The following is a 288,358-nucleotide window of genomic DNA, read 5'->3' on the forward strand; positions in this document are numbered from 1 at the left end:
CTATCATACAGGTACCATTAAAAGCTGTATTTGGAATATGTGTGCCAATATCAGTTTTCCTTTTGTAATACTGAATGATGGTAGAAGAATCATCAACCAGTCACCAAAGTTGAAATCTTTTAGATAAATGGGAAAACAAAATTCAAGGTAAATAACAAGACTGAAAGACTAAGTTACAGTTTTTCAAATGGATTTATTTTAAAGACAAAGTTATAAAATCAGGATGAATAGGATAATGGAGAAAAGGAGAAATAGTGATGGGTCTGTTTTACAGTAAAATTTATGCAGAGTGACATTCTGCAGAAAATAAGCATCATTAAAAAAAATGATAATCATTAACAGCCATGAAGTTAACTGATGAAAGTAGATGATACACTTTGAAAGATTTTGAATCCAGAAAATTCTAAATAGTAAATGAACCTTCTCTAGGTCTTGATTTTTTTTTTTCTTCAGATTATTTCCAACAAAGTTGGGCTATAAACTAATGAAACATCTGTCAACAGGAAAGAATTAGAATTTTAGACCGACTGTCCTTTATGCTTGTGAGAAAATTCAATAGTTTTGGGTTTTTTCTAAATGGAAGGGAAAACAGTATTGATTTAGGATTACTTTAGAACAGTTAAGTATCTTTAAAAAGGATTTAAAAAATTATTTTGATACTTAGGATTTTTGTTTTCATATTTTCCAAATACCATATTAAAATTTTAATGAGATCTCCTATGAAAAGAATCTCTTTAAAGCAAAATTCTGCTTTGCCATTGATTTCCATTTTAAAGGTTGAAGGCTTCCATCTGAAACTCCTCAAATAGAGTCAGATTTTTGGCAATGGAAGTATTAAAATTCCGACCAGCTGTTTGGATGATGAAGTTTACCTGCATATTAGGATTTGTCAGGAGTTTTTGGCCTCACCAACTGTTTTCTATTGCAGAGTACTTTACTCACCCACCTGTTATGCAGCTTTCCCTCTGCGTGGAGGTACCTCCAGCCAGGATACCCTACTTTATTACCCAATTCTCCTTTTCATTTTACTAGAGTATTCATAATATCTATATGTATGTACTCCAGACTACATATGTAAAAGTCTGAGACCTCAAAAAGTATATGAAATGGAATTTTTATAAGTTACAGTTCGCATACATTGGCCTATAAAGAAGAGTAAATATTTTGGTGAATAATTCCCTGCTGCAGTATTTGTACACTTCAGACTACCTCTTAGGAAAAGCTTAACTTAGTACTACAAAATTACCTTTATTTATTTTTTTTTTAGAAAGAAATGGGGCCTCTCGCTGTTGCCCAGGATGTTCAGTGGTGCGATCATAACTCACTGCATCCTTGAACTCATGGGTTAAACCAATCCTCCTGCCTTAATCTGCTGAGTAGGTAGGACTACAGACATGCACCAACAAACCTGGCTAATTCTTTTTCATTTATATAGATAGAGTCCTTCTGTGTTGCCCAGGCCAGACTCCAACTCCTAGACTCAAGTAATCCTCCCACCTTAGGCTGCTGCATTGCTGGGATTATAGGCATGGGCCACACTGCACCTGACACTCAAATTACTTCTAGTTCTCAACTTAGATGATTAATATCACACTTTTCTCATACATTTTATGATAGCATTGAATTTTTATAATTAAAAGTTTACTAATGCAAACAGGATTTACAGTCTTTAATACAATCTTAATTTTGGAATTCATAAAGGATAACTAAGACCTCATTTTTTAACACTGTAAGGGAGATGCACTGTGCATTCTATGTCCAGAGTTAGTAATTCTAGTACCAAAAAGTAATTTAATATGAAACTCCTTCAAAATTCAGAGCTTACACTTGAATTCAAGATGCATATTTTTGATTGTTTAAAAGTTACTTAAACCTGAGCCTTCGGACCTTTAAAATCGCAGCATGTTTTTTAACCTAGTATGTCTCCCGTTTTGAACTCTAGCAAACCTTCAGCAAGCCAAGGTGGTAGCTCTTTTCAACACTATCAAACTAGGTCACCAGTCATTACTACCTTATAGTAAAATGTCTGATTCTATGCCCATGTATCCCCCATATTGTGATGCAATCAAAGCATAGTTTTTTTCCACTTTCTGGAATATTTTTTTACTGATGAAGTCACTTTGCATTTAAGAGTAGAAAGCAGACTGCCTTTTTTTTTTTTTTTGTCTTGAGAGGAAAGAGAACATAAAATATTTAGTGTTGCAAGCACAAACATTTGGACTCAATAAATGACAAATTATAAAGCATTTTTTTTGTCTTTCTAATCCCAGGAGAAAATCCAAATGTACCTCCAAATAAGCCTCAGTTTCCATATTTAAACTTTTTTTCTCATAGGAAAACTACAGGAATTTTAAAATATCACTTTGTTACATTTGCTTTTCTTCCATATGGCACTAAATTGCTATATGATACAGGGTTTATTTTATATTTCTCATATTAAAGATGAAAATGATGAAAATTGAATAGTAAAAATTACATGTATAAACCTGTGAACACGTAATTTCAAGCAGTGAAACATTTAATTAGTTTTGGCAGGTCCAAATATTTTGTGTTTCACAAAAGGAGTTAGGTTAATTCTTCCAAATATAACTCTTTTATACTATTTTAATAATCTTAAGGAAAACCATTAAGGATGAGAAAGCATGGGGAGAAGTATGCATTAATGAAAGCTACATACTAAAGCAGAACTTCAGCAACAGCTCATAACTAATAAATGCTTTGTATTTTGTTTTTAAGCAGTTATGCAAATCAATTTGATGACTTCTTGTACTGTAGTTTACTCTCTGTAAGGTATTTTTCTGGAATTGACCCAAATCGCCATATCACATCTCCTGTCCTTTTTGCAGTTCCAGTATTTCAAATAAAGTAGGGACACGTCTAATTTGTGGCTACTTAAGTATCTTTGCCACAGTAGTATCTCCCTTTGCAGGGCACTACTGCCTCTCAAACCAGTTACATCTGAAAACCAGCAATTGCTTGTCCTTTTAAAAAAATAGTTTTTAAGTGATCTAGGCAGTGAGCATTTATGAGAATCATTACTTCTTATAGGCAGTTGCTTATGTTCCCAGACTTCATTAGAATAGCAGTTGCTTATGTTCCCCAGACAATATTATCAGAATCTAGAAAAGCAGTCGTGGAAATTTACAAGTGACTTGTGAACTTTGAAAATTATTGATGTTTTTGGAAACTAGGCTGATCTTTAATTATTTATGTTTATTTTAAAATAGCACGCTATTTGGGCATTATTAAACCAGTCTTTTCCTTGAGATATTAAGTTAATTAAATGAGGTGTTAAATGGAAGTAATGACGTTAGTTGAAAACTGCAAGTGTTTTTCTGAATTGTGTGCCCATTTGCCTCAACTTTTTCTAGTAATAGTTGCCTCAGGCAATGATTCTTCAACTGTAATATTTGATACTGTATCAGGTATCTTGTGGGTGCAAAATATAGGGATTGCCAAAACTTTTGAAGCATACGTACCTTTTCTTTGTACTTTCCATCCTCTTTTTCCCCAAAATAGAAGGTTCTTTCCCATTGCTTTGTTTATATTAGGCATTCAAAGAATTGCGAATTCGTCTTGATGTGAAATTTACTACCTCATAGTAAATGTTAGAGATTGTCTTTCATACAGATACCTGCTTTTCCTGCCTAATTATCTCAAGAGAACTTTGTGTCATTTCTTTGATGCCACAAATAGAATACTCATGTCACAATAACCTTATTAATGGTGTTAGAAAAAGAAGTATTATGTACCTGTATGTTAATTTATATTCATCTGATAGTTATTCCTGTGATGAGATTTGATGGAAAGAGTTATTTGGAAGTGATTTCCTTTTTCCAGGGTGTGGTGCAGGGGGTGTAAAGGAGAGAGAAGTGCTGCAGTAGTCAGCAGTTAAAGACACAACACTAGAAGAGGGGAAGAATTTTAATTCAAAATTTTATTTAATCAAAAGTCAAAATGTGAATACTTGATTTGTGGAGTTATTGAATTGGTGAAACATACAATCAAAAGTGAATTCTTAGAACTATATGTTTTAATCCAATTCCACTGAGCTGTATCTTGATGTCATATTTTTGCCATATCTATAGTTCATATCTTAATTGATATAACTTGAAAGTATCATAGACATCTCACACTAAGGATCACCAGGTGCTTAGTTTCAGAGCCAGGTTATCTGCTATGAAAAGTAGTTCCCAGAATTTAAATGAAATTGGGAAACATATTGCCCAGAAGAGTTCCTCCAAAATGCCCTTTATATGGACCTCAGGAGAATCTCAAGTAATACTGGGCTAGATACTGACCTAAGGCCTTGTACACTTTAAATACCTCAGTGTGCCTTTCTGAATATTACCCAATTATTCCGGAAAGTGAGCATAAATATAACTGCCATTCTTTGTTAATATTTTATGCCTGTGTCATTTTCAACTAGTTGTGTAGTGACTAATTTTAGTTGTTTAGGTCCCAAATACTATATTTAAATAATATTCCATGTTTTTAACATGAAGAAATGCTGCAATCCAACATATACTCATCTCTCAAGTATGAGAAAAGCTGGAGTAGCAGTTACATGATTACTATAGGAATTGGAGAATATATATACTTTTTACTAATTAGTTTGCATTATACACAAAATATTTTTAAGAAAACAACCTATTTTCTAGACTTAGAGTCACTTAGTGAAGTCTATTCACTTTTCTGCTGTGCATTGTGCAGTTTACATTGTGCAACTGGAATGATCAAGATACTAGTAAATCCTTTGGTGATCACATAAGTGTAATCTTCCTTCACTTTATACAAGAGAACTAAAGCTACAGTTTAAAAGTTTATTTGAAATTTTGTTTTGCTCGGTGGCAATGATCAAATGGGACCATCCCTCTCCCTGTTAACTACTCTAATTGAGGCCTGAGTGGAAAAAGCTTAAATATAAAGGGTTTGGCCACTTTTAGGAGACGGAGACTCTTGAAAGAAGGTTACCAGGAAAATTGGGGCTTAAAAAGACTTAGAAATAATAGCTGTCAGATTCAAATTTGGGAAGCTATTAATTTTGACTTAAAGCATAATACACTAGAGTCCCCAATGCAAATGTGCTTAATCCATCACTTTGTACATACTTATTTACATTTCTCGTTCCTTTTTAAGTCTAAGAAGTGAATATAGTTAAATGTTAAGTGTGAACCTACTTTTCTAATTCCCCCACCCCTCAACCAGGTCTCCAAGGTATAACATGGAAAGAGAGACATTTTCAGGGAGGAATTATTTTTCTTACTGCATTTTTGAGGACACTGAGACCATTCTTCTTCTACTCATCTTGATTTTAAATTGTTCTGTTGGGTACCCCAGAATAGTTCCAAGGTTAGTACCTCTTGAGCTCATTTCAGCTTCTGCCATGCATTTTTCCATATTTACTGAGTTTAAATGAATCTTCTCAGGGAGAAAAAAAAAACTAAATATAAAAAACTGGGAGTACTTTCATTTTAATACACGAGGGCATAAAATAGAATGTTAGGAAACAATTTGTTTTTTTTTTCCCCTAAAATGTATGTGATTATGGGCTAGTTTACAACTTTCCTTCTCTCACTGAAATAAAAATATATAGTTAAGGAATAGGGATAAATACATGACAGCACATGTGACATCTGACAATTTGGGCATATTCCTTGTAACTTTCTAATCTTGAGAATCACAGTTTGCTGTTTTAGAGGTATCTGAGAGGTTCCAGATTAAAAGCGATGACATGTTCTTAAACCTTGAGCGTGCTGGATGCCCTAAAGTAGGAGAGGAATTTATAACAGAAGCTTACAATGAAGAACCAGACATTCCGAGCCATCTGAGATCTTGCAATGAGAAGGCGCCAGGCAATAAGGAAGAGGGCAGTATTAAAGAGGTAGTGAATATTTCGGAGCCTAGGGAACAGACAGACATAACCAAAGTTAAAATTACCAGATACCCAACCATATTATCGGAAGATAAATGTGTGTTTTCCTGGCTAAGACTGGCCAGTATCTATGAAGTGCTCAGAGTATGTGGCATAACTTGGCTTTTTGATTTTTGCATCTCATTTCTACAGCATTCTTGCTAACAGTCAGATTTCTACCATATTTCCCTAACTACTTTCTCTTGCAGCTCTCTCTATTTGAAGCTATTTACAAGCATGACTAGCATAATCTTGTAAGTATACTTTGATCATGTTAGCACATCATAAATCTTCACTGGTTCTTGTTCATTAGAGGGTAAATTCTAAAGTTCCGAGCTTGCTATTCAAGGTTCTTCCTTCCTGTTTTGTAAGCTACTTTTCCATCCTTACCATCTCTGCACTACAGATCCCCTGCTTCTACCAAGATTGTACCAGAGTGCTAGAATTCTTTGTCCCTCAGGATCATGACCAAAAGAAATTTAAGAAAGTTGAAAAAATTGAAGAGTGACTTTTTTCTAGGTTAAATACCATAATTAGGTCCCTGCCTGTTGGGTATTTATATCCCATTATGACAGAGTGTGGTAGAAGAAACAAACTTGGGTTCAAATCTGGCTCCCAGACTTACTGTGCATTACCATGGACAAGTTATTTGCTGTGTTTAAACCTAAATATCTGTTTGATAAAAATGGGATAACAAAAGTAATACCCGTCTCATAGAGGTGTGGTAAAGTCTAAATGACACTTTGTTACAGGGCAGAGTATAGAGTACAGGACCTGTCATGTAGTAAATGCTCAAGAAATGTTCATTCTCCTTCTCTGCACAAATGTTATGCCTGGTATAAAATTGGATGCACAGTAGGTGCTCAATAAATATTAGCTGTCTGATTATACTTACCTTTTTAAGTGTTGCTTTGCTTCTGGGATCCCAGCCATATCCTCTTTTAACAAGTATTTTTTGATTCCCAAAACATAATTTTCAATGTATTCCAACCAGTTCAACTGGCGCACATCAAAGTTGAATACCTGAGAGGTAAGAGACATTATAGATTGCCAGAACCACAGGGTCAGTCACTTTGTCCACTTGAGGTTTCTTTTACATAGATGAGTGATATTCAACCTGGGAGACATAGGTTGAACCTCTCCAAAGGAGAGATTATTTGAGCCATTATTTCAAAGGTACTGTAATATGGATTACTATTTACATAGGAATGTTTAAACATGGATCAAGCACAAACACTTTATTTCTTCTGAGGGAGATTTAAAGGAAATAGTATTACATAGCTTGAAAGCTTATGGTTGGCTTGGTCTATATCCCAACTAATCAAGGAGTAATTTTTTTTAAAAAGTGATGGAATAATATGTTAGTGACCAAAACATCAATGATGCAGCTTTCCCTTTCCTCTTAGATTTGGGTGTTATCCCCTCATCCTGCCATCCTTTCCTACAGCATTACTACTTCATTATGCAGATTAAACTTTGGGAAGTAGTAAACTAACTTCAGAAGTAAGTTAGCAGAATTGATATTTAAAAAAAGAGTGACTGGTAGTGGAAGAAAAAAGGAGTGATTTTTGTGAATTTCACAATATGCAAAGTTTTTAGGACTTATCCTTTGTTACTGTCAAGAAGTTAAAGAAATAAGTGGTGCTGATGCTAAGGAATTAAACTGAAGGCCTGTCTTGAGAAATAAAAGTCTGAACTGTTGTAGAGAAATACTATAGGAAGGAAGGTTGATGATGCAGCACTGATGGAGGGAAGTCTGAGATGAGGCAGAGTGCACAGGCGTAGGGATTAGCTTTAGAAGGGAAGGAAAGAACTGTAGCTGGGAGAGGCAGAACAATTTTGACTGGACAAGAATAATGGATGACAGAGTTTATGAACAAATAAAATCATTATTTTTCATTGAATTCATATGCTGTGGCAGATAAGGGAAGAACATAGTCACCCAGAGGTACTGAGGGTTTGTAGAAATGATTACATGATTACCAAGGAGTGACGAAATGATTGAAGTACAGTAGATAAAACATGTTGGCAGATCAGCAGTAAAGATTTAACCAAAGTCCAAGAACCTATGGTTCTTACTTACATTAAATTTGTTTCCTACGGTGGTGTGGAGAGCATTGACTGATTTTCTTAGAAAAACAAAGCAAAACAAAATCCATGTCTATAACCAAAATGTCCTTTATTCATCCATCAGCTTTCCAAATCAAATAATTCTAAATTCCAAGTGAGAAGCATTTTCCTGTTGCTTACGTCAGTGCTATACTTACTCTCTGGTCTTCAGGACTCAGCTCAGACATCAGCATTTCTGTATTGTATGTGCTCCATTCCCAACTCCGGTTGACGAAATACTCCATCATGGAAACAGCTCTTAAAAGCCGATTCATGAGCTTTGTCATCCTGAGATAACCATCAGATAGGAGTAAATACCAGTGCAGCACAGATGGCTGCTTCCCTGTCACTCTACAGGGATGTATGAGAAATTATTTTTAAGGAAATGCAAAAGTTATCCCTGTCTCTTTCTCCCATTCTTCATTAAAATTTGTATTCTTTTTTCCCCCTTCCACATTAACTCTCTGTTGATTCAACAGAAAAGGAAAAGGGCTGGACTTTTAAAGGAGCTTGTTTGATTAGGCATTTAATACTACCATACTCCTCTTTCTCTTTTCTAACACCTATTTCTCAAGAATAGCAAACCTATTTTAAAAGTGAGCCAGCTATCAGCTTGAACAACATACTGTTCATTTTTTGAATTCTGATGTAGACAATTAGAAAACTGATTTCTCATCTTTTTTTTTTTTTTTTTTTTGAGACAGGGTCTTACTCTGTCACCCAGGCTGGAGCACAGTGGGGCCCAGCTAAGTTTTTGTAAACAACATTTTGCCACGTTGCCCAGGTTGGTCTTGAACTTCTGGGCTCAAGGGAGCCACTTGCCTTGGCCTCCCAAAGTGCTGGGATTATAGGCGTGAGCCATTGTACTTGGCCTTATTTCTCATCTTTATTGTACATTCTTGTATTTGTAAAAATTGATAGAATCTGAGGTCTTAGTATATAACTTTTGGGCAGAAGTGTAGACTATAATATTGTTTGGCGAACCAAAAGCAGTTGTCAGTCATAGTGGAGATTTAAAAAGATAAAATAACTTCTTGTTGATAACCTATTCTGTATTAGGCACAGCCCCATACTTTTACAAAGTATTCCCTCTGCTAATTTCAATATCATCTTGTTAGGTAAGTCTGCAGTTTTAGAAATGAGTAACATGAGCTTAAGATAAAGTGTCAAAGTCAAATTCCAACCCAATTTTAACTGACCTCAGAAAACCTGTGCTGTGTAATCTCACTACCCCTGTGAACCTTACGCAAGATGAACCACACTGTCCAATCTCACGGTCAGGACTTGGACCAGATCATCTTTGTGCACCTCCCAACTTTATAACAATTTACAAAAACTTTCATATACAATTTTACTTGATCCTAACAATGTGGCTGTGAGAGAGTCGGGATTTATATTATGCATCCCCATTTTACAGAGAGATCATGCTCAAGGTCCCATAGCTAATGGCCCAGCTAGGTCTTTTAGCTACAAGTCACCTTTGGCCTGTAAACCACTAGATTTTTAGTTAACCCAGTCTTGATAATAGTGATTACTGTAGTTGACTCAGTAATTACCTCTGATGCTGTTGTGGGGTTTGGGCTTACTTCTGGTAAAAGATAATGCCCATGAACCTAATGAGTCACTAGATATTTCTCTCACTGTATTACAGGAGATTTCTTAGGCATGAGGTAGACATCATTGTGGCTTAATACAAGCACCTTAATAGGGTTCCACTATAAAAATATGAATGAGTGTAAGAAATACTGGTTTGTACCCCTCATACACTGTTATGATAGTGCCGATCGAAGTCTTCCTTTAGGGAGGATCACCTGGCAGTAGTCACAAAATCCACATACCCTTTAATCCAGCAACCTCACTCCTCAGCATCCTTTCCTGACACAGAGGTACATTCTACAGAGGCAGGCACCATGATATTCATTGCCGTGTTGTTTACAGTAGAAAAAAAAGACAACAGTGGGCAGAATGGCTTAGATTTTCATGGAAAATTAGTGGAAAAGGTTGTAAAATATACGTGACTGATTTATATACACATACCCCTCTACTGCAAAGCAAACTATATATGTCCATATATGCAATATGTCTATATATGGACATAAAAGCATAGAAGAGTATATACAAGCACTCCTGGAGAAGGAAAGGGTCTAAAAGGGTTTTCGCTTTTTCTGCCTTAAGGATTATTGCTAAAATACATACCACGCAACAAACCAACAAATATTACTGTTTGACCTCTCACAAAATACATTTGGATTTTTATTGTATCTCTTCCTTCTGTGTTTGTCTTTTTTTTTCTAACTGAACTTTGTTCTTTTCCAGGCCTTCTTCTAATCCTGACATATTTTAAAGCCTTTAGCATTTCTACCTACAATATTTGTTTTGTTTTTCTTTTTCCATCTTTATTTAATAAGCCTCATACAAATATTTTCCCTATAATCACAATGTTTCCTTTTCACCTTGCTCAAGAACTGAGTTACGAGCTCCAAATGAGGCCTCTAAAAATTTAGATAAGTTCTACATTGGCTAAGTTTTAGTCATTTGCACTACTAATAAAGATGATAATTAAATATGATGAAGAAGACTTCCTCCCTTATCAAGGGGCTAGCACAGAGGTTCATACTTCTGATTCTTGATCACGAAAATTGCTTTAGGCAATTGTAATAATGATTCCTCTGACATAATATTATTCCAGTTAGACAGATAAAGGGATATGTCCTATGCCACACAGCTAGGTGGTGACAGCTGCCTTCGCATCAGCACACTGTATTCCCTCTAATTTCTTCACTCATCTCTAGGTGGCAGTAAATCTGGTTCCAAACACTGACTTTGAGACAGCTTTCCCACATCCTTCCTGTCACTTCCTTTGAGACTACTTCAGATTCTTACCTTAGCTTCTATTTCCCCATTTGTAAAATTGGGATGATGAGAATATCTTTCCTGGGTAGCCGTGACAATGAAAATGGGATCATCATGCATCATCCTTAGCCCCATGAGCGCCACGGTAAGCTGCCAGTCAGTAAGGTTGGCCATCATTATTGTATATTTAAGATTATCTACCTATTCAGAAAACCCTAGTGACAGTCTCAGTTGCTTTTCTTTTAGCATGAATGATTACTTGCCGAATTCATCAAGCAAGCTCTTTAACATTTACCTTCCTGTATTGTGCTGGAGCATTTTTAATGTCTTTTGTGGCTTTTCACTATGATTGCTTGGTTTGTTCAAAACTTACACAGATCAAGTATCCTTCATCTGAAATGCTTGGGCCAGAAGTGTTTTCAGTTTTGTCTTCAGATTTTGTAATATTTGCATGTATGTAATGAGATATCTTGGGATGGGACCCATGTCTAAGGGAAAACTCATTTCTGTTTCATACACACTTAGCCATATACACATAGCCTGAAGGTAATCTTATACTTTAAATGATTTTATGCATGAAACAGTTTTGAATGTGTTTTGACTGTGACCCATCACATGAGGTTAAGGCGTGTGGAATTTTCCACTTGTGGCATGTCAGCCACAAACGTTTTGGATTTTCAGATTAGGTGTGTTCAATCCATATATATGGGTAAGATTCATTTGTCTCCCTTAATCCTCTGCTGAAGGAAGCATTAAAGATTTGGGGGCCTTAATCTCCCATACAGTGACACTCTCAGAGCCATTGACTCAGCTTCTCACCTGGGCTTCCTTCCAGTGAGCCGCAGATAGAAGTCATAGATGATGGCAGGGGCCCGGTGGCTGACCGCATTCCTGTACTGGGTTGTGAAGTTGTTGGTGGTAAAATTAGCATATGGCCTCCTGAAAGCTCTCTCAAGTGGGATTTTTTCAAAGGTTGCCAAGACTTGGAATCCTGGGGAAAAAAGAGAGTAAGTGCTAGAGGAGAAGAGGAGAATATAAGCCCATCATAGTGGAAGGCATTTGAAATGGGTCAAAATAATAAAGAAGGATTTGCTGTGTAGAGTCAAGAATCAATGTGGGCAAGTGGTTCCCTGCAAACTGAAACAAGGTGAATGGGATCCTTTATTTGAAACATCTACTCTAAAACAAATTATTGGGGAAAGACTTGGAGTCAATATAAGGAGGTACTGTTCAAAAAAATGTAATCTTCATTTAATTCTAAGATTATCTAGTCTATTCTGAAAGCCCCAAGACAGAGGCTAGAGATCTTATTTCCTTGGTGGGACCATTACTTTCAGAACCATTTAGAAAGTTTTGTAACGTTTATTTGAATCTTTATTAAAGGTTTAAGTCAAAGATTCTAAAGGTAAGATTTCCTTGCGTTAATAATACTTTAATACTTCTCTGGGAATATGTTAGACTCAATTGTCCACTCTGGTATCCAGGGTTTTATTCGTAATAGTATTTTTATATTATTACTTTGATTAGGCTTAAATAATAACTTTTTATGTACATTTGTGATTTCAGTAGTTCTTTCCAAAAGATATTCACTTGGATTCAATTTTATTTAACGTATATAGGTTTTTTTCAAAGCATATGCCAAAAAATCTATCTGAAAATATAGATCGTACACAGAGAAGAGTCTCAAGAATCATGATCATCTGGTCTACAGGCACTTATAAAAACATATGTGGCATTATTAAAACATTTGGTTATGTGCATTACCAAAAGCTATGCACAGGTTGATAGCCTAAGAGATTCTGATATCAACACTGACATTATGATCTATATATCCATATACCTGTTCAGCATTTCCCTCTGGATGTGTAATGGACGTTCACATTTAACGGCTCTAAAATTGGCCTCCTGATATTCCCACTACCAACCACCCCCGTCCCAGTACATACACAAACTTGCTTCTTCATCAATCTTCTACCTCTAACCAAATAGTAATTCAATTTTTATAGTAGTTCAGGCAAAAACTTTAGGGCCATTCTTGGTTCTTCTCTTTCTTTAACAACCCACACACAATTGAACAAAATCTATCAGCTCACTGTTTGAAAAATACCCAGAATCATAATTTCCACGTGCTGTCTCTCTGATCCAAACCCCTAATGTAGCCTGGAGTGTCTCAGTAGTGTCCTAAGTGGTCTCTGCCTCTACCTTTGTACCCCTACAGTCTGACCTCCATGTAGCAGCCAGAGTGATTCCTGTAAAATGTAACTCAGAGTATATTACAGGTACTTCTCCATTCAGAGCCCTTCGATGGAATCTCATCTCATTTAGAGGCAACGCCATGGTCTAAAATGTCTTACCCTGTCTAGATCCTCACCCTCTGTGCCCACCACTCTGATTTTGTCTCCTCCCATTCTCCCTCTCAGTGCTTCTGCTGTAGCCACACTGGCCTCCTTGCTGTCCTTGAATATGATTAAAGAGCTGTAGCACTGATTGTTTCTTCACCTTGGAATACTTCCTCCACATGTCCCTCTGATCTGCCCCCTCACTTCTTTCAGTTCTCAGCTAAGATGACACCTTATCAGAGAGACTTTCCTTGGCTGTCATATATAAAATAGTAGGCTTCCCACATCACTATTTATTTATTTAGTCTGTTTCATTTTTCTGCAATCACTCAACCATATCTGATATATATTTTTCCAAGATTTATATACCATAACAAAATTAGTCTGTTTTGTTTCCACCTATATAGTACCTTGAAAAGTGGTTGGCAGGTAATCAGCACCCAAGAAATATTTTTTTGACTAAAATAGCAACATACAATTACTTTCCATTTCCTAAATCTATACCGATCCTTCCATTAGTCATTACAAATATATTTATTAAGCATTTAACATTTGCCAGGCACTGTGGTAGGTGCCAAGGTAATATATATATATATTACCTATCTATTAAGGATATATTCCCTATCTATTAAGGAATTGGCAATCTGGTAGGAGATGTGGACAATTCACAATTACATATTTTGCCTAAGTATTCTGCTAGAGATCAGTACAGTATGCTCTCTAGAGGAAGATAAAAGAAGCATATAGCTCTGTCTGGGTGCCAGTAAGGAGATGAGTGAGGCTGGATTAGGAAAGGCTTTCTGAGTAAGCTGTCCAAGTGGTAATAGCAAGCATTTACTGAAATGTCCACCGTTCTAATCACTGTGCTTAGCACTTTATTTTATTAAATCCTCCCAAGAGCTCCCTGGAATAGAATAATTATTATTTTCGTTGACAAAAAAAAAAAAATTGATCTACAGGGAGAAACTGAGTGATGTTTTCAAGTTGATATAACTAGTAAGTAGTGGAGTCCACTAAATGGTAGGACCCATACCAGCATATAATATTTATGTGGGCATGGATTTCTGTTTAGTGATATATCCTCAGACCAAGAATAATGCCTATTTAATGAATACAGGAGTGAATGAATGACGTATGATTTGAATCCAAGTCTATAAGATCTTAACGCCCAAGACTTTTAACCATTAAGCTACTGTCTTTCCAATCTGAAGACAAGTAGAAACTAATGCACATGAAGAAAATTCAATTTGGCAATTGAAAACTGTACTTCTACATCCTCGTAGGTCAAAGAAGGATTTAAATGAAAAATGCTTAATGCTCAGAGAGGAGTGATAACATAAACATTATACAACAAAATGTGTGGGATACAGCCGAAGTGGCATTTCAGGGAAAAATAAAGCCACAAATTCATGTATTAGAAAAGCTGAATATTTGTGAGCTATGTTTCTAAGTTAAAGAAAAGGAAAAAAATAATCAAAGAAAACAGGAGGAAGGGGAAAATAGAGATAAGGCAATACATCAATGCAACAGAAAAACAATGCAACATAATAAAGAATCAATAAAGCCAGAAGAAATTGGTTCTTTGAAAAAAAGAAATAATAAATGCTTTGGAGAAGAGACACAAATATGAATTAAAAGAGAAACACAATTACAGATACAGTTTAGGACAAAAATATTAATATAAAAATTTTATGTGAATACATTTTAAAACAGACAGATTCTTAGAAAAAGAGATAAATAAAATTTACTAAAATGATTCCAGCAGAAACTGAAAGCCTGCAAAATTCTTTAACTATTGAAGAAATTGAAGCAATAAAAAAATCCTCTCACAAAATTACAAATTCAGATAATTTATAGGTAATTTTACCATGTTTCCAAGGAATAGATTGCTCCAATATTACACAAATACTTCCAGAGAATTGAAAAAAACAAGGGAAACATATTATTAGCAAACTGAATTAAACAAAATATAAAAAAAGATAACATGGTATGACCAGCTTATGTTTATCCTAAACATGGCAGGATAGTTTAAAATTTGAAGCCTTCTGCTTAAAATTAGCAGCAAGACAACAATATGTACTATTGCCGTTTTTATTCACCATTGTATTAGAAGTTCAACAAGAGATATAAAGACTTAAGGTTTAAAAAGATAGGAATAATATTCTTATTTTTGCAGATTAAGTAACTGTCTACATAGAAAACCAAGAGGAAATTTTGTACAGTTTCTAGCAATAAGGAGTTTAGCAAGATGGCTAAAGGGTCAATATATGAAAATCGACTGCATTTGACACTGTTCACAAAAAATTATAAAACATATTTTTACATAAAACATTTAAATTAGTAAAACAAATGTGCAAATTACCTAGGCCCTACGTATAAGTCTGCTAAAAGATGCTTAAGACCTGTATGCAGGAGATTAAAAACTCTTCTTAAGGAACACTAACGGAGACAATTCTATGGAGAGATAGCCCATGTTCACCCACCCAGCTCTCTGCCACTCCTTGTAATGTCACCTGAGGCTATGTATATTCAACATCCTATCACGTGGCTACTGCTACTAATAGGAAGCCTTTTGATCCCTCCTAAGAACCCTGATAGGAAACACAAATGAGTTTAATTTGTATGCAACACCAATTAATTAGTAATAGCTTCCAGGTGCTGTATTAGATGGGAATCTAGAACAGAGCCTTGACACAGGGAGAAACAATGTAGTATCAGCCAACAATGTTTGCTATATGTGTAAGAGGAGTAGAGAAAAATACCTGCATGCCAAGTGTTTTTCATTCTTGGAAAAGCATTTTTCAACTCAAAGCCTATTATAAGTGAGCCACAGCATCTAGCTGCCCTGCAATAGAACACTCAGTGAGGTACCAGGGCTTACCATTGGAATGTGTAAGGAATAGTGTTACCTATGAACAGGGAAAGAATGGGTGCATTAGTAGGTACCAAGAAATCCTACAGAATAGCCAAACTCCCTACTTTTACCTTCTACCATAATCAGATGTTGAAGTTGTACTCAAATCTATTTCCATGGTTTTTATACATTGAACAGATCCAATCCTTTACATTCAGACAAATCAATCATATGTACAGTACAGGGTTTCTCAAAGCGGGTTTCACCAAGCATCAAGAATAATCTAGATGCTTATTAAAAATATGGTTTCCTTAGCAATGCCCAAGACCTTGGTCCCAGGGTTCAAGGAATCTGGATGTTATTTTTATTTCTCCCATAGTGATTCCTATTCACTTTTACAAATCACTAGTAGAATGGTTACTGCACACCCAAGAGAGACAACCTGCATAAATTAATGATCAGTATGATGGACTTAATAACAAAGGAATAATATCACCTGACTTTTCTAAATCTCATTGATCATTGATCATACTGCATTCTCAGAGACATTATCAAGAAGGGAAGGGGTGTGTGTAGGAGCTGCTGCTCCAGCAGGGAGGATTATTTCAGTATTTTATCACTGACATTCGTTATAATTGCCAACTTTTGCTTTGTTTCATCATTGTTTTTAAAATCTCTGTGGACCCCTTACTGCTTACGATCATGTACATGTTCCCACTGACTCCTTTCCTTGGTAACCACAGTACATTCTAGTTAACCACCACACATTTGCTATTTATCATTATTTTGTCTTTTACTTACTTTTTGTCTTTCTCACCATGTAGGCTCTAAGCTCCATGACACACTGTCAATTTTTTCTCTGTGTCAGACGCTAGTAATTATGCAGTTACATGGCTGTAGGTACTTACCCATTTTGCCCCAGTTGCAGGGATTGAGGTTACCAGATGTGCAGTGGTAGACTAATGTTGACTTAGGTCTGGAAAATGAAATAAAAATTAGATAAATACAACAAAATAGAAAATGAATGAAATAAAAATAAGGAAAAATAATATTTAGACAGAGTGGTTTCAATAATTCATCTGATGCAAGGCTTCCATCTTTTGTTCTTTCTCTGTGTTAATAAGCCAAATGGAAGAAGACTAGGAAAAGCATGTACATGTGTGTCTGTGACAGAGATAAGAGTGGCATACTATAGAGCACATATGTGTGAGTTCACATAAAAAAAATTAATTCTGTTTAACATTTACTAACAGAGCCAAATATATGAACAACCTATGTTTTTAATCTTTATACCAGGAAGCTTCCCCACACGTAGTGTTTCAACTTTTGGCATTTACCAGAGTTCAGTTAAAACAAATATTCTCTCATTTCATCAACTTCTATCTCCTTTGCGCTAAAAAAGAAAGCTGAATTTTTGACTACTGACTAGAAAGAAAAGCCTTTTGGTTATCAAGAATTTTATGGTTAAGTGATTTAAAGGTTTTATTACTTTTGAGTAGCCAAGTACTAAACTATATTTATAAAACAACTCAATGCATATCTGATGGCATATGAGGAACTCTACAAAATATTGAAACAAACACCGCCTCACATTTGGGATCTTGTACAGTGAAATGCCTATATTTGGAAAATGTACCTAATGTATTCACCCTCCCACTCAGGAAATCGTTGAAAGCCCACTTCAGCATCCATACCTGTGAACTGCAGTATACCATCCTACAGCTAGCGTGAGATTGACAACTGTATCAACGGGAATTAAGTCTGCCACAGCCATCGGAGTAGCTTTTATGGCCCGAAGAAACCCTTTCCCAGCCTGCATAGGAAAAAGAACACAAAATATTAAACCAGGTCTTAAGTAATAGCTGGGGCTAACGTATGTATCATCAAACCGATTATACTAGCGCAGTAAGTGAAAACAGCTAATCTTGATCCACTGCTTACCAAGTTCTTATGCTCAGTCTGACTTCCTGAGCCTATCCTACCTCCTCAGCCAATTGCAACTCAAGCATATCCATGAATTACTAGTGTTCCTCAGGTTCCTTTGGGGAATAAATTTCCTCAAGTTTGTGAGAGGCTAAACTCAGTTAATTCCAAACACCAATAATAAACTTTCATATCTAAAAATCTAATTCATGACATGTCAAGAATTAAGACTATACAAATTTCCCATTAATTTTCTCATTACTATTTGTTTACTATTTTCTTGATTTTGTTTTCTCCTAGGGTTTATTAACTTACAAGCAATAGTAGGCACTAAAATTTAAGAAACATTTATTTGAAAAATAATTAATTGGTGAAATTCCACCACTAATAAAACAAAAACTTTTTGGGGCTTGGAAAAATTGCCTTATTATTTACTTTTTATTCAGTATTTTAGTTCACCTCACAGATCACTGATATTATATAGATGCAAGAATTGGGAATTATTCGTGTTAATAGTTTGCTGAGTTTATGAAATTGATTCTTTGTGCTTTGCATGATTTGCAATGCTTAACACTTTCTTATATTACTCAATTCTGTTTTCTTATAACTAGCACCCTTGTTTCAGGCATAAGAAACCAATTTAGAACACTTTAGAAAATGTAAATAAATATTCAGCTTTGCATATAATGAAACCCACTTTGGGATCATGTTGAAATAATGATGTCATAAGTCACCAAATGTTCACCCCAACTGAACTTTTTTAGAAGAAAGAGTTGAAGACGGGTGGGAAACAGAAAGAAAGGGGCTGCTAGAAAAATCAGAAATGGAAGGAAGGTCTTCATCACTGTCATACTTCACTGTCTCATATTTGTATTGTAATTCATGTTGAACCTAGTTCTGAGAGGAACAGAGACAGATTCTGAAGTGCGGTCTGAATCCCTAAGATTTAAACTCATTTAGATCCTTGATTTCCTATTCATGGTACAAAAGAGAGAAGTTGGCTGAGTCCCTAAATGCTTCAGTGAGAGCCATAAAGCCCCACAGCTCCGCTGGGTCAATCTGGACTCCAGGGATATGCTCATTGAGGGCTGCTTACCTAGAGGAGCCACTTTTCTCCTTGTAAGAGACTATTCAAAAGTGTTGCCTATATTCACGGAGTTTTTGTATTTGAAAAATTTGCTCCAATTGGTAGTTTTCTTTCTTGCATTCATTAAGAATTATTGATGTATATCTTTTTTCTATACCTACACATAAACTCTTATATGTGTTTTATAATCAAGAATTTAATAATCTTCGAAGCAACTATTTTTATTGCATCCTCAATTCACTGTACTAATTCACGTCATTACAAACGGCAAAAAGGAGGAAATAGCCCCATCTTGTGGTAACTAAAGAAAAATCCTTGATGCTCCAAGACTTTTCAAAAATAAAACTCCTAAATAGTAATTGATAACACATTATCTCTGTTTTTTGATAAAAATTCTCAAAGGATAAAAATAATTTCATCCTACCTCTGTATTACAATCAGAATAATTTAAATAATATGCCTCAATTGTTAGTAAAATAACATTTATATTTTTGGATTAATGAAGCTAAGCCAGCACTAAGAATTCTGTTCCTATTCCTCTACCACATTTCAGGGAGTTACCTCTTCATCGTTATACATACCGCAATAATGAGTCCACTAGGTCCATTTACATTATCTACCCAACCCTAAAAGAAAGAAGATTTCTATCAGTTACACATTTCAGAAAATTGTTTTATCTTTGGAACAGCTGCAGGCTAATGTTAATAAATTTCAAACAGGAACACTGAGACCCCAGCCAAAACAACTAATATGATGTTATTAAGTTCTCAAAGATCAATGGCAAAGCATTTTCTATTTTCTGCACTTCATTTGACTGTGCAAAAATTAAAATTTTGCCAGGATTGTTTTTCCTAGCAGGAGTCATGAATGGTTTTGCAGTGTTTTATGACCTCTTATGAACTAAATTGAACCTGTCCTTATATGATGATCTGTTAGCAATTCACCAATTATACTTCTCCACCTCAGTCATGATTTTAGTCTCCATAGGAGAACACTGACAACATGATTTGTGCTAATGGCCCATTTCTTCACATTTTTTTTTAGCAGCTATAGAGTCCACGCGATATATATAATGTGTGTGTGTGTGTGTGTGTGTGCACATACACATGTGTGTCTGTGTATGTATTGACTTGCTTAAATATGTTACAAAGAAGATTATGTTTAAGAGCAGTTAGAGGGAAATGTGTTTTTGAGTTTGTTTCCTAAGTCCCAAGCCATTCAGTTGACCTCATTATGTCTCTTTACCTTACAGTATAAAAGTCAAATGTGTGTGTATAACAGGAGAGGAAAGAGAAGAGAGGAGAAGATGAAGGGATTAATATTTGGTGAGTGTTTTAGTAGGAACTAGCCTTTTACTAGAGACTAAGCACTCCTCATACATTGTCTTGTTAAATAAATGCTCCAAAGTAGTGTCTGTCCTGTTTTATGGAAGGAACAACTCAAAAATGTTGCATTGCCAGTACATAATGGAGCTAGAAGTTATCCGCCCCAAAGCTTCACAGACTTGCTTTGAAGAAGATGGTATAATTCAAAGTAGTTTCAGAAGGACATAGCAGTATGCTGAGGTTAAAAAAAAAAATTGGTTTTCCTAAACTGAGATCCTTCTGTGAGCTTCACAACTTTTGTTTGCCCTGGCAGTTGCAATGCTACCAATTTGGTCATCAAGAACATGCTGGTATTCTTAAACTATAGTGGGAAAGCCAAGATATGAAACCATCACCCGTGAGAATTCTGAGACTAGAATAATTAGAAGCTAATTTAAGATCTCTATCCAACTCTAGGACAATCAGGGTAACTGCCAGAGGAGCCACATGCTGTATAAATCCTGAACCCAAAGTGGAATGTTGTCCTAGTAAAATGGGTTCATATTTGATTGGCTGCACTTAGCTACAAATCCTACGGAGAATAAGAAGACATCAGAAAGTAATTGGACTAAAAGAACCTTAGTTTGGAAGCAAAACACAGCATCCAGGTGAGTGGGCTTACTGGGAAAGGCTCCTGCCAAGTTGCTCCCACAATGGAGGGCCTTATGATGGCGATGTTCATGTTCCCACTCTCTTGCTGCACCACCATTTCTCCCAAGGCCTTGGTGTAGGTGTAAGTATTGGGCCGATCGCCAATCAGCTTGGGTGTGATCTCGTCAATAATAGCATCGTCTAACCACCTAAAAAGTAGTCAGAGTAAAAAGAATTCTAGTAACATATGTTAGACAATAAACCAAAGGGAAAATGTGAGACACAGACAAACAAAACTTCCACCTTCAGCCTTGGTTCTGGAATTCGGAACAGTCACATGATACCAAGTTTGAGTGTGTACCTGTTCAAAGCATGCACAAGCTCTTTGCTCTCCACTGCTAAGTCCAGTCTTATCAGTCCAATCCTATGCCCTCCCATCCCAACAGAAAAGTAGGTAAGTAGGTAGACTGATAGAATCAATACCAATACTACTTTATTACTACTAATAGTTTAGGGCTATTAGTACTATTTTGGCACTACTACTAATTTATCAGTATTGATTATGACTTTATCTGTAGTAGTATAAATTAGAGGTTATTACATTTAACCTCTTTACTTCCTCTCCAACACACTTGTAAGTACATTCATTGGACATATTTTGAGTCCCAGTCATTCTCCCAGTAGTACGCTGTATGCTGTGTTCAGGAAGTTAGAGGCTCTCCTCCAGAGTGTTTCCATAGCAGCCCTACTCACTGTTGTCCGATAAAAACCCAATGCACTGATCCTGAAGCCTTTATCTTTAAACTTTTAAAATTTCATTCAGTGCAGATGAAATTAAAGCAACTACTTTTGGCAGACTTACAATCTGTTTTAGCAAATCTGTGTAATGTATTTTGAAGGTCTGTTTAGAGTCTAGGCTAATAACTTGATAATTATCTCCAGAGATTTCCAACAAATTCCTAAGTCTGTCAAGTGGGGTGATTATAATACTCCGAAATAGCTTCAAAATCATGATTATTGAATACTCCTACTTACAAGATAACATGTATCATGAATAACCAAGTTACCATAGCATCAGCCTAATCTTTCTTAAAAATATGTCATAACCATTTGATAACCCTAAACTCTATCGACACCTCTCGAAGAGAGCACCAAAATTATTGTCAATTAAATATGTAACATATCTTCTAGCTGACAGATCTATGTGGCTAAATTATTGAGATAGCATAGGTTTTTAAAAATTAAGCTACTGGAATATGCTAGTATGATTTTTCTAATCAATCTGGTACGTTTATTTCTATTTTATGGAACATGACATAACTATACTATTTTGATTGCAGAACATCTTCACAGGTACCACTTTGCTGTCATAACACATTTTTGAGCAACTAAGATGTACATGATGTTAAGACTTACTCAGAATCATAACTTTCAATTTTAATGCCTCATTTGATCCTGAGGTAGAACGTGGGCATTGACTATAATGTTTCCATTTTTTCTTGCTTTGCTTCTGTTAGTGCTGAGAGCCTTTTCATTTAAATTGAATAAAGATTAAGGGGTTCTAGAATTAAAAACAACTTCAATTGCATAGAAATATCTACGATATTTTAACTATATCGTCACCTGGGGGCTGGGAAACAGTGTAGGATGATGCAGACAGCTGTCCATCTTAACAATAACCCTACCACTACCTCATTTCATTTGTGGGTCAACAGTAGATTGACTGACCTAGGACCATTCTCTCTTACCTGCAAAAATATACAGTTTATGAAAACCAGGTCTTGAGGGAATAGAGCTTAATTTCAATAAGGCTGTAAAGAAAAGAATCCTAGAAAACATCAGAGCCCAACAATGTGCTGGGGTTGTATGTCACATGGCTAGTACCAGTTGCTGTCATTAATTTTGGGGTACATGGAAATGATAATATTTGGGAGCATGGGGGACTCATAAAGCTTGGTGAGTTTGCTTGTCTTAGAAAATTGTGGCTTTATAGATTTCTAACAACATGTATGCAAGAAATTTTAATATTCTATAGATGGCTTGCCTCTGCTACTCTCAGCTACACTTGTATTCTACTGTTTTATCTTCTTGTTCCAATTGTACTTGTGAAAATGGCAATAATTATATTCATTCTAAATTCTCAGGCTATCATGAGAGTAAACAGGAATATTCACAACTTCATTTAAGCTCTTTGATAAAACAAAATGAGCCAATAAACCTAAGGCATTCTTATTTTTTAATAAAACAACCAGTGAGCATACATTTTCGGAGGTAATAATTGATCTTAAAATGTCATTTCTGGCCAAGTGCAGTGGCTCAAACCTGTAATCCCAGCCCTTTGGGAGGCTGAGGAAGGAGGATCATTTGGGTCCAAAAATTTGAGACTAGCCTGGGCAACATAATAAGACCCTACTTCTACAAAGAAAGTTTTAAAAAAGTAGCAGGGCACAGTGGCATGCACCTGCAGTCCCAGCTACTCAGGAGGCTGAGGGAGGATTGCTTGAGCCTCGGAGTTGGAGGCTGCAATGAGCCATAATTGTGCCACCATACTCCAGCCTGGGTCATAGAGAACCTGTCTCAAAATGAATGAATGAATGAATGAATGAATGAACAAAACAAAAATAAAATAGCATTTTTAATACAGCCAAACAGACCATCTGCTAGATCATCCAGCCACTTCCTAGATTCAGAGGAGAACATGGACATCCACTGGTTGGGCGAAGCCTTTCTTAGGACTTAAACTCAGTTCAGGGTTGCTGCTGCTGTTTGTTCTCAATTTGTTTTTAAAACAGTAAATAAGTTAACATAGATATAAAAAGACACTATATAAACCAAAATACATGTCTGAAATTAATCTAAATGTCTTTCAGTATACTCAAGAGCATGTTTTGAACCCCTGGGTCTCAAATTCTAAACTTGAATTGCCTCAGAGGAAGCATAAAGTCATTGAAAATTTCAGAAAGCAGTATATATAGGTCTATGTATATACACATACACACACACAATTTCTTCTAAAGATTGCTATCAATTTTGGTTTCAAACTTATTGAATCAACATGATTATATCATTAGTAGTTTCATTATTTATATATTTGCTGAATGAAATACCAAGAGGCATACATATGTTCCCTCCTCTGATATCCTCAATTTTCTTATGCAACAATTTGGCAAGCCTAGTGTTGCCAGATATCAGGAAATCTGTTAGAGAGTAAGTAGTGGACACAATGTCTTATGATAACATTTGCTCTCTTTCTCCAGTATAGATTATGTCATTCTCTTGATTGTTGTAGTTATCGAGTTGTATTTGCTTATATGTCTGTCTCCCCACTGGACAGTGAGTCCAGGAGAGGAGGGATTATGATTTTTATCTCTGTATCTAATCACCTTTCTGCCCCCAGGAGCCAGGTGCCTTATTCAGTAAATGGATGCTCTTTCACCTGATAATCTTGATTGGCCCATTTGTGTACTATATTAGGTTTTGGGAAGCAGAGACGGACAATGACGAGAGAGGATGAACTCAAAAAAAGAAGAGGTTGTAGGGAGAATGTGGGAAAGGAAGGAAGGGGATATCTTTGAAGAGCAGGAAGCAAAATAGGAAGTCAAGTGTCTAGTGGCAGTGGTGTGAAGTGTTGACCAACCTTGGTTTGGTGAAGGTGGCTTCAAGGTCAATTTTTTCACTGGGTAGCAGGGTATTTCTGAGCCTAATGCTTATAGAGAATTGGCCTCTGTATTTCCCTCAAGACTTTGACAGAGCACCTAGCCAAGCTCAAACATGAGCCAGATGCTGACTGCCCAGCCAATGGCCTGCCAATGAGAAAACTATTCAGTTTGGTTAAGAAATAATTTAACCTTATTCTGGTTTGTATTTCAAGCCTGCTGATATCAAAGTACACAGAATTTTCATTTTTATTCAGCTACTTAGATGTCATTTTGGACTGTGCCGTCCTGAAATTAAAAGCACAAGTGCTAGAATCAGCTTTCACCAGTCCCTTAGAAGAGATCAGCTTTTTTAGTGTTAAGAATGTGTTCTATGTCACGAAGGCAAGACTACTTTCCAATGTCTGACCTCCTTTCATATCTCGCAGAGGGCTGTGATGAGGGCAACTGTGGCTGGCTGTCGGGGGCCTCCATTCCCCTTCTCTCACCCACGCCACCTTTCCTTTTCCACATGGCAGATTAGCTATGTCTTCTGGTGACCATGTAGCTTCAGAGGTGTGTTTTTTAGCAGGTACAGATCTACTAGGAACTTTCGATTAAAGCTGCTAGGAACTGAAAGACAACAGGTGAGGAGAGCAGGAGAAAGAGGGAGCATGGGGTACTAGCAGATAAATGATCCTCATTTCAAATGAGGATTGCTCAGTGAAAAAGCTCCTTAAGGCACTATTTCCTAAACTTGCCTGCTCATCAATATGAATTACACAGGGCCCCTGGGAAAAATCCAGATTCCTGGGTGCCATTGTAGAATCACTAAATACATCTGCAGAGGTAAGAGTCTGATAATCTGTATTTTCAACATGCCCTGGAAATTCCAACAGTCAGGCAAATCAGGGAATCACTAATTTAAAAGAAGTCCACTCCATAAACTCAAGTTATTGAGATTTGAATACATCGGGATTAGCTCTCAAACATGCATTGCTTCTTGGACTAAAATTACAAGAGAATTGAGTTTTAAAAGAATTAAATCCCTGGTATAAGAAATATAAAACATGACAAGTATACATGTTCTAATCTGGAGTTAATTCGATCAGTGCAACCCCATATGCAAAGCAGAAGCCATTTCCTATTGGTTTTTTCTTCCCCAAAACATGGAGGTGTTTTTTATATGGTCTCATTCTAGTTTTCCACACCACTCCTCTCTGGAAATCATTCTTGCTGGCTCTGTCTACTCTCCATGCTAGTCCACTGCCTCCCACGACCCCTGGCCATATTAATATTACTGAAGCCCACTTTCATCAGTGTCTTTCCATGATGAAAACAAATGAGTACCCACAAAAATTACACAGAAAAACACATGCACACATGGCCCTCTTTCAGTGGCTCTCCACTGCCTAGAGATTAAAATACAATTCCTCTGCACAGTATGCAAAATCTCCACAGAGTATGGCCCAGCCTTCTGCTCCAGCTTGATCTCTAACTGCTTCCCTACATGTAACACATGTGCTGCCAAGATGGACTTTTGGCTGTATCCCAAACACACCTGGGTTTCGCAGCTCCAGCAGCCCTGCCAGGCATGTGTGCACATCTAGCCTATCCACACTCCACCCACTCTTCCAAGTCTTTTCATATAGCTCCCTCTACTCCATTAGAGTTAATATGACCTGTTTTCCCACCACCACACATGTATAATTCTGCCCTGTTCTATTTGTCTTGGATGGGAGCTCTTTGGGAACACAGTCAATATCTTAAGAAAGCACCTTCTAATCTCGACCACTGCCAAGTATGTGAGTAGACTGGAAAGATCATGGGCTTCAGAATTAAGTGGCCATGGATTAACATTGTGTTTGAGAGACTTTCAAGGAGTTACTTAGCCTTTCTGAGCTTTCTGCTCCGTGATTAGTATAGCAGTGATAATACTATCAACCCTACAATATTATGTTATGGAATTAAATGTCTGCAAAAGTGTCTTGCTCACAGTAATTGCTCAATAGTGATTCATGTCCTCCCTTCCCATCTTAATTCAGATTTATTTAGTTATGTTCAATAGAGCAATAAATATTTGTGAGTCCATTTATTCTAGTTCCTAGTTCTAGTTATTTCAGGTTTTTATACAGGTGCAAAAGCCCTTTTCTTCTACACTGGTTTCACTATGAGGAGTTACCTTGACCTAAAAAATAGAAAAGCACAGCCATAAAGCCCTGCCTGTCTTGGTCAGTTATGTGCATTTTTAAAAATAAACATTCTACATAGCTGTTATTCCAGAAAACTGTAATTTCACTGACAATCCCTGATCCATTTATGCACATAAATTTCCAATGGTAAATACTCCAACTAGGCAGGAGCGGGTAATATGAAAGTAGAGAGGAGTCAGATTGGAAACTGGTGGCTGGGATGAGGGCAGAAGACAACTACAGGTATAAGAGCCAGGAAAATTAGTTGCTTAACACTGATTAACGGCCATGCTTGTCACACCCATTAAAAGCATTAATTCCCAATTTAAGTTATTTAAAAAATATATTTATGCTAATATGCTAAAGTTTTCATACTAACAAAATCAAATTTCATCTTTTTGGAATATTTCAGTGCCAAAGTAATGCTAAAAGTTTTTAGATAGGGACTAAAGAAAGGGAGCTCAGGCCTGACAGTCTCAGGATACAGGATGGATAGAAAATGGGGTGAGCTGAACAAAGAGAGACTTTAGGCCTGCGCAGGTTGGGACCAGGATGTAAGCATGGGGTTCAAGGTCACAATCCCATTCCCTTTATTGACAACACTGAGCAGTACCACTGCTGCTCAAGCAATCAGAAAAGGTCCTGGCCTAAAATGCAAATCCTTTATTTCCCTGAACTAGAATTTTCATTCAACTGATTTTCTAGAAAAATAAAGTTTCATTTTACATTGTCATGGTGATCTTCTTGAGGACACACAATGCCCAGAGTACAGCTTCAAGATCATCTTGTCTAACTCATGGCTCCTTTAAAAAGAAAAAGAACTGCTGAAATACTAAGAGCAATGGCAGCTGCTAGGACCCTTATAGTTACTGTTAAGGACAACAACAACAACAACAAAACTGTCCCCAAGGCATTCCTCTGCTGCACTGAAAGCAAGAAAAACTCCCAAGGGAAATAGAAACCTAAAAACTTTGGAAAATAATTCCATTTTAACACAGGCCAATTACTAAATAGAGAATTAATCAAAGAAAAAAGTATTTTCCTAAAACAAAGAAACTACACCTGGATTTAGGTGAATTCATATTTATTCAGAATGATTTTTAATGCTATTTGTTATTCTAAAACTTCCAAACATTCCAGCTGGCATAGGAGTTGTTGAAATAGTCATAGACGATGGTTGCTGGGCTTTTTAAAAAGTGCTATTCAAAACTTAACACATAGGTTTCATTCAAAGTTTAAGAAGAAAATAATGAACAATCAGAAACAAGGCTGAGATGTGGGGATATAGATAGATATTTTATACAGAAGACTTCTGCATCTCAAAGTGTCAGTTTGCTATGGAATTCTGTCATCTATTCTTGCTTCAGTCAAAACAAAGAAAAACTGTCAGAACAGTATGAACAACAATCATCTAGTGTCACCAAAAACTTTTCATTCATTCATTTATTCATTCATTCATTCAGGAAGCACTGAGTCCATAGCTGGAGATGCAAAGAGGAGCAAGAAATATTCTCTTCCATTGAGAAGCTCATTGTTTAATGGAGAATGTAAATAACCAGACATTCAGAATGACCTGCGTTACCAGCGATAATAAAGCTGAGCACAGGGTAATATGGCGGCACTCGGGAAGGGTGCCTAAGCCCGAGAGCTTCACCGGGAAGACTTGATGTGAGTTAGAATTAACCAGGCGAAGCAGAAGGGGAAATAAACTCTAGAAACAGAGAGCTTTGAAAAAGGCAGGCAGGGTATAAGGAGGGGAGGCCTTACTTCCTTGGGACTGCAGCATGAAAGTAAGGGGAGGGCTGAGAGAGATGAGGCTGGACAGGTGATCCTGGATGTCCTAATTAATTTTGAATTAACAAATAATAAGTATAACTTTTTCTCTGTTTTTAAAAAAACTGAGTTCCTTAATTGCATCCAAAATTTATCTGTTGAGATAAAATAATTTCATTCCTAGTTCTAATTAGTTGCTTAAATAATTGTTATCCTTGGAGAGCAGTAAATGACAGATGGACATTAAAAATTTTGTACAAATGTCCATTGCAGTTTGTTCATAAATTATGTAGCAATTACCTGCCTTGTCTGATTGACATACACTGGAGGGAGGATGGAAAGTGCTGAGAGGTGAGTTTATTCTTCTTTGAAACCCAGGGATATTTAGTGTCTGGACATAGTTTGGGAGGAAGTGCTATGGAGTACCTAGAGAAGCCCTTCACTACAGGTGAACTCTTACTTATTTTCTCTTTTTTTTTGAGATGGAGTTTTGCTCATTTCCTGGGCTAGAGTGCAATGGCGCAATCTCAGCTCATTGCAACCTCCGCCTCCTGGGTTCAAGTGATTCTCCTGGCTCAGCCTCCTTACTAGCTGGGATTACAGGCATGTACCACCACACCCAGCTAATTTTTTGTATTTAGTAGAGATGGGGTTTCACCATGTTGGTCAGGCTGGTCTCGAACTCCTAACCTCAGGTGATCCACCCGCCTTGGCCTCCCAAAGTGCTGGGATTATAGGCATGAGCCACCAAACCTGGCCTCTTACTTCTTTTCTCTGATGAACTCTCAGACTCTTTTGCTGCCTCAAATTGCGCTATGACCTGTGAGAGTCCCAGAAAATAGTCAGGAATCATAAGGGGTCTGCCCCTCTCCTGGACATATCAAATATGGAAGCATCACATTTACCAAGAGACAACACCATAAGAGGGTAACTGACAGAAATCAATTCCATCCTGAAAATATTCTGAAGCTTTTATTGTCTCAACTTTGGGCCTCAGAGTACTCTCACTCTTTTTCCCACTATCCTGATAAACTCTGCACTCTAAAATGTTTCTCTGTACCAATTTGGCAAACCTCCACTTATTAGCAACTTTAAGTAACCTACAGATCCTTTAGATGACTTTCATTCTTCTTTGTCCTGGATATTTTTACATGACAGACCAAAATATCTATTCTCAGAGCTAGAAAGATAAAAATGTTTGCCCTGAAGGGAATGAAATCTTGATTTAGCTAAAACGTTTTAAAGAGTATATATTAAATATAAATACAGTATTATATAAAATTATAATGTGACAAACTCACTGTTAAATAGTCCATTTTTGTTGTAATACTTTTTACGCAGAGTTGTAAAAAAAAAAAAAACCAAAAAATGAGGTAAACCTCATAAAATGGAGCAGAAGAATAAAGAAGCAGGAAACAAACTTATTCTGAGTCCCGAGCTGTGTCCTAAGATGAAGGTGATTTCTGCTGGTTGGCAAGAAAAGAAAACTCCTAGACATGATTTCTCTTGCATTATAGGACAGAAAAGAAAGTGTGTCTCAGCCAAATAAGTCAAGAGACTGTCACCTTCTGCCAGATCTTGGATCAATTCTTACTCTTCATTAGTTCTTTTTTACTAATCATTTGATTACCTAATGTCAAACACTCCCTAGCACTTCAATAAGTGTTTTATATAACTTTATTCAACCTCACAACTACAAACTAGTTCCATTTTACAAATGAAGGAGCTGCAGCACAGAACGGGCAAGGAACTTGCTCAAAGTCATACAGGTAGTTAGCTGTGGAGCTATGCCAAACTCAGGTCAGTCTGAATCAAAACTTTTTCTTCTGAACTTTTATACTATACCTCATACTGGCTTTATCTAGTGACAATTCTAAGTTCATTAAAAAGTGAGAAGCCACTCCTACGTATAGCATTCCCAAGTACCTTATGCAATCCTACACAATTTAGCAAAATGTTTAAGAATTGATTATCCCCTTTCTCTTTCAGCAGTACATTCTCCACCAGGGGATGAAGGAACTAGCAGGGACAAGGGAGCTAAGGCTAGCACCATTTCAAAACATTTTGCTTCAAAAGTATTTCACTTCATCATTTCATTAATAGATAGCTACAAAGAATCAAACAACATTCTACCCACCCCTTGATCCCTTTATTAGACCAACTTACTCGAGGGAATCAATGATTTTTTTTGGCTCCACAGGGCACGGATAGATAACTTCATCGATGTGTTTCAGGTTACAATTTGAAAAGGCAGTAGAGATATGTATAAAGGCTTCCAGTCTGGGCATCTGACTAGCCATAAGCAAGAGCTGCTGAGTGGCAGTGACATTAAGTTGCACAGCATGTCTAGAGAAGGTTAAGCAGAAGGAAATACAATGAGGTAAGTCAGCATCACATCTTGCTATAACTGCATCTACTCCAATAATTGGCATATCTATCAGATTTTGGTGGCTGCACCAAAACAGCAGGAAGAAAAGGGTGGATTATGGCTACACAGCTATGTGATACTCAGAATGTCTTATGCACTGATGATGTGTTTTGTGTTCATAAATCCCATTCACTGATGTACTGTACATATATCTAGAGGTCACTTGGTTCTAATCAACTGGTCATGACTAATCTAGAGGTCATTTGGTTCTAATAAAAAAAATCACAATCCTCTGTATTTATAAAGGTTCTTCTATAAGCAGCCATTAAAAGAACACAAACATGTAAATTAATCATCTAACTGAAAACATTAGAAAATATAAATAAACTAGAGGGGAGCAACAGTGGGTTATTTAATGAGCAATATAAGTTGCTACTGTAAAGGTCCAGGCCAGACATGAAAATTGATGTCAAAATCTAAAATTGCAGCTAGTAGAATACAAAGCTATATAAACAGTATGTGATAACAATGAAACAGTCCATTCCAGGAATACATGGTTTATCCAATATCAGGAAACTTACTAATTTAATTTAACTCAAAAAGAGAAAAACTCATAATAACCTATATGTATTTCAAAAGTTTAAAATGATGTTTAATTTCCATTTCCAATTTAATTGAATAAATTCACTAGAATAGGAATAAAATAATTAAACAATATATATTAAAATTTGCTAGGCAATGTCATTCTTAATGGTGAAAAGCTAGGAGCACTGCTTGTGAATAGGACTACGAATAATGCCTACAGTCTATTACTTAGCATTGTTCTGAAGTCCTAGCCTTGTAATTAATTAGAAAGAAAAATAAAAGTAAAGAACAGATATAGATATTAAAAAGACAGTCACAAAAGTTACTGTTGGATTATATAATTGAATACCTGGAAAACAGAAGCAGCTTTTAAAAAATCTGAAATGTACTATAATTCAGTAAGGTGTCCATTGATAAAAATTATGTAAAAAATCACTAGCTTGCCTGTTTATAAACAAAAAATAGAGAATACAATGGAAGAAATGTTCAAAGTCAAACATTTAAAATATATCAAATTCATCATAAATGAATATATAATAACAAAAAACAAATAACAGAAAATTGAGTAAATGGAAAAACATATATTGTTCTTGAATAGGAAGAATCAATATTTTAAATATGCTAAATGTTTCTAAAGTATTCTACATATACAAGGTAATTCTAATCAAACTCCCAAGATTTTTAAAAACCTGGCAAAATTATCTTAAATTTAATCAAGAAGCATATGCAATGAGAACAGTCAGAAAAATTCTATAAAAATTAAAGTGCGGCTGGGTGTGATGGCTCACACCTATAATCCCAGTACTTTGGGGGGCCGAGGCAGACAGATAACCTGAGGTCAGGAGTTTGAGACCAGCCTGGCCATGATTATGAAAACCTGTCTCTAACAAAAATACAAAAATTAGCCCGGCATGGTGGTGCATGCCTGTAGTCCCAGCTACTCGGGAGGCTGAGGCAGGAGAATTACTTGTACCCAGGAAGTGGAGGTTGCAGTGAGCCAAGATTGTGCCACTGGACTCCAGCCTGGGTGACAGAGCAAGACTCTGTCTCGAAAAAAAAAAAAAAAAAATAGAGTGCTTTAAGTATACTTGCCCTAATATAATAAAAATTTCAGTAATCAAAATGATACAGTGCTGGAAGTGAAAGCCTGATTTAATGTAACAAAATAGTTTAATAACTGAAATTTAAGAGCTTTATGTCAGATAAAGGGTAAAAATAAATTTTTTAATATTGTTTAAAAACTAATTGTATGGTAGAAAAAATAAACGAAACTCCTTTACTTTCACATCTGCATCACTGTTCTTCTCATAGAATTTTCCTGTATTCCTCTTTTTAGGTAAATATATTTTAAATGTATCAAAGATCTAAATGTAAAAAGGAAACCATAATAATAGTAGAAGAAATTACAAATAATTGCATAAATAATAAGAGTTGAAAGACATTTGATAATTTTTTTTAACTTCCAGTAATGGGTATAAGCATGATAAATTGTTAAAATATTTTGAGCCTTATAAAAGATGGAGAGTTATGGCTAGGCACTGTGGCTCATGCCTGTAATCCCAGCACTTTGGGAGGATGAGGTGGGTGGATCACCTGAGTTCAGGAGTTCGAAAAAAATGTTTCAATAGAAAAATAGATAAAAACCATGAATATACATTTCACAAAGAACAAAATGCCAATAAGCATTTAAATATCATCAACCTTTGTAATCATCAAAGAAATAAAAATTAGAACATGTGCTACAATTTCCATCATCCTATTGGCAACATTAAAAAGATTTAAAAATTATAATATTATTTTGTGACTGCAAAAATGAGTATTCATTTGTACAGAGACAGTATAAGTAGACACCACATTTTTGGAGAGCAATTTAGCATTATGTGTGAAAATGCAAACTGTTCATAATCTGGGCACAGCTGGTATGTATCTGATAATCGTACTTCTAGGAATTTATTTCAAGAAGAGTACACAAAGAGGTGAAGAATATACATGCACACAGATATTCACTGCAGTGTTGCTAATAATAGTGAAAAATTAAAACAATCCAAATGTCCACCTCCATAGAACCGGTTGAGTATATTATATATATGTTCAATGGAATGTCTTGTAATCATTACAAATTATAAGAGAATATTTATTGACAATGATAATAATTCTTGAATAGGAATAATCCTATTTGCAGGTTGCAAAGCTTCATTCTCAATAGGATGCCATTTTCTTCCAGTAAAATTGAACATATATCTATATAATCGCAGATGCATAAAGAAAAATTGGAGTGAATGTTCTCCACAAGAGTAAATGATTGTCTTTAGGTGGTGGAATTTTGGAAGAGTTTTGCTTCTTTGTATTTTTTTTCCTTGAGGGTATATTTCTTTTTTAGACAGAAACTATAAAGAAACTTACATGCACACATATGTATACAAGCCATGAGAGGGAAATGGGAATGTACCTGAGAGCGGCATCAAAGCGTACAGTGGCTGCACAGTGAAAGATAATGTTCGTACAGGAGAGAAGCTCCTGCATGTCCTCTTTGCTGATACCAAAGTCATTCTGATTGAGATCTGCATAAATAGCTCTGATCTTCTCATGCACATTTGGACAAATTTCTTTGACTTTTTCAAATAGCTGAAACATAAATATAGATCAATATACAAAGAAGAGCATCATCATTATCACATTGTTCTTGATTACAACACCCTGTTTAATTATACTCGAAAACTGGTTTTAGTCGTAATAATATTACTTAAAGAATCTGGCTGGGTGTGGTGGCTCATGCCTGTAATCTTAGCATTTTGGGAAGTCAAAGCAGCAAGATTGCTTGAGCCCAGAAGTTCAACACCAGCCTGGGCAACATGGTGAAACCCTGTCTCTACTAAAATTACAAAAAAGCAGCCAGGCATCGTGGTGTGTACCTATAGTTCCAGCTGCTTGGGAGGCTGAGGTAGGAGGATCCCTTGAGCCCAGGAGGTCGAGGCTGCAGTGAACCTTGATTGAAACACTGCATTCCAGCCTGGGCCACAAAGGAAGACCCTGTCTCAAAAAAAAAAAAAATTCTACTCAAAAGCCATCTGCTTTATTTTATACAATTCAGCCAGTTTAGTGTAATTCCTGCTATATTTCAATTTAGAAACATTTGAAAAATCAGTTCTAATAATAAGTAAGGTATGCATTTTGAACTTTTCCTGCAGGGTAAAAAAGTGAGAATAAGTCATCCACATCTTGCTTTATCCTCTTTTTCCCTTTAAGCCAGCTTTATATTTACACATGGTCATCGTTTCCATTTTTGACTGAGAATAATTGTTTTCAGTAAAAAATGACCAACCTCTACACAGCCTTCACAAATTACAAGCAAAATTACCAACAATTTGGTTAACTGAACCAGATTAACAAAATATCATAGCAGCACAAACATAATTAGAAAATAACAAATAGCAAATGAAGCAAATTGTAATAGGTAAAACATACAAAAATTTTATGTAATCTTATTTTAATATAAATGGCAATTACTATCTAGTAAGTACATGTGCTCATATATTTTTTAATGGGATATTAATTGATTTTTAAAAATATTCTAATTTATTCATAAAGGGAAAAAGGAACAACGCTGGCCATTTTAGCTTTTGTTGTACTTCAGATAGAATAGATTCAGTACTTTCCCCTCCACACAGAAATTCTTAGACTAAATCGGCATTTCCCATATTCACAAGAAATATGATTTTAATAAAATGATCTTGGTTCCAACCTATTTTGACTAACTGGAATTTTACTTAGCATTGGTGTGGTATATTAACAGTGAGAAAACAAAAGTAAAGCTAAATGTTTAGAAAAGTTAACAGCAGAGAAAATTAATCATAATTTAGTATGTAAATTACGTGATTTAATCATAATATAGTAACAGAGACAGTTCTCTTCTCTTCCTTAACCTCTAAACACGGTTTTTACCTATTTCTTGATCGTTAGTCACAGGATTAAGAGAGATCTAACCATTAGAGGTGTACCCCAGGTTTTTTTCAATGGGTAATAAAAAGTTGATCTTAGGTAGTCAGAGAAAACATTTCTCCATTTGTATCAGGGAAGAGCATGTTCAGAAGCCATTCTGAGGATTTAATGAAGTTGATTAGGAAAGGGGTGAAATCCACATATTGATCTGGCAAGTTAACATACTTCGCTTCTGTCTACCATTTTTCTGCACTGTAGGAGCAGCCTTTTCAGTGGCATGTTACTGCAATTATGAAAATAATTTGGAAGTTAGGTCAGTCCTCAATGCTTTTGACATCTGGGATTGATAAGGCTGATAAAGTGTCCTAGGCACATTTTCAACAAATAGGTCATTCTGACACTTCCAGAAAGATCTTTAACAGTTTTTCTAATATCAATCAATCATAAACATGCTAAATGTTTGCTTCTAGAGTCAGATTCCCCCCCGTGATAGTTAATGTTGATTGTACAACAAACATATGTTGAATATTTTTGGATAAGCTTATCTAAAATTTGTATAATTTTCTCTTGTTTTTAGTAATTCAATTTGGAGAAGGCTCTTTTCTTGAGTCTAATGATACATTTTATTCACTAGAAATTTACTTAGGTTTCTGTAGACTCTTTCGTTTTGGCCTGTGATGACGTCTGACTACCGGAGAGCAAGAAATAGATGATTTCTGCATCTACCCTTCTCACAATGGGGTTCCTTACATATGATGTAAGCTGTAATATATAGATTTTCTTTTGCCTTTGGTTTTTATGACTTTAAAAGACAGAAGATACTGCTATTCCACATTATACTTTCAGACAACCTCTGCAATGCTGAACAGCACCAAGATCCCATATTTGCATTACTTTTCAGGAGATCATTACAATTTTAGGAAATAATGTTCCAATCCGTGTCCTATCTGCTGAATTGTATTTTCAATCGAGAATGCATATCTGAATGAACACAGTGCAATTTTTTTTTAAAGTCTGAGCTTTCTGATTTACATAGATGATAATGTTCCATTGAAATAAATCAATGAATTGGCTGCATCAATTCAAACCACAGTGCTAAATGAGGATTCCATTTTACTATGCTAGTCTTGCTTAATAATCTGGCTTACCCTGTCAGGAATCTCACCACACTGCTATAGCTTCTAAAATAATACTCTCTAATAGTGTCACATCCTGAATACAGTGACAGAGATGGCAGCCAACTGCCATCCAGCAGGTCAGTGGTTTTGGTCAGCACTTTTCATAATGCTATCCACAAAGTGAACTGCATTGGAATCACTAGTAGCATAATTAAAATGTATATTCCTGGGTCCTATCCCATACCCACTAAATAAGAAATTACTGGGGAATGCCCAGGAATCTGTATTTCACACCAAGTCCCCGAATTGATTTTAAGGCATGCAAATGATGAGAATTTCTCCAGTTAGAGTGCTAACATGTACAATTGCAGATGAATAACTGCATATGACTCATTTCCCTTTATAACTGCCCACAGCAATCTTCACATCAGTAGCTTTCAAACTCTATGCATGAAAAATAACAGAACCTGGTTAACAATTATTTGTTTATTCCAGCCTCAGAGATCCTGGCTCAGTAGCTTTGTGTGTAACACAGGAAATTGTATTTCTTAACCACTGCCGCAGATGGATCTGATGGTCCAGGTACCACAATTGGGAAACACTGACTCTTAAAAATTCAGGTCTGTTCTTAAATTCAGGGCTTATATTACCCCCTCTAGCTTGGAAACTCCTCGATTCTTTTTTTTTTCTTTTGTAGGGTAACTTATTTTATTATTTTTAAAATTTTTGTGGATACATAGTAGATACATATATTTATGAGGTACATGAGATGATTTGATACAGGTATGCAATGTGAAATAAACACATCATGGAGAATCGGGTATCCAACCCTTCAAGTATTTATCCTTTGAGTTACAATCAACTAGTTAGCCACATGACCTCATTGTGAAAGTATCCACAGGAAGCTGGGCCTCTACTTCCTGGGGCTAGTTGAAGGTAATCAAATCTTTTTTAATCATGGGAATCTTTGATCTTTATTCATTTTACTAAGTCTTTCTCTTTAAAAATGACTATATTATTTAGTCCCAATAACCCAACAAGATTTGCTTAATTTTTTTAATTTTAATTTTTATTTATTTATTTAGTTATTTTTATTGCATTTTAGGTTTTGGGGTACACGTGCAGAACATGCAAGATAGTTGCATAGGTACACACGTGGCAGTGTGATTTGCTGTCTTCCTCCCCTTCACCCACATCTGGCATTTCTCACCATACTATCCCTCCCCAGCTCCCCTCCCACTGTCCCTCCCCTATTCCCCCAGTGTGTAGTGCTCCCCTCCCTGTGTCCATGTGTTCTCATTGTTCATCACCCGCCTATGAGTGAGAATATGTGGTATTTCATTTTCTGTTCTTGTGTCAGTTTGCTGAGAATGATGTTCTCCAGATTTATCCATGTCCCTACAAAGGACACGAACTCATCGTTTTTGATGGCTGCATAATATTCCATGGTATATACGTGCCACATTTTTCCAATCCAGTCTATCATCGATGGGCACTTGGGTTGGTTCCAGGTCTTTGCTATTGTAAACAGTGCTGCAATGAACAGTTGTGTGCATGTGTCCTTATAGTAGAACAATTTATAGTCCTTTGGATATATACCCAGTAATGGGATTGCTGGGTCAAATGGAATTTCTATTTCTAGGTTTTTGAGGAATTGCCACACTGTCTTCCACAATGGTTGAACTAATTTACACTCCCACCAGCAGCAGTGTAAAAGTGTTCCTATTTCTCCACATCCTCTCCAGCATCTGTTGTCTCCATATTTTTTAATGATCACCATTCTAACTGGCGTGAGATGGTATCTCAATGTAGTTTTGATTTGCATTTCTCTGATGACCAGTGATGATGAGCATTTTTTTATATGTTTGTTGGCCTCATGTATGTCTTCTTTTGTAAAGTGTCTGTTCATATCCTTTGCCCATTATTGAATGGGCTTGTTTGTTTTTCTCCTGTAAATCTGATTGAGTTCTTTGTAAATTCTGGATATCAGCCCTTTGTCAGATAGGTAAACTGCAAAGATTTTTCCCCATTCTGTTGGTTGCCGATTCACTCTAGTGACTGTTTCTTTTGCCATGCAGAAACTGTGGAGTTTGATTAGGTCCCATTTGTCTATTTTGGCTTTTGCTGCCAATGCTTTTGGTGTTTTGGTCATGAAGTCCTTGCCTACTCCTATGTCCTGAATGGTTTTGCCTAAATTTTCTTCTAGGGTTTTTATGGTGCCAGGTCTTATGTTTAAGTCTTTAATCCATCTGGAGTTAATTTTAGTGTAAGGTGTCAGGAAGGGGTCCAGTTTCTGCTTTCTGCACATGGCTAGCCAGTTTTCCCAACACCATTTATTAAACATGGAATCCTTTCCCCATTGCTTGTTTTTGTCAGGTTTATCAAAGATTGTATGGTTGTAGATATGTTGTGTTGCCTCCGATGCCTCTGTTCTGTTCCATTGGTCTATATCTCTGTTTTGGTACGAGTACCATGCTGTTTTGATTACTATAGCCTTGTAGTATAGTTTGAAGTCTGGTAGTGTGATGCCTCCTGCTGTGTTCTTTTGCTTAGGATTGACTTAGCTATGCAAGCTCTCTTTTGGTTCCATATGAAGTTCAAGGTGGTTTTCTCCAGTTCCATGAAGAAAGTCAATGGTAGCTTGATGGGGATAGCGTTGAGTCTGTAAATTTCTTTGGGCAGTATGGCCATTTTTACGATATTGATTCTTCCTAACCATTAACATGGAATCTTTCTCCATATGTTTGTGACCTCTCTTATTTTGTTGAGCAGTGGTTTGTAGTTCTCCTTGAAGAGGTCCCTTACGTTCCTTGTTAGTTTTATTCCTAGGTATTTTATTCTTTTTGTAGCAATTGTGAATGGCAGTTCGTTCTTGATTTGGCTCTCTTTAAGTCTTTTATTGGTGTACAGGAATGCTTGTGATTTTTGCACATTGATTTTATAACCTGAGACTTTGCTGAAGTTGCTGATCAGTTTCAGGAGTCTTTGGGCTGACATGATGGGGTCTTCTAGACATACTCTCATATCGTCTGCAAATAGAGACAATTTGGCTTCCTCCTTTCCTATTTGAACACCCTTTATTTCTTTTTCTTGCCTGATTGCTCTGGCTAGAACTTCCAGTACTATATTGAACAGGAGTGGTGAGAGAGGGCATCCTTGTCTAGTGCCGCATTTCAAAGGGAATTCTTCCAGTTTTTGCCCATTCAGTATGATATCAGCTGTTGGTTTGTCATAAATAGCTTTTATTACTTTGAGATATGTTCCACCGTGTTTATTGAGGGTTTTCAGCATAAAGGGCTGTTGAATTTTGGCAAAGGCCTTCTCTGCGTCAATTGAGATAATCATGTGGTTTTTGTTTTTGGTTCTGTTTATGTGGTGAATTACGTTTATAGACTTGCGTATGTTGAACCAGCCTTGCATCCCCGGGATGAATCCTACTTGATCATGACAGATAAGCTTTTTGATGTGCTGTTGCAATTGGCTTGCCAGTATTTTATTGAAGATTTTTGCATCTGTGTTCATCATGGATATTGGCCTGAAGTTTTCTTTTCTTGTTGTGTCTCTGCCAGGTTTTGGTTTCAGGATGATGTTGGTCTCATAAAACGATTTGGGAAGGATTCCCTCTTTTTTGGATTATTTGGAATAGTTTCAAAAGGAATGGTAACAGTTCCTCTTTGTGTGTCTGGTAGAATTCAGCTGTGAACCCATCTGGACCTGGGCTTTTTTTGTGTGGTAGGCTCTTAATTGCTGCCTCAACTTCAGACCTTTTTATTGGTCTATTCATAGTTTTGGCTTCCTCCTCGTTTAGGCTTGGGAGGACACAAGTGTCCAGGAATTTATCCATTTCTTCCAGGTTTACTAGTTTATGTGCATAGAGTTGTTTGTAATATTCTCTGATGATGGTTTGAATTTCTGTGCAATCTGTGGTGATTTCCCCTTTATCGTTTTTTATTGCATCTATTTGGTTATTCTCTCTTTTCTTTTTTATTAATCTGGCTAGTGGTCTGTCTATTTTGTTGATCTTTTCAAAAAACCAGCTCTTGGATTTATTGATTTTTTGAAGGGTTTTTCATGTCTCGATCTCCTTCAGTTCAGCTCTGATCTTAGTTATTTCTTGTCTTCTGCTAGGTTTTGACTTTTTTTGATTTTGCTCCTCCAGATCTATCAATTTTGACGTTAGGGTGTCAATTTTGGATCTCTCCACTCTTCTCATGTGGGCACTTATTGCTATATATTTTCCCCTAGAGACTCCTTTAAATGTGTCCCAGAGATTCTGGTATGTTGTATCTTCATCCTCGTTGGTTTTGAAAACTTCTTTATCTCTACTTTCATTTCATTGTTTATCCAGTCAACATTCAAGAGCCAGTTTTACAGTTTCCATGAAGCTGTGTGGTTCTGAGTTTGTTTCTGAATTCTGAGTTCTAACTTGATTGCAATATGGTCTGAGAGACTGTTTGTTATGATTTCCGTTGTTTTGCATTTGCTGAGGAGTGCTTCACTTCCAATTACGTGGTCAATTTTAGAGTAGGTCTGATGTAGTGCTGAGAAGAATGTATATTCTGTGGATTTGGGGTGGAGAGTTCTGTAGATGTCTATTAGGTTTGCTTGTTCCAGGTCTGAGTTCAAGTCCTGGATATCCTTGTTAATTTTCTGCTGGATGGTCTGTCTAATATTGACAGTGGAGTTTTAAAGTCACCCACTATTATTGTGTGGGAGTCGAAGTCTCTTTGTAAGTCGTTAAGAACTTGCCTTATATATCTAGGTGCTCCTGTATTGGTTCCATATATATTTAGGATCGTTAGCTCTTCTTGTTGTATCGATCCTTTTACCATTATGTAATGTCCTTCTTTGTCTCTTTTGATCTTTGTTGCTTTAAAGTCTATTTTATCAGAAACGAGAATTGCAACTCCTGCTTTTTTTTGCTCTCCATTTGCTTGGTAAATATTCCTTCATCCCTTTATTTTGAGCCTTTGTGTATCCTTGAATGTGAGATGGGTTTCCTGGATACAGCACACTGATGGGTTTTGATTTTTTATCCAATTTGCCAGTCTGTGTCTTTTGACTGGTGAATTTAGCCCATTTACATTTAGGGTTAATATTGTTATGTGTGAATTTGATACTGCCATTTTGATGCTAGCTGACTGTTTTGCCCGTTAGTTGATGGAGATTCTTGATTTTGTTGATGCTCTTTAGCATTTGGTATGTTTTTGGAATGGCTGGTATTTGTTGTTCCTTTCTATGTGTAGTGCCTCTTTCAGGAGCTCTTGTAAAGCAGGCCTCGTGGTGACAAAAATCTCTGAGTACTTGCTTGTTCACAAAGGATTTTATTTTTCTTTCACTTATGAAGCTCAGTTTGGCTGGATATGAAATTCTGGGTTGGAAGTTCTTTTCTTTAAGGATGTTCAGTATTGGCCCCACTCTCTTCTGGATTGTAGGGTTTCTGCCGAGAGATCTGCCATGAGTCTGATGGGCTTCCCTTTGTGGGTGACCCGACCTTTCTCTCTTGCTGCCCTTAGCATTTTCTCCTTCATTTCAACCCTGGTGAATCTGACGATTATGTGCCTTGGGGTTGCTCTTCCTGCAGAATATCTTTTGGTGTTCTCTGTATTTCCTGGACTTAAATATTGGCCTGTCTTGCTAGGTTGGGGAAGTTTTCCTGGATAATATCCTGAAGAGTATTTTCCAGCTTGGATTCATTCTCTTCGTCTGATAGGTACACCTATCAAACGTAGATTAGGTCTCTTCACATAGTCCCACATTTCTTGGAGACTTTGTTCATTCCTTTTTGTCCTTTTTTCTCTAATCTTGCCTTCCTGTTTTATTTCATTGAGTTGATCTTCGACTTCTGATATTCTTTCTTCTGCTTGGTAAATTCGGCTGTTGAAACTTGTGCATGCTTCGCAAAGTTCTCGTGTTGTGTTTTTCAGCTCCTTCAATTCACTCATATTTGTCTCTAAGTTGTCCATTCTTGTTATCATTTCCTCAAATCTTTTTTCTAATCTTTTTTTAAGGTTCTTAGTTTCTTTGCATTGATTTAGAACATGTTCTTTTAGCTCACAGAAGTTTCTCATTACCCACCTTCTGAAGTCTGATTCTGTCATTTCATCACACTCATTCTCCATCCAGCTTTGTTCCCTTGCTGGTGAGGAGTTGTTGTCCCTTGTAGGAGGAGAGGTATTCTGGTTTTGGGTGTTTTTCTCATTTTTACGCTCGTTTCTTCCCATCTTTGTGGATTTATCCACCTGTCGTCTGAGTAGTTGTTGATTTTCTGATTGGGTCTCTGAGTGGACGTCCAGATTGTGGATGATGAAGTTATTTCTGTTTCTCAGTTTTCCTTCTAACAGTCTGGCCCCTCTGCTGTAGGACTACTGAGGTCCACTCCAGGCCCTGCTTGCCTGGAGTACACCTGTAGCAGCTGCGGAAATGTGAGGGTTGCTACCCATTTCTTCTTCTGCTATCTTTGTCCCTGAATGATGCCTGCCAAATGTCAGTCTGATCAGTCCTTCGTGAGGTGACTCTTTGGATATGTGGGGGTCAGGGAGCTGCTTGAGGAGACTGTCTGTACTTTATACTTGAGGAGACAGTCTGTACTTTATAGGAGCTCAAGTGCTGAGCTGTGAGCTCCGTTGTTCATTCAGGGCTGCTAGGCAGGTACGTTTAAGTCTGCTGCAGCAGAACTCATAAAGCCCCTTTTTTTTCCTCAGGTGCTCTGTCCTGGGGAGTTAGGGCTTTATTTATGAGTATCCATTGCACTGTCCTGCCCAGCAAGGTTGCAGTCTAATCACTGCCTGCCTGTAGTCATTATGCTGAGCTGCCATTGGCTCTGCCCTGCTGTGGGCTCCGCCCTGCTGCCATAGGTAATTCCCTGTAGTCCTGTTTATATTGGTGTGGTTAGAGCTGCCATGGTGATGATGGCCCGCCTCTGGGGTGGCCAACTCTCTCTGTTATGGCGGGTTGCCTCGGCAACGGCAGGCTGGGTCAGCAATGGCAGTGTACCTCCCGAGTGCCTCGATAATGGTGGACGCCCCTCCCCCTGCAAGCTGCACCTGCTGGGTTCAGCTGTGCTTGCCATGAAACTCTCAACCCCAAGCATTTCCAATTGCTGTTTTGTTTGTTTTTGTGGGGGTGGGAACTGCCCAGCCTGATCACCTGGCTCCCTGCCTCAGAGCCCCCTTTTTTTTTTTTTAAGTTGAATGGTTGACTCTCTCCCAGGTGTTCCAGTCACCTGCTGAAAGGGCGCCGGGATCTGTGTGATTTCCTATGCAGCGACCCACTGCGCTAGCTGGAACCATTTTGCTGCCCGGGAATCTCCTGGCCTGGCTCTCTGTTTAAGTCCCATTTAATCAGATGAATGTGCTAATCTGCCTTCCGAAATCTCCAATTGCCGATTTAACAGGGCAACCAAACCAGTGGATTTTTTACAGAGTGCTGCTGCGCTGCAGCCCTGGCCCAAAGAGCCATGCTGGCCCAAACAGCCGTGCTGGTGGCCCATGCAACTCCTACACCTGGGAATCTCCTGGTCTGTGGGCTATAACGATCCATCTGGAAATGCGGCATGCACTCACCATCTGCACTTTCACTGGGAGCTGCAATCCTGAGTTGGTCCTACAGCACCATCTTCCCCAGGTTCCTTTAATATTTTTTTTTTGTAAAAGAAATTAGTAAGGTCCCTTAAGTTAAAGGGCAATCTCCATGGAATATTTGGTGTCCCAAGGTGAAAGAGACACTGTAATGTTTTTTAGAGAAATTTTAGAGTGCTGAGTAAAAATAAGTCAATGAATTCTGCAAATTAGTTCTAAGTTGAGAACAACTGAATACAAGTAAGAACAGTAATTTAAGCAGAAACCATTATACCCAAATGTACAGATTAACTTTTTTCCCCTGTGTTGCCACTGTATCCTCCACATCTGGCCCAGTGCTTGATATTTAGTAGGCACTCAGCCAATATTTATTGAACCAAACAGTTTAATGTATTCCAATTTTAGTTTTTAGATGATGTTGTGTTTAATACATTCTCCTTCCTTCTTTCACTTCTTCATTAATCCTTTTGTTCATGTCTTTTACTTATGCCATGCTGTCACACTGTGTGCATGAACCAAGGGATTTATTTTTTCTTCCACAGCCCCAGAGTCAGCAAATGACTGACCTTAAACCTAAAACACCCCATGGTTTCCATGTTTACTCTTGCAGAATGACTTATGAAGCCAAAGATCACAAGAAGAGCACAGTTTTTAAGGGCCACTTCAGAGGTGGCATCCAGGAATAAGAAATAAGGAAGAACCTTCCAGAGGATGGAGCCACCACAAAAAATGATGGAAAAGAGGGTTCCTCCCAGAGAGCAGATTTAGAGGCTACTTAAGGAATTTCCCCACTCCCAGAGCAGGAAGCTTCTCAATACTTCCTAATCAGGATTTCCTTATGGTTATACTCTAGGGACTGCTGCTTGCCTGCCAGTCTTCTCTTTTTTGAATAGAAGGTTTCTTTGTTTGATTTTATTTTTTCTTCAATTGTGGTGAACTTGTCACTGTTCTACAATGACAAGAGGTAGAACAGAGACATTTTCTACCTCTACATGGGAAGCAGAATATTGGCCTTTTTATCCAAGAATGCCAAATAAGAAGCTGACATATCTGGATCTGATAGAGAGAGGATAGTCTATTCCCCTTTGGACTTTGGATTGGATGCAATAATAGGGGTAGGAATGAGAGTCTTCTATGTGTAGGAAAGACAGGAAAGCAGATATTTGGAGACCTAAAAAGAAGGCCATGGCAGAACCTCATTGTTGTTGTTCAACAATCCTTTTTTCCTTTTCTCCTGGGCACACAGCTATGTGTTTTCCAGCCATCTTTGTAGTTAGATGCCCAGTGACAGTTCTGAGAGTGGAATATGGACAGAGAGTGGTGGGCACTTCTGTGCCTGAGCCATGAAAACCTTCCACATGATGTTCAGTGTCTCTTTTACCCCATTGACAGTTGTATATTGTCATCCAGAGAGACCTTGGATGGCTCAGAAGCCACGCGCAGAAGATGGCAACCTTTCATCAGCATGGATCCTTGAATGACTGTGGAGTGCAATGCCTTCTACCAATTACACCTACTGTGCTGAGAATCAACTTTCATTTGTATTAAGTTACTAATTGGGGGGGGTTATCTCCTTCAGCACCCACATTAGTACAACTCATGCAGAATGGAGAGTAAATGTGAACACATACAGCACAGACTGGTGAAACCTAGGACTTTATAGATGAATTTCTGAATATACTCTCCTTTCCTGCAAAAAGATTTTCTCAAATTAAATGTTATGATATAAATGTGAATTCTTAAATATCTTTCTAGTGAAATGGTGACTAACTATAGAAAAGAGAATGCAGGAACATATACGTCCTTGGTAAGAGTGTGAAATTGGTGCAGGCAACCTAGAGGGTCTTGCTTAGGGATACTGAACAAAAGAACATATCTGGGTAAAAGAAATGAGAAGTTACTGATAAAAAGCTAATATTTATACTGCATAATATAAAACATTATTTTATACTTAGGATCACATTTGATCTTTGAAAATCACTGTGAAATAGCTATTATTATCAGATCCAGTTTATGCATAATAAACTGGGAATACAGGCACATACTGCCAAACTGGCTAATTTTCAAATTTTTGTAGAGATTGGGTCTCACTACGTTGCTTAGGCTGGTCTCGAACTTGTGGCCTCAAGCAAACCTCCTGTCTCAGTCTCTCAAATTTCTAGGGTTACAAGTATGAGCCACCACACTTTGTTTATACATATTTTTAGTAGTTTTAATATAACAACAAAGTCTCTTTGAGACAGAGGATAGACTTTTCTTTTAATTTCTGAGACATGGTCTCTCTGTTATCACCAAGGCTGGAGGTTCTATCATCGAGTTGACTAGAAGGCTGACCCATGGAGGGAAGGAAGGCAGGGGTGTGGTGCAGTGGCTCAGCTGAGAACCATACAGGGAAGGGGAACCCTTTCCCTCCAGCCAAGGGAGGCGGTGAGTGAGCCTACTCCCCAGCCGGGGAAACTGCTTTTTCCATGGAACTATGCAGCTCACAGGTCGGAAGATCCCACAGGCAACTCACGCCACCAGGGCCTAGTATCCCAACCCAGAAAGTACGGATTCTTATAGCCTCTCAGCTGGAATCTGTTTAAGCCTACTGAACTCAGAAGGGGGTGACGGTCGGTGACCAGCATTGGCTGCCATTGCCTGCTGTCTAAGCCAGTTGGGCTCCTTGTGGGAGGGGCAGCAGCCAGCACTGGGACTCACAACTGCCTAACATGCAAAGCTCCCGGGGCAGGGAAGGGCAGAACCCGTTTCTATAGCTCCAGGCTGCTCCTTTCCCCTCCCGGAGCCAGGGAGGCTGGATGGCTTGGTCCCAAGGCTTGTCCCCACAGCCCAACACACGAGCTGTGGCAGTCAGCGGCCAGAGTGCTTCTTCAGGCCTAACCCTGACCCATCCTTCCTCAGTGGTGGGGGAGGGGCTTCCCTATAGTATCTTCAATAAGTCCAGCCAGAGGCTCAGGGACAACATTCTGATCTTTCTGGGCCTGAGCACCTAGGGGGAGGTGTGGCCACAGTCTCTGTGGACAAGCAGACTTAGCCTCTCATCCTGGTAGTTCTGAGGAATCAGGGCAACCCAGACAAGTGGGTTCCCCCCCAGCAAAACACACCCTCTCCACCAAGGGACAAAGGGCTTCCTTACACCGCACAGCTTCCAATGTCACAACTGGGCGAGACCCTGCAACAGGGGTTGTCAGACACCCTCTACAGGAGTGATCCTACTGGCATCAGGTTCGTGCCCCTCGAGGTCAGAGATCCGAGGAGAAGGAGCAGGCACCCATTTTTGCTGCTCTCCAGCCTCCTTGAGTGACATCTCCAGGCACAGGAGCGAATCAGATGAATAAGGCCCGAAGCGAACCCCCAGCAAACTGCAGCAGCCCTACAGAAGAAGGACCTGACTACTGAAAGAAAAACAAGCAGAAAGCAACAACAGCATCATCAACAACAAAAAGGCCCCCACAAAAGCCCCATCAAAGGGTCAGCAGCCTCAAAGCCTGAAACTAGACAAACTCATGAAGATGAGAAAAAAATCAACGGAAAAAATGCTGAACACTCAAAAGGCCAGAATACCTCTCTCCTCCAAATGATAGCAGCATCTCTCCATCAAGGGCACAGAACTGGACAGAGGATCAAATGGGCGAATTAACTAACATTTTATCAAGGTTCTTAGCTTCTTTGCTAAGAACCTTGATAAAATGTTAGAGGAATTGCTAACAAGAATAACCAGTTTAGAGAGGAACATAAAGGACCTGATGGTGCTGAAAAACACAGCATGAGAACGTCATGAGGCATATGTAAGTATATCAACAGCTGAATCAACTAAGCAGAAGAGATATCAGAGTATGAAGACCGCCTTACTGAACTAAGACAAGAATAGAGAAAAAAGAATGAAAAAGAATGAATAAAGCCTCCAAGAAATCATGGGACTCCATAAAAAGACTGAACCTACAATTGATTGGAGTACCAGAAGGAGTCAAGGAGAATGGAAACCAGCCGGAAAACACACTTCAGGATATTATCTAAAACTTCCCTAACCTAGCAAGACAGGCCAACATGCAAATTCAGGAAATACAGAGAACACCATTAAGATACTCCATGAGAAGATCAACCCTAAGAAAACAAGTCTGTTAGGGGTAGATAACTGAGAAAAGCTGTCTGAAGAGGGACCTGGGAATTTATTCTAGGTTTGGGTTCTATGTTGTATCAGCCTTTTAAGAACCATTAGTTATCCTGGAGGCAGTGTGGGGCAGGAGCAAGTGTGCTAGCCTTAGAGTCAGGCTGTGGGGTTGGAAATCCGATGTTTCCACTACTGGGTAGGAGACCTTAGGCAAATTAATGCTTCAGGCCTCAGTTTTCCCATCTATAAAATAAGGATAGTACTGGTTCTTACATCACAGGGTTGTTGCAAAGATACATGAAGTAAGGTGTGAAAAGAGCTTTGGATAGTAGGCACCATGTAGTAAGTATCCAGTGAATGTTAGCTGTTAGGATTATTATGTCCCACTGCTGGGTCAAGCCATGAGATATGAGACTTTTCCAATTTGATTGATGATGGTTTGTACCAAAATTGTTTTCTGTTGCAAGCAGATAAATTTGATCACCAGTGTTTCTGGCCAGTCTATCAAGTGCTGTGCTATCAGATACATGTGCATCATAGATGTTAGAATTCCTACACACTGGGAAGTAGTCTGTAAAAAAGAAAAACTTTGAATTTTCTTTTTGCTCATCTTATATCACCCCCTATATTCCAAAGTGCATCATGAACAACCTATGTACATTTTCTCATTTAGTTCCCATGAAAGTAGTTGTTTCTATTTAAAACATCTGAAAGTTTGAAAATCTAAAATCTGAAATTTAAGAAGTAGTATGACAACAAATTGATAAGCCAGAATTTGAACCCAGATACATTTGAGACCCAGGGTTATACTGCCTTGAAATTTATAAATTAAAACATGAGAGAATATGTATAATGTCTTTTTTTCACGAAGAAAGAAGGTTTAATATCCAAATGCTCATTCACAGATATAATATTTTATTTCCAATTTTTTTACCTTAGAAGTATTTATCTGTAATCCTAGCAATTTGGGAGGCCCAGGTGGGCAGATCACAAGGTCAAGAGATCAAGACCATCCTAGCCAACATGGTCAAACCCTGTCTCTACTAAAAATATAAAAATTAGCTGGACATGGTGCTGCGTGTCTATAGTCCCAGGTACTTAGAGGTTGAGGCACAAAAGAATTGCTTGAACCAGGGAGGTGGAGGTTGCAGTGAGCCAAGATCGTGTCACTGCACTCCAGTCAGGTAACAGAGTGAGACTCCATCTCAAAAAAAAAAAAAAAAAAAAAAGAAAACCTATGGGATAATAGGAATATCAAAAGTTTCCATAAATAAAATATATAACAGCTAAACCTTGCAGAGTTTAGACGATTTAGTAATTACATCTGCTCCCTATGCAATAGAATAGAAAGAATAGAATAGAATAGAAGAATATCCAAATATTTGGGGAGGAAAAACCACCTTAAATTTAAATGAAAATTAGTAAAGAGTTCAGATGAACTTGCAGCAGATATTAAGCCTGAGGCATCCACTCAGGAAGTCTGAGTATTTTGATACTTATTAGTTTCCAGAACATAGACGATCTCACCTGCCCTGGACTGAAACTAAGCACTCTTTTCTCTCTTTTGGGAAAACACCGATTTCCATGAGCAGCTGGTTGTTGTCTTGTTTTGTCTGCCTTCCTCTACCTGTGCAAGTAGCCTGGTCCCCACTTGCAATGTGGGGCTACAGGAGAACATTGTAGTGAATAATCTTGCCCTAAGGCATTGCCCATCACTCACGCTTTCCTATAAGGCATACCTTACTGTTTAGGATCTGGAAAACCCTCTGCTGGAGTGTCTGGCCAGCCTTAGGCCTCACAAGGATGTAAATGACTTTCAGGTCCGGGCTGGTGCGAAACAGCTTCTCCATCAGCACTTTGCCCATGAAGCCTGTGGCCCCTGTGATGAGAATGGACTTGCCGCCATAGAAAGCTGCGATCGTGGACATGATTCCTCCCTTTCTCTTTTATAGCTCCTGAAAGAGGTTCCTGAAAAGGAAGAGAAATAACAAAAGATTACATCCTCAGAAGTTCTAATACTCAAAGTCACTTAGAATGTTTCTAGTGCTTTCAAGAGTTTTGAATGCAGAAAAAAATAGGTCAGACAGTGAGAGCATCGTGGCTTTTAGGCAGTACGACTCATTCCAATCAATATTTATTGAGTTCTCTCTACATGCTAGACTTTATGCCAGGAATTGTGAGCAAGAAATGAGAAAGACATGGCTCTCAAGGAGTTGCTTGCAGTCTAATGGAGGAGGCAGACAGATAAAGAGATTGTTAAATAAAGTATAGTAAGTGCTGAAACAAAGGGAGACATGAGAGGGGTACATAGCCACATCTGGAAATTTCAAAGTGTCTGTGGGTGGTGACATCTGAGCTGAAACTTGAAGGCAGTGGGGTCAGGGTGACCCAAGCCAAGGAAAGAGCAAGGGCAAAGGTGCAGTAGTGTGGCATAGTATGCTTAGGGGAAATAAAGAAATGCAGTGTTACAGGAGATACATGGGAAGGCTAGAACTGGCCCCGCAGCTTGTGAAACCAAAGCTCAGAATAGTTATCACATTTTTAAAAAATATGATGTGATTAGTGTTTGAGTTTCAGATTTATTTAGAGAAAACATTGGAACCAATAATATAGTTAGGTTATTCTCTTCCTTGAGTGGAAAATGGATCTAGGTTGAGTGCCGCCTTTTTCCCCCTCATATGCGGCTCATGGGGTGGAGACACTGAAAAGCAATGATGGAGGAGGCTGAAAAGGGAGGCCACAGCCCATAGGCTTTGGTGTGCCCTGAAATAGCATGGGCTGCAATGCAGGGCTTGGCTTGTCCACATAAGTCCTGTGTTTGCAGAAGTGCTGAGAAAAAACAAATCTGGTGGTGGGAAGCCAGACGCAACCCTTGCTGCAGAAATGCAACATGAAGTGTTTTGTCTTTCATTTCAGGTTGGAGATAATTGGTGGAAGACAGCAGCAGAGAGCTTTGAACTAAACAGTGCTAGAGGTTGGGGGAAGAGCTTCCTTTCTGTCCATTCACTTTGTCAACTGTAGAAAGTTCCCAACTGCCTGTGTGGACGGGGTTTGGGTGGATCCTGCAGAACACAGCTCCAGGGACTGGCCCTGACATCAGAGCTTATAAAGAAGAAAAAAACAACTAAGAGTCAACACCCTGCTCTCCAACTCTGGCCCAGAATGTTCCGCTAGTAACCCCTTCAGCAACAATGACTCTTCATAGTCATAATTTGTATTTTGAAGATCTTGAGGCTCTATTCTTAGGCAGAATTCTTTGTCTTTGGAGGATTATTCACTAAAAAAAATTTTTTTGAGCACCTACTATTTCAGACACTATGGTAAGTTCTAAAGACATGCAGATAAGTAAAGCAGATGGGTCCTTGCTGTCACTCTAGCAGGGGAGGCCAGCAATGCAAAGTATGCAAAGTCAAATAAACATATAAACAAGATCTTCACAGACAGCTGCACGTGCTATGAAGTAAGTAAAACAGGGATCAATGACAGAAATCACACCCAATGTTCTGTGCGATTCAGTTTAGGAAATCTGGATTTCAAATCACATTAGCTGTGTTCACTGAGTTACTGTTTAAGCTCCCTTGTTGAGGGTGGATGAGAGAAATATTATTATGAAGAACACGTTTGGATCTTGTGCAAACAGCAAGTAATGATGTTTTTCTCATGTTACATAATGTTACGTAAGTATATTAGAATTCACCCAGTGACTTTCTCAAGAATTTAGCACTTGGAAAAAGTACTGAATATTCTTTCCTTGCTTGTTTTAAGCTCAGAAAATTAGTGTCCCCAAGTTAGGAAGGCAGAATAGCACCCAAGATTAGCATTCAAGTTCTAAGCGAGACTGTCTGAAGTAAAATTCCAGTTCTACCACTTATTAGCTGTGTGACCTCAGGAGATCACTAATCTCTCTGTGTTTCAGTTACTCAACAGGAAAATATGGATAACAAAAGTATCCACTTAATAGTGCTTTGGTAAGAATGAAATGAGTGAATACATGCAAAACCCTTGGCAATATATGTTGCTTGTAGCGTAGACTCAAATATTGGCAGTTAGCATAGTGGCTGGTTTTACATTTTTTCTTCTTAATGGTTTCTAGCTTTACTTTTAGGCATTTAGTTTAAATGTCCTGTCTCATACATTTTATTTACCCATTTTCTTTTGTAAATGAGAGGAGACAACTTAAAATCCAATCAACCATAACAGCCAAATATTTTCACCAAATATAACTGTACTTCATGATAAATTTTGCCTATTTCTTTAAAAATATTGAGGTATCCTATTCCTTTAATAGGTTATTAGGCATAAATAAATGTGGTTGGCACAAAAACAGAAGGAAAATTAAGTTTGAAGAGGATGACTTCCCAACCTCATTTGTTCTGAAGATGTCACATGCTTCTCTTATCCAATTTCTTTTGATTTTTGCAAATGGCAAGAGATAGGTGTCTAGTTTCATTCGTCTGCATATATATATCCAGTTTTTCCAGCCCTGTTTATTAAAGAGACTCTCCTTTTCCCAGTGTATGTTCTTGGCACCATGGTCAAAAATGAATTTACTAGGTGTGTGGATTTGTTTCTAGATTCTCTATTCTGTTCCACTGGTCTATATGTCTGTTTCTATGATAGTACCATGTTGTGTTGCTTACAATAGCTCTGAAGTATGATTTGAAGTCAGGCAATGTGATTCCTCCAGTTTTATTCTTTTTGCCAGGGATAGCTTTGGCTGTTTTGGGTCTTTGTGGTTCCATATAAATTTTAGGATTACTTTCTCTATTTCTGTGAGAAATGTCATTGGTATTTTGATAAGGATTGCATTGAATCTGTAGATTGCTTTGGGTAGTACAGACATTTTAACAATATTGATTATTCCAACACATGAACATGGAATATCTTTCCATTTTTGTGTGTGTCCTTATTAATTTCCATCAGTATTTTATAGGTTTTATTGTAGAGATCCTTTATTTCATTAGTTAATTTGTGGTATTTCATTTTTTATTTGTAGCTATTGTAAATGGAATTACCTTCTTGACTTCTTTTTCAGAGAGTTCACTGTGGGCAGATAGAAATGCTACTGATTTCTGTGTGTTGATTTCATATCCTGCAACTTTACTGAATCTGTTCATCAGTTCTAACAGTTTTGGTGCAGTGATTAGCTTTTCAAGATATCATATCATATCATATGCAAACAAGGCTGATTTGACTTCTTCCTTTCCAATTTAGATGCTTTTTTTCTTTCTTTCTCCCTCTCTCTCTCCTTATTTTATTTTATTTTATTTTATTTTGAGACAGGATCCCACTATGTTGTCCACACTGCACACTGGTCTCAAACTGCTGAGCTCAAGCAATTCTCCCATCTTGTCCTCCCAAAGTGCTAAGATTACAGTCATGAGCCACTGCACCAGGCCTATTTCTTTCTCTTGTCTGATTACTCTAGTTAGGACTTCCAGTACTATGTTGAATAACACTGGTGACAGTGGTCATCCTTGTTGTGCTTCAGATCTTAGGCTTATAGTTTTTCCCCTTTCATTATAACACTAGCTGTGGGTCTGTCATATACAGCCTTTAACAAACATATGAGGTATGTTCCTTCTATATCCTGTTTTCTGAGGATTCTTATCACAAAGAGATGTTGAATTTTATCAAATGCTTTTTTCAGCATTAATTGAAATGATCATATGGTTTTTGTCCTTCATTCTGTTGATATGATGTATTATATTGATGATTTCCACATGTTGAACTGTCCTTGTCTCTCTTCAATAGATTACATGTGATCATGGTGAATAATCTTTTTAGTGTGTTCTTGAACTTAGTTTGCTAGCATTTTGTTGGAGATTTTTGCCTCAGTGTTCATCAGGGATATTGGCCTATCGTTTTCTTTCTTTCTTTTTTTCCTTTGACTTATCTTTATCTGGTTTTGGTATCAGAATAATATTGGTAATATAAAATAAGTCTGGAAGTATTCCTTCCTCCTCTATTTTTTGGAATACTTTGAGTAGGATTAGGATTAGTTTTTCTTTAGATGACTGGTAAAATTCAGCAGTGAAGCCACCAGGTAATGGGCTTTTCTTTGCTGGGAGACTTTTTATTATGTCTTCAATCTCATTAGTTGTTATTGGTCTATGCAGGTTTTGAATCTGTTCATGGTTCAATTTTGATAGGTTGTACATTCCTAAACATGTTTCAAGTAAATTTTTAATTTCTTCATTGACCAACTGGTCATTCAGGAGAATATTATTTAATTTCTATATGTTTGTATAGTTTCCAAAATTGGTCTTGTTGTTGATTTCTAGTTTTACTCCATTTTGGCCAGAGAAGATGCTTGATATTATTTCCACTTATTAAATGTTTTAAGAGTTGTTTTGTGACCAAATATATTGTTTATCCTTGAGAATGAGGAGAATAAGATAAACAATATATTGTTTATCTATGTTCTGAGGAGAAGAATATTTGTTCTGTAGCTGTTGGATGACATGTTCTGTAAATATCTATTAGGTCCATTTGATCTATAGTGCAGATTAAGTTCAATGTTTCTTTACTGAGTTTCTGTCTGAGAGATGTGTCCAGTGCTGAAGGTGGGGTGTTGAAGTCTCCAGCTATTATTGTATTGAGGTCTGTATTTCTCTTCAACTCTAGTAATATTTGCTTTATGTATCTGGGTGCTGCAGTGTTGGGTGCATATATATTTACATTATATCCTGTTGCTGGTTTGACCTCTTTATCATTATATAATGACATTCTTTGTCCCTTCTTATAGTTTTTGTCTTGAAATCTATTTTATTTGATATAAATATAGCTATTAGTGTTCTTTTTTGGTTTTTATTAGCATGGAATACCTTTTTCCATCTCTTTATTTTCCGTGTATGTGCATCTTTATAGGTGAAGTGTGTTTCTTGTGGGCAACATATGATGAGGTCTTGTTTTTTCATTCATTTATTCACTCTATAACTTGATTTGAGAATGTAGTCCGTTTACATTCAATGTTATTATCTATAAGTAATGACTTCCTCCTGCCATTTTGTTACTTGGTTTCTGGTTGTTTTGTGTTCTTCTCTTTCTTCTTTCCTTCCTTTCTTCCTTTTAGTGAAGGTTATTTTCTCTGGAGGTATAATTTCTTGTTTTTTATTTTTAAGGTATCCATTGTATGTTTTTCAGTTTCAGGTTAATGTGAGGCTTACAAATGCTATCTTAACCTATTTTCCATTTTAAACCCATGACAACTAAACACTGATTGCATAAACACACAAAAAGAAAACTAATAAAAACTCTATACTTTAACTCATCTCCCCTCTTTTTAACTTTTTTGTTTCTTTTCATGTATTTTTGTATTGGCTATGTCTTCAAAAATTGTTGTAGTTATTATTTGTGATTGGTTCATCATTTAGGCTTTCTACTTAAGTGTAATTTACACACTACAATTAATAATACTCATTATTACCAGTGAGCTTTCAGTACATTCAGATGATTTCTTCCTACTCATTAATATCCTTTCCTCTCATATTGAAAAACTGTCTTTAGCATTTTTATAGGACAGGTCTGGTGTTGATGAAATCCCTCAGCTTTTGTTTGTCTGGGAAAGTCTTTATTTCTCCTTCATGCTTGAAGGATACTTTTGCCAGATATTTTATTCTAGGGTAAAAGATTTTTTTCTTCAGCACCTCAAATATGTCATGCCATCTTTTCTGGCCTGTTAGGTTTTCACTGAAAAGCCTGCAACAAGATGTATTGGAGCTCCATTGTATGTTGTTTGTTTCTTTTTTCTTGCTTCTTTTAGGATCCTTTATCTTTGACCTTTGGAAGTTTGATTATTATATGTCTTGAGATAATCTTTGGGTTAAATCTACTTGTTGTTCTATAACCTTCTTATACTTAGATATTGATCTTTTTCTTTAGGCTTGGGGATTTCTCTGTTATTATCCCTTTGAGTACACTTTCTACCTGATCTCTTCTTCTCTACCTCCTGTTTATGGCCAATTACTCTTGGACTTGCTCTCTTGAGGCTATTTTTTAGATCCTCTGGGCATGCTTCATTCTTTTATCTTCTCTGTGTACTTCCAAACAAACTGTCTTCAAGCTCCCTAGTTTTTTCTTCTGCTTGATGAGAGTTAAGAGGCTCTGATGGATTCTTCAGTTAGTCAACTACATTTTTCAGCTCCAGAATTTCTGCTTGACCTTTAATTATTTCAGTCTCTTTGTGAAATTTATCTGATAGTATTCTAAATTCCTTCCCTGTATTATCTTGGATTGGTCACTGGTGTCTTACTTAGTTGGTTTGGTGAGGTCATGTTTTCCTGGATGGTCTTGATGCTTGTGGATGTTCTTTGGTACCTGGATGTTTTAAGAGTCAGGTATTTATTGTAATCATTGCAGTTTGGGCTCGTTTGTATCAATACTTCTTGGAAAGGCTTTCCAAGTATTCAAAGAAACCTGGGTGTTGTGACCTTTGTCTTTTGTCACTGAAGCTGTATCTGCACCAAGGAGTACCCCAAACCCAGCAACACTGCAGCTGCTGCACAGTCCTGAAGGTACTGCTTTGGTGACCTTGGGTAAAATCCAGAATTCCCTGGAATACCAGGGACTCTTGTTTTTTTCTCCTACTTTCCCCCAAACAAGCTGAGCCTGTCTCCCTTAAGGATGGTGAGCTTTCCCTGAACCCAGGCAGGTCCAGAGATGCCTTCCTGGAACCAGGGTCTGGAGTCAGGAACCTTAGGAATTTACCTGATGCTATATTCTACACTGGCTAATCTGGCACCCAAGCCATAAGACAAAGTCCTTCCTACTCTTCCATCTCCTGTCCTGAAACAGAAGGAAGGAGTCTATCTCCAGAGCTACCACAGCTAGGAATGCATTGGGTCACACTTGAAGCGAGCACGGCTCTGAATCTCACCCAAGGCCCTTGGCAATTACTGCCTGGCTACCACTGTTGATTATTCAGAAACAAGGGCTCTTTAGTTAACAAGTGATTCATCCTGCCAGGACTGGTTTTATCCTTAAAGAGGGCAGGTTTTCTTCTGGCTCAGGGTGTGTCTAGAAATGTCATCTAACAGCTAGGTCCTGGAATGGAGGGCCTTAGGACTCTGTCTGCTGCCTTATCCCACTGTGGCTGAGCTGAGTTCCAAGTTGCAAGACAGAGTCCTCTTCACTTTTCCCACTCCTGTCCTTAAGCAGAAGGAAAGGGTCTCTACCAGAGTTGCAAGCTGCAATGCCTGTGGTTAGGGGAGGGATGGTGCAAGCACTCCTTTGGCTGCCCTGGCTGATGCATCCCAAGTGCACTGCCTCCAAACTCAGCCCAGCACTACATCAGGACTTGCTCAGGAATTGTACTCCTTGAAGCCTACAACATCTTTCAAGCTTAAGACCCCAGAGCACTTTAGCCCATGGTGGTGTGGCTTGCTTAACTCAGGTTCTGACCACTGGGATGGACAATTTGTCTCTAGTTAAGGCTGGTCTAAATGCTCCCTTTGTGGGCACTAGCTGAGCTGTCTTGTGTTGCTTTCCTCTCGAAACTAAGGAGGGCAACACTAAGTTCTAATGTAAAGTCCCACAATCACTGAGCGCTCTTTCCCCCAGTTGCCCAGATTATCTCTCTGCTCCACAAGGCTGTTGCCTGTGGGGCATAGGGGAGCGGCTGCCTAGGGAATTCGAGACTGTCTTTCCTACCCTCTTCAGTGCTTCTTTCCTTCTATGATGTTAAAACCAGGTACTATGATTGCTCAGCTTATTTTTGATCCTTGTGAAGGTGATTTTTTTATGTGGATAGTTGTTCAGTTTGGTGTTTCTGCAGGGGGTAAAATCACTGGAGGCTCTTATTCAGCCATTTAGCTCTGCTTCCTTTTGTTACTCTGAACCTATTTCTTGTGGAACAAAGGTGTCCCCAAAGAATGGAATCTCCTGTGTATGTGTGAATCTCCTCAATGTGTCCCCAAAGAATGGAATCTCCTGGCTTTGTCTGAAGTTCAAATATTTCCCAAAACACAATAAATCCTGTGGCAGAGTCCAATGAGTGCTTTGACAGGAAAACAAAACATAAATCAGCATCTTCTGGTCATTGTCACCCAATTGTCACGAGGAGGTGGCAAAGGAGTTGTCTACATGATTCTAATCAACTTAAGTGATTCTGGAAAATGTCAAAAAGAATTCCTCACCCTCAGCATGAAGCTGCATCAGAGATGTATCTTCCACCTCTTGCTTCCACATTCAAGATATGGCTTGATTCCTAGCCATAGGAACTCCTATTTTGCCATTACTTTCAATGGCAAAAACCACAATTACTTTTCCAGCAACCTATAAAATTTGGCTCCCTGAAATCCAATTTCATATGTTACAACTTTGTAAAGTCTAGGAATTGTTAACCCTTAATATAACTTAACAAAATAATTACATTAATTATATTTTTAAACTAAAATAGTTTTGCATTGAATAATAGCGTATGTACAACTCTAGAAGGTCTTCCTTCTGCTTTAGAACAGCTCAGGGTCGTGGCATCCTTTCATATTTTCTCAGACTATTAATGCACAGAGCAGAGGATACTTTCCTACCCCTCCTGCGCATGATATGGTTTGTAAGAAGTCTAAGTCACTTTGACAATCTCCAGAATACTAACCCTCCCAAACATCCTATATAATGTAGGCTATTGGATGGTTGAATTTTAAAAAAAGCAAAAGGACAGTCAGTCTGTATATTTTTGCTGAATGCCTACTATGTGCCAAGTCCTTGTGTTTAGGCACCGAAGATAGCCATGAACAGGCTGTAGCAGTTTAGATTTTTCATTTCTCTTCTGGAGCGAAGATCATCAATTTTCCATGGTTATGAGTAGAGAGAGTTTTCTCTTCTTCTGGTGACAAAATAAGTGTGTTCTAATTTCTAGAGAACAGATGATAAAATATTAAATCATTATGGGTGTGTTAAGTTATACATTTGTCACGGGTTTCAGCATATGGGAACTTTATTCTTTATGTGGTTCTAATGGAAAATAAAAAAATTAAGATTCAAACACTAAGAAAGCCAAATTTATCCAAATGTCTTGGTAGTCCACTGGAGATAACTACTTTTAAAAAGAAACAAGATGCTTTTCCTCAATGTTACTCTTGACCAGGGATTTTTTAATCTTGGCACTACTGACATTTTGGGCCAGATCATTCTCTATTTTGAAGGCAGTCCAGTTCCATGTAGGAGGTTTAGCAGCATCCCTGGCCTCCCCTCAGTAAATAGGAAAAGCCACCACTCTCACCCAACCCCATCTGCCAGGTATGATGACCAAAAATGTCTCCACACTTTGCTAAATGTGCTCCAGGGGGAAAAATTCCTTCTGTCATAGAATCATTGTACTAGAACCTTCTTTAATTTTTATTTCATACTGGCACATCCTTTAGAAAGTAAAATTCAAGACAAATTTCTGTTTATGAAGCTAAGAACAAACATGACCCCCTCCCAATCCCTACTTTATATTAAATCATTCGTAACTAATTACATTGACCCAAGCCAATTACACATATGGAAAATCTTGATAATATTCAAAGTGGATATGAAGGAAGATTTTTCCAGAGAAATACTTCCCACTTTTTATTTTCACCAAGTTTCTTTCAGTGTCTGTGCTATAAACGAGTCCATATTCCCAGCTCTCACAAAGCTTGAGCTTCTCTATTTCATTCAACGAAACCTGTCACAGGTAAACTCAAAAAAGAATGACTATTAAGCTAGCAAAGGGTCAGATGAGAAAAAAGTCATTTAGTATTGGTTGCTGTATATTGATGACTCTGTAGATAATCAAGTCAACTTCATTTTCAGGTAATTCTGTGGGCTTTTTTGAAGGCTCAAAGAATATTTTATGTTGAGAGATATCTCATATAGAAAAATGGAGTTTTGGCTGGCAATAGGCATGATAATATGGGTTGATTAAATCAAAGAAAGTTATTGCTCTCTTGTAAAAATGAGTAAATGAAAATTGTTCTGCCTCACCAGAATTAAACATTGAAATTCTTTCAGTAATTATGTTAAGGAAAAGCATTTACAAAATAATATTCAAAATAATGTCAATGAAAAAAATTTACATATAAACTTATATAATGTCTATTACAAATCCCTGTGACTTTTTATCATTGGAAAAGATTGGAGAGGAGTGAAATAAATGAGAGTAGTTGTATAATCGTGTGGTAGGATTAAGGCTATACTATGTTTTTATGATTTTCAAAAGCGAATTTAGGTTGCATGTGACGGCTCATGCCTGTAATCCTAGCACTTTGGGAGGCCGAGGCAGGAGGATCGCTTGATGCCAGGAATTTGAGACTGGGCTAGGCATTATAGTGAGACCCCCATCTCTACTAAAAATAAAAAACTTAGTAGGGCATAGTGGCACATGCCTGTAATCCCAGCTACTAGGAAGGGTGAGGCAGCAGGATCCCTTGGGCACAGGTGTTTGGGGCTGCAGTGAGCTATGATGGTGCCACCACACACTAGCCTGGGTGACAAAGCAGGACCCTGTGTTTAAAAAATAATAATAATTTAAAACATAATAAGATAAACTAAAAGGCAATTTAGTAACACCTACTTTAAAAAGAAGTTCTTAGAAAGTAGTAAAATTAGGCAGGTGTGGTGGCATATGCCTGTAATTTGAGTTGCTTGGGAGGCTGAGACAGGAGAATCACTTGTATCTGGGAGGTGGAGGTTGCGGTGAGCCAAAATTACACCATTGCATTCCAGCCTGGGCAAGAAGACTGAAACTCAGTCTCAATTAAATTTAAAAAAAAGGAAAGAAAAAAAGAAAGTAGTGATAGCCAGTATTTTATAGTCTCTACTTTTGTTGTGGGCACTAAGAGTATAAAAAAATTTGTAAAACATACTTCCTTAGTTTAAGATATATTTATTTGTAAAAGTGTGGTGCAACTGACATTACTACACATTGTCATGGACTGAACTGTGTCTCCCTAAAATTCATAATTTGAAGCCCTAGTCCACAATATAATAGTATTTGGAGACAGAAACTTTAGAAGGATATTAAGGTTAAATGATGTCATAGGGCAGGGCCCTATTCTGATAGGACTGATGTCCTCATAAACAGAGGGAGGGACACCAGAGAGCTCCCTAGGCAGATACAGAGAAAGGCTATGTGAGGACACAGGGAAAATCATAGGCAATAGTCTGCAAGCCAGAAGAAAGACCTTCCCAGAAACAAATTTTGTCACCACCTTGATCTCGAACTTTTAGCCTCCAAAACTGTGATAATATAAATGTTTGTTGTTTAAGCAAACCAATGTGGTATGATCTGGTATTTTGTTATGGAAGTCCAAGCAAACTAATACATACACAAATGCATCTGAATAAAATAATGCATGAAAATAATTAATATCAACCTCTTAATTTCTGGGGTAAACTTTTTTTTTTTTTGAGACAAGAGTCTTGATCTGTTGTCCAAGCTGGAATGCAGTGTCATGATCTCGGCTCACTGCAACCTCCCCCTCCCAAATTCAAGTGATTCTCATGCCTCAGCCTTCCAAGTAGCTGAGATTACTTACAGGGGCCCACCACCACACCTGGCTATTTTTTTGTATTTCTAGTAGAGGCTGGGTTTCACCATGTTGGCCACACTGGTCTCAAACTCCTGACCTCAAGTGATCGGCCCATGTTGGTCTCCCATATTGCTGGGATTAAGGCATGAACTACTGTGCCCAGCCTGGAGTAAACTTTTAAAATGAAACAAATGTAGCTGTTTCATTTTTCCCATTTTGTAGCATGGTAGTATGATCTTAGTTCTTGGTTTTCATACATTTTTGACAATATGGCCAGGTATTGTATGATGAACTACAAAGAACTAATTGATCTAAGGCTTGAAAATGTATATAACAGGCTGGGCACAATGGCACATGCCTGTAATCCCAGCTACTCAAGAAGCTGAAGTGTGAGGATTGCTTGAGCTCAGGAGTTTAAGACAACCCTAAAATAGCAAGATCCCCTTGCTTAAAGCAAACAAAAACAGTCACATATCTGTTTGTCAAACATTTAATGAAAAAAAGTTTTCATCTGAGAGTTCTTTCTTTTTATTGCTTTAATTTATTGCATGTACCCCAAATTACACAATTCGGCAATGAATTTAGGTACTTTTCACTGTGGGCTTGCTATATATAGTTTTTCTCGGAGAACTTTTAAGTTATTGGTGGAGGAATATTAACTCCCAGGGGAATTGTGGACAGCTGTTGGGAACAGGCCTCACTAATTGGATTAGCAATACTCCACAGTCAAGAAAAACCAATTTGGAAACTGTCCCAGCTGGGGATAGATAGTCCAAGTTGCTCTTAAGAAAACCAAATTTAGCAATCACCTCAATACATTTTTCTTAGATTGCTTCTGCTTAGCTCATTACTAACTTTTTTTAAAATTCAAGTTTAAAAGAAAGAAAAAAGAAAAGGATATGACCTAAATCCACCATTTCAATATAATAGATTAAACACATGTATGGAATGTCTACTATGTGCTACATACTATGTTAAGTGTAGAAAATGAATGTGTAACCATCCTTGCTAATGTAAAGCATTATAAAAATGCAAGCTGTTGTTAATATTGTTTGTAAGAGGTAAGTGAAACAGCATCAGCCTATGAAGATTATAAAATGATATCAAGAGAGCCACAATTAAATGTAAATCTTGATGCTTTTTATTTTCTCTTCATGATTTATAAATTGGGTCAGCTTACAAATAAAAGTTGATCTATTAAAAACCAATGAGAACAGGAGTTCAGCTGAATGAATAGTAAGCCAACACACTTTTATGCTTTGCTTAGAATTAAAAGTCTTTTAAAATAGATTATCATTGTATTAGTTTAGAGTTCTCCAGAGAAACGGCCAACAGAATATCTATCTATCATCTATCTATCTATCTATCTATCTATCTATCTATCTCTCCCCCAATCTCTACAGACATATCTATTAATAGATAGTTAGATATCTATCTATCTAGCTTCAGTCTCTGTGCTATAAATTAGCCCATAACCTCAGCTGTCACATAACTTATGGCTCTCAATTTCATTCAGCCATACCTATTATGGGAAAACACAAGAGAGAATCACAATTGAGCTAGCTTGGGGTCAGCACTGAAAAAAGCTGATTAGCATTGGTTGCTGTATGCAGATGATCCTATGAATTATCAAGTCAAACTCATCTTTAGATCATTCTGTTGCCTTTTTCGAAGATTCAAAGAATCTGTGAGTTGAGAGGGATCTCTCTCTCCGTTTCTCTTTCTATAGAGATATCTAGATAACATCATTATGTAAATACTAATCATTATCTATATATCTCTCTCTATATATACAGAATATATATACAGATACATACATACACATGTATAAAGCTGTGTGTATACATATATCTCTATATATGTGTATGTATGTATATATATACACATACATATCTCTCTCTATGTGTATGTATATACATACACACACATATATAGACAGAGAATCATTTATTTTAAGGAATTGTCTCAGACAGTTATGGAGGCTCAGTAAGTTTAAATCTCCAGGGTAGGCTAGCAAGGGGGAGACGCAGGGAAGAGTTGCAGTTTGAAGCGAAAGGCCATCTGTTGGTACAATTTCTTTTGGCTCTGGGAGGATAAGTCTTTGTTCCATAAAGCTTTCAACAGATTAAATGAGCCCCACCTACATAATAAAGGGTAATCTGTTTACTCAAAGTTCACCAATTTAAATGTTCTTCTCATCCAAAAGCACCTTCACAGAAATATCCAGAATTACTTTGACCAAATATCTGGGCACTGAGACCCAGCCAAGTTGACACATAAAATTAACCATCGCAAGTCTACCCTTTGTCAACTTGGCACCTATATACAGTCTCTTTAAATGATAGTTAATGACAATTACAAGGTTATAATTCCATCTAACGTAATGAAACTCTCCTGCGTACAACCAAAAACATACTAACCCTTTCCCCAGAAGAGGATGCAAAGCTCTTGGTTGATATTTACTTTTCTCCTTGATATCCCATACCTTAAATCCTATGATGGAAAGTTAATAATACTCAAATACTACAATAAAAAGTCAACACGTTTTATGTTACGTGATAAAGGGATAAGAGAGGGAAGAAAGAAATATTTGCTATACACACACATACATTCATAACAAAGTGAGGAAGAAATATTCATGAATATGACAGTCCTCATTTCTGCAACTGGTCACATGGTCATAGTTATTATTTATAGCTACCTTTTTCTACTATTCATTCCATGCTCCCTTTTCCTTAAGCAAGCACCCAGGTAGTCATGACTCTTTACCTCCTGGGGTGACCTAAACGTTCATTCCTGAAAAGTCTAGCCCATAATAGTCCTGCCTGGGTCAGGTCATTACAGTTTTCCATTGACCTTAATCACAGGGCAGGATAATACCAAGAAACACCCTAAAGGATCTCCTGTATTTCAGACAGACTCTTCCTTACTCCCACCATGGAGCAGCAGGTCAATTTTCCCCTAGTAGTCATAATTAACCACCCCAACCCAATAATAGTAACTCCCTTTTCTGCCTGTTTATCCAGAATCATGAGGAGCTCAAAGTTTCCAGTGGCAGTGCTAACTTCCAGTACAATGGAAACATTGTTAGCTATCTTTGTGAAAACATTTCTCCCTCTAGAACTGAGACCTCCAAGCTAGCAGAACATAATGTCATAGGGACAGGAATAAATTTTTCTAGTGGGTCACTAGGGGTAACAGTGAGTGGTGTCACTCCTACATCCACCCCTTGATCTTGGACCCATGAATCCTGTCTCTGGGAGAAACAGCACCATATATATTAGACACTGATTCAGAACACATGGAGCCTTCTGGAGAGCCTTACACAATCAGTGGTGGTGGTATTGGTCTCTGCAATTTATCCAGGAATGTGGTATATTGCTTTTGTTTTACTATTTTTCTAGATAGAGGCAGTTCTAGTTGCTTCTTCTTAGCCTTTCCCACCACAATGCCCTCACTCCACAAGTCAGGGAAGTAATGTATGGATTTCGCCAGTTGCTGAGGATATCTTTTCCAGTTATGCATTTTGGAACTAGGGAAATGACCACAGTATGGTTTGGGGGTCTCAATGGGTCTACTGTGAGACAGACCTGAACTAAAACTGCATTGATCACCTGACCTCCTGTTCTGAGTGGAGGGTCGCAGTGATGTTTAGGGTTTAGTGTCAGTTCAGACCAGTGTCCAGTTACCTCTCAAAAGTTTGGTTACTTCCTTTTTTCCAGACTCACAGTCTCCCTAGTAAAGAGCCAAGGGTCCCTTTGGAGAAGGCTGGGAGAAAGATTAAGTTTACATTTTTAGCAATGTGCTGGGGTCCTTCCTCAAGGGACCTGGCCCCAACTTTATTCAAAAGGTTCTGGGTCTGTAAACTAGCTCAAGTCTGGGAATTGATCAGTGGGGTCATGATCCTCTGTTTTGATGAGTGAAGCTACACTTTTTGTTCAGTTGACCTACATACCTTTTCTGTTTATACTGATCAAGTCAGATTAATAGACTGCTCAATCCACTTCACTTCTGGAACATTCTAATCAACTAGCCAATGCCACAGGTCTCTTCAAGTCAGACTATTCCGATTGCTGCTTTGACTCTGCTGTTCATTACAGTAACTAAGCCCACTTTGCCTTTGACAATTGAGTGCCACTACTTGGCCCCTGTCACCCTAGGATCCAATTACTCCTGTTGTGGTTAGGTTTTCCAATTCAGTGACAGCAGCTTCCACTGTAAATTCTGTTTTTTCAGGAACAGCAATCACAGAACTCTTCTAGTGGCTGGGGCTCCCCTCACAAATTTATTACTGCGGCCCAGCCAAGCTTACACAAAATTAATCCATCATATTTTCTCCTAACACATTCACTATATGTAGGGCTTCTTTCACATTTTTAATGAACAGAATTCTTGCTTGATGGCTTGGTGGCTAAATGCAAAATACTTATTGACAGGAAGGGAGTTTTATTGATTTGATTTGAAATTATTTCCTTTGTCTATTTTTCAACTGAACTGTTTGTTACTGAAATAATGTCATCTTTAAAAAATTCTTCTATTTCTAGACTGTCTCAGCTTAAGTAACAAAATAAATACTATAAGGCATAAGGTAGGCATAATGATAAGAACACTGGGCTAGGAGCTAGAAAACTTAAGACACTAAATCTGATCTATTGCTAACTGTTCATGTAAACTTGAATCTTGAATCTCTACAGCTCTGAGATTCAGTTTTCTCTTTGATTAAATAATACTGTACCTAGCCCATAGAGCTGCCTTAATAATCAAATAAAGTAATAACCAGGAGATATTGGTCAAACCAATGGTTCTAAGTGGTCTGGCCAGAACAAAATGATGTCTCTCTTGTTCAGGATGTTGCATGTTAAGGCTGTTAATGCTACTTTGCCCCTGAATCCAACTACTTGGTGGTTGTTTATTAATAAATAGTGAGGGCAAATCCTGCTAACCTGACAAGCTAAACATTTGAAACAGAGACTGTGTTTTATGTCATATCAGCCCACACACACCAGCACAGAACAATGCAAAGTAGCTCAATAAATATTGTTTAATCAATGAATGAATCAATCAAGACTGAAAGCACAAAAAGGGGGTGGGACACAAATGCTAGTGAGCCTCTGAGTCACTTGGAAAGCTTTCTAAAAACCACTCTTTACTAGATCTCATTTTCTGAGATTTTAATTTAGAAAGGCTGAGATAAGGCCCAGGTAGATGCATTTTAATGAGTATTTCCATTGATTCAGATGTAAGAGGTAATATAAATTGGTGTAGGGAATTTGATTGAGTCTGTTCTCATCCCAGATCATGTCTTTTACCTTAGAATATATCATTAATGTAAGCCTATGCTGCCCCTATGATTTAGGGCTTTTTAACCTTAAAAGTAATAATAATGAAATAATCTGCTTACTTGATAATTTACATTTCTAATGATAGCAGCAAATGGATAATATCAGAGGCAGCAGAGCTTGACTCCAATCATATTCTAAGTCTAACCTTCTAGTTGCACTAAAGTAATTGTGATGCAGAGAAATTTCTACCTGTTTACTCTAAACATCAAAGATCACAGATGTCACACATCACAATACATGTATTAGAAGAGGTGAAATGTAGAGTTACCCTTTCAAATAAATAACTAAAAGTTTTAAAACGTATTTTTTCTTTGGGTTCTTGCTTCCCAATGTTAAAAGTTGAAACAAATGGCTATTTAATGATGTTGAAAAATGTAGTGAAAATGCATGTGCAGATAACAGAATAGCACACTAATGATTAATAAACTTATTGTACTACCATAGCATAAAAAACATCCTGACTTCTTCTCGCAGATACCGTCATTTCCTCTGCCATTTATATGGGTTAAGAGACTTATTCAGGTTCATTCATGCAGAGTTTAGAAATAAACTTGGAAATTTCTATTTCCCATTTCTTACAACTGTATTTCAGTATGTTATTCAACCAAGGAAACCAAGTGGAAACAAAAGAGTTTAAGCGTGTGAAGACCTTTAACAAGGCCTTCCTTAAGAAGAGATTGATTTAACATCATAAACTAAGTCCACCAAGAAGACTATTGATTCATGGAATAACACTGAAAAACTGCTACGACATAATTGCACAGATTACTGTTTGCAACAAAAAGATGATAGTGGCTTAGATATAAAAACACACAGTTCCTTTACAGATATGTGGATTAAGAGAATTTGTTAATGTCAATGATTAGACACAGTATTAATTAACTATATCTGTCAAAAGAAAAGACACAGCCTTAGTTCCTTCATGCAGTGAGACTCCAGGAGCTTAGTCACTGCCAAATATCAAGTAATTATTCTTGGACCATGTGGAAAGTTATATTTCCTATAAAAGTTAATATGAAGATGAATTATGTGCAAATCAATATAATATGGTAAACTGGAAACCCTTATTTCCTAATGGAAGTTACTGATCATAACCGGTGCCAACAAATTGATAGTCTCTTAGGAAATATATGAGTAAATGTAAATATATGATTTGGAAATATGCAATTAGGCCTTTATGAAGAACTAATGCTGAATTACAGTTAATAATTTCCCCACCAAAATTGTCTCCATAGGAACTTGTTCCATGTCAGAAGAACAATACACTTCAACCAGTATACTTAATTTTCTCTTGTAATGTACAATGAATTCTGTTTAAAAATGGTCAAAGAATTTAGGAATTGTCTTTAAGAGAAGGTACTCACAGATCTGTAAAAATTACTTCATATCTGTGTTAAACTGTAAGTAGTAGCTAGTTCATATTTGTGGTGTTTGTTTTTTGAGATACAGTTTTGCTCTTGCTGCCCAGGCTGGAGTGCAATGGTGTAATCTGGACTCACAGCAACCTCTGCCTTGAGGATTCAAGCGATTCTCCTGCCTCAGCCTCCCGAATAGCTGGGATTACAGGCATGTGCCACCATGCCCGGCTAATTTTGTATTTTGAGTAGAGATGGGGTTTCTCCATGTTAGTCAAGCTGGTCTTGAACTCCCGACCTCAGGTGATCCACCCACCTTGGCCTCCCAAAGTGCTGGGATTACAGGTATGAGCCACCACACCTGGCCCATATCTGTGTTAAACTGTGAGTAGTAGCTATAGAACATAAGAAGAAAAATACAAGAATTTAATTTTTTTCATATTATTAAGGCTGCTGTTTTATGGTCTAAACTCTGCCATCTAGTTCTTAATTTGATCCCTTATTTTAGAACGTATATGTCAATGCAACTTCTTATTAACCTGTTTTGTATCTAGTGCAAATACTTGTGTTTATATTGTCCATCTAAAGTGAATTTTGATTTCCTTTTGATTTCTGTGTATCTCACCCTAGGCTACTATAAAGGTGTGGAGCTAAGGGAAAGACAGAAAAATTCCAAGTCTAAATTCCTGCCTATATTCTAAGGGCCTGCCTCCAGTCAGAAAGAGGTGGAATTAGAAGAGGTGAAATGTTGAGATATTTTCTCAAATCAATAACTAGAAGTTTTAAAAACTGTTTTTTTCTGTGTGTCTTTGCTTTCTAATGTTAAAAGTTGATATAAATGGCCTTTTAAATGATGCTTAAAAATATAGTGCAAATGCATGCACAGATAGTAGCAATAGCATACCAATAATTAATAAACTTATTGTATTACCCTGGCATGAAAGGGTTAGATCTCAAACCAACCTAATTTCCATGTACCATGATAGTAAAAAGAAAAATTTGGTGTGTGTGTGTGTATCATTAATATTACGTATAACAATATTATATAATATTAAAATCATAAAGTGGCTACAGGAAGGAGTTTTAGCTGCTTTTAGTGATGAATAGTAAATCACTTGTGTACTGTGAAACTAGTTTTGAATGAGAAGTATAATTGGAGATGAAGGAATGCAAGAAGGTATTTGGGGTAGTGATGTTGGGAAAGCAAAGGGAGATGAGAAAGTCCAATGTGTATTCTAAGTGCAAGGTATGGCTGTAGAAATTAGTTCCTGGGAGGAAAGCAAAGAATCCCCAGGCCAGAAGAATAGATGGCAACAGAAGATGGAAATCCAATCCCTATATAAAGAGGTAGATTTTGATAGGGACTGGATATTTCTGAGCAATAAAATTACAATGATCAGAAGAGGCTGAGAATAAGACAGGAAACACACATCTGGAGTCTATTTCAGTGGTCCAGGCCAGAGGTATGGAGGAATTGACCCAGGGCAAGGCAGTAGTGGTTCTCACACATTAATGCCAATCATCTGGGGAGCTTACTCATTAAACTTGCAGATTTGGAGACCCACAAGTCCAACCCCATTCTGATTCAGGGGATGACTATTAAAATGAATACTGACACATAAATAAGGCAGATGTGGGTTTGAATTTTAGCTCTATCAGTTACTAGCCATGATCTTAGGCAAGTGACAGCTTATACTTTGTGCTAGTTCCTCATTTGTAAATTAAGAACATTATTATTGGGAAGATTTACTTTAAAAGGACAGAGAGATCCTGGCCTGTTTTACAGTTGAGTCAGTGAGGCTGGCATGGAAGGGATAAGTGCTAGAAACACTGGAAGGACAACTTGCTTTTTCTCTTAATCTCTTATCATGTTTTATCTTGTATATTTGTGCCCATGATCTTCTGCTGTACAAGTTCTTTAAGGGCAGAGACTTTAGTCCTCATTGTATAGTCCAGATAGTATAATTGAATGAAATGTTCTGTCAGATCTTGTCTCTAGCTGCATTTGTGTTCATCACTGATTTCATATCATATGCTGGGGCACTTCAGGGCGGGAACAATAGATTCACTTTTCATCTCTAGTGCCTGGGAAGCTCTCAGTGTCCAATCAATGCTGTTTAAGAGAATGAATAAATGAGTAAATGGATGGATAAATGGACATTTGGAGGATGAAGTACACACTAGCCATGGCTAAATGCTAGGCCAGGTCTCTTTTCTCTGAAACCCTGGTCTTCAGGGACTCTGCCACACAAAATGCAAGAAGCTCTGCTTGTCACTTTGATATACACAGTTCCTGAGAGATTATGTGAACCAAGTGGCTTGGAACATATTTCTGTTAAATCATTGGAGTAAGTTTAGCACATAAAGTTCAAATTTGGCACCATTTCACACTGACACTAATAAGAAGTTACTTTATGTCACCTTTCTTTCCTATTCACTGAACAAGTCTTCAATTGTATTTAATGTGTTCATTGGCACATTCTTTCCAGAATTCAGCATTTTGGAAGGATAAAGTGACCAAAATAGCCATTCTTGACTTTGTATAATTCTATGATGAATCATTTGATTATTTTTAACTCAATCAGACATTGAGAGCACTGGTGAAAAAAGAACATACAGGAATATCCAAATGACATAGAAGATAACAGGCAAGGTAACACCTACTATCACCATAATAGGTATTTCATCTAAGCTGGGAAAGTCATTCATTTATTCATTCATTCATTCATTCATCTGGTGATTAAATGTACACTATATGCCAGGCATTGTGCTAAATGCTGGGGTATACTGTGATGAATGAGACACCTACCTGTTCAGTATGAGGTGCTTTGTCTCTCATCTTTTAAGAGTTCTTATTATTGAGTTTTTAACAACTGCAGATGGCTTGAAATTCATTGATATCCCCAGAATACAAACTAAACTCAACATGACGTTAAAGACTTATTAGTACCCTGGAGTTTCTTTTGGGCTTTAACAGTTTCCAGAAGTGAAATGAATAAAACAGCAGTTTCAGACTTTCCTAAGGAATTCAGAGGTATTTGGCCTATAACTGCTACACCATTCCAACTCTGGCATAATTCCACAGAAAATGACCAGGATGTATCAGCATAATCTGAGCTTCTCCACATCTGCCCATTTCTAATCCTAACTCCTACACTTGTATCAAGAAAAACACACCAGATAGCAGTGGTTTCAAACACTTGATGAGATTATATTATTTTTGAGTACCTGCTACGTGACTGCTCTGTGATAAATGCTTCACTGAAACTGAATTTACAAATGAGGAATAAAAATGAAAATAATAAAACAGAACTTTGACCCACATCTATAGCAACTTGCCCAGGAAACCAACCCCTTATCTATAATAAACAATCCAGGAAACCAGTCTGTTATAAGTCAGACTTGCAGGAAGCCAGATTGCTGTCTCCAGTGACAATCCAGGAAGATAAATAATAATTTCTGTAACAACTGGCCCCAAACTGATGAGACTTAATTGCTGATACCTTCCCTAATTTTTGGCCCCACTTCCAAGTTAAAGCGAACCACAGAAAGCCAAAAATGCATCCCCTAACTAATCAAATATGGTGCCCCATCTCTAGCTGGCCTGCTTATAGCTTCACCATGCAACAGCCTCCATTCAGGGCACAGCTGAAGCCTTTCCATTTTCCACTGTAATGCTTTCCCACTCTCCCCTCTGCCTTTGAGTCTCTGCTGAAATGCAAGTGATGAAGGCTGACTCACTTGCTGTAGCAAGCTTGAAACAATGAGCCTTGCTTTATCTCATTTGGTAGGTTTTCATTTAGTTCCACACAACTATTATATACATCTTGTAGATAAGGGGATTTATAAAGATTAACTTTTAAATCACCACACATGAAGCAGAGCAAGAGTTGGAACCTGATCTCACTCATTCCAAAGTTATCCTATTAACTAGTACCCAAATGTAGAAAAGAAAAAAGAGGTTTCTCCACTACTGTCTTCTGCTATACCTATCCTGTCATTTTGAGTACTTTCCTCTTTCTGTAAAAGAAAGTGATTCCATGTATATAATATCAGCCTACAGCCCTGCTGGTTTTGCAGACAAATGTAATTCTGATGCACCGTTAAGAGTTTAAGGTGATAACGAGGAGTATGACAATGGCAAGCCTACTTCTGTATTTCTTTGCCATAGGTTGAATATATGAACAGTTGGGAGCCCAGTAGGTGGTAAGACTTGAGTTGCTCCTGGGGAAACAGTTCTCTGACTATACTGTCACTGTCACAGGGCCACAGTGCTGCTCACTTCTGCTGCCTCCCAGTGCATTTCACTTATTCAATGTGGGCATTTATGTAACTTTAAAGCATTTAAACATAACAAGCGAGCTTGAAGACCCAAACTCTTAGTACATACTTATTCACTGAAAGTACTGGGTAAACTCCCTAGTATAATGCTATTCAGAGGTCAAAAAGAGAAGTTGATTAATAATATTATTTAAAGAAGTTTTGTTTTCATTACTACACCTTATTTGTCATTTTGAGTCACCCAGTTCTAAATGGAGTGAAGCCAAGGGAAAGGCCTCTCAGAAGTCCTGAAGTCTTGTGTCCACACTGGTGTGACTCCTTTGGTGTAAAGTGTGCTGAGCCACTTTTTTAAAACATGAATGTTTGCAAACATCTTGAGGCAAGGGCTATGCTTGACATCCAGACTTAGCACTGGGAGAAGCCCACATTGCCCCCACATTTGCCATCATCAGTTGTCCTGGAATATAGGCACTGAGGTGATTTCCCTGTAGAGACTCTAGTGAGAAAGGGGGGATTTGCTCACAGCTTCGATGCACACCCTAGGGTGTGCTGCACCCATCAGCAGTTCTCTCTGGAATCAACTATTCCCTGGAGCATCCCAGGTACTCCTGCCTCCTCAAAAATGAAAGGCAGGAAAAACAGCAAGCACCCCAAGTCCTGCTGCTGAAGTAGGCAACGGGAAGCAAGAGACTCTTCGTTTTGAAGGTGTTTGCTCTGCTTTTTATTTCAAATATTGACCTGGGAAAGGAAGGAAGATTTTACGTTTCATACGTCTTCTAAAAAGAACTCAACGTCAAAGGAAACATTGAGAACATTGTCATGTTATGATAAAGTCTGCGAAAAGCACCTCAGTGTGAGAGAATAAGAAAAAGAAATAAGCGGATTAGCTGGAGAGACAAGAGGAAGAAGAGGGAGAACAAACTTACTTTTTTTTTCTGAAGAGAAGGGGAAAATACTGAGTAGTATATACACTAAAACAGAAACCACAGTGTACAGAATAACTAGGTAAGATCAATCTAAAGTTTACAGAATTCCTCTTTCACTTTCTTGAGAAATTCTTTCTAGATTTCCATCAGATACAAAATATAAAGCCACAGCAATATTAGAAGAAAAAAAGAGATGAAGTGGAGACATGTATACATATGCATTTTAGCATATGTTTACATACATACAAAAGCATCCATACATTATATTTGTACCCACACATACATATGTAGCATGTACATAGTTTAATATTTCTTTAATACATATTCAGAGTGACACTTTCAATACTAGCCTTTAAATATACAATGAGACCGGGCACAGTGGCTCATGCCTGTAATCCTAGCACGTTAGGAGGCCGAGGCAAATGGATGACTTGAGGTCAGAAGTTGGAGACCAGCCTGGCCAACCATGGTGAAACCCCATCTCTATTAAAAATATAAAAACTAGGTGGGCATGGTGGCACAGGCATAGAATCCCAGCTACTTGGGAGGCTGAGGCAAGAGAATCACTTGAACCCAGGAGACAGAGGCTGCAGTGAACTGAGATCATGCCACCACTCTCCAGCCTGAGTGATGGACTGAGACTCAGTCTCAAAAAAAATGTACACACGCACACACACACACACACACACACACACACACACTGACATCCCTAATTCCTGGTGCTTTAGAAAAATGTACATTTATTTCTAAGATATACACCGTGTGTCTATGATTAATTATAAAGTTCGGTTACCTTTCTCAATGACATCTTCTCTGGATAAAGTTACTAAACTCTGTGCCTGACTACATTCCGGAGAGGAGCAAGAGGGCTTGAGTGCCTGGTGGGAGAGGGAATGCCCATGAAGCAGTTGGGCTGTGGATGAAGGCAGGGAACTCACATTTTAAAATTAAAAAAACAAAAAATACCATTCTGTGCTGTAATCTCTCTGTGTCACCCCACCCTTTCTGGAAGTGTTTGCTACACAGTTATGTTGGTGGTACTGTTGAGAAATGGAGCAGCGTCGACCATCAGAAGTTGTACAGAAGGAGAGTCCTGACAGGTAGTGAGCCAATTAGCAGGGAGAGAAAGAATCGTGTGAAAACAGTGCTTCAGAGTGAAAGTCAATGGTGCAATTACAAGTTGGCCAGGAATTCATGGAAATGCAGGTGTAAGTTCTGACTTCCCAGAATGCTTGGAATCTGGCATGAGTTATGTTATTTGCTTATCAAAGGGAAGGTTGACCCCAACCTAGCATCAAAATACTTGAAATTATACTACTTTATATAAGCAGTGGTAAGTGAATCTTATGAGTCATGCTGTCTGCAGCTGGAGTCAAAAGAGTATAAACATTTGTCTTTTTGATAGAGAAAGTGATTTTGGAAACTCGTGAAATGATGGAAGAGGTGAAGGCTACGAACTTGGGGCAGCAGATATCATCTCAAACATAGGATAAAAGTAATACAGGAAGTAAGAGCTAGATGACTGGATAATGGTTCTCTGAAAAGGACTAATATGGGGGCAAAGTATACCTAAATCATCTCTCTGCTTTAAAACATGGAAAGCTTTCCTTCTTGTGTAGCAACAATAAATAAAATGCAACAATAAAATTTCAGTCATTAATAAAGTCAGAGGATATGTATTAATCATCTACTTAGAAGAATTTTTAAATCCTGAGTTCATTTGTGTAAGGCATTTGACAAATTTTAAATTATTATTACATTGTTGAAGAATATTTCTCTGCCTTTGCACTTTGAAAAATATAATATCTTTGGTTATGATGACTTTGGGGGACATTTGTTTTGTGGCTTTCCAGCGTCTTCTTCTACTGGTCATCACCTCACATCATCTCTTCCCATGTGGGTAGTGGGTAGTCTTTTGGGGGCTATCACTCAAGAAACTCTGCTCCTCTTAGCCAAGGGATAAGATTTTTGACTTTGAGTAAAAGGTCACAAAGTTTTATACACGCACACACACACAGTTGATTCATTTAGTTGTGGTACATTGGCCAGATAATCTAGTCAATTAATACTTTTCTAGATATAAAAAGCAAGACTTTGATAGCTCTTAGAAAATGGAAAAGGTTTCCTGCCCTTTCTAACCGTAGTTCTCTAGCCATTCCATTGATTGTGTGGCTATCTCCTTTACTTCCAATAAATTCCCTATTTGTTTAGTTTGATAAGGAAGGTAGAATTCTAAAATGACCCCTAGTGACTCACCCCCTGTATAATCCCCTCTCCTTGAGAACAGGCAGCTCCTGTAACTTGCTTCTAACAACAGCAAAGCTGATGGAACATACTTCCATGAGTGTTACCTATTATGTCAAAAGTGAAGAAATTTTACAGATATAATTAACGTCCTTAACTGTCTTTAAGTAATTTAAAGGGGAGATTGTCTTTGGCAGACTTGACCTAATCAGGTGACCCCTTCAAAATAAGTGACTAGCTTTCTGAACAAAGGGATTCTTTTTACTGGCTTTGAAGAAACAAGCCTCCATGAGTTCTACAACTCATGGAAGCATGGAAACTGTGAGATTTTAAGTCACTGAAGTTTACATCATTTGTTATAAAACAACAGAAAACTACACAGTTTCCTTAGTTGGCTTATTTTATTTACAAAGAACTCTGATAAAATGTTGGATCTCCTGAAAAAAATCCCTTAGTTGAAATATGTAAAGCATATTTTGATAAATAAACAAAATCAGTTATATTTCTCTTGGGATTAAATGTCACAAATGTTGGTTTTTACTTATGTATAGTTTAGCATAAGTAAAATAGCCCTTCCCTCACTATGATCAGCTAAACCAGCTGTTTGCAAACATTTTTGTCCCAGGATTTCTTCTCCATACTCTTAAAATGTATTAAGTACCCTCAAAGAGCTTTTACCTAGTTCCAGCCACCAATATTTAACATATTAGAAATGAAACTGAGACATTTTAAAAATATTTATTATTTAAAACATTGATAAACTTACTGAATGTTAAAACACATAACATTTTTTAAAGTGACTATATTTAGCACTTTTACATTTTCGTAAATACCTTGAATTGAGTAACAGTATTAAATTAATGCAACATCTTAGTCGAAACAATTAGATTTTCATATCTGTTTCTGTATTCAGTGTGTTGCTCTATATTGTTTGGGTTGAATACATGAAAAAATCTGGCCTTAGACATAAATGTAGTTGGAAAAGAGAGGTGTATTTTAAAAAGCCTTTTAAGATAATTGTGGATATTCTCCTTTGATATTATACCCAAATCTTGGCAAATTATAGTTTCTTAAAGTGTAATGCAATGTAGAATCTAAAACCGTATCAATGAACTTTCCATATGCTGCTGCATTAAAATCCACTGGCCTCTCTTGCTCAGTAGATATTTTATCCATGCATAATTTTTTAGCATCATGCATTGGTCACTTGAAAAAAAATGGTTCCCTGGGTTATGCAGAGCTTCCAAATATTAACACATTTCATTATGTAATATAAAAATGATATTTTAAAATATCACCAATCTCATCTTTTAAATGTTGGAAAAATTCACATTGAAATGTGATTCACATTTCAATTCTAAAGTCAGATACACAGTGACTGACTGAACTCCTCCAAAGCTCCAATTTTCATTTAAAAACTCAGTTTATCATTGGCAAAAATGCTGTCAGCTATTTTCCTAAGTGACAGGTTCACATACTTTACTTTGCGAAAATGTCTGCCAAATACCCAGATCTGAAAAATAGTTTACCAGTCATTCTGTCAGATAAAAAATGACATTCTATGAAAAGATTCACCTACTTCAGCTGACAGTTCAATCACACAAGTGCTTTTCTTTGAGACAACCATCCTACTTAGGAATGCAGCAGCAGTTCTTAATATATACTTTCTATTTCATCACACAAAATATTAAAGATATGTGCACAAGGGCTGAAATCTGTTTTCAAATCCTTCTTCAAGGACATCTTAAGTAAAACCAGAAATTTTGCTTTTTTAACTCTGAGTGCCTGATAAAGAATACAATTACCGCTGTGCCAATTAGTGGTAATTTTGACCCCCCATTGCTGTCGAACCAGTAGTGCAAATATCAACACAGTAAAAAAGGCAAGTAACATCTTAGTATTTTTATGAACACAATTTTGATCCTGTAGACACTTGAAAGTGCCTTAGGTACCTCCAGAAGTCCGCAGACCTCACTTCAGAACTGCTGATCTACACTATCACTTGAGGGCAGTATTCCAATCACTTTTGCACTTAACTCAAGGTGAATTTAATAACGCTTTTCAGTTTGAGTGTAGAACTCAATAGGTATTTTCAAGCTGAAAAGAATCATGATACTGTTTACAAGCATGGAAGCCCTTATCTTTAACTGATTACAAAAATTTGTTAAAACAAGACAGGAAAAATTTTCTTTATATTTTAGATTGGGCTAGTGATTATCAAGAATGAGAAATATCTCCTATTATGACAAAGTTAACTTGTATTAACTAGCTAGTTAACGATGACAACACAGCTTCACTTTAATGTGGTTTATGCTCTGTTGCTCTAGTTTTCTTATATTTTCAAAATTTTAGGCATTTTCAATTTCCTGTCCCACAAACAAGATAATAAGGCCCAAAGTTATCAAAGGAACTGATACAGTTTGGCTCTGTGTCCCCTCTCCTATCTCATCTCAAATTGTAATCCCAAGTTGCTGAGGGAGAGACCTGTAATCTCCACACTGAAGAAGGGAAGGGGTTGGATTTGGGGGTGGTTTCGCTCATGTTGTTTTTGTGATAGTGAGTGAATTCTCATGAGATATGATGGTTTTATAAATGGTAGTTTTTCCTGAATGCTTACACTCTTTCTCTCTCACCTGCTGCCAGGTAATAAGACGTGCCTGCTTCCCCTTCTGCCATAATTGTAAGTTCCCTGAGGCCTCTGGAGCCATGTGGAAACATGAGTGAATCAAACCTCTTTCATTTATAAATTACTCAGTCTTGGGTATTTCTTTATAGCAGTGTGAAAATGGACTAATAAGGGAACTAGCAGCCTTCCTTTTCTCAGCCATGTCCTGGTGCCCCTTCTTTGGTTTAGGGTATAAATTGCTGCTTCAAAAGATTGAGGGTAATTCTCACTGAACTTTAAAGTTTTAGTAACAAAAGCACATCTGTTTCTACTAGCCATGTCTCTTAGTTGGCAGATTTATTCTACAAAAGATTTCCTATTGTTTTGCTGTTATTGACACATAATAATTGTGCATTTTAATAGGGTACAGTATGGTAGTTCTTTATATGTATAGAATGCATAATTATCAAATCAGAGTTTTCAGCATTTCCATCACTTGTTACATTTATTGTTTCTTTACCATGAAGCTATTCAAAGTACTCTCTTCTAGCTATTTTGGAATATACAGTATGGTTAATCATACTCACCTTACTGTGCAATAGAACACGAGAATTCATTCCTTGTAAGTGTAACTTTGTACCTGTTGACCCATCTCTCCCTATTTCTTCCCCCCTCCTCCCCTAAGTTTTGTATTTTTTTAATTCAACCTAGAGTTTACTGAAATTATTGGAAAAGCAATATGGTAGTGACCAGCAGCACTTTATCTTCTGACAAAAGTCTAACTCTTATCTCATTGGCTCCCATCACCACTACATTTTTTTCCAAAGCTGGAAAAAATGTCTATGTATTGTAGGTGCTCAGTAATGCTGGTGGAACTGACTACATGGGACAGGGCATACTCTAAAAAGGACTGTGCAATGAAAAGTTCTCACATGGCTTATAGGTTTACCTCAAGAGAAAAGAGCCCAACTATTGGTAAATGCATATTTGCTACAGATTTATTTTCTTGCCATGGCTTGGAATCCTCAGTGTGCCTCTTTATTGTCGACTCACTTCAGGACTTATTACGGGAAGTGGCTCACTAATAGCCAGTTTTGAAGTGAATGAAATTGTGGAGAAATACCAGGAGATATACAAGAGGATGTTTCCACAACACACAAAGCTGCAAAAATTGCATTCCCAGCATGGACTGCAATAAAAATATGATGGGATTTTCTAATTGGCACTTAAATCCCAGCTGTTGTTTGGAATGTCATTCTGACCTGGGGTTTTTATTCTCATTCTAGTCTATTAATCATACCCAGTTTCTCTATGAACATCTTTCCTACTGCTAAATACTACAGAATGACTCATTCGGGCATCCATTCAACAAGTATTTATTAAGTACTCATTATGTAGCCAGCACGGGGTGATAGTGAATAAGAACAGTGCAATCTCTGCTTTGTAAAATGAAATAACAGTTGCTAGGAGGACTAACTGAGTCAGCACAAGTACAACATTTAGATCAAGACTTGGCACATAGTAAACATACGTAAGGGTTGTTATTGTTCAGTTCACATTCAATGGGAGAAACATACTCTCCAAGATATTGAAATAAAATGTGATATATGCACGATGAATAATTACAATTGATAAGGTGGGTAATTGAAATAAATAATAAAATACATAAGCTACGAGAACAACTTGGATGGGCGTTTAACAGATATTGAAGGGAGAATCATGAAATGGTTTTTGAGGAGAGAATATCTGAACTGCATTTGACAGGATAAGTAGGCATTACTGTAGTCAGGAGAACAGTGAAGGGAGGTGTTCTAGGCAGAGATAATAGCTGTAATCATGAGCTGTATCATAAAGGGGTGAGTTTTATCCTTAAGGTTAAGAGTACCACTGAGGAACACTGAGGAGGGAAGTGACATGAAGAGATTTGCACTTTAGAAAGTTGATCCAGTTGCAGTGTGGAGAGTGAATTAGACAAATAGCAACTAGAGGGAGGGGAACTGGATAACAGACTATGGGCAGTAATTTAACAAAGAAATATAGAGAGCCTGAATCAAAATATAGCTGTAAAAGAGGTGAAAGAAGGGACAGAAGTTTAATATGAAGAAGGCGAAAACACTAGGACTTCATAACTACTGGATGTGGAAGGTGACGCTGAACAGGGATGACTTCCTGGTTTCTGGTTAAGATAACTACACAGGTGGTGATGATATTGACTAAAAAAGGAAAAACAAGAGAACTATCGGGTCTGCTGAGAAAGATTATGAGAAAAACTTTATGCAAAATTTCTGTTGCTTTTGCATATCTCATAAAGAAACTAGATATTCCAAGAAGTTTGGGTTGGAAACTCTCGAAGTTTGGAGTCAGCACATCAGTGGTGACTCCAACCACGGGACTAGATGAGTTCATACAGTGGCGTCACACCTGTATTTAAGGGGAAGACAGAAGAGGAAGAGCTATGCAGTTTCCATTACAAGATGAGGGTCCCAAGATTGAACTATTTGGTAGCAACCCAAGACTAACATTTCTTCAGAGACATTTTCTCACCAACTTTTCCCTTGAAAACTAGAGTTTTCAGGTCCTCAGCTTGTGCATATCAACAGCATCTAACACCTCCTGGGGTCTGCACTGACCCTGAAAACAGGGTCATGCTCTCAAGGAGCATGAGAAAAAGTGAATGTGGGGGGGGAGCAAGGACATTGAAGACAAATGAGATTTCTCATCAGTGTCAAATGGGACAGAAGCACCAAGTAAAATAAGAATAGAAAAATGCCCATCAGTTTCAACAAAGGGGACATAATTAGCAGTCATTGAAGGAGGAGCTTCATTGAACTGTGAAGGGCAGAAATTAGACAACAGTAAGAGTGAAAGCAAGTCAAGCTGTGGAAGCTATGTAACAGGATAACTTGTTCCAGAAGCCTAACTCTGTAGGGAAGAAGAAGATAGAATGGCCAAAGGATGTTTATTTATTTTTATAATTTTGAAATACGAGAAAGTCTTAAATGTGTTTACATTGATCTAAAAACAAAATTAATAATGAAGAATAGGCTCTTGATACAGTAAAGAGTGAGAAGCACTGATTAGTGAGAAAAGAAACATGCAAATGCAATCCAGAGCCAAGTTCAAGTATTAATTTCTGACACAAGGAGACATCTACTCATTTGGGGTAAATATGAACAAATGCATGCAGGCAAGGGAGAAAAAGAAAGAAGTTGACAGACAGTACAATTTATCCTTGGGGGCTCTTGATAGATTTCTTATATTAAGGCTCTTATTTTCTTTTGAGATAGCAAGGGAAGTCATGTGCTGAAAATGGTATGGACAATTGTGGGTTAGAGGGCTTGAGAAGATTAGTGAAAAGTGAAGGAGTGAGGACTGTGAGAAGGAGATGATCAGGGAAGACAGAAGTGTTTCTGAGCAAGATGCAGTCTATCAAAACAATGGGATCATTATTGGCATCAATCTACATGAGCATGTAATCTTCCACAGCTGTGACTGGTGTGCATAATCAGGTGCAGAGAAGCTGGGCATTAGAGTCCTTCCAGAGTTTGGATTCTGGAGGTAAAATACAGAAGGTAGCAAGAGAATTGAGTGTATAGTTTAAGAAAATGGTTTAGGAGAATGATTAAAAAGATAGAAATGGAATTGAAGCCAAGAGGGCACTGATAGATTGAGAGAACATGAACAGGGGCAAGAGAGTGGAGCACTGAATAAGGTCAGAGAATAAGTAGGGTGATCACAATACAGAAAGCTCTTTTCAGAAGCAGATTGTTGTTAGAGAATGAAATACTCAAATTCAGGATTTGTGAGTTGAAGCAACTCTGGGTGACAGGGTCCATAACGTGGCCAAGGGAATAGTTTTCCAATGAAGAGTGGACCTGAAGATATTGGAACTGAGCAAGTCAAAGGGCACTGGGGCTGTGTGTGTGTTTGTTAGGTCACCTGCATCAATGTGACAGGATTTGCAATCAAGAGGAGCACAGGGTCTCAGGTGCCAGAACTATGAAAGACCATACGGAAAAATAACCAAGATGTTGATGGATGATCGTGATGCTAGGTAAACTAATAATCAGATGGCCTAAAAAAAGATGGCTGAAAGTATGATGTTCAGGGTGTGAGAAAATGCTGAACACCCGTCTGACAATGAAAAAGAATGAACAACCTCTATTTGAGATACCTACAGGGGGAAGTCATGTCCTAATGGATAGACAATTTTCGGTTAAGGCAAGGAGGTGAAAGATCTAAGGACTTCCAAAAGCATGATGGAAAGATTAGAAGGAAGGGAGGCAATGGGGTAAATACAACCTGAGTATGTGAAGAAAACAAAAAAGGATGTGAAGATGTGAGTGGGGGAAGGACAGATGACCAAAGAGGTCTGAAATTTGGATATTGGCCAAGGGGTCAAAGAATGTGAGACAGGAAAGAACCAGGATAAAGCTGTTTCAGGGTCAATGCAGACCCTAGGAGGTGTTAGATGCTGATGATATGCACAGCCTGAGGCCTTTGCTCTAGTTTTTAAGGGGAAAGTTGGTGAGAAAATGTCTCTGAAGAATGTTCCTCTAGGATTGCTACCAAATAGTTCAATCTTGGGACCCTCATCTTATATTGGAAACTGAATTTGTCCTCTCCTAGGGATCAGTTGCACAATCCAAATTCTGTCCTTGAGAGATTCCCAACCCCCTTGAGATATGCTCTTTTCATAGGCCATAATATCATGGTCATCTATTCTCCAAACATATGAAAATCTACATTGCAAAAGTTTCAGGGTGCGCATGTAACCATGCCCAGTGTTCCCACAACTCTCATGAATGCTGTCCTGTCACAATCTCTCTTATATGACTGTGAGATTCTTGATGGTGAGAGTTGTATCTTTTTTTCTGTATCCCCAGAACTTCAGGATGTCCATAATGCATGGTAGGTGGTAGGTGCACATTATGTTTGCCAAATGAATGAAGCATACAAATAAATTTACTAGTATGTGCGTGCATCTTTTTCAACAGAGGGAAAAGCTGTTTCTCTTTGTATAGCGACCTTATGTCCCCACTTGTATTTAAATTCCATTCTCTCCAGTTTCCTCAGAGAGCTACATGGTTGACTATCCTTTCCCTCTTGCATGTATCAATCTTCCCTTCCAAAAACTATCTTTTCTTTCAGTTTCAGAATGTCTCTCACAAATTAATGTCCCCTGCTTGATCTTACTTCTGCATTTCAGACCATGATGGGTGCACAATTGCTTACTGACATTTCCACTTGGATCTTACAAAGGCATCTTAATCTTATGACCTTTCCCCTGGTCCTATTCCAGTTTTTCCTGTCGCTATGAATGAAATCACTGCCCATCTTGTACAAGCCAGAAAGCTGAGTCACACTTCCTTCTCTTTCACTCCATATTGACCCATTATGGAGTCCTGGCATTTGCCTCCTGAATATCTTCTAATATTCTGTCTTGCCACGTGTACCACCACCACATGACCTAAGCCACCAAAATGTCTTGGCTGGACTGTTGTATTTCATAGCAAGTTTTCCTGCATCTACTCTTACTCTTATCAATCCCCAACTCCAGTCTCTTTGCTAGACTGCAGCCAGACCAGCTTGGAACTCTTAATCTGATACCTCAATCTGTTGCTTTTAGGATGAGGGCTGAAATCTCCAAAGTGGTCCCCAGGACCAGACTGGCCCCAGTCTGTCTCTCCAGCACATTGGACAGCATGGTCTCCTATGCTTGCTTTGGTCAGATACTGACTTCTTTAAGTTCATCAAATATGACAAACTCTATCCACCACAGGACGTGGCATATCGAAAAGGCATCTCTGACTTTACATGACTCAAAACAAACTCCTAAACTACCCCTCACAATCTTTTCTCTTCATCATTCTCCCTATCTCAGTGAATACAAGGTCTATTTTATGAGTTGCTTAATCCAGAGATGTTGAGGCCATCCTTTACTCTCTTTATCTCATACTCAATTTCCATTCCTTTGGCAAATCCCATCAGTTCTACTTTCAAAGTATATCCAACCACATCTCTGATTACATCTCACCAACTCTGCTTGTACTAAACTGGTCTAAACCATTACTGTAAAAGCCTCTAAGTGGTTCCTGCTGCCCTCACCTTTGCACCAACAGTCTTATTCATACGTCAGACCCAGTGATCCACTTCTTTGCTAAAACTCGCCAAGTGTTGCCTGGCTCACATGCAAGGCACTGGATGATTTGCCTTACACATGAGCCGGGAAACACTTGGTGAGTTGAGTTGAGAGGTCACATGACCTCTATGATTGCATTTCCTATCACTGCTCCTTTTCTCCCTTTCCATCACAACACGTACTGAGACACAGTGCTGTCTGTTTGCAGAACATGCCCAGGGATGCTCTACTGCAGTCCTCAGCTCTCATTTCTCCCCCTGCCCAGAGGCCTCCCTCACCCACAGTTGTATGACCTGTCGCCTCAGCTGAAAGACTGATCACTGTAATACCCACCTCACCTCCACACCGTGGACTCCTGTTCAGCTCAGCCTTTCCATTTCTTCACAGCACTTAGCACTACCTGACGTAGTTTATGTTAATTCACTCATCTGTCTGTTTGTCCTGCAACTAAAACATAAGCTCTCTGTGGGCAAGGAATTTGTTTGTTCACTGCTGTATCCTCAGCACCAAAACAGTACCTGAAGATACTGAAAGCCTGCAGGAATAATGAATGCCGTTCCCTTTACTTAGAATGTTCTCCAGCTCTTCTGTGTTTTATCAGCTCCCATCCTTCAGATGTCACTCTAAGTGTCACTTCCACAGAAAAGCTTTCCCTGACCTTTGATATTCTGTCTAATCAGTCATTTAAGCCCTTTCCTTATGCTCTTTTTTCTTGTGAACACTTTTGTAATTTTTTGCTTATCTGTATGACACAATTGGTTATGATTATTCTCTTACTGGACTTTAAACTCCATGCGGGCAGGAGTTTTTGTTCATCCATCTGCTTTTGCTCATCATGGTTTCCTCTGAAATTAGTGCAGAGCCCAGCATTTGGCAGACAATAAACATTCCTCGAGTAAATGAATAAATGGCGTGAATGAATACATAAATGAGTTAATCAAGTAACAAGTAGATTTGGTCTATTTCTTTTTAGCTTCTTTTTTAAAAACAGACCTAGAGCTTACAATTCTTTGAGTTTCTGATACCTTAATTTTGCCAACCAATTTATTTTTGTTCCTCAAAACAACGTAAGTTTTCATTGTATTTTCTTTAAATGGAGAGATGAAGTTGTCAGCAGGTAGGTCATGAATTTGAAGCAGGAGTGCTGGAACAGTGATTCCCATCTCAGTTACCTCAGAGCTTGTCTAACAATCAGACTTTCTTCTGAGCATCGCACCTCAGTTTTTCATATGCAACTATTAAAAAATACCAGATAACTCTCAGGAGCCTCATACCTTATCTTATTTTGTTTCTTTATCCTTAGAAGGCATTAAAAGGAGACCGTAACTCTGAAATATATCAATTATCAAACAACATGTGAACTGCAAATTGAAGCTCAGCTTGCCATACTCAGTGGGGAAGACAGGCTTTAGAATACACTCTTTCTTCATTAAAATGCTTTTAAAAACAACCATTGTTGAACGAACTGCAAAGAATGTCACAACTCAGTAAACAGGAAGAACATTGCTGGGTTTCTGCAAGTGAAGAAAACAAAAAACAAAAAAGCTTTAAAATTTTAAGTCTCCATGTTTTTCTTCTGCTCAAGATAAAGGCATTTTTGGCTGGGCATGGTGGCTTACCTCTGTAATCCCAGCACTTTGGGAGGGCAAGGCTGGCAGATCACTAGAGGTCAGGAGTTCGAGACCAGCCTGGCCAACATGGTGAAACACTATCTCTACTGAAAACACAAAAATTAGCCAGTCATGGTGGTGGGCACCTGTGGTCCCAGCTACTCAGGAGTATGAGGTGGGAGAATGGCTTGAACACAGGAGGCAGATGCTTCCGTGAGCCAAGATTACCACTGTACTCCAACCTGGCTGACAGAGCCAGACTCCAGATTGTAAAAACAAACAAACAAACAAACAAACAAACAAACAAACAAACAAAAAAGACATTCTTTCCTGAGTTTCACCCTACTATGCAGAATATCAGTAAGGGACTTCAGGGTTGATTAAGATCTGTCAGAATATGATGAAAACAAATTTGAATGAATCATTATAAAAATAATCTTATGACAAGTTTCTAAACCACGTTTTAAAAATAATAACTTGTTTAAAATTTAAATCTTTAAAGTGACTATAATTCTAATAGAGGGAGTGCCATTTTCCAGATTTAAAAACAGAGATATTACGCCAATATTGTCAAATAAAAAATCCTGACTTCTTTTTTGTAGTTGTTCATTTGTTTCATTTGGAAACAAAGCAACCAACATCAAGACTGCAATATAGGACTCAGAACATTTTGCTGAGGAGGAGGTAAATTGGTTAGTAAAGCTAATGACGTTTGAAGAACCTACTTCTTAAAAGGAGAAAAATGGAAGCCATTTTTTTTTTCCTTAGCAAAGTACACCAATGAAATGTGCATAGTTTTTGCTTATTACTTTGGTTCTAGTGCTAAGTCTTAAACAGTGCAGGTTTTAATTACCCTAAGAAACTAAATGCAACATAAAAATTCTTAGGAAAAAAAATTTTCCTATAGTCAAGAGAATGCTGCTTTTACAGACATTTTCTTATCTTTTATTTCAGTATTCTTAAAAAACTGATTGATTAATAAGGGAATTCTGTCTAGGTAAAACTGCTTGGAGATAATCAGTTGTTATATCCCTGTGTACACGGCAAAATGACAAAAAAAATAATTCAGGAAACCTTGGGGCAAGTGCTGTAAATTACAGAGAGTATCTGGTCAGTGGAGAAGCAATTACGAAAGAAAAGGGATCTACTTCTTCCTCATAACTGAAATCACCCATTCATTGTTATTGACCCTAAGAAAGATGAAAGGGATGAATGCCTGTTGTTAGGAGTCAAAGAGATAATAAGGAACCATTGGATCAGGAATAGGGGATGAACCATTATTTATTTATATTGACGATGCTATGTTTTAGTTATGTTCATTGTAATGTTTCTATTTCCTCTCATTTAAATTCCCTTCTCACAATGTCCTAATAAGTTCTTTTGAAACTGCCAATCAAAATGCCTTAAATAAAATGTTTTACTAGCTCTCGGCACCAAAGGAATCAAATCTGTTGACAAACAGCAGAAATCAGAAATATAACAATTGTATATAACAATATAACATTAAGGTGCCCTGAAGAAAATTGAGCATCTCCACACTCTGGAAATCTCTCATTTCTCCCAAAGATAGAAAAAATAATACCCTTATAAAGGGGGAAAATGACATTTGCTTTACATTTTATTTTCTAATCCCATTTTTTTTAAAGATGTAAGTAAAGTTAAGTCTTCAAAAAGTATGATAGTCCACCTTCTTCCTTCTCATTGTGTTTTGTATAATACACCACCAGATTATCTTTAGCACCTTAAAAATGGCTCTACATTTTGCTCTAAAAGAAGTCAGTGGTGTTCTATACTATTAAACAAAAAAACACGGTTAGAGAAATTTATAGACGCCACACACAGGCTCCAAACCAAGATGGGACTAGGACTAAGTGATTTCAAGGTGGAAAGAAAAAAGTGCAAAAATTAAATATCCAAACTCTCTGATAAGAAGGGCAGAAGGTTATAAAATATATGATCACCCCACAAGTCTCAATCAGATTGATTAGATTTCATTTTGGCAGTGATTCACCAACATAAAAAAGTTTGTATTTCCCATAGTTTGAAAAAAAATCTTATAATTTAAGCCTTTTTTTTCTCCTCAAAGCAAATCTGCATGTGAATTTTTGCTGTTTAACTGCTTAGAGGTACTTTATTAACAAAGATCTTGTCCCAGTACTTTGTGAACCTTCACCATTAAATGAAAGGTACAAGAGTTTAAATCTGAAGACAGTTTTCACATCCTATGTTATTAATAAATAAAGCAAGAACACAGATTGGGCTGTAGGTTTGAGGGAAAAAAAAGACTTCTAATTCTCCTTTTTCACAATTCTTTTACTCTGAGTCAAATAAAATTATAAAGTAAACTATATAATAAAACCGTAATGATATCTAACTTTTCAGTGCAAATATCATCCAACGAAATAGATAAGAATCACCAACATTTATTGAGCATTTACTGTGCTGTAGACAATGTCCCACACATCATGTTACTATGACACAATGTCCCACACATCATGTTACTATGACACAATGTCCCACATATCATGCAATTATTTTCTCATATAATCTTTACAATAACTCCATGAAGTAACATATGAAAATGTCTAGGGCAGAGAGCTTAGCTAATTTGTACAAGTCTGATTGATACCTGATTGCTAGGAGAAAGAGCAGGAATTTTCACCCAGGAACTCCATCTCCAGAGCCATGTAGTCTCCTCTCCTGTATGAAACTAGCAAGAAAAGTCTGGCTAAGTATTCTCTAGGGGGAAGAGCAGCACTTTTACTTTGTTATTTCCAAACCATAGTGCTTGGTTTGGAAATAAGGAACGCTGCAATCGTTTTTGAAATTGAAAAAGGGTGAGGCCTTGTGAAGGTATACTAATGAGATGACTGCTCAGCAAAGCTGTGGCAGCTCTAGTGGAGAGAGGAAACTTTGCTGCTTATTTTGAGATTTCCACATCAGCATTTGCTCCATTGTCTTAGGGAAGCCAGAAAGGCTAGGGATTGATATGAATTCTGATCCTTCCTTTAGACATATTCTGAGTAGAAATAGTATTACAGAGGTCATTCCAGAGCACCTTCATCCAATTTTCCCATTGGAAAAAAATGTGCAAATTTTTTGAGCATTATGTAATTGGTACTGTCTTGTAACTGTAAGCTTTGACCAACAACAACAACAACAACAATAATAATGTAGTAATAGTAACAACAATAGCTAAAATTTTTTGTGCCAGGCCTTCTGCTAGGGGCTTCACATGTGTTATCCCATTTAACTTTTACAACAGTCTTAAAACGCAGACCTCATTATTATAGATAAGACAACAGAGGCTCAAAGAAGTTAAGTGAATTGTCTGAAAGTTCTTTATTTACAAAGTTAACTAACTTCTTGTCTTTTACATTATTTATTTATTTTTTGAGACAGGGTCTTACTCTGCCCCCAGATTGTAGTACAGTGGCACCATCACAGCTCACTGCAGCCTTGAAATCCCAGGCTAAAGTGATCCTCCCACCTCAGCCTCCCAAGAAGCTGTGGTTACAGGAGTGCACCACCACACCTAAGTCTTTTGTTTTACAGAGGCAGCATCTTGGTATGTTGCTCAGGCTGGCCTCAAGCAATCCAACTGCCTTGGCTTCCCATGATGTTAGTGTTATAAGTCTGAGTCACCACACGTGGCTCTAACTACTTGTAATTATTGTTTTTTATAACTAATCACAAGTAGATTCATGTTATTTTTATATCCCTCTGCCTCACGGAAGGACACAAGGCAACTAATATTCACTTGGTAACTCTTCAGCTGTTCCATATAATCATACATATTTCATATTATTGCAGTAATTCCATTTGTGATTCAAATACACTATTACCTTTTTAAAACATTACATACCTCTAAAAAGTCACTAGTTTGGTATGTATAGAATTTGAACATGTCCCATGGAGAAGCCAGATGAAGAAAAAGAAACAGGTAAAATGTTTATGGAATGAAGGCCCTGTTCCAATTCTCCCATACCCAGCAGAATAGAACCATCAGCCTTCTGAGTACTTTGAAGTTGATTATTTAATGAAAAACAAAAGGCAAAAATCTATAGTCAGGCACAAGCTGGAATGTATAATTTCTTCTGTAAGTATAAAAATTAAGTTTTGTGTTTTAATTGATTTTTCTAGGCAAATTCAATAAAATGATCAAATGCAATTAAAATATGTTCTTCCCTGAAGTTCCCTGCTACTTTAACTTATGTTTGAATCCTATATGAAAGCCCTTAGACTATAAATATGCACCAGGTGTGCCAAAGTGACACTTGGTGATAACAAACTCAAAACAGAATTGAATTTCAGAGCCTAGAAACAACTGTCTTCCTCCACCTATCCTTCCAACCCCCTCAAACCCAAAAAGTTCAGCATCTTATTTCATGCAGTCACAGTGAACTTTGTCAGTTTTTCTTCATCCAAATGCTTAAATAACTTGCAACAATTATTTGGCTTGAACTTCACAGTACAAGGTGAACCCAGTACTTATTTTTAACCAGCATGGAACATTGCAGATTTCCTGATTCTACTTCACAGAAAATTAGTCATCGATTTCTTAGGATAAATGAGTTCTGCTGAGCTATGGTGCAGACTGAGGCAAAGCGTAAATGAAGAAAAAAGACCAGTCTCTCACTCTAAGATTCATTCGGTTTGTCACGCCTATGAATAACGTTGCAACAGCTAAGACTGCATTCGTTGCTTGGTTTTCTCTTACCTTTTTGTCTAATTTCTCTGGCTTCAGGTTTCTCTATGACCAGAAAGTAGGAATACGAGCAGAGAAGAAAATGTGGCAGAAAAATTTAAATTACTTATAAAGAGCGATGAGAAGGGCTCTCACAGGATCCCAAGACCAACAGCTTTTTATCAGGAGAGCTCTAGAACCTTCAGAAGAAAGGTTAATCACACTATTATATCCTCATGCCTGAAGTCTAGCTCACCCCAAGCTGAACTGAAAGGCTCTGTGGGCTGAGCTTCCCATGGACAGACGCAATCATCTTGTGTTGTGAAATTCAAGTAATGCCTTCTAGTCCTAAAATGTTGCCATTGCAGCCCTCAGCATGCCAGAGTTTGAGAAACATAATTTCTTTATCTCTTTGGTGATCAGAAATAGACTATGGAGTCCTTTTGTTAATTCATTCGATCAGCCATTTATCCAACAACAAAAATTATTGATGACCTGCTAAACACTGCACTATGTTTGAGAGATTAAAAGCTCTGAAGGTGAAGAATATAACACAGTATACCGACTTCCACAAATGAATGTCATCCCACTTCCTCTATTTACCTCCCAGTTTTATGTGTTTGCTCAGAGAAAGAAAGGAAAATATTTGTAGAAGTAGGAAGGCACTGTGGTAAACACATCATCTCAAAATTTATAGTGCTAGGTTCCAATCACAAACCTGATATATTATAATTGAGTAACTTCAGACAAGCTTTGAAACTGCTATGTGCCTCAGTTTCTCTGTCTGTAATCCTGGGATGGCGATAGTAATAGTACTTCCCTATAGAATGTTGGTAGTACCTCCGAATAGACTGTTGGGAGGACTAAATGGATTAAACAATGTAAATGATTCAGGGCAGTACCTGGCAAATATTAAATAGTACAAATATTTTCATTACCCTCTGAGTTTAATCATATTTCCTAGAATTCATTTGGACCAAATTGTCAGTATGTGCAATTCTGCTAGATAATTTTGTTCTTATGAAGACAGCTGGCGTCAGTTACCTATAATGTCATTATGAGTAATGATGGAGCTTATTTTCCAGGTCTAGAAAATAACCTATAAAGTACATCTAACATTCAAAATTGGTCCTTATTAGTGGGTGAATTCAAATTTGGAAGATTAAGGTGACAAAGACTTCCTCTCTGACCAAACTTTAGAAAGGCTCCTCAGAGCCCTCTTCTGAACTAAGCCTCGAAATTGAACTCCTGAGCCTCACTTTAGCAAAGAATCCCGTTAAGCCAGTTTATTGAGAATTCTCCTCACTCTTGATAGATATCTAGAGTGATATCAAGGTGTCCCATGGAGAACCAGATTAAAAAAAAAAGAAACAAGTAAAATATCACTCTAGATATCAAGAGTGAGGAGAATTCCTCTCCTCCCACCCCCTTCCTTGATACCTTAAGCAAGTTCCTCTTAGTAACTGTCCATCTTCTCTCTTACTCTAAATCCCCACTTGTCCCTATTGTATTTGGAGTTGAATTCACCCTCTCTCCCTACTGCAATAGTCTTGACCCCTATTGCAATAGTCTTGAATAAAATCTTTCTTGTCATTTAAAAAATGTGTTTGAATAGTTTCTCTTTAACAATCAAAACAATGAAATATCACTGACTGAAACATGAGTCTGTACATAAGGCAATGGGGACAAGTTCAAATAGACTGGAAGAGGATGTAATGCTCAGAGACAGATTTTTCTTATGATAGTGGATGATTAATATGAATAATGGTCAATCATAAAACCGAGTTTGGACAAGGTGGAGTGACTCATGCCTGTTATCCTAGCACTTTGGGAGGTCAAGGTGGGTGGATCAGTTGAGGTCAGGAGTTTGAAACCAGCCTGGCCAACATGGTAAAACCAGGTCTCTATTAAAAATACACACACACACACAAATTAGCCAGGCACAGTGGTGGGCACCTGTAATCCCAGCTACTTGGGAGGCTGAGGCAGGAGAATTGCTTGAACTCAGGAGTCAGAGGTTGCAGTGAGCTAAGATATTGCCATTGTACTCCAGCCTGGGCAACAGAGTGAGACTCCGTCAAAAAAAAAAACACCAGCAAGTTTGAAAAATTTGAAGCAATTCTCTGAGCAGCATCTGTAATTGTATTGCCCATTAAAAATGTAAGGTTTAAAGTCAACTCAGGATGACCCTAAAGCAAGCTCACTTTCTAAAATTGGAGGTAATAATAATAATATATTATTCTTAGGCACATAGCATCATGCCTGGCTGCAGGTTAAGTGGGAGAAAACTGGCTTTGAGATAGACCATTTAGCAGGAAATAAAGTATCTAAAATAATTTGACAAACTGGAAAGACAAAAAAGAAACTGAATAGATGGGGTATTTAAGGTAGTTAAATTTCATTCAGCTTAAATATGTGTGTACTAGAAGAAGAAATTAATAGTTATGATATTTGCATTTTTCCAATTGAAAACAATCCTTTAGTTTTCTAAATATATCAGAAACCCTAACTAGGAGATTCCAGATTCCAGAAACCCTAACTAGGAAACAGGGAAGAGGTTGCAGTAGGTAGCTAGTCAGGCATAAGCAGGGCGGGAGAGGGCTTCCTACCCCCATCAGGAATGTCAGGCAACCATCAGGTGATGGTCAGGTGGTTATTACACTTTCTCTAAAATAATAATTGGTTGTAGTTGGTGCCAGGGAAAGGCAGTCTCCCAATAGATAGAAAAACCTGAAACTGGTGATTAGCTTCCAGATAAGATCTCTGAGTTGGGAGAGTGGGCTCGAGCATGCCCACTAAGAGGCAAAGCAGCAGAGTTTACTGGTATATGACCTTACTGGAACATGCTACCGGTAAGGGAGTGTTACCAGTTACTGGAGTTGTACGCATGCTTACATCAGGCCTCAAGTGAGCATGGGCACAACTCCAGTAAATACACTGCTCATGTGGCCCCTCCCAAGTGCTGGCAGCCCAGTGTGCATGTGGACAGTCTGCCCCAAGGGAAGAATTGGGGAGAAGGGACACAAGATCCCAGAAGTATGCCAACATATAAAACCTTATGTCAAAGGTCAAACCATGCACCTGATCTCTCAAGCTGCCTGTTTGGTCCTCTTCCAAGTATACTTTACTTCCTTTGGTGCCTGTTCTAAAGCTTTTTAAATAAACTTTCACTCCTGCTCTAAAACTTGCCTCCATCTCTCACTCTGCCTTTTGTCCCTTGGTTGAATTCCTTCTTCTGAGGAGGCAAGAAATGAGGTTGCTGCGGACTCGTATGGATTTCCCACTGGTAACATACTTTGGTGCAATGTGACTGGGATACTACACTGCTAACAGTGAGAGAAAATGTTGACGAATGGAGAAAGAAATGGTCATTTACACTAAATATCATAAACAACTTTTTGTCATTTACTTTTTAAATAGGTAACCACCATATTTTCTTGAAGTATAAATAGTAAAAGGGCCTTGATTTTAAAGCCCAAATTGCAGATTTCTGGACACTCATCCATTAAATTATTAGAGAAATGTAGCAAGTCATTTATGACCACAAATTCTACCTTTCTTTAGGATTACTGCAAATTAAAATCTTTCCTGTATGCTCAAAGACATTTACCCATAGGATACCTATACCTTTTGATTTATGGGAAAAAAGCTAGACTAAGTCTTGCACTGTACTCCCAAGAGGGAGTGACGCTCTAAATCTATATCTGACATTCATCAGCAGGGAAAACGTAAACAAGAAAGGATCTGGATGGAGGAAGTGAAAGAGGTCTTAAAGGAAAATTGACAAAGCCAGAATCCATTGAAAATTAACCTTGAATGTCAAAGAAAAGCCCTGGGTTCTACTGCCAGCTCTGTTTATAATGAGTACTATGACTACTGCCAGGACTCAACTGGATCATTTGTAATGTGCAGTCCTAAAATTCCTTGATTTGTAATGAGTAATCAAATACAAAATAAACTCAAATCCTTGATTTTAAGTACCATAATAAAAGATTGGCTCCAAAACACTTCAGATTCTGGGTTTCTAATTCTGGCTTGAATGCTTTTGTTTTTCATTCAATTTTTCAACCTCAGAAATGAAAAGTTTTCTTTATCTGAATTATGAGAAACATTATAACGGCTGGGTGCGGTCGCTCACGCCTGTAATCCCAGCACTTTGGGAGGCCGAGGCAGGTGGATTACAAGGTCAGGAGATTGAGACCATCCTGGCCAACACAGTGAAGCCCCGTCTCCACTAAAAATACAAAAATTAGCTGGGCTTGGTGGCACATGCGTGTCATCCTAGATACTTGGGAGGCTGAGGCAGGAAAATCGCTTGAATCAGAGAGTCAGAGGTTGCAGTGGTTCTATTGCCAAGATCGCACCACTGCACTCCAGCCTGGCGACAGAGTGAGACTCCATCTCAAAAAAAGAAATAGAAACACTATAGTTTTTAGGATAAAGGAAAACAATGATGCTATCACTTTCCTCCTGTGGAGGTCTTCTGGAAAAGAAAGAGCTGATGTCTGCATCACAGATATAGGCATTGGCAGAATGACTTATATGTATGCAAACAAGCCAGTTTCAGTTTTTAAGGATTCAAATATATCTAAATTTCAATTGTTTTTTCTCTTTTTCTTTTTTGTCTACTCAGAGTTAAAACACGTTTACTATAAATTATTATCAGAAGGTTTTCTCATATACATGGAGTGAGCTAATTTAGAGTCCCAGGAACTGGTCTAGGTGCTGATGTACAGCGGTGAACTAAGCAAAGTCCCCGTTCTCATGAAGTGTGCTTTCTATCCGACCTGTACTGCTTTAATAATACTGAAAGTTCCTGTTTGTAGAAAAGTATGAAGAAAATAAATACCATCTATGTTATGCTATGAGAGTGTTCCATTTGCTTCAGGTATTCTTTTCCCCAAAAGAGATTATAGCAATTTACAATCCCAGCAGCAGAGTAGTTTTTATTTTATGTACTGAACATTACTTTAGTGTTTACTGTGGGCCAGGTACTGATCTAAGAGCTTTACAATATTAACCATTTGATCTTCATATAAATAAACACTGTGAGGTAGGTAATAATAATACCAATCTGGGGTATAGAATTCTAACATGGGCTGGGCACAGTGGTTCATGCTTGTAATTCCAGCACTTTGGGAGGCTAAGGTGGTGGATCACTTAAGCCCAGGACTTTGAGACCAGTCTGGGCAACATGGTGAAACCCTGTCTCTATGAAAAATACAAAAATTTGCTGGGCAAAGGTGGCATTTGCTTGTAGTTCCAGCTACTGGAGAGGCTGAGGCAAGAAGATTGCTTGAGCCTAGGCAGAGGCTGCAGTGAGGTGAGATGGCACCACTACACTCCAGCCTGGGTGGCAGAGTAAGACCCTATCTCAAAAAAAAAAAAAAATTCTAACATGGAAGGTTTATATTTTTAGCATTTAAAATATATCATTTCATTATTTCATGATTTTCATGGTTTCTGAGGAGAAGTAAGACGTTATGCTCACTGTGCTTTTTCTAAATATAACTTTTCCCCCTTTTAGCTGCTTTTAAGATTTTTCTCTGTATTTTTGTTTTATAGTCATTTTTAGGTGTTATTTTCTTTGTGTTCAACCTGCCTGGCATAACCTAAGATTTTTTGCCATGTGAGCTGACATTTTAAAAATAAAATTTGTAAAAGTGATATCTTTTTCAAATATTTCTTCTGCCCCATTCTTTTTCCTCTGTTTCTAGAACTTCAGTTACACATATATTTGACTGTTTGAGATTGTCCATGTGCTTTTTCATTCCTTGTTCAGTTGTTAGCTTTCATTCCTTTCTTTTCTCCTTGCTTCAGCTGGGATCATTTCTATTAATATATCTTCGAGTTCACAGATTCTTTTTCTCTTCTGTGATATTATATAATCAAGCCCATCTTAATTTTGCATATTTATCATTCAGTTCTACAGTATCATTTTCTTTATTATTTATTCTTCCTCCTCCCCCTTTCCCTTGTCTTATTCTTCAGTATTCCATTTGTTTTTGGAACTCTATATCTCTTCATTCATTTTATGTTTCTTTTCCATGAATTTCTTTGACATGTTTGCAGTAGTTATTTTAAAGAGCTCTTCTGTGAATTCCAACATTTGTGTCCTCTATGTGCTATTGCTATTAACTAGTTTTTTTTCCTTGACTACAGGTCACAGTTTTCTGTCTAATAATTATTTATTTTATGCTGGAACACTGTATTTTTAAAAACCATAAAAGGGGAGTAAATACAGTTTTCTCCAGAGAGGCATATTGTTTCCTCTGTTAGATAGCTACAGAGTGTTTAATTACTTCAATTCAATCAGGAAGTGAGTTGGGTTGAGGCTGAATTTAAATTTTGGTAAGTTCCAGCTTACATCTGATTTTTGTCCTGTATGTATTAAAGACTTTTGGGTTTTAAGCACCATGAGTTAATGGAAATCTCTCTCTGCCTTTCTAAGCCCACCTCCAGCTTCCTGTACTGCTTCTTCTGGGAACTCAGCCGAAGTCCCATGGGGGAAATCAGCAGCTAGGAAGAATCAGGTTTATTTTTTGGGTTCAGTTTTTATTGTTGCAATCTGTCATATCAGATAACATGCTTAGCTAATGTTCTACTTGTCTCTCTTTTCTTCAGAAAAGTCTTAAGCCAGATTCTCCACCTTCCCATCCCCAGATTGAGCACATGTCTCCAGGAAAGGGACCTCTAACATTCACCATCTAGAAAGGACTTCTCCTTGTCTAAATTTTCATTTCTTTGGATGATTTTTATTTGTAGTTTATTGAAATTTTAAAAAAACATGATAACTTATATCTATCTTTCCTACATTCCAGTCAGAATATCCCAATCTCCTACATTCTAACCATGTGCCTGGTAAGGTTAAGTTGTACTAAAGAGCCAAATTTTTTAATGTGTCATTTTCTTTTAATCTTTAAATGCCAGCAATTAGACAGCCTTGCCTTTTGACAGACAGCACTGGTGTTGTGTTATTGTTATTTGTTCAGTTTCTTTTGCAAAGCACTGTGACTCATCTGAGCACAGATCTACCATGGTATACCAAAGTGCTTTGTGGCCCTGTTGATAAAATCTAGCTTCTCCTACATGACATGAAAAGTGTAATAATTTGAAATTATGGAAGCAAAATGCTGGACTAATACTTTGGTATATTTTTGGAAGTCTAAAATATTGAAATGCCTGAAATTAACTCAAAATGCTATATGTTTGGGGGTGTCAGAAAGAAAAAGAAAACCCTTGAAAAGGCTAACAGCAGCCTTTTTTTTCTTCAGCTGTTTCTTATTAGCTGCAGGTTGTTATGACGTGAAGGCATAAATTGCAGGTGAGTGGGTTAGGAGATTTGAAAGGTCTTATAATTGGTGGGAGCTCACATGTAAAACTTGGTAAAAGTTTCCCTTTCTAAATCAGGCTTAAAATGACAGAGATCCTTATCTCATTGCAGCATCTTCTGTATACATGAAAGCAGTAAGAGATTCCCAGAGTCAATGAACCCAAGATCCCCATCAACTCCACAAACTGTGTGTGACCACAGCCCTAAAGGTAAATAATCAAAGGGGAGGAAATTATTGATAACATAAAAACATAACAGTATGGGGCAGGATCATTGAAGAGACCAGTGAAATAGAGCAGTCATTGGGTGGAACCTTGTAAATAAGATTGCCAAAGGACAGGCCTTTCTAAAAAGGCTTCCCTGAAGAAAAGTATGCTGGGGGAGCCTGGAGGTAGATAGTGTCAGAAGACAACTGTTTCTAGATTAATTAATTTAAGGTGCCTCCTAACACTCTGGAAATTGTTACAGTCCTGTGAGGTTTCAGAGACCAGCTGAAGATCTGGGTGATATCTTGCTTAATCAGAAGGGCAAAGGAATCAGTGAGGGATATAAGTTTATTTCGGCCTGTGGTACAATTTGGGGAGCCACAACTCAGCCCAGATTGCTGAGGTAGAGTTATCTTGACTACGAGGATGCAGAAGGGTGAACCCTAGAAGGAGGAGAAGGACTAATAGGGCCGTGGTTATATATTTAAAACTCTCCTTGGAGCTCAAGCTCAACAAGAGTAAGGGAACTCATTATTATACGCTTTTGAAAATAATCTGGGCATATCACATATTCATTCCATTTAATGACTATTTTTGGTTTATATATTGATATGTTAATTTTATTTATAACCGATAACCACAATGTATCTGAGCTAGGCCTTGGTGACAGTGGAACCAAAATAGAATTTGTGGTTTGGATTCTAAAATATTTAATGATAATTACCTCAAAGTTAAAGATTTTATTAATATGAAGACATTATAGACATCCTCAAAATTAAGACACTGAATTTACCCAAAATTGTACATCGATAGCAGGTTTGATTTTTTTCTGACATCTAAATCACTGTTTCCAAGAAAGCGAGATTTTTCTTTATTTGACAGATGCATTTCTTAATTATTTGATCAGTTTCCACGTCAAAAATCATGTACAAATGAAAGAGGTTTGTGTCTGTGGGAGCTTAACCAAAACAACAGACCAAACATAACATCAATATACACCTTAAGCTCATTCCCTCATCTGCTTACAAACGTTTCTACATCTTTTATTCTTCTTTCCTTTTCTTTGTTTCTACCTCTTTGTTGGACATACAAAAGTATGAAGTTTCTTGTTTTTTAAGTGTAATAAAGCTTTATATACTATGGTCTTCATATTTAGATTGGAAGGAGGTAGCTATCTTTATTAACAAAATTTAAACTCCTCATTATATGTCAAGATCCTATATGAGCTGGCTCTCATCACGTGTCCCTTTCTCTCTCATGAGTACACTGTAGGTCCTTTAATCATTTCTCTGATTATTGAACATGCCAAACTCATTTCTGCATCAGAGATTTTGTACTCTCTCTTCTTTGAATGTTATACTCTTGCACTGGATCTTAGCATGACTGCTTCTTTTATTACATTCTGGTCTTAGCTCAAAATGTAAATTTCTCAAGAGTGACTTTCTCTAGCCACTCACTAGTCTAGTTCTCTATCTTTGCCTGTCATCATCAGTCATATTGCCTCATGTTCTTTTTTTAAAAAAATTATTATCTGTTTCCCAGGCTGGAATGCAATGGTGCAATCTTGGCTACTGCAACCTCTGCCTCCCTGGTTCAAGCCATTCTCCTGCCTCAGTCTCCTGAGTAGCTGGAATTACAGGCACCCATATCCATGCCTGGCTAATTTTTGTATTTTCAGTAGAGATGGGGTTTCACCATGTTGGCCAGGCTGGTCTTGAACTCCTGACCTCAGGTGACCCACCTGCCTCAGCCTCCCAAAGTGCTGGGATTACAGGCATGAGCCACTGTGTCTGGCCCCATGTTGATGTTCTTATTCATGTTCATGTTCTCATGTTCTATGTTCATGTTCTCATTTATTTGTTTGCTAGACCAGTTTTCCCTAAATAAATGCAAGTTTCGTGAAGGCAGAAACGTCATCTGTCTCATTACTTCTGTTTCCAGCAATTAGGGCATTCGCTGGCACATGGCAGGCAACAAACATGAAGAAATGAGTGAATAATTTTTTTCTCCCCATTTACAGTGTATAATATATTCCTAGTTAGGCTTACTTTTTATGCTTGAAATCTGGTTGGGAAAAATATTGCATCAACATTTAATCAACAAATGGTATTCTAAAATACCATGCATAAAATCACTAAGCAAATCAGAAGAGCAATATTCCTCCAGTATTATTAGAATAATGTATCCAAGCTAAAAGCTTCTTGAAAGACAGGTTGACAAATTAAATGAAAATTTATGACTTGAATGAAGAAATGTGCTTAAATTTGCAAGTGTGCTCAAATGTGATGGCATTTTTGAAGATAATATAGAAGAAACTTTAGGGTGTGCATTTGAAGTAACTCTGGAGTGGAACTTCAGATTATGTTTATTATTAATCCAAAGGTCTCTGATGTTTTCTTATACAAGCTATTGGTTCTAATCAGACGCCTACTATTAACTGCCACAAAGTTTGCCTCTTTGGGGTTGAATGAAACTGGGAAAATTCATTTGAAGGGAAGTTTACTTAAAGGAGGTCAAAGCATAAAGGATGGAGATGGTTTAGGTTGACTGAAGCACACATTGTGTAGAAGGCAACTAAGTGGGTAGGGCAAGAAGAATGAGTTGGAAATCAATTACAGATAGATGTAACTTGATTGTAGTCATATATGGCAGGGGCCTTTGTGATTCACTGCTCATATGTGCCCTCATTTTGTGTTTCTATTAATGGTCTATGGACTGTGTAGTTTCTGCAGTGAATTGGTGGAGGTTTTACCCATAGTAATTTTATTCCAGTAGGGGCTATTATTAGAGTCATACTCATCTGTTACTTGTTGCTACAACAAAACACCTGCTAAGGGATCTGAACTTTTTCACTTTGAAGGAGGAAATGATGAGATACCAAATGCTTCTGAATAGGAGACTTACAAGGCAGAGATATGTTGTAAGGATAAATTTGATGGAATATACACTATATATGGGAAGGGAGTTTGAAGGAGGAAAGAACAATTATGATGCTATTGTAATTTTTAGACAAGAGACAACCAAACCTAACCTGTGACTTTTAGTGGAATGAAGAAGGGATGAATGACACTACAAAGGGAAAAGGATAATAATTATTTATCTAACCCTTATTTTGTGCAAGTTACTCAGCTAAATATTTTACACATATTATCTTGATTGATATAAGCCCATGAGGTTAAGGAACATGCCCAAGGGCATTCAGTTATTAATAGCAGGGCAATTCAAACCCAAGTTTGGCTCCTGCAAAAACAATTCTGCTAACCATGAGACTATACCAAGTGATAACAATTATGGAGAAAGAAGAAGTAGTTAAAAAGAAGTTTAGATGATAAACCTTGGTGATGCCATTTTATGGGGGAAAAGGATGAATAACATTTGGATGTCCCAAGTTTGCAGTATTGGCTGGGAATATGGGAGGGCAATTTCAGGAGATGGTGGAAACTCAGGAGATCTGGCAAGAATTCAAGTCTGGACACAAATTTGGAGGTCATCTATACATGGACTAGAATACAAATTATGGATCATTTTGCCAAGTGACAGAAAAAGAAAACATAAGAAAAGGAGATAAAAGATAGCATTCTGAGTTATCCTAAGTATAGAAGATTTAAAGTGAGACAGAGAAGAGCAGTTCGAGAAGTAAAAGTTAAACCAAGGATGGAGGTCATAATCATGGAGTGGAACTACCAAGGAGAGGTAGTGGTTAGTGGTAAATGGAATAGAATAGTCAGAAAGAATAAAGGCCAGAAATGGGTCACTAGATTTAGCAATTATGTTTTTCTAAAAGAACACATTCATTTTAATTTTAAGGCAGAGGTAGAAGTAGAAACTAGATTTTTAAGTATTTGCCTTAAGTTTTCTCAAGATTAGATTCATATACTTTTACTGGTAGTAGCTCAAAGAATATGTATTAATTTTCATTAAGTAGGATGAAATATTTCTGAACACACTTTGAGAATTTCTTTCTTTCTTTTTTTTTTTTGAGACAGACTCTCACTCTGTTGCTCAGGCTGAAGTGCAGTGGTGTGATCTCGGCTAACTGCGACCTTTCCCTCCTGGGTTCAAGCAATTCTCTTGCCTCAGCCTCCCAAGTAGCTGGAACTACAGGCACATGCCACTATGCCTGGCTAATTTTTGTATTTTTAGTAGAGATGGGGTTTCGCCATGTTGGCCAGGCTGGTCTCAAACTTCTGACCTCAAGTGATCTATGTGCTTCAGCCTCCCAAAGTGCTGGGATTACAGGTGTGAACCACTACACCTGACCTAGACTGTCTAACTACTATATTTTAAATTTTATGGGCAGGATCTCTCCCTGTTACCAAGGCTGGAGTACAGTGGCATGATCATAACTCTCAGTGACCTCGAACTGCTGGGCTCAACTGATCCTGCCACCCCAGCCTCCTGAGTAGCTGGGACTACAGGCATGTGTCACCACACCTGGCCTCTAACTACTATATATATTTTTAAAGTGGTTATCCAAAATATCATTAATACAAACAGACAATATGTCAACCAAATATCTGTATGTAAAATATATTTTCAACTCAGATCAAGTGAAGTCTTGTTGATAGTTCTTTAGGTTTCTGTTATAGTCAGGGACAACTTCTCAATGCATGGAAAGATAGTTCTGGAAAGGACTGAAATGGCAGGTAAAGTATATCTTTGATATTTGCTCTCCTTTCTTGGCACCCACTTTTTTTTCAGGATTATACTTCTAAGCTTCACTCAATTTTTTCCCTTCTTTCTCCACTTCCCAGGATATGTGAAGGCTGGCCTCATGCTCCATAATTTTCCATTTTCTTTAATAAAAGTTTGTCCTTGTTCATCATTGCATTGCTTATAACAGGAGAAAAAACTAGAAACAAATATATGATAGTAGAAATTAGAGAAATTTTTGTTTAAGTAATGAAATTACTATGAGGCTAACAAAAACGCCCCAGATATAATTAGCAATAATAAAACAAATTATCAATATATAAAGTTTAAAAATATGCATGAATTCTATTCTGGTTCATAAAATAAGAGGATACTTATGGAAGTAATAGAATGGAATATTTAAAATTAGATTTCCCTGCAAATAAAAAATATGGTTATAAGTACCATGTTAAACAGTTTCAGGTAGGGAGTTCCATATTGCACCAAAATATACAGCCATTTAAGTAATTTGCTGTAGTGAGAGGTTACCAAATGGCTATATGTGGCTCATGGTACATTTCTATGTCTTTTGAGTGATTTACAGTGTATTTTATGTGCCAACACAAACTTTGGTTTTCCATTGGTAGATTTGTAAGTAATTATGTTAGCATTGTTCTGTCACCAGAAAAATTCAGTAGGTCTTCTAGCAAAGACAAAATGAAAGCCCCTTGAATCTGTGTTCATTACAATTATATGTACTGTACTCTTGGTTGATTAATTTGGTTTGATTATATGCCACCAAAATAAAACCTTCTGGACTATCTGTTTTTGTTTTGTTTCAGAATTTCTGATTGGCATTTAAATGGAAAATTGAAGATTTATTCATGTTTCATTTAAAAAGAAGCTAACATAAAACATTTCCTCATTAAAATGACTATAATTAAATTAACTTGATAGTAAAGCAGCTAATAAGAGAGCCAAAGCATGTCAGATTGGGAATCCAAGAGATTAAAAATATTTCTTATGAAAAACCACTCATCTACAAAAAGTCAGTAACGTTGATTTTATTTTTTGAGGGTGTATAGAGTGTTTTTGTCTCCATCAAGATGCTGCCAAAGCACTTGACCTCAAAGTTGCATAGCACTTTATAAATAAACCCTATCAACCCTCTAATATCCCTGTTAGTCAAGGGGAAGAAAGTATTTTCTTTGTTTTAGATATAGAAAATCTAGCACAAGAGATCAACTCAATCATTTTAGGAGATTGAGTAATTCATTAGGAAAGTGGAAACAGAATGTAGCTCATGCTCTTTCCTTTTTTACATAAAGTTATAGTTTTAGGTTGTTTTATCATGTACACACATACATATTTATACATGTATTTACCTATATTGGTATATGTGTGTGTGTATATATATATATATATGGCAGAAATCTGTTCTCATAAATCACTGTTATTATTAAAACTACTAACAAATTACTAAATATAGTCTTTTCTTATTAGTGTCAAAATCTAGCTGATGTAGTCAGCTGTAAATATGTATACACACATGCATACATAATCTACTAAGTTCACACACACCATAATATATTAGCACCACTTTACAGATGGAGAGAGCAGAGGTTTCAAACACTTATCAGGAATACAGAGCAAGTCTTAGTTGAGAATAAGTATAAACCAAGTCTTATTAAAATGGCTATTTTCCTCAATACCATTTGAATGTGGGGTAGAAGTAATCTGTAAACACAAGAAAGATCACTGCTTTACAGAAGTACGTGATAATCAAAGGATTTTTGGCAAGTGAAGTTGTCTTCTTGAGATTAAAAAAAAAAAACAACTAACCAACAAAAAACCAAACAAACTAAAAATTCAAAAGAGATTAACAGTTTAGTATGTGTACATGTGTGTGTATGTATATATACATATACATAAGTTTAGTCTGCATGTGTGTGTGTGTGTATATATATATATGTATATGTATATGTACATTCACTCATTCACGTGATGACTTTTCACCTCCTATTATGCCTCAGGCATCTTATGGTATTTGATGATCAAGCCAGAGCTTATTCTTATGCAGCTTATCTAGTGAGAAAAACAACCAAGGAATTGGAATTAAGTTTAGTGCAATTTTACTGAATAATGTGACATCCCCCAAAGATAATATAATCTTAAATTTCACTTGTTGAAGGATAGTATCTCAAATAACAGTATACTTAATTCTAATCAAAACTGCACGATTGTGATCATAACCAAGAGTTGGATTTTCCACTCAAAAACACATGTGAGAAACTGGAACACATTTAACAATACCAATCATAGTGCTTAATAAACTCAAAACCATGTCATAGGTGGGTGCACTAAAACCACAGAATTTACCATGAAAGGACTCATCCATGTAAGCCAAAACCACTGGTACCCACAAAACTACTGAAATTTAAAAAGAAAAAATAAAACCTATGGCATAAGGGTAGTAGTTGAAAGAACTCAAAGACTAGTTTAAACAGCAAATGACTTAGGAAGGATGTGCAAATATTGCAAGGATTGACGCATATGAAGATAATTCAATTTGCTCTTTTTTGCTTTAAGAAATTGAACTATAATAAATGGGTTTCACTATAGATAGATACAGTTTAGTTTAATATAAGAAATCCTATTTTAATAATCAGAGATACTAAAAATAGACTGGGTTGCCTCAAAAATCAGCATATATATCCAAGCAGAGACTAAAAACCCACTTTGCTAATAAGACATTTTTGAAAATACTCAAGTATCCAATGAAAGTCTGAGCTAGGTGACCTTGCTATTTCTTTCAAACATGAGAGACTATTAATCTATGATCCCAGTTAGAACAGTTTTGGGATTACACTGAAATTTTTATCTTTTCAAAGTGTTTCGGAGAAAGATCTTAAGTTTGCTCTATTCCTGTGATAGTTTACATTATCTTGTTGTATATATTGATTTATTATTCACTGTACTGGCTTTCAAAGCTGCTGCAGCAAAGTAGCACAAACTCGGGGGCTTGGAACAACAGATACTTATGGTCTTACAATTTTGGATGCCAGAAGTCTGAAATCAACATGTTGGCATTGCCATGATCCCTCTGAAGGCACTAGGGAAGGATCTGTTCCAGGCCTGTCTCTCCTAGCTTCTAGTATTTTGTTGGCTCATGACAGCAAAACTTTGTTATTCACATGGTTTTCTCCCTGTGTGTGTGTCTCTGTGTCAAATTTTCTCTTTTTATGAGAATGCCAGTCAGACTAGATTAGGGGTCCACTCTGCTTTAGGATGACCTTGGCTTAAGTAATTATATCTGCAACAACAGTTATTTCCAAATTAGGTCACATTCTGAGCTACTGGGATTAGCACTTCACCATATAAATTTTGGTACAACATGATGCCACTCACATAGAACCATGTTTTTCAATCTATTGTTTTACAGCTATGATTTTTCTACAGCTATGAAGTTACAGGGTAGTCAATTCTCTTGTAATTTACCACTGCAGCTCAGTAACCTAAAGGGTCAGTTGCTTACCAATGATGGCACAATTACTGCAACAGGAGCAGAAAACTGTATTATTACCCTGAGCCAACCAGTTTCTAGACATGCACTTAAGTTTCCCGAATATAGTTTTCTAAACTTGTAGATATACTGACCTTGCTAGGATAGACATTATGATCAGTCAAATATAATAATGTATATGCATTTCTAAATGTAAAGCACTCTGTAAAAGTCTTACAAAGAGGCTATGAGGAGCTTATCTGTCTTTTTGATTGGGTTATTTAAGAACATCAACAAGATATTCAAGATACTCTTTTTTTTCTTTTTGAAACAGTCTTACTCCATTGCCCAGGGTGGAGTGCAGTGGTGAGATCTCCGGTCACTACAGCCTCAGCCTCCCAGATTCAAGCAATTCTCCTGCCTCAGCCTCCCAAGTGTCTGGGATTACAGGCATGAGCCAGTGCACCTGGCCCACAAGATATTCTTAAGAAGAAGAATGCAACTCAGCAGAAGACAGACTAAAAATCAGCCCCACGAAGAAGAGTTTAATGAAAACCTAAATATATGTATACACACACACACATACACACACAGAATATAGGCATGAAAGTAGTAAATGACTCTCCCACTTATAAGAATAATAATACAGGTTTTTGTTTTTGTTTTTTAGATGGGGTCTCACTCGGTCACCCGGGCTGAGTACAGTGGAGCAATCTCGGTTCTCTGCAACTCCGCCTCCCGAGTTCAAGGAATTCTGCTGCCTCAGCCTCCCAGGTAGCTTTACTACAGCTGTATGCCACCACACCTGGCTAATTTTTGTATTTTCAGTAGAGACAGGGTTTCACCATATTGACCAGGCTGGTCTCAAACTCTTAACCTCGTGATTTGCCCACCTTGGCCTCCCAAAGTGCTGGGATTACAGGCGTGAGCCACTGTGCCCAGCCAATACCGTTTTATAAGAGTTAAAAAAAATCAAATTTGTAATGGCCAGCTTAACCCTCTGCCAACTGGTATCACCATGCATATGTAACAGAAAGCCTAAGTCACTGTGAAAGATTCAGCTATTCTTATTGCCAGAATCTCTACTGTTTTTATTTACATAAACATATTTTTACATACAGTAAGGCCAAACTGATGGCAATTGAAGACATGGTCAGCCACTTATAGCATAGCTCTACCTGACAACATGCACCTCTGGTGTGAGGTGGCACAAAGAACTTGGGCTTGGAAATCAGTCTTGAAACAGACACTTGTAAGCTCCTGACTTTGGATGATACTTCTGTGTTTCTGTTTCTTTGATTACAGTATCTTACAGAAAACATTGATAGTCTAGCTTGTCATAATAACTATTTTTTCAAAATATAATTAATTCAATTAACTAAATAATAACTAATTAACTTATTTATTTTGAGAGAGGGTCTCACTCTGTCACCCAGGCTGGAGTACAGTAGCACAATCCTAGCTCACTGTAGCATTGACTTCCAGGGTTTAATTAATCTTCCCACCTCAGCCTCCAAGTAGCTGGGACTACAGGTGCACACCACCACACCGGTTAATTTTTTTTTTTAAATAGAGTCCTTACATTGCCCAGGCTAGTGTTAAACTCCTGGGCTCAAGTGATCTTCCTGCCTTGCTTCCTGAAGTGCTGGGATTACAGGTATGGGTCACTGTACCCAGCCTGATAACAATTGTTATGATGCTGATGAGATGAAGTAAGAAAAGCAGAAGACACCCTAAGAAATTTAATGGATTGCCAAAGTCACAAATTTAGTGTATGCAAATGAGTATTGAGGGCCAGAGCTGAGATTAAAATCAGCTCATCTGCTTTTGCGTTCACTGTTCTTTCTTATACACATTCTTTTATTTCTTTTACACACACACACACACACCAGGCATAAAAGAGACGATATATTTTTTCAAACTAGTGGCAAGGAAGCAAGTTCACACTATTTATTTCTACCCAACTAGCCTAGCAAACCCACCTTCCAGTTTTCTACCAGCAGAACTGGAATTTCAAGAGCATCAGTAACTTCTTCCCAAGGCCAGAAGTGGTGAAATCACCACTTTCAGTACTGACCCAACCTGACCACCTGACCTTTGTAAACTATTAAATGTTATCTGTTCTAAAGGAAGGCATCACTTTCTGAAAAGGTTCAGTTCTAGAAGACTTGGAGCCCAAGATAGTCCAACCTCAAAATTAAAACATTGATGATTGACCTGAGAAGATAGTGAGAGAAGACTTTAAGCATAGGAATACGCTTGTAAAATCAAAAGCATTTCTAAAGGCAGTAACTGCTAGAAACACCGATGCCAGGGGACAGCATTTTGTTATTCATTAAAGTATACAATCTCTCACCTTTCTTTTTAGCAGAAGCATTATATGACCTTTGGACTCTTCCAGTGAAATTCTCCATGGGTCTTCTCATTGCTCTTTCTGTGTTGTACTTTTTTATTTTTTATTTTTTTTTAATTTTTTTATTGGATTTTAGGTTTTGGGGTACATGAGCAGAGCATGCAAGACAGTTGCGTAGGAACACACATGGCAGTGTGCTTTTCTTTCCTTCTCCCCTTCACCCACATTTGGCATTTCTCCCCAGGCTTTTTTATGTTTAAGCTTAGTTCAGGTCTGAATTACTCCTGCCTGAATTTCTGCAATCGCCTCTGAGCCTGTCTTCTGGCTCGCCTCATTCTCCCTTGCAAGTAGTCTGTGTGTCTTCATCAGACTAATTTACCTAAAGCGGTTGCTTTTCTCACATTAGTTTCTATTTTGCCACACTAAGGTGGCATTTTTGCCATTGGAACATTCTCCCATGAATTAGCTTATTTCCCGGCACTACAAAGAAAGAAAATCCCACTCATTAGTCCAATCCTAGGTTTCAGATAAACACTCCAGTGCACACGACGATTTCCTTTTCAGAACGTGTTCTGCAGCTGTTGTAAACATCTCTTTTTTTTTTAGACGGAGTTTCGTTCTTGTTACCCAGGCTGGAGTGCAATGGCATGATCTCGGCTCACCGCTACCTCCGCCTCTTGAGTTCTGGCAATTCTCCTGTCTCAGCCTCCTGAGTAGCTGGGATTACAGGCACGCGCCACCATGCCCAGCTAAGTTTTTGTATTTTTAGTAGAGACGGGTTTCACCATGTTGACCAGGATAGTCTTGATCTCTTGACCTCGTGATCCACCCGCCTAGGCCTCCCAAAGTGCTGGGATTACAGGCGTGAGCCACTGCGCCCGGCCTGTTGTAAACATCTCTTACTTTAGCATTCATTTACTCTCTGATTGGCTTATATTTTCTAATTTTGTCTCCAGTGCTAGACTGGTCAACAGGCGGTGTTTGTTGTTGTTGTTGGTTTTCTTCGCTCTGGCACTCAGCTGGAGACCAGAGTTTCAATAAACACTTCCTGATACCTGAACAACACAAAATTACACTTCTTATGAAGCCAACCACAGTCAACCTTTTAGTAAAATCTGATGGAGATATAAATGATAAGTGAACAATATAACAATTGTGATAGTTACATTGCTGCATGCTACACCTTATTAAGAAAGGTTGCACAGTAAAATTAAGAGGGAACTTTTTCCGCCTCTTGGTCTCCTCTTTCAATGGACCAAGTAGAAGGGCTGCAGTTCCCACCTCACTATAGTCCGGGCTGCGGTCTGCCCTGTCTAGCCTGTGCCTGTTCAGTGATGCTGAGTGGGAGTAGAGGGTAGGAACGGAAACATTCTGTGGAGGTTACCAGGAATCCCCATGGTCTTTAAACTTCAACACAGAGGAATAAGTGCAACAGGAGGATTTCCGTTGCTTTTAGAATGTAGTTTTTCTGCAGAAATGCTGCAATCATGCTCAAATCTCTTGCCCAGCTAGGAAATACTGGGCTTCTGGTCAATTGTGAAGCAACACACTTCTCTTAATACTAAAACACAAACTGACTTGAAATATCATTTTATATAGTTCTTTAAAAAATATTTTGTAGGAATGGGGATCTCGGCCTGTTGACCAGGCTGGTCTTGAGCTTCTGGACTGAAGTGATCCTCCTTCCCTGGCCTCCCAAAGTGTTGGGACAACAGGTGTGAGCCACCGTTCCTGGCCTAAATAAGTCTTATTATATTAATAAGCAGAGACTTACAGTTAATGTGCCGTGTTCAAGTTCCTGCCTTAGGGAAGTAGCGTGATATTTATTTTCTTTAAAGATATAACTGATTTTTTTCTGCAAAGAGTCTTAAAAAAAAATGCCAGCTGTAAGCTGCACTATTTCCTTTTAGTTAGGCAGTCCTCTTCACAAATAATCTATCTGTATTTGCCATCTGTCTGTCTACCCATCCATTCATCCATCCATCCAACCATCTATGCCTCCATCCATCCAGTCTGTGTCAGCACAATAATAGTCAGAATATGATCATAATTTTACCCAGGTCCATCCTTCCAAAAAGGGAAAAAGATAAAAAATCAGAGAAACGAGAACAAACCACAATAGTAAGTGGGAATGGAAACTGTAGTGAAAGCATCCGTAATTCTGGAAGTGACAGTGCCCTTGTAAATGGGATGAGAGCCCAGGGTGACCTGGTTTACATTGTTGGAGGGACTTTGCTGCCTCAGTGATGAGCCCTCCTGGCTACTACTGAGGGGAGTTCTGCATAGTACTTGTACTTTGTGAATCACATTCCCATAGTAACAGCCAGGATCCTGTATTTGAGAGAATGAGGAACTGGTGAAGTATTAGCATGTGTCTACACTTATTTCCTGTTAAACTGAAATTTCTAAGCAGGAGGCGGGAGTGGGAAGTGAGGAAATATGTGATACAGAGGAAAACTAATATTTCCCCAGCTGTAAAAGTTAGGCATTGTGGTTAAATTTACCCCATTATCCTCAATAGAAGAAAGATTGCCAAAGTGTTTCCAAATTCCTTAGCCTGGTATGCAAGACCATTTAAAAGTCAGATGCAACCTGCCTTTTTCTGCCTTCTCTCTTTTTTTCTCTCACACCAACTTTTTCCAACTTTTTGGTCTGCCAACCAAAACCTGTTTGTTAAAACCTTTATTTCCTTCTTTAGACATTCCCACTCCTCTTCTATGCCTGGCTGGTGCCAACCTACCTGGCATTTTTTGAAACCTTTCCAGATGGCCCTATGTTCAGGGTGAGTTGAGAAGCAGTGGCCTATCCAAGGCTCACATCAAATCCGACTTCATCCCTGATGCCTGCCTGGGTTACTCTGGGATGTCAGGTGTGTCTCTCTCCACCAAGCCCACGGTAGTTACACTTTGTATCAATCCTTTGGCAGATAATATGAATTGCCTTATGTCATTTCATATTATTGTCTTCTTTTATTCCTATTTAACACTTAGCCAATTCTTTCCCTTCCTTAAATGTCTGTGTGTCTTAATTCTTCAATTAGAGGCAGAAATCATGAGAATTGAGTCCCACTGTGTCTTCCATTTAGTTAGGGGTTAATAAATATTTTTTATTACCTGAAAGGGACCAGAGGCACCAAAGTAAAGCCCACCCATTATTTTATTCATAACAGCCACAGACGAGCTTTGCAGGAAAATTTGTGCCCTGTGGTACCATGGGGTGGGGCCCTCAGGGTCTGAGGCCTTCTGCCAGGTTGAATACATGCCAGCATTTGGAAAATTTCAGTACATTTTCTCAATCAGTCTTAGCACAGATAAGCAAAGTACTTGTATCAGGTAAACTCTGGCGTCACCTTTGGAATATACTGGCTTAATTGCTCCTGGTACCAAATCTCACAGGAATTTGCAACAATCTGAAAAATCTCAATAAGCAATAGAAGTCACTGTGAAGCAACACACAAAACCTGATGAAAGACAAGCTGACGAGCTGCTTGGTTCAATTCTGCTGGATCTTTGGGTGGTTCTTATCCATTCCCTTGGGAAACAATTCAGACAAACAAGTGGTATAGAACCATTTTCATTGGCTGAATATGCTTCCCAGCAACATCTAGTGAGTATCTGAGAGTAAATGAAAGGGACTTATCTCCATCTCACTTACTCCTCACATAAGAACAATCTATAAAGTCTGGAGAATCTACCTCAGTCAATGTCTTTCCTGTGTGTTCCTTCCGTATTCTTACTGCAAGTGCTTGAGACCTCTAACTGCCTGCCATCTTTTATGTGAATTGCATCCATTCTTGCCTCCACACTGCTGCCAGTGGGATCTTTTCAAAACGCTTATATGTTTATTTCACTCTCCTACTGACATTTCTTTAATTTTTATGTCTTGTTAATGTGATTGAGGATAAAATTTGAATTCCTAATTGTGTCATATACTATGGCATATGTGAGCTGGCCCTCCATGCATTTCCATTTTCAGCTTCTACCATTTCTCCTAACATATGCCTACACTTGAGTCATACCTGTTACCTTTGGCCTCCTTAATGGGCACAGCTCAACCACTAAGACTGGGCTGACGTTGTCCTTTACCTTTACTAGGGTCATTGCAAGGGTTTCCAAATCTGTATTCTTTACACTTTAAGTACATTTAGAACAGGAATATGATTTTATCTTTGTATCTCTGGCACCTCTCTGGCATCTGGCACGCAGAACAAATGTTTACAAGAAGATAGATTATGCAGAGATCAAGCAGAAGAGAAAAGGAGGAAATTAAAGAACTTTAAATGCCTCTGGATGATCACGAGAGACGGGGAGTGCAATGAGGGAGCACAGGAAAGTAAATAGTGGCTATGATGCAGAAAGCATATTAAATCTAAAAACAGTTCTGGTTTTTTCCTACTCTTATAGGTAGAAATATAGAGTTGATTGTAGCATTGTTTCACAGAGATCTAAAATTTTTATACTTGTTTTTAAAAAAATATGCAAAAGGAAAAAAATTCAAAACATGAATACTCTAAAGCCTTTGTCTTTGAACAAAGCTATGAATATTACTGATAAATATAAAGGGAAGATGGTATAATTTAAATGTAAAAGAATAACGGGAGAGACTATAAATACATGGCCTATGCGCGAAACTGCATCAAAACAGTAAGCATAAAAAGAAACTCTCCAAGCATACTTTTTGCTTTTCTATTTGTTTTTCTCATTAAAAAGTTTGTTATTTTGAAAGTACACAGCTGTTTACAGCTATAAATAAAGAGGTAGCAATGTAACATCTACTTGAAATACATTTAATGTCACCATTAAGCTATGTTGATCATTTGCTCTATATTCAATACATATAGATGAGCTTTGGTTTATACAAATAGTCTTATATTAAATCTAAGATTTTGCTTTTTCTTGAGTTCAAATACCTGAGGTATGTCTGCTAGATGACTGCCATGATCAACAGAGCCTCTGATACAATACTTCCTCTCTTAAATAAACAGAGACTTTTGAAAGAAGTCAGCTCTCCATATCACTAGTTTAAGGTATAATGAAACCACAGGCTAAAAACTGCCTTTCATAATTTCAATTATAGACATTTAAAAATATATATTAATTAAACTTTTTGTTTAGTTTAAAAAGTTTACTGGGTCTACATTTTGCTTCATTTATATCCTCTTTTATAGTGTCAAACATTCAAGAAGTGCTCAACAAATACTTGGGCAAATCATTTAATCTAAGCCTCAGTTTACTCATCAATGAAATGGGATTAATACCCCTGCCATAAATTGTTGGAAGATTAAACAAGATAGTGCTTTGTACTTTTCCTGGAACATACTAAACCACTCAATCAAAGATTGCTATTATTATTTGCATACCTGATCCTTGTAAGCCTTGGTTCAGGAGACTTTTAATTCTCAACATATTCCCAGAAGTATAAGACTGTCCATCTCCTTAAACATGTGGCATTAACTGAGATACAAGTACAAAGACAGATTCTCTTGGAAACTCTAAATGAACATAGCCAGTCAATAATGAGAAACTGCTCTAGTAAGGACCAAGTAACTTATGAAACAAATTTTCCCCTTTGAAATAGTGTTTACCTGCCAAAGAGCCTAAAGTTAGCATTGAATAGCATAATACTGTTATGCTATTCATGCATTATAGGTCAAATGCAAATGTTGCTTCCTGCCTATTTTCTCTCCACCAAGGATTGTTGTTAATTCTCAAACAAATGTATGACTCCATATAGATTAAGAACCACTAAATCCGGACTGCTGGAGATACAGAATCTACTTTGTTCTTCTACTTATAAGCATATTTAAAAATAAACAGTTTACTTTTTAATGAGGTTGTTTTTCTGGTTGCTGTTCTTGAGCTGTTTGTGTTTCTTGTAGATTCCAGATATTAGTCCCCTGTTGCATGCATAGCTTACAAATATTTTCTCCTATTCTGCAGGTTGCCTGTTCACTCTGTTATTTCTTTTGCTGTGTGAAGATTTTTAATTTAATTAAGTCCCATTTGTCTATTTTTGTTTTTGTTGATTGTGCTTTTGAGATCTTACTCACAAATTTTTAGCCTAGGCCAATGTCCACAAGACTTTTTCCTAGGTTTTCTTCTAAGATTTTTGTAGTTTCATGTGTTACATTTTGGTCTTTAATCTACCTTGAGTTGCTTTTTTTTACATGGTGAGAAATAGTAATCCACTTTCATTCTTCCTACATAAGAAAATCCAATTTTCCCAGCACCAACCCCATTGAAAAGTAGGCAAAGGACATGAATATTTTTCAAAACAAGACATACACATGGCCAACAAGCATATGAAAAAATACTCAACAACACTAATTATCAGAGAAATGCTAATTAAAAGCACAGTGAAATATCACCAGATGTCAGTCAGAATGACTATTATTTAAAAAGTAATAAAATAACAGATGTTGGTGAGGATGCAGATAAAACAGAATGATTACATACTGTTGGTGGAAATGTAAATTAGTACAACCAATACAGAAAACAGTAGGCAGAGTTCTTAAATAGCTAAAGATAGAAATCCCATTGAATCCAGCAATCCACTACTGGGTATCCACCCAAAGGAAAAGAAGTCATTCTATTTCTATTGAGAAGGCACCTGCACTTGTATGTTTATCATAAAACTATTCACAATAGTAAGGATATGGGATCAACCTAAGTGACCATCAATGGATAATTGGATACAAAAAATAAGGTATGTACACAATGGAATACTATTTAGCCGTAAAAAAGTGAAATCATGTCTTTTGCAGCAACATGGATTAAACTGCAGCCCATTATCTTAAGTGATACAGTAGAAACAGAAAGTCAAATACAGCATGTTCTGACTTATAAGTGGGAGCTAAATAATGTGTACACAAGGACATAGAGAGTGGAATGATAGACAATGGCAAATCAGAAGGATGGGAGGAAGGTAAGGGATGAGAAATTACTTAATGGATACAATGTACATTATCTGGGTGATAGTTACACTAAAAGCCCAGACCTCACCACTGTGCAATATATTCATGTAACAAAACTGCACCAGCAATCCTTAAATGCATACAAATAAAAAAATAGTTTAAATCCTTTAAGAAGATGTTTTTCTCTGAATCTCCAATATTTTTGCAGATGTTTTTCAAATGTATTCTGAATCTTTTATATTTCTCTTTGAGTATTTTCTTTTGTTCTCAGCATAGATACAGAACTGTTGGCCACAGTCCTTCAGAATTGATCTCAACTTTGCTACTTTACTCTTCATGCATCACATAATTATTAATAGGAATCTTCTCTGCTGTTACCAGTATTCCATGATATATACATATTGTCCTTTTAGATGGTGACATGAGAGAATAGGGTCAGTGTTTTGCAGTAACATTCAGGATGAGAATTCATAAGCAACAGACAGAAAACACTGTCATCCAATTTGTTAAAATATTGAAGGTGATTGTAGATGGTAGAGAGTCGTTGCCTTGGAACACTATGAGTTAAAATAGTCTTATTCTACCCTCATCAGATGAGATTTGCTAACCTGAAGAAAGACAAGATGTGTGGACACCCAGGTTAAACAGCACAAGGGACTGAGTCCGAAAATGTACTGAAATCTCTAACATCAAAGAATGTTTTGACGAAAAATCTATAAACAGAAGTAAATAGCAAGAATGTATAGGGCTTCTCTTTCCTAACAGTGATCAAAAGGTAGAGACACACAAAAGCCTCATATGCTGGAATCCAAAAAGACTTATATTATTGTGGGACAGAGACACCTCTTAGATTTTATTTTATTTTATTTTATTTTTATTTTTATTTATTTATTTTATTGCATTTTAGGTTTTGGGGTACATGTGCAGAACATGCAAGATAGTTGCATAGGTACACATGTGGCAGTGTGTTTTGCTGCCTTCCTCCCCTTCACCCACATTTGGCATTTCTCCCCATGCTATCCCTTCATAGTATGGACCATTTCAAGAGGGTTCACCATACTTTGTTTCAACTCTATGTTAACTAAACAATCTTTTTCTTGGTAATCTGAAGACCCCATGCAATAAAGAGTCTGACTCCATTTTTTGATGTTTGACTGCAGACATCTTTTCAACCTCACCCTTTCATCTTCCCTTTCTGTTCAACATTGGGGCAAGTCGACAAAAAAGCTCAGGCACTCTTCTTTTGTAACCAACAGTAAGTTCAAATTATACACTGTCACCCTCACCCTGGCTCTGTCCCTTAATCACCATTAAAAGCCCAAAGCCAGTCTCCTTTCTTTTTGTCACAGGTCTCTGAAGACATTTTCAGCTTGAGATGCCTATCCTGCTGTCTCCAGAAAGCATCATTATGGGAGTAATAAACCTCTTCATACCCTCCTGGTGTTTGTGTGTATCAGGGGTTGGGGAGCGGGAGGTGGGGGTGGCATCACCAAATGGAAACCTAAATCAAATTTTGGATGGAGGTCTGTTCCAACTTTGTGGACTGGCCACAATATGCAGTCAACATGATCTTAGAAAATGAGTGTCTTGAAATGCAGACACAATTGTATCAGTACTTAGGAAGAAATCTGCATTTAGCTTAAACATCAATTTTTCATGAGTTTACATACTGGGAATCGATTCCATTGAATCTAATCAATGCTAACATGATGCTGAGACTGAATTTCAGAACCTGAGAAGTTGAAGATTAGTTTTGAAATTTGGTAACCCTTCCAATGGACTACTAGAAGACACCTTGGCTTTTTGTTTCTATTAACCATAAAGAAAACACGATTTTATTCCTCTAGGAAATGACAGATACTCCATTTGAAGGAACAGTTCTTCATTAGAAAGAGCAAGCTTAAATGTCTGCAGGGGGCAGCAGTTAACCTACAAAGAGAGCAAGAGAAAATTGACATGCCAAGATTTTGTATTGTAACCTAGAATAACGTGTCTCTAGTACATTGAAATACTATATGGTGTTTAAAAAGGCAATGTAACAACTCTACACCAATTAGAACCCCAAATCCCAAACACAAACAACACTAAATGATAGAGCGAATGTGGAGCGATAGGAACTCTCATTCATTAACGGAGGGAATACAAAATGGTACAGCTACTTTGGAATACAGCCATTTCTTACAAAAGTAAATACACATGCACCATATGCTTCAGCAATTATGCTCCTTGGTTTTTACCTAAAAGAGTTGAAAACTTATGTGCACACAAAACCCTGCACACAAATGTTGATAGCAGCTTTATTCATAATTGCCAAAATCTGAAATCAACCAGTATGTCCTTCAGTAGGTGAGTGAATAAACAAACTGTAGTACCTTTAGATAATGGAATATAATTCAGGGCTAAAAGGAAATGAGCTATCAAGACATGAAAAGACACGGAGGAAACTTAACAGCGCATTACTGAGTGAAAGAAGCCATTCTGAAAAGCCTCCACTAATATGATGCTCTGTAAAAGGCAGAACTATGGAGGCAGTAAAAATGATCAGTCATTGCTAGGGGTTTTGGGGAGGGAGGAATGGATAGCCAGAGCACAGAGGATTCTTAGGGCAGTGAACTTACTCTGTAAGATACTATAATGGTGGACACATGTCATGAAACATTTGTCCAAATCTATAGAAAGTACAACACCAAGAGTGAACTCTAATGTAAACTATGGACTTTGGGTGAACCTATATGGACTTACATGTGTCTATATAGGTTCACCAGTATAACAGATATACCACTCTGGTGTGGGACATTGATAATGGGGAGGCTGTGCACGTGTAGGAGCATGGGGGATATGGGAACTTGCTGAACTTTCCATTCAATTTTGCTGTGAACCGAAACTGCTCAAAAAAAAAAAAGTTTAAAAAAACAATACTGGCCGGGCGCGGTGGCTCAAGCCTGTAATCCCAGCACTTTGGGAGGCCGAGACGGGTGGATCACGAGGTCGAGAGATCGAGACCATCCCGGTCAACATGGTGAAACCCCGTCTCTACTAAAAATACAAAAAATTAGCTGGGCATGGTGGCGCGTGCCTGTTATCCCAGCTACTCGGGAGGCTGAGGCAGGAGAATTGCCTGAACACAGGAGGCGGAGGTTGCGGTGAGCCGAGATCGCGCCATTGCACTCCAGCCTAAGTAACAAGAGAGAAACTCCGTGTCAAAAAAAAAAAAAAAGAAGAAACTAAAGCATTTGTTTTGAGTCTCTTGCTTTTCATTTCCCCTTTCATTTTATTTATGCCAACCAGACTCCTGTGCTTCATGAACTGTTATAAAATCTGATGCTCAATTAATGGACCTTGCCCCTTACACAGACATTAGTTGATGTTGGTATTTCATACACAAATGAAATGTTTTATGGAATGTTGAGCTATTTGGCAAACATATAACAAATATCATTTGCTATATGTTTATATATAATGTAACAAATATTATCTGCTATATAGAAATCTGCAAATATACAAATGGTGTTTAAAGTACTCAGGGGTTTAGAGTTATCCAAAACTAGGTGTAAATACTGGTTTCACCAGTTGTTAACCATGTAACTTGGGAAAGTTGGTTCACAACATCTACCATATGGAGAATCCTAAGGATTAAAAGAAGATTGCATACATAAAGCATCCATCATAGTGCCCAGTACACAGGAGGTGCTTAATAAATGTTAAATGCTTTCCTTTCCAAGGCAGTCTTCTTGGCTTCTTTAGCTTTTAGTATCTGAAACCTTGTAGGGGCTTCATGAGTCCAGTTGTTCATATTTACTCAGAATATTCACATTTGCAAAATTATAAAATGTGCATAAACCAAATTTGCATCTGTTTAATTGATTTAATTTATGGAAGTGCAATAACAAAACAATGGAGAGAATTATTTACTGTAGTGTACTATTCACTAATTTTTGAACTTCATGTGATTTAAATTTGGTGAGAGAATTCATGATGGTTACTTCGCACACATGGCTACTCAATGGGCCATAGCTATTTTTCTCCTACTACTTTCTGAAAGCCACTGGAAAGCTACCCCTTTAAAGGCCCAAGCCAAATGTCCCAATCCACTAATACAAATAGTCAGGCAACTGACTTTCTGATAAGTAAGAGTCCACTATTTATTTTAAAGGCGCAGTAGTCTCTATAGAAGAATTCATTACCTAGCCTTGAAAAGCATTGTTACAAGACAGCTCTGAAGAAATAAACTCTGAGGCTAGGAGTGGATGAGATTTTGAAAGGATTCAAGCTTTCTTCATTCTCCTTCCCAGACAATATTTAGTTCAAGTTACTCTCCCTAAAAGCCTGAAGCAAAGCTGCTTACACCAGGTAAAATGCAACAGCCTGTTAATGCAATGTTATGGCTGAACGTGTAAGTGTATCAGAGGTCAAGTTTCAGTTACAGTTCCCACAGCAATCGTAACTTGGCCACTTAACAATTCTGTGGTAACCATCATCAGAGTATCCACAAACAGAGAAAGCATTCCTGCAGTAGCTCTAGGTCTTTCTGTCGAGTAAAAGTTTTGGCTATTATGTTGCATTTGTTTTCAGTGCCTTTACACATATCAGTGTTTCAAAAGCATCATATTTAACTTCGTCACTTCATGAAAGCTCTTTACACTGGCCTCACTCTCAATGGTGATGTCTTCAGCCACATGTAGTCTTGCGATTGTCCATTTCAGTTCAAATATGGCATTATAAGTTTCTCCTTACATTTTTATGGAGAATCACCTGTGACAAATCCTCCTCAGCATATTGAAAGGTTGTTTTTATACAGGAGGGTAAGTTGGAAAATTTATCAGAGTGTTCACTCCTTAGCAAATGAACATAAAATGAGAAATAAATAAAAATTAAGGGCAGAAAACCTGGGTAGTGATAGATCCAAAGTTAAAGGTGGGGTTTTACGGACCTCACTAAAATACCAAAATAAAACAACAACAATGGAAAAATGGGGTACATCGTGTTTTAAAAGCATAAGTATAAATGATTTTTATAATATACTTCGTGGGAGAACTAGAAGAAAAAATATAGTTCCATAGCGATACAATAATTAGCAGTCTCTGATTCAGTCTTTTTTGAATTCAAAGGTCATTATAACAACTCAACATCATGATGCCAGCATGAGTATGTGAGATTGAATAAGCACTCTATGTAGTCACAGGAAAGGTAGCGATTCTGAAATAGCTAGAACAAGGGTGAGCAAACTATGGTCCACGTGCCAAGTCCAACACACAGCCTGCTTTTATAAATGTAGTTTCACAAAATAAAACGGGTTGAGTGGAATACAGCCAGCCCCATTAGTTTATGTATTGTCTACAGCTGCTTTCATGCTATAGTGGGAAGCAGAATTGAGTAGTTGTGGCAGAGACCATTAAGTTGGTAAAGCATAAAATATTTATAATCTGGACTTTACAGAAAATTCAGCCAGAAAGTGTAGACAAAAGCAGACATATAGATCCATTGTTCAGATTACACAACTCTGGACATTTTGGTTGAGGAGAAATGGACACACACAAAAATATATGTAGGCTAGAAAAGACCATTTATTTTATTTTGTTTTTAGGGCATAAAGGTCCAAAATCCCAGCTAAATTATGAATAAATCATTCCCTTAAATTTTTTCAGACAAGATGATATAATTGTCTCTTTCTCTTAATCTAAATCATAACTGTACAGGCTCAATATACTTTAAAATCTATGGTTTGCTGGGTTTAAAGACTTAAAAGTTAAAAGGCTTGTATCTAAAACCCCAAATTTTATATATATATATATATATATATATATATATATATATATATATATGCTATTTACTTCAGGAGTATTTCAATTGAAAGTCAAGCAGAAATAAAAAATTTATGAGAAATAATTATACTCAGCAAAATGTTATCATTGAATAACTAAGCTCTAGAGAAATGAAGAAAAATGGACAAAACAGTTACATTCAATGCAGCAAGAAAGAATGCCAGAAGGAGCTTAGTAACACATAAAATTGATATTGTAAAAAAAAAAGAGTTAAGACATACATACTTTATTAGCTGGAGGAAATACAGTAATGTTTATGGACGTTTCAGCAAGAAAAAATAGGCAAATACTACTCCCAAAAACAAAGTCATAAGAACTAAGCTGTATAATTCTTACAAGAAGGGCTAGAAACTTGTGCTCAGATACTATCCTATATAAATAATGAAAGCAATAGTGCAAATGGTAAAGATATTGCCTATTTTTCAGAAAAAGAATATGTCCATCCTGGAATTATAAAATGGGCAATTTAGCTTCATCCCTGAAAAAAAATACTCAAGTGAATCATCCAAAAATCAATTTGCAACTGCTTAAAAGATCAAAGGAGAGGAAATAATGATGAACATGGATTTGGCTTTCTGCAAAATAGTCTATCAGATCAATCTCCTGTCTCTGTGACACAGTGGCAAGGACAGTAGATGGAATCAGCCGAAATCTTGCACTCGGGTGCTTATGACACTCACCTGTGAGAAAGACACACAGGATCTTCTAGAGCTGCAATATGGGGGCCACACACCTAGGCACATGCAGCTATTGGGCACCCACACGATGGCAAGTCTGAATTGAGATGTGCTGTTAAGTATAAATATATTCAAACCAATATTGAAAATTTAGCACAAAAAACTGTAAATATCTCATTAATAATTTTATATTAATTACATATTGAAATGATAAAGGTATAAGTATATAGGGTTAAAGAAAATATACTATCAAAATGAATTTCACTAATTTTTAAATATGTTAATGTGACAGCAAATTTAATATTACAGGTGGCTTGCATTTATGGCTCACATGATGTTTCTGTTTGACAGCACTGTCTGAAATAAAATTCCCTTTTTTGGTGCTGGCGTGATGAGGGAGAGGCAGCTGCCAAGATGGACGTGTTCATGATCCAGCACCACAGGATAAAGCTCCCTTTTTTGTCTTGATTTTATAAAAATTGCTTTTTTATTAATATATTCACCCAATGTCTAATGATGGCTTATTAAGGGCTGAACTTCAAAATCATTCTTAGTGTTTACCCTGTATAATGTTCTAAGTTTGTATGAAGTTTATTTTTCTGGCATTTGACTCCTCCTGCTTTTTATTTTATTTATTTGTATATATGTTTTGTCCTCTAAGCAGGATCATAAGCTCGATAGAAGAAACAATTTCTTAGATAAACTTTCTATCTCACAACAAATGAATAATAGATACCAGTGAAGTAAAGGAATCCAGAGGAGAGGATAGCTTTCTAGATTGACTTAGAATCTGGTGTTATTTAATATTTTCAGCAGAGACTAGAGTAGTGGAATATATCACTAATTTGAAATTTAATCATACGCTGCCTTATGTACTAAAAAAAGTCACAGATTTAAAATTATAAATTATCCACATGAAATAAGGTGAAAAATCACATTTTAAAATAACTATATAATATTATATACATTTTCTAATTTAGGAATTGAAAGAACCCTACGAAACAGACATTATCACCTCCATTTTATTAAGAGGAAACTGGAGTTTAAGAAGGTTAGCAACCTGATGCTAGAAATGTCAGAATTTGAACCTAGAACTTGAACTTAGGTCATCTGAAGCCTAGGCTGATGGTATTTTTACCTATTCCTACTGAGAATTCAACACAGAAGAAATAGATTTTACAAAATGAAAGAGAGATTTAACTAAGTCTCACAAATTTTGAAGGTTGCGGTGAGATACCAGAATATGCTACCAAAGATTTTTAAAACTTCCTCTTTAGGGACTTTTAAGAACGAGGATGCTAGATTGGCCTTTACAATGAATCTTAGGAACCAGCCCATAGAAGTTTTCACAGTGAAAGAGTGGAATTAATTCAGAAGACGTATGGTTTTGAACTCTGAGTGGTATTTCAGAATTCAGTGACAATTTACCTTGCCTACACCTCTTTACTCAAAGCCTGACCTAATATTTCCCAGAACTGCAGATTCAAATTGATTTCTGTGGCCTGAATTGACAATTATCCAACTGGAGTTATGTAAGGTCCTTTATAGAGGAGGAAGATCAGCTTCTCAGAAATTTTCTGGCTTTGTGCTAATACTTGTTTTTGTTGAGGTAAAATTCACATAACACAAAATAAATAATTTTAAAGGGTACCACTCTCTAACATATTTTTTGTTATGTGTTGCCACTGAGTAATTCACAATACTATACAACCACAACCCTTATCAAGTTCCAAATCTGTGTTCATATTTGAAGTCAAGAAAATTTTAGCATTTTTAAAGATTTCCTAATAAAATAATGAGGTGGTTTAGATTCAGAAAATCTGAAGGCATCTAGTAAAGGTTCAATTTGGAATTAAACTAGTCATTTAATAGATGAATGATACAAAATTGTGTTTGATAAATGAATGATAATAAAATAAGTTAGAGTGCTATTAACAACCTAGGTAAAATGCTAGCTAGAGACTGTCCTAAGGAAAAGTCCTACTTCTCCATTTTATTTTCAGGATAAATATAAAAGCTGTACTACAAATCACTACAGGCATTTTTCAAATGAAATTTGATTACTATTAACTGTAGAAAATTCCATATTTATTGGAAAAGGATGTTTTCTGGATGCATTTAGAAAGTATAATTAACAGGACAGATGGTGAAGTGAATATGGCAGTGAAGGAAAGAATGTTGTCAAAGATGACCCTTAAGATTCAGGCTTTCATATGGGAATGACTAGTGACAGCCTTCAGTCATATAAGCCAAGAACACTTAGAAGAAGCCTAATTTGGAAGGGAGAGCTTTAGTTTGATTTGGGCTAGATTCAATTTCTAGCCTCTTCGAGATAATCATATGAGTTAGAAATACAGAGGAGTTGTTTGGATTGGAGATTAAGTTTGTGAATCACTGATATGCAGGTCATAATAATTGAAAGGGAAGGAATGAATGAAACTGCTAAGCGAATTGGAAAAGGAGGCCAAGGAAAGAATGTTGAGGAGTCTGAAAAGGCTGAATTGTTAAGACGGGACAACTAAAGACCTTGAGAATGAGCAATTGGAGATGTAGGAGGAAAGCCAGGAGAGTGTATTGTCTTAAAGGCCAAAACTAAGGGGAATTTCTCAAAGGATGTACTGACAAGATTTGAATACCACAGAGACTTCTGGTTCAGTGAGGACTGGAATGCAATTGGCCTTAGTGGTGTGATGGTTACTGAGAGTTCACGGTAGCAGGAGTCATTCAGTGGAATAATAGAGGAACAGGATTACAGGTCAGATTGGAATGGGCTACGGAGTCAATGGAAAGCAACAAAAAATAAAAAATAAAGACAATGAGTAAAGATAATTCCCTCTGAAAATTTCTACTGAAGAGAAAGACAAGCAATAGCTCTGGAAGGAACAGATGTGAATGGGAAAATGAAGAGATACATAGAATGATTCTTATGCTACTCAGGGTCTCATCCCTCAAACTGCCCTCTCCCAGTAAAGCCCTCCATCCACATCCTTGATGTTGAGGGAATTCGTTTCATTTATTCATTCACTAGTGGCCCAACTAAACCAATCTCTTAAACTAGTTAGAAAAATATGACCCCTTCAAGATACAAACTTACATTTTAACCAGAAACTCTTTGTTTTCTAATAATGGTTAGTCTCCAAGGTTGACTTCTATGGGAGAGATAATTGGTCTGGGAATCTTTCCTTTCTTCAAATTACATACATTTTCCTAAGATTACATGTATTATTCAATGAGCTATCTATCTAAAATCTATCTATCTATCTGTCTGTCTGTCTGTCTGTCTGTCTGTCTGTCTGTCTTCTATCTCTAAAATCACCCTTAACCTCCATTTATACTAAAAAAAATACAACGGCCTGAAAATCTCCAGATTGCCTTTTATTTTCAGTTGTGTTTGCTTTTAAGATGGGATATTCTTGAATATCCTTAAATGCCAATGGATAGAATCAAGTATTGAGGAAATGTTGAGATTAAAGCACAGAAAAAAATAATCAGAGTGTGAATTGCCTAAGAAGGCAGGAGGGTATCCATCTTATAGACCAGCAGATTTACCCTAGATTGGAAGAGAAACAGCTCCTCTATACAGCAGTAGAGAAAGAGGAGTTGATGGGCATCGGGGAAATTAAGTCTGTCATTCTGGTGGGAGGCAGTTTCTTTCTACTCTCTTGCATCTTCTCTGTGAAGTGAGTCATGTGGTGAGAAAAGGGTGGAGGAGAGGCACTGAAAGCTTCCAGAAGGCAGTGAAAATACAAGCTGACCAGAGAAGCTATTGTTGTCATTGCTGTTGTTTTGATAATTCTGTAAATTAAAATTTGAACTGGGAGCCTATTTTCCATAGAACATGTTCTCCTAAAAAAAATTAGCCAATTTTTCATAAAACTCACAAAAATCTTCCTAATTCTAATAAAGTACTAATATAATATTAATGATATTATTTTAACTTTAGTGACCCAGAAGAGGTGTTTAATAAGTGCTTTTATAGGCTGGATGTGGTGGATCATACCTGTAATCCCAGCACTTTGGGAGGCCAACACAGGTGAATCATGAGGTTAAGAGATCGAGACTACCCTGGCCAACATGGTGAAACCCTGTCTCCACTAAACATACAAAAATTAGCTAGGTGTGATGGCACATGCCTCTAATCCTAGCTACGTGGGAGGCTGAGTCCAGAGAATTGCTTGAACCCAGGAGGCGGGAGACAGAGGTTGCAGTGAGTAGAGATTGTGCCACTACACTCCAGCCTGGTGACAGAGCGACACTCTGTCTCAATAAAAAAAGTGTTTTTATTAAAAAAGAAAAAAACATTAAACCTTTAGTGAGTAATTTTACAGATGAACTTCAGGAAAATTAATCTAAAAATTTATCTCTCTCTGTTTCTAAATTGTTACCTGATATATTTGAAAAATTCTAAGCATAATAACAAGATAAACACTGGTTATTGAGTCAAGTAGAAAAACATGCAATTCTATATTTTATAGATAAGTACATAGGAATTAATGAATATTTAAGGGTAATAAAACTAGATACAACAGATTTTGATTATGTAAAAATATATGTGCTTGGAAAAGATAAAAAAAGAAGCTGTCTTCCTTCTCCCAAACCAAAAATGTAAGAAGATATATCATAAACTGATATTCTTTCTGTATACAGAAGGATTGTAAGGAGAAAACCAAATGATTTCTCAGGCAATCTGGAGGTTTTCATGCTTTTATATTTTGTGAGTATGAATGGAAGTCAAAGGTGATTTTACAGATAGAGGATAGATAGATAGATAGATAGATAGATAGATAGATAGATAGATAGACTGACTCACTGAAAAATACATGTGCTCTTAGGAAAATACATACATTTTGAAAAGAGAAAAGATTCCCCAGACCAAGGATAGATAGATAGATAGATAGATAGATAGATAGATAGATAGATAGATAGATAAACTCACTGAAAAATACATGTGATCTTAGGAAAATACATACATTTTGAAAAGAGAAAAGATTCCCCAGACCAAATATCTCTCCCATAGAACTCATCCTTGGGACCTAAAAATACTATCAGAGGACAGTGAAGTTTCTGGCTAAAATGTAAATACGTGTCTGGAAGAGATCATATCCTTCTAATTAGTTTAAGAGAGGTTGGTTTAGTTGAGCCATGAGTGAATGTATAAATTAAGTGAATTCCCTAAACATGAAGAATGTGGATGGAGGGTTTTATTGGGAGAGGCCAGTTTGGGACCCTGAACAGTAAGGGACCTGATAACTCATGTTGGAAGAAGCAAAGAGCTCAGAGGCATTTTGTGCACCTCTGAGTATTTTTATTATATGGGCTTCTGAAGATAACCATTCAGTCATTATTGCTCTGAAAAACAGTTAGGGCATAATGAGAAGTGACATCTTGCTTTGTTTTGTTTTTTGATCAAGAAAAGCATTATCTTTTGCTTCACATAAACATTCTGCTATGGTTTTACCCACTGTAAATTTGATTTGGATTAGCTGCACCTATCACACCTTCTGCTGGTAAGAGTGAGTAAGCTTCCTTGAAGGAAGTTTTTATTGAGTTTGGCTTTTCTGAAGATGGTTGGTTTTAGCTTTTATTGACTGATTTTGTAAACTATTGAATTATCTCAAAGTTGCTCTTAAAGAGAATTTTTTCCATTGTGAATACGAGATAAACACCCAAGTCTGTAATATCCGTAACAAACCCCATCTACTTTAATAGGCAAGATTTTTTTTTTCCATCAGCCACTTTTCTTCCCTTGGAAGTAGTTCTAGCAGAGTTTTCAATTTTATACAGAAAATGGCCCATATTATTCCCATCAATGGTGGTCCCTTCTATAACAACCAACTAGTAGAATCACAGCTTACAACTGATTACTTGATTCAGACACTGGATGACAAAAGTAGAGGACAGATGCGGCCAGGCAGAGTTTGCTTCTTTTCAGGCCTCAGTTTTTCTACTCATCATAGAAAAAGTATTCCTAAAATTAGGTCATACAAGAGAGAATGGCCATGGATTTCCTGTCAAGGGCTGAGTAGGTAGGTATTTCTCTGATCTTGTGGAAAGTGAACAAAGGAGTCTGTAAGATAGGTCTGGGTGTGAATCCCAGCTTTGAAAAGGACTTTCACCTCTGCATTTCAGTTCCGTCTTCTGTTGAATGGGGCTCATGCCTGGCTTGTTGCTTTGTTGTGAGGATTAATGGGGATGGATGTAAAGAACCTGGCATACGGTGAGTACACAACAAGTGTCTATGAGTGGAAACAAAATCTCTGAACTACCTAGCCCAATGCCCCAGGAACAGGAGAAGCCTGATACATGTAAGTGTCCTTGTTCTTTCCTTGTTCCATGATGTGTCTCAGAAACTCTGAATACTGACATCAGGATTCAAACACAATGCAGTTAAGAGATTGTAATGGGCTGAATTTTGTCCCCCGAAAATTAATATGTTGATGTCCTAACCTTGATATCCTCGGAATGTGACCACACCTGGAGATAAGGTCCTTATAATTAAGTTAAAATAAGGTCTTTAGAGGCCCTGAACTGACCTGACTACTGTCCTTGTAAGTAGAAGAAACTTGCACACAAACACATACAGAGAGAAAATAATCTGAAGATGGCCATCTACCAGTCAGAGAGCCCTGGAAAGCTCCTTCCTGATAGCCCTTGAAAGGAACCAACCCTGCCAGCATCTTGATCTCGATAGCCTCCAGAACCACGAGAAAATGCACGTCTGCTGTTTAAACCATTCAGTTGGTGGTACCGTGCAATAGTATCCCTAGCAAATTCACCCAAGAAATCAAGACAGAACATTCAATAAACATGAAAATTAAGCCACATATTGTCAGAAAAGGAAGTTATTTTTTTGATAAGTTATCTAGCATAGTCTCTAGTTTTCATGTCCTCTACTATAAGAAGCAATATCAAAGAACATGGGCCTTACCATATTACAAAAACAAAGCTGTTTCCCCCTCCAACCTGCCCTCTTTTAAAAAAAAATTCGAGACAAGATCTTGCTTGTCACCCAGGCTGGAGTGCAGTGGCAGGATCGTGGCTCACTGCAGCCTCGACCTCCCAGGCTCAAGCGATACTCCCACCTCGGCCTCCTAGGTAGCTGGGACTACAGACGCTCACTATCATGCCTGAACTAGCTTTTGTATTTTCTTGTAGAGATGGAGTTTGGCCATGTTGCCCAGGCTAATCTCCAACTCCTGGGTTCAAGCAATCTGCCCACCTCAGCCTCCCAAAATGTTGCAATCACAGGCATGAGCCACTGCACCTAGCCTTTTCTTAAAAAAAAAATTTTATGAGCATATGATTTTTAAAAAATTATCACTTAATATAAGTTTTAAGAACATAAAAGAGTGATGGTACTGGGAGTGAATTTTACTGAAACTTTTTTGTTATAATTATTTTTTATTGTTATAATGGTTACAACCAAGCTTCATCCATTAAGACCACTATTTCTGAGGACCATTAATTTTATAGTGACCAACAGACAAAAATGATTAGTTTATTCTTCATGTAGCAGCCCATGAGCATGTGTCTCATAGGAGATACCATGAATTGCATTTGAAATTTTAGAGGCACAGCATAGTTTATCCACCATCTTGTCATCCAGCTCCTTCAGATTAGCAGCACAGATAATGAAAATTTTCCTTACTTCTTTTTGCATGATTCTTGCCCATTATGGCAATTTGTCTTCTGGGCAGAATAGATAGCAGCTGGAGTTGTTTATTTTTTTTTTTTGGCTTATACTACAATTGCTATTTAATTATAAATCTAATGGTCACATGTACTCTCAGGAAAATCTTGGAACACATCTGTGAAATGGGGATAATAATACTTTCTAGAGCCCAGAACAAATGCCCCACTCTAGGTTTTTGTCCAGCTCTGAGATCTATGAATGTGTGAAGTTGACTACAGTTCAGCCACTGTGTCAGAGTAATGTAATTTCAATACTTTTTTCAACCCACTACCCATTTGTATCATTTGTAAATACCTTATTACTTCTCCATCTTTAGGAGAAAACCCTGGGAGAGCCCTTGTTAACTGGCCACAGGAAAACTGGTTATACCCCAACTTTTAGTTGGAAATCTCTGTCACTGGCAGAGTTTTCAGTGACATCATTCTTCTATCCACATTTTTTTCACAGAAGTATTTGTATAATAATACGTTCTGGTAAAAACACAAATAGAAGCAGAAAAGAGCACCTCTTCAAAATCTCTAATCAAATCTAGATCCAGCTCTCTGTTTTTTGCCCTGTAGGTTATTTGGAAACTACAGATCTCACCTCCACCCCCACCCCTGTATTGTCATCCTGGACCCACTGCAGCTGGAATAGACTGGAATCAGACTTATAATATCCTGGTCGAGTGTCTGAATTTGCGGTGTTTGTCTGAAAGCACTCAAATATCATCTCTAAAAGATTTGGCTCCATTTACTGTTACAACATTCATAAATTTCTTCAGGCTCTGAACCAGGGTTATTTAAATTGAATACACTTCAGAAAGTTCCTTGGCTCTAGACAAGGTTGGCTATTGCTTCATTTTGTGACATAAGCAGTGGGTCGCAGTCAGTCTTGTTTATCCCAGTTGATGAAGGACAGGAGGTCAGCATGGCTAAATGAAATTCACTGGTAGTTTATTAAAGAATACTAATTTTACCTCTGCCTTCCCCACAACCAAGTTATCACTTCTTCTTGAAAAAGTATTCAGTTACTCTATCTCAAGTTTCCTCTTTTCCCTTTTTTCCATTACATTGACGTGTGCCCACACTGCCCAAGTGAACACAGAGTAGCTAAGTCAGAATCAAAACAATCAGAGGCACAGCCTACATGATTACACACTGGATTCAAGATCTCAGGCAAGGGTAGCACATCCACATTTCCTTTATATTATATTCATAGCATCATTTTCTCTGCCTGTGTTATAAGCCACTGTGTCATTTTGACTTTTTGTTCAAATATCATGACAGTTGTTAATGGAAGCATGACAGTTTAAGCTATCATTCTTATTTCCTTTCTTCTAGATGGTCTTTCAACTGGTAAACATAAACTTCATTTTCTAAAATACAAATGAGTTTTCTTTTTCTGAAAGAGCTGTCTCTTTTCTCGGTTGAAAAAAACAATGCAAACTAAATAAAGATGTTCAAAACATTGTCTTTAAGACTGGCAGATGACCTGTCTGCTTTCACTGCTCCCATTTAAACTCAGCTGGAATTCTGATGACCAAATATCACAGGGCTTCATGGCAGGCCAGTGACCCTGATGATGGTGAAGCATACCACAGGCAGTAAATTGACTCAGAAAAGAAAATGAGCAATTATTGCAATTACTGAAGAATAAATGTTTTATCCATTAGAAATCTTTTATTTAAATAAAATTGCTAAGCATTTTCCCAAAACTTTCATACGAGGAATCTGGGGAGCATAAATGACCATGATGATCTTAAAATACTTCCTCCTATGTTTAGTGCTTCTGAAAACTTAATTACCATGTACATATTTTATAAAACGACAGAAGTGCACATTTAAAATTTCCAACCTTTAAAGTTTCATAAACTGAGGTCACCTAGCTTTTACTTTTTATATTAAATTTTGGTATTTTGCTTTATTTTTCAATTCTTACTCTAGCATTCTATAGAATGCTATACTATACTCAGATTAATACTGAGTTGTGATTATTGGTAGTTTGAATTACTGTCTGTTAATTTCTTTCTGATCCTGTCCTTCAGAAATGTGCTTTTGAAACATCTGAACATGCACCAAATTAGGATGCCTCGCAGGGCCTCGGCTCTCAGTAAGCATACTGCTCTCCACCCCCAGAAATGAGCTGACCAGAAATATCATCAGGGTAATCTGATGCTTGCTAACAGTATAAGGTCCTCCATGTACCCTCACAGTATCATAAATCTCAGTAATTTCTGTTAGCAGAGGCAAGGGTTCATCTAATTGCAGGCTTCCCTTTTATGGAGGGAGAACCAAAGTTCAGCAACTCCCAGCTGGCCTCTGGTTTCAAGCAGGATAAACTGCAGGAAAGACTTCTCTGGCATCTGTGCTTACTCTTAACTGACACATTACCAAGATCCCATCCTCTGCTACTTTCTGGAATCCTGAGTAAAGAAACTATGTATTTCATCTATGAGGGTATGCACTGTTTATTTGGGATGCACCATCTCTCCAAGAATATCATATTAGTAACTGGTAATAAGGAATTATTTTTCCACAATTCCCATCACTATCCTTAAATTCCTGTTTCTTACTTGAGGTTTAACAGTGCTTTGATACTCTCTTGTCATTGGTCAAAGCTGTAAGTTACCATCATATATTTATTCATCTAAAGCAAACTTCCTTATTGAATAAGGCAAAATGTCAACACAGAAATAACTAAATAAAGCACCAAACTAAGTGTTGGGATAATTCGTGAACTGTTGTTTGATTATAGAATGTATATGACAACTCTGTGGATGCATTACTTAATCAAAAGAGCTAATGTAAAGTACTTCTGGGAGACATTCAACCACAAAAGGAAAAGTGATACAGGATGATGACATAACAATTGAAGTATAGAAGGATGTAGAAATAAGGGTGTATGTGGGACACTCATTTATTTGTTAGTGAAATGAAATGTCTGAGCATTTACATGCTCTGAGAGACAGAAAAGGAAAGAATGAAAATAAGTGGAAGCAGGTTTCTGGATAAGTTCAGAGGGAATAAAATGTGTAAAAAAAAGTAGAGGGGTCAGACTTAAACAGGGGAATGTCATCTCATCCTCTATAAAGAAGGAAAAGAGGTAGGTTGGGGCAGAACCTCAGACAGATCTTTGGTTACTTCTCTTTTCTCTGTGGAATGTGAGGCAAGATCATATATTGCCAATTAAAAAGTTGCAAGTAAAGGATAAATATTTACTCCTTTCCAGGAGTAAATATTTATATCAACTGCTCCAGATAGAATAGAAAACACACCAGAAGCCAGCAAAGAAGCTGAAAGCAGCAGAGTGTCCAATCAGGATAGCGATGGATTTGTACCCACTCCATTTCATACAAATATTTATCTGGTTTTCTCCAGCAGCACCTGACTCCTGGTGGTTGGAACAGAGAAAATCAATCATTGGCAAGATCCAAATTGGTGGTAACAAATAAAAAAGGTAGGAATAGAAGGAGCTAGGAAGGGCACTCTTAAAATTGACCTAGGCTACACAGAGAAGGAAGTAAGATCCGGAGGAAGCTCATTGACTATGAGAAGGTGTGTGTGTCTGTGTCTGTGTCTGTGTATGTGTACGCATATGTGTCTGTGTCTGTGTATGTGTTTGTATATGTATGTGTATGTGTGTCAGGGGCAGGGATAGTAGAGAGTCTAAAGAATGAAAGTCTTGCTGAACTGGAACCATAGCTATAGGGGGAGAAAGAAACTAAGAGAGCTGGAAGTAAAGAAGGTCACTGTCCAAGAGTGAACTGTCAGATTTAGAGATTTCAGATATAGCTGTCTGGAGCAATGTCAGTGCCCAAGGACTTGCTTTGGAAGTAGGTTTCTAAAAATTGGGTGCTTTAGTGTTTAAAATGAAAACTGATAGAAGTGTGAGGTCAAGGCATCAGAGTGCTAAATGTTCATCAACATGGACTTTGAAGTTAAGAATACTCTCAGAAGTTGTAAAGGAGACAACATATGTGAGCCACATATTTGATAAATATCAGGGAATAATCTGGAGGTCACAGGTAACAGCAACAAGGACTGACAGAAACTGCAGAAATTGCCAAAGAGGAGAGGCTTTCCTTTTGGTCAGAAAGCAGAGACCTTCATTAACAACATGGAAAGATAAGACAGCACTTGGTTCACCTCACAAGGTTACTCTGGGATTCACACAAAATAATGGACATAATAAGTCCTCCAAGGAGTGTTAAATGTAATTGAAATGAAAATGACTATTATCATGTATAAAATTACGTATAGATATAGATAAGAAAGTCTGTACATACACACACGACATTGTCAATATCAATACCACTTACTATTAATATCAGTACTCTTATAATTTATATCTTATATCTTAGATACTGTCAATACCACTTACTATTAATATCAGTACTCTTATAATTTATATCTTATATTTGATATTAAAAATTCTCAAAGTATTTCATGCACACATTTCAGTATCTTCTCACAAAAATCCTTGGGAGGTAAATAGTGTAGATGTTGTCATTCACAGATGAGGAAACTGAGGATCAGAGACAAGTAGTGATTTGGCTAAGGCCATTATTAGTGACAGAGCCAAGACTGAAATTCTGATGAAAGAAATTTAAGTCTTCTAACTGCTATGGGACATGAGAAAGCTTTTTACCAGGTGTTCATTTGCTTTCTGTTTTTCCTATACAACAACAACTAGGACATCTGTACACCTGATAACTCTGTGCTGTATTTTTTTTTTCCTTAACCACCACATATTAGAGTTTTAGAACTCTGGGAACTCGAATGTATTTAATTTGCAAGGAAACTCTAACCTCAACAGATAATTTCCTCCTCAAGGCTCCAAATGTTTACCTATTTGGTATGACTATTTTCCAAACTGTCTCTTGATAATAAATACAAACCATGGGTCTGTTCTTGAAAAATCTGATAATCAAAAAAGAAGGTAGAATCATTTTTCACTGATTTTCAGGTAAATGTGATGCTGCTTTTAACACAAATGTGTCTACTACATTCAAACAAAACGGGAATATCTCAATACCAAAGCATTCTTTAGGTTAGCTCTCAAAGGAGGTTTTGAGCTTTCTCTTGACATTATACTTTCAAAAATAACTATATTTTATGTGAATTGCTTGTCTAATGATTGTTTTAAACTTCGTGGGCCTCAGTTTCCTCATCTGTGATCCCCGGGATTGACACGATAGAGTTTCTTGCACTTGTGAAACATTCAATAATTAGTAAGGGTGATTTTAATCAGCCATAATTTGTTATTCTGAATTTCACCCTTAGAGTTTTTCCTTCTTTTGCATAAAATGTATCACTAGAGTGATACCAAGAAGAAGAGATCAACCATTGCAAACGTGAATGGTTGCAAACTTGAAACCACAGCCTAACTTGGGAGAGGTTTACAAACTAATTACTTAAAACATGAAGCAGGCAGAGAATAATCTCCTTAAGCAAGATATAAGTATCTGAAAATGAAGATAAAATATTCAGTAACTTCGCCCACATTAATAGTAAGAACTTCCGTGCTTCCAAAAACACAAAAAAGGAAGTGAAAAGACAATTCACAAACTGGAACATATGTTATAAACCAACAGTATGAGTCATGGTTAATCTATGTATGACACCAGGCAACAGCAAGTAAACAGTCCTGTAAGGAACTCCACTCACACTGCTTTTACTGCTAGTGTGTCCAGACTGCGACTGTGTCTCTGTGGTTTAAAAGACACAGGAAGGACACATTTTTTCCTTTTGTTTTGTTTCTCCTGCTTCTTCATCATCTCTCTGTATCTTGGTTCATGCACAATTGGAGAATCATCACACAAACACACTAACACTTATCACAGGTCATGCAACTAGAACAGGGTTATTCAATAGTTTCTGTGTCTGTTCTACTCCTTAGTTTGGGGGTTACAGCTGACCCTTTTACTCTCCCCTCTGTTCTTCGCTCTTCTTAGCCTCAGATATACCCTTCTCCTTTTCCCCACTCCGCAGGGCCAGCCAGAGTGTCCAGAATACCAAGAGCCCTCAGATGTTGGATGGCCAGTATGTCACCAGTATCACACTGTGAGGGAAATGGAAACTAAACCTGCTGGTACCAACAGTTGGGTTGAGGGGGAGTGAAGGTGGACGACAAAAGAACAGGGAGAGGAAGCTAACTTCCATCTGATAATTTTGATGCTAAATTTCCCTTTGGAGCAAAAACCAATGCCTGTCTAGATGGAGGCATGAGAGAAAAGCAAAATGGCAGCCGTGATGGCAGTGAAAGTGAACCCAGTTGTATTTCTAAGGACTAACTCTCTCATCAAGGCCTCATGCCTGCGTAAGTGAAGAATGGGAAACAGGCCTAAATAGGCATGCTATGCAATTCCTTATTGTTCTTCCTAAATGAAGCTTGGTGCAATAGGTTTTGAACAAGCTAAATGGCCTTAATAATAAGAGAAACACTTCCATAGTACTGTATTATGTGCTGAACTCTGTCCTAAGCATGCAACACACATGAACTCATTTATTTCTCAGTACCGCCACCATTTTGACCTACAAAGGGCAATTGTGCATGGTTCAATCTGCATTTCACCTGCATTTTACTGATGAAGAAAGCCCGATGTAGAACATTTAAGTAACTTGCTAGTAAGTGACAAAACTTGATCTAGGCAGTTGGGCTCCTGTTTCTGTGGTCGTGATTAAATATGGAAATATCTGCTTCTCTACCACACTGAATTAAAATGATGGAAATGGCTTCTTCCAACCTAAAAATTCTATCTACAAATCTGTGCTATATAATTCCCAGTCTCCACACACCTCTTTTTGACTTGCCTGTTTCTTTTGAAATGATATCACTGCTCAGTCAGTCACTCAGCTGGAAATCTCAGAGCGGATTTTTATTTCATTCTTTATTTCTCTACCACCAAAATTCAAATCATATTTATTAAGTCTATCTCTGTGAGAGCTGCAGAATCCCAGGACATGAGAGTGGAAAGGAACTTCAGAGATAATCTCATCATTTTTCTGATGTAAATATATAGCACAATCAGGGCAACAATGCACACTCCTGGGATCTGGTCACTGCTCTTCTCTATTACTGTTGTCACATTGGACAAATGCTGTAGATAATACCTCTTTGCGTCTCCAGAACTTCTGGACCAACTGTAATGCTGTAACTCTCACATATGACAATAGCCTGACTCACTAAACACCTACTCCGTGCCAATCAGTCTTCTAAAGGAAGAATAAATTAGCAGAACAACTCTGTGGTGGTTAACTCTCATAAATCCCATTTAACAAAAAAACCCTAAGGCACAGAGAAATAAAGTGATTTGCCAAGGTCACACATCTTGTACACTAGCTCTAGGGGCTATGTCCTACACTACCCAACCATTTATTCCTCATTCTGTCTCCACTTCAGTGGGCAAACCTCAAACTTTAAGAAAGGGGTTACCAGTTCTCCCCTCACTCTGGGCTGACCTGAGTGTCCTATCTGCCAAACTATCAGGGCCTCTATTAATTATCGTATTTATGTAATTGACTACTTAGTTGTCTGTTTTCTCCAATGGATTGAAAATGCCTTGAGGGCAGGGACTGTGTTTTACTCTTTTTATATTCATAGAATTTAATACAATACCTGATACAATAATAATTGAGTAACTACTTGTTGAATGAATTCATGAAAGAATGAATGGCTACGTAGGGAATCTTTCTGCCTTCAATCTCTCCTTATTCCATGTCTTCCATCTTGATGAGAGTTGGGAGAACTAGTGAGACATTAAATGTGTAAGTGCGATGAAGACAAGTGGGCCCTTCATTTGTCTTCCTTAATAATGAAAGATAAGCCTTTTGATTATTTCTTCCCAAATGTTTGGTCATGACCTATACTACTAATTTTTTTCACCAAGAACACTTATATCTAGGATCCAAATTAATTTTACATTTTATATTTTGATTATTGAGAGTGACATATTTCCAAGAGGATGCATTTATTTATTTTATTTTACTTAATCTATTAGACCAGAAATTAGGTTCCTGCAAGCAGATTAAATGGGTATTTGACCTCAACACTGAACATCCTAGGTTACTCATAATCAAAATGGGCTGCAGAAGTCATTATAGTAAGATATGTTTTAAATGACTTTATCCTTAAATATCTTTGTTCTGAGGTATCCAGACTGCTACTGTGTACCTGTGATTTAAAATAATATGCAGAATTCTAATGACTAATGTTGAGTCAATTGAATATCCACATGGAAAAATATGTAATTTATTTCTCACATCATATAAAAATTAATTTCAGATGGATAGTATAACTTTTAGTGTAAAAGGGGAAACAACCCAATTTTTAGAAAAGAACATCTTCCTGATTTATTATTAGGCAAAAAATACTATAAAGAACAATACTAATAAATTAAACTCTATTAAGAATTTGTGTTCATTAAAAGAAAAAAAAGTGTAAAAAAAGACAGGCATACATTGGGAGAAGACATTGACAAAGCACATATCCAACAAAGGAATTGTATCCAGAATATATAATGTATACTAACAAATTACTGTGAAAAATAGACAAATGAACAAAGACTTGGAAACATCACAAGAGAAGATATCCAAGTGACAAATAAATATATGGAAAGTTGCTAAATCTTTTCAGTCACCAGAGAAATACAAATAAAACCACTGTGCCATACAACTACTCTCTCACCCAAATGGCTAAAATTAAAATGACAGAAAATAAGAAGTGTTGACAAGAATATGGAACAAGGGAATACTGCCACTGCTGGGAGTATTAATTAACAATCACTTTGGAAACCCCTTTGGCAAATTTATTAAAGCTTTTTGCATAAAGCAATTTCACATCTAAGTATACCCCCAAAAATGTGTACATACGTTTAACAAAAGATATTCACAAGAATGTTCATAGCAGCTCTAGTCCTAAGAAACTCACAGTGGAAACTACCGAAGTCTTCAACAGAACAAATAAAGTATGGTATAATCACAGTATGGAGTAATATACAGCAATGTGAATGAATAACCTACAAATAAATGCAATAATTTGGAAAGATCTCATGAACATAATATCGAGCAAAGAAACCAGACATAAAAAAGGATTACTTTATAATTTCATTTATACAAACTCCAAAAACTGGCAAAGCTAATCTATGTTTGAGTTTAACTAATTATGACTCAGAAGCAGGATAGTGGTTAATCTGGGAGGCACTAGGTAGTGACTGCCCAGGAGTATGAAGGGAGCTTCTAGGATGCTGACAAATGTTTTTCTGTTTTTCTTTTTTAACTTGGAAGATAGAATCTGGGAGGTGTTCATGTATGTTAAATTTAATACATTTATGTTATATTCACTTATCTACACGGATGTTATACCTGATAAAAAATAATAAAGATCATGTGGAGAAGAAACTCTTGGTGAAGTCAGTAGTCATTACTTATGCTCATTATTAATCCATACCAAAAATATATGTACTTTTATTTTAGTATACAAAAAGTATTTTTTAGATAGTTTCATCACATTTTCCACTGTGATAATAAGGAGTCAATTATTAATTTCCTGGGTGTTATGGGTTGAATTGTTTTATATCTTGAAGTCCTAAACCTCAATACCTTAGAATGTGACCTTATTTGGAAATATGATCATTGCAAATATAATTAGTTGAGATGAGGTCATACTGGAGTATGGGGGTGGTCCCCAATCCAATATGATGGATGTTTTTATAAAAAGACAGAGATATGCATAGAAGGAAGATGATGTGCAGACACAAGGAGAGAACAGCCATCTACAAGCAAAGAAAAAGAGATCTGGAACAGATCCTTCCATCATAGTCCTCAGAAGCCAACTCTACTGACAACTTGATCTCGGATATCTAGCCTCCAAAACTGTGAGACGCTGCGCTTCTTTTGGGTAAGCCGCCCAGTTTGTGGTACTTTGTTACAGCAGCCCTAGCAAATGAATACATTGGGAAGACTGAAAGTTATTAAGTAACATGCGTTTGGACACAGCCATATAGCAGGAAGTTAAGTTACTTGCCTTTGGACACACAGCCATATGGCAGGAAATGCAGGTGATATCAAGGGCTCTTCTGCCCTGGGAACACCCACCTTTCACAGTCCACCTCAGTTAGCATCTCACACACTTGGCAAGGCTACTCTAGGAAATGGGGAACCATGGAAGATGTTATGCAGAAGAATAACATAATCCTTTCTCTGTTTTGGAACAATGCAATGTTCACAAATCACTGAAGATGGAAAAGAAAACCCTATGTATCACAAACAGCTCTACCGTTCTTGTGAAGAATCTATAGAAGGATCTTTCCTGACCTGACAGAAGCCAGAGTCTAGAGAACTTCAATGAACTGAAATGGTCCACTTAATGCCTCCTAAAGCAGTTGTTCCCCCTGTTGTTCTCATCATGAATTCTGTGAGAATCTATGGAAAGCTAGAAATCCTCTCATCAGACGAATGCCCATATTCATGTAGTTCGGGAGGATGTAAGGACTTCCAGGGTAGAGGATTGGTTTTTGACCTTGTCTCCAGAAGTAAAGACTGATAGCTGAAAATAATGGGGTTTTTCCACTTGTCTTAGAGGAAGTAAGCAACTAACTACTGATCCTCCGCCAAGACTCAACAGTATCATTCTGGAAACTTCATAACTCTCAACATTGGTTATTTTTGCTCTTCCCCTCTCACTTTCCCCACAAGGATTAGCACTTAAGTACTTAAAACACCAAGAGATTGTGTCTATCTTTAGATACAGAGAAGAAAGGAGGCAAGCTAACCTCAGTCAGGTTTGAAGAAAAAGGGGACCTGGTGATACATTGAGTAAATGAAAGGACAGACCCACAAGCTGATTAAGCCCCGACACCTGTGGTAAATCAAGAACATTATTTTCTTGGGAAGAATTTTCATGAGCTTCCCTGTGGAATTTTTAATATTTCATTTCAACTCCATTTCCCATCTTACTCTTATTGCTGTTAAATGCTTGGTGCTATGGGTGGTCAAGTCATTGACTGGGACTGGTTTGGAGAGGGGAGAGGGAAAATAAAGATATATGACCATTGTGTATTTACACATTGGGTAACATTACTGAAAAATTGCACAAACTCCTCGGCCAAATATTGCTCAAAGAGTAGGGGCTATCAAAATTTGAGAGCTGGTACTATGGCTTGTTTTGATATAATTATCTGCAAAGCTAAACATCTTGTCTGGCACATAGTAGACAATAAATAGTACATATGAGTAAATGAATGAATGGAATGGAATGGTCATGAGATTTGCAGTCATAAGATTTGGATACTAGCCTAGATGCACCCACAAAACAGACGTGGGACAAGCCACTTTATGTCTTTGGACTGGCTTTTCTTTTCTATAAGAGAATTAGACCAAATATAGATATGATACTTGAACATTCTACAATTTCCAGTGTGAGTATACTTAGTTAACACAAAGCTATTTGCACCCACTATTATGTACTGTAGACAAGATGGTGTGATATGTGCCAACATATAGTATGTCTAGGAGTTCAAGGAAGTCTAATCTGGGAAAATTTTGTTCTGTCCTAAAAGACACTGAGACCTAAATTTACCTAAAGTGTAATCCTGTGATCAGCAACGCACTCAGCGGCACTTGCATAACCACTGCCCCCGGCAGGACTGCACCAAAATAGTAGAAGGAAAAGAAGGAAGAGGCAATGTCACAATTCTGCTAAGGAGAGAGAGATGGCAAGTACAAGTTGCTGAGAAAGAAGCACACTGCTCATTTGGATGAGGGAAATTAGTTCCTTCAAGCCATCAAAGATTCCTGCAGCTTTGAGAATAGTTTGGTAAGTGGATCTCAATGCCCAGAAAGCTCTTTGGTAAAAGAACAAGTGTCCATGGTTTAGATCATGTGCTTAGCTTCAGGGCAGATATGCCCTGAAGATCTTGTATAAACAAAACACAAGTGAAATAAGATTCAATTCAAAATGAGACAATAGTTACAGTGAAATAGAAAGAAAAACATAGGCTGACATACAGTTGGTTTTATTAATATTTACTTATTAATTAATAGCTATCAGGAACAAATATTATTTTAAGTAAACAGTTTCTCTTAAGTTTTAGGCAAATTGCTATACGTTTTTATTAAGTGAATACCATCCATCTTTCAGATGCTAAAACTATGTTACTTCTATCCATAAAACTTTCAGTATTAAATATCCTTTATTGAAAATAATAAGCAAAAATCTTAAATCTATGTACAAACACTGAATTGTTGCTGTTTCTTTTACTCAGTTTATCCAATTATTCTGGGCAGATTCTTTTAGTTTCTTGACAATACTGTGCACTGGTGGATCTAACTGCTGGAAGTGCTTAAGTGATTTCAAATATGTTGAAGTCAGACACATGAGTTAATTGTCATCCTAATTTCCAAGGATCTTGCTTTCAAGGATACCTGGGATTTTTGCTCACTTCTGTGGAATGTGCCCTCTTAATGACCTGTAATAAATACTGCACCATTTTCTAAAAATGACCTAAAATGTGGGGTGTTTTCTCAACGGCTTTTTTCCATTTCTTGGCTCAGGAAATATTATTTTTGCCTCCAGTGGTCACAAATGCTACTGATCCGACAAGTTCCCAGCTAAGGTGGAAGGATGAGTAAGTGGGTTAGAAAAACCATATTTTTGTCTTTTCTACACAAAGTCACAGGGAAGAATGTCTCATGTGTTTGCTTTCTCTTCCTCCCTTCAAGAGTGGGCTTCAATGTTTTGGGGCTATCTCTGGAGAAGCCTGGGAAGTTAAAATGCCTTTAAAGCAAGATGTCCAAAAGCCATAGGGGATACATATTATCAACTGTGCTTGAAAACGCTTTTGCAAAACTGCAGAGGTTAAGGATACAAAATTATCTAGGACTTTGAAATAATACAGCTAAATCAACAAGCAAATGTTATCCTCAGTGTCTGGTAATTAGAGTGAGACTTTTTTTTCATTATTTAATCACATTGTTGGCTATACACACAGACAAAAATACACATATAAATATATTGTTTTTTACTTTAATGCAGGTGTTGATTAAAGTGGGAGAATGTCCACTGAATGAAAATCTCACCTGAAATCAGTCATCTTTATAAAGTTAGATATCTCATAGAAATCTCTCAATCAACATGGCTGGCATGAGACCCACAATGCAAACTTTGTGATCTCACAGCTCATCCTCATCTAAAAATATTTTATGACAGCAGTAACAGAGCCAAGCACCAGACCTCAAGGGCCTTATTTTCCGACTCTATGTTCCATGGAAATACCTGGACTAGTTATTCGAAAATCTCTTCCTGTGCTGTGCCAGCTACTTATGAAACCCCCTGGGAATCCTCACACCAAAGATTCTGATTCAGTAGGTTTATGGTAGTGACAGAGAAATTTGTATTTCTGTCACCCAAAATCGAGGCTGTCATCCCTAAAGTACCACTCTTCATACAAAAATGTGCATTAATAATAATAATAATAATAATAAGATTGCCTTCATTATTAAAATACAAATCAGAGGTGACTACTCAGGAAATCCAATCTGCTCGGGGTAACAAAATAAAATGGTTAAGTTATACTAGGTTTAGTTTACCTCTGGAGGCTAATTAGTTTTATTTATCTGAGTGCCTATCCTGTATACATGAGTTCAAATGTTTGAGTAAAATTTCAAAGCGGTCAGCTTTGAGACTATCTTCTGCTTGTTCCGTGGGCATGTAGCGTTAGCAACACTAGCCGCCAACAAACACGGGCATTGTCACGACTCCAATGCCAATAATTATTTATTTTTAAAATTAGTATTATTTTAAATTTACAAATTATAATTTTATACATTTAGAGGATACAGTAATCCTCACTTATTTTTGTGGTGAGACATTGGAAATTTACTTAGTTATTTTGAAATATGCATTAACATTGACTATAGTCATCCTGATATGCAATAGATCTTAAAACTTATGTCTCCTGCCAGGCGTGGTGGCTCACGCTTGTAATTCCAGGACTTTGGGAGGCCGAGGCGGGTGGATCACTAGGTCAAGAGATCAAGACCATCCTGGCCAACATGGTGAAACCCCATCTCTACTAAAAAATACAAAAATTAGCTGGGCGTGGTGGCACACGCCTGTAGTCTCAACTACTAGGGAGGCTGAGGCCAGAGAATTGCTTGAACCCGGGAGGCGGAGGTTGCAGTGAGCCGAGATCATGCCACTGCACTCCAGCCTGGTGCCTGGTGATGGAGTGAGACTCTGTCTCAAACAACAACAACAAAAACTATGCCTCCTGCCTAACTGAAACTTTGTACCCTTTGACCAGTAACTTCCCCGCCTCAACACCAGCATCCCCACCTCCCTCCATCCTGCCACCCTACCACATTTTGCCTTCAATCTCTGGTAACCAGCATTCTTCTCTCTACTTTTATTTATGAGTTCAACATTTTAAAATTCCACATAAAAATGAGATTATGCAGTATTTATCTTTCTGTGCCTGATTGCCAATTATCTTTGAGGACCTAATAGTAGGTCGTTTTAGCTATTTTACTTCTACCCCCTTATAAATTAAACAAATGAAAAACAAAACAATTAAGATCACCTATGGCAGGTGAGTTTCATAGCCTACAGCAGGGATCAAGGCTTCAACAGTCATAATAATTGATTGGTTAGGGTACTAAAGCAGTCATAGCCAATAGGGATGACTAGATAAACGACACAAGCTGATTTCTTATAAAACTTGATTTATAGACACTGAAGGTTAAATTCATATAGGTTAAATTTCCTATCATTTTCCCCATGTCACAGAATATTATTCTTCGGATTTTTTTAACCATTTAAAAATATAAGAACCATTCTTTGTTGAAAGAATATACAAAAACACAGGGGCCAGATTTCAGCCTCAGGCATAGTTGCTAACCCCTGGGCTGGAACACAGAGCTGAGGAAGCCATAGAAGTCTACAGCGGGGTGAACCTGTTTCTTCCATTATGCTCTGCTGCACTGTTCTTTGGCCATAGGTTGCATTCCTACCACCAGCCTACTACCATGCAAATGCATGGAGATCCAGGAAGGAGACTCAAAAATCAGTGTTCCCACAGGTGCCCTATGTAGTCACACTGTGTTGCCTTGCAGGGGATGGCTTACAAACATCAGATAAGGCCCAGGCCTAGATGGAACCTAAGAGGCCCTGGGAAGTCTTCCCCATTGTTTATGCCTCAGGTCACACACAGACTTGACAAAATGTACCTTGAGATGGTCCTGATGAGCCTTGCCAGAGAAGTAGAAATGAAAAACAAACAACAACAATTTTGCTTTTAATTAGACTGCAGATCTTGATTCTGAATATGTCTCATCTACAGAGCAGAATTGTTTATATCAACTTAGTGTCTATTAGCTGAGTCAATTCCAGTCTCTTGCTTCCCACCAACTAAGTAGGATTAAAGAGATGAGAGAAGCTTATGGTTAATAGAGAACTGTAGATGTTAAAAAGTTTAATCTATTAATATAGGACAGCATTTCCCAAAGCGTGTTATGCTGAATGCTGACTCTCTTAGATGTTCTACTGGAAAAGCATTTCAAGGTCAAATAAGTTTAGGAAATGTGGCATAAAAGATCTTTCCTTTCTTGATGATTATTAACATGCATTAGGACATTAAAGGCTCTGAGGATACCTGCAATAAAACTTGTTAAGGAGGTTAAATCAAGTGTTTCTCAAACTTATATCATCAGGGAAGCATTTCTTCCTTTACTTAACTGTGAATATCCCAAGGAAATAATTCATAGACTACATTTTGGGAAACACTGCTATAGACAAGGCAGAGGAATGACAAGGTTTTAATCAGGGGAGTAAATTATGTTTTAGAATAATTATTTTGGGGAGGATCAGATCTTTCTTCCCTAATTTTTCTCATTATAGGAAATTACACCATATTCCATCTATGTGCTCAATCAGAAAAACAGGAGCTATATCTCTCACGGTGATAACTTTTTAAAAAATTATAAAATGAAAGCATGGTTTTAAAAAATAATTCGAACCGTACAGAGGATAGCATGGAAAGCAAAAATCTCCTCCCTCCTTTCTCTCATCCCTGTCCCAGCAGCCAGTACACTTTTCCAGAGGTAAAAACCAGGGCGATCAGTTTTTGTTTTATTTTTCAGTTCTTCTTATGGCAACTCTAAATCATATGCATCTGAGCCTACTGCTTTGGATTATAAGCATTCACACTATCTATTAAATGAATTCATTCCCACTCTTCTTTCTGTCTCACTCACCTCCCATATCCAATCTATCACCAAGCTGTGTCAATCCAAGTGTAAAAACACACCTCAAGTCTGTGCAGTTCTCTCCCTCTTCCATGACAGTACTCTCACCTATGCTCTGCCCTTCCTGGTTTTACTATCTCCAATCCTTTATCCCTGCAGTTCATTCTCCTTGTTGTTTCCATAAAGATTTCCTCAAAATAGAAATTAGAACAGTCTCTGGCTTAAATGTCTTTAATGGCTACCCACTTGAATTAAATTCAAGATCTTTATCAAGACCTGTGAAGTCTGGCATGATCAGTCACCTGCTCCCTCCTCCAACTGTGTGTCCTGCCTCTCAGCAGTGCCCTCACCTAAGTCCAGTCACAGGGCCTGCCTTCTCTCTGTCCCTTGAATGTTGCCAGCTTTTTCTCTCCTTAGGATCTTCCCATTTGCAATTTCCTGTGCCCAGATTGCTTTTTCTCTTTGTTGATTTTTTTTTTAGTCATGTTAAGCCTTATGCTTCTTTCCAACAGCAATTGAAATCTTTCTTTGTCAAAGAGCAAGCCTTCTCAGAGCACCAAATTGGAGTCAGCATCCCTGAGTTTTTTTCTTATAACATTCTGTTCTTCTCCATACTACTTCCCACAATATATTCTTACATGTTTATTTTGTAAATGTCTGTAGGTTCCAAAAAAATAGGGAACACATCTGCTCTGTACAATACCAAATGTGGAAAAGCTGGCACAGTGTCTGGTCACAGAACGTGCTTAATAATTATTTATAACATGAATGAAGCTAGCAGAGGGAATTTCTCTTACAGAGTTATCTCCTGCCTTTTTCTTACATAAAATTTCAGCTGTATCCAGATTTTTCTTTTCTGCACACTTCCTACCCCAAAGTGCCACTGTGGTCCCTGGGCACCAAAAAGTCTTGTTTGTTCATCCCTATTAAAACCAGAATTTTAAGGGCTATCTTGAAGGGTCTTTCCTCTTACCCTTCCCTCAGCATTTCAGCTTATTTTATTCTCTTCTTGGGATTTCATTGTACTTATTTTCTCCCCCATTCATTTGGTGCCAAATCTTCTATTGCCTTGTAACTACTTATTTGCTATTTTAAGTTAATACCTTATATTGACATATTTTTTCCTGCTAATGATGTCAAAAGTTTGTTAAACACAGGACCTGTTACTTTGCATCCTAAGGTACACTGGATGCCCATGCACAGAACATTGCATGAAGAAGGAATCTCCATTCATCCCTTCTAGTGCCCCTATTAGAAGACGTTAATATAGGATTTTGATCAGCTCCCTTTCACCCTATTTTATTCCTCAATCGTTCTGAGTGTATTGCCATCATGCTAACAAGGACAGCTGGAATAAAGATACGTTTTGAGGTCAGAGACTAGGGAAAGGTGGAGTCTGGGGACAGAGGACTTGCCTGTTTTCTCAGTTCCTCTTCAAGAGGCACCAGACACACAAAAGGTAACTAGGTGTACTTGACAAGAGACTAGGTGTACCTTAAATTGATTTGGCATTTCCCAGTGTATTTTAAAGGATGACTTGATCAAACTTCTGAACTTAAAGATTTTTTAAATTAAATGAAACAAAAAGGATTACCGCCTCAAAAAATGTCAATCATTGGCTCAGTTTCTCACGGTTCTATTTTTGGATGAATTAGACCCAAACATATCTTTGGGATCCAAGAAGTTAGTTATTCTGCACTTTTAGTTGAAAATTCCAATCTTGTCCGAATAATGATATTTCAGGAGTATTTAAAGTGCTGAATACTTTTCTACTTTTTGTTTTATTTTCCACCAAACTATAAGGTTTAGAAAGGTTCTACAATCTTTTTAATGTGCTTAACCAACCTTTTTCAAGCTACTTCTGAAAAATGGAGGGCAAAGGTTAACCCTTCAACAATAGAGTATTTGTTAGTCAAGAACTATTCAAAGTCAGTAGACATGTTTACAGTTATTATCTCTTTTTACTTAGAGATAATACAACCTTGAAAATAAAGAAAGTAGAAGGTTTCATCTGTTGTCTTTATATTGTCGATGAGGAAACTGAAATACAGGAAGACTGAATGACACGTCCAAGGACACCTAAGCGAGCAGCAGATAAATTTCAGGTTTGTACTGGAGAACTTTTTAACAGAAATGTGGGATTCCTGTTAAGACAACACTGCAATTTGGTTAGTTTTAGACCAAGTTTGTCAGCCTGGGGTCAGGATATAATTTGTAGAACCCAATACAAAATGAAGATTCAGAGCCTCTTGTTTGAAAATTATTAAGCCAGACGACAGTGACAGCAGAACATTACCAAATGCAGGCAGGACCCGTCCAAGCACAAGGCCCTGTGAAACTGTAGTTTTGTATTTCCATGAAGTGGGCCCTGCCTGGAGTCTCCAGACATCTATAATATGGGAAGCTGGGTGTCAAGGAGGCCATGAACTCCTGAAATTGTAGGTGGAATTAACACAAAATACAGGACTTCTTAACCTGATGAGGTGTTGCCAAGAACAAATGCACTCAAGAATGCATCTTCAGGAGATAGGAAAGCAGATGGTGAGACGGTCAAGATGATCATGTGCTGTATGAACCCCAAAGTGATACCCTATAAGCCATTTTATTTATTTTCAACCTCTCTCTCTTCCTCTGTAATTGGATGTCACATTTTAGCCTCCTTTAAGGAAAAGATATTTTCATATACTTTAATTTCTCTAATAGCTGTAAGATTTACCAACTCACGGTGATTTACATCTATTTTATAGATAATTATAACCAAATGTTAGAAATAGGAGCAAGTGAGGAATTTGTTAATACAGCAGGGTCAGAAGCTGCCCTCAGAATGAGAAAAAGAATCCTGTAAAGACATGGATCCTGAGAAATACTACTGATGAAATATTGGCACACGTGTCAGCCTGGTAAAAACCTCATGCCCATCTCCCTCACACACAAATACCCCTAAATGGGAATTCTGCTGAACTGCCTGCTCTTCAGCTTAGGTGGCTGCCTTATGGTTTCATTGTGTCCCTTGTCCAGCTTTATAAATTTTGGACTAAATACACCTGTCAGTCAAATCTCCAACTCATATAAATGGGAATATAGAGAGATGGGTAATCGAAACCACGGGATAACGCTCAAATTTCCATTTGCACAGTGTCAAACTTCTCTCGATCTAGCAAGCAGAAAAGCATGATCCACTTGAGTTTCCTGGTCACTTTGCTGACCCTGCGCTGTCCTTGTTTATCACGTAATGGGAGCACGCTATGTGATTCAACCAGTGGCCAAACTCTTGCAGATCCAGTGATAACCTTGGTTGCTAATGCCACGCAATTCATCCATGGAAGAAAAGGTGCTTATAATCCTACCCCCCGCTGGCTGGTGGGACGCCTTCCTCTGGTTTCTAGGATAAGGCTGGGCATGAATTGTTTTAATAGATTGAGACTGCCCTGCGGGCAATTCTACTTTATGGGAGGGTTGAGCAGCTTTCCTGCAAGCCATCTACTCCAATTGGAGTCTTCTGACACCTGCTCCCCTGCACACCCCCAGGATGCTCAGGCCACAGGAAGAGGTCGAAAACTTCCTACAAGGGCAAACCGCGCCCTGGACTCCCCAGCCGCCCGAACGCGTCAGCCACAACCCCAGCGAGGCCCAAGTGGGAGCGTAGGGACGTGCGTCGCCTCGGGTGGGACTGGGGTCGGGTGAGGACCCGCTCCGGGGGCCAGGGCAGGGCGCCCCGGCTGTCTCGGACGCCGGAGGGGACCTGGGACGGCCGCTGCTTCACACGTGGCCCCGGCGTTTGCGCGCTCTCTCCAGGAATAGCACCAGGGGCCCAGAAGGCCTGGGCGGGACCCGGCCCCGCGCCTCCCTCCCTCGGTCCCCACTCCCCACGGCGCGGCCCCGCATGTTAACCTTCTCTGGTCCTTCCCGGCTCGCTGCCCTTTGCAAACCCCGCGCGCCCCACCTTGGCGGGCTCCGCCGACGCCAAACGCGCCTAAACGCCGGGTGACTACGGGGGTGCAGCCAGGGGCAGCTTCAGGGGCAGAGCCTCGGCAAATGCTTCTCTCCTCCCACTCGGCCTCACACCCACCCTCCTGGAGGTCCCGCCAGGAACCGCTCTGCCCTGCGAACCCAGCCGAACCCTCCCTCCCGGGCCACCCCCAGCCCGGTCTCTGCCTTCGGAGCGCGTGGGCTCTGCGAGCGCCAGGGCTGGGGACCCTGGAATACCTGTTCCTCCAGCACAAGGATGGGGTTCAACTAGTGGTCCTCCAAATCCTGCTCCTTCCCCGAGGCTGCGGGAAGCCCTCCAGCCACAAGGAAACGGCTCTAGTCTTTCGGCTCTCAAACGTGACACTCTATATATCCGGCTCGGAGACTGGGTGTGGGGCGGGAGGAAACCACCCTCCCTCCGACCTTCCCCGTCGCCGCCGCGGCCTCAGCGTTGGGCGCGGAGCCGGTGGCAGCCTCAGCCCTGGGTGGGAGGAGGAAGAGGGGCCAGCGAAGGCCCTACAGGCCGCGGGGCGACGGCATCGTGGGCAGGGCTGCCGCGTGCGCAGGCCCGCCCGGCGCTTCCATTCATTCGGCACCAGCAGCGGATCCACTCGCTGTGACTCCCGTATTTGTGTGTTTTGGGGGAAGGGGGGTTGGTTTGGGTTTGGGTGGTTTTTTTGTTTGTTTGTTTTTTAGTTTGGGGCTTTCGTTTTGTTTGGGATTTTGGTGTTGGTCTTTTTCGGTATTTTTTAATCAGTGGGCGAGGGGACAGGAAGCTAGAAAAGCGCCCCTCTCTGGCCTGGGAAAGCAGAACTCCCACACCGTGAACGGTGGCGGGTGGGGTTGGAGGGAGACACTGAGACAGGAGAGATTCAAAGGTTCTAGTCTGAACTGAACGCTTGGGGGACACACCTTTCCCCACCCACCCCAGCAGAAAAAGCAGCCAAAATTCCCAGTTTACTCAGCTTGACTATACACTGCACATCCCGTGGGAGGGATGCTCTTGTACTTGCTCCAGACACTGCAGAGATACCCTGAAATGACCCAGGAACGCAGTGGCTTTTTTAAACCCAAGGGCGTGAGGATGGAGGGTGATGCGAGAACTTCAGGCGACGTTTTCTCACTCTCGGGGTTTGGAGGGCAGAAATCCGTCTCTGCCTGCCTATGGTGGGGTAGGGGTGGGTAGAACGGATCAGAGACGGGGGCTGCAGGAACAGCAGTGAGCCAGCTGTGCTCAGCAGCACTTCTCCGGATTTAAAAGAAAAAAAAAAAAATCATTTCTTAGCCTGGTAGCTTTTTTGGGATTTGGTCATTGTTAAAAAACCTGGAGCTCCGAGTGAAGCCTTGAAAAGGGTTGGACAGGCATGTGAGTGGAACCCTTGACCTAAGCCAGGAAGTGCTGAAAAACAGCCAACGCCCATCCTAATTCCTTGGACAATATAGAAGGTAAATTTCCAAATAAATATGGTGTGTTAAGAAAAATCAAAAAGAAATATTGTCCTATGAGCTGTTCTAATTCTCCTTGTTACAACAATCAACATGCAATTAAAGAAATAAAATTTGACTTATGAAACTAGAATTAATGAAATGAGTGATTTCATGAAATTAAACACACCTATCTTGAATTCTCTACTACTGGGCACTTTAATTAAATGTGTTAAGCAAAGTGTAGCCTACAGACACTAATTTCCTCTGGTGATTGCCTGAATGCAAGACACAGAAAAAAAAGTTACAATCAAATATATAGTAATTTTTGTTACCCCTCCCCTCCTCAATAATAAATATCAATGGATCTTCAAAACACATGTGACAGCACTTGAAATGATAATGTCAAATGCTGGTGAAAACGTGTAGAAATCACTTAGCTAGCAGATCGAAGGTAAACTGTTACCACCCTTGTAATCAACTGAGAAGGCAGCAACGGGGAACTTGCTTTCAGGATCTCTCTCTTTGCCAAGAGCTTTCCTTTTGCTTAATAAATTCTACTCTACTCACTCTTCAAGTGTCTACATGCCTAATTTTTTCCTGGTCATGAGAAAAGAACCCAGACCTAGCTGAGCTAAGGAGAAAAAAATCCTGCATCAATTTGTTATGGCAGTCCTACAGTCAATTTGTCTTGGGTACAATTTCATATATTTACTTTTTTCCTAAAAGAGTGATGTATTGTTTAATATCAATTCAAGTAGGTATTTTGATAGCATTCTCTTAACATTCTTATCAACTTTTAAGGGGATAAGCAAAGGACATACTAAAGTTTTTATCATCTTCAAAACCAAACTCTACAATAGGCCCAAACGCAGCTTAAACTGCAACAGGTTCTGATATTTTTCAATGAGACCTATTGTTCTGGATCTTCACACATGGCGTGCCTGTAACTCCTGTTAATATGAATTCAGTTTCACATTGGCTTGATTAGAGTCCAAAGGTTTGTTATCTCAAAAACAATGTTGCTTGTGGTCAATGTTGAGAAATAGATTATGACAATAACGGTCTTCTACTTTCAAAGTGTCCTGTCTCCCTCACTATTGCTCATTTAACCCCATTAAACAAATGTTTCTTTGTAAATCTGCCTGGATGTTCTCATTTAATACACGAAATACCTACAAAACATGCCGTACCTCAAATAATATGTCAGATCATTCTAATGACACCCTAAAAAAGACATTGTGTAACCAGTGATACAAAGGAATGCTATCCTTTCCCAGTGCTTTTTTCTTTTCTTTTTTTTGAGATAGAGTCTTGCTCTGCCTCTCAGGCTGAAATGCAGTGGTGTGATCTCAGCTCACTGCAACCTCCACCCCCCAAGTTCAAGCAATTCTCCTGCCTCCACTTCCTGTAGCTGATATTACAGGTGCCCGCCATCTCACCCGGCTAATTTTTGTATTTTTGGTAGAGATGGGGTTTCACCATGTGGGCCAGGTTGGTCTTGAACTCCTGACCTCATGATCCGCCTGCCTCAGCCTCCCAAAGTGCTAGGATTACAGGTGTGAGCCACTGCACCCGGCCCCCAGTGCTATTTTTTTTAAACAACTACTGGTTCTGTTAATTAAAACAGAGCTTTGAGTTTGATCTATGGTAGAATTCTAAAAATATGGTATTTTAGAACTAGAAAGCGCTCATGCTTTGGACCTACTGTTTTTCTTTATAGTGTTGGAGTTTGAACTCTATAGATATCATATAAATCACCACATTAGTTTCCTGTTAACCTACCTATTAGTTCCCTAATAACCTACCACACAGTGTTTTATGACTATTTCCATTAATTATCTCAATGTTCTGTTGGTCAGCTGTCTGGACATGGCATAACTGGTTTCTTTGCTTACAAGGTGGAAATCACAATTTCAGCCCAAGTCTGTGTGATCTCTCTTGTAACTGAGGCTCTTCCTCCAAGCTCTACATTGGTTGTTGGCAGCATTTAGTTCCTTGCAACTTTAAGTCTGATGTCCTTATTTCTTTGCTTGCTGTTGGCCAGAGTTTTCTCCCAGCTCTCAGAGACGATCCTTAGATGCTAACCATGTGCCATCTCACATGTGGTTGCTTGCTTCTTTAAAGCCAGCAGAAGAAATTCTCAGTTTTTCTCTTTAAATCGCTGACCCTTTCTGTTTATGGGCTGACACCCAATTAAATGAGGCCTACCTAGGATGATTTCCCTTTCAATTAACTTAAAATCAGCTGATTTGGAGCCTTTACTGTCATCATATAACATAAAATCAAAGCAGTGCAACCCATCATATTCAGTCTCACTCCCTTTCAAGAAGGAACAATACATGACACATAAATTAGTCACTTAGTTAGATGGGGATATGGTATCATCAGGAGTACAGCAGAGTGTTACTTTGTGCTTTATTGAGGAGTTTTTTTGCATAAGGAAAATTATTTTTCATTGTCTGGCCATTTTGTGAAGCAGGTAGTTATGGATTTTTACAGGTTTTTTTCTTCTTTTTTCCCTATAGAGATATATAGATCTTTGAAAGTTACACAATTTGTTTTTTGACAATTGAAAAAGCAAAACAGGTGAAGACTAAACCCAGATTTCCTGAACCTGTGTGTGGTGCACTCTAAGACCTTGGGTCATAAACACTGAAGATCTTTTGAGAACATTAAGAGGATCCATACTGAGAATACAACATGGTTACAACTGAATTAACTAAAGGCATATTCTCTTTATTGACTATTATGCAGACCTTAAAATGAATAAATCATAACTATGTCAGTTGGATTGCACTAATTTCCATGAGGGTTAGCTTGTGAAGAAAGTAACAATCTGAAAGACGTTTGAAATATGATCTTGTTGCTAATTAAACCATTGTCAAAAGCTTTCAAAATGTTTACGTGTCTATAGATATATAGGTCTATAAAAGCATCGAGTGAAATTAAGCATGCATACTAGATTATTAACACGATTTTGGTTGGTGGAAAAGGGGCACTTATGCATGGGGTGAGGGAGTGGGAGAGAGGAGTACCAGGCAAGGAAGAAAAAAGAAAGAAAAAGACTGAAACACTAATCAAGGCATCATATACTCATATTTATGCACATATGCAAAATTATCTTTAAAAATTGTAATTAAAAAGTATGTTGGGAGATGCCAATTCATCCTAACCAGTATACAGCTGAACAAACTGAGGCATCAATCTCTTTTCTTAGATATGTCAGAGAAGTGAGGTCACAGGGCAAATTGCTGCCCTCAAAATTGGAGAGACAGATGGGCAGATACTGAGAATCACAACTTATCAGAGCGGAAACCCATGAGCAGAAACCTGTGTGAGAACCACTGTCAGGGTAGGAAAACGTAAACCATAAATGATGTATTGCTGGAGGTTTGATATTGACAAGTGTAAGCCTTAAATGCTCCACGTAGAAGATACCCCCCATAAACACAATTTCATGAGTTTTACCTTAAGGAGCCCTTTCATATCCTCCTAGTAAACATTAAGGAAAAAATCCCCTCTTACTTCAAGTGCTGAAAGAAAAAAACCCACCAACTTCAAATCCTGTGCCCTGTGATATAATACTTCTAAAAAGGAAGTAAAAATAAAGACTTTCTCAGACAAACAATAAATGAGGGATTTGTTGCCTGTAGAGCTAGCTGCCTTGGAGGAAATGTTAAAAGAAGTTCTTCAGAGAGAAGGAAAACGATACGGATTAGAAACTCACATCTACACAAAGAAAGGAAGAGCGTTGGTGAACAAATAAGTGAAAATAAAACAAAACCTTAATTTTCCTATTTTTAATTGATCTAACAGATAACAATTTGTTTAAAATAATAACAATCATGTATTCAATTTATGTGCATATATATGCTTGTGTATGCTTCTGTATATGTGAAACAAATTATAGCAATGAAAAGAGGGATGGGAGAGAGGAATTGAGAATATTTCATTATTATAAGGTACTTGCACCACCTGTGAAGTAGTATAGTGCAAATAGTATATATTTGAAGGTGAATTTGAATTAGCTGTAAGCATATGTTGTAAACTTAAAGGCAATCAACCATCAAAAAAAGTGAAAAGGGGAATATGAAGACAGGAGAAAAACTAGTGCTTTTTCTGCATTCACACACTAAACACAACCCTTCTAATACCAGATGTGAGGGAGATTTTCCCCATACACCAAGCAACTCTCCAGCAGACATCAACTGGGTGTCCTATAATTCAATTCAATTCTGACACAATCTGCCTTGAGTTAGCGTCATAGCCCACAAAGGTTCTGTTCCACATATAGCCCCTACTCCCACATCAGACACCAGATGCTAATAGTAGATTGTTACATATAATTCTGACTGACTGGCTATAAATTGGGAGTTCCCAGGACACTCTCTTCTGGTTCAATTAATTTATTAGGAAAGATCATAGAACTAGGGGAAACACTTTACTAGTTTTTACTAATAAAGAATTTAATCAAGGATACAGATGAGTAGTCAGATGATGGGATGCATAGCGAGAGATCTGGAAGGGTCCCAGCTTCTGTCTTTATGCAGTTGGGGTGCATCACCCTCTCAGCTCATAGATGCATTTGGCAACTCAGAAGAAGTTCTCTGAACCTCATAGTTCAGAAATTTTTATAGGGGTTTTAATCATGTAGGCATTATTGATTTTTAACTCTGTGTCTGGCCTCTCTCTCCTCTCTGGGGTAAGGAGAATAAAGGTGAAAGCTCCAAGCTAATCATGGTTTTGTCTTCCTAGTGACCAGCATCCATCCAGGAGCCCTCTGAGAGTTATCTCATTAAAACAAAAGATGCTCCTGTCACTCAGGAACTTCAAAAGGATTTAGGAGCTTTGTGTTCTGTGTTTCTATTACTTAGGATATTATAGAGGTTTTAGGAGGTTTGTGTCGGGAACCAAGGTCAAATACCAAATATTAGAACAAAAAATTATCCTAGCACCCCTACATACATATTAGAAGCTCCATCTCAGGAACTGAACAGACACCAAATATTTGGGGGAAAAATTATCCTAGTATCTGTATTGCTCAGGAAATATCCTAGTATCCTAGTGTCTCTATTCCTCAAGGATTTTTGGAGCCCTGTGCCAGGGACTATAAATGGAGCCCAATATATACATTTATTATTATTTCACAGGAGGCATAATTGATATACTAAGAAGGGATAGAGAATAGAATTATACAAAATGCTTGATTAAAACCAACAGAGGCAGAAAAAGTGTAGAAGACAAAAGTAGAAACAAATACACAGGGTAACAAGTACAAAACAGTAACAAATATGCTATATCAATATATTAATAATAATCTTAAACATCAATAGTCTAAATGTATCAATTAAAAGAGATTACCAGAGCAGATCAAACAAAAACCCAAATATATGTTGTCTATAAGAACTCCATTTCAAATATGAAGGCATATATAATTTAAAAGGGTGGAGAAATATATACCATGCAAACACTAATCAAAAGAAAGGGTATTGGCTTTATTAATTTCAGATAAAGCAGACTTTAGATCAAGGAATGTTAATCAAGAATAGAGAGGGATATTAGATAATAATAATAATGTCACTACTCCAAAAAGACATAACAATCCTTAACATGTTTCTGCCTAACAACATAGCATGAAAATACATGAGGCAAATACTGATAGAACTGCAAGGAGAAATGGAGGAATCTTCTATTGTAGTTAGAGATTTTGACACTTCTCTATAAGAAATAGACAGATTTGGCAGGCAGAAAATAAATAAGAACATATCTGAACTCAGTAGCACCATCCATGAAAAAAATGTAATTGAATATAATTGAAATCTATGGACAACTTCATCCAACAAATGTACAATACACGTTCTTCTCAAGATTATATGGAACATTCGCCAAGACAGACCACAGTCTGGACCATGTAACACACTTAAGAAATTTCAAGGCACAGAAATTATACAATGTCTGCACTCTGACTGTAGTAGAATTAAATTGGAAATAACAGAAAGATAGCTGAAAAATGCCAACATACCTGGAGATTGAACAACACCCTTCTAAATAACCCATGGCTCAAAGAAGAAATCACAAGAGAAATTAAAAATTATTTTGAACTAAATGAATAAAAATATAACTGAGCAAATTTATGGCATTGAATGCATATGTTAGAAAAGAAGAAAGATCCAAAATCCCTAATATAAGCTTCCAGATTAGGAAACCAGAAAAAGAAGAGCATATTAAATTCAAATAAGCAGAAGAAAAGAAATAGTAAAAATTAGAGCAGAAATTAATAAAATTAAAACAGGAAATAGATAAAATCAACAAAATTGAAAGTTGTTTTTTGAACATTGATACACCACTAGTCAGGTTAAGAAAAGAAGAGAGCAGTTACAAATGATTTATATTGAAAAAGAAAAGGGTGTTATCGTTACAGATCTCAATAGACATTCAAAGGATAAAAAAGGAATATTACAAACAATTCTATGCCCATAAATTCGGTAACCTTGGATCGATTGCTTGAAAGACAAAATTTGCCAAAATTCAAATAGAAAAAGACAACCTGGTAAGTCCTATCTACTAATGAAAATGAATCCATAATTAATAACCTTCCCAAACAAGAATAACAAAGCCTAAATGGGTTCACCAGGGAATTCTACCAAACGTTTAACAAAGAAATTATATCTATTCTCAAAGTGTCTTTCGGATGATAGAAGCAAAAGGCATACTTCCTAGCTTATTCTATGAGGCCAGCATTACACTAATGCCAAGACCAGACCAAGACAAAGAAGAGAACTACAGACCAGTATTTCTCAGGACTATGGATGCAAAAGTCCTCAACAAAATATTACTATGTCAAATTCCACCATGTATAAAAATAATTATACATCACATCCAAGTAGGATTTGTCCCAGGTACACAAGGCTGATTCAACATGTGAAAATCAATTAATGTAATTTATCATACCAAAAGGCTAATGAAGAAGAATCACATGATTATATCAATAGATGCAGAAAAATCATTTGATGTAACCCAGCTCCCATTTATGATAAAAAATCTCATGAAACTAGGAATAGAGGAGAATTTTCTCAAATGGATAAAGAACAACTATCAAAAATTCTATAGCTAACATCATTCTTAATAGTGTGATACTTGAAATGTTCCCACTAAGATCAGGAACAAGGCAAAGATGTCGCTTCTCACCACTTCTTTTGAACATCATACTGGAAATCCTATCTAATGAAATAAATTAAGAAAATAAAAGGTACACAGGTAGGGAAGGAAGAAATAAAACTGTTTTTATTGACAGATATGACTGTCTGTGTAAAATATTCAGAAGAATCTATTAAAAATCCTTCTGGAACTAATAAGCAATTATAACAAGGTTGCAATGCATAATTAACAGACAAAATCTATCACTTTTCTATATACCGCCAATGAACAAGTGGAATTTAAAAACACAGCAGTGAGGTCGAACAGAAACCACAAAATAACTCAAGTTCATACATTTAATATTTTATACACGCTCAAAGTAGCACTTCAGATCAGTGGGGAAAGACTGACTTATTCAATAAACAGCACAAAGATAACTGGAAAAATAAGTAAATAAATAAAAATAAAAACACAGTAACATTTACAATAGCAATCCTCCTCCCCACCAAGAAAAGAAATACTTAGCTATATGTCTAACAAAATATGTACCAAATCTATATGAGGAAAATTACAAAACTCTATAAAAGAAATCAAAGAAGAACTCAATCAACAGAGGTATTCTTGTTCATGGATGAAAACTTAATTTGTCAAGAAGTCGTTTATTTCCAATTTGATCTATAGATTCAATGCAATCCAAATAAAAATCCCAGCAAGTTATCTTGTGGATATTGACAAACTGAAGTTTATACGGAAAGGTAAATGACCCGGAATAGCCAACTCAATTCTAAAGAAAAACAAAGTTGGAAGACTGACACTACTCAACTCCAAGACTTACTGTAAACCTATAGTAATCAGGATAGTGGGGTACTGAAGAAAGAAAAGACAAGTAGATCAAACAAAACGCCCAGAAATAGGCCACAGTAAATATATCCATTTAATCTTTGCCAAAGGAGCAAAGGCAATACAATGAGGCAGAGACCTTTTTTTTTTTTTCCCCCAACAAATGGTGCTGGAACAGCTGGACACACACATGCAAAACAAAAAAAAAAAATAAAACAAAACAAAGAACAAATCTAGACACACACCCTACACCTTCACAAAATTAAACTCAAAATGATAGACCTAATTGTCAAGTGTAAGACTAAATCTTCTAAAAGATAATATTGGAGAAAAACTAGATGATCTTGAGTATGGTGATGACTTTTTAGATACAACACTGAAAATATGGTTGCTGAAAGAAATAATTGATAAAATAATTGTTTATTCAAACTAAACATCTCTGCTTTGCAAAATATGATGTCAAGAGAGTGAGAAAACAAGTTTGGGCCAAGAGAAAATATTTAGAAAAGACACATCTAATAAAGAACTGTTACTCAAAATATAAAAATAAATTTTAGAATGCAATAATAAGAACAATCCAGTTAAAAAGTGGGCTAAATACCTGAACAGACACTTCATCAGAGAATATATACAAATATCAAGAAGCACATAAAAACATGTTAGACATGTTATGCCATTAAAGAATTTCAAATTAAAACAACAATAAAAAATTACTACGTACCTATTACGATGGTCTAAATCAAAAATCTGAAACACTGACAACACTAAATGCTGGTGAGAATGCATGGCAACAGGAAATCTATTCATTGTAGATGGGAATGCAAAATGATACAGCCACTATGGAAGACTGGCATTTTCTTACAAGACTAAACACACTCTTACTGTATGACCTAGCAATCACACTCTGTGATATTTTCACAAACAAATTTAAAACTTATGCTTATTGTTTACTCAAAAACTTGCAGCCTATTCATAATTGCCCAAACTTGGAATAAATCAGCATGTCCTTCAGTAGGTGAGTGTATAAATAAGCTGTACTCAGAGTACGTCAGACAGTAGAACATTATTCAGTGCTGATAAGAAGAAATGAGCTATCAGACAGTAGAACATTATTCAGTGCTGATAAAAAGATATGAAGGAAACTTAAATGCATATTACTAAGTAAAATAAGCCAATCTGAAAAGACTATAAACTGTATGATTCCAACTATATGACATTCTAGGAAAGGTAAGAAACTTGAAAACTATAAAAAGATTAGTGGTTGCCAGGATCTGGGCATCATGGGGGTTGCGGGGGGAGGAAAATGAATAAATAGAGCAAAGAGGAGTTTGACGGCAGTGAAACTATTCTATAAAATACTACAATTGTGGCTACATGCCATAATACATTCATCAAAACCCACAGAAAGTACAACACCGACAGTTATCTCTGATGCAAACTGTGGACTTTGAGTCATAACAATGTATCAGCATAGGTTCATTGATGATAAGAGGTAGTGGGGTAGTGGGGAGATCCCATAAGCACCAAGGCAGGGGCAAAAGGTCTCAGCCTACTTCCATATAAATAATGAAGAAGAAAGTAACTAGAAATATAACCGTAGTTATTCATATGTGATCTTAGTTATTCAAAGGTGATCTTAATTCTTTTACTAATGCCTCTCAGGTCAGAAATGTGAACCTGGGGTGACATTGTGAAATGAATGACACTAAGGGAAGATGCTCTAAGCCCTCTGTCACACCCGCATAAGGGCTGCTGGAGGGTACCTTGGCTGTGCAGCAACGCCAGCGCTGGGAAAGCGCCTGCTGTATAGCCAGCTAGGGAAGGAGATGTCCAAAATAGCTGAGATGTCTACATCTCCTTCCCCGGAGGAGTTAGGAGAAAACTCCGCTTCTCCAAGCTCTTGTGGTAAGGCCTAACAGCTGTGACGTAGGCCTGCAGACATCCGGGAGCTTAATTGTTTCAATGGCTGCTGTGCTTCAGTAGTCACTTTCCATGTCTGCTCTCATGTTTGGCTTCTGCACCTGGTTCCTTTTTTCTTAGAAAAGATAATCAGTAATAGTGATATAAATCTTAATGTTTTCGTTAAAGAACTAAGTTCTTTATCAAGTTACTAACTTGATAAGTATGGAAAAAGTGCTGATGCATTACACTCCTTACACCTCACTTCAGGTGCCAGAAATTCCTGAGCCCCTACCTGAATGACAGGTGATGTACTTGACCCTATCACTGCCACACCCTATCTACCCTGCCCTCAGTCTCCAACACCAAGACCATGCCCTACCTACCATGCCCTACCTACCCTGCACTCAGATTTGCACCTCAATAAAAGCAAGAGCGTCCTGGCATTCAGGGCTACTGCAGGACTCCGAGATTTGGTTGGCAGTGGCCACCCAGGTCCAAACTCTCTTTTCTCTATCTCTGTGTCTTGCATTTTTTATTTCTACAATTTCCCTTCTCTGCACCAGCCGGGAGGGTCTCACAGAACCTTGTAGGGTTGTACCCTATAATAAGATACATACAGGATGTTGATAACCGGAAAGGTTGTGGGTGTTGGGAACAGTGAGTATACAAGAACTCTCTGTACTTTCTGCCTAATTTCTCTGATGTGTGATGGTGATAAATAAACTGAATGTGTGCGTTGGGAACAGTGAGTATATAGGAACTCTGTACTTTCTGCTCAATTTGCTGTGAACCTAAAATTACTCTAAAAATGAAGTTTATTAATTAAAACAATAGAATGCTGCTGGAGAGGTATCAGATATGAAGAAGATGGAAATAAAATCAAAGAGGGTAAAACAATGCATGAGTTCTAGAAATGAACAACAAGAAAAGAGACTATAGAGTTATTTTGAAAGATGATTGATGGCTCTTATTTCATTCTCCTCAGATAAAAAAAAATTCTTTTTGTTCCTAGGAGAGGGATCTTGTAATAGTAACTAGAATTAGGTTATGGAGCCACAGGAGAAATCTCCCTTGTATGTCATTGGATAAAAGATTGTGACAGCGCTTACTCTCCAAAGACCAAATAAATATGTCCATGTCTTGCATCTCTGTGAAGCCTTCAATCAGTAATGTTTCGTGTGTCCACACTGTAAACAAAAATATCATTTACCAGTAGAGCAAGTTTCTCCAAGTGTTGGAATCACAATTCAGTGCATTTTGACTTTATCGCCTTGATATGTCTATATCTGCTAGCAAGGTTTATGCCTAGTCTAGATGTTCTAAAAGCCACAACACAAGCTAACAAACTACTATATCAAATGTGTTTGTTCTACCCTTCTACCTTGACAAATATATATTTAAATGACAAAATAAATGTGTATGTGTAAAGCCATGATTTTTATATGGCTAAAGTTGCCAATGTTTCAAGATGACGGAATATAATTATTATTGTGTGTATGTGAATGTTCATTTGATGGGCTGGCAGTGTTTGGGTAAATAATAAAATAGAGATGTACATAATTCACAAATTATTTATTTATTCTAAGAAATTGTTTTTTCTTGCCTGCATTTAAACGAATCACTAATTTTATTATTATTGAAGGTAAGATAACATCATTATTTATATTCCATTTAAAGTGAATAACCTAAAGGATTAAAAAATAAAGTGATATGTAAGAGGGGACAGAGTTTGAAATTATTTTCCAAAAAATGTGGATTAAATTAAATGCAAAATTTGGAAAAATGCAGATTTTTAATATTTTATTTTATTTATTTATTTTTTTTATTTTTTATTTTTTTTTAAATTTTTTATTGGATTATAGGTTTTGGGGTACATGAGCAGAGCATGCAAGACAGTTGCGTAGGTACACACATGGCAGTGTGCTTTGCTTTTCTTCTCCCCTTCACCCACATTTGGCATTTCTCCCCAGGCTATCCCTCCCCACCTCCCCCTCCCACTGGCCCTCCCCTTTTCCCCCCAATAGACCCCAGTGTTTAGTACTCCCCTTTCTGTGTCCATGTGTTCTCATTTTTCATCACCCACCTATGAGTGAGAATATACGGTGTTTCATTTTCTGTTCTTGTGTCAGTTTGCTGAGGATGATGTTTTCCAGATTCATCCATGTCCCTACAAACGACACGAACTCATCATTTCTGATTGCTGCATAATATTCCATGGTGTATATGTGCCACATTTTTCCAATCCAGTCTATTATCAATGGGCATTTTGGTTGATTCCAGGTCTTTGCTATTGTAAACAGTGCTGCAATGAACATTCGTGTACATGTGTCCTTATAGTAGAACGATTTATAGTCTTTTGGATATATACCCAGTAATGGGATTGCTGGGTCAAATGGAATTTCTATTTCTAAGGCCTTGAGGAATCGCCACACTGTCTTCCACAATGGTCGAACTAATTTACACTCCCACCAACAGTGTAAAAGTGTTCCTTTTTCTCCACATCCTCTCCAGCATCTGTTGTCTCCAGATTTTTTAATGATCGCCATTCTAACTGGCATGAGATGGTATCTCAATGTGGTTTTGATTTGCATCTCTCTGATGACCAGTGACGATGAGCATTTTTTCATGATTGTTGGCCTCATATATGTCTTCTTTCGTAAAGTATCTGTTCATATCCTTTGCCCACTTTTGAATGGGCTTGTTTGTTTTTTTCCTGTAAATCTGCTTGAGTTGTTTGTAAATTCTGGATATCAGCCCTTTGTCAGATGGGTAGACTGCGAAAATTTTTTCCCATTCTGTTGGTTGCCGATCCACTCTAGTGACTGTTTCTTTTGCCGTGCAGAAGCTGTGGAGTTTCATTAGGTCCCATTTGTCTATTTTGGCTTTTGTTGCCAATGCTCTTGGTGTTTTGTTCATGAAGTCCTTGCCTACTCCTATGTCCTGGATAGTTTTGCCTAGATTTCCTTCTAGGGTTTTTATGGTGCCAGGTCTTATGTTTAAGTCTTTAATCCATCTGGAGTTAATTTTAGTGTAAGGTGTCAGGAAGGGGTCCAGTTTCTGCTTTCTGCGCATGGCTAGCCAGTTTTCCCAACACCATTTGTTAAACATGGAATCCTTGCCCCATTGCTTGTTTTTGTCAGGTTTATCAAAGATTGTATAGTTGTATGTATGTTGTGTTGCCTCCGGTGCCTCTGTTTTGTTCCATTGGTCTATATCTCTGTTTTGGTACCAGTACCATGCTGTTTTGATTACTGTAGCCTTGTAGTATAGTTTGAAATCCGGTAGTGTGATGCCCCCCGCTGTGTTCTTTTTGCTTAGAATTGACTTGGCTATGCGGGCTCTCTTTTGGTTCCATATGAAGTTCATGGTGGTTTTTTCCAGTTCTGTGAAGAAAGTCAATGGTAGCTTGATGGGGATAGCGTTGATTCTGTAAATTACTTTGGGCAGTATAGCCATTTTCACGATATTAATTCTTCCTAACCATGAACATGGAATGTTTCTCCATCTGTTTGTGTCCTCTCTGATTTTGTTGAGCAGTGGTTTGTAGTTCTCCTTGAAGAGGTCCCTTACGTTCCTTGTGAGTTGTATTCCAAGGTATTTTATTCTTTTTGTAGCAATTGCGAATGGCAGTTCGCTCTTGATTTGGCTTTCTTTAAGTCTGTTATTGGTGTAGACGAATGCTTGTGATTTTTGCACATTGATTTTATATCCTGAGACTTTGCTGAAGTTGTTTATCAGTTTCAGGAGTTTTTGGGCTGAGGCAATGGGGTCTTCTAGGTATACTATCATGTCGTCTGCAAATAGAGACAATTTGGCTTCCACCTTTCCTATTTGAATACCCTTTATTTCTTTTTCTTGCCTGATTGCTCTAGCTAGAACTTCCAGTACTATATTGAATAGGAGTGGTGAGAGAGGGCATCCTTGTCTAGTACCAGATTTCAAAGTACATATTTGAATCCAAGGCCAAACTGCAAATTAAATTACTGAATATTAAAGTTTTAACTAAAAATCATTTATGTATTTATTTATTTTTAAAGACACTGTTTCATTCTGTTGCCTAGGCTGGAATACACTGGTGTGATCACAGCTCACCACAGCCTTGAATTCGTGGGCTTAAGGGATCCTCCCTCCTCAGTTTCCCCAGTAGCTGAGACTGCTGGTATGCACCACCATTCTGGGGTTAATTATTTTATTCAAATTTTTTTGTAGAGTCAAGGTCTTGCTTTGTTTTCCAGGCTGGTCTCGAACTACTGGCCTCAAGAGATCCTCCCACCTTGGCCTCCAAAAGTGTTGGGATTATAGGCATGAGTCACTGTGCTGGGCCAAAATTATTTAAATAAAACGAATTATATTTTATTGTTTTAAAATATCAAATAAATCTCATTAAGAAGTTTTATACAAATAAAAGTATTCTCAATTCCAGTGTTTAACTTCCTCTAGTTGCCAAGGCAAGAAAAAAAAAATTAAACCAGTAACATGCTTCAGTGTTACACTGAGATCTACATATAAACACATTTAAGAGTAATGTGGATTTCAAATATGAGCAATTTTCCTGAGCCATGAAAAGCAACTGTTGTAAGTACTACACTAATATGGAATGTGAAACTGGAACACAAAGGGAAAGCAGATATTTACCTTTCAGCTCTTCAAAGAAAAGATGCTTCATGTGTAGTTTACTACATTCATGGTCTGTGAGAGACAGGATTTAATATTTATTTTTTCTTTTTTGTTATCTAAGTGCTTCTGTGACTTAAATCCTCCTCACATTTCAAAGCAGTGTCCCTCTCTGATGCTAGAGATGGCACAACCTAGAACCTTCATGTCATTCAGATGCAGTCATATTGTGTTTTGAGAATGAATGGTAAGAGGTATGTGGACAATATTTTCTGAGACCTGAATTTTTACCATAAGAATGGATGTTTGAGATTATGCATAAGTAATGTGCCGCAATGAATGTAGGATCCTCAATAACCTTGCATTCTTCAATAATTGTTTTGTGTTTGTGCATTTGTGATAGGTAGAACCCTCTGGAAGGCAAATCCTAAGGAAGAAAAACCTCTTGCTTGGGTCCAAGATCACTCTTAGATTGTATAAGCAAAAAACCAATGGAGAGACATGCTAGGCATCAAGACAAGATTTTCAACCATTACCCTGGGAACCTGAGAATTGGTAGAAGGGGCAGAGGATCAAGGAAGGAAGAGAGACGCTCAGCAAGTGTCTGATCTGGCTTATGGAAGAGCAAGAGTCGGATAGAATCTAGCCATAAGTATTGGACCCATCATTACACAATGACTGAAAGGCGCAACAGAATGGATATGAGAATTTTTTTCTTTTAGAGGCAGGGTCTTGTTCCGTTGCCAGCTGGAATGCAGTGGCATGGTCATAGCTCACTGCATCCCTGAACTCATGTGCTTGTCATCCTTCCACATCAACCTCCCAAGTAGCTGGGACTAGTAGTATGTACCACCACACCCCGCTAAGTTTTACTATTTTTTTTTGTACAGATGAAATCTCATTATATCGCCCAGGCTGGTCTCAAACTCCTGGCCTCAAGGGATCTTCCTTTGTCTCCCAAAGCACAGGGATTACAGATGTGAACCACTGTAGCCACTGCACCTGAACAAGAATGGGTATAATAGTAATGCAGGTTTTACTCTTCTTTTGCTGTGGTCACAAGCAATGTGGTTTCCCCCCATGACCCATGATGATGCAATTACTTTTGCACCACAACCTAATAGGTTTTGGTGAAAGAAGATCATTGGGTCATTCTTGTAAATGTATGATGGCTTGGATGACTGTAGTTTGTTCCACAGCACAAATTTAACTTAACAATGACCCACTATGCAATCTCATTCCCTGGGAGTGGGGTATAGCTGGGATTCAGAAATCCCTCTCTTAATCACCTTCTATAATTATTTGGAGTTTGAAAATCGGTGTTAAAGAGAAAGGGTGAAAGGGCTGGTTTCCCACCAACGTGCTATTCAAGGCATCAGCATGTTACAATGAGTATATTCTGGACTGGGCTTCTATCTTTCAGGCCTAAAATTTGATTAGACAACTGGGTACCAATACAAATTGTCATTTTGTTTTGTTCTCTATTACATAGGTTAGGAGCAGATTCGCTATTAAATACATAATCACACAATTGTCTACAGTCTTTCCTTAATACCTTTTCCTAGCAGAAAAAACTGAAGTTTTCAGTTTTGTGCTTAATAATTACTGTTTCATACTGTTCTGAATTTCAAGTCTCAAAGGCATGCTATACTTCAGTAATCTTCTTTATCTCCATACATCATTAGTACAAAAGCGATCTAACTCTAGTGTTTAGTACCTGTAAGTCAAAAGAAATCCTCTCCTCACCTACATCTCTCCAAATAAATACTATCAAGTTTGACATTATTTTTCAAAGAAAAATAATGGCTGTATTAGCTGTATTTGCAGAATATTGAATATTAGTCAACTTTAGGTAAAAATTCTGCCAATTTCCTCCCCAAACTTTCAATTAGTGAGTTAGATGCCTTCCTGTTCATGGGCTAGATACTATGAAATGTGATGCTTAACTTCCCTCTTTGAGAACTGCCCTGAAACATAGTGATGATCTTCTTATTAAAAAATAAATTATTTATTTATTTATAGCAAATATTCATGAACCATTTGCCATGTTTTGCAACCAAGACAAATTGATTGAAATCCCTACCCTCTTATAGGTTGTAGAGAGACATGGCAGAAATCAAACAAGTAACCTCCCCTCCTCCCCACTGGAAAATAGACATCTGATAACCAATTGTGATAAGTCCTATGAAGAAAAACAACAGGATTCTATGAGGGAGAATAAAAGGAAAATGCAGTTTAGATTTGGGCCTTCAAATAACACTACTATGTAATGACATTAGGCTGGTTATTTAAAGGATGAGAAAGAGAGATCAGATAAGTTACAGGCAAGAAGAACAGTACCTGGGTCTGTGGTTTGAGATGAGTTTGGAAAGCAGGCTGGTACCAGATGATCTAAGTCCTCGTATGTTTGAGTAGGATAGGTGGACTTGATAAGAAGTAGGGCAGTACATGAAAGGATTTTAAGCACGATCTTAAGACCCTGCCCTTGTGATCAGAGCTGGCTGATCCAAGAGTGGATCACCTGATTTTAGCTAGACCAATCATATTTTGCCTTCCAGAAATTTGGATTTCTGAACCAAAAGACACAGGCTCTGAAAATTTCTGGAAGCTCAGTGTATTGGTCTGTTCTCACAGAGCAATGAAGAAATATCAGACACTGGGCAATTTATAAAGAAAAGAGGTTTAATTGGCTTACAGTTCCACATGGCTGGGAAGCCTCAGGAAACTTAGAATTGTAGTGAAAGGCACCCCTTCACAGGATGGCAGGAGAGAAAATGAGTGTAGAGCAGAGGGGGAAGCCCCTTATAAAACAATCAGATCCCCTGAGAACTCACTCACTATTGTGAGAACAGCATGGGTGGGAAACTGCCTCCATGACTGAATTACCTCCCACTGGGTCCCTCCCATGACATTATGAAGATTATGGGATACAATTCAAGATGAAACCATATCACTCAGCAACTCTAGACAATATTTTAGAAAATACATGAATTTCTGCTACTGGGTGCCCAGAACTTCCTAGGTTCTTATTCTTCCCCTAGGTTTTTGATTCTTTCCTGAATTCTAATAAATAACATCAGTATTCCCATGAAGTTGTTTTGTATTATTGTTTTTATTTTGCATAATTTGGGTAGATTTCAGTTTTTAAATTTCAACAAAAATTTAACTAATTTAATTATCAGTTGAAAATTTTCTGTAGTAGCTTTTATATTTTGTTGGCATTTTTAAATGGCTAAACCAAAGAACAAACATAGAAGAAAGACAAGCTAAGATAATAATAATTTTCATATTTCTAATCACCAGTTTCTCTCTATTGAACTAAGAAGCTTTGGAGCTTTTTTTCACTGAGTGCACTGGGTAAAAGAGCAGCTCCTCTCAATTCATACACTTAGATCCTTGAAAAAAAATGAAATACTGCATGTTCTCACTCATAGGTGGGTATTGAACAATGAGAACACGTGGACACAGGGAGGGGAGCATAACACACTGGGATCTGTTGGGGGGAATAGGGGAGGGACAGCGTGGGGCGGGGAGTTGGGGAGAGATAGCATGGGGAGAAATGCCAGATATAGGTGAAGGGGAGGAAGACAGCAAATCACACTGCCACGTGTGTAGCTATGCAACTATCTTGCATGTTCTTCACATGTACCCCAAAACCTAAAATGCAATAAAAAAAAAAAAAAAACAAGGATACGGCTCAACTAAATCTGGAAAGTTACAAAAATAGAAAAGGTCAAAAGATGGGTAATTTTTTCTTTTCCCCTTTTTGTTTGCTTCAGTACAATTTCTGGTTGTATTAGAACAGTGGCGTTACCAAAAGCTCCGAGTGTTTAAACAAGAAGGCACATGTTCCACGGGGACCTTCTGTTAACCCTAAATCGATAGGCTCCAAATTGGTTAGAAACAAGTAATCATCAAATGCAGCACTAAATATTCTGTGCCTCATTCTTGGAGGAATTTGAGCATAGTGGGAGGAAAAGATATCAAAAATCAAGCTTTTACCACTGTTAGGCTGAATGAATTCTCCCTGGGAGATCATAGAAGACAAGTGTCTAGAATCAAAAAATAAATGTGGAGTGCAAAACAAAGCACTGCATTATCTCACTTATTTCACCATTTATTTATTTATTTATTTAGAGACAGAATCTGGCTCTGTAGCCAGGCTGTAGTGCAGTGGCGTGATCCTGGCTCATTGCAACTTCCATTTTCCGGTTTCAAGCAATTCTCCTGCCTCAGCCTCCTGAGTAGTTGGGACTATTTCACCTTTAATGTAAACTTCATCATTTATGAAAATGTGGACAAAAATGTTTTCAAATTTAATGCGATCTTGATGCAATATTGTAAGAGAAGTAAAAAAAATTCTAATTTATCTTTTCCCCTTTCCCCCTTGCTTGCCTGCTTTCATTTTTTAACCCTTGCTCTCATTATCTCTTTTCTCATCTCTGAAAATGGGAATGATAATGCTAACTTTCTAAACTAACAATGAAAATGAAATGATAAATACGTATGTAACAATGAATAGCATAGTAGATACAGTCATTTCTCAATGGATGTTTCTCTTTCTCTTCTTTCTGATCAAACAAAAATTGCATCAAATAAATTGTGTATACATTGATTAGAAGAAATAATTTAGAATCAGAAACTATGTGGCTTATAAAAAGAATCAAAGCAGATGCTTATTATCAAACACAAAACTAGTCCATAGTGATAAGACAACAAACACACTGCAGCTAATGTTACTACTAGAGTCATGCGTCACTTAATGATGGGAATATGTTCTGATAAATGAGTTTTTATGCATCTTCTGTGTGTATGTGAACATCAGGGAGTATACTTACACAAACCTAGATGGAATAACCTACTCTACACCTAGGCTATATCACATAGCATATTGCTCCTATGTTATAAACCTACACAGCAGGTTACTTTACTGAATACCATAGGGAATTATATCACAAATGTAAGTATTTGAATGTCTAAACATAGAAAAAGTACAATAAAAATATGATATTCTAATCTTATGGGACTGCTGTCATATATGCAGTATGTTGTTCATTGAAATGTCACGTGTTAACATGATTGTTGTATCTATTTATTTCATTTTGAAATACATTCTGTAACTGATGATTGCTGTCCTTATAGGAACTATACCTGTTCAGAATGATATTTATCTTCCTACAGGTAATCTTAAGGACCAAAGCTTCAGTGTAGGCACAACTTGTTTTTTGCCCAGGTTCACCAAATCCAGAATGTATGTGTTGGCAGTCCTGAGCATCACTGTTAAATAAACCAAACTGACAAAACTTAACTACAGGGTTAATTGAACAATTTTCTAGTCTAGGTGTATATTTGGCAATCAGCTAACTTTAGTTGTGATGTGTGTTTGGAAATAGAAACACATATGGACTTAATACCCAGCCAGAAATTAACTGATGAAGCCAACATTCAGTCTAAAGTCTACCTGCTTCTCAATCTCATATCTTTCCCAGTAAGCAATTTTTCTCAGTATGTCTATTCAGACAACTAAGCTGCAGACAGTTCAAGGATTCTAGAGATTATGGTGCCATGAAAGCACACCTCTACTACACCCTGACTTGATCACCACACATTCTATGCATGTAACACAGTACCACATTTACCTTATACAGAGGTACACAAGCCACGTATCAATAAAAGATATTCAGCTAACTTGTCTGCATACTTAAAATTTTATTTCAGAAACTTTTGTGCTATGATGGAGTTACTTGTCTAAGAGTAAGATGGTGTCACTCTGTGGAAGGGGCAGCACTCCTCTCCCTGACCTAGCAAGCCCTTAGAGAAAGTGGTCAAATGATGGGCACCACTTTTCCAGTGCATGGGGCAGGAGCTACAGTGTGTGAGCAGAGCAATACAAGTGTATCCCAGGGAACAGCATTCTCAGCGGCTTTCTAGCGGTCTCTGAGTTTGATTACTTTTGTTTATTTAGTTCCACTGTTTTTGGAAAACCTTTTATAAATCATAAAAATCAAACATGCTCACCAAAACCCTTAGAAAATACAATGCATTTTAACAAAATAAAAATAGACTGATCCCACCACTCTGAGATAAATTCTATGAATACTTGCTATATATCCATTTTAACATCTGTTTGTTTCTTAGTTTAGCAGTGCTTTCAGGGTACAAGCTGTGACCTCATTCCTTCACCATAATGGTTTGCCCCTGATTCTTCTTTGTCCTTCTCTGGCTTGAGACATCACCTTGAATTACAGTCCCCTTCTGTTCTAGGTGAACTGCTGGACTCTGTTTTGGCCAGCTTCCATTCAATAAGGTGCAAAGATGATTCTGATGAACAATTATATTTTGCTGTCGTTGGGAATTTTATGGCATAAAGTAGACACTATTAGAAGGGTTTTATACGTTCAAGTTTCATATAGTTCAGGCAATTTCATCATGCTGAAAATCTTGCAATGACTCCATTGAGGTATGAGGACTGCTCAGATACAATCTAAACAATCCCTTTTGCTCTCCCTTTTATTCTGCCTCCAACGTAAAGCCTGCTCTTGGCTTGTGTGAGTTTAGATCCCCATCTTACACTCTCCATGTCTCCATCTTTCCTTCTACATGCCATCCACAGGTTCTGTTCTTCCTCCATCCTTGTTTTTAGTCTATTTCTTTTTTCTCCCTTTTGGTAATTTGCTATTTCCCTTCCATGATACCACCACTTTACATCTCTGCTCAGCTAACTATTTTTAGGTCTTCTCCCATTACTTGCATTATACTTAATCTAATTAAGATTACTCCTCAAACACGTTAAAAATTCAACACAGAAAACTCTAACCTTCTTACATAATCATCATTATATGGAGATGAACTTCTTTTTTATACTACTTGTACTTCTGTTTGTTATTGTTGCTTGTAAGATTGGTTTGGTTTCCTACCGCCTATGCTTTCATGTCATCTGAATTGTGGATGTAAATTGAAGGAAATGTTTTATTTCTAAAAATATCATAGCTTTTGGATACATAATAATAGCTAACTCTCTCTCTTTCTCTCTCTCTCTTTTTTTTTTTTTTTTTTTTAAGATAGAGTCTTGCTCTATTGCCTAGGCTGGAGCTCAATGGCACAATCTCGGCTTACTGCAACCTCCACCATCAGAGTTCAAGCAACTCTCCTGCCTCAGCCTCTCAAGTAGTTGGGATTACAGGTGCACACCACCACACCTCGCTAATTTTGTATTTTTAATAGTGATGGGGTTTCACCATGTTGACAAGGCTGGTCTCGAACTCCTGACCTCCAGTGATCTGCCTACTTTAGCCTCCCAAAATGTTGGGATTACAGGCATGAACCACTGCACCAGGCCATAATAGCTATCTCTTAAACGATACTTGCTATGTGCTGCATTGTTAGAAATGCTTTACGTATATTTGCTTATTTAATTATCATAATAATCTTATGAAGGAGGCAATACTACTATCCCCACTTTACAGCTGAAATAGTTTTAAAAATTAGCTGGAGAACATTACATTTAGGAAAAAATCATATTTGATGGCAGAGGAGAATGGTTGTACTATCTTAACTTGAAATTATGTGTGTTCGTGTGTGTGTGAATTTGTATACCCATGGTTTTGAAATACTTGATTTCTTGGAAAACTGTGTAACAATTTTTCTTATTCCATGAATGAGATATATAGATGTGTATAATTTAACAAAGTAATTAATTTTAAAATCAATATAGTTAAAATCCAGGCTCTTAAATTCTTTTTCTTTCATGTTTGAATAAAACAACATTTCACATCTGGAACTTCCTGTAACAAAATAGAAATGCTTAATAAACAATCTAGCTCTCTTTTGCTTATACATAAGATCTTTGGCATGAGATCAAGGAAGAGCTGGTGTCAGACTTCAGACTTCATATCTTGAGGACAGCTGAGATTGTGTGGCCTTATTGCTCTTTCTATTATTTTACATTTTGTGATTTCCGCGCCCCACCCCCCGCTGCCGAAGGTTGAATTTTTATTTCTTGACAGATAAAAAGGAAGATAAGTAAACACTTCAGTTCTAAAAATTACTTTTATTTAACATAAATCAGGAGTTATTCACGTTAACAAGCTTAGCAGGTGATTTAGCAGGTTCCTTGGCAACAAGCCTTTCAATACATTTTAAAGCAATATCATCAACTCCATACTTGCTTGTTGAATGAATAAATTGTAATTGAAGTCAGGTAGGTTAATGTCAATAGGCATAATTTGGTATCAACATCTACAAAGAACTTAAAACAGCAGGGTTTTACCTTTAAAAATTGCTTTCCTGTCTTTTAAGTAACCAAGGCAATTCTATTATGGGCAGCCTTCTACCTGAGAAAACTGACACACTGAAGCAAGTGCCTTAGTTAAGATAAAAAAATAAATGAACAGTGTTAGGTTTGCAAAAGGGGAGACAGTAGCATTAGATCACACTCCATTCTAAAAATAATTGGAGGAGAAATGACTTTGTATTTTATAAGATGTGGCTGTTTTGTTCTTTACCAGATACTTTGAATTGAAACAGGAAACCTGTTATATTGAAATTTATGTCTTGGCAACTATGAGCAAAGCCATGGGTGTGAACAAAACATGGGCATTTCAATTCAAATTTTTCTAAAAAAGTCGTGATGCAATTGAGGGTTTTTAGTAACACGGATTCAGTGCCTGGATCAACATGTTTCCTAACTCCTGGTTCTATTTTGACACCAGATGGAACATTAATACACTTAACACTACTCTTTTAGGATCTGTCCCATCTACAGCAAATTGTTCAAGAACTGAAAACACAGAAGAACCTTGATAATCTCTCAGAAATTGCAGGCCTCAAACTAGGCTCAAGTGATAAGTGGAGCCACTGGGCCTCCCTCTTTCTATACCTTGTTTTCTTATTAGCAATAAGCCAAACCCAAAGCACCTAAAGTGATACATGGTAATGGAGAACCATCCAAGGGCAGGGCTAACATTGGATCATTCTCCTACCTCTCAGCACTGGCCTTCTTCATCAGCCAAGATCTACACATGATTAAAAGTGAGTGAGGTCTCTCCTGCCTTTGAAGAACCCATAGTCCAGGGGGAGAGGCTGACATTAGTCTTATTACTATAATATAGTGTCATAAATAAAATTCTAGGGGATATTCTGCTAGTGCAGAGGGGAATACACCAACCAATGAAGTGTAGGGTGTAAGGGAATGTTTGGTAAGGGGAGGATTCTTGGAGACAAACGGGAAGTGTTTCCCTGATGGAAAGAGGCTTTGGTGTAGTGTGGGGAAGAACCATGCATGCCGAAAAAAATTAGCTTGTGTGCTTCAGAAACAAGATAAAAGACTGTGTAGGGAGGCACAAGATGTTCCCTATGGTGGGAATATAAATGTGAGAAGGGGGAATAGAGGGATATGAAGCAGGGACCTGCACAGAGAGGCTCTTGGATGCTGTGCTAAGGATCTTAGATCTTATTTTGCAGAACATGGAGAAGTCTCAAAATGTGTGAGGCAGGAAATGACATGAGTAGGTTTCATTTTTGATAAACCATGGTGGTAGCTGTGCATGGGATAAACTTGAGATAACAACCCTGAGAGCAAGAAACCAGCTAGAGATTTGGAGATATTGGTGATAACCACTGAGTTTCAGTTTCATAACACCCATAAGAAAATATTGCCATGAGACAGTGTAAGGCATGGGTTCTGAAGCCAGTGGGCCTGGATTTGAATTCTGGCCCTACCACTGTGTGACCCTAGGCAAATCATTAAAGTCCGAGACTCGTTTCCTTCATGTGTACAATGAGGATAAAAATAAAGCTGTCTGATTGGTTAATATGAAAATTAACAAGATGATCAATGCAAATTGCAGAGCACAGTCCTTGGTATTATATAGCACTTGATAAATATTAACCATTAAAATCACATAATAAAGTGCAAAATAACAAATGTAGTGAGAAATGTGAATGAAATTTCTGAAAAATCTAACCACTTACTCCAATTTAATACTGTAAAAAATGATTGTTTTCATTCCAGCAAGGACTCAGGAAAAAACTCTATCAAAGTGAAAACAGTAAAGGAAATTTAGTTGTTTTCTACAAAAGAAATCCTGCCCTTATTGACATGTACCCTAATTTCCAATATGCAAAGTTGTATGGTTTTCATGTTATACATAGAGAAAATGCAAATAAGGTATCACTCTTTCTGCAGTGTGTTAACCGATGATAAAAAGTATTTGATGTAGTTAGTAGCTACAGATCCCATCAAGACTTGAAAGGCTTCACTGCCCAGAGACGCTTAATAAAACCTCAATTCTTTCCAGCTGGCTTCATAAGATCTCATCGTACTTTTCCTTGTCTGGCTGATGATAAGAGAGTGATGTACAGATGTGGGTTTCCTTGTATTCAACCTATTTTTAATGTGTTTAGTTTATTTTTCTATCATTTTGAAGTATTGAAAATTTATAATTTTATTTGTTTTATATTTAAAAATTGATTATTTGCAAATGTTTCAAAATATGGAATTTTAAAACAAAATTTAAAGAACCCCTTCCACTTTGTCTAGTCTGTATTCTTCTACCCAACATGGTGGTCTGTCCTAACCTTGAACATGACACCTGAGCAATTATGGGCTCCTTGCTAGAATCAAACCCTTAGTCATTCTAAACATGACTAAGATTACAGGGCAAATTTTACCATGAAGCACTTCTACTTTTTAATGAAAATAACAGTTCTCTTTAATTTATCTGCAGTCTATTTTTAAACTATGCATTTCACCAAAAGCACATAAAAATTGTTTCAATGGAAAATACTCATTTTTATGAGCTAGTAGACTAAAATGATTTAAATCCAGAGAAGAAGTAGAAAATAACTACTCAGAAAACACTTTTTATTTTTTGGGGGGGAATTTTTTGTGGGGAATTTTTGGATATTACTACAAATATAGTAGAAAACAGTATTTTTTTTAAGCAGTGCTAAACACAAAACTATAAAACTTCCAGAAGATAACAGAAAAATATGTAGATTATGGTTTGGCCATGAATTCTTAGATCCAACATGAAAAACACCACCTATTAAAGAAAAAAATTAATTTACTGGATTTTATTAAAATTAAAAACTGCTCTACAAAGATAGTGTTAAGAGAATGAAACAAGCCATAGATTGGGGGACATCCTTTGCAAAATACACATCTAGAAGTACTGGTATCTAAAATATGCAAAGAACTCTTGCAACTCAACAGAAAGAAAGCAAACAATCCAATTAAAAATAGGCAAAATATCTCAACAGACACTTATCAAGGAAGATTTCCAAATGGCAAATGAGAAGAAGCTGAGTATCATATGTCATTAGGGATTTAAATTAAAACAACAATGAAATGCCACTCTATAACTGTTAGAATGGCAGACATCCAAAATACTGATAACACCAAATTCTGCCAAGGATGTAGAGTAACAGGAACTTTCATTCATTGCTAGTGGAAGTGCAAAATGGTACAGCCACTTTGGAAGACCTTATAGCAGTTTCTTATAGAACTAAACACCTCTTACCGTATGATCCAGCAATATGCTCCTTGGCATTTACCCAAAGGAGTTAAAAACTTATGTACACCCAACACCCTGCACATGAATGTTTATGGCAGCTTGATTCATAGTTGCTAAAACTTGTAAGCAACCAAGATGTCCTTTAACAGATGAATGAATAAATAAATGGTGGTATATGCAGACTATCAGATATTATTCACTGTCAAAAAGGAATAAAGCTTTAAAATCATGAAATACGTGGATAAAACTTAAATGCATATTACTAAGTGAAAGAAGCCAATCTGAAAAAGCTATGTGTTGTATAATTCCAATTATATGACGTTCTGTAAAAGGCAAAAGTATGGAAACACTAAAAACATAAGTGGTTGCCAGGGGTCAAGGGGAATGAAAGAGGGATGAATAGGTATAGCACAGGGGATATTTAGGTCAGTGAAACTATTAGTTTGTAGTATCCTGTAATGATGAATATATATCATATTTGTTTGTCAAAATCCAGAGAACATACAACACAGAGTAAACTGTAATGTTAACTGTGTACATTAGTTGATTATAACATATCAATATTGGCTCATTATTTATAACAGGAACAAAGCTAGTTGTACCCACACCTTTAGCGATTTTCAGGCAAAGTGTGCCACTTGGTTAGAGAGACAGTGAATTTCATGGTTTAGTTCACTGAACTCCTGGAGTTTTGTGGTAAAGACTCAGGACCATCAGGTTTTTCTGTTCATTTATTTCTGTCTTTGGGCTCACATATATACATATATCCCTCTTCCCCTCCCAACAAAAGGAGGAAAATTAGGGTGATCCAGGTAGGAAAGCAGAAAATTTATTCATTGGAAAGAAATAATTTCAGGCCATCATTTTCAGCAAACTGACATAAGAACAGAAAATCTAACACTGCATGTTCTCACTCATAGGCGGGTGTTGAACAATGAGAACACATGGTCACAGGGAGGGGAGCATAACACACAGTTCTGTGGGTGGAGGAACTCGGGGAGGGACAGCAGGGGGTGGGGAGTTGGGGAGGGATAACATGGGGAGAAATGCCAGATATAGGTGATGGAGAGGAAGTCAGCAAACTATGTTGCCGTGTATGTACCTATGCAACAATCCTGCATGTTCTTCATATGTACCCCAAAACCTAAACCACAATAAAATATAAAAAATAATAACAATAATTTCAGGCAAGAAAAGAATCATGAAAGGCTTAAAATTTGAGAAAATCATTTTTTGTTCATTGCCACATATATTAATTTAAAAACTAAAATACATGTATATAAGAGGTTTTAATATGGTGTGATATGAACCACAATGGAGATATTTAAAAATCCAGTAATTCTGAACATGAACTTTGGCATTAGACCCTGGTTCTAATCTTCATTCTGCCACTAGCTGCTGATCTCAGGCAAGTTGCTTAATGTTCTTCAGTTTGTTTCTTTGTCTGGAGAAAGCTCATAGCAATATTTACCTAATAGAATTGTAATGATTCAATGTGATGCTTATAAAATGTTTAGCACAGTGCCTGTCATACAATAAATACATAATAAATAGCAGTAAATAACACGTACTCTTCATTCTCAGTGTATCATTACTGTTGACCCTTGAACAACACAGGTTTAAACTGAGCGGGTCCACTTATACATGGATTTTTTTCAATGAGAGTTACACTGAGTGTGCCTGCCTCTCCTGCCCGCCCTTCCACCTCCTCTACCTCTTCCACTTCTGCCACCAGAGACAGCAAGATGAACCCCTCTTCTTCCTCAGCCACTCAATGTGACAATGACAAGATGAAGATCTTTATGATGAACCACTTCCACTTAAAGAATATACATTTTTTATTCTTTATGGTTTTCTTAATAACATATTCTTTTTTTAGCTTTATTATAAGAATACAGTATGTAACACATATGCAAAATATGTATTAATCAACTGTTTATGTAATTGCTAAGGCTTCTGGTCAATAGTAGGCTCTTAGTAGTTAAGATTTGAAAGAATAAAAAGTTATACATAACTTTTCAACTACACCTGGGATTGGTACTCCTAACTCCCACATTGCTTAAGGGTCAACTGTAATACCTTCAATGCATCTTAAATTACTTTCTAATGTCATATTTCACACTTAGAAGCTGTTCAAACACAGAGGGAAATATGCATTAACTCTTAGGCAAAATATATTAAATATAAATGTAACTTCAGATGCTTCTGTATAAACTGGCCTTTCCACTTGTGGGGAAATTATGGAAATCTAATTTCTTAAAAATCCAAAGACAAAGCAAATGTTCTATACTACTTTACTTGGTAATGGTTCAATGTTTTGGCACCTCAAAGGAAAAGAGTCTGACCAATACATTCAGATGATTCAATTTTACTGTAGTGTTTGAATATGAGTGCATAGTTTTAAAAAATATGCCCGAACAAAGAGAAAAGGTCCAGTTTGAGGAATAGCAAATAACAGGATGTTGTCCATAATGTAGTACAGATGTCCCCCTTTTATCTGTGGGAAATATGTTCCAGTGGATGTCTGAAACCTGAAATAGTACCGAACTTTACATATACTATGATTTTTCCTATACAGGTATACGTATAATAAAGTTAACTTATAAATTAGGCACATTAAGAGATTAACAACAATAACTGATAAAAAAATCAAAAAATTACAATATGCAGGCATCATTTGTCTTTCACATTTGACTCTTTTTAATTAAAATATGAGTTCCATAAACACAAGCACCCTGATATCATACCAGTCAATCTGATAACTGAGATAGCTACTAAGTGGGTAATGAGAGGATAGTACATACAGCATAAATAAGCTGGACAAAGGGATGATTCACATCCTAGGCAGGACAGATGGTGCTGTGTGAGACTTCATCATGGTACTCAGAACGGCGCACAATTTAAAACTTAGAAATAGTTTATTTTTGCAGTTTTCCATCCAGTATTTTCAGACCATAGTTGTTGTTCCATTTTCTGTAGCTATGACAGAACAATTGAGATTGGGTAATTTATAAAGAAAAGTGGTTTGTTTAGCTCGATTCTGGAGGCTGGGAGGTTAATAATTGGGTGGTCACATCTGGAGAAGGCTTTGTGTTGCAACAGCATGGTGGGTGGCATCGCATGGTGGGAGAGCATGCAAGAACAGCTAGAGAGTGTGTGTAAAAGAGACAGTGAGAGCAGCCACCTTGCTGGGTAAGAACCCACTCTTGTGGTACCTAATCTGGTTCAACAAGAACAATAATTCACTCCTACAAGATATCAAGCCTTTTATGAGGGCAGATCTCTCGACTTAGAGGCTTCTTACGGGGTCCCACCAACTTTCAACATCATTACAGTGCAGACCAACCCTCAATGTGAGTTTTGGTGATGACAAGCCATATTCAAATCACAGCAGTGGTTGACGAAGGGTAATTGAAACTTCAGAAGGAGAAACCGCCGATACGTGGGGACTACTCTATAACCTTATCCAAAGTCTTATAAATATTACTGTGGACTCAATCCTTTCAGGACCAACTTGCATTCTGTCACAAGTATGATCTGGTTTGAATTTTCTATCTTTAAACTATAAAGCATAAGAAAAGAGTGTCATTGATATTTTGATAGGGACCACATTAAATCTGTAAATTTCTTTGTGTAGTAGGAGTATTTTAACAATATCAATTCTTTCAATATATTAATATAGGACATCTTTTTATTTATTTGTGTTTCTTCCATTTCTTTTATCAATGTTTTGTAGTTTTCAATGTAGAAATCCTTCACCTCTTTGTTAACTTTATTCCTAAGTATTCTAGTCTTTTTGATGCTATTGTAAACGGGATTGCTTTCTTGATTTCATTGTTGGATAGTTGGGTGTTAGTATTGTTAGTATATAAAAATACAGCTGCTTTTTCTATAATGATTTTTGTGTCCTGCAACTCTACTTAATTTACCTACTAGTTCTAACAGTTTTATGATGGAATCTTTAAGGTTTTTTTTTTTTTTTAATGTAAGGTCATGTTATTTGCAAATAGAAACCATTTAACTGCTTCTTTTCTGATGTGGATACTTTTTATTTCTTTCTCTTGCCAAATTTCTCTTGCTAGGGCTTCTATACTATGTAAAGTAGAAGGGGTGACTGTGGACATTCTTGTCTTGTTCTTAAACTTGAAGGAAAAACTTTTAGCTTTTCGCCATCAAATATAATGTTAGCTGTGGGCCTAATATGTGGCCATTATTATATTGAGGTACATTTGCCCTTTACATAATTTGTTGAGATCTTTCTTCTAGTCCAGGAACAAGTCCCACTTGATCACGGTGTATGATCATTTTAATATGCTATTGAATCTGGTTTGCTAGAATTTTTTTGAGGACCTTTGCATTTATGTTCTGTTATGATCCTTTATATTTCTGTAGTATCAGTTGCAATGCCTCCTTCTTCATTTCTGATTTTATTTATGTCTTCCATTTTGTCTAGCTAAAGATTTGTCGATTTTATCTTTTTAAAAAAAGTCTTAGTTTTACCAATCCCAGTGGTTTTCTAGTTTCTATTACATTTATTTCTGCTCTGATCTTTCGCATTTTCTCACTTTTATTACATTTGGGCTCAATTTATTTTTTGTCTAGTTCCTTGAAGTCTGAAGTTAGAGATTTTACTTATTTTTACCAATGAGTTTTGTATTTTCATATATTTTTGTGTTGCTAATTAGTATTTTTTTCTTTTTGCTTAAGAACTCCTTCTAGTGTTTTTTATAAAGCAAGTCAGGTGGTGATGAAGTCCCTCCCCTTTTGTTGGTCTGGGAAAGTCTTTATATCTCTCCCATTTCTGAAGGACAGCTTTTCCAGGGAAAGTATTCTTGGTTGGTAGTTGTTTTTCTTTAGCACTTTGAATGTATTATCTTGCTCCGTCCTGGTTTTCAAAATTTCTGATAGCCCAATTAAGGTTCCCTTGTGTGTGATATGCTTCTTTTCTTTTCAAAACCGTTTTCAAAACTGTTTTCAGAATTCTGTTTGTCTTTGATTTTGCTTGATTATAATGATTCTTAAGGAAATCTTTGTGTTGAATCCACTTGAAATCTTTGAGTTTCATATACCTGGACATTCATATATCGCCTCAGATTTGAAACCTATTCTGCCTCTATTTATTTAAACTAGCATTCTGCCTTTTCTCTATTCTTCTGAAACTCTAATAATGTATACATTAGCTCTCCTGATGGTGTCCCGTAATTCCTGTAGGACTCTTTTTTTTTTTTTTTTTTTTTTAATTTTTTATTTGATTCTAGGTTTTGGGGTACATGAGCAGAGCATGCGAGACAGTTGCGTAGGTACACACATGACAGTGTGATTTGCTTTTCTTCTCCCCTTCACCCACATTTGGCATTTCTCCCCAGGCTATCCGTCCCCAGCTCCCCCTCCCACTGGCCCTCCCCTTTTCCCCCCAATAGACCCCAGTGTTTAGTACTCCCCTTTCTGTGTCCATGTGTTCTCATTTTTCATCACCCACCTATGAGTGAGAATATGCGGTGTTTCATTTTCTGTTCTTGTGTCAGTTTGCTGAGGATGATGTTCTCCAGATTCATCCATGTCCCTACAAACGACACGAACTCATCATTTCTGATTGCTGCATAATATTCCATGGTGTATATGTGCCACATTTTTCCAATCCAGTCTATTATCAATGGGCATTTTGGTTGATTCCAGGTCTTTGCTATTGTAAACAGTGCTGCAATGAACATTCGTGTACATGTGTCCTTATAGTAGAACGATTTATAGTCTTTTGGATATATACCCAGTAATGGGATTGCTGGGTCAAATGGAATTTCTATTTCTAAGGCCTTGAGGAATCGCCACACTGTCTTCCACAATGGTCGAACTAATTTATACTCCCACCAACAGTGTAAAAGTGTTCCTTTTTCTCCACATCCTCTCCAGCATCTGTTGTCTCCAGATTTTTTAATGATCGCCATTCTAACTGGCGTGAGATGGTATCTCAATGTGGTTTTGATTTGCATCTCTCTGATGACCAGTGACGATGAGCATTTTTTCATATGATTGTTGGCCTCATATATGTCTTCTTTCGTAAAGTATCTGTTCATATCCTTTGCCCACTTTTGAATGGGCTTGTTTGTTTTTTTCCTGTAAATCTGCTTGAGTTGTTTGTAAATTCTGGATATCAGCCCTTTGTCAGATGGGTAGACTGCGAAAATTTTTTCCCATTCTGTTGGTTGCCGATCCACTCTAGTGACTGTTTCTTTTGCCGTGCAGAAGCTGTGGAGTTTCATTAGGTCCCATTTGTCTATTTTGGCTTTTGTTGCCAATGCTCTTGGTGTTTTGTTCATGAAGTCCTTGCCTACTCCTATGTCCTGGATAGTTTTGCCTAGATTTCCTTCTAGGGTTTTTATGGTGCCAGGTCTTATGTTTAAGTCTTTAATCCATCTGGAGTTAATTTTAGTGTAAGGTGTCAGGAAGGGGTCCAGTTTCTGCTTTCTGCACATGGCTAGCCAGTTTTCCCAACACAATTTGTTAAACATGGAATCCTTGCCCCACTGCTTGTTTTTGTCAGGTTTATCAAAGATTGTATAGTTGTATGTATGTTGAGTTGCCTCTGGTGCCTCTGTTTTGTTCCATTGGTCTATATCTCTGTTTTGGTACCAGTACCATGCTGTTTTGATTACTGTAGCCTTGTAGTATAGTTTGAAATCTGATAGTGTGATGCCCCCTGCTGTGTTCTTTTTGCTTAGAATTGACTTGGCTATGCGGGCTCTCTTTTGGTTCCATATGAAGTTCATGGTGGTTTTTTCCAGTTCTGTGAAGAAAGTCAATGGTAGCTTGATGGGGATAGCGTTGATTCTGTAAATTACTTTGGGCAGTATAGCCATTTTCACGATATTAATTCTTCCTAACCATGAACATGGAATGTTTCTCCAACTGTTTGTGTCCTCTCTGATTTCGTTGAGCAGTGGTTTGTAGTTCTCCTTGAAGAGGTCCCTTACGTTCCTTGTGAGTCGTATTCCAAGGTATTTTATTCTTTTTGTAGCAATTGCGAATGGCAGTTCGCTCTTGATTTGGCTTTCTTTAAGTCTGTTATTGGTGTAGACGAATGCTTGTGATTTTTGCACATTGATTTTATATCCTGAGACTTTGCTGAAGTTGTTTATCAGTTTCAGGAGTTTTTGGGCTGAGGCAATGGGGTCTTCTAGGTATACTATCATGTCGTCTGCAAATAGAGACAATTTGGCTTCCACCTTTCCTATTTGAATACCCTTTATTTCTTTTTCTTGCCTGATTGCTCTGGCTAGAACTTCCAGTACTATATTGAATAGGAGTGGTGAGAGAGGGCATCCTTGTCTAGTGCCAGATTTCAAAGGGAATGCTTCCAGTTTTTGCCCATTCAGTATGATATTGGCTGTTGGTTTGTCATAAATAGCTTTTATTACTTTGAGATACGTTCCATCGATACCGAGTTTATTGAGGGTTTTTAGCATAAAGGGCTGTTGAATTTTGTCAAATGCCTTCTCTACGTCAATTGAGATAATCATGTGGTTTTTGTTTTTGGTTCTGTTTATGTGGTGAATTACGTTGATAGACTTGTGTATGTTGAACCAGCCTTGCATCCCCGAGATGAATCCTACTTGATCATGATGAATAAGTTTTTTGATTTGCTGTTGCAATCGGCTTGCCAATATTTTATTGAAGATTTTTGCATCTATGTTCATCATGGATATTGGCCTGAAGTTTTCTTTTCTCGTTGGGTCTCTGCCGGGTTTTGGTATCAGGATGATATTGGTCTCATAAAATGATTTGGGAAGGATTCCCTCTTTTTGGATTGTTTGAAATAGTTTTAGAAGGAATGGTACCAGCTCCTCCTTGTGTGTCTGGTAGAATTCGGCTGTGAACCCGTCTGGACCTGGGCTTTTTTTGTGAGGTAGGCTCTTAATTGCTGCCTCGACTTCAGACCTTGTTATTGGTCTATTCATAGTTTCAGCTTCCTCCTGGTTTAGGCTTGGGAGGACACAGGAGTCCAGGAATTTATCCATTTCTTCCAGGTTTACTAGTTTATGCGCATATAGTTGTTTGTAATATTCTCTGATGATGGTTTGAATTTCTGTGGAATCTGTGGTGATTTCCCCTTTATCATTTTTTATTGCATCTATTTGGTTGTTCTCTCTCTTTTTTTTAATCAATCTGGCTAGTGGTCTGTCTATTTTGTTTATCTTTTCAAAAAACCAGCTCTTGGATTTATTGATTTTTTGAAGGGTTTTTCGTGTCTCAATCTCCTTCAGCTCAGCTCTGATCTTAGTAATTTCTTGTCTTCTGCTGGGTTTTGAGTTTTTTTGATCTTGCTCCTCTAGCTCTTTCAATTTTGACGATAGGGTGTCAATTTTGGATCTCTCCATTCTCCTCATATGGGCACTTATTGCTATATACTTTCCTCTAGAGACTGCTTTAAATGTGTCCCAGAGGTTCTGGCACGTTGTGTCTTCGTTCTCATTGGTTTTGAAGAACTTCTTTATTTCTGCCTTCATTTCGTTGTTTACCCAGTCAACATTCAAGAGCCAGTTGTTCAGTTTCCATGAAGCTGTGCGGTTCTGGGTCGGTTTCTGAATTCTGAGTTCTAACTTGATTGCACTATGGTCTGAGAGGCTGTTTGTTATGATTTCAGTTGTTTTGCATTTGTTGAGCAGTGCTTTACTTCCAATTATGTGGTCAATTTTAGAGTAGGTGTGATGTGGTGCTGAGAAGAATGTGTATTCTGTGGATTTGGGGTGGAGAGTTCTGTAAATGTCCACCAGGTTTGCTTGCTCCAGGTCTGAGTTCAAGCCCTGGATATCCTTGTTGATTTTCTGTCTGGTTGATCTGTCTAGTATTGACAGTGGAGTGTTAAAGTCTCCCACTATTATTGTGTGGGAGTCTAAGTCCTTTTGTAAGTCATTAAGAACTTGCCTTATGTATCTGGGTGCTCCTGTGTTGGGTCCATATATGTTTAGGATCATTAGCTCTTCTTGTTTTATCGATCCTTTTACCATTATGTAATGGCCTTCTTTGTCTCTTTTGATCTTTGTTGCTTTAAAGTCTATTTTATCAGAGATGAGAATTGCAACTCCTGCTTTTTTTTTGCTTTCCATTAGCTTGGTAAATCTTCCTCCATCCCTTTATTTTGAGCCTTTGTGTATCCTTGCATGTGAGATGGGTTTCCTGGATACAGCACACTGATGGGTTTTGGATTTTTATCCAATTTGCCAGTCTGTGTCTTTTGATTGGTGCATTTAGTCCATTTACATTTAGGGTTAATATTGTTATGTGTGAATTTGATACTGCCATTTTGATGCTAAGTGGCTGTTTTGCCTGTTAGTTGTTGTAGATTCTTCATTATGTTGAAGCTCTTTAGCATTCAGTGTGATTTTGGAATGGCTGGTACTGATTGATCCTTTCTATGTGCAGTGCCTCTTTTAGGAGCTCTTGTAAAGCAGGCCTGGTGGTGACAAAATCTCTGAGTACTTGCTTGTTCACAAAGGATTTTATTCTTCCTTCACTTCTGAAGCTCAGTTTGGCTGGATATGAAATTTTGGGTTGAAAGTTCTTTTCTTTAAGAATGTTGAATATAGGCCCCCACTCTCTTCTGGCTTGTAGTGTTTCTGCCGAGAGATCTGCTGTGAGTCTGATGGGCTTCCCTTTGTGGGTGACCCGACCTTTCTCTCTGGCTGCCCTTAGTATTCTCTCCTTTATTTCAACCCTGTTGAATCTGACGATTATGTGCCTTGGGTTGCTCTTCTTGCGGAATATCTTTGTGGTGTTCTCTGTATTTCCTGCTATGAGTGTTGGCTTGTCTTGCTAGGTGGGGGAAATTTTCCTGGATGATGTCCTGAAGAGTATTTTCCAGCTTGGATTCATTCTCTTCGTCCCCTTCTGGTACACCTATCAAACGTAGGTTAGGTCTTTTCACATAGTCCCACATTTCTTGGAGACTTTGTTCATTCCTTTTTGCGCTTTTTTCTCTGATCTTGGTTTCTCATTTTATTTCATTGAGTTGGTCTTCGACTTCAGATATTCTTTCTTCTGCTTGGTCAATTCGGCTATTGAAACTTGTGTTTGCTTCGCGAGGTTCTCGTATTGTGTTTTTCAGCTCCTTTAATTCATTCATATTCCTCTCTAAGGCATCCATTCTTGTTATCATTTCCTCGAATCTTTTTTCAAATCTTTTTTCAAGGTTCTTAGTTTCTTTGCATTGATTTAATACATGATCTTTTAGCTCACCAAAGTTTCTCATTATCCATCTTCTGAAGTCTAATTCTGTCATTTCGTCACAGTCGTTCTCCGTCCAGCTTTGCTCCCTTGCTGGTGAGGAGTTTTGGTCCTTTCTAGGAGGCGAGGTGTTCTGGTTTTGGGTGTTTTCCTCCTTTTTGCGCTGGTTTCTTCCCATCTTTGTGGATTTGTCCGCTGGTCATCTGCGTAGTTGCTGACTTTTCGTTTGGGTCTCTGAGTGAACACCCAGAATGTTGATGATGAAGTATTTCTGTTGCTTGGTTTTCCTTCTACCAGTCTAGCCCCTTTGCTGTACGACTGCTGAGGTCCGCTCCAGACCCTGCTTGTCTGGGGTGCACCTCTAGTAGCTGTGGCACAGCGAGGGATGCTACCAGTTTCTTTTTCTGCTCTCTTTGTCCCAGGATGATGCCTGCCTAATGTCAGTCTTTTGGATATAGAGGGGTCAGGGAGCTGCTTGAGGAGACAGTTTGTACTTTATAGGGGTTTAATTGCTGAGCTGTGCACTCTGTTGTTCATTCAGGGCTGTTAGGCTGCTATGTTTGATTCTGCTGCAACAGAGCTCATTAAAAAACCCTTTTTTTTTTTCTCAAATGCTCTGTGTTGAGGGGTTTGGGCTTTATTTTTGGATGTCCGATCAGGTGTCCTGCCCAGCTAGAAGGCAGACTAGCCACTGTTTGGCTGCCGAGGCTCCGCCCTGCTGTTGTGTGATTCGCGCTGTTCCTGCTGGCTCTGCTGTGGTCTCCGCCAGGCCCTGCGGCGGAGTCTCTTCGTTGTAGCGTGTTGCCTCAGCAATGGCAGGCTGCGTCAGCAGTGGGCGTGTATCTCAGTAGGGACGGGTTGCCTCAGCAACGGCTGGCTGCGTCAGCAGTGGGTGTGTATCTCAGTTGGGGCGGGTTGCCTCGGCAACGGCTGGCTGCGTCAGCAGTGGGCGTGTATCTCAGTTGGGGCGGGTTGCCTCGGCAATGGCTGGCTGCGTCAGCAGTGGGCGTGTATCTCAGTTGGGGCGGGTTGCCTCGGCAACGGCTGGCTGCGTCAGCAGTGGGTGTGTATCTCAGTTGGGGCGGGTTGCCTCGGTAGTGGTGGACGCCCCACCCCCTCAGAGCGTCTCGGACCGTCTGCTCGGGATAGTTTGAAATCGCGGTTTTGTTCATCCCACTGGGTATCCCAATCCCTGCAATCCCCTGGGCTGGCCTATTGTCCAAGTCTCGTTCAGTCTCAAGTCCAGCCCTCTCAAGTCTCAGGTTGCCGGTTCAACAGGGCACACGGACAAGCGCGCCCTGTGGGGATTGCTGGGTAGGGCCGGCTGCCGCCGCCCCGGCTGCCGGCTTCGCCAGGCAGACCTACTGCCTGGCGTCCCGTGTCTTATTTATACTTGGGAGTTTCCCCGTTCTGTGGGCAACAAAGATCAGTCTGGAAATGCCGCTTTGACTCACCGTTTGCGGATTCAACGAGAAGAGCTCCAATCCTGGGTTGTTCTCACAGTGCCATCTTGAGTCCTCTCAAGGACTCTTTTCTAATTATCTTTATTCTTCTTTCTCCTCTGACTAGATAATTTTAAATAATATATCTGTGAATTTGCTTATTCTTTCTTCTGATTGGTTAAGTCTGCTGTTGAAGTTCTTTATTGCATGTTTTCATTGTTATTATTTTCTTCAGCTCAAAAATTTGTTTTTTTAATGTTTTCTATCTCTGTGTTGAACTTTTAACTTTGTTTTTGCATTTTTCCTTACTTCATTAAATTGTTTATCTGCTTTATCATGTAGTTCACTCAGTTTTTAAGAATAATTATTTTAACTTCTTTGTCAGGCAGTTTGTGGATCTCTGTTATTTTGGGGGGGGCTCAGTTAGTTGAAGTTTATTGTGTACTTTTGTTGTGCCATGTTTACCTGATTCTTTGTGATCTTTATTGCCTTAAGTAAGTGTCTGCACATTTGAAGAAGTAGTCGCCTTTTTTGGATTTTATGGATTGGCTTCCCTAAGAAAAGACTTTCACTTGAAGGAGTGGGGTAGGGCATGTTGGAGCCTGTTCTGGCACTGGATCTAGTAGTATGCTGTGCCAAGTGTGGGGCATGTGGCAGCTCCAGGTTTGGAAGGAATGTACGGTGTCTCCTCAGCTCAAGCAGCTGGGGTTCATGACATTAGCAACTGTGTGGTCCTAGGCAGCAATAGCTGTAGGAGGTTCATGCTGGCAGCAAGGATTGTTGAGGTCCTCAGCAGCCTCTCTAGGTTCAGCAATAAGGGATGGGAGCAGGCAGCAGGGTCAGGGGCTTGGGCCGGCAGTATGCATGTGCTTGGCTGCAGAAGTTGGGTGTGGACTTGTGTGTAGTGACAGAAACTAGCTGTGGGCACACATGTGGAGGTAAAAGTCAGGGCTGGGGCAGGGGCTGGGGCCAACTGTGGACACATATATTACTAGGGGTTGATAGTGTATGTGCATATAGTTATAGGAGTTAGAGTTGGTGGTATGTTTGTGCATGGATGCAGGGCTAATTGCAGATTCGCTCACAGCAGTGGAGGCGGGTGACAGGTGTCAGGGTGATCAGCTGTGGGTACAAGCACAGTGGTGAGTGCAGGCAATGGGGGCAGGATCAGCTGTAAGTGCACATGTAGTGGCAACCAGTGAGACTGGCAGTAAGCATGTATGTGGCTACAAGTGCCAGCTATGGGCACATGCATGGATGTGTGAGACCTGGCAAGGGGAGTTGGGGCTGGCTGCACACATGCGCGTGGCTGCACATGTGGCAATGGGAGCTGGGGTCTGTGCTAGGGGCCCAGGCTCTTTGTGAGAACATGCTCTGCAGCTGTGCCATGTTTTAATTATTATTGTTCTCTTCAGCTCAAAAATTTGTTTTTTTAATGTATTCTATCTCTGTGTTGAACTTTTAACTTTGTTTTTGTGTTTTTCCTTATTTCATTAAATTGTTTATCTGCTTTATCATGTAGCTCACTCAAAATCACATTGGCCAGGGATTCTCCAGTAGTATTGTCTGGAGTGGCTCCAGGGAGAAGGGAGGTGAGAAATAGAAGCTCAGGCAGCTAGATAATGTAAAGGTGATAAACTGCAAGGCCCTCGGTGTTGAAAGCTAAAGGGGTCCCCTGTGGCTTTGCTACCTGTTGATTTCCTCAGCATCAAAAGTTGCCAGGGTCTTCTGCCAGAGCAGGCCACTGGCATTTGTGATGGTGAACAGTGCAGGATTCTCAGCAGTGAAACCTGTGAGGGATACATGGTGGCCACAAGCACTCTGGAGGTCCTCAGCAGAAAAGGCTGCTGGGGTCCTGTGCAGAACAGGTCCCTGGGACCCTGGTGGTTCCTGCAGCTCGACTGATAATCACTCCCAACTATTTGTTGTTCCCAGTTATCACCGGATGTCCCGGCAATGTTGGTCTCGCAGCAATCCGGGTGAGATGAACCTGAGGTGGGACACTTAGGCAGGGTCCTGAAAGGCTGAGGTAGCTGGCTGTTCACCTTGCAGGGCTTTTTTTCTTTGAGGGAAGCTCCAGAGCTGGGGAGTTTCCATGTTGAGTAATTCTAACCTGGTGAATGGGATGTTGCAGGCAAAATAAAACCATTATCTTTTTTTGTGCAGGTATTCTCAAGATTTTGAGGTGGGGAGGGGCGGGGGAGGGCTTTACTATGTTTCTATAGCTTCTTACGTTGACTCCTGGGCTCTTCTACAGTGGTTTTTATTCATGGATAGTTGTCCAATTGTTGTTATTTATGGGGAGAGGAGGAATCGAGACAAAGACTGGCATCTCCCCTTCTGCTATCATGCTGACTTCCAGAACTTTTTCATCATCCCAAAGCAAAACTTTGCATCCATTAAACAATTTCCTACCACCCCCTCCTCCCGACCTCAGTAACCACTATTCTACTTTCTGTCCCAGTAAATGTGCCTATTCTAGCTACTTCATATGAGCAGAATCATATAATATTTGTCATTTTGTGTCTGGTATTTCATTTAGCATAATATTTTAAAGTTTATCTATGTTATAGCATGTATCCAATACTTTTTCTTTTTAATAGGATTTTTAAAGAGAAGTTTCAGACCTCTGTTTGAAACCAGGATTTATCCTTTCAATTGGGAATTATGGGATATCTCTTTTATTTTTAAAGATACTTTATAAATTGCCATTTGCTTCTATTCACTTCACTTTTCCTTCAGGCCAAGCAAAGTAATCTCTGTACTTTCCATTAGATTTCAGAAAATTCAATGGAGAGTACAGATATTTCCCATATTCCATCTGCTTGCTTCTTCCAGAGCCTACCCCACTATCAATATTCCACTTCAGAGTGGTCTATTTGTCACAACTGATACATCTACAATGACACATTATTATCACCCAAAGTTCATAGTTTACCTTAGGGTTCACTCTTGGTGTTGTGCATTCTATGGCTTTTGACAAATAATGCACATAGCCACCATTGCAGTACTGTACAGAATAGTTTCGCTGTTCTAAAATTTTCTGAGCTCCACTTGTTCATTCTCTTTCTCCACTAATCTCTGGCAACCACCAATCTTTTACTGTCTCCATAGTGCTGACTGTTCCAAAATGTCATATAGCTGGAATCCTATAGTAGCCTTTTCAGTGTGGCTTATTTCACATAGTAACATGCTTTGCTTTTAAGTTTCTTTCATGTCTCTTTGGCCTGGTAGCTCATATATTTTTATCATTGAGGAATATTTCATTGAATGTACCACAATTTATTCATTCAACTCTTGAAAAACATCTTAATTGCTTTCAACTCTTGGCAATTATGAATAAAGCTGCTATAATCATTTAGGCAGATGTTTTGTATGGATGTCAGTTTTTAACTTGTGGGGTAAATACCAGTGAGTGTGATTGTTAGATCATATGGTAAGAGTGTGTTTAGTTTGTAAGAAACTGTCAAATTGTTTTCTAAAGTGGCTGCACCATTTTGCATTTATCTCAGCAGTAAATGATAGTTCACATTGCTCCATGTCCTTGACAGTATTTGGTGATGTCACTGTTTTAATATCTGCCATTTGAGTAGGTATATAGTGGTATTTCTTTTTAGTTTTAATTTGCAACTCCCTAATGACATAGGACATTGTACATCTTCTCATATGCTTATTTACCATCTAGATATCATCTTTGGTGAGGTGTCTGTTCAGATATTTTGCCTGTTTTCTAATTTAATTGTTTACTTTCTTGTTAAGTATAAAGAATTCTTTGTATATTTTATATACTAGTTTTTTCAGATCTGTTTTGCAATTTTTCTTTCTAGTCTGTGGCTTATCTTTTTATTCTCTTGATGCATCTGAATTTTATTTCTTTTTGAGGGTGAATGTGAATGATTTTCTAATGCATGTGTATACCACATTTTATTTATTCATTGATAGAGGCTTAGATTATTTTCACCTTTTCTGATGAATGATACTGCTATAAATCTTGGTGTAAAAATGTCTGTAAAAGTCCCTGCTGACAATTCTTTTAGGTATATACCCAGAATTGCTAGACATCTTTTTGCTTTAAAAAAATTATTTAATAGTGTAACTAAGCAATTATTCTGAATTTTTATTTCTGTGAGCAAATAAGTCAGGTAGCATTCACAAAAAGGCTCCGTTATAATAACCTCTGTTCTTTGTGTAGCTTTACCATATCTTGCTAGCAAGTGAATAATTAATTGGCAGTCTGCCAGATTCAGGAAAGTAATTATGATTATTGACTGCAAACAGCTGCGCCTGAAGAGAAAGTGAAGTGAATTGAAGCAAATGGCAATTTATAAAATACCTTTTAAAATAAAAGAAATGTCCCATACTTCCCATTTAAAAGGAGAAATTCTGGCTTCACATAGAGAGCTGATAAAAGTAGATTACCATAAAAATACCTGAGAAAGCACCACAGAGAATCCAAATGGAATCTCATCCCCTGCTTCTTAATAACCTACAAATACCTGAAACAGCAGCAGTATAATATCATTGTATTTTCTATGCAAAATGTATAATTTTCTTTTTTTCCTTTTTTTCTTTTTTCTTTTCTTTCTTTCTTTCTTTCTTTCTTTCTTTCTTTCTTTCTTTCTTTCTTTCTTTCTTTCTTTCTTTTTTGTTTAGAATTGTTTGTAATATATTCCAAGTCAGGCTTGTATTTCTTTTCTTTTTCTTTTTCTTCTTTTTTAAAAATTATACTTAAGCTCTGGGGTACATGTGCAGAACGTACAGGCTTGTTACATTGGTATACATGTGCCATGGTGGTTTGCTGCACCCATCAACCTGTCATCTACATTAGGTATTTCTCCTAATGCTATCCCTCCCCAAGAGGCCCCAGTGTGTGTTGTTCCCCTCCCTGTGTCCATGTTTTCTCACTGTTCAACTCCCACTTATGAGTGAGAACATTCAGTGATTGGTTTTCTGTTCTTAGGTCAGTTTGCTGAGAATGATGGTTTCCAGCTTCATCCATATCCCTGCGAAGGACATGAACTCATCATTTTTTATAGCTTCATAGTATTCTCTGGTGTATATGTGCCACATTTTCTTCATCCAGTCTATCACTGATGGGTCTTTGGGTTGGTTCCAAGTCTTTGCTATCATGAACAGTGCTTCAATAAACATACATGTTCATGTGTCTTTAGAGTAGAGTGATTTATAATCCTTTGGGTATATGCCCAGTAATGGGATTGCTGAGTCAAATGGTATTTCTGGTTCTAGATCCTTGAGGAATCACCACACTGTCTTCCACAATGGTTGAACTAATTTACACTCCTACCAACTATGTAAAAGCATTCCTATTTCTCCATATCCTCTCCAGCATCTGTTGTTTCCTGACAGCAAAAAATATAATTTTCTATTTTTTTCTTAAAATGTCAGGAAACAGGCAGAGGGACTCATGGAGATCTGCAATCTTGATACATGAAAAAAGGGAATTATTATAGATAAGCAGCCTTAAACCAAAGTAACATTTCATCAGGTGTGCATGGAGACTGGATTAAGTGAGTTTATGATCTGAATGTAAAGCATGTGTTTTGTACCTGGGGTCTAGAAAAGAGATATGACATTCCCACTTAATATCTTCTAACTATAAAATATGCTTCAGCATATTTAGTTAAGCAATATAACTAGTGTTTATATTGAAAGTATCATTCTTGTCAGATTTTATTACTATTATCTTATTTTAACTATGGTTAAATGCTTACCTTCAATAAATACTTAGAGGTCTTTTGGCCTTATTGCTAAATTCTTTTAAACTCTTAAAGAGTTTATATCTCTGTAATATATACTATGTTTCATATTGTAAAAAATGATGAGAAAAATGAACTTATTAAATTAAACTGAACATTATCCAGATATTGAAACCTAACAAAGGTGTTCTGCAATGGGATATTATGCTTGTCAGCATAAAATCTGGAGTTTACTCAGCAAATGAAAGTAATGTGAGAGAATAGTCCAATACAATCAGGTAGGCTTTATCCTAGAGATGATTTAACTTATGAAAAGTTAATGGCAGAGCATGGTGGCTCACACCTATAATCACAAAACTTTGGGAGGCCAAGGTGGGAGAATTGCTTGAGGCCAGGAGTTTGAGACCAACCTGAGCAACATAGTGAGACTCTGTCTCTACAACAATGAAAAGTTAGCCAAGTGTGGTGGCTCACTCCTATAGTTCCAGCTACTTGGGAGGCTGAGAGAGGAAGATGTCCTGAGCCCAGGAGTTTGAGGCTTCAGTGAGCTGTGATCATGCCACTGCACTCCAGCCTGGACAATGGAGCAAGGCCTTGTCTCAGAAAAAAATAAATAAATTATATCTTTTGATGACTGAAAATAAAAGAAAATGTTATTAATATTTTATGTTGCTGTAATAGATCAACCCATAAAGACAATAAAGAATCTCTTCAGTACCTGCTAGAAAAAGCATATGATAATATTCAATATCCATTCCTTGTTAAAAAACATTTTTTAGTAACTCAGATTTTCTGTACCTGTTCTTAAAACCTGTTTAAACATGAAAAGTTATGTGTCTTAACATGACACATATTAAGAAATTTAAAACCGCAGCAAAGTATTCATTGCTTTCCTATGACTTCCATGGTTTTCTCATTCAGAAGGCTAGAACGTGTCTAGGGGCAGATCAGTAAATCTCATTTTGAATGTAGCTCACAAAGTTCTCTAATGTCTCCTCTGTTACTCAGGTTCTCAGGCTGAGCAGAAGATTCAGAGAGAAGGGATTGTAAACATTGTTCAGTTCTGATCTGCAATTCTTCTGTTTTTCAAGATTTGAAACTTGTTGTTATTCTTTCTTACACTCAAGCCCAAGCAGCAGTGAAAACATTTAAGAATTTAATTTTGCAACATGATTTTCCCAGATTGAGTTTCCTTTTAAGTCCAAGAATCATGTCATGTAAAGTCAAAACATTTTCTTTAGACTTTGCAGAGACTTGTTTAACTGGTTTATGTAATGAAAATATCTGCCAGGAAGGCTAGATTCTGCAACCATTTTTCATCTTCAAGGCATACAGATAAACTATGGGCTACTATCCTCTTAAAACTGCCTTTGCAATTTATCTTTCCACTTGAAACAACCTATTTAAAAACACTTTTTCAGCTAAGCCATCAGATTTCTATATGTTGCAGATTTATGTGTTTTAGTTTAAATGTTCACATTGTTTTTCTTTTATTTTACCAGACTGATCTTTGTTTAATGAAGTTCATCTAGATAAGTTTTCATTTATTTCTGAGAATTTTTTCAACTTTTATTTAAATTCAGAGACTACATGTACAGAGGGTGCATTGTCCCATCACCCAGGTAGTGAGCATATTAACTAACAGGTAGCTTTCGACCTTGTCCTGCTCTTTCCCCAACTCTAACTGTCCCCTTCCTAACTTTATATCCATGTGTACCCAATGTTTAAATCCTACTTATGAATGAAAGTGTGCGGTATTTTGATTTCTGTTCCTACATTAATTCGCTTAGGATAATGGCCTCCAGCTGCATTCATATTGTGGCAAAGGACATGATTTTGTTTTTCCTTATGACTGCATAGTATTCCATAGTGTGTGTGTGTGTGTGTGTGTGTGTGTGTGTGTGTGTATCACATTTTCTTTATCCAGTCCACTGTTGACAGGTACCTAGATTGAATCCATGTCTTTGCTATTGTGAATAATGCTGTGATAAATATATGAATGCAAGTGTGTTTTCGGTAGAATGATTTACATTCCTTTGGTATATACCCAGTAATGACATTGCTGGGTCAAATGTAGTTCTGTTTTTAGTTCTTTGAGAAATCTCCAAACTGCTTTCCATGGTGGTTGAACTAACTTACATTTTCACCAACAATGTGTAAGCCTTCCCTTTTCTCCACAGCGTCACCAATATCTATTACTTTTTTATATTTTGAATAACAGCTATTCTATCTCATGTGAAATGGCATCTCATTGTGATTTTAATTTGCATTTCTTTGATGATTAGTGATGTGGAACATTCTTTCATGTTTGTTGGCTGCTTGTAGGTCCTTTTTTGAGAAGTATCTGTTTATGGCCTTCGCTCACTTTTTTTACATCAACTTTTAATTTAAGTTCTGGGACACATGTGCAGATGTGCAGGTTTGTTACATAGGTAAACATATGCCATGGTGATCTGCTGCACAGATCAACCCATCACCCAAGTATTCTCACTTAAGTATTAAGCCCAGCATTCATTAGCTATTCTTCCTGATGTTCTCCCTCTCCCCTCGACCCCCAACAGGCCCCAATGTGTGTTGCTCCATACCATGTGTCCATGTATTCTCATCATTCAGCTCCCACATAAACAGAGAACATGTGTTTGGTTTTCTGTTCCTGCATTAGTTTGCTGAGGATAAAAACTTCCAGTTCCATCCATGTCCTTGCAAAGGACATGATCTAATTCCTTTTTTATGGCTTCACAGTATTCCATGGTATATATGTACCACATTTTCTTTACTCAGTCTATCATTGATGCTTTTGCCCATTTTTTAATGGGGCTATTTATTTTTAGCTTGTTGAACTCTGTAAGTTCCTTATAGAGTCTTGATATTTGACCTTTTTTGGATGCATAGTTTACAAGTATTTCTCCCATTCTGTTGTCTTTCTGTTTACTCTATTGATAGTTTCTTTTGTTGGGCAGAAGCTCTTTAGTTTAAGTAGGTGCCACTTGTCAGTTTTTGTTTCTGTTGTGCAATTGATTTTGAGGATTTAGTCACAAATTCTTTGCCAAGGCTGATGTTCAGGGGGCTATTTCCTAGGTTTTTTCTAGAATTTTTATAGTTGTAGGTGTTACATTTAAGTCTTCAATCCATCTTGAGTTAACTTGTGTATACAATGATTGGTAGGCATCCAGTTTTATTTTTCTGCATATGGCTAGGTAGTTATTCCCGCATCAATTCCAAGAATACTTGATACCAGAATACCTCTGTGAAGAAAGAAATATGTGTGACAAATAATTTTCATGTTTTTTACAAGAGAGGCAAAACACCTCATGGATATGGATATAAAATTAATTGAAGAAACACCTTCAGTACAGATGTCTATACAGATTTTTATTTCTAGATGTAAAGACAAAATGTTAAATATCTCTTGGGCATTGCTTGTTTCAGGCAGCTCTTGCAGCTGAAGTAATTTTTTGGATTTCACGAGTGTATACACAATTTTTTACACATGCTGTACATGTGGCATTTACTAGTTAAATCTATTGATTCACTAAATTAGGTGACAAAGCTACAATTTTTTAGTTTATTACACAAAATCTTTTGAATATTGTGTGACACGTGATCAATATGTTGACTTATCATACTATTTAAGAATGGAGCTTTTTCAATTTCTCCAAAAGTTCACCAAGCATTGCCATCACCCCAAAAAGTTTTCTCATCCCCCTTAGCAATTAATCCCCTCCCTCATCTGAGGCTCCTAGCAATTTGTTTTCTTTCACTCTAGTTTTGTGTTTTTAAAATTCCAAATAAATGGACTTACAGTATGTGCAGTCTTCTATGTCTGGTTTCTTTCATTTGGTTTGATGCTTTTTAGATTCATCTGTGTTTTTGTGTATACAGAAGTACATTCTTTTTTACTGTGGAGTAGCATTTCATTTTAAAAATAAGCCACACTTGGCTTATCCATTTGCTAGTTGATTCATATTTTGATCATTTCTAGTTTTTGGCCTTTAAATTTCCATATAAATTTTGTGAACAAATGCATTATTTTTTCATTTGGATATTTAGGTATGGATTTCTGTGTTTTATTGGAAGTGCATGTATATTTTAAGAAACTTGCATACTATTTTCTAAATTGTCTTTATCATTTTGCATTCCCATCAACAATCTACAAGTGGGTTTAATTGCTTCATATTTTTGCCAACACTTCTTATTTTTGCCAGTGCAAATCTATATTTCCATTTAGGGAGAATCAATACCTTAACACTATTGTGAATATTATGACCCCTGAATACAGAGTGTTCACAAAGGAGCTCTTTAATTTCTCTCAGCAATGCTTTGTAGTATTCAGTGAACAGATATTACACATATTTCATTTAGCTTATTTGTAATTGTTAATTTGTTTAATTTTTAGTGCTTTAATGGTTTTATAGTGATACCTCATTGTGATTTTAAATTTTCATTTCCCTAAAGATAACATTAATCATTGTCTCATGTGCTTATATATTACTTATATATATATTTGGTCAAGTGACTGTTCAAATATTTTGTCTATTAAAAACTAGGTTGTTTGTCTTTTCACTATTTGATGGTATGGATTTTTTATATTTTCTGTATACCTGTCAATTTTCAAATATATGCATTGCAATATTTTCCCCCAATTTGAGTTGTCTATTTATTTCCTTAATATTGTTTTTTAGAGGGAACACATTTTAGCTTTAATGAAGTCTAATTTATCATTTTTTCTTATAGTGTATTACTTTTGTATGCTTTATGTAAAAAAATATTTGCCTATCTCAAGATCCCAATAATTTTCTCCTGCATTTTCTTCTAGAAGTTTTATAGTTTTAGCTCTTACATTTAGTAGAATTATCTAATCCATATGAATTTTTGTATGTAGTGCAAGGTTTGAGTTGAGATTTATTTGATTGAATATATATACATATATATGTATATGTATATGAAATTATTCTTAATTACTTTCTAAAAAAATAATTCTTCCCCCGTTGAATTCCTTGGCACTTTTGCTGAAAATCAACTTATTTTATATATGTAGTTTTCTTCCTGGACATATGTTTTTGTTACATTGGCTTATATTTATCTATATGTCAGATTTAACTTATGTTTATTATAGCTTTACAGTAAATTTGAAGCTAGTTAGTGTAAGTCTTCCAATTTTGCTTTCTGTTTTGAAGCTGTTTTAGTACTTTAAGTCCTTTACATTTCCATATAAACTGATAATATGCTAGTCAGTTCCTACAAAAAAGTCTTCAAGAATTTTGATTTGAATTGTGCAAATCTATATTCCCATATAGGGAGAATCAATACCTAACACTATTGAATATTATGACCCCTGAATACAGAGTATTTACCTAGGAGTTCTTTAATTTCTCTCAGCAATGCTTTGTAGTGTTCAGTGAACAGATCTTACACGTATTTCATTTAGATTTTTTGTAATTGTTTCATATTTTTGATGTTGTTTTAGGTCGCATTGTCTTTCAAATTTTAAATTCCAAATCTTCACTGTTAGTATATAAAAATACAATTGATTTATGTAGATCAACCATGTATCTAGGATAACTCAAAGTTAGGATCTAAGATAGATCAGATCCTAACTAGGTTAGATCTCTAAACTCACTTGTTAATTCTAGTAGCTTTTTCACAGATTCCTTAGCATTTTGTTCAAAGGTGACTATATCATCTGCAAATAAAGTCAAGGGAGATGAAAGCCAGAGAAGGAAAAACTAAACAGAAAATATTAAGGAACAATCAAAATTGGAATAAACCTAATAAACATCACTGAAATACATTGAATAAATCTTAAAAAACCTTGAATAAATCTCATGAAATTAACTGGAAACAAATATGAATATAAACATGATTTAGAAAAAATTACAAATATGGAGAGTGATAAGATCCAACTTCCATATAAGCAGTATTCAAAAAGAACCTGGGCTAATGGAATAGAAAAAGCCTTGCATAGTTTCCATTTTATGTACTTCTACTTAATTCATCTTCTTATGTTGCGTAAATGATTTTTTATTGAAGAAACTCTAGCTTTGGTTTAAGTATAGCTTTGGAGTTAGAATGACTTGGTTCAAATTGTTGCTCAATTTTGTTATCAGTTCAGTGTCTTTGGGAACATTCTCTCATCTGGGTCACTTTGTTGTCTTATTTGTCAAGTGAAGAAAATGAAAGTACCTATTTACAGGCTTTCTCTGATTTATTATTATTATTATACTTTAAGTTCTGGGATACATGTGCTGAACGTACAGGTTTTTACATAGGTATACATATGCTATGGTAGTTTGCTGCACACATCACCCCATCATCTACATTAGGTATTTCTCCTAATGCTATTCCTCCCCTAGCCCCCCACCCCCAACAGGCCTCTGTGTGTGTTGTTCCCCTCCCTGTGTCCATGTATTCTCATTGTTCAATCCCCACTTATGAGTGAGAAGATGTTTTCTGTTCCTGTGCTAAATTGCTGAGAATGATGGCTTCCAGCTTCATTCATGTCCCTATGAAGGACATAAACTCATCCTTTTTTATGGCTCATAGTATTCCATGGTGTATATGTGCCACATTTTCTTTATCCATTCTATCACTGATGGACATTTGGGTTGGTTCCAAGTTTTTGCTATTGTGAATAGTGCTGCGATAAACACATATGTGCATGTTTAAATACAATACACGAAGTGCTTAGTATTTCCTCTGGCACAAAACAAGCATTCAATCAACACTATACTATAAAGTATCTTTTCTTGGTCTCTTGTGTTTTAGTTAGAAACATTTCTGAAAATGGCAACAAATAATCTTACTCAAGTGGCTTAAATGATAACAAAAAATTGTTTGGATCTTGAAGCGAATAGGGAATAAGTCTAACCAGGGTTAAAACTAAGTGTGCAGGACGTAGTTTCTCTCTCTCTCTCTTCTTTCTGAATGAGCTTCTATGGTGTTAGTTCTGTTTTGGGCAGGAGTTTTCCTGGTGGTAGTAAAATAGTTACCAGCAGCTTCCCAAACTTCTTATTCACATGAAAATAAAAGAGTAATTTTTTTTTCTAACCTGAATGCTGCACAGAAATAACAGCTTCATTATGTGTTGATCAATTCAGGAAACAACTTCATTCCTGAACTAATCCCTGTGGATAAACATGACCCATCGAAATTAGGATAAAATAATTTTCTTTAAAGGGTTTGGTTGTGTGAGGGCAGACAATAAATTCTGTTACTGTAACTAAGAGAAGGAGCAGACCAGAAAAGCAAGTATCTATGACAAATCTTATCCCATTCATGTTGTCTCTTCTAAATTGAGATCACAAGATTTCTTTATCCTGGGGAGAATTACTCTTTCTCTGTATTGGGTAATTCCTCTCTTTCCTTTAGGTGAAGTAAGTTTTTTTTTTTTTTTTTTAACCTATCTTTTGCATATGTGTTTGGTTTTCCTTTCTCTGTGGCACAGTTTTTATGTGTTAGTTCCATGCTGGTTTTTTTTCTTTTCCCTCCCTCCCTCCCTCGCTCTCCCTCCCACCTACCTTCTTTCACCTTGCCTTGCCTTGCCTTGCCCTGCCGTGCCTTGCCGTGCCCTGCCGTGCCCTGCCCTGCCCTTCCTTGCCTTGCCTTTGCCTTCACTTTTTTGTGAAACAGGGTCTCGCTCTGCCGCACAGGCTGGAGTGCAGTGGCGCTATCGTGGCCTGGGATCAAGTGATTCTCCTGCCTCAGCCCCCTGAGTAGCTGGGATTACAGGCACGTACCACCAAACCTAGCTATTTTTTTTAAATTTTTAGTAGAGATAGGGTTTTACCATGTTGGCCAGGCTGGTCTTGAATTCCTGATCTCAAGCAATACACCTCCCAAAGTACTGGGATTACAGGCTTGAGTCACTGCACCTGGCTGGTTCCTTGGTAATTATTGCTCATCTTCAAATGGACACCAGAAACATGCTAATACATACATACACATGTACATATGATACATACATACATACTGCAGTTAAGAATGGTTGAGTGTAATAGCAAAGTATTTTAAGTCACCAGCTCCATGTTGCAGTTTGACTATAACAATTTCCCCTCCCTCTTTCACCTCACTTCACCTCCAGAGGTCTCCCTTAGCTAGAACACCACATTGTGAATCTCTCCCTCCTCTCTCTCTCTCTTTCTCTCTCTCTCTCTCTCTCTGTCTGTCTGTCTCTCTCTCTCTCTCTCTCTCTCTCACACACACACACACACACACACACACGCTCCTCACCTACTCTTTCCCTATTCCTCACACATAATTTATCTTTCTGCTGCATTTTTCCTGCATTCCGAGTCATTACCCTGCATCTCCCTAAGGGCACCACCCTCTCACCATTCTCAAAGCCTCTTTTATACTCAAAGAGCTCGACATTCTAATCAAAGGAATTTTTAGGCTGTTGGTGACATAAACTTCTTGGGAAATTAGTTGTCTTGGTCTAGCTCCTAGGAGGCTCTCTCCTCTCATCTTGGTCTAGACTTCCCAGCGTTTGGCAGATGCGCCTCCTAGTTTGTGGCTTGTGGTTGTGTCCTCTTCCAGCTCTCATTGAAGATAGATTATTTTCCCTGTACTTTTTTCGTTTGCTTTTGGTGGAGTTTGAGGGAGTGGAGAAGAGTAAAACATCTTCTACTTCCCTTTCTTTAACCAAAAATCTTCAGAATTCTTTCAGTCAATTTGAGATGTTCACTTGGATGTCCCCCAGACACATCAAAATTAACATGTTAAAAAATGTAAACATATTCCTTCCTGCCTTGTACCACAAGCCTTTTCCTTCTTCAGTTTTTCTTATCAGTCAAAAGAACCACCATGCCTGGTTGCCTTGATCCTGGAATGCTGGAGGCTTTCCAGACATCTTTCTCTTTCGTACTTGCAACACCTAATGTTGTCACATCTTGTATATTTTATCTCTTCTACACCTTTCAAGTTCACCTCTCTTTCTCAGTGCCCATTGCCATTTCTAAGATGCCACCTCCTTGTATTTGGTTGGTACAAAAGTAACAGGAGTTTCTGCCATCGAAAGTAATAGCAGAAACTCATTTCAAGACTCATTAAAAATAATGGCAGCAACTGCAATTACTTTTGCACCAACCTAACAATGACTACAATTACTGTATTTTGAATCATTAATGTTTGAACCATTCTTCTGCTGTGTGAGAATGCATAGAGGGGAGAGTTGGGAGAGGAATGCAGTATAAATTGCTTCTCAAAAATCTGTTTTTGAGCAACTTTCAGAAAAATCAAATGTGCATTTTTGATAGTGGATTCTTTATAACGTGATAAAGTCTACACTTTGTTCTTAAGAAGAATGATATACTTAACTACATTCTTAAAAACAAAGAACAAACCGTTCTCATTTTCTTCTGGTATTTTAGCAGTGATGGCAGGAGGGTGGAGTCCTGGGGACCAGTTCAGCGGCACAGCAAAGGGAAAAATAAAGCTTCAGTCTTTCAGCAGGTCGGTGAAAATTACTGGTAGAGGACACCTAGTGGCGCTTTGTAGAAATTCACTTACACTAACAAATCGCACATTTGACTATTAATAGCACTCACTATACCAGGAACGTGTCAATATAACACAAGCACGATAAAACAACATAGTACAAACCAAGCCCGCTGTTAAATCTAGTTGTATTGGTCTGTATGGGATAACTGCTGTAACAACCTCCAAACTTGCGGTGGCTTAACATAATAGAGTTGATTTTGTGTCCTCAAAGAGTACAGATGCTCAGCTGGTGACCTTCCATATAATAACACAGAAAAAAACACTTTATCACATGGAAAACAACATACCTTATACTTATATAGGAAGATTCAATATCATAAAGGCATCACTTCTTAAAACAAATGAAACAAAATACAACACTGTATGTTGAAATGGGTGTGAAAAATGGACAAGACTCATGAAACTACATTTAAAATCTGTGTAATTCACTATATAAAAATTTTACCTAAATTTAAAAACGAATTTTCTTTTCAAAAAGAATACCCAGAAGAAAGCTGAAAAAAAAAATAGCCAAAAAGGTTGAGAGTTGGGAGCACACCATGTATTACTCATGAAATCTCAATTTTAAAAAGTGGTACTATTGAAGTACTATTTAAAAAGAGTGGTACTATCATTTAAAAAATTACTAAAAAGGAGACAGGTTGGTATGGGCATGAGAGTAGGCAGGTTAAGGAGATAGAATAGAAAACCCAGATACACCCAAGTTCATACAGAAATTTAAGAAAAAATAAAGTAGTCATCAGAAATCCAATCACCTATTCAATGAATGTGTTTGGGATAAGTGTAAATATCTGTATTTTGCTTTGAGAAAGGAAGAAAAGAAGGAAGAAGAAACAAAAGCTATTTGTGCTTGAGAAAAATCTCCTCAAGCATTACATTAGTCAGAGTTCTTCAGAGAGTAGAACCAATAGGATATGTGTGTGTATATTTGTAAGGGAATTTATTATGAGGAATGGCTCTTGTGATTATGGAGGGTGACAAGTCCCGAGATCTACAGGGTGAATCAGGAAGATCTAGGAGAGCTTGTGATGTAGTTCCAGTGCTAAGGCTTGCAGACTAGATAGCCAGGAAGAACTGATCTTTAAGTTCCACTTTGAAGGCAGGAAAAAGCCTCTGTCCCAGTTTGAGGCAGTCAGGCAGAAAGAAGGCTCTTTTATTGTGGGTGGGCCAGTCTTTTGTTCTATGCAGGTCTTCAGGTAATGGGATAACGTTCTTCCACATTAAGGAATGTACTCTGCTTTACTCAGTCTACCGATTAATCTCATGCAAACACCTTCACAGATACACCCAGAATAATGTTTAGCTAAATATCCAGGCATCCTATGGCCCACTGATGTTGACACTTAAAATTAACTGTCACAGGCATCATAAAAGATTTACATTCTCTGACATTTTATTCTCTCTCCTGAAATCTTGCTGTCACTAAGGATCATAATATTTGATTTGAAAAGGATGATAGAAGAGATATTTATTGCAGAATTTCGCAGCTGTTTTTTTTTTTTTTTTTTTTTTTTTGAGATGGAATCTCACTCTGTCACCGAGGCTGAAGTGCAGCGATGCAATTGCAGCTCATTGCAACCTCTGCTTCCCTGGTTCAAGTAATTATCGCGCCTCAACCTCCTGAGTAACTGGGACTACACGTGCACCCCACTGTGCCTGGCTAATTTTTGTATTTTTAGTAGAGACGGGGTTTCACCATGTTGGCAAGGATAGTCTTGAACTCCTGACCTCTTGATCCACCCGCCTCAGCCTCCCAAAGTGCTGGGATTACAGGTGTGAGCCACCGTGCCCGGACTGCAGCTGTATTTTTAACATGTGTAGGGCATTTCTCCTTTACAGCTTACTGAATACAAGTAAGCCTTAAATCTATGACATAATATTTTTTTAAATGAAAAAACATAAAGAAACCCTTGCTCTTATAATATAATGAGAAGGCATCAAATCATGTCACCTCTGTTTGTCCACTAAATTAAAATGACCACTTGCCATTAATTTTTGCATTTTAGGGTACTATTGCTGTATCACTAGCCATTATCGTACTCCTGACCAATATGGACACACACTGTTCCTCATTTTCTTTTTTTCTATAATGGGTTTGAATTTGATCCATGCTTTGGGTGATTATTGGTAGTCAACTTTGATATTTGCTAGATATTGATATTATGTATTAATATGACATCAACATCTGATATAGAACTTACTCTGATATTTCAGTGAGTGCAACAGAAATCACTCCAAGACAGCTAAAAGTGTGGAATCATAAATATATCCTTGAGCTTAATGTGACACTCATGTTTGAATCCTGCATGGTGCAAAATTGTCCAAATTATCTCACAATTTGAAAGACTCTTAAAGAGGTAGGATTTGAACAGAAGGCTTTCTGAGTATCTCAATCGTGTCACTTTTAATCATAAGAACACCTTTCTGCAGCACATTGTAGTCCTGGGTAAAGAAAGAACTTAACTGCTAGCAGGGATCACCTTGGCATGGTTTAGCTAATTGGTATCAATGGCTCACATGATTCTCTGATTTTACATCTGCTTTTTTCCTTTGAAACAATTCAAAACCATATTATTTGGTGTCTTAATTGAATCAAGCTAAAATAAAGTCTTTCTAGCTTTTAGGAAAAAAAAAAATCAGAAACCAACAATAAATGCTGAGTTAAGGCAGCATTCCATTCACTGTATCTCATAATGAGAATACTTTAGCAAATAAAATGATCAAGTATGAGATCTTTAAATGACAAATGGCTTTGTAAAACTAAGTCTTAATTACCATGACTGGGACACATGCCTGTTACACCAGAAACATTCTTTCTCATAATGCAAATTGTGTAGGTTTATATGTGAACTGGAGAAATTAATCACTGCCCTTCTTCACTGGCAACTGTTTTCTCTGCCTACCCAGTGACCATCAGTGAAAGATTGGAGATAAAATAATAAGTGCTTATAAAAACAGCGAACCTGGAGTCCCTCTTGGGCTTACCTAGGAAGCAGCTGTTGAAAGATAATGTGGCTGCTCTGTTTTTTGGTAGGTCCCCAGGTGGAGAAGAGAATTAATTCCTGCTCTGCAGGGCAATGGATTTTGATGTTTCCAGGAAAGCAAATTCAGTAGTTATTAGGCAATAAAGAAAACTATTTCCTTCCTCAGTAGAGGTTTACATTGTTCTGTTTCTGAAAATTGATATCACCACAAGATAGGAGTGTATGTTTGATTTAAAAGGTTCAGTAGATAAGGAATTAGGAATGTCTGCATTTCACATTTCTCTACATTGTTTACTGTTATAATTTAAGGCTACAGAATGGAATAATGCCCAGTACATGGTAGGTGTGAAACATTTTTGTTATGTAAATGAATACTTGATTTTGTAGATGAAGATTCATACCTGACACAAATTACAATTTATACCTATTAAATAAAACATTTATATTGAATGCACCATGTAAATGTTCTGGTAAATTAATCAAAGTTAACTTCACACTGTGAATTGTTATTGTTTTTTTCTGGAGTTTTGCTTGCCTCCAGCAGAGTAATTTAGTCTCCCCTTCACCAACCATGAAATTCAGTTCACAGCCAGGAGATGATGCCTTGATTTAAGAGAATTTCCCATCTGCATGTGTTGGGTTTAGCATAAGAATGCTGCAATTAGAGAGTACTTATAGATGTTCTAAAAGCCTGTCATAGCAGTGGCCACAGGAGTTAGGTGGTAGTCCGTTTTGGTGATCAAAAGCATTATATTACTGACCTTGTTTAGAGTTGGCAGCGCAGGGTAATGATAAAAATCAGGCACACCTTAAGTCAGTTTTATTATGGTTTTAAAATTGTAGACTATGCACCTTCTTACTGTCAGCTGCCAGGCTGGATGGCCACTTTTTATAAGTTCCTATTTCTAAGCCTTTTGATGTGTTCTTATGAGTCAAGGGCACTGTACACTCTCAGAGGAGCTCAGGGGAGCATCAATCTAACTCAGTCTCACTCTACTCCCAAGATGGGGTTCTGATACAGAATAGAAAGTGGGACCACTGAAGTAGAGGCAGAAACTATAGTGTGAGGAATAAAGGTGACGGTGGAACTGGATTCAGGCAACATTTTCAACCATCTTTATCTGACCACTCTGCTTTGATATCTCTTGGGATTTTTCCATAAAAAGATATTTTGTATCTCTGTATTTTCCGCATGGCCATTGAAAAGCCACTGGAACCTGGGTGCTACCTGTACCTATCTCCACTAAAACACCAAGGTCCAGAACAGCTTGACAGGTGTGATGGTTAATTTTATGTGTCAAATTGGTAGGACCACAGTGCCCATACGTTTGGTCTAACATTATTCTGGATGTTTCTGTGAGAATGTTTTTGTAACATTTACATCATTAATGTTAATGTTAATTGTTGGATTAACATTTAATTCAGAGTTGAGCATATTGTCTTTTAGAATGTGGATGTGACTCATCTCTACAGTTGAAGGACTGAATAGAACAAAAGACTGACCATTCCTCAGCTAGAAGAATTTCTGCCAGCAGAAGACCTTTGAAGTTGAGTGGTAGCATTGGCTTTTCCCTGGGTCTCTAGCCTGATGGGCTGTCTGGCAGATTTTGGATTTGCCAGCCTCTATTACTATGGGAACCAATTCCCTAAACCCTCCCTCTCTCCCTCTGTTTCTCTTTCTCTCTCGGTATATAGATACATACATATATATGGTTCTATTTATTTGGAGGACTCAGACTAATATATACTAGGTATGAGAATGCAAAGGGGTTAGAGAGAAAGTATCAGTGGGTAACAACTGGTAATAAAGTGTGTGCTTCTTTCTGGAAGATCTTCAATGCACATATTCTTCAGGAATTTAGCTGGATGCTGGGGACAATGGGAAATGGATGGTCAACAATTCAGAATCCCAGTTCTGAATATCCCTCTCACCAAGAGACATTACTAGCCATTGCATACACTTTAACTCTCTTTGGAAAAAATCATGCACTTTGAAACGATTATGGTTTGGTTTAAATAACACAGTCTGAAACTACTAGTCCAACAGTATGCCTTATATGGATATTAATTAGTAGACTATTTTCTTTTTCAATTATAACAGCCAAGGAAATAATACATATAAACTGCAGTTGCATAGAACGGAGGCAGAACTACCAAAAGCTAGATAAATAGAAAGTGTTCTGCACAATGTGCAGCTGTTTTGAAACAGTTTTGCAGAAGGTGAGGAACATGTAGAGGGCAGTTATGGATTTTTCTTATGAGAAACATAGAGAAAGGCACAAAATATTTAACATAAGACCTCATAAACATTATATTATTCATCAATGAAAATAATGATTCTTAGAGATAACTTTCTTTGATAACTAAGAAAGAAAAGATACCATTATGGTCTTGGTTTCATAAAATTCTTTGATGTAAACAATCACAGCTGAGTATGGGAAATGCATGCAGAAAAATATGTTATTTTGTTAGCAAATGGGTGTTGGATTAGGAGAAGATAATTACAATGTGTAAACATGGCACAGAATTAATGTCTGGAAAGAACCTGTGCCATCACCAAATTTTGTTAAATACCATAATCATACATTATTTAGTCTTAGAGATAAACAATGTCATATTAAGGCATGCTTAGTTCCCCTCATAACATATTATGAAGTAAGCATTTTAAAATTAAGTATAAACTGGCATTTCCATTTTATCGTATCAGCTACCGTATCCACGTATCCTGCAATGTTTATAAAATATGTAACTTAGGAGTATGGGACCCCAAAATAAAGAGGTAGAGGAAAGGGCACACTAGGAACATGGACAGACAGGACAGATGGTGAAAGAAACAAGTGTCATGCAGGGATTTAGACAGAGAAAAGAAGGTGAAGGAGAATAATAGTATTTGAGAATGATTCTTTTAAAAGTCTAACTACAATTGTCCAGTAGCTTATTGGCCTTACTTCTAACATTTTCTATCTCCTATTATTTTACCACAACAGTATAATTTTTATTCTCTCTGCAAATGAGACCTAGAAAAGAGAAAGAGGTGACATTCAAAATAATAAAATGTTTGATATCACTATAAAACTTTTCAATAGAATCGGAGATTTGATTTAAACGTGATTTGAAATGGCTAGGCGCTTTTATTAAAATAAATTGTCCTACTGCCTCATTGTCTTTTCCTCTTTTGTTCTTATGACACATTTAACTACTATTATTCTTCATAGATGAGTCATCTTCACTGAAATGAGAACTTTCTGTGTCTTGGCATCTGTGTGTGTCTCTGTGTGTGTGCACACATGCACATGTGTGAAAGCAAGTGTGTGTGTAAATCAGCCAGGGTCTTGGCAAAAACCAGAATTCATTCATATGACTCAAATGAAGAGACTTTAATAACATAAAGGGAGGTAGGCTTAAGAGGACACACAAGGCATAATTTGGCATCTAGACTAGTAGCAATGAGAAGCAATTGTTTCTTTGGGAACAGAAGAGGACACGGAGTGACCAGATCCCAGTGGGAACTGTGATTGGAGGGGACACAGCTGCCACCAGAGATAACAGTGCCAAGCAGAGAGAGGTCAGGAAAGAAATTCCCCAACATTTTTCTTCCTCTGCCTTTCAATCCCATGCTGGCCCATCTGCTTGTCAAATCCAACTGGAAGTCAGCCATTAGCGAGTTCTCAAAATGCAATTCATTGAGACCAGCCTACTTTACACAGAGAAGAAGGGCAGGAAAGAGTGGAGAACAGATCTAAGTGAGGACATAGAGATTGGCACATTTCATTGCTTTGGTTCCAAAACATCTATTCTTGCCCATTATTTAAAAGATGAAGATGTTGTCACTTCTAACACCAAGGAGACACAAAATCCCTACCAGATAGTGATGGAATGGTGTCATTCAGGCACAACTTCAATTGGAACTTAAATAGTAGCATTCTTCACCGTCACACAAGCGTTTCATACAAAGTATCAGGGAAAGGGGAGAAAAATAATCAATCAACACAAAATATGCATAATGACTACAGTTTCTAGTTTCTAGTTCTGTATCCTGTTATTAGACCAAGGATTATCATCATAATTATTTTCTTCCAGCGTCATTCAACGTTTCCGTTATACTCTACTAGAATTTCAGTTAGGCAGAGGTCTCTATCAGTAGGTCACAGCCTTCATTTCTGAAGAATCTGATATCATAGTCCTGTCTTTATTGAGTTGCTGCAATTTCCTGTTGAGAAATGGCTTACATGCAGGTGGTTTAATTGGGAAGTGATCAAAGGAAGCAGTAGTGAGGAACAAGGGAAGAAAAACAGGGAAGAGACTAAGGCATTACAGGGTAGGGCGTGCATTATCAAGTTGGCTATGCTATGAGTGGCTGGTGCTCAATTCTACAGACCCATCTGAGGAACCTTTAGAATTGCGTCTTAGAACTGGCTTTTCAGGGTATGAAAAGTTAAGAATGTATTATTTGCCTCTTGTGCCAGTTTGTCAAAGCATTTTCTCATATGTGTTTATTTCCATAGGTTAGATGTGAAACAATACTGAGTAGATCCCCATAGGTGACCCTGTGTCAAAGAAACCACAAGACAGGAAGCAAAAAACACACAGCAAAGGCATGAGGGGAGGTACTGTCAGTTTGCAGTTGCACAAAGCTAGTCCATGACTTGTGGAAATAGCCACAGCAGCAGTGGCTGGAGTAAGGGTGAAGCTGTGTGGCAAAGAGGTAGGATATGAAATCTATCCAATGCATCACATAATATAAAGCAAGCCCCAAGTATGGAAGTAATAATGACTAACAAGGTTGAGAGTGGCGTCCAGAACACGATGAAAGAGACACTTAACCTGAATATAATTTAGAAAGATGATTATTAGTCTTGGAGGAGGCGGGCATTTTAGAGGGGCCAATATGTACAAAGATCCACGTAGTATGCAAAACCTACATCGAAGCGCTGGTTTTCTCAACATCCTGGATCTAACTGTTCTTTTTTATTTCTTGATCTTTTAATTGTATGTTAAGATATTTGGAAAGCAAGTGTATCCTCAGATGATGTGACTTTAGCAAGCCTATAGATATCTTTTATCATCCATTTCTTGATCTATACAAAAAGGACATTAGACCACGTGACCTCTCAGGCCTTTTCTGGCTCTCAGTCTTATGCTTTCTGCACATTATCTTGAACATATTGACAGCATGATACGTAGGCAGGTAAATTGAGTAGCTGCTATAAATCAGTCTGTATGCATGTGTAAGCAGTTTGTTTATACAATGATAATTACATGTAGAAATGTCTAAAAATAGATTCTGGAAGACTCAACGTGGAAAAGTGTGTAGGCTACATTATTTCTTGTGCTTACACACTCATGAGCAACAGTAGAAAACTCACCACTTGTAGTGCGTAAGCAATCTTGATCAAGCAGCATCGTAAATAAAACCTGGATAAAACGATTTTGTTCTCAAATATCTTCAACTTAAAATACTGTTTGCTTGATCAGGTAAAGGGTGTATGAACAAGAATGATTTGAACTGGGAAAGTTTGATGCTATTTTTAAGATTAGGTTACTCTCTGCTGACTAGTTCTCTTGTCATGGGGAGAATAGTAAGAGAAATAAGCTATTTATAAAAACTTAAAAAACTAAATATTCTTCACACAGAATAATATATGTTTGTTAGCTTTTCCAGCTAGAAACTAATAGAAATTGTTTTGGATAAAGCTAAGGGGTGTAAACAAAAGCATTTATATACAGAAATGAACATTTATACAATACATCAAATGTGACAGGTGCCAGGTACTACTTGCTCTGAATTCTATAAAACTGCAATCCACTTCAGTCTTTCTCAGGTCCATTACATTTATAGTAGAAAGCAATTATATTGTAATTAGAAACACTTCTGAATAATTTCCAAATCTGTCAACTAGTAATAGACACAGCTCTTTTATCCGTGGTGATCTAAACATTGACAGACTATCGTAATCCATGTCAGCATATCTCATAAATTTATTTTCAGAGCTTTTCAAACTCACAGTCTCTGGAAAGAAATACACAGAGTAAGACTAAATTTCCTGGGTACACCTAAAGCCAAGGCCATCTCTCATGCTTTTCTGAGTGCTCTGGGCCAAATATCAGAGATTTTGTTGTTAAGCAGCATTAACAAAATCTTAAAAATGTTATTGTACCAACAACAAATAAGTAGAATTTGAAATACAAGGCATTATCATTTAAATTAGCACACTCCTAAAAATGAAATATTTGTGTACTAACAAAATATGTATAAGAATCTGTTTATGAGGAAAATTACAAAACTCTAATGAAAAATATTAAAGAAGAACAAAAGACATGGAAAGATATTCCATGACCTTGAATAGGAAGACTCAACATTGTCAGATCTTCCCATTTTGATGTATAGATTCAATGCAATCCTGGTAAAAATTTCAGCAAGTCGTTTTGCATATATTGATAAACTGATTCTAGAGTTTATAAAGAGAGGCGAAAGACTCAGAATAGCCAAACCAATGCTGAAGGAGAACAAATTTGGAGGACTAACACTACTTGGGTTCAAGATTTACTATAAAGCTGCATGCTATGAACTGAATGTGTTCCCTTCAAATGTATATGTAGAAACCTTAATCCCCAATGCATAGTATTTAAAGGTGGGGCCTTTGGAAGGTAATTTGCTTGTGCATAGAGCCCTCCCAATGGGATTAGTGCCCTTATAAGATGCACAAGAAAGATGATCTTTCTCTCTACCATGTGAGGATACAGCAAAAAGGTGGCTGATTGCAAACCAGAAAGAGGGCCCCACTAGATGTTAAATCTGCAGATGTCTTCATCTTGGACCTCTAAGCCTCCAAGAGTGTGAGAAATAAATGGTTTTTGTTTAAGGCACTCAGTCTGTGGTAATTTGTCATAACAGCTCCAGCTGACTAAGGCACGACAATAATGAAGGCAGTGTAGATCAATAGAACAAGATAGAGAGCCCAGAAACAGAAGCACTTACATATAGCCAATTGACCTTTAACAAAGAAGCAAAGACAATGCAATGGAGAAAACAGTCTTTTCAACAAATCATGCTAGAACAACTGGACATGCATATGCAAAAAATGAATGTCGACACAGACTTACGCCTTTCACAAAAATTATCTCAAGAGGGATCATAGACCTAAATGTAAAGTATATAACTATAAGATCTCTACTAGGTAACATATGAGAAAACCTAGATGACTCAAGATATAGTGAGGACTTTTTAGATACAGCACCAAAGGTATGATTCATGAAATAAATAATGAATAAGCTAGACTTTATTAAAATGACATTCTTTTGCCCTGCGAAGAACTGTATCAAGAGAATGAAAAACAAGCCATAGATGGGGAGAAAATATTTGTAAAAGACACATCTGATAAATAATTGTTATCCAAAATATACAAATAACTCATAAAACTCAACAATAAAGAAACAACCTAATTTAAAAAATGAACAAAAGATCTTCATAGCCACCTCACCAAAGAAGACATATAGATAGCAAATAAGCATATGTAAAGATGCTCAGTATCATACAACATTATGGAATTGCAAAGCAAAACACACCTATTAGAATGGCCAAAAATCAGACGTCCACACCATCAAATGCTAGTGAGGATGGGGAGCAACAGGAACTCATTCATTGCTTGTGAGAAAGCAAACTGGTATAGCCATGTTGAAAGGCAGTTTGGCAATTTCTTGCAAAAGGTAAACATATTCTTTCCATATGATCCAGCAACTGTACTCCATGATATTTATCCAAATGAGCTGAAAACACACAAAAACCTGCATATAAACATTTTTAGCAGCTTTATTCGTAATTACCCAAACTTGGAAACAACCAAGGTCTCCTTGGTAGGTAAGTGGATAAACTGTGGTTTATCCAGACGATGGGATATTTTTCATCACTACAAAAATAAACTATCAAGTCATGAAAAGATGGGAGGAATCTTAAATACATATTGCTAAGTGAAGAAAGCCAAATTGGAAAGGCTACCTACTGTATGGTTCCAACTATATAGCAGCCTGGAAAAGGCAAAACTATGGAGACAATACAAAGATCAGTGGTTGCCAGGGTAAGGGTGCAGGAAGAGATTAACAGATGGAACACAGAGGAGTTTTAGGGCATTGAACTATTCTGAAGGATACTGTCATGGTGGGTACACATCATTTTACATTTGGCAAAACCTATAGAATGTACAACACCAAGAGTGAATCCTAATGTGAACTGTGGACTTGGGTGATTATGATGTGTCAATGTCAGTTCATGGATTGTAATAATGTACCACTGTGATGTGGGATGGTGATAGTATGGGAGGTTGTACATATGAGGAGACAGATAATATACAAAGTGTATATTATCTCTGTACTTAAAGTGTCAATTTTTAAAAATGAGGCTTATGACTTAATAAAAATTTTTGTTATCATGATACTGAGGTTGAAGTAATACCTCCTCTAAACAGTAATTACTAGATATTTATCTCTCATCTTTTCCATATTTGGGTTTCACATACTTTCTTATTACCATCATTGTCTCTAGATGAATTTTAGTAGGAAAGAGGCACATTTAAGGAGAGGAGAAAAAAATGTATTTAAGTTTGTGTGTATTTAGCTAAAAGATCGTAAACTTGATATTATTATTTCAATTGTAAATTCTTTTAGGAGAAAGTCCATGTCTTATACATGTTTCATTTCTTTCTGACATTGCTTAAATGGTTATCTACTCATGTTTTAAGCATTTAGAGGAAGGATTGAATAGAAAACAAATTTATTTAGAACCCCTAAGACAAAGTAGTGGTAGCTCCCAAAATGTGATTAAACAGTTCCATTGTGATTAACTGTACCATCTATAGTTTAGAAAAAGGAATCTGCAAGTGACTCAATGTCTCAAAACTATTGAAAATCAAAGCCAAGACACAACCTACACTAAACTCCCTCCCTCGTTTGAAGTTAATTTCGGGCTTCAGTAACAGAGATGCAGAATCCTTGTGAACTTATTTTCTCACTACATTAATGGTGAGTTATTTCATTCATGGAAAATATTTGTGGTGTTTAGAGGTAAAGTGAAGATTAAGAGAAGATTGTGGCAGTTGCTGTCATTTATCTACATGCATCAAAATCACTTCATGTTGTTCCTTTTTATTAAGAGAGTCTAAAGTGATTCTGTTGCCAGAGATATCTTTATCACTGGCTTTCAACATACTGGGGATTTTCATTATACATTATGATATTTCCCCAATTTTAAAAGCATATTTATGTTATCTTAGACTGTGATCTGCTATTAGTACATTTGCATATATTTAGATTGATTAGCGATTTAAGTCACTGAGATCCTTTCAGAGTCTGAAGAGAAATATTACAAATGCCAATGATTTTTTCTTTGCTCATGCCCCCTTGTTAGAGAATCTATGTCCCATAGTCCCACCTGCCCTGGACCATGTGGCCTTTCTCTCATAACCCACAACCCTTATACAGTTTATTGAATCAGTTGTCGAGTAATACCAAAGGAGCTAAACTAGGTGTTGGACTTACTGGATCAAATTCTTCTCTCGAGAATGTCAAGTACAGCCATGATGAATGAAATTGTTTCTGTTAAGCACTTGAACTGCTAGGTGATATAAAGTCAGGTAGTTGATACAAACCCAAGTTTGAGTTAAGTGAGAGTAAATAAGAAAAGGCTGGTCAGGAAGGAAAAGGAGGATGAAACAGACATCCAAAAGGAGGATAAGATGAGGGACCACATAGTCAGAAACAGAGAGAGGAAGAGAGAGATGTATATTGCGTTGGCATTTTACGATCTTTTTGTTAATGGCCCTGGTTGGAAATGAGGGCTCTGAGTTCTGTGATATATATATATTTTCTTCTAAAGAAGTTACTCTTTTGTAAATCTTTAATAAGATCTTGCAGGAGGTTATCTCTAAGTCAGGAATACATGTCTGAAGAGTGATTTTTTTTTCTCAAGGTTGAGTGCACAAAGAGAGGAAAAGAAAGAGAAGATGAGAAAGTAAAAAATTCAGAAAGCGGGGTAGTATGAGGTATCATACAAATATGGAGTCCGTATACTTTAACTTTCAAACCAGGACAACAGTGGAAGTGAAACGGAGGACTTTCAATAGTTATGTTGGTCCAATGGACTTCAACCAGACCGTCCTTTGTAACCAGGGTGTATATATGGTCCTCCAAGACATTAAAGAATCTTGTACAGCTTAAGGCAATGGTGGCAGGAAGGAGACTCATATACAGAGGGAGAAGAGGCACCTGGAAACTTCCTACTCATGGGAAATCACTAAAGACAGCTATTAAAACATAACTGCTAATTAAGTGTTAACTTTTTTTTTGAGACAGAGTCTCGTTCTGTTGCCCAGGCTGGACTGTGGTGGCACCATCTCCATTCACAGCAGCCTTTGCCTCCCGAGGTTCAAGTGATTCTCCTGCCTCAGCATTTCTAGTAGCTGGGATTACAGGCATCCACCACCATGCCTGGCTAATTTTTTTTTAGTATTTTTAGTAGAGATGGGGTTTTTCCATGTTGGCCAGGGTGGCCTCAAATCCTGGCCTCAAGGATACTCCCAAAGTTCTGGAATTACAGGTATGAGCCACCACACCTAGCCTATTAATGTCTTGATTTCTGTTTAATTCATTTTTGAATTTAAGTTCTCATGTTTTGGTTCCCTGCTAAAAGAATATAACAAATAAGATTGATTTGTCATTGTACAAACATTGTACAAACATATTGAGGAAACCAGATACAATATTTCAATGTAGCAGAAGTTTTAGAAATTAGAAATTTTAGAACTGAAACGGATTAATCAGTTCATAAAGAGGTGAAATTGGGAAAATTCACCCACCAACTTAGAAATTTTATGTTAACTTAAAACGTATACATGGATCTTCATACACAGTTTTTTTTTTTCTTTTGTAGGTCCACTGTTGGAAGCGCAATGTTAACTTTCCTTTCATTAACCATTGATGCATCACTTTCAATGTCCAAGTTCAATTTCTTCACTGCAAAAGAAGAAATTTAAAAAGAAAAAACAGTCAAAGGGCAGAATCCTAGATTTTTATTACCATTTCCCTTAATTTATGTTTGTCTGCCTCTCCCTAACTGGTTGTGGTTTTTATTGTCATTTACAGTCATTGAGACTTTCCCAGTATTCCACCAAATTTTCATAGAAAAATTTTCTTACTCATGGTTGATAGGTTTTTGTAATATTTCATTAAATTGTGAAATTGTCATAATAAATTTAAGCAGCATAAACAGGTTTGGGAGCAAACACATTGAGTCTTGGTACGCATACAGCATGTGAGCGTAGGGGTGGTCAGGCTTCCGAAGCATTTGGTGAGGCTTGATTGCCAGTCAACATGTGTTGTAATGGGAATGAAGAGCCTGAGTAATTTGGTGAACTGGTTAAGGGCAAGTCTGAGGTTGAGTTTCTACCACATTATGTTAGAAAAATTACTTCATGTGAAGAAGATGGAAATTCAGAATCCTGTGTTTTTTATTTTTAATTTTTCCATGTTTATTAGAGTTTTAAAAATATATCAGTGATAATAAGGAAGAAATAAACCAAACCATGTTTGCTAGGACAACACATATCAGCATGCAGAGCAAACAACACTGGGCCATTCATGAATCCTCTGGAAAAGATCCCTTCAAATTCTATTATGAGGAAGATTCCTTTCACCAGCATCATTTTCGATATTTTTTTGTTGTTGCTCCAGAAGGTGAAAAATGTCTGTAAGTTTGTGTCTAAACACATTATCAGCCATCAGGCAATGTAACTGTGATTCCGAGTCTACTGGAAGTTAACAGGTCAAGTAGTGAAAGGAGGTCCAAAGTCTCAGCCATGTTTGTGCTGGCTCAGAGCTGGGGAAACTGTGTATCAGTCAACCTAGAACACACATGCAATCCTGCAAATAGGTTGTGAGAGTGAATTACTGTTTTAGAGACATGAACATTGACTACAGTCAATTTCAGAACATAGTGTCTCTCAGAATGCTTGCTTGTGTGGGTTCTCTGCAGCTACTTTACAGACTTTATGTCACCCAATCCTCTTATCACAACTATGTGATAGGCACTTTGATCTCTACTTTGCATTCAAGGAAACTGAGGCTCAGGAAAATTAGGTTAATTGCCAGGGGTCAAACAGCTAGTGAGTGACTGATACAAAGCCAAGCATTTTTTTTTTCTATACAACTTTTGCCTTCCTGGCATTGAGTGTCCATATGTGCAGGCCTGGAAGATGTAAAAACCCTGAAACTAAGTGGGCATTGCCCTTTAAATTTTGAATGGAACTTTTCTTTATAAAGGTTCTACATGCTATGATTTGTGTAAATCTTCAGTGCTAACAATGATAATCATCTTAGCAAAACTGATTCCTCATATTCATGTATTAACTTAGAGGTAAAAACTTCCTAATCCTTGTCATTTAAATAGAAAATCCCTGCCTAAATTATTATAATTTAATGAGCTCAGCTAACTTATTATGTTAAGATCAGATTATTTAAAGTTGTTATTCATTTGTAAGACTACTAATTATCACTAGTATTATGTTGTTTATGAAATATTAATAAAATAGGTACACTAATGCCTGGAAGCATGTTGCTTAGATGATCTCTGGAAATTGTTTTGGGACTGCAGCTGTGAATAATGTTTTTCTCTTTATTAAAGAAGCAAAACAAACAGGCTACTAACATGGGAGGAAACATATAGATTTTAATTTATTATTTCAGTGAGGAGAAGAAAAACCAAACAAAACTAGGACTGGTTTGCCTCAAGTGTATTTACTATTTTTAAAATGTAACTCAAACATGACATATAAATTAGTAGACCATGGCTCCCAAGAATTTTCAGGTCTTATATGAAAAGTAAGAGAATGAAGAACAACAGAGGGACTTTTAGCTTGTGACCGAGTTGCTGATCAGAAAACAGAAAATAATAAAAAGCAGTTTTCTTGACTGTTTTGCAGAAGCCCAATGTAAGCTGACACACCCTCAGATGATCACTCACATAAGAATTGATGATGCCCATTCTTCAAACTTGCCTTTCCTCCACGTTTGCTTATGCCATTTTTCCCTCCCAGACTGTCTTTTTTATTCCCAGTTTCATGAGTTCAATCTTTCATGAACAGCTCATTATGAAACCTCTTCCCTGAAGCCTTCCATGAACATCTTAGAAGTTTACTCTTCATTTCCTAAATTTCTAGGGAACATAGGATTTTAAAAAATGACGTATCTCTATCAGGCATTGACTTAATTTATAGTTATTTTCTATATAGCTTAACTCCCCTGTTTGTAAATAAAATCTTGGAGCAAAAGAAATTTGACTTCTATTTTATTGTATTTTCATTGTAATTTACAAGAGGAAGATGTTTAAAAGGAGGATATTAATAGCTATCATATGAATAAATGACTATATAATGAATATATGTTTTCCCTCTGATATCTTTCCAGCTAGTGACTGATGCCTGAAATTCAACATTAGTGATACACTTCACTGACTTAAACACTAGATTTTTCCAGAAAGAAAATAATTCAACATTAGTTAGTCAGTTATCACTAATGGGCGGGAATGTCTTTATATATGTAATCAATGTGGGAGGATGATGCTTTTGGGTAATGGGAAGGGAAGGGCTACTAAAAGAGAGGAAAATGTACGGAAAAAGAGACACAAAGCCTTCTAGACAAGGCATAGGTACATCTATGTCTATGCTTTCTCTAAACCCTGCCAAGTATAGATAGTCTCATGGGGGAAGTCATCTAAGAAAACATCTTTTTTTAAAGGTTTTTGTTCTCATTAATTCCAATAGGAATTGCTCAAATCTAAGGCCTTCCTGGAACTTGGTAAGTATTGGCAAGTTAGATTCCTTCAAACCTTTTCAAACTGACCAGATCATTTGTTCGGAAGCAGCTAGATTTGTCTTCACCACATTAAAACATTTGTCCTCCCTCCATCAATCTGTGGCAGGACACAGTTGCTATAGCTGTCTTGTTGATTAAGCCCATTTGGGGCTCTATAATTGAAGTTTCAAATAGTGGCATCTGTTTTTCATCATCTTAATCTGTGGTCATTTTCCTGAAAGGCCAAAGATGGCCAATTCATCCTGAGACTGAAAATCAATATGCCTCTAACCTTATGTGGCCCAGATTTTATGAATAACATCCACGGTTTCATTCAGAAATGTTCCACCTTGCTTTGATTCTTGGAAAAATAGAGATCATTCTAATACCCTGCTTTCCAGATGGCTCTGTCTTTAGCCAACATTTAAGCAATGAACCAGAGCCTGTTTATTAGAACAGTCCCAGGGAAATGCTCTCGCAAGTATGCTATTGGGGGTGCTGACTTTCGCATCAGATGCCACTGCAAATGATCCTGTACTCAAATGGAGATTCTGACAGGTTGAGCAATGATAGGCATTTCCTTGCTTGCACAGCCTCAAATAATTTTTCACTGAAGAGAGTTTCAATGATGAGCTAATTAATGCTTTTTGATGCTTGTTTATCTTCAGGTTAGACACACGAGTTGCTATAACAAGTCTGTAAATTCAAAGGAATAAAACCATACAACTTCTTATACCCTTTTCCATGCTTGAATTGTACAATTTGTAAAAATTTTTTTCAGGTAGAAAGAGTATTTTATGATCACAGATAATCATCATAAGCTACCCTCACTAAGTATGAATGACTCTTTTTTAACCTATATAAGGCATTTCATATTTATAATATTATTTTACCTTCTCAAAGAATGTGTAAGAACAACTAAATTTAGAATAACTAAAATTAATCAGATGATTAAGCAATTTCTTCTCTCATATAAATAGGAAGATGGAGTTAGGACAAATTTTAACTTGGATAATTCCATAGCTTAGCCACATCAGGTTATATATTTTTACCTTTTTTTCTACTCATCTTCTTGCCTTTGGACTCAGAGTTCCAAGATGTCAGTAGTGGCTGCATGTGACACAAAAAAATCAGTCTACAGATATTTATTGAAAATCTGATTTCTGTTCTGGATATTGAGGCTATGATGAAGAATAAAGTGGATAAAATATTGTGTATTTATCTAATTTCTATTTTAATGAGGAAAATTCACCCTTGTCCAACAGAAGAAGAGGAGCCTCCCTTACTTTGCAGGTTGGGCACAGTGACTCACATCTGTAATCACAGCACTTTGGGAGGCCAAGCCAGGCAGATCATGAGGTCAGGAGAATGAGACTATCCGGGCCAACCTGGTGAAACCCTGTCTTTACCAAAATACAAAAAAATTAGCCAGGCATGGTGGCACGTGCCTGTAGTCTCAGCTACTCTGGAGGCTGAGGCAGGGGAATCGATCGAACCTGGGAGGCAGTGATTGCAGTGAGCTGAGATTGCGTCATTGCACTCCAGCCTGGTGAAAGAGTGAGACTCCATCTCAAAAAAAAAAAAAAAAAAAAAAAATGGGCAAAGGATATGAGTAGACACTTCTCAAAAGAAGATATAAATATGACAAACAGATATATAAAAATGCTCGATATCACTAATTATCAAGGAAACGCAAATTAAAAACACAATGAGATATCACTTCACACCTGTTAGAATGGCTATTAACAAAAAATATGAATGATAACAAGTGTTGGTGAGATGTGGAGGAAAGGGAACCCTTGTACATGATTGGAGAAAATGTTAATTAGCACAGCCATTTCAGAAAACAGTGTAAAAGTTTCTCAAAAAAAAGATAGAATTCTTTTTTTTAATTGTAATTTAAGTTCTAGTTTACATGTGCAGATCATGCAGGATTGTAGCATAGGTACATACATGGCAAGGTGGTTTGCTGCCTCCATCCCCCCATCACCTATATCTGGCATTTCTCCCCACATTATCCCTTCCCACCCTCCCACCCCTAGCTGCCCCTCCCCTAGCCCCCACAAAAGACCCTAGTGTGTGATGCTCCCCTCCCTGTGTCCATGTGTTCTCATTGTTCAACACCCACCTGTGAGTGAGAACATGTGGTGCTTGATTTTCTATCCTTGTGTCAGTTTGCTGAGAATGATGGTTTCCAGCTTCATCCATGTCCCTACAAAGGACAAGAACTCATTGTTTTTTTATGGCTGTGTAGTATTCCATGGTGTATATGTGCCACATTTTCTTTATCCAGTCAATTATTGTTGGGCATTTGGGTTGGTTCCAAGTCTAAAAAGATAGATAGAATTCTTATAGGATTCAGCAATCCCACTTCTGGGCATATATCTAAACAAATTGAAATCACTATGTTGAAGAGATATCTGCACTCCCATATTCATTGAAGCATTATTTAATGCTTCAATAGCCAAGAACGGAAGCAGTCTAAGTGCCTATCAACAGATGAATGGATAAAACATATGTGGTAAATATACACAATAGAACACTACTCATCCTTTAAAAAGAAGACAATTCTGTCATTGTTAAGTGACACATGACTGTATTCTTTTTGATGTTTTAAATTGAATTGCTTTATTGATTGATTTTTCAGCAAGGTCATTATTGTGTATAAAAATACTACTAATTTTTGTAAATTGATTTTATATCTTAATAATTTTCTGAATTCATTTATGAATTCTAACTTGTGTGTGTGTTATGGAATGATTAGGGTTTTCTACATATAGAATTATGTCATCTACAAAAAGAGACAATTTTATTTTTTGTTTCTTGTTTGAATGCCTTTTGTTTCCTTTTTTGGTCTGATTGCTCTTGCTAATACTTCCAGCAGTATGTTGACTAGAAGTGACAAGAGTGGACATCCTTGTCTTGTACTGAATTTTTGTGGAAATACTTTCTGTTTTCCTTCAGTAATTATAATATTTGCTGTGAGACTTTAAGAAATAACCTTTATTACACTGAGAAACTTTCTTTCTATACCTAAACTTCTGATAATTTTTATCAAGAAAGGATGTAGGACTTTCCCAAATGTTTTTCCTACAAAGATTGATGTGGTCCTGTGGTTTTCATTTCATTCCATAAATGTGATACATCACAACGACTGATTTTCATATGTTAAACAAGCCTTGCATGCTGGGGATAAATCCCATTTGGCCATCATGTATAATTTTTTGTATTTGTGATATGATCTGGATCTTTGTTTTCGCCCAAATCTCAGGTGGAAATGTAATCCCCAATATTGAAGGTGGGGCCTGATGGGATGTGATTGGGTCATGGGTTGGGGGAGTTCTTACAAGAACAAGACCTGGTTATTTAAAAGTAAACAGCCCCTCCCTGCACTCTCTCTCTCTCTCTTGCTCCTGTTCCCATCTTGTGAAGTGCTTTGCTTCCTTTTTGCCTTCTTCCATGATTGGAACTTTCATGAGGCCTTCCCTGAAGCATAGCCACTATGCTTCCTGTACAGCCTGCAGAATTGTGAGCCAATTAAACCTCTTTTCTTATAAATTACTCAGTGTCTGGATAAAGAAAATGTGGCATATATACAGTATGGAATGCTAAGCAACCATAAAAAAGGATGAGTTCGTGTCCTTTGCAGGGACATGGATGCAGCTGGAAACCATCATTCTCAGCAAATTAACACAAGAACAGAAAACCAAACATTGCATGTTCTCACTCATATGTGGGAGTTGAACAGCGAGAACATATGGACACAGGGAGGGGAACATCACACACTAAGGCCTGTTGGGAGTGGGGGGCTAGAAGAGGGATAGCATTAAAAGAAATACTTAATGTAGATGATGGAGCAATGGATGCAGCCAGCCACCATGGCACGTGTATACCTATGTAACAAACTTCATGTTCTGCACATGTATTCCAGAAGTTAAAGTGCAGTAAAAAGAAAAAAGAAAAAAAATTACCCAGTCTCAGGTATTTCTTTATAGCAGTGTGAAAACAGACTAATACAATGCATAGTTCAATCTGGTTTACTAATATTTTATTGAAAAATTTTACATCAATATAAGAGAAATTAGCCTGTAGTCTTCTCTTATTTTTGTGATGTCATTCCTGGCATAGGTAGCAAGATGATGCTGGCCTTGTAAAATATGTTTGGAAGTATCCCCTCTAGCTCTATTTCCTGGAAGAGTTTAAGAAGTATTCATATTAATTCTTCTTTACATACTTGGTAGAATTCAGTTGTAGAGCCATCTGGTCCTTTTTTTTTTGTTGGGAGGTTCCATAGTTTGAATGTTTACCCCAAATTCTTGGGTTAGAAACTACCTCCCTAATACAGACTGGATAACTCTGTAAACTGGCTCTTCACCAAAACTCTCTGGACTCAGATTCCTTATTTCAAAAATAAGCTAGAAAATAAGCTCTATGAATTACAAATTTTGCAAAGACCGCTTCCAACACCGTGTTCCTTCAATTTTGATTAAATTGATCAGTGAACCATTTGTGACTTGAAATATAAGAAACTGAATGCCAATATTGATTATATTGAAATAGAAAGCTACTAAAACATTATGTTGTGTAAGAAACCTGGAGTAAGAACTGAAGTTCAGAAGCTGAGTTACATGAAAACTACTGCAAGGGCCCAGATAATTCTACCTCCATCTTCTTTTTAAATGATTTTACATAGTTTTAAAATTCATGCCTCTTTATATAAATGAATATAAATAATTAAAGCATTAAGATTTAAAATTATGAAGGAGATTTCATGAAAAAGAACATAAGTATACCCGAGTTCGAATTTCAGTTCTACCTTTTACTAGCAGATCACTTAATGTCTTAACTCTCACATTTCTTATCAAAAGAGTGGTGAGAGAATCTGGTAAAGGTAACAAAACATATCATAGAAACCCCACATGAAAGTTATGAGATCATATATGTGAAATTAATAACAAAGTATCTGTGCCTAGTTGGTGTTTGATAATTATTTGTCTCTCCCAATTTCTTTATGAGTAATGTCAATAGGTGTGCTTCACCATAAAGTGGGTGTTTCTGACCTGGGCTGGAAAATATAGAATGTGAAGCTCTGGTAAATAAATATTTTGAAAAAACTGAACGACAACTTCTTACCATATCTCAGATTAACCCAGACAGAGAGAGATGTGTCTGGAGCGGGAGTTGTAGCAATTGGATTTGCATCCCATGGTTTTGTGTAACTTACTCCCACCCGATCCTGACCCCATCCCTGAAGCAAATATATGTAAAGAAAAATTCTCAGCTGATTCTGATAGCTTCCTTTTATTTTTAATGATACTTTCAGCCACAAGCAACAGAAAATCCAGCTAACTGTGGCATAGATAAAAAAGGTATATTTTTCTCACATAACAGGAAATATATGGTACATGGTGTACCATGTACCAGCTCAAAATGTCAGAACTGGCATCTTTGCAATTCTCTTCACCTGATCTTAAATTTCACACTGTAGCTGCCAATATTTCAGATATCAGGTTCATGCTTAAATCATGAAGCAGCAGTGGCAAATACGTCTGTCCCTTTTATCAATGAAGCCAATATTTTCCAGAAAGTCCCCCAGCAGACTTCTGCTTCAGTCTCTTTGGCCGGAATTATGTGATGTAGTCATCTGTATTTGCAAGGGAGGCTAGATAAAAAGTTTAGGCACTCTGGCTTCTATGGAAGAAACAAACAGGGACATGAGTTCGTAATGGACATTGCCTAAACAACCAGCAGTGAATGCTCTAGTACCCCTCACCACACACTTAAATCTACTTCCTTAGTGGAATTTTTCATGTTCTGCAGAATTACAAGTTTTACTCCCAGGATCTGGATAGCTGTGGAAGAAAAATAAATTCTACCTGAAAGTTCAAGGGCTCAGCTAATGGTTAGAGCTAGCTTTAATTCTACATGTAGTAACTGATTTTAGAAACTTGGGCGAGATAATTAATACTGTCCCCAATTTTTCTTTAGGCACTGATTTATGCTTGAAATTATAGTTTTACCCTTAATAAGCTTCTTATTCTCTTAAACAATTTTTATTTAGTTTTATGTTTTCTTTTTCAACTTTCATTTTAGGGTTAGTGGATACATGTTCAGAAACATGTGTCTTATGGGTATCTATTTTTCCATCAATAAACTTTTATTCTAATTAAAATACATAGAACATCTCTGAGATAACAGGTGAAGATGTTAACCAGAATTTTACGATTTCTTATAAAGTAAGGAGATGCAAGTAAATTTTTAAAGAATGCATTACAGCACTGAAGGGAGTAGAATATGAGAATCAAAGACAAATTTCATCCCCTTCACAAGTTTGTCCAGATTGAGTCCTTCTACGTAATCCATCATGCTGGTTTACATATTCTCTATTCCTATGATGGTTAGTGGTTTACTTGGATTCTTCTCTTCCTTTTTCCAGATGGCAGGCACCAGCTAATATATGTCCTTAGCTTATCCCTGTTACTCTCCTATGGAAACCAAAGTAGCCATCTTGCTGGTCTCAAAATGTGCTGAGCACTTTCCTGCTTCTTGATTGCTCAGTGAACGTCCCACTCACAATGCCCTCTCTGTCTACTGGAATCTTACTCGTGGTCCAGTGCCCTTTTCAAATGTTCCCTTCTTTATTCATTCCTCTTAGAGCATTTCATCAGAATTTCTCTTTGAGATACTGATCATATACTATGTGGTAATTATTGTGTTACATGTCATAATGTCCTTTATTTTTGAGAGTAATAATGAGCTATTTCTGTAGGGCCAGGCAAGGCAATGATCACATTATAGGCACTTAATTTTTACTCTATTTGTAGAATAATTTTCTGTGATAAATGAGTAAATAGAGTCAAACTGTGGCTTGAATGATCATTGGCCTGAACAGATTGAAAATCTCCTGAATCCCGCTGGCACTGACACCAAATGTCCCATGCATGTTGTTTAAATGAAGAGCTCGCTTTTGACACTTTGTGTTGGATTTGTTTCTGTTGTTATATTGTAGAGACAACACTGAAAATAATAAATGAAGGACAATAAACTCTAGAATACAAAAAACAAGAATTCTGAGCATTTTGCACAAAAATGTATGATGACCAGTTATTTATTTAGATAACTTTTCAGAGGACTAAGTACTTGGTTACTTGCAATGACTAGATTGTTTATCTTATTGTAGCAGCCACTCCATCTGGTGCTAGCCAGTAGTTGAACTGAATTCTTCTTTATTTGTCGAAAGAATAGATGACTTAATAACACTGCAGTATTATGAATAACATGTCATTTTTGAGGAAGCGTAGGTCATTTGATCCAAGACAGAATACCCATAGTTATGGTTACCTGCCTTTCACTGAAAACTATCTCAAAACAAACCTATAGTAAATAGCAGAGCAACTCTGTTGAAAGATGGGAGATGACTATGACTGGAGAAAAAATATGTTCATTTTGTGGGCAGCACAAAAACATGTTACTGCTGAGTCTTGCTGATGTCTAAAGATGTTGCCAGTATATGAAATAGAGTCCACACTGATCAAATCATTATAAACAAACTATCACTAGGAGAATATATATTTAAAATATTAGTATAAATAAATAGTAACTTCCCATTTTCTTTCCCTTAGGAATGTGTCTATCATGATACTTCAAAAATTTCAAGTGACAGATTTTTCTTTACTTTTTTTTTTTTTGAGACTGGGTCTCATTTTGTTACTCAGGCTGGAGTACAGTAGTGGCCAGATCATGGCTCACTGCAACCTCTGCCTTAAGAAATCCTCCCATCTCAACCTCCTAAGTAAATGGGACTACAGGGACATGCTATCATGCCCAGCTGATTTTTTGTGTTTTTGGTAGAGACAGGGTTTTGTCATGTTGCCCAGGCTGGTCTCAAACTCCTGAGCTCAAGCGATCCTCCCACTTTGGCCTCCCAGAGTGCTGAAATTACCGGCAGGAGTCACCGTGCTCAACCCAGACTTTGCATTTTTTTTAAGAAATAGATTGTTTCCTATTATGTCTCTGGTGAAGTGATTTCTCATCCACAGAATCTAGGAATTCTCTGATTTTTCAGGAGCAAAACAATCCTAAGCTAGGAGTAAAATGATTGTGAAAAATTCTACTAAGGTCCAGAGTTGTTTTTGAATTAAAGAGATGCTAGATATAACTAAAGGAAAGATTTTCAATCCAATAATTTCAAAGGTGTGGGGCTGCTGAGTTAACCCTGTCACTGTAGGTGCTCATGAGACTGTGTGGGAGCTTCCAAGAAGAAACCTGAAAAAGCCAAAGTAAGGAGATACATTTCAGATCTCTACAAGAATGGCAAACAACACTGAATGCTGCCTGCCCCACAGCTCCCTGCACATGGTAACCTTCTAATTACAGAATTTCCATCCAATCTCCTTTCAAAGCTTACAAATAGTCTTTCATTTCTTCCTCTTGTGCAGGCTTTGTTTCCCCTTAGATCTGTGATGCTGTTCTTATTTCATAAAATCAGAATTCCTTACCTTCTAGTGACTCATTTACTGATTAGAGAATAATTTTTCTTTTTTGAAGATGTCAACAAATTGTTCAAGACTACGTTCTACAAATAGCCTGTCTCTGGTCTTTTGAAGGTGAAAGTCCATGGACATTAAATTTGATTACTCTAGAAAGAGCCATAAGACATTAGTTACTGCTGGTTGCATTCCTATGTTATGAAAGACTTTTATTACTCATGTTTCTATATATCGAACAGTTCCTCCATTTTCCCATCATTTTTAGAACAAACTTTTTTCCCCAAATACTCTCACTCATTCTGCACCAGAGACTGTGCGAAGCTCAGCAGACACTTCAGAAGTGCCTGGTTCTGAGATAGCTGAAGGTTGGTCCATGCTTTTTTTTTTAATGCTACCATTATTACCATTATTTAATGCTACAATATAAACTTTTATTAATATTTTGAACAGGTTCAGCTGTTACTGAAATGTGTAATTTCTAAACTTAAGTTGGGGCAAATGGCTATAGTGCAGAGTATTGCCATCACTGGACACTGCGACTGTAAGACTGAAGAATTAACAGCCACCCCACTCAGACGCAGGACCAGGTGCAGGGTCGACTCTTTCTGGATGTTGTAGTCAGAAAGAGTGCAGCCATCTTCCAGCTGCTTGACTGCAAAGATGGGCCTCTGCTGGTCAGGGCTGGGGGAGAGGGGATGCCTTCCTTATCCTGGATCTTGGCCTTCACATTTTCGATGGTATCACTAGGCTCCGCCTCCAGGGTGATGGTCTTGCCAGTCAGGGTCTTCACGAAGATCTGCATTTTGACTTGTTAGCAGATACGATGAATTGCCAATCACGTCCAGCCACTGAACTCTGACACACCTTCACCAGACAAAGCCAGTCACCCCTCGTCCATGCTTCACCTCTAATTTGTGGTCATGTCAAGGAAAAGATGCTTAAGTTCTTCAGTCTCTGATGCGTATAAGTTGGGAATCCATTAGCAAGCGCTTTGGGCTTCGTCTTCTGTGAGTGATCATCCTCGTGAACCATCTCTTTCCACTTCATCATGGTGCTCTTGGACAGCCCTCAACAGGAAGGCCAAGAAAGACTGCAGAGAAAAGAAAATACACTACCTTACTCACCTAAAATGAAGACTCAAAGACAGCAATATGTGCATTTTTTTTACACTTGACTTTACGGCATGATAATTTTTAGTGTCCTTAAATAATTTTAAAATATGAGTTGAATAGCAGGTAACATGTTAACATATGAGTGTATAACAATTTATGTTAACTATGTAACAATTCACTTAATTTTTGAACAGTTTTGTTAAACATATAAATTTTTCATTTTTTAAACTTTGAATTTGTACTAAGAATCTTAATTCTTTTTTTTTCAACATGTAAACAATAGTGCTTTATTGACAAAAGGTTTAAATCGATACAAAACTGCTGTGTAAAATAAGTGTTTTCAAAATACATTTCTGCAGGTAGAGACTCTCTCTTAGTAAAAGAGCAGGTACCTATTATCAAAAGTATATACTTAGGTTTGGGTAGTACAACAAAAGGGGATCAGAGGTGCGGCAGTACGGGCGCTCCCTCCCGCTGGCCATTACCAGAGTGCCTGAAGCAGGACTTTTGCACAAACATACACGGGGCTTACGTTCATCACTTGCAAATGCTTTTTTCTTTCTTTTTTTCTTTTTTACAGATTTTTCTAGCAAAGTTATTAAATGTCAAAAACTCAAATAATGGACTCTGCATGGATGTACTCTATAAAGTCATGGAACACTTTTTCTTAGTTACCTTCACACAATAAGCCATAACATACAGCTTTTGGCTATTCGCAAGCAACAGTGAAGGGGCAGTTAGCAAGAGCACCAGATTATTTTCTGTAGCACACCTTCATAACTAATATGTAACTGCCTCTTTATGTTTTCTCTAGCCCCCTCAAAAAAAAAAAAAAAAAAAACTCTGTCTCATCCTCAGATTAAGCATTTTCTCCGTCTTCCTACACAACCATTGTCTCCTTTCATCTGTCACTTTCTGCGGTTGAATTTCCCAACTTCAGTATAATTGATTTAAAAAAAAGAAGGCAACCCCTGGAGCGTGCAGCAGGGAGACAGGAAGGAGGAAAGGTGAGGCTGAGGCCACAGTGCACAGAAAACAGACCAGGTGTGGCTTCGCCTGTGCACACCTGCCTACTAGCTACACTACAGACTTGAAATATCTTCCACTTTGACAGGACACATGGTTATTGCACAAAATGAATAAAATGACAATGGCTAAAAACAAATGAGACAGTCTGCACACACAAAAATGATTACTGCTATTTTCCTCCCATCAGAAAATCATGCAAAAAAGGAATATTTAAAGGAAACCCAAATCAGGAAAACCTGGTATTCTTAATGATTTTTGTTTATTTGTTTATTGAGTTTGATTTTTGTTCTTTCGTTGTTGTTTTGAGACAGGGTCTCGCTCTGTCACCCAGGCTGTTTGCAGGAGAGCAAACAGGACTCACTGCAGACTCAAGCCCTGGGCTCAAGTGATCCTCCTGCCTCAGCCTCCAGTGTATCTGAGACCACAGGTACATGCTACAATGCGTGGTTAATTTTTTAAATTTTATCTTGGGTTTGAACATCAGAGTGTTAACAGAAGTCACTTAACTTTCCCTTTATCTCTTAAATTTCACTTTATCTCTTCTCATATTTATGCTGAGGCTTTTAGGGAGTACAACTGAAAACAAAATAGAGGTGGGGCCTTCTGGTTTTTGTAAGCAGCAGCTAATCAGTTCCAGAGAACAGAGCAGGAGAAAGACTGGCATGAACCCTCAGGGCTGGCTCCCTTGGGGCTGGTAAAGGTGAGTCCTTCTGGGTAGTAGCATCAGTTGCCTGAGCATCTGTGTCTCCATGGAAACAGGGAGAGGAGAATAGCGCACTCCTCATTTTGAACTCAGAGGCAGGAGCTGCTCTAAATCTATTTTGTCTTAAAGTGACTGAAAACTTCAGACCACATAATTGGTTGTAACTCTGACATGGGCAGTAAGAGACAGACACTTGGAAACTTGAATTTGTTTGGATTGTTTGTCCAGTATCCAGTGGCTTTTTTGCTCTGCATGAGACCACCCCAGTCCTCTTCTTGGTACTCTGAAGCTTCTGTTTATTTAGGTGATTCTTTCTTAGTACTAAAATAAATTTTCCTCTATGTGCTCCCTCACTCTTTAACTGTACCTCTAACACCATGAGTAACTTCCTCTGGCCCATGTCTGATTTCAGCCAAAACCGTGATGTTAGTTCAGCACTACCTTTAGAATCACCTTGTACTGACAGGTGCACCATGCATCTTTTCACTTTCTGTCCTAGTGCTGTCTCACACTCTGCAGAAGCCTGGAAGATCCTGCTTAGCCCATGCACAAATTCAGTCCAGAATTTCAAGTTAGTAAATAACTGTCCATAAACAGGATGAGAGCTAGTATTTAAGGACTACAGCCTTCCATTCTTTGGACCACTAAGTGACAATTCTAGGAAATATTTTTCATGCTTTTCTTGAGGTCCTCATTGTCCACAGCACATATTTTGATAATGTTATCTTATATTTCTTTCTCTTCCTTCCATGTCTCACTTTCTTCATTACTTCACTCCTGTGTCCTGGGATTATATCCCAAATATAACAAAATATCCTCACCCATGTCCTTGTCCTATCTACTGCTTTCAGAGACCCCAAAGCAAGACAGTTGGCATACAAGTGGTCCTTAGAACTGGTTTTCTCACCAGTTAAAAGTAAGGATAGCTTTGCTGGTATGAATAGAGAGGTGATAAACTCCAAGGTGAGCATAACTGTGTTACAGCATTACAATTACTAGGATGCTCACCGGGTGCTGAATTTGGAGAAGGTACAGATACAAGGAGAAGCAATAGTGTGTAGTAGAGATTGAACAACTAGAAGCTGTGGACCAAATATGATTCACTGCCTAGTTTTATACATAAAGTCTTACTGATGCACAGACATGCCCCTTTACTTCTGCATTGTCTATGACTGATTTCATGCTGCTAAAGCAGTTTAGTATTTGCAACATAGACCATGTGACCCAAAAACATAAAATAAAATATTTACTATCTAAGTCCTCACAGAAAAAGATTGCCGACTCTTAGTGTACATCATGAGTTAACCTCAGCCAGCCAGACTGGATTTATTGGTTGCATGCTTATCTCCAAAGTGGCCAGAAGCATAGTATTCACCCTTGACCATTGCACTAAGTGAGATAAATCATGTTTTGCAACTATGGGTCTGTGAATTGTTTGGGGACAAAAGGTAATTACCAGTTAGTATTGTTTAGTAATGTAACATGTGTTACATATGTTTTGGATTTGAGTTGCAGCTGGTTTCGGTGGAATCCATGGGGTTTTAAGGCTAGAAGCTGGTCACATGGCTGGAATATACTTACATAACCAACTCATTTTAAAAAACTCCTACCACAAGGACAAATTAATGCTGTTGGTCATAAGTGGGATTGCTGAAGATACCCTTGACTCACTCTATAGAGAAGTGGCTAAGATGGTTTTGAGGACAGAGGGAAGAAAATAAAAAAGATTAAAATGAACTTTTATGGCTGAAATGGTTACCTAGTCACCCTTGGTTGGAAGTAACGAAAACTTGGTATTCTGTGATGGAAAACTTATTAATGGCATTTAGAGATGAGAGATATGGAGCCTAGGGAAATAGAAAATGGATTAAAAGGAATGTGTTGGTTGATAACAAAGTGTCAGAGAGTTACCTTATTCACTTGGTTGCTTGTTCACTGTAGCAAAGTTAAAAGGGCAAACCGATCAAGAGACAAATGAGATTAAGTTTTTTATACTTCGGTTAGCAAGAGCAGCTCCAACCAAAGGGATTTGAGCAGATATAATATTTGAGAGAAAAGCTAGTCTTCTTTTACCTTTAATTACAATAAGCGCAATTATAAAAATACATGAGAAATGCTGTAGGTCAAGAGAACATAGAACTACGGGAAATACAGTTAAGATATTGAGCCACTTTACAGATGGGTATAAGCAGTTCCTTAGGAAGTCACTTTTAAGACTGTTACTTAGAATTAGTTAGCCCTGATGGTTTTCTGGGCTCTGGATACAGCTGAATGTAAGAGTACATTGGGTTACTGCATGACCTGCAGTTAGCAGCTATTTTTGCAGAAATGAAACCCTCAGAGGAAGGACAAACATTCAACCTGTTGGCTTGGATTAAAGAAGCACACCTCACCTATGAGGTGTGCTTCCCTGCCTCATCTAACTAAACTTAGCTACATAATGGCAAATAACTTACTACCTGATGGACAAGAGAGCCCCATGTCTTTATCTTTCACATCCTGTGCCTTATAAATGAGAATGGAGAAATGTGGAGGCACTAATAAGACCAGTATTGCTTTCCAGCCATATGGGTCAGCTATATGACCTTACTTAGAGGTAAAGATGTTTGATTTAAAATAAATTATAGTTTGAAAGAAGGTAAAATAATTGCAGCCACTACATTTTGGGGTATTTTTATGTAGCAATATGCCACAAATATATACACTCTATCCCATGGGAAATAAAAATGTGAAGTCGTTGTCCATCATAAGCTAGATAGAATCAGACCCATGAAATTGCAAGATGGGATGGGCAAAGCAGCAATTCCCTGCACACATCCAAGAAAGAGCCTGAGCAGGTTTATAAAGCACAAGTCAATTTTTTGAATTGGTATTCTGGATTCTCATTACACCTACCTTTATTGCACTAATACGCCTCCTCAACCAATGCTTCTATTGATTGGTTTCCTGAGACCCATATAAAAAACAGAGAGAAACTTGGGACTGGTTCACATATGGGTTTACAAAACTGTTCTAGAATAGTTCTAGAAGGCTGCAGAACTATAGCCCCAGTTAAGGATGTCCTGAAAGACAGTGCTCGGGAAAATCCACCAAATTGGAAGAGATTTGGATGGTACACCTGGTATCTTTTTTGTATTGGAGAAAAGTGTTTCATGGTAAGGATGTACATGTTGTGGTAGGCAACTTTTTTTTATTTAACTTTTAAAAATTATGTTTTATTTTTCCTAAGTGAAGTCACATCATAATCAGCCAGTTTTCAGATGTCCCGTCTTCTACTGGCCTATCTAATGTCCAATGGTAAGAATGCTAGCCAATGGTATCTTGGAAAAGCAAAATCCAGGGCAGGAAGGTCTGGGAAAGTGGAATGAAAATAGGTATTTTGGGAATGGGCACGAAGCATGAAGGCTTTGTATTAACATCAATCCCCATCAAGAACACCTACCACAAAGAGAGCAGTCAACAATCAGGCAGACAAATGCAGCAGTTGTCAACCAGGCTCTATCCCCAGCCACTCCATTATGTGCACAAAGGGCCCATGAACGTAGCTGTGGTGGCAGCAATGGGGGTTATGCATGAGTCTAAAATACAGACTCCCTCTAAACAAACCTTACTTAGCTATTGCCATTGGTGAACATCCAGTGTTTCAGCAAAGAGGCCAACAGTGGGTTCTTATATGGCACAATTAACTTTCTACTTGAAAGCAAGTTGATTATATCAGACTCCCTTATCCTAAAAAAGGTAGTGATTTATCATTAACAAAACTTATCTATGCTGGACTTGGGTTGACTTTGGTTGCTTATGGTGCCTAGCACTGTCATCTGAGAGCTTATAGAAAAACTTGTCTATCAGCACGATAACCCTTATATCTTGTTTCAGACCAAGTGAGACCTTTATGGTAGAAGAAGTACAGTATTAGATGCATGGCAGTGGACTTATTTGTGTCTTATTACATGCCTTACTATATTGAAGCAGATGGCATATGAGAATGGTGGAATGGCTCGATAAAAGCTCAACTAAAGTGCTAGCTTGAGGTTAAGACTATGTTGAGTTGGGGTGTTGTCCTCCAGAATACAGCACATGTGTTGAACCAACAGTAAGTATATGGGGTTATATCCCCACTAGGTAGACTAGATAGGTCAGTCAACTAAGTGAGGAGTAGGATTGGCCCCTCTCACCATAGCTCTCAGATACCCACTTGCAGAATTTGTGCTATATTGATAACCATAACCTATGTTGAATCAGAGGCCCTAGTTCTCCAGGGAGAAAGGTTTTCCTTAAGATATAGTAGGAATTTCATTGATTGTGCATGCTATTACATCAGCAGGCAAAGAACAACATGAGTAAAAAGGTGGGAGTAAGTAACTTGATTTCTATAGAGAGCTATGGTTGCTACCATACAGTGCAGGTAGGGAGAAGTACATCTGGAACTCAGGAAGTTCACTAGGTTTATCTCTTGCTGTTTCTATGCCCAGAGTTAAAAACAAATAGGCAATTATATCAATCACTTCCTTAAAAGTTAAGGATAATTAAGGACTCAGATGTCTCAGGGATGAAGAATTACATCACCTCTCTAGAAAATATCAATAAGCTGGAATGTGAGAAAAATCTAATGTGGATAGAGCAAGAGAGAGATAATAAAAATCAATTATTGCCTTGGGGCCAATTGAAACAACAAGGACTTCAGTTTATTTACCTAATCCCTTTGTGTCACGTCTTTAAATGTATTGTGGCTGGCCACTACCTTGAAGCAGACCATGTGACAGCTTAGATTCAATGGATAGTTTGAGTAGAAGGGAGAGCTGAAAAATTAGATTGTATTAGAGAAGTCTTCTGCACATATCCTATGTCCTAAGCCCCACATTTTACACACACCATTGTAGCGGAGACTAGATCTGCTCAGATTTTGACAAACTACATCAAGTGGTAACTTCAGCGTCCTTCATCTTTGGCCTGATGACCTGTACCTTTTGCTTTCAGATTTATGGTTTCTCTGACACCAGAATATGGAATATCTGTGAATATCAGTTTAATACCCACAGAAATTAGAAAGTGCAGGAGAGTTAAGGTTGGGAGGGCCACATTTGACCAGTGGAAGTTAGGAACTAATGGATAGAAATCAAGTTACTCCCACCTTTATACTCATGTTGTTCTTTGCCTGCTGATGCGATAGCATGCACAACCAATGAAATTCCTACAATATCCTGAGGAAAAGCCTTTCTCCCTGGAGAACGAGGGCCTCTGATTCAACATAGGTTATGGTTGTCAAGATAACACAAATTCTGTTGTCTCTTGTCTCTTGAGCAGGTAACTCTGAGATAGTTCATAAAATTCCTTGAGTAATTCTATAAAATCATGCCTGAAGCAGTGGCCAATTTTAAAACAAACCCTTCAATTTATTTTTCTCTTTCTCTGTCCTTCATACCTTATTCATAACTTCACATTGCTTCTTTATTCACATTTTCAAATAAACCACCTGCCTTTGGGATAAGGCTTTATCTCACACTCAGCCTTAAAAGAAGAATACATGATTTCTGCCCTGCTGGAATTATTTGTTAGCACCTTTCTCTCTATTGGACTGTAAGTTCCTTGAATGAAGAAAGTACTAAGTGCCCAGGGAATATTTATTGAATTAAATTGAGAAAAATTTCAATATGTATAAATATTTTCTAGGTTTGATGTTGGCATGATCTGTTCTTATGATGAAGTAAAGCATACATCTCCAGGGAAACTGAATTTATTTTAAAAAATAAAGATTTCTTGGAAAAACAGAGTTGACTGTCTTTACCATTATAAACTGTCTTAAGGTTATTTTCCTATTAAGCAAGAGACAGTTAGGTAAGACAATAGAAGATGTACTATTGGAAGACTGGCTGCCACAATGTAACCTTACTTGGAAAATCATAAAAATAATTAAAATTAAAGGAAAACTGCTCACTACTAGAGTTTGGTGAGTTTCCCTCACACATAAGGGAAAGAGCTACTCTAATTAATTTAATTGCAACAATTGCAGTGATAGATGTCATTTACTGAGAATCAAGTATGTGATGGGCACTTTTCTAAGTGCTTTGCATGCATTTTCTCAGTTAGTCCTTATAATCTCATATGGTAGAAACTTAGAATTTTTATACATGTGGAAACTGGGGTATGGAGAAATTAAGTAATTTGCCCAAGTTCACATAGAAAAAATGAGTCAGAACATAAACTCAGACTCCCTGAATCTAGGACATGTGTCCTCTATCATAGTACACCTCAAAGATACACATGAGAGGTCTGTTTATTCTGCCCATAGGTTCACGGTTATATCTAAAATGCTAAATAAATATCACTTTAAAATCTTTGACCCAGGGTTTCTGGGTCAAAGACACTTCACACAAATTAAAAGGTAGTAGGATTGAACCTACAAATGGTACACAGAAAAGACTTAGAGTATGCTTTATTTTTTACTAGGATGTCCAATATTGAAGGCATAAATGAATAGTATGCAAAAAGATTTGTGATTACATTTGTCTGACTTCTGAGCCTGTGTAAAGTTGACTTCACCACATGAGTGTAATTTAATGGGATGAATACCGTCTGGGAATTCAGAGACCTGGCTTTTCATCTCAGTGCAACCAACAATAACTTCAAACAACTTATTTAACCTTCTATGCTTTAGTTTTCTTCATTTGCCACATGGGTACCTGTTGCCCACTGAACCACAGGGTTCTTACTAGGTTAAAATGAGTGTGGTTTGAGAAGGTTAAGTGCTATTTAAGTGTTTAGCACTAAAAATCATGAATGTATTATTCATCTGCTATATGACCCAGTAATATTTACTATATATGATCATCTTATAATCAAAATAATCTTTAAACCAAAAACAATACTACCCTTGGGGTTACTGCGATATTTTCAGAGATGACACAGTGAAATAATGCTTAAACCTCTGGGAATGCAGAAATGTTTTCTTTTCCGCTCTTTTAATATTAAAGAAGCCATTGAGGGTTCTGGACAAATTCTCCTTTGGGGCAAGGTTTATAGCCTCATAAGTTCAGTGTCTCTTCTCTTGGAAACTTTATGATGGTTTATGTAACCAGAATCCTTAGAACACTTGTTCATGGTGTAGGAACAATGTCAAGTATAGCTGTTGATCAAACTTCTACTGGTTTTCCAACCCAATTTACTTGCCACAGAATGGTTAGGCTTTTCTTTAACTGAAACATGGGAAATTTCCATACCAAGCAAGAAGGATCCTGTGCCTCTCTGCTCCCTCCACACCAGCAAAGAATGGGGGAAAGAAGAAATCATCTCAGTGGGGAGAGGAATGGAGGCTTATTCAGAATGGAATTTAAGCCAACATACCAGTAGACTGCGAACTCTAAGGAAGACAGACTGAGCCTTCTTTATTTCTAGATTCCCAGGACCTAGCAAAGGACATTGTAAGCATTTTAGCAAATGATTTTGAAGGAAAGAATAAGCAGAAATTTAGCCCAAGAAAACATATTTCTTTTACTTAATAAAGGGAATAATTGCAATGTTGAAGTTAGAAAATAGGGATTCCAGCTTCTTCTTCTTATAATCTATGTACTGCATTTCATAGATTGTCAATGGGAAATAAACTGTCTTCTGTATGAGTGGCAGATCTATCCAAAATGCAAATCTAACCAAAACAGTCTTAAAACCTTATAGTCTCCTGGATCAAGTCCAGGTTCCCTTGTGAAGCATAAAAACCCTCTGTGATCTGACCTCTGGCTTTCTCTTAGAAAAGCTTCTTGGGCAAATAACTCTGAGAGTTGCAAAGAGAAGTAGCTAGAGGATTTATAAGTTGTAAGAGTCAGCTGAAAGAATAGTCACGAAAATATAGGACAGCATCATTCTTATATTATAACAGCAGGTCAGCAATGGAGCTCCAGTAGGAACGCATCCCTGCAAAGCACAGAAACCCCTGCAGTGATGGAAATAGATGGGAGGGAACATCAAGCACAAAAGCCCTGAAAAGGGAAGAAGGCTGGAATTTTCCATGAAGAGAGACTACCAGAAAGGGGTATGAACCAAGTCTGGAGAAAAGGGGAAATCACATAAAGCCTTGAATGCTCATAATAATCAATTTAAATTTTATGTTAGATGCAAGGGGATCAGGCTGAAGGGTTTTTAAAGCCTATCAGAATAAATATGAGATAAGATACATGAATCAGGAATTTGGCTTCATAGCTAAAGGAATTGTGGGGAAATTTGCTACAGGGGAAGGAAGAGAGAAATTGATTTTGTAGATTGTGGGGGCAAATGGAAGAAAACAATACGTTTTATTTTAATTAGTTAATTTTTTGAGACCCAGTCTTGCTCTGTCACCCAGGATGGAGTGAAGCGGTGAGATATTGGCTCACTGCAACATTTGCCATCTGGATTCAAGCAATTTGCCTGCCTCAGCCTCTCTAGCAGCTGGGAATACAGGTGCACACCACCACGCCCAGCTAATTTTGAATTTTCAGTAGAGCTGGGGTTTCCCCATGTTGGCCAGGTTGGTCTTGAACTCCTGGCCTCAAGTGATACACACACTTCAGCCTCCCAAAGTGCTGGGATTACAGGCATGAGCCACTGCATCTGGCCAGTTTTATTTTAGACAGGTCTATTAGACAGGCAGTGCTATACATAGGTTAAGTAATTACTAAGATTTGAGTCTGGATCTCAGGAGACAGAACTAAACTGGAGAAAGCCTTTTTTCCCTTGAGTTAGCAGCTTATTCCAGTATATACAACTGAAGATTTCAAACTCTTCTCCTGGAGTCATGGGGTTCCTAGAAAATACCACAGGGGCAACTCAACAAATTGAGGGAAGGTCAAGGGGCTGGGACTCCTTTAACAAAGCAGCTTCTGTTGATTTGCTTCTTAAATCTGTTTCCTATATATGGATTCCACATAAGATTTCATTTAAAAAAGTGTTTGAGAGTCACATCATAATAATAGCCAGCATGTACATAGTGCCAGACACTGTTCTAATGTACACATATATACATAAGTGAACATACATATGGATATATACATAAACTAATTTAAATGTCACACCAACCGTGTACAGTGGATACCATAATTAGCCCTGTTTTATTATGGGACGCTGAGGCAGAGCAGTTAAGTGATTTACCTAAAGTCGCAAAGCTAGGAAGAGGCGAAAAGTCAGAGTTAGGTTGGCATTCCTAACAACTATTGCAAAAGAGTGCTGACAATTTTTAGCATGGTATATAAGACTTTAACCTATTTAACTGCATCATGGCATATAAAGATATCCCTAGCAAACCACGCTTCAACTAGCCTTGATTGTATAGTATTCCCCCAAGTCAATTACACCCTTGCCTCTATGCTTTTGTTCATTTTGTCTTTCAAAATGCAGCTAAGTGAAAACATTTTCATAAAGGCTTGTGTAACTCCTCATATTCTGAAGGTGGAACGTATCATGAGCTCCTCTGGACTTTTAGAATGCTCTGTTCACAGTTCAGTGTAACTAATTATGGTTTGCGTGTTTGTGAATGGGTCTATCTCCTTCCTCTCCCACATCTACACAGAGATTGTAAAATCCTCAAGGACATCAGCACTTTTCTTTGTTTGAGCTCCACAAGGCCTTTTTACTTCTGGAAAGCTAGAGTTGGTGAGAGAATTATGAGTTCAGTTTTGGATATAATTAATTTCAGTCACTTATGATAGTCTAGAAATAAATATAGACACAGAAGCAACATATAGCACAATAAAGCAACTGCTATAAAGAAGGGATATTTCACAGATTCTTGAGTCAGACTGCTTGGGTTCAAATCATGGTCCTGCAACTTGCTTCCTAAACTTAGAGAAGTTATTTAGCCTCCCTTTGCCTCAGTTTGTGCATTTATATTATCCAACTAATAATACTACCTATTTCATGGTGCTGTTTCAAGGACTGCACAAGACATATAAAGCACTTGGAACAGTAAGTGGAACACAGTATGTATCCAATGAATGTTTATTATTATTTTGTTATCTTTATTATAGAAACACATTTCAATGTGTCCCAGGTTCTTGAATTTTGTATATATAGCACCTGTAACTATAGGCAATATGTGTTTTTTGAATGACTGATTCGATTAATGAATAGACTGCACCTGTCGATTCACTTGTTGACTCAACAAATACTTACTCTGTATCTACAATACTCTATTGCTATGCCAGTTTCTGAGGTTTTATTGGTGACTTGGATAAGGATTCTGCCCTTTCAGAGCTAATTGACTCACTGGAACGAGTGAGAATACAATTGTGGAGCAAACAAATAAAAAGGCAACTATCTCACAGGATAATGATGAGGAATATGATAAGGGAAGCACCAAGTGCTATGGGAACAGAGGAGAGGCTCTTTCTCAGATTTGGGAAATCAAAACATTATCCAAGCCAAGTTCAGCAGCTACCTAGGTCACTGGATTGGTGGAAAAGTGAACACACGATAATGTTTAAGCAGAGCACACACAAAAATTTTGCAAGTCAGGAAGAGCAGGGCCTATTGGAGGAACTTAAAAAGAGCAGTGTGACTAGATACAGGGCAGCAAAAAGGGACAGGTTCAGATTAGAAAAGATCTTACAAGTATTTTAGTTAGTTTGAACTTTATTACAAGAGAAAGGGTTCATTGTTGAAGAGTACATTGATCAGAACTGCGTTTTAACAATATCACTCTGGCTGAAGCATAAAAATACGTTGGACAAGGCCTAAACTGAGTGCAGGGAGGCCAGTTTAGAAGCATTGCAGAAGTCAATCAGACTGAGAGAGACAGGGCTAAGCAAGCAGAGGAGAAACTGAAGAAATGAGGACTGGAGATAAATCATCAAAGCCTGGTGATAGATTGGAAATATTGACCGTGAGACAGATGAAGAAGTTTATTGTGTTTTGCTTTTTGAGAGACAGTTGAGTAGATAGTAGTACTGGATATGGGGATAGGAAATTTAGTACGCTAGAGCTGGTGAGAAAATTATGAGTTCAGATTTGGTTATACTTAGTTTCAGTTGCTTATGACATTCAAAAAGAGAAAACAGCTAGACGACTTAATCCAGGGTTTGGGTTTGCCAGCCAGTGATTGAATGAATAAGCATTAAAACTCTGAGGATATTGTCAATGGTTTCACTGAAGTGGGGGTTTCTGTAATCTAAATATATAAAGAAGGAAGGAAAAAAAGAAAGTCTGGATAAACAGAGAGGAAATAGATGAGTGAAAAACAAAGAGATATTGTCAAAGAGCAGGCACAATGACAATAAGTAGGCAGAAGGGAAGAACTGAAGTTACAGTTAAATTACTGGAATTTGTCATTTCAGGGATGAATCCTTCCCGACTGATAACAAGGACCAAATTGTAGTCATGAGAATGAACAACAGAAATGGAGTAAAGGCAAAAGTCAACAGAGATAAGTAAATCAAGAAACCAAAGGGTCAGGGTGTTGTATATAACCTATAAGTGCATTTCACATTATTCAAGATGGTGGCAGACCTCTGGAAGAAAAGGAACTCTAAAAATGGCATGCAACCTTCAGTCAATGTTGTAAAGTACCTGGAATGTTAGTAGATGACAGCAAGGAGGGTATATTGAGACAATGAATAACACAAAACTTTCAGACTTTCAGGGAGCTTCTGGAGAAGCCTAGATATGTCCCCAATTTAAAGTGTTCTTTTAGAAAAAATATGGGCAGGGTGTATAATCAAGCCATGCCACAGAATTCACAGTGGGCTACATTCCTAGAAATGAGGTGAAAGCAGACTTGTTATCAGCACAAGCAGGTTGTATCCACCTGAGAGCCCCAAACATCTCATGCAGTTCATTTCTTCCCTGGTTTTGAAAAATTGGCACTGAAAGTAGAAACAGTGAATGTAAGAAAACAGGAAACTTCTAATGGGAATTTATTCTTTCTGAAAGACTATTTTTAAAGCAAGACTTTTTTATTTTTTAAGAAAAAAAAATATGGTTCAAAGCATCCCCCGCTGCCACCCCCCTTAGCCGCCCCCTTCAGGATCTAGGTGGAAGAAAACGCAAAAACAAATCAGTAAAAAGAACTGGAAATTCTCCACTCTCTTGGTATGTTCCAGTACAAACATCATGGGAGGTGTGGAAAACTCCACAAGGCAACATTTCATGGGACCATAGACTTTCTGAGCTGGAAGAGACTGGATCAAATGAGCCAGTGCTTCATTTTGAGTGAGAGTGCCCTGAAGAGGCCAATAGAATGGACAATAGTCTGAAACATTGACAATTAGAAAAATTATTGCTTATTTTTCACAAATAACCTTTTCAATGTTATTTAAAAATGAAATTCTAATAATTTTAATGAGAATCTTAGGTAAATTTTGTTATGAAAATATAACTTATGGAAGTTATATATTATGGAAATATATTTCTAATCAGAATTTTAACAACAATTTTGCTGCTAATAAGACCTTGTTCATTTACTAGCTTATGTAAATTTGTCATGTAATCTTGACTCTGAACCTTTAAAATAGCTTTATAACTCTGTGGAATGACTCATATCTTTAAATAAAAACTCACTTCCCTGTTAATGCAATTAGCAAATCAGAAAAATGCCAATTAAAATGTTTAAAATTATTTGTTCTATGAGTTCAATAATTTACTATTTTTCTCACAGTAATCATGCAATAGTCTAGATTTTCCTTCTTTCACTGAAATCTTCATCTATATATATTCAACGGGTACCTAATATGATCAATCAGAGAGAAAGGAACATTTTCTTGATTATTGGAATGCAGATAAATCCCCAATCTCTTCTCTTTACCATCTGACAATGGGACATAACTTGCTTAATTATATCTCTAGGAAAATCTGACTTTGAATTTGTTCTGGTATCCTAAGAGATTTACTTTTTTTTTAATGAGCAGAACTCTTTATTCAAATGAAATCTTAGCAGATATGGAAAATAGATAAAAGCTGAAATTTCATTTGAGGTAGACATGGCACATGGCCCACAGCTCAGCCCACTTACATTTCCAGTCCCCAAGTCTCCATCTCTCATAGCTCTAAAATATTTTGTGGGACTGAGTTTGAAAATACATGTCATAATAGGATCTACAAAAATCCCAAGCAAATAAATATTTTAGAGGAGTTTATTTGTTTGCACACTCACAGACCCCTCCTCCACTCTCATGCATACTCACAAGATGTATGTATACGAGTTATGCATAAAGTGAGACCTGGCTATTTAGAACTAGCACCGTAGAAACCAAATAGAAAATATTTCTGATGCATTTGGAAATGGTAATGGAGAATGAATTTCAATGGTTTACAAGGGTTTATGGTACATAGCATGGTCTGGTTTACACAAATTGACACTGGCTTCTTTTGACCAAGAGCTGTGTTTTATTTATATTCTGGTTGGAACCTTTGACTCATATGATCAGACATCCACACTACCCCTTTAGTCTAAAAAAAATCCGCTTGGATACACAAGAGTGAAGAAGGTAGCGTGTTGCAGTCTCCTTTGTGGATTGTGGTTAGTGTAACAGGATCGTGAACAAAAGGATCATGAAACCACATGGCTTGGGCAGGGAATACTTCAAAGTAGCAGCTGCTTTCAAACCATAAAGTTTACACAGGCAAATTGAGCATGTGGCTAGTTAGTGTCCTAAGATGACTTGAGTCGAGATTGAACCCAAGGGAAAGGTGAAGGGCATTAAAAGAAAGATGCCATCTTTGGTTGAACACCTATTGTATGCAAGACACTTACCAGATATAGTCTCCTTTTTTTTCATAGTACAACCCTACTAGGTTAAATCCTCTTCACAAAAGAGGACACTATAGTTAGGAAAGGTTGTTTAGTTTGTCCAAATATCACACCGTCTTCTTGCTCTTTCACAAACCTGCCAAGCATGCTCCCTCCTCAAGGCCTTTGCTATTTTTCTTTCTGCCTATGATTTCCTTCCAACAGATACACTCATATCTCAGTTTCTTATATCACACTGGTCCTTGCTCAACTATATCTTCTTAGCAGAGCTTTCTTTGATCATCTTTCATAAGATGATCTTTGACATTTGCTATTCACTAACTGTGTTTTATTTTTAATGGCATCTATTGCTACCTGGTATTATATAAACACATATTCATTGGTTTGTCATTTGTTTTTCACAGTGAAATACAAACTCCATTAGAATAGGGAACTCGTTCATTTGATTTACTGCTTTGGCACCAATACCTGGAAAAGTATGTTTCTGGAACATAGTAGAGGATCAATAAATATTTGCTGATAAACAAAGGAATAGACATGTACCAAGAAATTAAATAAAAGGCAGAGGAGGAGGGCATTTTATTTCAATGTTAGTCTTTTAAGAAATGAACATTTTAATCTGTTCCTTATACCCTGTATGAGTCTCTTGACTTCCTGGGACCCAAATTGTCATTTGTAAGATTCTGTCTTAAAAGTTGAGTAGCAAAGTGGATAGCTATTGGAGATACTGATATACATACCTGTTTTTTCACGGTAAGTGCAAGAACTACTGCTTTCACATCTTAGCAAACTGACTCAAGTGAATTCTTCTCATCCTCAGCTTCATGGATGGGTCTTGATTGGCTAAAATCAATTAGTGAAGGCTGTAATTTTGGCCAATGTAATTTGCTCAGGGGTAGTCACATGTCTGATATAAGTCAGTGAGAGAAAGGAGCCATTTTTCTGTCTTCTAGCAAAAATGCATCCTCATACTTCTGAAAAATGTTCTAATAGGGATGATCATTTGAGGGGGCACAAATAAATGATTGTGAAGATGTCAAGCAGGAAAATTCTGAGTTGCAGCTAGGGTTTATTTACTGAATCTCTACTATGTGAGAGATGTCAGAAACTATTTTAGACATTGTAAATATAGTGGTTAACAGAGATAAGGTCCTTGTTCTTACAGAGATAGTATTTTATGGGTTCGACAACAAAATGAATAATTCAATAGATATGATAACTTCAGCTAGTGATAAATGGTGTGAAGAAAATCAAAATACATTACCTAATGAAGAATAAGTGAGGGGCTTTACCTTGTGCTAACAGGTGGGGACTTTCTGGAGAGAATTTCTAGCTCTCCATATACCTACCCCTTTCATCAAAAGAATATAATGATTCGACATTTGTAATAAATAAATTATATTACTTTGAGTGATTTTGGCCATAAGCAAGCAACATCTAATGTAAAATCATAAAATAAAAATTATAATATGTATTATAGTCAATAACATTGACAGATGACCATCCTGTATATTTTTAAATTTTTATCAAGTATGTTAGTAAATATCTTCTTTCATCTCATTGACCTCTACTGAGTGACTGTGATTATCTCTAAGCCAATCACCTTGTCCAGGATTTTGGGCCTCACTAATTGTCTTAAGCCTACTCATGAATTTGAGTCAACCCTATAACTGCAGTTAGGGAGGCTAAGAAATGTTATAAAGGAAGTGCCATGAGAACAGCCAGAAAAATGGGGGTGGGGGTTGAAATAAGATAGACAGTGAAACCTATAGTCTCTTTTTTCTTCCCCATGCTACAAACACATGGAATATCTGAATAAGTATTAATGTAACTCTAAGAAGTGACATCCTATGGTGTCAGAACTTAGGGGAAGCTCAAGCAAGGCACAGGAGTATTCGGGAGCTGAGAGCACAGCAGTGTAAAAGAGAACAAGTCCCAAACACAAAATACAGGGCAGAAGATACAATCTTTATCCCATGAAAGAAGGAATGCTGAAATTAGCTCCTGTAAAAATCTGGAAGCCTTTAAGTTCCAATTAATTATGAAAAAGGCCTAGAAAAACTCCACCTACAGACCTGAGAACAGGAAACAATAAAAATGCTTGTCATTCACTTGGGAATGTGCACAGGAAAAAAAAATCACCCCTAGTTCTCAACAATCCATGCTGACAAATTGTCATTAAAACTGGTCAGAAGCAGTTAAACTCTTGGAGATCTAATCACTCAGAAGGGGACACTTCCGCAGCCTCCAGCATGTGAGACTTCCATAAGAGGAGAGGAAACATTGAAGATGAATTGACAATCCAAATTTAAATAACCCACAAGGAAATAAACCACAGAGAGAACATCATTTAAGTCAGCAACTATTTAAAAATGACAGTAACAGAAACAACCTGTCTAGGGGACAGGGCCCGAATTCTTATTGCCAGGAGCTGAGGTGGGAATATTTGGAAACAGTGTGGAATGAAGTCAAAGCCCCAGAGGCTTGGAACAATGGCTGGAGCAGCTAAGAGTGAGGATTGCTAAACCAGAGTGGCAGGAACTCTGTCTAGGCCAACAGGCTGTGGGAATTTCCCTAAAGCCAGCCAGGTTCCTATAACATTAAGGTTGAGGGGATATTGATTTTCAAAATGGCAAAGAGAGAAGAAGCTGAGTCTGAGACACCTGCTCTGAGCCAAAATAAATGAAATATCTGCGATTGTCCCTGGAGAGGGGGAACACATGGCTGAGAGCAATGTGGAGAGTTGCTCAGAATTGACTCAGAACCCCAAAGTTGAAAATAAGCATGACTTAAGAAACCAGATGGCCAAAAACTGAGAAGTCAACCAATTGTAGTGCACGACTGTGAAAGCAAACAATATATGAAACATTTAAACACCAAAAGATTGACAACGTAAAAATTGGCAGATATCAGACTATGTATAAAAATACTTTTAAAAATAAGCATAGTGAATATACCAAAAATATCAAATAGAGACACTTTTTATTTTTTTCAGCTTTATAGAGTTATAATTAACAAATACTGTGTATGTAACACACAGTATTTGTTAGATGTATGTATATATATATAGAGAGAGAGAGACAGAGAGAGAGAGAGACATATATATATATATATACACACATACGTTGTGAAATAACCACCAGAATTAAGCTAGTTAACATACCCATCACTTCTTGTAGTTACCATTTTCTTTCTTCTTTTATTGTGATGAGAATACTAAAGATCTACTCTCTCTCTCTCTCTCTCTTTTTTATTGTACTTTGGGCTCTTGGGTACATGTGCACATCCTGCATCCTGCAGGATTGTTGCATAGGTACACACATGCCATGGTGGTTTGCTGTCTCCATCCCCCACCCTCCATCCCTACATCAGGCATTTCTCCTGGTGTTATCCCTCCCCATCCTCCCCAGCCCCCCGCACCTAACCCAGTGAGTGTTGTTCCTTTCCTTGTGCTCAAGTGTTCTCATTGTTCATCACCTGCCCAAGAGTGAAAATATGCATGTTTGGTTTTCCATTCTTGTGTCAGTTTGCTGAGAATGATGGTTCTAGATTCATCCATGTCTCTACAAAGGACACAAACTCGGCATTTTTTATGGCTGCGTAGTATTCCATGGTGCGTATGTGCCACATTTTCTTTGTCCAATCTATCATCAGTGGGCATTTGGGTTGGTTCCAGGTCTTTGCTATCATAAACAGCATGTCAATTAACATACATAAGCATGTTTCTTTATAATAGAAAGATTTATAATCCTTTGGATATATACTCAGTAATGGAATTGCTGGGTCAAATGAATTTCTATTTCTAGATCCTTGAGGAATCATCGCACTGCTTTCCATAATGATTGAACTAATTTACAGTCCCACCAACAGTGTGAAAGTGTTCCTTTTTCTCCACATCCTCTCCAGCATCTGTTGTTTCCTAATTTTTTAATGATCACCATTCTAACTGGCATGAGACGGTATCTCAATGTGGTTTTGATTTGCATTTCTCTAATGACCAATGATGATGAGCATTTTTTTTTGTATGTTTGTTGGCCACATAGATGTCTTCTTTTGAAAACTTTCTGTTCATATCCTTTGCCCACTTTTAAATGGGTTTGTTTGTTTTTTTTCTTGTAAATCTGCTTTAGTTCTTTGTAAATTCTGGATATCAGTACTTTGTCAGATGGATAGATTGCAAAAATTTTTTCCTTTTTGTTGGTTGCTGGGAACCAAAAAATAATAATAATAAAAGTGATTTATGGCAAACCCACAGCCAATATCATACTGAATGGGCAAAAATTAGAAGCATTCCCTTTAAAAACTGACACTAGACAAGGATGCCCTCTCTCACCACTCTTATTCAATATAGTATTGGAAGTTCTAGCTAGAGCAATTAGGCAAGAAAAAGAAATAAAGGGCATTCAATTAGGAAAAGAAGAAGTCAAATTGTCTCTATTTGCAGATGTCATGATTATATATTTAGAAGACTCCATTGTCTCAGCCCAAAACCTCCTTAAGCTGATAAGCAACTCCGGCAAAGTCTCAGGATACAAAATCACTGTGTAGAAATCACAAGCATTCCTATACACCAATAACAGACAAACAGAGAGCCAAATCATGAGTGAACTCCCATTTATAATTGCTACAGAAAGAATAAAATACTTAGGAATACAACTAACAAAGGATGTAAAAGATCTCTTCAAGGAGAACTACAAACCACTGATCAAGGAAATAAGAGAGGACACAAAGAGATGGAAAAACATTCCATGCTCATGGTTAGAAAGAATCAATATTGTGAAAATGGCCATACTGCTCAAAGTAATTTATAGGCTCAATGCTATCACCATCAAAATACCATTGACCTTTTTCACAAACCTGGAAAAAAGCACCTGAAACTTCATATGGAACCAAAAGAGAACCTGCATAGCCAAGACAATCCTAAGCAAAGAGACCAAAGCTGGAAGCATCATGCTACCTGACTTCAAACTATAATACAAGGGTACAGTAATCAAAACAGCATGGTACTGGTACAAAAACAGATATAGACCAATGGAACAGAACAGAGGCCTCAGAAGCAACACCACACATCTACAACCATCTTATCTTTGACAAACTAGACAAAAACAAACAATGGGAAAAGGATTCTCTGTTTAATAAATGGTGTTGGAAAAACTGGCTAGCCATATGCAGGAAGCTGAAAACTGGACTCCTTCCTGACACCTTACACTAAAATTAACTCCAGATAGATTAAAGATTTAAACATAAGAACTAATACTAACACCAAAAATACTGGCAGCAAAAGTCAAAATAGACAAATGGGATCTAACTAAACTTAAGAGCTTGTTGTTGTTGTTGTTGTTGTTGTTGTTGTTGTTGTTTTTGAGATGGAGTGTTGCTCTGTTGCCCGGACTGGAGGGCTCACTGCAACCTCCACTTCCCTGATTCAAGCGATTCTGCTGCCTCAGTCTCCCAAGTAGCTGGGATTGCAAGTGCATGCCACCGTGTCTGGCTAATTTTTGTATTTTTAGCAGAGATGAGGTTTCACTCTGTTGGCCAGGCTGGTCTCTTAACTCCTGACCTTGTGATTCACCTGCCTCAGCCTCCCAGAGTGTTGGGAGTGACGTGAGCCACTGCTCCTGGTTGTAAAAATTTACTCTCAGGAAATTTCAATACACAATACAATATTGTTAACTATGGCACATTGCTGTACATTAAATTTTGCAAAACTTATCCATCTTGCATAACCGATATTCTATACTCTTTAACCAACATCTCCTAATTTTCCCCTTCCTCCAATCTCTGGAAACCACCATTCTACTCTCTGATTCTGTAAGTTTGACTGTTTTAAATACCGCAAAGAGACTTTTCAAAAATGCTTTTCAAAATAGCTCTAAAAGCTATTATAGATATGTTTCAGGTGAAAATATAATAAGTTACAGAAAGAACAACAGAATATACTCCATGTGGTTAAGCCCATTCAAGAAGTACACTCTTCTCATGGAGAGAAGGTGGTGAGCTGCTTGGGGGATGCTTAGGATCGCCTGTGACTCTGTCTTTAGCAAATCGTTTCCAGATGAAGTAGGAAGCAAAATGCATATCTGTCTATCTATCTATCTATCTATCTATCTATCTATCTATCTATCTATCATCTTTTACCCTTTATGTTTTCCAATCCAGTTTTACCAGTAATAATGCTGATATTTTAATCTGAATCTTGTATCTATTTTTTTAGGTTTACTTTTCAGTTTTGTTATTCTTTCAACTTATTTTTTAATGTTTTATTTTGAAAAATTTTAAACTACATACAATTACAAGAATAAAGCAATAAATACCCATATACTCTGTCTAGAATTACCAATTATTAATATTTTTCACATGCACTCTATCTCTCACCATATTTGCATATTCTCATATTTGAGAGTAAATCATGAATCTTAGCTCCTGAATTCTTCTGTATATAAGAAAACACTTTTTCAGAAATGCCATTTATAACCATTGTTTTTCCTAATCCAGGTTCCAAACCAGGATTATATCTTGCATTGGATTGTGACATCTCTTTTGTCTTCTTTAATCTGGGACAACTCCTCACCCTTTCTTTGGCTTTTATGACATGAACATTTTTGAAGACCACAATTCAGTTGCTCTATGAATGCCTTCTTCATGTGGGTCATCCGATTGTGTTCTCCTTATTGGATTTACGTTTTGTGTCTTGGTCAAGACTGCTACACAGATGATGGGTACTTCTCTCAGCTAATCACATTTGGAAGTACATGATGTCAGTTTGTCCCGTTAGAGATAATGTTAACTTCACTTGGTTAAAGTGATTTCTCTACAGTAAAGCAATCATTTTTCTTTTATAATTAATATATAACCTATATGTAGATAGTTTGAACCTGTTTAACAACAAACCATGACACATTAGTTGTAGATTCCACTGATGATTCTTGAATAAATCAATTATTGCTATGTTGATGGCTAAATGTTTTGTGTCTTTTGCTTTGACTGAATTCTAATCTGAAAGGACAGGGAAGTTTTTTATCACGCTTAAATCCAATGCCTCAGGCATACTCCTGGAAACCTCAAGAAATCAATATACAGGGTGGAAAGGCAAGAAAAGGTGTCTTGGAGTAGCTTGGGTGAAGAGTTTTCTTTTTATTATTATTATTTTTTAGAAAGAGGGTCTTGCTGTGTCACCCAGCCTGGAGTGCAATGGTGCAATCATAGCTTACTGCAGCCTCGAATTCCTGGGCTCAAGTGATCCTCAAGCCTCAGATTCTTGGGCAGCTGGAATTACAGACCTGAAACACCATGACTGGCCGCGAACAGGTTTAAGAAAAAAGGTCTGGCCAGTACTTCAATTTGTGGGCTGCAGCACTTTTTATTGTGACTGGTGTCTGCAAGCATTTTGTTTGGTTTAAAAAACACTGCCAGATTTGGAGGTTAACCCAGTTTTTTGTCTAGTGTCTTCAAGTATGGAATTGTAGTTGGGTTTAGTAAATAAAGGGATTGAGTTTAAGGATTAAGATAATTAGGGCCTTTACTTGAGCAAGCATATTCTAGATTCAGGCAGAGTGACATTCCTTCCCATCAGTTAAAAGACTCTTGTGACTCTAGGAAACCACACTTATCTTCTGACAGTTTCAAAATTCGTCAAAGAGAAATGTCCTTACAGAGCCAGAACACTCTTATCTCAAAAGAGGCAGTGTCTTTTTAAAGCACCCCTGCCAGGAGAGAACACTGAGCTATGGGGGGCACTCTCTGCTACCCTCCATTACCTTTGGAGTGTTGACATGAAGACATGAGATTGCAATTGATTTTTTGCTTTTAATCTCCCTACTGCGTTTACCTTGTTTCTCAACTTATGCTAAGAAGTAAGCCTTTAAGAAGTTTTGGTTCTGTTGCAAAGGGCATAGGTGGTGGAAAGGGAGTTTCAGACTTCCACTGGGAAGTTATCCAACAGCTGGGCTGAAAAAAAACAAAGTTTGAGGGAAGATATGTGTTCTAGGCCTCTACTTCTCATGGGAATTTTAAGGAAACTCCAGGAACAACAATAAGGAGAATAGACACGAGTTCCACAAAACTGGTGCAGCCTGGTTGGCAAGCCTGCACAGAAACAACATACCTTTGCTATCATATTATTATCTATCTCACTATTCCAATGGATTACAAAGTTATGAACTACTTATTATGAACCTTTTCTGCTCTCCCAGAGGTGCTAAATGTGAATATTACAGCAAAGTAGTCCAAAAAGGAATTCTAGAGGAATCAGCATAGCAAGCCCTGTTCCTTACATGTATGTGAAGATGATATTACCTTCTGAAGAGCAGAGTTTGTGAAGTGTCATATTACGGGGGAGAGTGCCAGGGGACCCCCGAGAACCTGGCTCTTGCTGAGCAACAGGACATGGATATCCAGGTAAGCGCCACAACAAAGACCCTTGAAGAGAGAGAATGGAGTGTCACCCTTATCCTACCCAAGTCTCCACAAGATGATTGCTCCACCCTCTGTCCACAGGTCCTAATTTAGAGATATAGCTGACAGGTGAAATTAGCACTCTTCAGACTTACCAGAAATTGCCAGAGCATGGGGGAAAAGGCATATAAAGCAAGGGGATTTAGTTAATGATGCCTCCGTCTGGTGACCACATAGAACCTCTAACCAAATCTTTCAGGAGGATCACCCATAACAAGAAACCTTTGAGTAACTGGATCCCTCAACCATCCAGACATATTAAACCCCACTCCCCAGACTATACATACAGAATTCACAGAATGAGCCTGATGAGCAGTGATTCAGTCTCTCAACAAAATATTTACTGAGTCTCTAGTATTTGACAAGAACTGTTATTTACAAAGGGTTAGAGCGAGAAACTAGACATGGATTCTGGTTTTCATTCATCGAGAGAGACAGGTAATAAACAAATGAACAAATAGATACACAAAACGAGATCAAGTATCTTAAAATAACACAGAAGAGCAAACTTATTTCAACAGGGAATTATATGAAATAATGACCACCCTGAGATGGAGTAAAGCCCACAGAAGTAGCAAAAGAGAGGCAAAGAAGATGGGAGAGAAAATTATGATCCAAAACAAAAGTTATATGGCTCATGATGGCCTGGAATGGAGGAGGAGGGAAGAGTCTACAGGGATGAGATAGAGGAAGGGGATTTTTGAATCAAAATGGGACTGGGATAACTTTTTAAAAATTTATCACATTGGACTGATGCTAAGTGTAAGAAACAGATAGATAGTTGAAAAGCTTATCTAGCCTTATTACCTATTAGGGTAAGATCTCTGCAAATTAAAGATGGTCATGATTACTAAAAATATGCAAAGTCATTTCGTGTCTGCAGATTGATGAGTTGAAACTGCTTGACCAGACCTGTCTCCTGTAGAGTTCAACAAGTCTGTGCTGTGTACAATGTTTGGCATCCCTCATGTGGTTAAAGATTGCACTATACGTGGTTTGGGGAACATTTTGCTAGAATGAGTACTTGTTAGATTCTCTTGGTGTAGCTTATAATCTTTTATATCTGATTTAATCTTTATCTTAAAAAGAGTTGAAGGGTTTCGTTAATTTCCCTTTAGAGATACCAGGATAATTACCTGTTTTGGTGAAATACCCTAGGCTGTAGCTATGAGAAGAACCCCAATTCTACCCAAATATTTAGAGGAAATTACTCAGGCTGAGCTTGAGCAGAGGCAATGGGGAAAGGAATTTTTTAAAAAAGTTTTTGTGCTTTGATATATATGAAGAGGAAGGAGATGTAGTATTTGGCTTTTATTTCTCTTGAGAAATTTATTCTTGGTAGGATGTTCATATTCAAATTTAGAGGCATTTTAATATTGCTGGTGCTGTGTTATTATGGAGTAATTTATGCAGTCATTTGAGCTCCTTACATGATTTCTACTGAGCTATCGTAATGGAGAATGTGCCTGGACAGAATTTGCAATGGGGATCTTGAGAGAATATTTGGCCTCTCGTGCCAAGTGGCTTTATGGGTACCTTGATGTATGCCTTTTAAAAATTCATTTCATAGAAAATTAACATTGCCTACCCCAGGTCTCAGGATGGTCAATAAGGGAGTGGGCATTGAAACTGGAGGAACAGCCACAGGAATGACAGGAACAGTAACTGATTAGGAAGTTTTGAGACCTGTTCCTTAGGGACCAGCATATACAGCAATTTTGAATGCTTAAAGATCAAAAATTATATGAGGACAGGGAGGCACATTCTCTCTCTGCTCTCCTCTCTCTCTCTCTCTCTCTCTCTCTCTCTCTCTCTCTCTCCCTCCCTCCCTCCCTCCCTCCCTCCCTCCCTCCCTCCCTCCCTCCCTCCCTCCCTCCCTCCTCTCTCTCTCTCTCTCTCTCTCTCTCTCTCTCTCTCTCTCTCTCTCTCTCTCTCTCTCCCTCTCTCTCTCTCTTTCTCTGCCTCCTCATTTCTATCTCTGCAGACATGGTCCAAGGTCTTCATGACTGTCTCTTCAGATCTGTGACCATAGGTGCCTGCATCCCCTTTCCCCGACATGGAAAGCCCTCTGGGCCAGGCCTGGGGAGGCAAGACCAAAGCCGATTAGAGGCTCTGCCAGATGGTAAAGAAACTGATTAAAAACAGTAAACCAACATGAAAATAATGGCCAAGCCTTTAACCACTCACTGCAATGGTACAACCAATGTCTAAAACTGGAGAAAGCACTAGCTCCTAGCAGTCCTTTTTCACCATGAAATGATGTACTTGTTGAGGGCAGGGTGTCTCAGAACAAGTGTAGGACCATCTCACTGCTGAAGGACCCCTGAACAAAAAGCTTTTGCAGTTTTATGGACCCAGATGTTGTGGGGAGGGAAAGGGAAAGGTCTGGACATATAAAGGTATTTTGTACTGATTTGAAGCAGAGAAAAGTGTCTTCAAGGTTTTTTCTCCCTTCCCTTGATAAAAAACTTTAGTCAAGATGCCTGAAGAAAGCCTAGGCTGAAGGCCCCAAATAAAGAGGTCTCCAAATTTATGGTTTGAATATGTTCCCCAATGTTAATGTGTTGGAAACTTAACGCCCAGTGTAACAGTATTGGAAAATTAGGCCTAATAAGGGGTGATAAAGTTGGGAGGGTTCTGCCCTAATCACTATTTTAATGTCATTATTGTAGGAGTGGGCAAGTTATCTCAAGAGTAGGCTTGTTATAAAAATGAGTTCAGCCCCCTCTTACTCTCTGGCTCTCTTGCCTTTCTCTCTTCTGCCATGGGACGACACAGCCAGAAGGCCCTTGCCAAATCACAGCTCCTTGATATGAGACTCCCTAGCCTCCAGAACTGTGAGAAACATGTTTATTTTCCTTATATATTATGCAGTCTGTGGCATTTTGTTATAGCAACACAAAATGGCCTAAGAGAGGTGCTTAGCTCAGAAATGCAAATATGAGTGAGAGCAGAAAGGTCTCAATCCTTGACTGCACCTCCCTTAAAAGACTGCAGTTCACTGGCTGTGACCAAATGTAATGGAGAAGGCAGCTTTTCCCCAAGATGTCTGCCAGGGAAGGCCTTCGTAATTGCCTATGATTTGGTTTGATAAATTATTCATAGGAGTTTGTCCAGGAATCAGATTCCTTATACTTTCTAAGAAGAAATGAGCTCTGTATCTGGCAAAAATACCTTCTCCATCAGGTCACTATGAGAAACAAACAAAATAAAATTAATACAGCGATTATAATAGTACCTGGCATAAAGTTAATGCTATATTTATTTATTTTTAACTAAGCAAATGTAATAGCAAGTGCTCAATAAATGTTAGCTATTTGGGAATTAATTATCCAGAATCTGACTATGTGTCTCTACCTCTTCTACTCTGGTCCAAACTATCCCTAGATGACTGCAATAGAGGTAGAAAATATCCAAGAATATTCACCACTGAATACATAAAAAAAGGAAGGTGATTTTCATTTCTCCTTGAAATTCAGTAATTTTCTCAAGAAAGAAAGGGTAATTGAATATGAATGTCACCATTTTGCAGCTGTGATAATTAATGGAAACTAGTAGTTGATCATCAACAGCTGCTAACATCACAAAAACGAAAGGTAAACAGAATTATGTAACTCCTGAAGGAAAAACACATCACCTCCTACCTTGCCAAAAAAATTAAACCTGTATCTGATCAAGAATCCGGAACTAATAATTAATTTACAGGGAATGCGGAGAAGAGAGGTCCTCATTAATTGACATCATGGGGAGGCAATTAACAAAATCTTAGACCTTGGGAAAGTCACAGGACAAACAATCTAGTTTCTGCAATATGCATTTTAAGGTCTGTTATGGAGTGGGAACTTGAAGATTAAATAGATTTAAGTCATAAATAACTAATTATATTACATAATTCCTCCAGAAAAGGGAAGAATGACCTCAAGGGCAATTCAGAGATTGGCAGCACTGCCACTGTTACCACAGGCCCAGAGCACACAGTCTGTCTCCTCATTGGTTTCAGCGGGTGTGGCCTCTTCCTAGGTTTCAGTGGGTCAGGCTGCTGACCCACTGAGGCTTCAGGGACAAGATCACCACTCATGCCCAAGAAGGTGAGGCCACTGTCCCTGTGGGCCCAGAAAATGAGGCTGTCACCCCAGTGGCCCATAGGGCAGAACATGCAGCTGAAGAAGATTATTCTTAGGCCTTAGAGCCCGTGAAATTTGCCTTGGACTTACTCAAGACTCATCACCCTTTCTTCTTCCTCATGTCTCCCTTTTGGAATAGTAATGCCTATCCTATGCCTGCCCCACCATTGCAAAAACACGAATCACATCGTGTGCCTGGCTTCATAGGTTCACAGCTAGGGAGGAACTTTGAATCAGGATGAATCAAACCTTGAGTCTCACCCCTACCTGATTTAGATGATATTTAGATGAGACTTCGGACTTAGAATAAATAATGGAATGAGTTAAGATTCAGGGATTTTGGAATGGGGTAAATATATTTAGGATGTCAAAAGGACATAAATTTGGGGTGGGGGACAGAGGGTGGACTGTTGTAATTAAATCATGTCCCCCTCCCCATTATGTGTTGAAGCCCCAACCCCCAAAGTGAACGTATTTGAAGATAAAGCCTTTAAGGAGATAATTAAAATTAAATGAAGATGTAAGAGTGGGGCTCTAATCTGATAAAACTGGTGTCCTTGTAAGAAAAGGAAGAGACTCCAAATCTCTCTCTATATATATATATGTAAATAGATAAAAGGCCATATGAGGACATGGTAAGAAGGTGATCATCTGAAAACCAGAGAGGTCTTAACAGAAAACAATATTGCTGCACTTTGATCTTGGATGTGCAGCTCCCAAAGTTAAGATGATAACTTCTGTTGTTTAAGCCACCCAGTCTTTAATATTCTGTTATGAAAAGCCAAGCACAACAGTATAGACTTTTTTGTTTGTTTCTTGATCATACTAGCTAGAGGCTTATATTTGACAGTTTTTCAGAAAAAGGGAACCAAAAGGATATATACATATATGTAAGTCACAAAGTTAATCATAATGTTTCCTTAACATACTTTTATTGCCTAAACAATCTGTAGTGTTGTCAACTCTCTTATTACAAACATTAGTAATATGTTTTTTCTCTTGTTATGGCCAAAATTGTACCTCCCCTCCCTCAATTTGTATGTGGAAGTCCTACCTCCCAATGTAAATGTATTCAGAGACAGGGCCAAGAGTCACACAATCTACCATTAGCAAGCTAGAGACCCAGGAACGCCAGCGATATAATTCAGTCCAAATTTGAAGACCTGAGAACCAGTGTAACCACTGGTATCAACTCCAGCCAAAGCATAGAAGATGAGATGAGAAATCCCAGCTCAAGCAGTGAGGCAGGAAAAAAAGAAGGTCAGTTCCTTCTTTCTCCACTTTTCGTTAAATGCAGACTCTTAACAGATTGGATGACGCTCCCTCACAATGGGGAGGAGAGCCTACTTTACGGAGCCCACTGATTTATATGCAAATCTCAATCTGAAACATTCTTATAGATACACCCAGAACAATGTTTTATCTGGGCACTCCATGGCCTAGTCAATTTGATGCATAAAATTAATTATTACAACATTTATCAATTTTATTGATCCCCAAAAGAGATTTTTGTTTTCATTAAATTTTTCTATTGTTTTTGTTTTCTGTCCCACTGACCTCTGTCTGCTTGTACTGTTATTTTTTTCTTTTAATTATTTCACACTTAATTTCTGGGTTTTCCCCCCCAAAGTTTCTCAAGGTAGACATGAAATTATTGAGTTAAAACTTCTCCTTTTTTTCTAGCATAAGAATTTGATGCTATTAATTTTTCTCTAAGCCCTGCTTTATTTGCACCCCCATACATTTTTTTATGTCATGGCTTTATTTTCATTGAGTTTAAAATAACTTTGCAATTTTCTCTTTGTTTATTTCCTTTGACTCATTGTACATTTAGAAAAATATTATTTAGTTTTTTAGTATTTGAGGATTTTTCAGAGCTCTTTCTGGCTTTGACTTTAAATTTAATTCCGATGTGGTTGTAAACATATTAAGTATGTCTTCAATCCTTCTAAATTTATTAAGACATTTTATGGCCCAGAATGTGAACTATATTTGTAAATGTTCCATCTACACTTGACAAGAATATGTATTCTCTTATTGTTTTGGGGAGTATTCCATCAGTGGCCATAAATCAAGTCAGTTGATAAGGTTTTTTAAGTTTACTACATTCTTATTGATTTTATATCTTTATTTGATTGGTTATGAAAGCACAGTATTGAAATTGCTGACCATAAATGTGGCTTTCTACTTCTACTTCATTTTGGCTGTTTGTATTGTGAAGCTCTGTTATTAATTATATATTTTTAGGATTATCATAAACTTTTCACTAATTAACTGACCCTGAAAATATTCTTTGTTCCAAAATCTGTTTTAATAAAGCCATCCTAGCTATACTTTGATGAATATTAGCAAGGTATATCTCCTTACATTGTTCTTACTTTAATATTTTTGTAATTAAATTTGGTTCCCTGTAAATAACATATTGTTGGGTCTTGATTTACTTTTTAAATCCACTCTGAAAATTTCCAACTTTAACTAGAGTATTTAGACTGTTTGTTTTGAATCTAATCATTAATATGTTTGGGTCTAGATCTACCATCTTGCTGTTTGTTTTCTGTTTGTCTCATTTGTTCTTCCTTCCCCCTTTTACTCTTTTTAGTCTTCCTTTAGGTGATGAGTAAATTTTAATATTCCATTTTATCACCTTTATTAGTTTGTTCAGTTCCATATAGCTCATTTTCTTTTTTAGTGGTTTCTTTAAGTTTTATACTATGAATCTTCTATTTTGATAATCTAACAAATTAATATTACATTACTTAGCATGTAATGTAAGAACCTTGCAACAACTTACCTCTATGTCTTCCCTTCCACCCTCTGTGCTATAGCTGTCATACATTTTACTTCTACTAACATGTTACAATCTCATAATACACACAGTTACATTTTAAAGATATTTAAGTAATAAGAAAAATGTATTTTGAATTTCATATGTACCATTTATGGTACAATTTATTCATTGGTGTAGAACCAGATCTATATTTTGTACCATTTTTCTTCTGCTTGAGGACTTCCTTTAATATTTCTTTCAGTGTGAGTTGGTAGATGATGAGTTATTTCAGTTGCTTTTTAAAACATCTATGAAAAATTATATATAACCTCTATTTTTGAAGACATTTTTTCTCATATAGAATTTTAGATTAGCAGTTTATTTTTCTTTCATACATTAAAGATGTTGGTCCATTTTCTTCTGGTTGCATTGTTCTAATGAAAACTCTGCTATTCTTATTATAGTTGATTCTTTGTATGTATGTCCCAACCACCCCCAACCTAATCATGCCTCTTAAGAGTTTTGTTTTTTTTTAAACTGCTTTCAAGCAATTTGAATATAATGTGCCTTGATGTCATTTTCTTTATATTTCTTATAACTGGGATTCCTGTATCTGTGGATTTGTTATCTAATTTCACCTCAGATGCTGTATTTTTCATCATTAGAGATAGATTTTTGATATTATTTATATTATCCAGGTCTGTAGATAACATGCTCAGTACTTCCACTAACTGCTTGAACTTTTGGAGTGGAGTTTTAAGTATCGTTGTTATCCTTGTCCACCATTTCTATCATCTGTCTGATTTCTGACACTCTGCATGACTGATTTTAGTCCTCATTATGGGTTGCATTTTCTTCCTTGCATGTCTGATATTTATAAAATATACTTATTTTTTAGAGCATCTTCAAGTTTGGAAAATTTGTCCAGATAATACAGAGAGTTCTCACATGATCCCTTTCTCCCAGCACAATTATTTCTATTATTAACTCCTGGCTTTAGTGTGGCACATTTGTTACAATTGATGAACCAATATCAATACATGATTTTTTATTATACTTTAAGTTTTTTATTATAAGGTGTAAGGATGCGCAGAACGTGCAGGTTTGTTACAAAGGTATACATGTGCCATAGTGGTTTGCTGCACCCATCAACCCATCATCTACATTAGGTATTTCTCCTAATGCTGTCCCTGCCCTAGGCCCCCATCCCCAACAGTCCCCAGTGTGTAATGTTCCCCTCCCTGTGTCCATGTATTCTCACTGTTCATCTCCCACTTATGAGTGAGAACATGTGGCATTTGTTTTTTTCTTCTTGTGTTAGTTTGCTGAGAATGATGGCTTCCAGCTTTATCCATGTTCCTGCAAAGGACATGAACTCATCTTTTTTATGGCTGCATAGTATTCCATGGTGTATATGAGCTACAGTTTCTTTATCCAGTATATCATTAATGGGCATCTGGGTTGGTTCCAACTTTTTGCTATTGTGAACAGTTCCACAATAAACATACATGTGAATGTGTCTTTATAGTAGAATGATTTATAATCCTTTGGGTATATATCCAGTAATGGGATTGCTGGATCAAGGGGTATTTCTAGTTCTAGATCTTTGAGGAATCACCACACTATCTTCCATAATGGCTGAACTAATTTACACTCCCACCAACAGTGTGAAAGCATTCCTATTTATCCACATTCCCTCCAGCATCTGCTGTTTCCTGACGTTTTAGTGACAGCCATTCTAAGTGGCATGAGATGGTATCTCAATGTGGTTTTGATTTGATTTCTTTAATGACCAGTGATGATAAGCTTTTTTCATATGTTTGTTGGCTGCATAAATGTCTTCTTTTGAGAAATGTCTGTTCATATCCTTCACCCACTTATCAATGGGGTTGTTTGGTTTTTTCTTGTAGATTTGTTTAACTTTTTTGCAGACCCTGGATATTAGCCCTTTGTCAGATGGCTAGATTGCAAACATTTTCTTGCATCCTGTAGGTTCCTGTTCACTCTAATTATAGTTCCTTTTGCTGTGTAGAAACGCTTTAGTATAATTAGATCCCATTTGTCAATTTTTGCTTCTGTTGCCATTGCTATTGGTGTTTTAGTTGTGAAGTCTTTGCCCATGCCCATGTCCTGAATAGTATTGCCTAAGTTCTCTTCTAGGGTTTTTATGGTTTTAGGTCTTACATTCAAGTCTTTAATTTATCTTGAGTTACTTTTTGTATAAGGTGTAAGGAAGGGGTCCAGTTTCAGCTTTCTGCATATAGCTAGCCAGTTTTCCCAACACCATTTATTAAATAGGGAATACTTTCCCCATTGCCTGTTTTTGTCAGGTTTGTCAAAGATAAGATGGTTGTAGATGTGTGGTGTTATTTCCGAGGGCTCTTTTCTGTTCCATTGGTCTATATATCTGTTTTGGTACCAGTACCATGCTGTTTTTGTTACTGCAGGTTTGTAGTATAGTTTGAAGTCAGGTAGCATGATGCCTCCAGCTTTGTTCTCTTTGCCTAGGATTGTCTTGGCTATGCAGGCTCTCTTTTGGTTCCATATCAAGTTTCAGATGTTTTTTTCCAGTTTTGTGAAGAAGGTCAATGGTGGCTTGATGGGGATAGCATTGAATCTATAAATTACTTTGGGCAGTATGGCCATTTTCACGATATTGATTCTTCCTATCCATGAGCATGGATAGGAAAGTATGAACTTCAGTTAACAATCATGTTGCCAGTCTCTTTTTAACAACCAAGTCTCAGGGGAACTGTCACTGTTCTCCTGAGCAGGAACCCACTCACAAAGATGGCACCAAGCCATTCATGAAGCATCTGCCCCATGACCCAAACACTTTCCATTAGGTACCCCCTCCGACACTGAGGATAAAATTTCAGTATGATGTTTGGAGGAGCAAATATCCAAATTATAGCAACCAAGACAAGTAACTTAAAAGGAAGTTGGGCTGAGAAATCAGAATCCCTTTGTGGAAGTTTTGATATAAACAATGAGGAACTATTTTAGGTTTTCATAACATCCAAGAGAAATTTTATAAGACTGTTCTGTCAGCTTTTCAAATTAAGGCCAATATTACCCAAGTGTATACTCTTTAGACATAGATGAAAAGAAACCCCTAGGAACAAATGAAAGTTGAAATGAAACTGCTCATTTAAATTAAGAATGCTTTTAATGGCACTTTGATTTCATGTGCTACTGAATCAAAATGGGAAGATATTTTGTTTAGCTTCATTTAAAAAATTGCCTTGACAATATAGCTGCCTTTAATTAGACTCTTCTTTTGATAGACTTTTTTTTTTTTTTTTTTTTTTTTGAGACGGAGTTTCACTCTTGTTACCCAGGCTGGAGTGCAATGGTGCGATTTCGGCTCACTGCAACCTCTGCCTCCTGGGTTCACGCAATTCTCCTGCCTCAGCCTCCTGAGTAGCTGGGATTACAAGCACGTGCTGATAGACTTTTATATATTTAATTCTACTTCTCTATTGCCAGTGCTTAAAAGAAGAAAAAAGCTTTAAAACCTCCTTTCTGATGAAAGACAGCTAAGATTTCGTTAATAATCAATGATAAAAATGATTAACATGAACCCATTCAGTTATGAAATAATGAAAATACATAGGTCACACTTTGTTTCATGGCTCATGTCAGTGAGTGAATATGCCACACAGACAGGAATATCAGGAAACTCAGACAGAGGCTCTGATGACACTCATTAATTAAATGAAATGTCTCTGCTTTAACTTGGTGCCTCGACTTTTTCCTCTCCTCTGTCAGCATGTTTGTTGCAAAATAACTTTTAACAGACTTGACAGATTTTGACAAAAGTTGGAACACTCCAGGATTTACCCATAATCTCAAGTATGACTTCTGGTTCAATTGTGAAACAAAATTGTTTCTGTATTATTTACAGAATGAAGTAAACAGTCACAAGAAGCTGTTTAAATACAGTTATGTAGTTATGAAGAAAACAGAGATAAAGATGCTGTAATAATTTAAGTCTGTAATTTGTGGCATCAGCAGTATTTCAAATAACACTGGAATTTTTCTTCTTCAGGTGAACATGGTCTCTCATCTTCCTCATCCAGTTCATCTGTATACTACCAATCCGTTTGCTGGACCTTTGATAACGTTTTAAGAAAATTGACTAAGTGTGGTAAACCTCCCAGAGGTAACAAATTCAATCTGAGTTGAATCTGTAGCTCATTCCAGTTTTTGATATAAAATTGCAATTAAAATAATTTGTCAAAAGCTTGTCATTTATACTTTTGAAGTTTTTTTTTAATTTGATGTATGAGCAGAGTGACTAAATTATAAACAAATTTATCAAGAAAAAAGCTGAATCTGCAAATATTAACAATTATATATACATTGCCCCTAGGCAAAAAGTCACTACTAATGAACATCATAAAGCAATTTATTATTTCTCAAAAGACTTCTGTGAGGCAGATTAAAGTCTTGGCATCATAGAAGGTCAGAATCAAAAGAACCGCAAAGGATGTTGTGAAATCACATGTCTGATATTTGGATTCCTTGCACTACATCTCTGACAATCTCAACTTGGGCTTCAATGTCTCAGTGACTTGCAGCTCACTTCTTTTGAAGCAATTTATTCTATCTTTAGCCAGTTTTGAACTAACATTGATCTCAAGTCATTTCTCTGTAGCTTTCATTCATTGATCTCACTTTTCCACTGGGGCCATCAAAAACAAGTCTCATCCTGTTCCACATGAAAGTCCTTCTCATGTTTGGAGAAAGTGCTATGTTCCATGAGGATTCTTCTTGCAGGAGAAAATATTCCCATTTCTTTCAATTGCTTCCACTTACCATGGTTTCCTCATCCTGGTTGTTCTCATTTGAAATGGCAAAATTTGAAAAAAGAAATTTTTGTTTTAAAAATCTTACAAATAATTCTTCAAACATTTGTTGAGTGAGTATTAGGTTGGTGCAAACTAATTGCGATTTTTGCCATAATGGAGATTGATATAAAGATACTTGCCACAAGTGATCTTTGTACTCTGGGAACTGACATGTCAAAGTACCTTTATATAAATCTCTAGAACTTAGCAAAATCCAAATGGGAATGATGGCACACTACCTTCACGTATTGTAATGAACATGATTGCAGCATACCAAGTTTCCCAAAGCTCAGCATTTTAAAACAGCCATTGTATTGTGCTCCTGATTTGTGGGTGGGCCAGGAATTCAGGCAGGGTTTTTCTTTTTTGTTGTTGTTTATATTTTTAAATTTTATTTCAAGTTCCAGCATACATATGCAGAATGTGCAGGTTTGGTACATAGGTATATATGTGTCATGGTGGTTTGCTGCACCTATCAACCTGTTACGTAAGTATTAAACCCCATATGCAATAGGTATTTGTCCTAATGCTCTCTGTCCCCTTTCCCTCCACCCCCTGGAGGGCAAGTGTTGTTCTCCTTCCTGTGTCGTGGTGTCTGTTGTTCTCTTCCCTTTGTCTATCTGTTCTTATTTTTCAACTGCAAAGACTTGAAACCAACCCAAATACCCACCAGTGATAGACTGGATAAAGAAAATGTGGCACATATACACCATGGAATACTATGCAGCCACAAAAAAGAATGAGATCATGTCCTTTGCAGGGACATGGATGAAGCTGAAAGCCGACATTCTCAGCAAATACACAGGAACAGAAAACCAAACACCACATGTTCTCACACATAAGCAGGCAGGGTTTTTCCAGGTGCTTCTCACTGAGGGTCTCTCATGTGGATGTCATCACACATTGGTTGGAGCTGCAATCATCCGAAAGCTCAATTGTCTTGCTGTCCAAAATGGGTCACTCATATAACTTTAGTTCACTGGAGCACTGACATGCAGCCTCTCCAGTGTGGCAGTGTCAGAGTGATCAGATTTCCCACATGGAAGTTCAGGGCTCGAAGTAGAAGGGTTCTAGCAAACAAGGTGGAAGCTGCATTCCCTGTTATGACCTGGCCTTGGAAGCTCACAGTGTCACTTTTAATGTACTGCATTACTAGGAGTGGTTATAAGCCCGTCCAGATTCAAGGGGAGAGAAATTTGACTCCACCTCTTTTTGTTTGTTTCTTTGTTTTTTCTTTTTTGAGATGGAATCTTGCTCTGCTGCCAGGCTGGAGTGCAGTGGCATCATCTCAGCTCACTGCCACCTCCACCTCTCTGGTTCGTGTGATTCCCCTGCCTCAGTCTCCCAAGCAGCTGAGACTACAGGCACATACCACCATGCCTGGGTAATTTTTTGTATTTTAATAGAGACAGGGTTTCACCATGCTGACCAGGATGGTCTCGACCTCCTGACCTTGTGATCTGCCCACCTCAACCTCTCCAAGTGCTGGGATTACAGGCATGAATCACCAGGTCCAGCCTTGACTCCACCTTTTAATGGGAGTTGGCAAGGTCACACTTTAGAAGATTGAGATGGGAGATAGTGCCATGACCATCATTGGGAAATACAATTTCCACATTTCGATAATACATATGAAGACATTCTGGACCCGAGGGCATTCTGACCACATTTGCTCATATTGTTTCTTCTTTTTCATCCTACAGCTTCTGAACTTGGACCTATTTTTATTCTATGCCAGGCCTGATATTTACCCAATGAGTTCAACTCAAGGTCTCTATCATCGAATGCTAAATGTGCAGACTTTGGGCAATGACCTTCAAAATTGCCTTGTGTTTTCCATCTTGCTGCTTTATCTTTCTTTCCTCTTTATGTCTTTTACTGCTTTTACCTATTCCACTGACCTTTTATCAAGATGATTCTGTGTGCCATATTTCTGCTCATTGGTACTCTCAGAGTGTCCTCATCTTATCTCACTTCCGCTAGGAAACAATAGAAAAGACTTAATAAATGGAAATATTTGAAACATAATTCTGAGCTTAAAAAACTCATAACAGCTTCTCATAGTATCTAGTGATAAATATGAAGCAAGAAAGTTTTCATGAGTAGAAACATTTCAGTATTCATAGCTGAAAGTTAATTTTAATTCTTTAATGTCCACTGATTCTTATAAAAAGTATGAAATTATTATCGTAGGCCAAACCTCCCTAGCTGAGAAAGGTAAGGTTTTTATTTATTTGTTTATTTTTTGGTTGTTAAATGGGGAGTTGAGTGCAGAGAGGAAGAGAGAGGAACTCTTAATCTTTTTGCTCAAGATGCAAGTGAATTCCAATCAAAGTATCTGATAAACATTAGATCCTAAGGAAATATTGGTTTAAAGAGTAGCTGAATATAATCAATATTTACCAGTGTTAACTATGTAAATAAGTAGACGTCATTAGTGAATTCAAAGAAATGCAGAACACAGTCATCAAACAAACTAGAATAAAACATTTAATGACAGAAGTAAACCGCAACCCAATTTTGTTTTCTGTAAGGTCCAAAGCATGGTATAACTAACAATTATGATCTTAGGTGGACGGAACTAGCATTCTTAGGACACATTCTGTGTGTGAGTTGGCCAGCTCCTGGATCTCACTACATCTTCATAACAGTGCTTCAGGAGAGTAACAGAGAAGGGAACTGAAGGGTCAGAGAGGGCAGGAGGGGTCCAAGGTTTCAAACCTTGCAAGGGTCAGAACCAGAACAAACCCAGAAGTCCAACAGCAACACCCATTTTCTATCCTTGGCTGTGACTCAAAATCTCAGGATAGCAAGATTCCCTTTCCCCCATTTCAGGATACTTTCCAGCTTAATCTTAGATGCCATCACATGATTGGGTATTACAAATAGGTAATTCTGTGATGTTGGTTATACCTTTTCTAAAAAGCTAACTGGTGCCCAAACTGATCAGAGTTCAATTTTTCCAATTGCCACTGGAGGGCTCCCCACTGTAAGCTTTACTGACAATCACCAGGTATTACTTAAACAGGTTTTTTTTTTTTTTTTTTCGGTCTCTTTCTGAAGTTTGATTAACTCCAGGCCTTTGGGAGTTTGTGACTAACTATGTCACTCTTACAAATGAGGGATGAATAACATTTGGTTGGAACAGATTGAGTCAACTTTGGGCAGGGGTCATATAAGGATCTTGCCACACAGTTCTTTATGTAGCCCTGAGGCCAGGCCGCCCACACGTGGCTTCTCATGTCCTGAGCCCACACATAATTCAGTCAGTCTACCTGCACTTCTGACCTAGAGCACTGCATTTGCATTATGCCTCCTTTGCTCACTGCCCTCTACCTTTGACTTTGATCTAGGAGCCAAGGCCTTAGACAGAGCAAGGACCTGACTTGTTCACCAATGGAGCCTCAGGATATCCCTCAAAGCGGGCATCTTGGCTTTTCACTCCAGTACAGAGGAAGCCCCACAAGAGGGAATCGAGGAGGTTTCAGTTTGCTCTCAGCCAAAATGGGTTCTCAGCTCACTACCACTTTTCTATCCTGGTTAGTATGGTCCACTGCCGGAGACATTTACAGCTTGACATACAGAGAGACGGGGAAATGTTGAATACAGTGTGACAAATTGTAAAGGGCAGAATTTCCTATCTCAGCAAGATGAGATTTTTGGACAAAAAGTTCAAGCCCTCCAAAATACACCGAAATGCATGACAGAATGTGGTGTTAGATTAGTCATAGATACTTGAGCTTTTGAATTATGAGTTTAGAAGAATTATCTTGCTACAAAGTTGTTCGGAAACTAAAGTGGAAATTTAAATGGAGTTTCCTCAATGAAAAATCCTACTAACGTTTAAACAAGAATTATTTTATTAAAAAGTTAAGTCACTCCAACCCTAGGACAATCTTCAACAGGATACTGATCTTTATCAGAAGAAACCGAGAGAGGGTAATGTCCTTCAGGACAAAATCAGGTGGAAGCAACAACTAGTTACCTCTTCCTTATTGTGTACAATCAGGAACAATGGACAAAAATTGAGAATAATGGTATGCTGAATATCAGGCTCAGTACTATGCTTTCAAGACCAGAGCTTTAATGGAAAGCACATCCTCAAGTTGACTAACCAAATTCAGCCTTTTCACTTGGAGGTTCTTGGTCTACTTAACCATTGAGCACTCCTTGGAGTAGAAATCATTATTTTTACTGTAGAGACAGCGACACGACAGAGTAGAGCAAGCAAGTGATGGACTCAGATTTGCCAAGTGAGTGCTTGATGGTAATGCAAATAGATCCATTCCCATTTTTTCCTTATGTATACTTACCATTAAGTAAGTAAGTCCTGCCGATATTGTAATTTTTATTTTCACTCACTCCAGCATTAGGTTTAGATGCTTGAGGCCTTTTGGCAAGAAATCTGTATGCGTCTTGCCACATTAGATGGTAAACTTTCCAAATAATCATGTCCCCCTAGCCCCAAGTGGTTTAATGTTATGAATTTCAAAAGTTAGGAACAAGACCACAAGCCAAATCCTGAGAGTAGAGCAGACACTCCTACTGGCTCAGGTTTGACTAGTTCAGTCAGAAGTCAATTAAATACCCACCAACCTATAGGCCTGACAGCAATTTTCCACCCCAGTGGGAGAGAAGTAGGCAGCTATGTCTGTCTCTGTGGTTTGGTTCTAATGACATTAAATTGCCAACACCAATCTCTGCTGCTTTTATCTCAGAAAACCCCACCCTCGGAAGTTCATGTTCTGGAGTTCCACCCATGGCCTGGATTCTGGGATTCTGCTTGGGTGGTATTTAGAGTAAGTCCTTTTGGCTAGATTTCAACGACTGCATGAGCCATCACCATGGCTACATAACTGTAGGTGGGAAGGCCTTAAGACATGGGCTAGTAAGTGTCGAGGCAACCGTCTCTGCGCCACTCCATTAATTATTTAATTGACCAATTAAGGAAATGGATATGTAATACCCGGAGAGCTTAGCCTTATCCTAGGTTCACGTTAAGCTAATCGTCAGTATTTCTGGAAAATGCCCATGTGGGTTTCTCTCAGTAAGTGCAGTCAGCAAGTCTGAACAGAACCCTCCTCTGTCGTCTGACACAGCTAAGTTTGGACTCACGCTCTGTGACATTGCCTCACCAAGAGGGCTTCAGTGGTGCTCTGGGCCAAGTGAAATTGGCTAAATGGCAAACACATGCCTTTATGAAAAAAAAGTAAAAACTTCTCAGATGAAAATGAGCCTGAAAGACTTGGGTACTCCATCTTGAAATTTGAAATAAATTAAGCACAAAAAATTTGAACTTCTCAATCATCAGAGGCACAGAATAAGGCAAAATTGTGTAAATAGATATATAAGGGAAGACGATGAGAGGAACTATCTCTATGCATGGCTTATACACATTTAGACAAGCCAAAGAGCACTTTCTGTTCATATGCTGTCAGGCCTATAGGTTGGTGGGTGTCTAAATGCTTTATCAAAACATGGTTAGATAGTTTTCTGGATAAGAAAGCTTGAATGGTAGAGAACACCAGAACAACCCTGAAGAGTCTCTGGGCACACAGCTTATAACATCCAGGACCTGAGATAGAAGAGCAACAATTATTTAAACAGTTCACTCTTTTAGAATCATATAGAAAATAACTGTTAATTTTGAGCCCAATATCTAAAATCAGGAGCAGAGATATTGCCAATTAGATTGAAATAGGGACCAGGTAGAATAAAGAAGTTTGTAAGTTATAATGTGTCCTTTGTATTTCTATTAGACAGCATTCTTGCTTCACAAATTTCTGGATTTTCTTGTCATCAGAGAGCTTTTTCTTCCAAGGCAGGCCTGCATGATAGGTGGTCTAAACTCGCCAACTGTATGCCAAAGCAAGGTAAGAGAAGCTGAGATGAAACAATATGGCATTTCTTTTTTCCTGCTTTCAAATCAGAAGTGTATCCCCAAGGTTAACAGAAAGCAGGTTGGGCCAAAACTGTTTTCTTGTGAATTATTTCATTTCGCAGACCTTGTACACAGTACTCCCATGGACTGCTGGAGCCTTCCCCCAGGGAAGCTGAAAGGGGAGACCTTTGATATTTCAGAGAGATTGTGCAAATGCAGCCAAGCAAACAGGAATGTGCCTTGAGTCTTAGAAGGGGGCCTTTCCTCCCCATCTGCAGTCACTGAGGCCCTGTGTGTGGGGAGTGAAGCCAAGACAGAAAACTGAGCACTGTCTTTAGCATCACCCATTACTAGTGCTGCCTCTCCAGCCAGGTGCTTCCCCAATCTTGATCTAGTCATATAGGATATATGTTATGTGTATATAGGTGTGGCATGTATGCCAAGTTATATACATACACACATCCTTAAATTAGTACTCAGAGCATGCACATGGTCCTGGGGTTGTTTTAGAGCATTCAAGATTTTGGAGTCCATGAGGAATGATGTTGACAAAGAGGTTGATGCTTTCCCTGGCCATGAATGAAGGCGCCTATCACTCATGCTCTGAATATGAGAATGTACATGGAAATGTATACTTTCTGATGGATAGAGAAGCACCCTGTGGACAATACCTGTATTTCTGAGCACCCATGTGGGGATGAGACACAGCAAAGAAGCTGCTTCCTGCCATAAGAGGGACTAGTAGCACTGTATCCTAAAAACAGGGGATAGTTCCTTGCTGCCTGGGGAAGAACTACCTCTAAAGCTGCAGGAATGGTCAGCAGGGTAAGCTCCTAGGAACCTCAGAGCTCTCGCTGCTTGCCTCAGGTAGCTCACTCAACGTTTCTGTCCACCTTTCATGGGTTCATCATAGACATGAAGATGAAGTTGGAGTGAGGATTCCTGCTCAAGACCTTGGGCTGAGAAGCCAGGGCACATGGGATACAGATTCTCCTTCACTTTGAGCCTGAAAGCAGATTTCCCCAGATTTGAAAAGAAAAACATGGTTATTTTATATCATTATGAAAAGTGTTTAATTTTTAGTGACTAGAAGTCATATTAATACAGTAAAAGGAAGGTAGCTTTTATGAGATTCTTAAAGCTCAATGCTGGCAGAGGATTGATGAATCTTGGGAAAAATCAGATGACTAAAGTTGGCTGTCATGGGCTTAAGTTAGAGACCCTGGGCAGAAAAAATAAAGCCTTTAGCAAGATGGCAAGAGAGCAAGGCCTGGGAGCAGCACCCTTGGCAAGACCCTGATGTAAAGTCATAGTAATTATAGACTTGGGAGGAAAAAGCATGTTCTTCCCCTTGCAGCTATAAACCCCAGCTTTTACAACTGAAGCTCCTGGCCCTGGTTTTCATTTTGAGCTCTGCTGCAACAAAAGCACCTTCAGCCCAAATCTCTTATTTTCTATTTTTAAAAAAGTCAGGACTTAGGGGAATACTGGGGAGCCTAGAATTTACTCAGTACTTGAAACAGTCAAATCTACCCCCACGGCATGGATGAAGCTCAGATCTTCTTGCACAGGTTTTGATGGTTCCACCAAAGCACTTAAGGTTTTCTTTTATGTGCAGCATAATCATTATAATTCCCTCACGGAGTGCATTTTATATTTCATGTAATGTAGGATAGAAGAGGGTGTGTTCATGGCTTGAATGTGGAGCCTAACGCTTGACTCCGTTTATAGGCTTTCTGCTTGCAAAAGATGGAATGGTTTGCCAAGTTTAGAACCCCCCTGGAAACCTGTGGATTTGGAACTCATAATAGAATTCCACTTTTTTTTAAGGTTCGGATTCTTTTAACTTTTGGCACAAATGTGACTTCCTGTTTCTAAGAAAAAAAAAGCTTTAAAAATTCCACCGAAACAACTCTGAAAGAGCCTTGGACATACAGTGGTTTCACAAAACAATGTTTTGGTGACTTAAGTGTAAATGTATCAGAAACACATGGATTAAATTTCCCTTGAAAAAGACCAAACACACTTTAGGGTTTTGCCGAACCCACCACCATTTGAAGCGTACTTTGAGGTGTTTGTCTAAGTCCAAACTGACAGTGCTGCCTCCCTCCCCACACTGAATTTGCCACCTGCAAATTCACAACCAGGCAGATACCTATTTTTTCAACTGTGGTGGTGTTTGAATAGGCAAGGAAGCAGACAGCTCAGGGTACAGCGCCACAGCGTGGAACCACAGCAGGAGTCATCCAGACCCTGAGCAGAGCACAGGCGTCATTCCCTGCCCAAGTATTTTCAGCTCTAAGCAGTGCACCAGGGCAGGGTTGGCTGTACTTTCTGGGGCCTGAGTACAAAGTACAATACCTGATAGATGATATTGCAATAAAATGCATTCAGATTCAGTCTGAACCAACTGAGGGCTCTACTCCAGAATATTAATTGGATCAATGACTAGGAATGGAAACATTCCCCCAACTGCATGTTCCTCTCGTTTCCTCTTCAATCCAGTTCCTGCTTTTATCTCTTCTGGTCTTCGCTGAGACCAGAAGCAAGAAGTGTTAAAAATACCCTCCAGGGGGCCGGGCACAGTGGCTCAAGCCTGTAATCCCAGCACTTTAGGAGGCCGAGGCGGGTGGATCATGAGGTCAAGAGATCGAGACCATCCTGGTCAACATGGTGAAACCCCGTCTCTGCTAAAAATACAAAAAATTAGCTGGGCATGGTGGTGTGTGCCTGTAGTCCCAGCTACTCAGGAGGCTGAGGCAGGAGAATTGCCTGAACCCAGGAGGCAGAGGTTGCGGTGAGCTGAGATCCCACCATTGCACTCCAGCCAGGGTAACAAGAACGAAACTCTGTCTCAAAAAAATACCCTCCAGGAAACATGCTCTCATGAGATTTCCAGCTCCATTCCTGGAAGGCAGAAGTTTTAATATGGTTCACAGAAGCACCAAGATTTTGATGGATTTGGGAGAACAATAACCTTTCTTGGGCATCACCCACTTGCTGAGGTTGACTTTGGGAGCCTGTGGATCATGCTGCAGAGAACAACTGCTTTGGAGAGAAAACTAGAGGCCCACAGTAGTGTGGCCACCTAGCAATTCAATTTTTCCGTTATCAAAGAATCCCCAGAGAGAGTGAAGACAAAGAATCCCCAGAAAGACTGTAGGTCTCTTTTTCCCTCCCAGTTAGTTTTCTTAGAAGACAGTGTAAGTCTTGTCCTTTTACTTCTCAATGATTCATTTTTCCAGCTGTATACTAACCTCCAAGTTACTTAAGACCTGGCCACCTTCTTATGAATAAATAGGGAAATAAAAGACTGAGAATTCTTCTGATTTATGTCACGCAGATTGATTTAGTGCAGACCCTGTTAGCCACACACAAGCTTCCTTCATTTCTTTTTAAGCCTTTTTTGGAGATTCCCAGCAATGGGAATGTTTGTCAGTGGGCAAGGCCAAAAGAGAGAAAAGCTGGAAACCAAAGGTTTTCAGACCTTCCAAGGTCAAAACAGATTAGAACTAGCTTGAAAGAAGTGTATTTTAGTTGAAAGAACATTCTGGCTTAGCATCAAAAGAGATGGGCAGAGGACTTGGCATTTTTTGCCCCATAATTAAGTCAGATATACTATTAGTTTCTCAGTTTCTACCTATTCCAGAAAGGGCCCATGCACATATTACCTGAATAATTGCTGGGTAGAGAATTAAAATTCTTCAAACTCCTTGAGGACAAGGTCAAATTAACAACAACAACAAAAAAAGTAAAGTGGATTACACAAAGCCTAGAATTATGGTGAAAGCAAGTACAGCATTGAATGTGTCAGGAAAATTGCTTCATTTTTACAACCTGGTAGCCTACGTCTAATAAAAGTGATTATCTATGTGGTGCTTGTTACGCCAAGTATTTCAAAGTGTTTTGCGCATATTAACTCAATCTTGATGACAACACTAACAAGTAGTTTAAAAAAATTTATTCTGATTGGGAAATCAAGGCACAGATAAGTAACTTGCCCAATTTGCCAACATAGTTTTGGTGAAAGAAGGCTTTGAACCAAGGCAATAAACTCTGGAAGCCATGTTTTTAACCTTCCTATGGTTAAGGACTTTTATCTTCAGGCGAGACGAATGCAATCCTACTTCTGAGTTAGTTCTCTGATCTTGAAAATATCCTCATGAATTTTTCTTCCTCTCATGTGTTTTACAAGCAAATAATTATGTTGAAATAAAGTAAAACATACATTAAAACATTTCCTTGTAATTTGCAATCTCAATAGGCAAGGCCAACAGAGACTTCTTCAAACAAATATACCTCGTCTTCATGTGGAAAAACTACTGTGTAAGTTGATATAAAGGCCTATTTTTAAAAATAAATGTTCAAAAGAGGAAACTGGTCTGTCTCCTTTCATTGAAAGCAGATCTCTTAAGTATCTGGAAAAGCAAGAAAAGTTTACAGATACTTATTTAAGTTGGTGTAAAAATCAATTCTGAGGAAAATCTCAAGGTAAGCTCAGGGTCTTGGAGGAAAAAAGTAGAGACAGAATGTCTGGTTTCATCAGAGAATCTTGGTGCCCACTGGATGGGCCCATGTAAAGAGGGGGCTTTCTTTTATGATAGGGGCTGTATCAAAAAGCTAATTATCTCACTACCAAAGCCCTAGCAGAAACAGGAGGGAGCATTTAGGTTATTTGGAATGCTGTGAGTATACAATGAATGGTTTGCATGTAGGTATTGCTTGAAAGTAGAAGAAAGTGGTCTGCTAAATTGTGCTTAAGCTTCAAAGTGCTGCAGAGGTCCTATATCCCTGCAAGGCTATTTTGACTTCAAGGAAAGGCTTGTGGTAAGTTTTGTTTCTACGGATATAAAGTAATCAGATTAAACAGCAATTGAAAACTATTTAGTAAAAAAGATACCAAATGGCATTTCTTTTCATTTTACATGAAATTATGCATTATTGTTTCAATTAGCAACTAGAAAACACTGTGTACTTATGGTTATGCTTACTTTTAATAAAAAGTTTATTTTATTTTTAGAGAACCAGCACTGATTGGACTGGATACCATAATGTGAGACCCAGTTATATTGCCAGAGGAAAACCTTCCTGGATGATTTTTTGCTGTTGTATGTAAAATACCACAATTCTGCTGGAGGCACCCATTTGAGTTTTAGATAGAATTTCCAAGATGCCTTATAAACAACAAAGTGTCATGTGTTGATTATTGTCCTATTTTACAACTTTTTAAAGGAGGAGTGGTTTGCTTGACATAGGCTGAAAGCAGGATCAAAAATGCACTTCAGCATTCACCGTTCTCTTCCCAATTATTTGCCTTTCTTCTCTCTCAGTAGATTTTCTCCCTCTACTCCTTTTAGGAATGGCTATAGGATAGTGCTTCTTCAACAACTCCCAGGCCTCATGCTGAAATGCAGATTGTGAACCTACAGGTCTAAGGTAGAGCTCAAGATTCTACATTTCTACCAAGTTTCCAATTGGGGTCCATGCTTCTGGTCCAGAGATCATCACACTATAAATAAATAGCAAGTAGGGTTTGATCAACCTCTGTGTGTGTGTGTGTGTGTGTTTGTGTGTGTGTTTGTGTGTGTGTTTATGTGTGTGTGTGTGTTTATGTGTGTGTATGTTTGTGTTTATGTGTGTGTGTTTGTGTGTATGTGTGTGTTTATGTGTGTGTATGTTTGTGTTTATGTGTGTGTTTATGTGTGTGTGTGTGTAAATGGTTAGTGATGTACTACTTGCCTGATTTTTCCTTTTTTCCAAATGTTCCAATGTAAAAGCTGAAATTACATAACAAAACAAAAGAAAAAAACTCATTTCTCACATTTAATCCACAAACATCCACTGGATTAAAGCAGTCAGTCAATCCAAGCAGCAATAAAGAAGAGGATCTGAAGGAAACTAGAGTTCAGTTCTCATCGCCACTGATCAACGGGTAATTGTGCTTTCACACCTATTTAATAAATGGTGCTAAGAGAATTAACAGATCTAGCAAAGTTACTTAGGGTGTTTGCAGCACAGAACCTGGATGCTTTGCTGATGTTCTTCTTCGGATCCCATCATTAATTGCGTTAGCTTCCACTTCCTCAGATCTTCCCAACATATCTCTCAGAATCAGGCGTTGGGATAGATGATTATCTTTGTAATCAGAGGCTATCATGTCCTGACTCTGTTCTCACGTAAGAGTTCTATTGTCTCAGTGCTACCCAATGAACAATTAGTTAACTCTCATCCAATTATGTGAGTACTTTTTATCTTACGCAAATTCAGGAATAGGTGAGCTATACTTTTTTTGGGGTGGGGGTGGGGAGACAGATTCTCACTCTGACACTCAGGCTGAAGTGCAGTTGCGCCAACTCAGTTCACTGCAACCTCTGCTTCCCGGGTTCAAATGATTCCTGTGCTTTAGCCTCCCCAGTAGCTGGGATTACAGGAGTGCCCCACCACGCCCAGCTAAGTTTTTTTTTTTTTGTATATTTAGTAGCGATGGGATTTCCCATGTTGCCCCAGCTAGTCTTGAACTCCTGAGCTCTGGCAATCTGCCCGCCTCAGCCTCCCAAAGTGCTGGCATTACAGGTGTGAGCCATTGTGCCTAGCTGTGAGTTATATTTTGATTTCAGCTTCTCTTAATTTGCTCAAAGATGACTTAAGAATACAGCTATTCAATTTTTCTATCATCACCTTTTTTCTCCTATTTTAAATCTGTCCTTTTTTATAGTTAATAAAAACAAGTGAGAACAGAGAACAGTAGAAAATTTGTATAAGCAAATCTATTACTTTATCAACTGATGATGAGGGAGGAGACAGGCAGACTATATGCTTTACCAGATGACTCGGGACTAGAGCAATTGAGACCCAGAGCAAGTAAATCTCCCCTGAAATTCCTAAGGCTTGCTGTGTACTGGCACTTTACTAAACATCTCCTTTTGATAAATGGTCAAGGGACAGTAAGGCTATAGGAACAGGGCAGAGGCAGAAAATACAGAGATGGCTGAAGTGCTGAACATTGGGAGAGGATTGGAGGCAGTCCTCAGGGAGGACTGGGGCGATTCATAGACAGGGAAAGATGGCTCGGAAAACAGAAACAATGACATGAAGAAGTGACAAGAAAAGTAAACAGGGACAAGTAGAAAGAAGGAAGTATTAAAACTTGTCCCCCAAGTAAAGCTGAATTTAGACATACAATTTTGGACAAAGATTAATTAGTTAAAGAGATAAGTCATTATTGCTACTGAGGCCACAATGAAAAAATGAATTTTCCAGTACAAAGAGATTTCACCAAGAGTTTCTTAAGTGCTCTTGGGGTATAAATGAGAAAGGTGTTTCTTAAAGGCAGTACACAGCTGACGTGCTGGGGGCCTGGAAAGGAAGGGGGAGTGAGAGAAGGTGGTAGTGAGTGTGCTGCTTTTTGGAAGACAGTTTCTCTCCAAAGCTTCTGCAAGGACTCAGATGCATAAAGGACATCCTACTTTTCTAAAGGTACTGTTTGCTCTCCAGCGTCTCGCTCCATAAATGACACTAACATAACTGAGCTCCAAAAGCCAAAGCACAAAAGGAAAGCCCATTCTTTTAAAATTCCAAGTCCTCCTCCCAGGGTCAGACTGAGGGCATCTCGGCAAATCAGAAAAAGGGGAGAGTCATTTTTCCACAGCTTTTGCTTAAGATAATAGTTATTTTGAGTTATTTTATAAGTTTGAATAATAGAAAGCATCTTAGAGGCAATATGGTCTTATAGGAGTGCAAGGGAGGTAGCATGCCCCTAGTTACATAGATAGTGAGTGATTTGATAGGAACTTGGTTCTTATCCCATTTTTTAAATCTCCAGCATAGTCTCCATTTTCATTTGCTTTAAAAACACGCATCAGTTTTCTTTCAGTAATATTTTTCATTGAGTATAGAATGAAGTCTTCTTTCAAACAGGAACAGGATTAACGACAGAAGGTGGATGTAAAGGATGGTTCCATATGTTAATGATGCTCTTCCAATGGTGATGATTTTAGGTTACACTCAGGGACTGCTAGTATCTTTCAGCACTCCAGCTGGCTAACTGTTCTGCCTCAGAGATTAATTAGAAAGTGATGAAGAAAGAACCATGGTATTAGCTTTGGCATATTTCCTCATCACTCAAATCGTCCACATGTATCATGACATTCCCCTTGGTCATATCTGACTTCAGAAAAGATATTGTGCTTTTTAAAAAAATCAGTTTGGATTTTCATTCTCAGCCAGGTTACCTATGAAAGCCTCTGTGGGAATTACTCCTGATCGAGACAACATCCATTAGGGGAGAACTGATAAATCACAGAAACACTGTCCTCTGCACAGAGCAATGAGGCCCTTGGGACCCCAGTTAATGCTCCAAATTTGTGGTCACTTTGCTGTTTCCCCTCAAGCAGTTTCCATCAGCAGATACAATCTAAAGCCTCAAAAGTCAGAGCTGGAAACTGGACAACAACTTGGCTGTCAATGTTCTGGGCTTTGGCATAGGGGTGGAGAAGATGACCTCATAGGTCTTTTCAATCTCCAATTTCTATGAACCATTGTTCTTGGGAATAGATGATTTAATAGGTAATACATATTTGTGTTTGCCCATCTGTTGTTCCTTCTATTTGTTATATTTCACTTGGTTACCCTGGGAAGAACAAATACATTATGTAAGTTCAGAGACAGAGGTCAAAATTTGCAAAGGGCAGAATTGAAGACATGTGGTCAAGAAAGAGATGGTGATGAATAGGGAACCTGAGCTTACAAGTGCTTCCTAGATGTTTCCAGAGCAAAGTTGGAGGAAAAGTACCAGAATGTTATATCCTCTGGTGCAGTGAAGAATACAAATATGGAAACAGAAGACCTAGTTTGAACTCTGACTTACTGACTTCTGATGATCTCAGCTTCCACACAGATAATGGTTTAGTAATACTTACCCTGCTTATTTCAAGAGAGCTGGTTTGAGAATTGCAGGCAAGGGTATGTGTTTCCACATTTTAAGTGTAAAGTGATATATAAATTAGGGATATTATTATTTAATGAAGTAATTGTTATACTTAGAGCTGAATAAAAAAGTTTTGTGTACCAAGAACCATGCCAAAAACATCTACATTTTCTGAAAGCAATTTTGGGAGAAAGGACAAGAAATTGACAATAGGAAATTAGTTAATCAGCACACAGGAAGGAAGAATAGTGTAACCTCAAATGTTCTCATCTTCTGGTTTGCTCAGCATGTGAGGCAAAGAATTCCAAACTCTGGGAAATATTGAAAATAACCATCGACTTTTTTTCTTATGATGAATCATAAGAAAATTTTGGTAGTATTCTAAACAAGCTAATATCCAAAAAGATGATTAAAATAATGTAATTCAGTAGAGATTTTTCTAAGCAGCTTCTATGTGCAAAATCAAGACTTAGAGGGGAAAAATAATAAGATTTGCTTCTTGTCTTCAATAATTGTAATTTTAAGGGGAAAAATAACAAATATACACAGTATTTTCTGGGAGTTGAGATAGGATCAAAATGATTCTCACAAAGGAGTTTTTCTTTGGCTTTACTTCCTTTTAAATTACTCATGGGTACCCAGAAGATGTCTTATGAGTGACTACCCTTGGCTGCCATATTGCCAACACTATTTACCATTTTCTTCTCTCCTACTTTAGTCTGTTGTGTTAATGCCTCCTGACTTTGTCAAAATTCATGACACCCTTGTCATTGCTGACCCTCAGAGGAACCTTGTCCATGGGTCTCTGCTTGAGGTGCCACTAGTGCCCCTGAGTGTCCCTACTGCACTAGTAGCACCAGTAACACTAAATATGCAAGTCAGACAGGTAGATAAACAAAGCATAATAGGAATGCTTAGTAGAATAATTCTGCTCAGCGAGGAAAAATTGGAAGGGTCACAGAGTGCTCTCTCTAAAAGAACACATTTATTTTTCAATAGTAGATGGACAGAAGCAGAGAGATGTAAGATGTCATAAAGTAGTCTAGGAAAAGAAAATAAGGCCCCCTCTCAAAAGAAACATCAAAGTGTTCAGAATAACAAAAGAATTTAGTGTCCAGGCATGGTAGCTCACGCCTGTAATCCCAGCACTTTGGGAGACCGAGGCGGGCGGATCATGAGATCAAGAGATCGAGACCATCCTGGTCAACACGGTGAAACCCCGTCTCTACTAAAATACAAAAATTAGCTGGGTGTGGTGGTGCGTGCCTGTAGTCCCAGCTACTCGGGAGGCTGAGACAGGAGAATTGCTTGAACCCGGGAGGTGGAGGTTGCAGTGAGCCGAGATCGCACCACTGCACTCCAGCCTGGCGCTTGGCAATGAAGCAAGACTCTGTCTCAAAAAAAAAAAAAATTTAGTATAAGGCCATACAATGTCTATAAAAGATGGGATATGCATATTTACTTTTCTACCATTCTACTTGCTTGCAGTAAAATGAGAAGTGGAGTTGATTGTATTTCTCTTCTCATAAAACAGTAAACAGGATTTAAATTAAAATCTCTTTTACATTAAAATAAAATTTGAATTAAAATCCTTCTGAGTGAAGTCCTGGAGTAGAGATAGACAGGGAGAGGTTTAGAGAGTGAGGGAGCACTTTAACCAAATGCCTGAGCAACTAATCTCTAAGGACTCCAAAATCATAACTACCATAAGCAAAAGTCACCTGGCGATAGTAAAAAAAAAAGAGTTCTTTTTTCTTTTTGAGATGTAATTTTGCTGTTGTTACCCAGGCTGGAGTGCAATGGCACGATCTCGGCTCACCACAACCTCTGCCTTCTGGGTTCAAGCAATTCTCCTGCCTCAGCCTCCCGAGTAGCTGGGAGTAGCTGGGATTACAGGTGCACACCACCATGCCTAGCTAATTTTTGTATGTTTAGTAAAGACGGAGCTTCACCTTGTTGACCAGGATGGTCTCGATCTCTTGACCTTGTGATCCACCTGCCTCGGCCTCCCAAAGTGCTGGGATTATAGGCGTGAGCCACCGCGCCCGGCCTAAAAAAAAAAAAAAAAAATTCTTTTGAGACAGGGTCACACTGTTGCCCAGGCTGGAATGCAGTGGTGATCATAGCTCATTGCGGCCCTGACCTGCTGGGCTTAAGTGATCCTCCTGCCTCAGCCTCCCAAGTAGCTGGGACTATAGGTATGTGCCACCATGCCCAGCTAATTTTTGTATTTTTGGAGAGATGGAGTTTTGCCATGTTGGCCAGACTAGTCTCAAACTCCTGAGCTCAAGCCATCTGCCTGCCTCGGCCTCCTCAAGTGCTTGGATTACAGGTGTGAGACACCATACCTGACCAAGAAAATACTATGTAAGTTCAGTTGTCTGAGACTTTTCATTGAAGAGTCTCTGCCATGACCGAGGAATGTCTTTTATAATAATTAGTATGTTTGTTAAATTGGATTCGAAATACCAATATATTTTCCAAAATGCTGAGTGGTTTTGGTCAGAGATTCTGATTAAACTCACAAAACCCACTCGGGCTTCATTCTAAGGGATAACAATTTGTGTTGAGACTCATGCTCCTGCACACACACCTCTACCTAATGTTGATGCTGCCAGGAAATCACCTGCTTACATTAAGTCAAGGCTGTGTGTGAGCAGGAGCATGGGCAACATGGTGAAGCCCCTTCTCTCCAAAAATACAAAAATTAGCTGGTGTAATGGAGGATGACTCAATTGTTACCTTTTTAAAATCTTTTATATTAAAAAGTTTCCTGTATTGAACTACAGATTCTTCTGGGTGTTTTTGTTTATACTTCCTCCACTACCTCCCCAAACCACTCAAGAGGGGCAGGAATACTGATTTATCATCTCCTGCAGCTACCCCAGCAATATTGTTCTTGTTTGGGTTTTTCTTCCTTTTCTTTTTAGTGTAGATAAGTTGTGCTCTCTATTGAATTAAAACTCTTAGAGGGTAGAATTTAGCATGGCACTATTTGAAAACAGACTGTGAATTAGTGCTTTGAATGACGGTGATCATAACAATGCTGTCTCATGTTCTGCATTACTGACTTTGGTTAGGCAATGTAAAAGAAAATGCACCTTTTGGAGCAGCAGAGGTCTTGAAAACCTCCCAGAAACTTCAGAAACAGTCAGACTTCTCTGCTCATGTGCTCCAGAGAGCTTCTCATTGCCATTAAGCCATGTATCTGGTCGAATAAAGGCGTTTTCTATACAGTAATGATCAGTGTGTAGAAAGACTGCCCCTGGAGACACATGGGAACTGCTAGATGATAGTTTCATTCTCTTTCAGCCTTAACACTCCTCAAGCTCTCCTCTCTGACAGACCTACACATTCTCACAACATAACACTTTGCACACAGGACAAAAAGAAGACAATAAACAACAAAAATAGTGTTGAAGACTACTATGTATTAGGAGCTTCACTAAACAGTTACCATCGAGATGACATTTGTTCATCACAGTAACTCAACAATTCCTATGTTAAAGGCATAGAAACAGGCTTTGAACAGGTTAAGTAAATTTCCCAAGGTCACAGGACAAATATGCAATAGGGCTGAGACTCAAACCAGGCTGACTGGCTTCAGAATCCATGCTCTTCAGCATAATATTCTGTTTCCTTCATTCAACAAGGGTGATCTGTGACTGGGAAAGATGGAACAGGGGCTTATCACTGCAGACCTTAGGACTCTTGTTATTCCATCTTCTTTCCAGTGACGTGAATAATGAACATAAAGACATCTGGATCACGCTGTGTTAAGACAATGATCATAATATATTGGAAGTTTCTTTTTTAAAAAAGAGAAGGGCTGGGCACGGTGACTCATGCCTGTAATCCCAGCACTTTGGGAGGCCGAGACAGGTTGGATCACGAGGTCAGGAGTTCAAGACGAGCATGGTCAACATAGTGAAATCCCATCTGTACCAAAAATACAAAAATTAGCCAGGTATGGTCGCATGTGCCTGTAGTCCCAGCTATTCGGGAGGCTGAGGCAGGAGAATCGCTTGAACCTGGGAGGCAGAGGTTGCAGTGAGCTGAGACCACACCATATCACTCCAGCATGGGTGACAGAGTAAGACTCCATCTCAAAACAAAACAAAAGAACAAAACAAAAAAGAAATACATGGTTAAGAGTGGAATGGTGGTTAATAGGAAAAATACAAGAACTTAATCCAAGCAATAAACTGTCAAAAAGTAAAGACTAATTGACACAAGCTAACTGAAAGATGTCCTGGCAACTAAGGCATACATTGTATTGATTACCTTTTCAAAAAAAGACAGGAAAAGAAACAGAAAAGAGTAAGATAGCTGAGCACATAGGACTGAAGAAAGATGAAAAAAATGGAGTCTTTAAAAATATACTCAAAAATAGCCATTGCTTTACTAATGCAGTAAGTGCAGATCTGATTTCCACTTAAAGATGGGGGAGTTAAAGATGATTTAGAGGAAAACTACCAAAAGACAGAAGAAATCAAAGAATTTCTTTGATTATGGAATTATGGGTAATAGGAATTATGGGTAAACGCTTATGGCATTTGAGTTGTTCAGTTTAGAGAAAAACATCAAAAGTAGCATTATACTGTATACCTAATATCATTATAAAAATCGCATTTTTTGTTGGTCTCTACTTTTACAGAAGTCCAAACAATCCACTTGTGTTTCAGATTTACTTCATTTTAAGCAAAGACATTTTCTTTTATGAAAAATTACATGAGTTTTAACCAAAATAAAACTATGAACTAAAGAACAGAAGGAATTCCATTAATAGATTCAAGCCTAAAAGAAATTAAACCTCTAAATTATTCTTTTCTATGGCACAGTGAGCAAACCACAGGTCTCCCTAAGTCTCAACCGCCCTCCCTCCAAAAAGCCGCCATGAGTCAATTTAAGCTATGACTGATATTATAAATTTTTCTAGAGCAATTGAAATGGAACGAAACCAGAACATCAAAATGTTCTCCAAACCCAATCTGACCCGACCTGATATTTCACTTGGTTTGAGTTCCTAGCATTAAAAAAAAAAAAAAATTGAGTCATACTTTAAATGCATCAGAGAGCTCTGCTATTTCAAAAGGAAATTCTATGGTGGATGCTTCCAAGAAACAAAAACTTTTGCAAAATAAATAATTATCAACTGACCTATTTATTTTGAAAACATCAAGTTTTGGGGTCTGCTTTGTTTAAACCACCTGAATAGCTCCAGGTTTTGATTATGATGATGTGGCAAAGTGAGGTAGAGCTAATACTAATTTGGTCCCCAAAATCTTTGACTGTATCAAGACAACCTTGCTGATTAAGTTAAAAATTAATTATGCAATTTGGATGATAAATGGCATAATTAATCCAATTTTGCAGAGACTGAAAGCTGGAGAGGTGGACATCTTACACTTCCCACTCTCAAAAATTTTAGGAATTTCAAGAAGCCAAAATTAGTGCATTCATTTAAGATGTGAGTGCTCGCTCCTCCTTTCTCTTTCTGCAGGAGGACTGGACAGCCCTTCTGGAGAGCAACGTCAGCCAAGGAGTGGATGCTATAATTGCTTTCCCTTTTATCTCACTGCTGGGACAGTTCTGAACACTTTAAAGAACTTGCTCCCTCAAGCTCGCCTTCCTTACTTCTCACAGAAGCAAAATACTGCGTTTCTTTTTTCTCATAAAAATGAAAAGGACTCTCTATGCCATGGCGTTTTGGTTTGGTTTCTGTTTCTTTGAATTTAGCTCCTTGATGGGGTCCTGGGGATAATTGCACTTCACTATTTTCAGGCTTTCAGTTGAACTTAGGGACAAATTTAAATCAACTCCCTAACAACACAGAGGTGAGTGTCAGGAGAGTTAGTGGTGACTCAGGGACAGATAAATGTAACTTTTCTAAGGTGTAAAGCCACATACCCTCATTCCCTAGAGGGGAACATGTAAAAAGCCATTAGCAGAATGTTTCCTTCTATCAATTCCACCTATTGATCTAATTGTAGGCAGAGATCCATAAGGAACTGCTTGAGGGTTAGGGAAAGGTTGGCCACTCAGATAGTGATTAGTCAAGAAATGTCAGACCAAGTAAAGAAATGGACTCTGAAAATGTTCCTAATCCTGAAAAAAGTAGGGTGTGTGGAGAGAGGAGTTGATTTAGGGCAGATACATGTGCAAACATGTTAAATTTTACTGCTGTATATGAGACATTCAAATTATCTATGACAGGGAGGCCTTTACTGCAAAACTAGCTGTCTGATCTTGGGCAAATTACTTAGCCTGGCCAACATATGCTTCTCTAATATGATCAACTAGGAATCATCTTTACACAACAGTGTTATTTTGTGGATTAAATGGAAATGTAGAAATTGGCCGATATAGCATCTGAAGCATAATGGACTCCGAGAATGTTAGTTCTCTTCCTTCCCATGAACTCAACAGTGAAAACACACAAGTGTATATAACAGTTCTATCATTTACTTTTAAGTGCCTATTAAGTCCTAGGTGCTTCACAGGTTTTGCCTATATTGCATTATTTAATTTACTGTATAAATTAATTTATCTTTGTCTTATTCTGTTAGACCAATTCTCTTTTTACAGTTTGAGACACAGAGAAGGCCAGGTTACTAGCTTATAATTTTACATCTAGTAAAAGGGAGAATCAAGAATTAAAGCCATATACTATGATACAAAATAGTATTACACTATTACACTCTTTTCTTTTCTCAAGCCTGCTAACCAAGCTTGCACAGTTCCCTCTGGGGAAAAGATCTATAGCCCTACTTTAGATTTTATCAAAGTGAAAGAGTATTTTTTATTCAATGATCAAGACTGATTTATTTT

General features: G+C 37.7%; 1 protein-coding gene across 2 annotated transcripts; it reads right to left on the reverse strand.

Moving 5' to 3' along the window:
* Positions 1-3,922: 3,922 nt before the first annotated feature.
* FAR2 (fatty acyl-CoA reductase 2) lies at positions 3,923-150,949 on the reverse strand. Of its 2 annotated transcripts, none has more exons than XM_035255940.3 (12): positions 150,584-150,949; positions 50,075-50,303; positions 34,037-34,212; positions 30,801-30,980; positions 21,066-21,243; positions 19,661-19,705; positions 17,764-17,882; positions 16,978-17,045; positions 11,696-11,867; positions 8,182-8,311; positions 6,810-6,937; positions 3,923-5,903 (listed from the first exon to the last, which is right to left on the reverse strand). In XM_035255940.3, exons 2-12 carry the CDS (start codon positions 50,261-50,263, stop codon positions 5,741-5,743), a joined length of 1,548 nt encoding a protein of 515 aa, XP_035111831.1. In that variant the 5' UTR covers positions 50,264-50,303; positions 150,584-150,949; the 3' UTR covers positions 3,923-5,740. The 2 variants fall into 2 exon arrangements, with proteins under 2 accessions (XP_035111831.1, XP_054094206.1); XM_054238231.2 differs by lacking the exon at positions 150,584-150,949 and adding an exon at positions 91,057-91,225.
* Positions 150,950-288,358: the final 137,409 nt, after the last annotated feature.

The sequence above is a fragment of the Callithrix jacchus genome, chromosome 9 (genome assembly GCF_049354715.1).
Source record: "Callithrix jacchus isolate 240 chromosome 9, calJac240_pri, whole genome shotgun sequence".
Taxonomy (NCBI): Eukaryota; Metazoa; Chordata; class Mammalia; order Primates; family Cebidae; genus Callithrix; species Callithrix jacchus.

Excerpts from the sequence above, each read along its gene's own strand:
- FAR2 (XM_035255940.3), bottom strand. The coding sequence starts at position 50,263 with ATGTCCACGATCGCAGCTTTCTATGGCGGCAAGTCCATTCTCATCACA. Across the intron at positions 34,213-50,074 it reads TCCAGATCCTAAACAGTAAG|CTATTTGAAAAAGTCAAAGA; the intron begins GTATGCCTTATA and ends TTTATGTTTCAG. Across the intron at positions 19,706-21,065 it reads CTTGGCAGGAGCCTTTCCCA|GGTTGGGTAGATAATGTAAA; the intron begins GTAAGCCCACTC and ends TCTTTCTTTTAG.